We start from the raw sequence: 243,793 nt of genomic DNA on the forward strand, positions 1-243,793 counted from the left end.
AAGGAAGCTGCTAACCCCAATTGGGATGGTCTTACTGATCAGAATCTTTTGTACATGCATATATACATGGACCTACAGAATCATGCTGAAAAGGATTCTCCTAAGCTTTAAATCTGTATTTTGTTTGCAGTATGAATGAGTAGGAGCACTACTCAATCATGAATGTGGATTAGAATCACCTGGGGGGCCTTAAAAATACTGCTGCCCAGGCTCAACTGAAAAGAATTAGGAATTTCTGCAGGTGAGAGTTGGACATCAGTATTTTTTTAATGTTATATTTTTAATTTTTAATTTTAAAATATATTAAAATTAAATGATTTTAATATATGACCAATGTCAAGAACCACTGAGTCAGAGGGTTCTCAAAAGAACCCAGAAGATGAAGAAGGAAGAATGAGAGGGAAAGGAAGATTACTGGGTCCTGATCAGCTAAAGTGATGCGCTCTCCAAGCAAATGTCAGTGGTGAGTGACCCACATCACCGACAGAACCATGCTACAAGCATGTGGCTGCCATGCTCCAACCCTCAAAGCCTCACTACTCCAGTGGGTCTTGCTCTTGGTGTAAAACAGCCCCTGGAATTCTGCCTGAAAGGCAACCACCCAGCTCTCACTCATGACCCTTGCTTTCACTTCTAGGACCGGCTACTTTTACCCCCATCTATCAGGAAGACTTGAATCTCTCACTGGAAAGACACCTATCTTTCCCCACCAAGAGTATAACAAAGAATGTTCTCTGTACGTCATTGTTTTTTATGAGTCCCCAGTGGAATCCCTCTTGCTTCTTTTCACAGCCTCTGTCTCCAGGTAAGAGAAAGGAGACTCTTCTGGTAATGGATATTTCTTCTCAACTGAATACTTTGTTGTTGTTGTTGTTGTTGTTGTTGTTGTTGTTGTTTTTAAGAGACAGGGTCTCATTTTGTTGCCCGGGCTGGAGTGCAGTCACAACTCACTGCAGCCTCTACGTTCCGGGCTCAAACAATCCTCCCACTCAGCCTCCTAAATAGCTGGGACCTACAGACACACCCCACCATGCCTAAGTTATTTACTTTTTGTAGAGACAGGGTCTCACTATGTTGCCCAAGCTGTTCTCAAGCCCTGGCCTCAACGGATCCTCCCACCTTGGCCTCCCAAAGTGCTGGGATTGCAGGCGTGGGAGCCACCAAGCCCAACCTGAATCCCTTTATAACACTTGAATTTCCAATAGCCAAAAGAAACTGCAAAGACCTCTGCTAGCTCTGGCGAAAGCTAAAATGCTGCAGTCCCATTCCCCTTTAGGGGATGCTGCTCATCACCTGCTGACAATGTCTAAATCGCCCACCCTTTCAGCAAGTAAGCATTCCCCTCACCTGCTTAACTCCTACATAGAGCCCAGCACATTACAAAACTACGGAACAAAGTATTTTTTTGTGTGTCCTGGCAGCCTGACTTGGTTGAGAGTGCAACTGCTCAGCCTCCTGGACTGCTTGTGTTCCACAACCCTGACAGCTGCGAATCTGCCCCTGGGAGGGAGGCCAAAGTTCTGAGGGAGGGAAACTGGAAGTGGATTTATCCTCCTATGAATATCATCACACCCTCAATGCCTGCATGTTTTTGTTGTTGTTGTTTGTTCTGTTTTGTTTTTCATTAGCAGGAGCTAACAGAAGGCATATTCTGCGGTGTGTCAGGGAGCAGGGTCGGGGTGGTAAGGAGCTCCTCTGAGGCAGGTGGGGCAGTGAGATGATAATAATTCCAGGAGTCAGAAATTATGAAGTCTGCTCCCAGCTTCAGCAGTCATGTGTGTGGGACCAAGGTAAAGCGTCCCTTTCTGCATTTCCAAAGCAAAATAGTCTCTAAGGAAAGCACAGTGGGGATGGCGTGGCCTTGCCATGCCTGTAGCTGGTGAAATCTCGATAAAAAAACAACTGAGGCACAGAAGAAATTATTTGAGGAGTCAGAAGGCAATATAAACAAAAGTTGAAAGTACTATCTTCAGTGCTTTAAGAAACGAACAAAGGGATAATTATATTAAGGGAATGGTGTATGAAATTATTTTCCACAAGAACTGAGGCTACTGAATTTCAGGAAGAAACACATTCTTAATATTTGGATCAGGCATTGCACATGTAAGAATTGAATGTTCCCATTTCCTGAACATGCAGAGCCTTTGTTCTCCATATGCTACCTCTATGCTCCCTGCACGGGCTTCTCATCAGAATTACACAGAACACCCAAATCTTGGAGAACTGGGATGATTTTGCATCTAACAACTTGGCTTCCAATTTGGATCCCCTAGGAAATGAAATTCCAAGGGGAGATTTAGTCTAAATGAAGCCCCCACAGGAAAAGCTTGCAGGGATGCCAGCTTTAGCTTTTCCAAGCTCCTGCAGTAATGCTGAGAACAACAGGCAACCAACCATCAAGAAGAGACAAAGAGCCAAATGTGTTTCGCAGATCTAACCACACTGTGAGCCTGTGGGTGAATGTCTAAAGACGTCCCTGACAGCACAGGCTGCTCCATCATGGACCCAAGGAAGCCCCATCACTTGAGATCTAAAACTGGCCAAACAGTAGGCTGACACATCTCCTTAGTGGCCGCATTGTTCAGACAGGGAAGCCCACAGTGTGTCCTCATTCTGAAGGTCTTTTCCTTTGCGGGTATCTAAGGATCCGCAGGCTGGGAGCTTCCTGGGATGAACAGAAGGACTGGGTCTGTGCATGTTCACACATCTCATTTCATTCACTCACACTTCAAAAGGCTTCAGCTTATGTTAAAATTTTAGCTCTTTCTTATTCTCAAATCTGTTTTTGAAGCTGCCACCAGTATGCCTGAGTTCCAGGTATAATATATAGCTCTTCACTGCCTCCCACTTCCAAGCCTTGCTACCAAGTATGCCACTCACATTTTCCCCTTTCAACACAAACCTGATGCTTTTCATGCTTTCCTCTGCAAATGATGGATGGTAGCTGAGCTAAATATGGAGACAGGGGTTACAGACACATTTTGTTCCTGTTAAATGTTCTACTTCTTGTGTTATTGCTTTCTTTGCTTCACATTAACTCACTTCCTTCCTGGTTTCTAAAATGTAGGTGCCTATGATTGGAACCTTGGAGGTTGAGAGAGAGACTTCATATTCTAGATCTATCTTTAGGACTAAAGAGTGCCTCCATTTACCTGTAATTTCCCATTAGAAGGGAGTAAATCACCTGTCACTTTTGTGGTCTGAGACAAACAAGCTGCTTGAAATTTGGGACATCTGTTGTTTTGTGTTCGACCAATGAAATGAAGAGTAATTATGAAAGTGGCATTTCCGGAAGATTACTGTTCCAAGTTTTCCCATAACTTTTAACAAGCTAAACTTGGGGTCTTGTGAAAATTCATGAATACTGACAAAAAAGTAGAGGGCTCAGACTTTGGAGATGAACACAACCAACTTAGTCTCCTGTTTCTACCTCTTCCAAGCTTGTGACCTTGGGCAAGCTGTTTATACTTTCTATAGCTGGCATGTTGTCGTCCTAACCTCCTGTGGAAATTTGACCCCCAGTGTTGGAGGTGAGACCTAATGGGAGGTGTTTGGGTCATGGGGGCAGATCCCTCATGAATGGATTAATGCCTTCCCTGAGGCGGGGTGAGTGAATTTTCACTATTAATTCCCAGGAGAGCTGGTTGTTAAAAAGAGCGTGGTGCCCTCCACTCCTGCTTCCTCTCTCATTTTGTAATGACTTCACACCTGGGTTCCCCTTAGCCTCACACCGTGAGTGGAAGTAGCCTGAAGCCCTCACCAGAAGCAGATGTTGGAGCCATGCTTCTTGCATGGCCTGCATAATTGGGAGCTAGATAAACCTCTTTTCTTTATAAATTACCCAGCCTCAGTTACTCCTTTTTAGCAGCACCAAGTCACAGTTGGAGATCCTCAGTTTCCCAGTCAAGGTGCCCATGTTGTAATTAGGTGTCATATCCTTTTAGTCTCCTTTAATAGAGAACAGTTCCCATGTATTTTTTAAAATTTTGTTTATTGTTGTCTCTCTTGATGTTCACATTCAGAACCGTTATTTTGGAGACTATCTCACATTTTGAATTTGTCCTATTTTTTCCTCATGATTATATTCAGGTTTTCAAAGTGGCAAGAATACTACGAAGTTGATGTATGTCTCATTGCATCTCATCAAGTGGTACATAATGCCAATTTGTCCCCTCATGAGTGATACCAGGTTTGGTTACTTGTTTAAGGTGGTTTCTGCCAGATTTCTCCATTCAAAAGGAACTTATTTTCTTTGTAATTAATAAATAATATTCTGTGGGGTAAAATTTTGAAACTTAATGAATATTCAGTTCCTCAAAACCCTTTCAACCAATAGCTTTGGAATCTCTTAGTTATTCTTGTATAAATCATTCATTTATCATTTATCCATTGAGGTTTACAAAATGTTGATTTTTTTTTTTTTTGAGATGGAGTCTCACTCTGTAGCCCAGGCTGGAGTGCAGTGGCACAATCTCGGCTCACTGTAACCACTGTTACCTCCGCCTCCGGGTTCAAGCAATTCTCCTGCCTCAGCCTCCAGAGTAGCTGAGATTATGGGCATGCGCCACCATGCCCAGATAATTTTTGTAGTTTTAGTAGAGACAGGGTTTCACCATGTTGGCCAGGCTGGTCTCGAATTACTGACCTTGTGATCCGCCCACCTCGCCCTCCCAAAATGCAGAGATTATAGGAGTAAGCCACCATGCCTGACCACAAAATGATGATTTTTAAAGTCTATCATTTTTTGTTTCTTCTACACATATTAATTGACTTTACTTGGTTTTTTAAAAAGCCAACAAAATAAAACTTTTCCTTTCTTGCTCTCTCTCTTTCCTGGTGATTTTTTTTAAATCAATGTGCCATCGCCATGATTATTTTTATTGATGTTCAAATTGCCATAAATGTGGTCGAAGGGGCTTCTGTGAAATTTCAGTTTTGTTTTGTTTTGTTTTGAGTGACTGACTTAGGGTTTACAATATACATAGCTATCTTATCCCATTCTACTTTCAAATAGCATTATTCTTATTTACAAACTGTTCATGAACATTATAATAGCATGTATCCATATATCCCCCCAGCCCTATGTGCTATTGTTGTCGTGTAATTTTACTTCTATGTACTTTTATAAATACAATAATACTTATTTTTGCTTTAAACTCAACTATTTTTAAAGAAATTAAAATGAGAAAATTTTTCTTATATTTACTCATATTTTTCATTTTCTAGTATACTTCATTTCTTTGTGTGGATCCAAATGTCTACCTGGTATTTTGCATTTACTTGAAGAACTTTAACATTGTTTTGATACAGATCTGCTGGTAGTAAATTCTCTCTCTCTCTCTCTTTTTTTTTTTTTTTTTTTTTTTCCACACAGGGTCTCACTCTGTTTCCCAGGCTGGATTGTGATATGATCTCAGCTCACTGCAGCCTTGACCTCCTGAGATCAAGCAATCCTTCCACCTCAGCCTCCTAAGTAGCTGGGACTACAGGCACACACTACTATGCCCTGCTAATTTTTGTAGAGATAAGGTTTCTCCACGTTTCACAGACTGACCTCGAACTCCTGAGCTCAATCCTGCCTTGGTCTCCCAAAGTGCTGGGATTTTAGGTGTGTGTAACCACAACTGGCCTGGGTTTTCATTTTTAAAAGCAATTTTGTTATGCTTCATTCTTAGAAGACATTTTTGCTGGTAATAGAATTTTAGATGCATATTTTTTCTTTTTTTTTTTTATTGAAAAAAGGTAAGTTTATTTACACTTTTTTCCAGCAAATCATGAACTTCTGAAAGGCATTTTCCTATATCACTTGTTGTTTTTTTTACATATTCTGAGTATCAAGATATGCATAATAATATAAAATTGGAAACATGGCATTTATTAAAGAAAAAAACATTAAAATCTCTTAAGCTAAATCATAAATTCTCATTTTATCAATTTTAATAATGTTAAAATGTAAATTTTGATTGAGATACAAGCTGTGTTAAATATGGCATTCCAAAGTCAGGTGCTGGACCAAGATTGCAATTTTCCAAAGAAGTATCTAAAAACCATGTAATTCTTTTTTTTTTTTAAATTATACTTTAAGTTCTAGGGTACATGTGGATAACGTGCAGGTTTGTTACATATGTATACCTGTGCCATGTTGGCATGCTGCACCCATCAACTCGTCAGCACCCATCAACTCGTCATTTACATCAGGTATAACTCCCAATGCAATCCCTCCCCCCTCCCCCATCCCGGTGATAGGCCCCGGTGCGTGATGATATTTTTTCTTTCAGTACTTACAAAATGTCACTGTCTTTGGCTTGCACAGTTTCTCACAATAAGTCCACTGCCATTTTTACATTTGTTTTTCTGTTAATAATATGTTCTACTTTTTAGTTGCTTTAAACATCTTTTTTCTTTAGTATTGGTTTCAATACTGGGAATATACTATGCTTTGGTGTGGCATTATTTAGATTTATTTTGTTTGGGTTCTTTAAACTTCTCATATCTGTGGGCTTATAGGCAAATTTGTTTGTTTGAATCAAATTTGGAAGATTTTTCTGTCATTATTTCCTCACATTTTTTTCTAGCTTCTTCCTTCCTTCTTGTAATAGAAGTAATTGCATGTATATTATATTGCTTGCTGCTGTCAAATAGCTCATGGAACTTTACTGTTATTTTTATATTTGTTTTGTTGGGTTTTGCTGTTGCTGTTGTCCTTAGTTTTCTTCTTTTCCCTCTTCTCCTGCTCCTCTTCTCTTCCGTTGTCGTCTTCTCCTTCTTTAGTAATTTTTTCTCTGTGATTCATGGGTTAGTTTCTACTTCTGTGTCTTCATACAACCTTTGAGTCTACAGTGCCTAATCTGCTGTTTTATAGCATCTAATGCACTTTTTATTCCAGATATTGTATTTTTCATCTTTAATATTTCTGTTTGGGTCTTTTTGTATCTCCCATTTCTCTCCTTATTATATTCATGTTTTCCTTTACCTTCTGGTGCATACCAAGTATATTTATAATAGTGTTTTTAATGTCTTTGTCTGCCAATTATATCATCTCAGTCATCTTGGGGTGAATTTCTATTGACTGATTTTTCTCCCAGACATGAGCTATTGTAGTACTTCTTTGCATGACTAGCTATTTTTGGTTTAATGTTGGACACTGTGGTTTGAACTTTTCAGTGCTGCATTTTGTTGTATTTCTTTGAATATTATTGGTACTTGTTCTTCCTTGCAGTTAAGTTACCTGGAATCAGTTGTTTTCACATTACTTGGAAAACACTTTACTGGGGTGGGTTAAGAACAGTATTTAGTATAGGGATAATTTATCCCCACTGCCAAAATAATATCCTTTTGAGAACTATACCCAACATCCCATGTGTTATGAGATCTTCCCACTTTGGCTGGTGGAAACATGAACTATTCCCTGCCCTCTGTGAGTTTTAGGAATTCTTCAGCCTACTGCTTTCCGGTAATTCTTTCCTTGGTCTTGGACATTTTCTTCTCTAGTATGCACAGAGCAGCACTCTGCTAAATCCTGGAGACAACCCTCTGCAAATCTCTAGGGCTTTCTCTGTGCAACTCCCTTCTCTCTAGTAAACAACCCTACAAACTCTGGCTGCCTTGGCCTCCCCAATTTCTAATCCATTTATTATCAACTTAATGAGATTCCCAGGCTCTGTTGGGTTCCCCCTCCCCTGTACTGCAGCCTGGAAACTTCCTTAAATCAGTAATCTGGGTCAATTATAGGGCTAACTTCATTTGTTTCCTTTTCTCTGTAATGACATGTTGTAACACATGAGACAGTCTTTCGATGTCTATTGTCCAAAGTCTAACATTATTGTATCATACTTTCTGCTCAGTGTTCTAGTTGCTTAAGGCAGGGGGGTCAGTCAGGTGCCTGTTACTCTATCATTGATGAAAGCAAAAGTTCTCCTATGTCTTTTGACAAGTCCCCATCAGTGTTTGATTACCTTTTTGCTTTCTGACACAACTGGATATTCTAGGTTCAAATTATTATTTTGCTAGTCCCATACCCAGAATCAGCCGTTTCTCCAAGGGGCTCTTGTTCCTTTAGTGGGAAATAGTATTTGGAAGACAAGATATGGGTACTAGATTTGCTCATTTACACTGCGGCACCATTTAATCTGTGTGGTTTTATTGGATAGATTTAGTAAATATAATTTCTGGAATCATTGCTCTATACTGATATCTTGAATTACAATTTAACAGCATTCTCTTCAGCTTCCTCAGACCGTATTTATATCTCTCTTTTACTACAACAAGAACCATGGTTCTCAAAACCTCACTATATTTATTTATTTAGTAAGTACATATGATATAATTTCAGAATTATAACATCAATACCATTACCACAACAAACCTACTAGGTAAAGTTTAAGATTATTTTCCAGTTATTATTGTCTTCAATATATTTCCCACAAAGTATGAATAGTCAGAGTACTGTGTCCAAGGGTTATTTGGATTTTTTTCTATGTGATTTTGTTATAAATTTGATAATACAGTGAAGTTTATTTCTTGTTTTTATTTAATCTTAGAGCTTGCTTTTATCTCACCATTTTAGTTCAATTTTGTTTTTTGAAAATGAATAACCTTTACTTGATACAAAAATCAAGGCCATCAGAGAACCCCTCTCCTATCCCAAACTCCTCTCCTGCATGCTATGCACCTGTAGAGCAAACCATTGACATTACTCATTTATTTCTCTGCAGAGTAAACCATCTACATTAGATTTACACACCTGTAAATGAAAATATATTTTCTCTGCGTGTTCTTTTAAATGAGTAAATTTTCATTTCCAGGTGTGTGTTTATGTATTTGTATTCTTATTCCTTTTTTTCCATACACAAAATATAACACATTATATATGCTACTTTTGTTTTTGTCCTGTTTTTTGCACGTAACAGTGGAAATGTACGTATAAGATGTCTCCTACGCATCCAATTATAGATATCAAATAGGTAAACTGAGCATAGAAATACGGAGTTCAAGGGAAGGATGAGAGCCTTGAGATTTCTTCCTGACAAGTTTCTCTACCAATTATTGAATAAGATTTCCTTATATTTTTACCCTACCAATTATCAAAGCCTGCTTCACTTTGGTTTTGTTCAAGTCAACTCCTCTTGAAATTTTTTGCACACTACTTGAAAATAATAACCACAACTCTCTAAAGCACATTTTGAAAAGACAGACTTCTCTTTATCCTGATGAGTTAGAATTCCATTATCCTCAATTCAATTGACCCCATTTTTCAAAACTCAATTCTCTTTATGTATGACCTTTGAGAACTTTCCGAGTTAACCACAGCTTGCTTAATTTGAGGAGGCCTATAAATGAAATTGTCTCAATTCAGTTTCAACTTCCTTATTTCTTCTAAACATTTCTCTAAAGATCTGGAACATTTTGAATTCTATATTTGCTCCACAAGCAGATTTCTACAAGAGCCAACCTGAAATTGTAGGAAAAGGAGGGTTTCTGTTGTTTGGTCAAATGAAATGATTCCAGTGTAAAACAGACATAAAAAGCAAACAAACAATAACTGTATTTACTGAAAAACTGATATTTAAAACCTGTTACTCGCATTACATAAGAAGAGTAACTGATGTTAGTATATTGCACTGTCTTAGAGCAATTCATTGTCATGGCCTTTTTATTCTTTCAACAGTGTACTACTACTAAGTAGAAAACCTGGACTAGGGCGGAACAACTGCATATCTGAATAAATCAGAGCTCTTGCCTTCAAAGGGCTTTCTTTCTATTAAGGAGACAATTGTATTCACAGATATTGTTAATCTAAGAGGTATTTTATATTATCATGAAAAGAGTCTTAAATAAGAGGCAATGAGAGTTTAGTGACAGGTGCATTAATTCTGATGGAGGGATTTGATAAAATTCATACAGGACATAAGACTGAATCTGACCCTTTGAAGGCTGAGCAGGACTTTGACAGCAACGAGTGACAATTGGTTTTTACCAGAGATAAAGAGGTCCATTGGAGTCCGTTGTAACACATGAGACAGCAAATGATAGAAACTTTAACTGAACCAATTGCAGTGGGAGTGAAGAGGACAGGAAAGTCAAATGTCCAGAAATAGGAGGATTTAGTCAAATGTCATTCACTGTCCCATATTGCACATTTTTTTTTTCTTGAGACAGAGTTTCGCTCTTGTTGCCCAGGCTGGAGTGCAATGGTGCAATCTCAGCTCACTGCAACCTCCGCTTCCCAGGACCAAGCGATTCTCCTGCCTCAACCTCCCTATTAGCTGGGATTACAGGCACCCATCACCACACCCAGCTAATTTTTTGTATTTTTAGTAGAGACGGGGCTTCACTATGTTGGCCAGGCTGGTCTTGAACTCCTGACCTCATGCAATCCACCCACCTCAGCCTCCCAAAATACTAGGATTACAGGCGTGAGCCACAGTATCTGGCTGCACATTTTTTAAAAAAATAACCTAAACCTTGGAGATGCTGAGAAAATAAAGTGAGTTTTTGGGGGATTTATTCTACCTTTCTTACAGAGTTTTCATGAATATCAACAAAAGTGAATGTGAAAAATAGTTTGTTTATTGTGTGGTGTTCCTGCTATTTCTATTAACAAAAGGAACAATAATAATATAGTTATTTAAAGGTGTTATTTTTTCCTTTGTGAAAACCTGGAAGTAACATTGAAACCAAAGGCTGTAGTGAGATTCGCTGTAGAAAATAATTCTACCGCCGGTTTCAGAGTAAACTGTAGCTCCTGGGACTGAATACATCAGGTTCTACGATTGTACAAAAAGGGCCTCTAAACTCATATTTTAGCAGGAGAACTAGTTTTGTTTCCCAATGAGAAAAGAAACCATTGCAACACAGATAGCTCATTTCTCCCAGGGTTACAGAATGGGTTATGTTAATCCCGGGTTTTCAGGAATCTTTATTTTCCTCCTCTTCCTCAAAAAGACGTGTGAAAATAAGTCACGGCCCACAGTCCAATTCTATGACCAGTCCAGTCTCATCTCTTCCACCCTGCACAGGCTGCACGACCTCAGAGGGACACATTCAGGCATACATTTACCAAATAACATATTGTCATCACCAGTATTATCCACAAAGCATTTTGATAAACAGCTGGTTTTACATGACTGCCCTTGTCAGTGCCTGCTGGTATAGATAACCACAGACATAGACCTTACTAATACAGCTCAATGGCTCAGTGCAATATAGGTTTCTGATAAGCAGGGAAAGCAATAATACCTAATATTTATCAAGTGCATATTACTTATCCAGACTCTCTTATAGCAGAGTCTCATTTTGTCTTATTTAATTTCAGCATTAAATCACCATTTGGGTAAAGTCTTATTCTTAACCTTATTTTACTGACGAGAAAACTGAAGCAAACAGTGATTAAATTTCTCATCCAGGCTGGGTGCAGTGGCTCACGCCTGTAATCCCAGCACTTTGGGAGGCCAAGGCGGGTGGATCACCTGAGTTCAGGAGTTTGAGACCAGCCTGGCCAACATGATGAAACTCCATCTCTACTAAAAATACCAAAAATAAGCCGGGCATAGTGGCAGGCGCCTGTAATCCCAGCTACTCAGGAGGCTGAGACAGAAGAATCACTTGAACCTGGGAGGTGGAGGTTGCAGTCAGCCGCGATCACACCATTGCACTCCAAGCTGGGGGACAAGAGTGAAACTCTGTCTCAAAAAAAAAAAAAGTATCTCATCCAAGTTACAGTACTGTGTGGTGGGGCCAGGGATTTTAACCCCAGTAGTTTAGCTTCAGAGTTTATACTTTTAACCACTGAAGTTTGTTGCTGCCAGCAATGTATTTCACGAATTAAGAATAAGAAGGACTTATAGTTGGTTGGAATCTAAGGAAAGAAACAGAGAATTCCATGTCTGGACATGGGTTAAAGAGATCATGGCAACCTCTCAAAGGAGAGAGGAGAGAGCAAAAAAGCCAGGCTTGGGTTTGAATGACAGCTTTGCCGCTTACTAAGATTGTGACTTTCAGGGGATACTTAGCCTCTGCATAGCTCTGTTTCTTTATCTATAAAATGAGGATAAATGTAGCACATATAGCAAACAGTGAGGTTTATAAAACTAACACAAGTGAAGAGTCTATTAGTAGTAATTAGCACATAGACTATGTTTACATTATTACTATCTTTAGAGAAAGGGTCTCGCTCTATGGCCCCGACTAGATTGCAGTTCCTTGATCATAGCTCACTGCAACCTTGAAATCCTGAGGCTCAAGCTACTTACTAGCTTGGACTACAGGCTCACACCACCATGCCTAGCTAATTTTTTCTCTTTTTTGTAGAGATGAGGACTCATTCTGTTGCCCAGGCTGGTCTTGAACTCATGGGCTCAAGCAACCCTCCTGCTCTGGCCTCCTGAAGTGCTGAGATTACAAACATGTGCCACCATGCCAGGCCAAAATTATTATTATTATTATCATTATTTTGAGACAGGGTCTTTTGTTGTTATTCAGGCTTTTTTTGTTGTTGTTACCCTTGGCCTCCTGGGCTCAAGTGATCCTCCTGTCTCAGCCTCTCAAGTAGCTGGGACTACAGGCATGCACCCTTATGCCCGGTTAATTTTTTAATTTGTATTTTTTGTAGCAATGGGATCTCACTACGTTGCCCAGGCTGGTCTTGAACACCTGGACTCAAGCAATTCTCCCACCTCAGCCTCCCCAAGTTCTGGGATTATAGACAGAACCACCACACAAATGAGAATTTGGCTACCAGGCAGCTCCTTTGAAGAATAGCACAGTTTATCCTCATACTACAAAGTGTGTTCACAGGTACCAGAACATTCGCTCCTCAGACAGGGACATATTTGGACTGAGGAAGAATTGAGGGAGAAGGAGCAGGTGTCTGAGTAATTGAAGGCCCACCCCAGCCAAGACTCCAGATCTCCACCATAGGCTGCTCAGTCATGACACTCAAGTGCCCTCTGAATTGGCTTCCTTCCTTTCCCAGGGTTCTGGCTTGGTTGGTAGATTCTCATGGTGGATTTAGGCTCCTCCTCGGTCATTTCCTCCTGCAACAGTCACAGAGCAGTCCTGGATGCTTGCCTGTCACCGGAACACAGGGAGACGTTGCCTCGTCCCAGGCATGCCCTGCTTAGAAGAGAATCTCAGCCTCTTAGAAAATGAAAATAAAGCTGAAGGAAAGTAAGAGTATTAAGGCATCATGAGGGTTCATAACTCAGACTAGAAAAGGTCTGAACAGATCTGATTTTAACTCCTTGCTTACAAGATGAGGAAACAGAGAACAAGGAAAATGATTTGCCAAAGATCACTTAAGCAGGGTGCAGCAGAAGAGGGCATTCCTGGTGCACCAGATTCCTGGAGCAGCGATCATTGTTTTTCAATCTGTGCTCCTCAGAGCCCCAGGGCTTCTCTGATGTCCTTCTGAGGTCTCCAAGAAAAAAGGGAGCAGGGAGGCTCTCAGGCATTTCTTCAACACATACATCCCCACTTGGAGTGGTTCACATGTGGGACTTCTGACCGAGACTGGTTTTGAAGGAAGGGCTCCAGCACCAAGCGAATGTCTGAGAACCACTATCTTAGACGTTGCTGCCTCACAGACACTCATCATTGAACAACTTCTAGAGAGTGAACTAGAATGTTCTCCCACTGACGGAACCTTTTATTAAGTATTACACAGGCCAGGGAGGTCAGGCAATTACACTTCAGGTCATCAGATAAATGTTCAAGTAGACCCAAAGATAAAAGCATTCAAAACCTTGAGGATGTTTCTCTGCTGTTCACATGTTTTACAAATTTTACTATTGTTCAAATTAATGGTAAATAATTTGCCTGAACAGGACAGATATTAATAGAGTAGTAAAGATAATATCTTCAACAAATATTTATCCAGTGCCTACTCTGAGTGTCTCGAGCTTTGTCTGTAGCCTGAATAAATGTCTCATTCAAATGTGCTACATTTTTCCAATGCAGCCAGATGATTTTACCACGGATAAAATCCAAATGTAAAATGTTGTTCAATTTATCAGAACCTTCGGTTATTGTAACATTTTCTCAATCAACATTTATATTTTAGTTGAAAAAGATACATTCTCATCTGCTAAAAAAAAAATTAGGGAACCCTGGTTAGACTGCAGGACAAGAATGAGCATTGAGTAATAACATTCTACTACTCCATGAACCTAGACGGGGGAAATTTTCTGAGTGTTTCTAGGTGATTTCAGGCCCTCAGCTGTATTTTGTTTTTTGTGAGACTGGTCATAACTGTCTTTCATGTGTTATCACTCAAATTCAGCCAAGTCTTCTGTGCAGAAGGCCTCAGATAATTGAGCTAGTTACATTATCTGGATATTAATTAAAATAGAAATCTTTTGAAGAGAGGTATGATATAATGTTTTTATTTCTCCCCACTATACAAGGACCCTATGACTTTATGGGATGACAAAGCCCTATACAGCAATGTTAGCACTTGCTTAGCATAGCAAGGATCATAAAAGATGAGCAAGCATAACAGAGCAGATAACCTCATCATTTGTCATAATTAAGAGGAATGTGGAGAGGAGGGTGGGCAGTTTGATAAAACTGGATGGAAACAAAGCTGCCCGCTGAGTGTTTACTTGGTGACTGGAAGAAAATCACTGGCTGGGCTAGGCTGTAGGGATGGCCTAAGGTGTCTAGGACATCACCACACTAACACCTCAGGAATATCAGGAACGTTGGAGAAGCATTATCTTTTGTGTGGTGCTTCGTACGGCTCGTAATCTCTAACCCACAGTCTCTGCAGGGACGATGAGGCTAGCTGGAGCTTAGGGGAACATCCTCTTGGGAGTGAGAAGGCAGTCTGGAGTGAGAGACAACACTGTGGACGGGAAAGCAGCGCCCGTTAGCAAAGGGCAATGCAAGGAGAGGACCAGAGGATGAGAAGCCAGGTCAGTGGCCTGGAGGTCATTGAACAGAAAGGAGAGTGCGAAACCTCAGATGACTCGGATGAGAACCCCTTTGTCCTGGGTCTCCCCTGCTGAAACATGGGCAGCTACAACTCTTAAAGATGTCTCATGGGCTGAGATGCCCGTGGAATGAGTCACAAATACAGTTTCTGCAGGAAAAGCTATCTCTTTCCACTGGACTTTGAATAAATACCCTGGATGTCAGGAAAACTAATACTTTCTCGCCCAAGGGCAACAGTGTTCTACTACTGCTCTTTAACCTTCTTGAAACTGTAGGAGAGTTACCTTCCCAGATGACAGGTACTTCTTTTGTCAAGTTATTTGATCCAACCCTCAGTGAGGCTCCTTCAGAATTTGTACAGTGTTATGGACTGGATTGTATCTCCCCCGTCCCCTGCAAATTCATATATTGAAGCCCTAACCTCCAATGGGATGGTATTTGAAGATGGAACCTTTGAGATATAATTACGTTAGATGGAGTCATGAGAATGGGGGTCCTCATGACGGAATTAGAGCCCTTATAAAAAGAAGAAGAGAGGCCTGGTGTGGGGGCTCATACTTGTAATCTGAGCACTTTGGGAGGTTGAGATGGATAGATTGCTTGAACCCAGGACTTTGAGACCAGCATGCACAACATGGCGAAACCCCATTCCTAACAAAAAACATTACAAAAATTCGCTGGTGATGGTGCCAAACACCTATAATTCCAGCTACTAGGAAGGCTGAAGTGGGAAGATCAATTGAACCCAGGAGATCGAGGCTGCAATGAGCCATGATCATCTCTGCACGCCAGCCTGAGCAACACAGCAAGACCTGTCTCCAAGGAAAAAAGAAAAAAAGGAGGACGAGAAATCAAGGAGCAGGTCTCCATGTGAGAACATAGTGAGAAGGTGGCTGACTGGATACAAGCCAGTAAGAGGCCCCTCAGCACACAGTGAATCTGCCAGCACCTACATCTTAAACTTCCCAGCCTCCAGAACTGTGAGAAATAAATGTCTGTTATTTAAGTTACCCAGGCTACGATATTCTGCTATGTCAGCCCAAGCAAACTAATACATATAGTTACAGCAGTAATGCATACAGGTCAGGTAACTGTTGACAATATGTTGGTGTGCACTACTTTCTCTTTATTTTTCCAGATCCACTGAAAAGTATTTTGTGAATAGATGGAGACATGTGCAGAGCTTTTGAAAGATTCCCACAGCTCTTGAAAATCGATACTTTAAGCACTATTGGGATTTGAGTGTGTGAACTCACGTTAGCTCATTTTTTAGCTAATTTTTCTGGTTCAGGGATTATATAAAAGGATCTTCAAGAACTGAACAAAAAAGAATCGTACCAAACTGGATTAACTGGGGCTCCTCAAGTGAGGGCAAGCCCAGAACACCTGCCAACCATTAAAGACTGTGACCTACCATCACTGCAACAAATTGCATGAGACCAATTTGGCAGAATTCCAGGTAACACCTCACTTAGGACTGGGACCAGGAAATTGCTAATTACATTCCAAGAAAAAGTGGATCTGAGTTGCAAGGTATAGCTCCCTTCTTCCTGTGTCAGATCCTTATTTGTTTATTCCCACCAGTGTATGACATTTTGGATATGGAGGTTCACATTTTAATCTGTTTATTAGCATTCCTTCAGAACAAATGTGAAAATCTCTTGCCTCATAAAGTTTTAAACATATCATTTCCCAGGGTGGGTGTGGTGGGGGGTGGTGGGGTGGGAGAATGAGGAGAGCAGGCAGGGAGCAAAGTTGTAATGGGAAAATGAGTATGAAATCCCATTCTCACAGACTCTGCAGTTTTAAAACAATTGGCTTTAAGCTCTGCCTTGTTTCCTTTCCCTCAACTTTCTCTTCATATCAGTAAACCCCAATCAGGTTTCTCAAGTGATCGAAGGCCAACTTATCAGCATCTGCTCCATGTCAAAAGAATCCTTCTTTAGATTTGCTTGATGAGTGCATCATAAACCTTAATGTTTCAAAAGCAAAGGAGATAAACAGCCCAGCAGACCCCCTGGGGATTTGGTGATGCGCAACTCATAGCATGAAACATCTGAAATAAATCATATTCGCTGTGTTTCCTATTTATGTAATTCAGGAAGTGCTGTTTGCAAAGGCCCCTGTGCTCTCAGAGATAAGGAAGGTTTTCTGCACTGTTCAGAGTTTTTAGATAGACCATTGGAATTTTGCACAGGGTACAGAGACTGCAGTCCTAGGCAGAACGGACAGGAAGCTGTTCTTAAGGTGTCATCACCCACTGGAATTGTTTAGCAGCACCCGGGAAACTTAGATAGTTGAGATTCCTTTGTGCACCTGATAGAGGCTGTTGTCTGTATGTATAGATAAACTTATATCTAAGTACATACCTAGCCATTGCTGTGAGATTTCACTCATGGAACAATATACATAGTAGATGAAGCAGATCAAACTGTGTTTGGTAGGTCTGCATAAGAAAGCAGGTTCAGATTTGACAGCCCAGTGTCTGGTTAGAGGATCAAATGCATCAGTAGATAAATTATTAATCATTTTTCTTTATGTGACTTGAAACGCATTTCCACCCTGAAGCAAGGTAGGATGTAAGCAATAAGGTAAAGCATGATGATAAGAGTTGTAATGTCTGCATTCAGGATTCTTTTATTTCAGAGAACGGTTGTGTGGGGATGTGGGAAGGTGTGGGTGTCAGGGGGTTGCAGGTTGGGGAATGGTGTGGAGTGTAAATATCTACATTATGAAAACATGACATGAATAGTCCCAAACAAGGGACAGGTAGAAACATTAAAATGCTTCTGCTATGATGTTCAATAGAAATAAAAGCAGAAAACAAAAGTTAAACACATCATAAAGCAGGCAACGATGACTTCAGTGGAGAAATTGTGTTTCTATTAACATGGCTGGCAAAACCCATAAATGAATGCAGTTATCTTTTTGGTGGACAGTCAGTCTTCTCCCCTCTTGTTATCACAGTTGTGGTGCACAACTCTTCTAACAGTGGACAGTGTAGTTCTTGCTTTCTTTGTAATTGCTTTGAAATGTACATCAGAGGTTTTCTGGTGTTAGGGAATTATTTAAACTGGAAGAACACCTGGAAAGCAGACTGGTTTTCTTATTTCCAGAGCTTGTTCCTATTGGGAACATCCACATATTTTCTTTGGCCACACAGCCTCCCCTTCATGATTTCTGTATCACAAACACTTTTGGTATTTTAATGTTTGACTTTAAAAATTATTTTCTTAATGATAGACTCTGAGTTTGTGGGGACTTCACTGGTCATGGCAAACACGTGTTTGCTCCCAGAGCCTGTGGGATCCTACTGAAGAAAGTCATGTGTCTGTTCTTTAAAAAAAATGAGATTACCTGCACTGAAAATTCTGCCTATTCAATCATAACCATTGCTTGGATTAAATTTCTAAGTGTAATAGGTGGTTTCTCTCCTTCTCTCACATGTGTCCTGTCCTTACAGTATAATCTATACCTTAAAAACAGAAGTGTGACCATTGCTCATGACTTCCACCACTGTCAGCTTAGTGCCTAGTCCAAGTTTCCAACATGTCTTCCCTGAACAGCTGCAATGGCGCCTGATTGGACTCCCAGCTTTCAAGTTTGCACATCCTGGAGAACATTATCTACAGGGTAGCCAGAAAAATCTTTTAATATCCTGTTATTACTTTGTGGAAGGCAAGAAAGATTCTTGAAATGATGGATTGGAGTTGGAGGTATTGATATAGATTCATGATTTCTAAAATGTGTGTGTGTTTGTGTACGTTTGTATCTCATGCATGTAAAATGTGGACACATGCACATTTCCTGGCTCTATCTGCTGAAAGAACCTAGAAGACATGCACAGTGACAATGTGACCGCACCTAGCACCCAGATCTTGACTTCTGACACCATTCTCCACTAAAAAGAATTAGGGCTTCTCAAAAAAATGATTGTTTCCAGGTCTGAGATACAGAAAATACAACAAGATACAGAAAAATCTCTTTACCTGAAAAAGTAAATAAATATCTCCCCATCAAAAATGATAGGGACTTGTCAGAGGGACACAGGGAACAGCTTGAAGGAGCCCCCACAAGAAAATTTGATAAATTAAATAACTATGGGCAGTAATTACTAATAAATCATTAAAACACAGGAATCCACAAGTCCATACCCACAATAAATAATAAAGTAAAAAATGATGAGGTTTAGCTGGACACGGTGGCTCACGCTTGTAATCTCAGCATTTAGGGAGGCCGAGGTGAGCAAATCACCTGAGGTCAGGAGGTCAAGGCCAGCCTGGCCACCATGGCAAAACCCTGTCTCTACTAAAAATACAAAAATTAGCCCAGCATGGTGGTGCGTGCCTGTAATCCCAGCTACTTGGGAGGCTGAGGCAGGAGAATCACTTGAACCGAGGAGGCGGAGGTTGCAGGGAGCCGAGATCACACCAGTACACTCCAGCCTGGGCAACAAAATGAGACTCTGTCTCTAATAATAATAATAATAACAATAATAAGGCTGGCTGGGCACGGTGGCTCACGCCTGTAATCCCACACTTTGGGAGGCCAAGGTGAGAGAATTGCTCGAGCCCAGGAGTCTAAATAAGACAAGCCTGGGCAACATAACGAGTCCTCATCTCTACAAAAAAAAGTTAAAAAAAATTAGCCAGGCATGGTGGCACACGCCTGTGGTCCCAGCTACACAAGAGGATGAAATGGAAGGGTTGCTTGAGTTCAGGAGATGAGGGTTGCAGTGAGCTCTGATCATACCACTATACTCCAGCCTGGGCGACAGAGCAAAACTGTGTCTCAGAAAAAAAAAAAAGATGACGAAAGGAAATCTCTTGCTATAAATGTGGCAGGTTTATGAATGAAAAATCATCATTTCACAAATGTAAAGATGAATTCAGGTAAGGATCAAGAAATGCTGAATCTAGGAAGTCAAGTGTACTTAGAATCAGAATATTTGTATGATTGCTTATTGGTTGCAAACAGAAAATAGAGATAGTACTGTGGACAAACTATACAACACCTTGAGTGGATGGTTTAAATCAATATCGCCAATGAGGGGAAGACGGATATTGTGTCCCTCCAGATAGGATACCCTGAGAAGGGCAAACGTCAGTTCTATGTTATTTCTTGCAATAACGCATAACCTAAATCTAATTATGAGGAAACATTAGACAAAGCCAAAATGAGGATTATCATATTGGAAAGGGGTCAGGAAGTGGGTGGGGATAAGAGGGAGGATGCTACCTGATTTGAGACTGTCAATAGTCATAAAAGCATTTTTTTTAAAAGCTGAGACATTGTTCCAGATTAAAGGACATAAAAGAGACATGAAAACTAAATGCAATGTGTGATTATAGACTGGCTCCTGTATGGAAGAGAAACAATGCTATAAAAGGAATTATTGACTCAATTGATAAAAGTGGAATATGGATGATAGTTTGGATATAAGTACTATATTAATGCTAAATTTTATTGAAGTTGGTAACTATTCTGTAGTTATGGTATATTAGTCAGGGTTCTCCAGAAAAATAGGACCAATAGAATGTTTGTACCCATACAAAGAGATTGATTGTAAGGAATTGGCTCATGTGATGATGGAGACTGGCAAGACCCAGGATCTTCAGGGTAAGTCAGCACGCTGGAGACCCAGGAGTGCCAATGGGTTAGTTCTAATCCAACTTGGAAGGCTTGAGAACCAGGAGAACTGACAGTGTCATTCCAGTCTGAAAACCAGCAGGTGCAAGACGCAGAAAGAACTGATGTTTCGATTTGAGTCTGAATTAAAAAAAAAAAAAAAAAAAAAAGGCTAGAATTTGGACTGGACTTTGCCAGTTCAAAGGCCTTTAGGCAGGAGGAATTCTCTCACATGGGAGAGTGCCAGGGCTTTTGTTCTGATTGGATGAGCCCTGCCCACTTTAGAGAAAGCAATTGCCTTACTCAGTCAACTGATTTAAATGTTAGTATCATACAAAAGTATCCTCACAGAAACAGGAATAATGTTTGAAGAAATATCTGGGCACCCTATAACCCAGTCAAGTTGATACAAAATTAACCTTCATATGAGGAAATAGCCTTTTTATTAGGAAACACATATTGAAATGTTTAGAGATTAAGAGCCACACTGTATGCAACTTACTCTCAAATGGTGGAGACAAAAATGTTTTAGAGATAAAGATAGTAAATGGTGATGGAAATTGGGCAAAATGTTCACATAAGTGAATTTGAGTAAAGGGCATAGAGCTATTCTTTGTACTCTTCACCTAAGTTTTCTGTAAATTTTAAATTATTTCCAAATAAAAGTTTCTTAAAAAGCCTTTCATTTTCCTGCTAAAAGTACTCCAACTGCTTCCCATTCACTCAGAATACACCTGACTTTCTTTATTCACCTGCAGCGCTGTCGGGGACACGACTCTGCTCACTCCTCATCTCAGCTGATTCTACTCACCTCCCCACACAGAACCTTACTCACCCTGCACACTCTCCGCTCCCAAGAAGTACCAAGTTCATTCTCACCACAGAAGCTTTACACTTGCACTCTCTGCCTCTATGCCTTTCCCCCAAGTCTCTACATGGCTGCTCCTTCCCATTGCTCAGATGTGCTGTCAAACGTCATATATTAGTCTGTTCTCTCGCTGCTATAAAGAAATACCTGAAAATGGGCCATACAGGAAGCATGGCTGGGGAGGCCTCAGGAAACTTTCCTTTATGGCAGAAGGGGAAGCAGGCATGTCTTACAGAGAAAGAAAGAGAAGTGGGAGGGGCCACATACACTTAAATAACCAGATCTCATGAGAACTCACTCACTATCACGAGAACACCAAGGGGGGAGTCTGCCCTTTTGATCTAATCACCTCCCATCAGGCCCCTCCTCCAACATTAGGGATTACATTTCGACATGAGGTTTAGGCAAATCCAAACCATATCACGTCATTTTCTCATAGAGGGCTCCTGACTACAGAAGCTCATCTTCAATCATGTTTCTCTGTTTCACTTTCCTCTCTGGTTACCATGCTGACTCACTCCTTTGCTTGTTTATTATAGTCACTGAGATATAAATTTCAGAAAGGCAGACATCTCATTCATCCTGTTTACTGCTATATCTCTAGTTTTTAAAACATTGGTTGGCATAGGGTTAAGTCCTAAAGAAATATTTTTAATAAATGGATAAATGTTTAAGTGCCTAGACCCCTCAACCTTTTGAAACTAAAATATTCAATCCATTAGCTTTTTGCCCTTCTTTACATACAAGCTTTCTCAGTTTGCAGCAAGAATTTTAATGATAAATATTATGATGTTTCAGGTGAGCATCAAATATAGACTATTATAAAAAGGAGTTTAAAAAGTACTGGTTGAGGCTGGGTGCGGTGGCTCACACCTGTAATTCCAGCACTTTAGGAGGCCAAGGCGGGTGAATCACCTGAGGTCAGGAGTTCGAGACCAGCCTGGCCAACATGGCGAAATCCCATCTCTACTAAAAACACGAAACAAAAACAAAACAAAAATTAGCTGAGTGTGGTGGGTTGTGCCTGTAATCCCAGCTACTTGGGAAGCTGAGGCAGGAGAATCAATTGAACCTGGAGGCAGAGGTTGCAGTGAGCTGAGATCCTGCCATTGCACTCCATCCTGGGCAACAAGAGTGAAACTCCTTCTCAGAAAAAAAAAAACAAAAAAAAAACGTACTGGTTGATAAAAATAAACTTTTTTTTTCCCCAAATAATTCTGACAGTCTGAAAATTAAACTAGGTTGACCTAGTAGATGTGAAAAAGACAATAGACTTAGTAATAAGAAAATTCCTTGGAAACAGGTTCTTGTGTTAAAAATATCTAGTACACTATCTGGAAAATAGTAAAGCATTCATAAATGTTTAACAAATGTAAGAAATAACCTATCAATAGCTAATAGCTCATAAGCAAGTAACTCCAGAGAAAGTAAAATAAAGCAAAATGGCTAGTTTTGCACTTTCAAATATTAAAACGCATGCATTTTTTTTAATTAGAAGAAGAGCTCATGAGAGTTAGAGGTAAAAATTCCCCAATGAAACAGGAACAACGTTGGGAATAACAACAGAATCTGCCTCAGGATAGTTGCCACCTTCTTTACAATTTTTTTCGTTTGTTTGTTTTTGGGCGGGGCGGGGGTGGGGGGTTGCACCTCTGGTTCAGTTGATGACTCATACTTCCCAACAAGCCATATGTTGCTATAGAAGGCATTCACTCTCTGCATTCACTAGGGATAAGAGCCAAGTAAATATAATAAATCACTTTTTACCCATCAAAAATAAGAATGAAATGCCATTTGCAGCAAGATTTAATCAGCAGGTGCTTAAGTAATTTTGGTGTTGAAAGCTTGCACTCTCCTGTGATGTGATAGACTCATTCACACCCCCATACTCCATCATGACATTGCAGCAGTTACACCATGGAAAGGTGCTCTTGCCATTTTTTTACAACCAAAAAAAAAAAAAAAAAAAAAAAAAAATCTATAATTTCTCAAGTTCAGTGCATTCAGGTAAAACTGCAGCCTCTGGAAGGTTTTTCTTGGATACCACTTCTTGCATGCTTGCCTTCACTGTATCCGACCCTCTGGAATGCAATACTCTACCTCTACAGCAAGACAGTGATTGCTTAAGTATAACTGAGCTATTTTGCAATTAGTTCTAAAACTTAAGGCTATCATTGGATCATAGCCTTATAAATAAATATATAAATGTATCACTTTTGACCTCTTCGTTAATCCAAAACCAATTTCACCAACATTTCCTAAGCTTAAGGGAAAAGAAATTATAAACCCAATATTTTTCTTTGTTTTTTGTTTTTGTTTGTTTTTCCACTCCACTCAGGGTGGAGTGCAGTGGTGCAATCATGGCTCACTGCAACCTCGACCTCACAGACTCAGGTGATTCTCCCACTTCAGCTGCCCTGGTAGCTGGGACGGCAAGCACATGCCATTACGCCTAGCCAATTTTTTGTTTTTCATTTGGTAGAGATGTGGTTTCACCATGTTACCCCAGGTTGGTCTCAAACTTCTGGGCTCAAGTGATCCATCCACCTTGGCATCACAAAGTGCTAGGATTACAGGCATGAGCCACCATGCCCAGACCTTGTTTTTCTTTAATTGCAGTACAATTTGTATAGAGTAAAATTCATCTTTTAAATATACAACTCTATGAGTTTTGACAAATGCATGCAGTGGTATAACCAGCACCACTATCAAAATGTAGAACAAATTCATCATCCCTCAAAAATTCCCTTACGACCTTTTGTAGTTAAATTCTTCCTCTATTCCCAGCTTGTAACAACCTTTAATCAATCAAATCTTTGTATATGAATATGTTCATTATATTGCACTCTTTTGTCCTAATAAGTAAAACTTTGTTAGAAAGAATTCAGGGATCAAAATAAAATTTCATCTGCAGAAAGGGAAAAAAGGCAAGTTAAGAATGATACTCTTACATTTGTTTTCGTTATGTTTTATTTTTAATTATTTCTCTGTATTATGTTACTGTATTAGTCCATTTTCACACTGCTGATAAAGACATACCCGAGACTGGGCAATTTATAAAAGAAAGAGGCTTTATTGGACTCACAGTTCCACGTGTCCGGGGAGGCCTCACAATCATGGTGGAAGGCAAGGAGGAGCAAGTCACATCTTACATGGATGGCAGCAGGCAAAGAGAGCTTGTGCAGGGAAACTCCTGTTTTTAAAGCCATCAAATCTTGTGAGACCCATTCACTATCATGAGAACAGCCTGGGAAATATCTGCCCCCATAATTCAATCATCTCCCACCGGCTCCCTCCCACAACACATGGGAATTATGGGAACTACAAGATGATATTTGACTGGGGACACAGAGCCAAACTGTATCACCAGTATGTAGAACTCTTATTTAATAAAAAATTTTAAATGGATGATGGTATATGTCATAATAGGTAAGGAAAAAAGTCAGTTCAATTCCCCCCTGGTGAGGAAATGTCGTTTCTATAACAGTATCTTAAATACTAATTAGCTTATATTAACCTTCTGAAGTGATTAATAATAGTTAATCATTCTTCTAATCAGAGATGTGAAAATGTTCTCAATTTGAATCCTAGGTAATTGCTAGTAACTGCTTAGAGTCCTAGGTTACAAAGAATTCTGAGGCTTAACAGGAAATATTAATAATATCAAACACTGAAGTCTTAGAAATGATTACATACTAAGTACACATTATTTTATTCTATCCTAACAAAAAGCCCAAGTAATGTTCCTAATGTTATCCCCATGCTATGAAAGGGGAAACTGACTTTTAGAGGGATTAAATAACTAATGCAAGTTCAAACAGGTGAGAAATGATGAAGCTGGGATTTGAATGTACAAAGCCAGGCCCAGCTGGATATTTATCAACTTTAACACATTAAACTAAAGCAATTAGTCACAAAATATGGGGAGGGGGTGATGCAAGTTTTGTATCTGAGCTGAAATCTGAAGCATGTGTTAAATACCAGAGGCACAGAGGCTACAAAGCAAAGAGGAGCTTTTCAGGCGAAAGGCAGAGCAGGTGCAAAGGCCCAAATGATAGAAGAACAAGGCACATTAGAGGAACCAAGGTGCCCCCAGAGGCCAAGGAAAAGCAGAACAAGCAGACACAGGAGAGAGGCCTTTGATCTTTTCCTTAAGGGATTCAGAAAGCTCCTGCATAGCTTGAAGCTGGCTAGTGACACAATCAGATATAGGTTTCCCAAAGGCCGGCTGCCTGTTGGGAGGAAGGCTTATTCACAAGGGTAAGTGAGTTGGAGGAAGAGCACTTAGGAAGTCATTGCAAGCAATCCAGCTGAGACATAGTGGCTGTATTGGCCATGTCTTGGTCTATATACCACTATTATATTTTGACATTTGGGGCCTAGCTGACCATAGGACTGCCTATCTCAGAGTTAGTTAATTCCTAGGGATAGCAAATCAAGAACTGCAAACATGCCTTTCTTATGCAAACCAACCAATTCAGAGTCCAGGTCACCAACTGCCTCCTTTATCAAGTTCCTACACTGTCCTCCTGCATTAATCACCCCAGGACCAGACAGCTAGAGACAGCACCTCTGCCCCAGAGTCTGCTAAAACTATTCAAACTAGTCAATCCTAAACCTGCTTACCCTGTCTTAACCACTCCTTCCCAAAGAAACCACAATCAAGAATCTTGCCCATACTTTCCATCACTCCCTCTGCCTCCCTACCTACCTGGGTGCTTCTCTGCGTGGCCCCCGGCAATGTGGTATGCCCCCTCCTCTCAGGATTGTCACTATAACAAACAGTTTTCAATGGCAGTCATCTCCTGATGGGTTGGCCTCACCGTACCTGAATAATAATGAAATATACATTTTAAACAGTGGCATACTGGAAGTGAGGGCATTTCTGAGGGATGTTCAGGGGATACAACTGATAGTATGTGGTGACTGGTTGAATATAGGGGAGTGAAGGGGAGTAGGTATCAAGAAAGGTATCTACGTCTAGCCTGTAAGTACAGAGAAATAATAGTAAACAGAGCACTCACAAATGTTCTAGGTTCTGTTCTAAGCACTTTATGTACATAACTCATTCAATCCTCTTTGAAATCCTACTTATTATTCCCATTTCACATAGGTTGAAACAGACACAGAGAAGTTAAGTAGTCTGCCAGAAGAGAGACCAGCTAACTGTTCATCCATCCATCTTTTTTGCTTCCCGGGAAGGTAGCTGGGCTAATGTCCCAGCTGCCTTGAGGTTGGGTGTGGCCAAGAAACTGAGTTCTGGCTAGCAGAATTTGGAAAAAAATGATGAGTGGCCCTTTGAATCTGGCTCATAAAATCCTCCCATATGCCATCCTGTGTACTCTGGATTACCATAACTCTGGAAGCCTCTGGTTGGAGATAGTGGAGACTCTAGATGGATGAAGTGTGGGTCCCCAAATTAAGGAAGAGCAGACTATTTCTGTAAAAGAGTATCAGATAGTATATATTGTAGTCTCCGAGGACCAAGAGGCAGAATTGAGGATGTTACATAGATTCTTTTTTTATTTTTTATTTTTTTGAGACTGAGTCTCACTCTATTGCCCAGGCTGGAGTGCATTTGAAAAGCATAGGAACATTTTAAGCTCATTGGTCCTACAAAAAAACATGTAGCACGTCAAATCCAGCTCACAGGCCTTCATTGACACAGCACCGTCCTATCATCACTTAAAGGAAAGTCACCTGCTAACCGGAAAACGTTCCATGAGTGGGTCATAGACTGCTGTGTATCAAGCCTCTGAAGTGTTGGGGCTGTTTGCTCCAGCAGTGAGCATCTGTAACTGCTCCAAGACCACACAGCAAGGAAGTAACAAAGCTCAGATCTGAATCCATGTAGTCTGGTTCCTGAGTCTCTGCTTGCTGACAATGCATGATGCTACCTCTTGAGAAAAAAAAAGACCAACTGTGATTATTGATCTCTAACAAGGGTTGGGAAGGGGCTGAAGAGGATCACATGCTTCACGTTGCCATCCCCATTCTCATCTTGAATTAAAAGAAAGTGCACAGAGACAAGTGCAAAAGTTCTAGTTAAAATAAATGTCCCTTGAAAACTCACTAGGTATCCAATTTTAGTGAAAAGGGACCTCATTCAATAATGTCAAGGATGACGGTCTGGTACTCTTCTTTCAAGGAGTACAGACAATTAGAGGACTAATGTTTTTCATCTTATAAATAACCTCAGTGCCATTTCTTCCAACTCCAACTCTACCTGCCACCTTATCAGGTGTATCCCCAAATGTAGAGACCACTTGATATGCTTTGGCTGTGCCCCCGCCAAATCTCATCTTGAATTGTAGTGCCCATACTTCCCATGTGTCGTGGGAGAGTCCTAGTGATTGAATTGAATCATGGGGCCAAGTCATTCTTGTGATAGTGAACGCGTTTGATGAGATCTGATGGTTTTATAAAGGGGAGTTCCCCTACACACACTCTCTTGCCTGCTGCCATGTAAGATGTGACTTTGCTCCTTATTCGCCATCCACCATGATTGTGAGGCCTTCCTAGCCATGAGGAACTGTAAGTCAATTAACCTCTTTTCTTTATAAATTACTCAGTCTCAGGTATGTCTTTTATTAGCAACATGAGAACAGACTAATACACCCGTAAATCTGGAAGCATGCAGCATTTGGAAGAAAGGAGGTAGAATGAAGACATGTGTAAGGCCTGGCTCTGAGGTCATCTCATACTTTCCAAGATCTCCATTCTTTAAATATTGATGACACCTTATTCAGAGTAACTAAGGAAACAGCAAAGAATTTGTTCTTGGAATTTTACAGGAACTGAAAGGGGGAGCTAGTATGGATTTTCCAGAGCACGTCCAAGTTCAAAATGTTGGATGGCATGTAGTGTACCTAAAAAACGGACAGGTCTTTCTCTCATAAATTTGGAATGAAAGAAACTGGCATTCCAAAATATCATTCCTGCTCATTCTTGCCATCCTCCCCAACCCAGCAGCTTTTGTTTTTATTGGTGTTTATAGTTACTGGTTGGCCTCAAAATAGATATTTTAATTCAGAGCTCTCACTCATGGTTAAAGAATGTAAAAAGAAGGTTTCTATGGTAATGTTTTCACTTTTAGATTAAGGTGCAGATGATTAATCTCTCCTATCCATCTCATGAAATCGAGGATGATTGATTAATGTGGAAACAGATGGTTAGGAGAGAAAACAGTAAGTATTCATTTTGGAATTTTCCTTAAATATTTTGTCTTTTGTCTTTATTATTTTGTTCAGGAAGTTAGGACAGAGAGGTTATTTTTATTTACCACATTCATTTATCCTGGACTCAAAGTTATAAAGAGAAACAAACTATATGTATCTTTGTAATTTATCCTATATGTGAATATACCATTATTAGCTGTTGTGGTTTGGAGATACCATCCTAAATTCTAGAAAAGTGACGCATAGGAAAAGTAGTCTTACACAAGGCAATCAGACTAATTGCAGATTAATTTCAAAAAGTCGATGGATCATATAGGTTGATACATAATACATTAAATATTTTAACTTAAAAAATTCTGAAATGTACATGCATCTTTTTCATCCTTTGGTGGAGAGTGGTGTACCATCTTCCCTTTCAGCATTGGGCTGTGACTGGAGATTCAGTCAGGTAAAATAAATACGATCTAACTATAATGCATTGCCAACATGGTAATTTCACCTTATTCAAAGTGGAATGAGTATTGAAAGACATTCAAGAACCAATTGGAGGCAGAGTCACTTTTAATTTTTAGTTTTCCTAATTGCCCACACATAATTCAATTGCCACTTTCTTAATGACTTGTCCTTATTCTTTCCAAAGCATTTAACTTAAAAGCCATAGATAAAAGCACCCTTTTTTATACTCATATTTTATAGATTCATGTGGAATTTAAATCACGTAATTATAATAATCCACAAAACTTGCATATATTGGCATGGGATTAAATTCAACTGCACATAATTCAACTGGCAACAGGAAAAGTGCACAGTTGTATAGAAAGCAGTCTGGAGTGTTCAGCTTGGCTTATGAAGGGAATGAAGAAATGCAGTTACTCCTATGAATCTATTTGGTATAGGTCAATTTGAAAACCTTTAAATGTGTATGTCAAGTAATTTTTGCATGTTTGTGCATTTTTCAGATCCTCTATGTCACTACAATTAAATAAATGTGGTCATGGTGAGACTACATGGGCCACAGTGGAGTAGTAGAAATAGGAGTGTTGCTGGTGTCTGAGTGACTTTGATTTGAATGCAATCATCTTAGTATTAGTAACAACTCAGTAGTAACAAAAGCAGTTTTGTCATCATTATTTTTAAATTTACTTAAATAGTAATAGTCTTAACACATTATAGTTATATTTATGTGTCAGCAACTGTATTCAAAATGTGCTTATAGAAACTGTCAAATGCTTTGAAGTAGTTTCTTAGACACAATACTCAAAATGTTTGATTCTATGATATTGAGGACAAGTTTTCTAGGATTAATAAATAATTCTGTCTGATGAATTTCTATTCATCCTTATTAACTTCTAGTTTCAAATAGACCAGTGGTTCTCAAACAGGACAGTATCACTCACACGCACACATACCCCGAGGCATTTTAGAAATTCATGGAGGCTTTTGATTGGTGCTATGATGACAGGGCGCTGCCAGCATTTAGTGATTAAGATTCTCCAATGCTGGAGTTCCACCAATGAGCAGAACCATTTTATAAACTTGAATGTTCCTCCAAATGGAACACGAAAGTGAAATACTCATTTGGATTTATGTGAGCCTAGAACTAAGCTCTGTTTCATTATAAAGCAAATTTGGGGTGGGGGTGTATAGATTTTTAAGTCATCTCTACTACCAGAAGACAAGCATGCTCCTAAAAATCATTGTGCTATGCAAAATTATGCAATAACAAACCACAGGGCTTATGGGGAAAACAGGGTTAGGGACACAATACTCTAAAACTTCATCAGTGATATGTTAAAAAAAAAAAAAATAGGGTGCCAATAAAAATGGCAGCATAGTTTTACATGCATTAAATGGTTAAGAAATACACAGGTACTCCAATAAATATGGTGCTTAACTTAAAAAAGATGTAATGTTTGCTACTAGAAGTAGGTGACAGAAGAGCTGCAGTTTGTGACTTACTGTGAAGTAATGGAAGGAAGGTCATCTGAAATTGAACAGAAAGTCCAATTTCATTATGCGGTACACTATGTATATGGGTGGCGCTCATAACACTCTTGGTGAAATGAGGCAGCTGGTAGATATCAGAAGTGTGTTAGTGTTTATGTTTGTGTATTCCTACATGGCTCCTTCAGCTAAGTACTGTCTTCTGTATTCACCTAGTACTTCTCAATTGAAAAGTCAAGCATAAGCAAATGTGTTATGTTCAAACTGTTCCCTAATATGTCAATTGTGTTGAAAAAATTTTAAAACAAACATTACAGCAGAATGGACGGTAGACTGAATTTTTTCTGGGAGGGAAACCACATGTCAATTGAGAAAATTTGTATTTTGTTATTTTTGGAACTTTCCAAGATTTTCTTTCTCATTTCAGAAAATCGTGTTCTAATGAGAATGCCGCTTGTGGCACCTGAGTTCCCAGTACAACACACTGGCAGGGGAATATGTAGCTGTCATAATCATGGTGATCTGCATGGAGGTGCAAGCTCCTAACTTCTTCATTATACTTTCTACTGTAATCTTTAACTATAACACAGAACATTTACCCATTTAATAAATAAATATAATTTGATTATAAATTACTTTTCTGCCATTTTTCCTTTATATATAGTTAGGGCATTATATTGAAATTTTTGAAATTATCCATATAATTTTGAAATTATAATTTCAAAATTATATGGATAATTTCCATATACTAGGCTGAGTAAACTGTAGAAAAGAGGCACTATAAAATATAATAGTTGATAAAATTGTGAACCACTGATATAGAGCAATAAAAAAGGGAGGGAATGTAGCCATATTCTTTTTTTATTTTATTATTATTATTATTACTATTATTATTATTATTATTATTATTATTATACTTTAAGTTCTAGGGTACATGTGCATAACGTGCAGGTTTGTTACTTATGTATACTTGTGCCATGTTGCTGTGCTGCACCCATCAACTCGTCAGCACCCATCAACTCATCATTTACATCAGGTGTAACTCCCAATGCAATCCCTCCACCCTCCCCCCTCCCCCGTCCCCATGATAGGCCCCAGTGTGTGATGTTCCCCTTCCCGAGTCCAAGTGATCTCATTGTTCAGTTCCCACCTATGAGTGAGAACATGCGGTGTTTGGTTTTCTGTTCTTGTGATAGTTTGCTAAGAATGATGGTTTCCAGCTGCATCCATGTCCCTACAAAGGACACAAACTCATCCTTTTTATGGCTGCATAGTATTCCATGGTGTATATGTGCCACATGTTCTTAATCCAGTCTGTCACTGATGGACATTTGGGTTGATTCCAAGTCTTTGCTATTGTGAATAGTGCCGCAATAAACATACGTGTGCATGTGTCTTTATAGCAGCATGATTTATAATCCTTTGGGTATATACCCAGTAATGGGATGGCTGGGTCATATGGTACATCTAGTTCTAGATCCTTGAGGAATCGCGATACTGTTTTCCATAATGGTTGAACTAGTTTACAATCCCACCAACAGTGTAAAAGTGTTCCTATTTCTCCACATCCTCTCCAGCACCTGTTGTTTCCTGACTTTTTAATGATCGCCATTCTAACTGGTGTGAGATGGTATCTCATTGTGGTTTTGATTTGCATTTCTCTGATGGCCAGTGATGATGAGCATTTTTTCATGTGTCTGTTGGCTGTATGAATGTCTTCTTTTGAGAAATGTCTGTTCATATCCTTTGCCCACTTTTTGATGGGGCTGTTTGTTTTTTTCTTGTAAATTTGTTTGAGTACTTTGTAGGTTCTGGATATTAGCCCTTTGTCAGATGAGTAGATTGCAAAAATTTTCTCCCATTCTGCAGGTTGCCTGTTCACTCTGATGGTAGTTTCTTTTGCTGTGCAGAAGCTCTTTAGTTTAATGAGATCCCATTTGTCAATTTTGGCTTTTGCTGCCATTGCTTTTGGTGTTTTAGACATGAAGTCTTTGCCCATGCCTATGTCCTGAATGGTACTACCTAGGTTTTCCTCTAGGGTTTTTATGGTATTAGGTCTAACATTTAAGTCTCTAATCCATCTTGAATTAATTTTCGTATAAGGAGTAAGGAAAGGATCCAGTTTCAGCTTTCTACTTACGGCTAGCCAATTTTCCCAGCACCATTTATTAAATAGGGAATCCTTTCCCCATTTCTTGTTTCTCTCAGGTTTGTCAAAGATCAGATGGCTGTAGATGTGTGGTATTATTTCTGAGGACTCTGTTCTGTTCCATTGGTCTATATCTCTGTTTTGGTACCAGTACCATGCTGTTTTGGTTACTGTAGCCTTGTAGTATAGTTTGAAGTCAGGTAGCGTGATGCCTCCAGCTTTGTTCTTTTGACTTAGGATTGTCTTGGAGATGCGGGCTCTTTTTTGGTTCCATATGAACTTTAAAGCAGTTTTTTCCAATTCTGTGAAGAAACTCATTGGTAGCTTGCTGGGGATGGCATTGAATCTATAAATTACCTTGGGCAGTATGGCCATTTTCACGATATTGATTCTTCCTATCCATGAGCATGGTATATTCTTCCGTTTGTTTGTGTCCTCTTTTATTTCACTGAGCAGTGGTTTGTAGTTCTCCTTGAAGAGGTCCTTTACATCCCTTGTAAGTTGAATTCCTAAGTATTTTATTCTCTTTGAAGCAATTGTGAATGTAAGTTCATTCATGATTTGGCTCTCTGTTTGTCTGTTAATGGTGTATAAGAATGCTTGTGATTTTTGCACATTAATTTTGTATCCTGAGACTTTGCTGAAGTTGCTTATCAGCTTAAGGAGATTTTGGGCTGAGACAATGGGATTTTCTAAATATACAATCATGTCATCTGCAAAGAGGGACAATTTGACTTCTTCTTTTCCTAACTGAATACCCTTGATTTCTTTCTCTTGCCTGATTGCCCTAGCCAGAACTTCCAACACTATGTTGAATAGGAGTGGTGAGAGAGGGCATCCCTGTCTTGTGCCAGTTTTCAAAGGGAATTTTTCCAGTTTTTGCCCATTCAGTATGATATTGGCTGTGGATTTGTCATAAATAGCTCTTATTATTTTGAGGTACTTTCCATCAATACCGAATTTATTGAGCGTTTTTAGCATGAAGGGCTGTTGAATTTTGTCAAAAGCCTTTTCTGCATCTATTGAGATAATCATGTGGTTCTTGTCTTTGGTTCTGTTTATATGCTGGATTATTTTATTGATTTGCAAATGTTGAACCAGCCTTGCATCCCAGGGATGAAGCCCACTTGATCATGGTGGATAAGCTTTTTGATGTGTTGCTGAATCCAGTTTGCCAGTATTTTATTGAGTATTTTTGCATCGATGTTCATCAGGGATATTGGTCTAAAATTCTCTTTTTTTGTTGTGTCTCCGCCAGGCTTTGGTATCAGGATGATGTTGGCCTCATAAAATGAGTTAGGGAGGATTCCCTCTTTTTCTATTGATTGGAATAGTTTCAGAAGGAATGGTACCAGCTCCTCCTTGTACCTCTGGTAGAATTCGGCTGTGAATCCATCTGGTCCTGGACTTTTTTTTGGTTGGTAGGCTATTAATTATTGCCTCAATTTCAGAGCCTGCTATTGGTCTATTCAGGGATTCAACTTCTTCCTGGTTTAGTCTTGGAAGAGTGTAAGTGTCCAGGATATTATCCATTTCTTCTAGATTTTCCAGTTTATTTGCATAGAGGTGTTTATAGTATTCTCTGATGGTAGTTTGTATTTCTGTGGGGTCGGTGGTGATATCCCCTTTATCATTTTTTACTGCGTCAATTTGATTCTTCTCTCTTTTCTTCTTTATTAGTCTTGCTAGCGGTCTGTCAATTTTGTTGATCTTTTCAAAAAATCAACTCCTGGATTCATTGATTTTTTGGAGGGTTTTTTGTGTTTCTATCTCCTTCAGTTCTGCTCTGATCTTAGTTATTTCTTGCCTTCTGCTAGCTTTCGAATGTGTTTGCTCTTGCTTCTCTAGTTCTTTTAATTGTGATGATAGAGTGTCAATTTTAGATCTTTCCTGCTTTCTCTTGTGGGCATTTAGTGCTATAAATTTCCCTCTACACACTGCTTTAAATGTGTCCCAGAGATTCTGGTATGTTGTATCTTTGTTCTCATTGATTTCAAAGAACATCTTTATTTCTGCCGTCATTTCGTTATGTACCCAGTAGTTATTCAGGAGCAGGTTGTTCAGTTTCCATGCAGTTGGGCGGTTTTGATTGAGTTTCTTAGTCCTGAGTTCTAGTTTGATTGCACTATGGTCTGAGAGACAGTTTGTTATAATTTTTGTTCTTGTACATTTGCTGAGGAGTGCTTTACTTCCAATTATGTGGTCAATTTTGGAGTAAGTGCGATGTGGTGCTGAGAAGAATGTATATTCTGTTGATTTGGGGTGGAGAGTTCTATAGATGTCTATTAGGTCTGCTTGCTGCAGAGATGAGTTCAATTCCTGGATATCCTTGTTAACTTTCTGTCTCGTTGATCTGTCTAATGTTGACAGTGGAGTGTTGAAGTCTCCCATTATTATTGTATGGGAGTCTAAGTCTCTTTGTAAGTCTCTAAGGACTTGCTTTATGAATCTGGGTGCTCCTGTATTGGGTGCATGTATATTTAGTATAGTTAGCTCTTCCTGTCGAATTGATCCTTTTACCATTATGTAATGGCCTTCTTTGTCTCTTTTGATCTTTGATGGTTTAAAGTCTGTTTTATCAGAGACTAGTATTGCAACCCCTGCTTTTTTTTGTTCTCCATTTGCTTGGTAAATCTTCCTCCATCCCTTTATTTTGAGCCTATGTATGTCTCTGCATGTGAGATGGGTCTCCTGAATACAGCAGACTGATGGGTCTTGACTCTTTATCCAGTTTGCCAGTCTGTGTCTTTTAATTGGAGCATTTAGTCCATTTACATTTAAGGTTAATATTGTTATGTGTGAACTTGATCCTGCCATTATGATATTAACTGGTTATTTTGCTCGTTAGTTGATGCAGTTTCTTCCTAGCCTTGATGGTCTTTACATTTCGGCATGTTTTTGCAATCGCTGGTACTGGTTGTTCCTTTCCATGTTTAGTGCTTCCTTCAGGGTCTCTTGTAAGGCAGGCCTAGTGGTGACAAAATCTCTAAGCATTTGCTTATCTGTAAAGGATTTTATTTCTCCTTCACTTATGAAACTTAGTTTGGCTGGATATGAAATTCTGGGTTTAAAATTCTTTTCTTTAAGAATGTTGAGGGCCGGGCGCGGTGGCTCAAGCCTGTAATCCCAGCACTTTGGGAGGCCGAGACGGGTGGATCACGAGGTCAGGAGATCGAGACCATCCTGGCTAATATATGGTGAAACCCCGTCTCTACTAAAAATACAAAAAACTAGCCGGGCGAGGTGGTGGGCGCCTGTGGTCCCAGCTACTCGGGAGGCTGAGGCAGGAGAATGGCGTAAACCCGGGAGGCAGAGCTTGCAGTGAGCTGAGATCCGGCCACTGCACTCCAGTCTGGGCGACAAAGCGAGACTCCGTCTCAAAAAAAAAAAAAAAAAAAAAAGAATGTTGAATATTGGCCCCCACTCTCTTCTGCCTTGTAGAGTTTCTGCCGAGAGATCTGCTGTTAGTCTGATGGGCTTCCCTTTGTGGGTAACCCGACCTTTCTCTCTGGCTGCCCTTAAGATTTTTTCCTTCATTTCAACTTTGGTGAATCTGGCAATTATGTGTCTTGGAGTTGCTCTTCTCGAGGAATATCTTTGTGGCGTTCTCTGTATTTCCTGGATTTGAATGTTGGCCTGCCCTACTAGGTTGGGGAAGTTCTCCTGGATGATATCCTGAAGAGTGTTTTCCAACTTGGTTCCATTTTCCCCCTCACTTTCAGGCACCCCAATCAGACGTAGATTTGGTCTTTTTACATAATCCCATACTTCTTGCAGGCTTTGTTCGTTTCTTTTTCTTCTTTTTTCTTTTGGTTTCTCTTCTCGCTTCATTTCATTCATTTGATCCTCAATCACTGATACTCTTTCTTCCAGTTGATCGAGTCGGTTACTGAAGCTTGTGCATTTGTCACGTATTTCTTGTGTCATGGTTTTCATCTCTTTCATTTCGTTTATGACCTTCTCTGCATTAATTACTCTAGCCATCAATTCTTCCACTTTTTTTTCAAGATTTTTAGTTTCTTTGCGCTGGGTATGTAATTCCTCCTTTAGCTCTGAGAAGTTTGATGGACTGAAGCCTTCTTCTCTCATCTCGTCAAAGTCATTCTCTGTCCAACTTTGATCCGTTGCTGGAGATGAGCTGCGCTCCTTTGCCAGGGGAGATGTGCTCTTATGTTTTGAATTTCCAGCTTTTCTGCCCTGCTTTTTCCCCATCTTTGTGGTTTTATCTGCCTCTGGTCTTTGATGATGGTGACGTACTGATGGGGTTTTGGTGTAGGTGTCCTTCCTGTTTGATAGTTTTCCTTCTAACAGTCAGGACCCTCAGCTGTAGGTCTGTTGGAGATTGCTTGAGGTCCAGTCCAGACCCTGTTTGCGTGGGTGTCAGCAGCAGAGGCTGCAGAAGATAGAATATTGCTGAACAGCGAGTGTACCTGTCTGATTCTTGCTTTGGAAGCTTCCTCTCAGGGGTGTACTCCTCCCTGTGAGGTGTGGGGTGTCAGACTGCCCCTAGTGGGAGATGTCTCCCAGTTAGGCTACTCAGGGGTCAGGGACCCACTTGAGCAGGCAGTCTGTCCCTTCTCAGATCTCAACCTCCGTGTTGGGAGATCCACTGCTCTCTTCAAAGCTGTCAGACAGAGTCGTTTGCGTCTGCAGAGGTTTCTGCTGCATTTGTTATTGTTTACTGTGCCCTGTCCCCAGAGGTGGAGTCTACAGAGACAGGCAGGTTTCCTTGAGCTGCTGTGAGCTCCACCCAGTTCGAGCTTCCCAGAGGCTTTGTTTACCTACTTAAGCCTCAGCGATGGTGGGCGCCCCTCCCCCAGCCTCGCTGCTGCCTTGCCGGTAGATCACAGACTGCTGTGCTAGCAGTGAGGGAGGCTCTGTGGGCGTGGGACCCTCCCGGCCAGGTGTGGGATATAAACTTCTGGTGTGACCGTTTCCTTAAAGCGCAGTATTGGGGTGGGAGTTACCCGATTTTCCAGGTGTTGTGTGTCTCAGTTCCCCTGGCTAGGAAAAGGGATTCCCTTCTCCCTTGCACTTCCCAGGTGAGGCGAGGCCTCGCCCTGCTTCAGCTCTGCTGGTAGGCCTGCAGCAGCTGACCAGCACCAATTGTCCGGCACTCCCTAGTGAGATGAACCCAGTACCTCAGTCGAAAATGCAGAAATCACCGGTCTTCTGTGTCGCTCGCGCTGGGAGTTGGAGACTGGAGCTGTTCCTATTCGGCCATCTTAGCCATATTCTTATCAACAAATACATGGGAGGATTAAATGAGATTATATCTGTCTGGCATATGATTCATTTTAAATAAATTACAGATAGATTTATTATTATTAAGATAGCACCAGAAGAACCACAGATCCAATTGCTCCCTGGACCTCTCCTTTTAGATGTCCATAGGACCCCCAAGCTCAGGAAGTAAGGAAGTAAGAGTTACCAAATCGATCACGGCTCTCCCAAACCTCCCTGCCCCCTGCCCTTTAAGCATGTTGTGAAAAGGCATCATCTTTAATCTGTTTCTGGCTAGCTAGAAATGGGATGTTAACCATGACTCCCCTGTCTTCTGAGAGCCCTCTATCTAATAAACCACCATCTCATATGGTGCACCACTTCCTGCAGTTCAAGTCTGTCTGCTTTCTTTCATCTTCACCACTGCCACATTATTGCAGGCCACCATCATGGAAATAGCCAACTAGCTGAGCTCAGTGTCCCCTCCCACCCTCTCATCTATTCTCTCTTTCACCAGCACCATCCAATAGAAATGCAATATGAGCCACATACGCAATTGTGAAATGTCTAGTACCAACCTAAAAAGAGAAGCATAGAAAATTAATTTTAACATCATTTTAATTAACTTAATATTTGTAGTATAATATAATTTCAACATATTATCACTATGAACAATTATGAATGACATATTTGATACCGTCCTTGGGCTATGTCTTCAAAATTGGCATATATTTTACATTTGCAGTGCATGTCAATTTGGACTAACCAAGTTTTGAGTGCTTTGTAGTCCCAGGTTGCTATGGCTCTTGGACAGTGTACCTTAAAATCCTTTTAGCTGGGTAAACCACAAACCCTGTCCCATCGCTTTCCTACCTAGCATGCTCTAATTCCCAAATAGCTGTTGCCCTAACGTCTAAACCTCTAAAAATGATTTCCAAGACCCTGCAATACCTCATCATTGTTTATCCCGTCGGCTCTACCTCTTGCTATCCCTTTCCTGGCCCCGCACCTCAGAATCTTTACTCACTCTGTAGAATTTGTTTTGTTCTCTCCAACATGTCCTGCTCTCTCTTGCTGTGGGATTTTTCCAGAGGACCTCCCCTACCTGTGACACTTTTAATGTTCTGCACTAACTTGATAATCACTTTATGTTCCCAAACACCCATACTTTTTGTTCAGATTAGGGTTCCATCCTTATAGTTCAGACTCACTTGTTTCAAATCTGGGTTTGCTTTGCAGCAATCCCTCCCTCAAATCCCTTGCCATGCTGTCACTGAAATCTCTTGCTCACATGCGGTCTTGCCTACTCAACAGTGTAGCAGGAGCGGTCAATCAACGTGTTTGAATGAAAAAACAAATGATGAATTTCCTTTGAAAGCTTGCAGCTATGGCTGAATGACAATCAGTGAAATAATGTAATGGATGATTCTGGAGTCAGACCTGAGTTTGAAACTCAGTTATGTAATCTTGGGCAACTTATAAAATTCATGTTTCTTTCCTCATAAATATTTGGTGATTTGCAAAATGGAAATTATAATGCCCACCTTACAGGAGCTAAAAGGAGTAAATGAAATAATGTATATATTCATAAATGGCACATATTTATTTATCTAAACAGAATACAGTAAATCTGGTCATATCTCTTTTGACATAGGAATGTCTAGTTATACATACCCTAGGATTTAGATTTACATAGAAAGAAGGTGGCTTTACTTCTGAATGGAGATCAAGATACATTCTTGAATGAAGCATTAACCTGAAGCATTTGCTGCATGTGATTGGCAGAGGGAGTAGGGATGATGAATAGGGAATATAACATTTTTTCCTATCTGGCTATGTTCCTTGTGTGGACCCCTCTCCCTGAAAGAAATCCCATATTGCTAGGTATACCAAGGTCCTGGCTGAAATGCCTAACACATTTGAATTGTAACCTTCCCTGGGAACCTAAGTTATGTTATTCTGGGGGTAAGGAATTAAAGGAAGCAAAACTGGGGACTTAAATTTATTTAGTCTTTAATATAAAAAGGTGTTATCTTTTTGCAATTTAAGTTTATTCTGGAAAATATTAATGAGGCAGTGTTCACATTTGGCACATTTTAATATTGCTGGCATGATACAATTTGGGGGATTTGATGCTGTCTTGTGGTACTCAATGTATTATTTCTGTTAAACTAGATTTGACAATGTGACTAGGCTTGATACGAGTTGGGAAATATACCACAGTCCATCCCTTGTCAAACAGGCTTCCTTATGAATATTAAGTCCTAATGCCCTAAGACATCCATTGTGTATAACGAATTAACTTTTTTCCTACGCATGAGGATGGTGCTAGTTATATAATCTCCTTAGAAGATTTGAGAAAATAGTCACTCACATCATTTTCTGATGGGCTTAATTCTCTCTGGGAAAGGCTGCTTGTTCTAATTTTTGAGCTAGGATGAGGTTGCTTTATTTAATCTCTTTGTCTAGTTTGTTTCAGTTGAATGTCACAAGAATTATGATCTCACTGGTTCCAAGGGGATAACACAGAGTCATAGACTATGTTTTGGGGAAAACAGTAGGTCCTTGATGACAGTGGATTTTCTCCAAAGAGGGCAACATTTGCAGTGTGGTTTTCCATGAGTGTGGCTACTTAGATGGATACGTGGCAGCGAGGAGCAGCCTTTTCCTCAGACCCCTTGCTTCACAGTCAGGAAGGCCACTTGGCTAGAGAAAGGAAACCCCTCTGTTTCTTTCCTTCCTCCACTCTTCACTGTGGAGGGAGAAGAAATGGCAGACTCCTTCCTTCTGTCTTCCATTTACTTAATAACATGTGATCAGTAGAAAAGCAAGGCAAGGCTTCCAGGAGTCAGGGCGCTCTCTTCACAGACTCTACATCCTATGCAGAAGCAGTAGGGGAGTCAGGGCCCTCGGGGAGCCCAGCTACATCTCTCTTCCCTTAGGCCCACAAGGGATCATATGCATTTATACCAAGGCAGAACTGAGAGACCCCACATGAATCCTGAGAATGGGATATATTCTCCACCCTTGCTTTTAACAGATTTCTGGCAGGAGGAGCAAGAGTGGCCTATGAGATGCCTGTTTACTTCTTCGTAAAAGCACACTTTGGCTGTTATTGCTTGAGTGAGTTCCAAGTTCCAAAACTTAGTGGAAACAGAAGCAGTCAATAGGATTGGATCACCAGAATCCTTAACTAGATATTTAGTGATAAGTACTGAACCCAAGTTTTTTAATAGCAGATTTTTGGGTTTGTTGTGGTTTGGTTGTTGTTGTTCATTGGTATAGCTCCAGCACCAAGAACAGAGCCACCATGTGATAGAACTTCAATAGCTGTCAAATGGTGAGTGCTTATAGAGGTGGGTGGTGCAGCCTGTGCACAGGGGAGGGGTGCAGTCTGCAGAGGTGGCTGGCCGATTCAGGAAGCACTAGACATTTGTGAAGTTTAATTTAAATATAATTAAATAAAATTAAAAGTCCAGTATCTCACTTGCACTCTCTGCATTCCCAGTGCTCCAGTCATGTGTAGCTATAGGCTCTTGTATTGAAAGGTGCAGATGCGGAACATTTTTTTCCCATTGCAGAAAGTTTTACTGCACTGCACCACTTTAGAACCTAACTGCCTCTTCTATTTACTAGCTGAGAAAACTTAAGGAAATTATTTGACTCAGTTTTGTGACTATTAAATAAGGGAATAAATGAAAGAACTTAAAAGAGGGCTAGTAGAGAATACTTATCATTATTAGCTATAAGTGATTTTGTATGGGGGTGCTGTCCCCATAAAAGGGCCTGGATCCCTGGACCATGTACAATGTGTGTGTATGTAATTTTTCCTACATGCTACAACAATAACACGTAGGAAACGATAGCCACCGTGCCCAGTGGCATTTTTGATAGAAAGGTTTTCATTTTAAAATATTTTATTACTATGATTTTTAATAAATTAAGGAAATGTATGATCATTAATCATTTTATTTTAATTTTGCCAAAACAAAATTTTATTCACATCAAACTATGTGGATTAAACTTGTATTTCAACAATGTAACAAAACTTGGAATCTACTTGTATAAAACATGCCAGGGGCTGGGCACGGTGCTCACACCTGTAATCCCAGCACTTTGGGAGGCTGAGGCAGGCGGATCACTTTAGCCCAGGAGTTCTAGACTAGCCTGGCCAACATGGTGAGATCCCCGTCTCTACAAAAGAAATACAGAAAATTAGCCGGTCGTGGTGGCGGGCACCTGTGGTCCCAGCTATTATGGAGGCTGAGGTCGGGAGGTCTCTTGAGTCAGGGAGGCGGAGGTTGCAGTGAGCCTAGATGGCGCCACTGCACTCCAGCCCAGGAGACAGAGTAAGATCCTGTCTCAAAAAAATAAAAAACCATGGCAGGGATCTAGTGCAGAATCTGAAATACATTTATAGGCACTTGGTGAATGGAGAGAAAATCTGTTGATATGATTCATTTTGATAACCAACGTGTATTTCCAGTCTTGAAACCCTGGCCTCAAGCAATCCTCCTGGATCAGCCTCCCAAAGAGCTGGAATTACGGGCACGAGTCAACACATCCAGTCAAATGTATATTTCTGAAGGTGGCCTTAGTTGTTGATAAGCAACGGATATGTATGCGTAAAATGATCTATCTAGAGAGTTCTAGAAAATAGAGTTTGTGTCTTCTTCTTGTTAATCTTTAGGTACTGTTTGGTGCCAAGTAGAATAATTTCCCCCACTTTCCCTGTTCTTCAGTACTACTGCATAGCCAAGCTGGTTTATTGTTGCATATAAAGTCTGGATAAGCATATGTTTCTCTACATTCGGAAATTAATGGGAACTGATGCTCTATATAATGTCAAACAGCCCCTGGGAAAAAAACTGTACTGTGGCCAAGTAGATGCCACCACATTTAGTAATATATTTTAAACTAATAAAAACCATTTCCAGGGCAGAAATAGGCTTTGTTGTTTTTGTAAAATTCTGAGTTCATTCAACCCAACAACTCTCACTGTAAATTATTGTAATTGTAACCTTAATCTAAGTGAGAAGAGCATAAATAATCAGAAACTGTTCTTTAAGCAAACCTGGCAAAGAGTTGGGAGCTCAGTTTTAGCCTTGATTCTGCAATAAACCACCTATTTCTCCTTGAAAACTTCACCTAACTTCTCTATAGGTTTTGGAAAAGATATTTGTAAATGACAGGTTAATTTAATAACCTCTTATTTATTATTTAATAATAAAGCTACTATTATGCTTCTAAGGAAATATTAACTAATAGTAAATCCACAAATACTGTTGATTTTTTCTCAGAAAATGATGTTCTAAAAGTTGTGTTTTCTAGAAATTATCTTGGGGAACATATAGAAAATCAAGTTCTCAAAAATATTAAACAATTTTGTATCACTAAGGCTCAGCAGATGAGATGTGGTGTCCTGTGGAGTATACCTTTGCTCACACCTATGTTCCTTGTCTATTTTTGGAAACCCTTAAACTTCCTCTTCTACCCCTTTATATACCCTGAGGAATTTCATCCAATTCAGCGGTCTCAGCTATGATAAAAGACAAGAACTGACAAACCAGTCTCCAGCTCTGGCCTCTCCTGTTTGAGGTTGAACTCCTCTGGAACGGCTAAGGAGAGCTCATTTCTTTATCAGCATTCTGTACAAATCCACTCTCTTTTGTGGCTGAATAATGCCACCCTCATTCCATTGCCTAGGTTAAAAACTCATCATCTTTAACTTCTCCATCTCTTTCCTCCCAGCACCAAATCAGTCTAGCTATCAGCCATTCCTCTTCATTAAGCAAAACTGTACCTTCTTTCTCCAGGTCCCCATCATTTGTTTGGATTGTTGCTGCTTTTATTTCCCTTAACTTCGCTGCTGCCACAGTGTTTTATTTTTCCCAAAATAATGATAACGACGACAATAGCAATGCCACTTTATTGCTTAAATCCTTCCTTGGTTCTCCATTGCTTACAGAGCCAGACCTGTAGGCTGGATTAGGAAACTGGACTTTGATATGTGTTTCTAGCTTAACCATGTACTACCTTGCCATATACCCAGGGTGCCAGCTACATGTTGCTTTTTACACATTAATTGGTTTACACATCTCAGATCATCTAACATGTGTTTTCCCACTAATTTTTTTATAATGCTCTTTCCTCTAGAATATAAACTCCATTAAGGCAGCGACTTTTCCTGTTTTGTGCCATATTGGACACCTAGTACACAAGAGAGTACTCCAGTGTAGGTGATGAAAAGCTATGTTGAATGAATTAGTCAGTTTACGGTTTCAAGGATCCGTTCTAAGGCTACCTCTGTGATGAAGCCTTTCTCCATTCTCAGCAGGATGATTGCTCTCTCCCTTCGTGGTTATAAAACACACCAAATGTGCAACTATTTTAGCTCAAACATCACATTATCTGCATTTTCTCACAGATCTGTCTTTCCTATTTACTTCAGCTCCTTGGTGGCATGAATACTCTTTATTAATTCTAAATGCCCACCACCAGGCTGGGAGCATTGGGTCACACCTGTAATCCCAGCTCTTTGGGAGACCGAGGCAGGGAGCTCACTAGAGGCCAGGTGTTTGAGACCAGCCTGGCCAACATGGTGAAAACCTGTCTCTACTAAAAATACAAAAATTAGCCATAGTGGCGTGCAGCTGTAGACCCAGCTACTCAGGAGGCTGAGATGGGAGAATCACTTGAACCTGGGAGGTGGAGGTTGCAGTGAGCCGAGATAGCACCACTGCACTCTAACCTGGGCTACAGTGAGACTCTGTCTCAAAAAAATAAATAAAAATAAAAATAAATGCCCACCATAGTACCCAGTTCAGAGTTGGCACTCAAAAACTTTTATGAATGAATGAGTGAATAAATGAGTGATGAATTAGGTAGAGGAGGAAACAGAGTAATTTGATTTGGCCTGGGATCACCAACACACACACACACACACACACACACGTCAATGAGGAATATGACACACAAATCACTCTACATAATCAAAAGATTCTTCTCGGTAAGAGACAGATATTAGAGTGTCTGTGTTGACCTTTAATTCACCTTTGTAAAACATGGTTTAAAAAGACAGTCTGGCTCACAAAAGCAAGTAGGTACATTGTAAATCCACCAATTTGAGATTTTTATAGTGGAAATACTAATAGGTTTTGACTTTTAATGAGCTTCTGCTTTCATTATTAAAAAGGTTCTACTCATTCTAATAAAAGAACTGTGATTTGTGGGTATCTTCTGATATATTTTAGTTGATTCTTAGCTTCAGCCACCTTAGCAAAAAGAAAGAAGAGGTTTCCCCAGTTGAATTTCAGATAGGTATACATACTGCAAGAGAGGCAGAAGGGAAAATGATAATTTGCTTTATTCATGAATCTGTTCAGATGCAATGTATGCTGCCCAGGCCCATGAAGTTTGGATAAGTCTATTTCTAGGCCCACACCTTGGTGACCACTATCTGTTCTAATCAGATAATCTATGGAAGCCAATGACTGTCTTCTCACTTGTTAAAAGCATTCATACTCAGGATGGGCAGAGCCTGGCAATTAAAAGCACAGATGGTATGTTGCTAGTATCAAAATTTCTTTAGAAACAAAACTGGGAAATTAAAATGTAAAGCAACACATAAGAACTAGACACCTCAAGCATGTAATTGTATATTTATTTCTCTTTTTAAAGAACACTCCTTAATGTAATTCAATATACAAACTTGGTTTCACAGAATTATAATCCACTATATAGCACAAAGATAACCCAGATTATGTGTGTGCGTGCACACATGTGCGTGCCTGTGCACATGTTGCTGTACCCCTCCCTCTCTTCCACTCTTCTGGACCTACAAAGGCTCTTCCCACCTTCAACACTAACCAAAAGCCATTGTGAGTATTACATACAACAGACATCCTCTCACGAGTTCTTTGCCCTTGAAAGATTCTTTTCTCCATTCCCCCTGAGATAGCCAGGAGTCTGACACTCTTACCCTGTGCAAAAGGGTAAGGTGACCTCCCCTAACACAGATGTTAACCCTGTTCCCATGTAAACTGACTGACAGGAAGAGCTGGGGAGCAGGTTTCCATCCCCTTTTCCCCCTTCCACACCCAACCCTCAGAGTCCAAGTGCGACCCTCTGTGCAGCCTTAGTTCCAGTCACCATCCTGTGTAGCAAGAACTAAGGAGACTCTAAGCCCAGGTCTTCTCCATGAGCAGCGCACAGCACTGCCTGCCAAGCCACCGGGCCGGCCGATAACCAAGCTCTACACAGTCCCATGTGCTTTGTCACCTTAATTTTTTAAAGACACCTAGCATAGGTCTGTGGCAACCTAGTGTCCAACTGAGTTACATAAAATTGTACCAGTGATGCACTTGTACATATTTACATGGGGTGGAATGTTTTCCCATATTTTTAGATGAGTATATAGATCAACATGTTCACATAAGACCAAATACTTTTAATATTATTTATAACTGATTTATAAAGCTTTGAAAAAACTCACAATAGCACATTGTTTACTTTAATGCTTTACGGTACTATCATTTTAAAATCACAATCAGCACTTAAGTTATAGTCAATCCAGCAAACAAGAGACAAAAAAATATACAAGAGTTAAGAACTGACTGATACATCCTTTATCTTTTTTTTTAACTAATGCATAAGTGCAGAATAAGATACTCTAGTTTAAATATCTTGTTTACAATGTACATTTTTGTTCTAGTTACGCAACAGTAAATCCCATGCTTCACATAGAAAAGCAATCCACAACATTAAGAAAAAATGTACAATTTATGAAACAAAGTAAATAAATATTAGTATTACAGAATCAGAGCTGTACATAAAAGCTGTTCAGTTTTAATCATATAAAAATATGTTTTAGTGCAACCTCACATATATATTGATGCTGTTTTGCTTTACATCATTTAGATCCAAGTGTCCAAAAAAGGAAAGAAATTACATTTATTACAAAGCAGATACACAAATTCTAAAATATGTACAAATTACTGCTAAAAAATGCTTATAAGAATATAAGCAAAGTAAAGAAAAGGCACAAACATCTGTACAATTTTAAAAGTACCAGACCCAATAGGTTAATTTCAAATTTTGTTTTGGTCAGGCTCATGATGACTTGTTAATTTACCTAATTCTTTTGATATAACAAAAGTATATATAATAGCAAACTACTGTAACTTAGGACAGGCATGCTATAAACTTGATTACCTCCATTTCTAGAAAAACAAAAACAAAAAAAATGGGAAAATGTGGAAATGAAAGTCTCCATGCATCGTAGATCAATGTAGCTGACTCTTTTCTGACGAAGGATCTTTGCCTTCCTCTGTGCTTGAAGATAATTCCTTGCTGCTGTGAAAGTCCGACTGCTTGTCATCTACACAACTCTTGCTGTAAAACGTGGAGTGAGCTAATGGAGTCTGTGATGTACCAAAATTGTCCTTTTCACCATCATGCAAGTCAGGGTGGGTGGCTGAGGTACAGGGCTGACCTGGCTCAGGTCTACTAAAGTGTCTAATGCTAACATGTGCACTTCCCAGGGGGTTCTGGTGGGGCTCCTGCACCCGCGCTGGCTGATCTGCCCCAAGCAGAGCTACCTCTTCTGTGGCAATCCGGAGAGAGGCAATGGCTTTTGTACAAGTCTGTATATTTTCCTCCTGTTCCCGCTCTGTTGCATTTAGGCTGTCTTCCGAAGTGCTCTGTTTCATCAATAGCCGAGGAGAGGAGGGAGTGCTAGGTGGACCAGATGACTGCAAAGCATGAGGACTTCGCTTCTCATGCTGCTTAGAAAGCACATAGGGGTCCTTGGAGAAGGACTCCCCAGGCGCGCCTTTCTTCTCCTCAAAGCCCTCCATTGGCAGGGGCAACGTGGGTGGAGGATGTAAACTGGAAAGGGCTGGCGGCATGGAGTGAACCATCTGGATCCCACCAACGGGCACCATGGGGATAGGAGCTCGCACTTGTTGCTGAGAGTGGAGTGGAAGATGACTGAAGACATAGTCATCAGGACCCTCCGGGAAAAGGCTGGAGCCTGGATGTTCATAAGCACCTTCTTGGTCTCCATAGAGACTGAAGTAAGGAACCTGAGGTAATCCTCTTCTTAAGTTCTGCACAGAGAACAAAGAGAGCACAAAATTCAGATCCTGCTATGCTTCGTTCTTAGGTCAAGCTATTGGATTCATTCACTCACCCACTCACACATTCACTACCTAGACAGGCTTCAATACCTAATCCTATGATCAAGTTTTCCTACTTCAAGACAAAGGAGATTTCTCTGTTGTCTTTTACAATCCTTGAATAAAGGTGTCTGCCTGTGAAAAGTTGCTTTTGTTTCTAAACAGCAAGGTGATAAAGCAGTCAGGATGTTTTCCACTGGGTACAGAGACACATTTCAGCTCTGTTTTTTTTGTAAGAGATAATGAAAAGAAATTAATGGATAATTGGCAAAAAAAGTTTACTGAGCAAAAAACACTAATAAATATTAATAATATTTTTTTAATTCAAAAGGAAATAAAAAGATTACCATCTGTTGCTATACTGGACAGATTTGTAATATTTTTCTTAAGTGTTGATGGGTATATAATTGGAATGACAAGTCTGAAAATTGGCTTTTTAAAAAAGTTTTCCACAGAACAGATGACAAAATGGAACCACAAACTGGTTCCTCCAATGTGTAAGACATTGGTCTAAAGGAATGCATTCCTGCTAAGAGATGCTCAATGCAGAAGACCAACTTCTTCATCCAATAACAAACCAAGGCCATTTAAGTCTTACATCAATAATAATTTTTTAAAGGAAACTATCCATCATAGAAGTAGTTAACATTATTTCAGACAGTTACCAACTTATATTATATATACCAATAAATATTATTTTTTCCACCTCAATATCTTGTTGGCAATCAATAAATTAAGGATGCTTAAAATGTTCAGCCAGAATTTCAGATTCCACAGTCCTAGTCCTGAAAATGGAGAATTTATTTTCTATACTGTTTCTGTAGTGAAATACAACTTAGATTGTCAGATTTAATATTATCAGATTTTAATTACTGTGATTCATTCTTTAGTGGACTGTCATCTAAAAAGGACTTCATTTTTTCTATTTTTTGAGAACCAAAGATAGATAGATAGATATAAACCCATACAGTACACTAGTAGTCCAGGATAGAGCCAAAGAAACTGTTCTTTTTCATTTCAAGAGTTTCAGTTCTAAAACTCAAGGTATGCTCTATACCATTAAAGATTCATCCAGTTCTATCTAGACTGTGATTTCTGCTGCTCTCTGAGATGCTTAGCCCTTACCTTCCTCTGTGATATGTCATACACAAGCTGGAAACATGGGTTCTCCTGAAAGTGTGAGTGAAACGGTGATAGTGATGATTGCATCAACACTATCATTATCAGGACCTCATAAGCTGGGAAAGGTGGGGATTTTACGGTATGAGAATCATTTAAATTCTGCACATAGACAAAATCCCCCTTGTATTTAATCAGGTTTGGAAAAGGCATGTCTCCTTCATCAAACACCAGTTTGGGAGGAAGACCTGTAATGCCTACAGTAACAATCTTTGAAGATAATCAAGTATGTTTTCTTTTAATCACAGCAATCACAGATTCAAAGTTTAAAATAAAATCGAGCTTGTTTATTTTTCCATTTTACTTCTGGCTGCTATTCCATGACCTCCATTGCATACAGCCCATCAGAATGGATCTGTGGGGGAACCGAGGAAGTGGGACAGAAGTCAGAGAGAGAGATGTCCTGTTACGTAAACTGACTTGAGATCCCCAACTTCAGGCTGACAAATGGAGTCATGAATTGTCCTCTAAAACCACAATAATACTCAACATGTTCTAAATCCAGTAAAATCTTATTGGTGCTACTAATGAAAGTTTCAAATTTAGCCCTTCACTGATTTTAACCACAGAGCTACGTGTACAAGTAGAATTTCTACCATGTGGCCACTTCCACTGCTCCAAGCCCCACCAGGAATTTCTACACATCCTCTCTCCTCTCATTCACCCCTTCTTCATCCTCCAAAGAAACTCCCAGTAAGTTTTCTCTACTTTGGTTTTTACTCCATTTGCAATCTTATTGTTTTGTAATTCGGGCCTTATAAATGTGGTGGACAAACTTTCATCTTACTTAAATCTCAGTAAGAAAAATTTTGTCATGGAAAAACAAATAGTGAATTCAAATGTAGATTATGTTAAGTGTAAGTGCATATATATATAGACACATATACACATATGTACAAACATACATACACAGACATCTATATATACATCTATTCGCATGTACCAGATCTATTACCCTACTCATCTCCTCAACAGTATGGCAGTAGGGACCTCTAGACGCAAATGATGAGAGGGAGATAGAAGAGCAAGAGCCTCCTTGGGGGCAGCAGGGAGCAGGGGAGAAGTGACCCATCTGTGCTCAGTCACTGGCTGGGGCTGCTTGGAAAGCATGGACCTGGCTTGAAAACAGTCCTGTCCTGAAAGTGCTGACATACCAGTAGGAGGCTGTTTGCCCACTACATTCCTTACAGCTGAATGACACGTTCTTTCAGGGACAGAAATTTGTATGGGCCACCTCCCTGGCTGCCAGAAACAAATTAAGAAACTGTGGTCAAGAGGTTAAGTGACTTGCCCAAGATCACACAGATAACAAGGGATACGAATGAATGTTGACTGTTTCCCTAGACACAATCTTCATCTACACTACGTACTCACGGCCTGGGCACACCTTTGTTTCTCTTCTTGCTATCTATCTGCAACATTTTTAAAATGGAAAAGGAAATTTATTTATCAAAAAAAAGATAAGGCCACAAGCCACAATATTATTTCATCCTCAACCTTGAACCATGTGTAGTAGACCCTCAAAAATTCAGTAAATACTGAATAAATGGATAAAACATACTTACCTTCTCTATCTATCTATCTATCTATCTATCTATCTATCTATCTATCTATCTATCTATCTATCTATCCATCCATCCATCTATCTATCTTAAAATTAAAACTAACAGGGGCACTGGGGCAAAAACGACAGGGTGGCAGGATGCCTCTTGCTCTTCTACCTCCTTCTCATCATTTTCATCTAGAGGTCCTTACTGCCCTACTGTTGAAGAGATAAGTGGGGTAAGAGATCTGGTATATAGATGTATATATAGATGTCTGTGTATGTACATTTGTACCCATGTGTATATGTGTGTATACATATATATGCACATACACGTAACATCATATGCATGTGAATTCATTCATTTCCTCCAAACCTGTGTTTGCTATGATCACCATCACTCCAAAAGCAGCCAGAATATGAATATGTCACACTGGGCTATAAGGTACCTTCACACCACAGTCAGTGTCCTGTGGTGTGAGAAAGCATAAAGTGGGCAGTGATTGGGACCAGTTGTCCCTACATCAGGGAGGCATGTGAACAATGCAGCAGGCTATACATCCTCTAAAGAGAATTAAACCGGGGAGACCAAAAGCATCATAAATGATAAAGTTTAACAACACTATGAAATGTGCCCATGATCAGCTGGGCATGGGGGCTCACACCTGTAATCCCAGCACTTTGGGAGGACGAGGCAGGTGGATCATGAGGTCAGGAAATCGAGACCATCCTGGCCAACATGGTGAAACCACGTTTCTACTAAAAATACAAAAGTTAGCTGGGCGTGGTGGCAGGCACCTATAGTCCCAGCTGCTTGGGAAGCTGAGGCAGGAGAATTGCTTGAACCCAGGAGGTGGAGGCTGCAGTGAGCCAAGGTCGTGCCACTGCACTCCAGCCTGGTGACAGAGCGAGACTCCATCTCAAAATAATAATAATAATAATAGTAATACCCATGATCTGATATTTAAAAACAAAAATGAAACAACAAAAACACATAAAAAAACTGGTACAAATTCAGCGACTACTAAAACTCACCTCTCTCCAACTTTCTGGGCACATATCTAAAACTCAGATGAACTTACTTAGTCCACTCTTTCAATTCCTTTGCCCAACTTGACTGTGGGTTCCTGTAATTTTTTTACAACCACAGCATGTTTGCACTAAAGGTTTACTTTTTCTGACTGAAAAACTGCATGTTTGCAGTTGACTGAATATGCACCACTGTTTCACAAATGCCACACTCTCAATCCACCTGGCCAATGCCAGAACACAGGCTGCACGGGTGGCAGGGAGGGGCTTGTCTAACACACTCTGCCAGCATCACTGCGTGTATACCACAGAAAGCATGTGTCATCCCAGACTTGGTGTCACACGATCCAGGGCATTTACAGTTCTCTATTCGTGTTGTAATGGCATAAACTGCAGAAGATCCCTTTTTCCTATTTTCGCTAAGGCACCAAAACCTGTGGAAATGTATCTCTTTTTCTTATTAGCTTGCTAATTTGTTAGCTTGGTAAACAGCATCCCAATTGCCATACACGTTTCTACAGGATTTGCTTCATCATGAAGTTGGTACCAGATTTGTGAAAAGACAGTGCTGGGGATGGGGACATGAATGCAGCAGGTTTCCTAAAGTGAAAAAAATGACAGGCTGAGCTCAGGATTCAGGGTGGTGGAAGGTGATGAGAGGGAGAAAATTGGCCGCCAGGGCGGTGATAAAACAGAACTGGGAGCTGGCAGTGTCTTCTGTGGCTGTGAAGGATGGTGCTGATGCACATGACACAGAGATCCGGAGCCAGGGAGTACAACAAAGAGCAGAGACGAGGAAATCAAAACACATTTAAGGCAGACAGATTCCAAAGGTATCATGCCTCTGTCTATGCTAAGTGCATGCTTTACTCATTTTTGAAAATCCTACACAAACTGAAAGAGACATTACAATCTACTGAGCCGTGGAATTAGGTAGGACAGGTGCTTTTTTAATGAATTTGTATTAAACCTACTGCTTAAATGTAATCCATGATGGCTACTGTTATTTTCATCTATAATGAAGGCACATCACAGAAATCTCTGCACATACTCGCTTAGCTCTCCTGATTTCCCTTTCTCCTTGGGCCCACGCTTCCACTGAGCCAGTGCATTTGATGATAGTAATGGCAAGAAAAGCAGACAGGCTCATGTCTTCGATTTATAAACGTGCCGAGTGTGTCATTCTCTCCTCTCCCTGTCCCTGACCAGTTTCACATGTCCACTCATGATGGGCAAGGTAATGAATGTATTAAAAAATAAAAGTTTTTGAGGCCAGGTGCAGTGGCTCATGCCTGTAATCCTAGCACTTGGGAGGCCAAGGCAGGTGGATCACTTGAGGTCAGGAGTTCGAGACCAGCCTGGCCAACATGGTGAAACCCTGTCTCTACCAATAAATACAAAAATCAGCCAAGTGTGGTGATACATGCCTGTAGTCCCAGCTTCTCCAGAGGCTGAGATGGGAGAATCACTTGAACCTGGGAGGCAGAGGTTGCAGTGAGCCAAAATCGTGCCACTGCACTCCAGCCTAGGTGAAAGAGTGAGATCCTGTCTCAAAAAACTAAATAAATAAAAATCTAAAAAATAAAAGTTTTTGAAAGTCAAGGTTAACAACTGAATTAGAATCCTTACCTGGCGATGAGTGATGTCTAAATGTCCCTGTGAGTGTACGTCCATGCAGTCATGGCATTCTAAAGGTTCATCTTTTTTACTTACAAAAAGGCTTCAACTTATGTCTATCATTAAGTTTAGAAAGCATTCAGAAAGGTCTCACTTATTCCCACTGGGAATGCACTGCGGCTCTGATGCAATACTACACTTCGGGTAATGCCACAGCCATGTTACCAACAATAGCATATGACAAAAATGTCTCCCTACTATTTTCAGTAGCCAGATTCACTCCACCCATGACAGATACCCATATTCTACTAAATTTCACACCAGTGCATTATCAGGAGGCACCAATGTGCTTCCACTTATATATTAGAAAGAAAAGTGAATTATACTTACAGGAGGCCCCAATACAATTGGCTCTGCTTGCAAATACTGCCCCACGGACAATGGCGGGTTATGGTATAAAGCCCTTCTGGGAGATGGCGCTCTTATGGTGGTCATGTATCTTCTCTCTCTTCTAGGAGAGAGGTCTCTTCTCGCTGTGATATCCTTCCCAGGAGACACTGGCCTCCTAGGAGACAAATGCCTTCTTGGTGAAACATCTCTTTGGGACATCTCTCTTCTCAGTGCAGCTTCCTTTCTTGGTGAAAGATGTCTCATGGGTGACAGATCTCTCCTAGGTGATAAATGTCTTCTGGGAGATAAATCTCCTTTGGGTATCAGATACCTCTTTGGTGAATTATCTCGGCAGGGTGAAGAATCGTATCCTGGAGAGGAATGGCGACTTGAGGGTGAGAAGTCCCTGGGAGAGGAGCTTGGCTCTGAAGGTAGCATGCACTCCTCATCCATACAACTAGGTATGTCCAATCTGTCTTTGTCTGGTTCTGAGTCTGTACTTTTGCTCTGGAACAGCCTCTGGTATTCTGTCATCTGGGTATCTTCACATGAGTCACTGGGTGTCATAAGCTGAGTAACTCGAATACTTGGCAAAGTAACCAAATAGCTGATCAATGAAGAATGTCCCAGGGAACTATCTGAAGGAACCCCATGGGGTACGGCGCCAACATTCACAGGCAAAGAGGAGAATCTAGGAGGCTGAGGACTCGTGCTTCTTGATCTTGTTTTTGGTGTTAAATCTCCCTGGTCATCAAAGTCATCCTCATCTTCATCATCATCATCATTATCATCTCCATCCTCACCATCTGATTCCTCGGCATCTGAGAACTGATGATCAGTTGAAATGCTGGACATGCTATGCTTCTCTGCTGCTTTGTGCAAATCTTCCATATTTTCTGAAACAATTGAACAAAGATAATGGAGATCAAGATCCAAATGTCAAGGTTAGGATCTTATTTAAGCCCCATTTCTTTCTAAAAGTTTTTCCCAGTCCCTAGTGCCCATAGACAGTTATGTCTGAGAACTCCTATAAAATGAGGCCACTGTGTGACCCTGCATTCATTCTATCTTCTTGTTTATCTATTTCTTTTCATCAACAACTTACAAGAAAGATTCCACAGTAGGACTTTATATCTCAGACATCATCCCACTCACGGAAAACCCTCAACAAATGAGCATGGATAATGTTAATGATGATGCTAGAGGAAAAAGAAAGGCAACAACCTGTCTCTGCAAGCTCAGGTACAAACGTATGTCTAAGTGATGTATCTCAGGAGGTCTGGCCAACCTCAATGATGTTTGTTTGTTTGTTTTCCTACAGGGATTCTTCTTAACTTAAATAATAATACATTAAAATACTTCTCAAATTTCCCAAAAAGCCTCATAAAATCTAATTTGCTATCACAAAGCAAGTGCAATTCTATTCCCTTCATGGCTCTAAATAGAAGTATTCTCATAGTAAGGCCTTTTTTGCCCTCAGAGTCAAAACAGAAATGCATTTCTTCTCAGCAGATTTCAAGCAATTCAATGTGTCAGATTTATTTTCTATATTTAGTATTTAATAAAATGAAAAGTGATCACTTTTTAAAAATATCTAAACTTATTTTACCACCTCAGCCACAGAGCTCCACTGTGCATAATGAAGATGTCTGTCAACTCATTTATGACATACCTGCTTCCTCAGTTTCTGTATCATCCACCGATGTCATTGAGACTCCCAATTCCAGGCATTTTTTCATGTGTGCTTTAGATTTCATATGCTTCGTTAGGTTTCCTTGAAAATGTAGCCAAAAAGAAGAGATAAATTAATTGGTTATCAAATTAACAACTGCTGATGGCTGCTCCAAATTCAATGCGAAATGAACTAATTTTATTAAATTCATCATGTAACACAGATTTGTTTCTACCCACTATCCCTTGTTTCAACCTTAAGAAGAACAATCTGGTTTTTGAATATAACAATCCCTGAGAGCTTTGGCCCAATCTCAGATATTCTTTATTCTAGAAGATATGTGGAAGTCCAGGCTCACATCTTTTCAAGAGTAGGCTCCAAGCAAAACTGGAAATCCCAGGCTCTTCTGCCTGAGAAGGGATCTCATATCTATCCAAATGCACCAGCCTCCTGGGACTCCACGTAAACAGGGAAACACAATCTGGCCACATACCTCAGAGATACTTCAGAATGAAATATTCTCAACACACCCACTGGGCCCCTGACCTTCTGGTATTGATCAGGTATAGGGTAACCTCCAAGGATCTTCAAAGTTCAGAAGAAAAATACATACAAACTAATGTGAGGGCAAACCTTGTCAGTGCACTGAAAGATCCATACAAATAATTAGCTAACTCTCATAGGGAGCATTATTCCCAGTATTTAGCATCTATCTGTCTGGCATATGTTAGCAAACGTTATGACAGCAATTCTTCAAATTCTGGAGCTGCAACATTCTCTTTTTATTTATCTTCAGGCTCCTATCATGCTAAGAAAAAAAGAAAGGTTTCATGCTGAAAATGTTGTAATGATAATGGCATATACAACTATATGTGTATATGAATGTGTGTATATAAATTATTTATATAATTTGTATAACTGCTTTATGAAATGTGAGAAATTTTGAAAACATGGATCCAATCCTCCTTGACCCAGGATCTATAGAAGAATGCACACACACACACACACACACACACACACACATATATATTTATATATATAAATTGTATGCCATATAACTTATCAAAAGAGATTCAGGAACAAATTCAGTTGTAAGGAACCTTTACATCACTTCAGTGAAAACAGCCATAATGTTATCTGTGCCTCTGACAACGCTTTAGCAATGTACTAACAAATACTTTAAGAGAAGGCTCTGTGAAATCTCCGTGGAAACTCAGCCTGCTAGCATAGTTTATTCCTCTTGTAGGAGTGTTAAGCTTGCTGTTCATGTAATGTATGAGCCACAGTTAAAACTGGGACACCGTTATTATTTTACTCATATTGCTTTATTATTTACTTATTGCTTATATACTTATCAATTTTACATGCTGTTTTGATAATTCCAAACAGAAATATTTCCAGGCCCCCATTGCTCTTATTTATCAAAACTTTTATCTGCCATTTTTTAAAGAGCTCAAAAATGTTATAGACATATCAAGAATCCTTAAATCTAGAAAATTAATGAAACGTATCTATAAATTAATAAAAATAACCACTTCTGCCAGAGTGCAAGTATGCTATGATGTATATAGGTATGGATGCTAAGTGTATCAGGAGAGTTTATTTAGATTTTAGTATGTGTTTCTTTCTCCTACATTTTTCTCTCCATTCCAAGGATAGTCAGGCTTTAGACTCGCATCTTCAGAATAGGTCTGTAGCTAGAAATCTGGATCTGAAACAATTCCACCATGGCTTTAGTTTGTTAAAGTCATGAGCTGTGGAAGTAATGTATAAGGACAAGGAGAGGGAAGGAGAGTGGCGGGGGAGGCCCTTGAAGAAGTGGCACAGACGAGGAGAAGGGATTGGTCGTGCAAGGGCGTTCCATCTGTGCTCAGACGAAAATGTGGGTTTGGACAACAGGCATTTCAGCCGGAGGTGAAAACTGGCAGGGTTTTCCAGGATGTTTTGCTCATTTTAAGATTCTGAGACATTTGCACATTCCCAAAGGGTGACAAGGAAACTCCAATAATGACCAAGAATAAATGATTTCCTTCAGGAGATGATGATTCAGAGGCAGACTTAATTTGATTTTTAAAAATATCTAGAGATGTCTCATTTCTTCATCCAGTTTTTCACACAACTACACCTGCAGCAAACTCATATGCCCAGTGAAGATATGTATCATTCGTAATGACTCCTGAATTTGCAGTATTCCCTAAAATCAAAGTTTTTATTTTCTTATCTCCTAGGGAATCTCTTAGTAAAGTTCTGTATAAAGGGCTTGATTGTGCAAAGGTGAGTGGCATTTAAAAGGCCATATGTTTATTTTTTGAGATGCAAATGAACACATACTTTATTTCAGCTTCAAATGAGGCACTCCTGTCATATAGATCTTTTTAATAAAAAGGAAACAGATATGTTGAGAGGCTACCCATTTACACTTCTACAACCAATACAGCAATTTAGGATTTTCAGCTATAAAAGAATATAGCTATACATTTCTCTATCAAAGATAATTTTACTGGATATTTATTTTTCTTGAAGGGTATCAGAGCAGATTAATCAATATGAAAATTTAAAGTGGTGAGGGAATGCCTATAGTATCCACTGAACCTAAGGTAAAACACACTTCTGCAAAAATCAAACAACCTCTAAAAATATAACTGAAGCAACTTCTTTCAGTAAAATATTTTCACATAAATCTATCTGTTAAAAACGGATTTTTTAAAAAAACTTCAAGGCAAGTCCCAGTTTTATAAGACTAACAGTTATGTACTGAGAATCAGAAATTGTCTCTGTGCTGATAAAAACAGGGAACACAAGCTATCAAATTTCTATGCATAATTAATGCAACTGTGGATGGAGGCGCCCACCTGGGAATGTGTGGGTCTCTACATTATTTATAATCTTGAAACTGACCAAGAGCACATGTTTTCTTCCCAGCTGCTGCCTTGCTTCTCTAATACCACTGCATGTGCAGGATTTCAATGCTGGTATAAATATTATCTAGATCACATAACATTTCCAACATGAAGAAATAGCTATCCAGACAATTCGTAGCCACTTCCTTTGGAGACAACTGGCCCGGACCTAGGTCTATTGCTCTTAATTAAGTCATAAAAGGAGCCTCACAGTCTCACATACATCCTTTGATCACTTACTTGAGGGAGAAAATACATTTTGTGGAATCATATTTTCACAAACAAACCATCTTTATTGTTGATGAAGGCTATTTATAAAATAGCACTCAGAAATCTAAGTAGCCATAGAGAAGTATTTTTCCTCTCAAAAAAATCAGACTTGTACCTTTCGTTTTGAAGGCAAAGTTACATAACTTGCATACATAAGGCCGAACATCAGTATGGGTACGGATGTGTTTTTTGAGCATGCTTGGCTTCTTACAGCGAATACCACATTCTTCACAAATGTACTTTCCACGGCCACGTCCTCTGACATATACATAATCTTCATTTGATTTGTACCTGTGTTAAAAAGGGGGAATCCAGTGGTTTTCAAATATTCTTAGCATGCTATATCTTAAAGCAAAAGCTAATTATTTGCATGGCAAAGTTTTATGCGGGTCTTTTGCAGACAATTATTCAACTCTACGTCTATGAAGCTTGTGAAATTTATGCAGTAAATGCCTGAAAGAACTAGATAATAGATTTGGCACTGTAAACAAAATGTAATGCTACATGGAATTCAAAATGGAATTGGCTCCACTATTACATGTGAATTTATAGAGTTGGCAAATAGATGTTCAAATTGACTTATGTAAACCTCAAAGAGTTGCAGACCTTTGGATTCGATTCTAGTATGGCCTCCAATCAAGGGACATACAAAAAGCATACCAACATATTCATCATGTAGCTTTTGTTAACATTACATCATCTAAGATGTGCATGTACGAACATACAACCCTCTAAATTTGCTAAATTAAGTATAACTGATAATAGAATTCTTCATTGCAAATTCCTACTCTATTTTTACAATCCTGGCACGAGAGTGCCTCAGAAATTTCTAGTTTACACAGGGTTAGCTCAGCTCACCAACTGTTGTCTACAGATTTGATCTGCTCTTCCCGAAGACCATGAATCTGTAATAATGTGGAGTCTAAATTTCAACTAGCTTCTTCAAGGTAGTTACATAATGAAAACTAGAGATTCTATTTTTAATCAAATTTGCATTTGTTTCCAGAAGGGTTTCATAGAGATGTTTGAAAGGATATCTGAGGTCATCTTGCTTAATCAAATCAGCTAGAAAAATGGTCTTAGGTATTTTCTTTGATAATCGAGGGAAGAAATCTACCCAATGCTCAACCATGCCATTTTAGAATACAATAAAACATGATTTGTCACAGGATACAGTAGTATTATATGGACTAATTCAATGACTGCCATTATCTCTTAAGTCAAAGCTAAGGTTAGAATTTTGGGTCTAATGTTATTTTTGGAAAGACATTCCATTTGGGGAGTTCTTTTCATAACTTCCAAAGGTAAGCTGACATGCAAAATGCCATAATCCACTGTGGATTTAGTTAAAGGCATTAAATTTACAGTTTTTTTACATTCTAAGAGCATTGCAAACTTCCTCATTTTATCCTAGCTAATCCACAAACAGGAATAAAAGCAAGTTTAACTTCAGTCAACCAAACTATTGAAATAATTTTAAGAAAGGAAATCCATCCACATATTTAAACAGCAACTCTGTTATGGATTCACATCTAATCTTAACGTTATCTACTTTTTGGTCAGTACCAATACAGATGAGAATTAAGCAGAAACTGTTCAAAACTATGAATAATCCATTTTGCATGTCTTTGGTTCCTTTAAATTTTCCCCCTTTCACCAGGAATTTTGACTTCTACTTGTTCTTCAAAATTATTTTGAATTTTATCTTTGTCTTTTGTAATAAAGTAGAAAAAAACCCTAAAGATGCAAATATCTTTCAGCTTTAAATTTCACTATTCTCTGCCCCTAACTAGATGAAATTGCTTAAGAGATATAGACCAAAACAAATACTTTTGTACAAAGCTAATTTTCTTCAGGGAAGGATAATTCAAGCTTACTATAGCCCACCATCATAGTGATGGGAAATGCATTTTATCATCAAGCACTATAATTTTATTTTCAATGTCTTAGCTGATTAACTTGCTTCCAGAATGAAAATGCAGTAAAATTCTGTATAAAATATAATGATGTATTAGAAAAACCTGTGTAAGTAAAATATCATACAACAATTCTACAGGCCCATGAATCTACTTGATAATTGATGGATTTTGAAAAAAATTCAAAGTTATGTTTAACTAAATTATTAAATGTATTATTAAACCTATCAATTAGATAATATACACTTAAGATTTTGGTCAGTAATACTTTTTTTGGTTTTTTTTAAGCTATCACTTTGCAATTGCCAAAATAAGAGGAGGTAACATCAGGTTTGGAAAAAACACTTAGTCAACACTGGGCAGAAATTGGGCCACAGATTAAGAAGTAATGGGACATAGCCCCTAATGGGGCAATTAAAGGAGGAGGAAATGAAATATGGGCACAATCCTTTTGGATCACCAAAACACAGCAATAAAATGTTCACATAAGCTTTTTCACTTGTGTCCTTCGTTAGTGGAGATGGGCTCACCAAAGCATAGAGTAATTGTGGAGGTCTCGCTAATCTATTGGTGCAAGTGCACTGCTATGAAGGCTGCTGAATGTGAGAGGGTTGATTCAGTCACAGGGACCACTCAGTCTCTGAGGAAAGATAAAACCTATATTTCTCTCGTTTGTGTTAAAAGATGGGGGATGTCAAAAAAATATCGAGACAAGCTTCATGACTACGTACAATGGTGGTTTTAGTGGTGAAAATGCTAGACATCCAAAGAGGGCAAAACCTAAGGGGAGAACCAAATAGAATAATCCATCTCCAAACCAGTAATGCTAGGTGAAAAAAGGATATTTCATCTCACTGAACATTCCACACTTTTTATTTATTTATTTATTTATTTACTTATTTATTTATTTATTCATTCATTTATTTATTTATTTGAGATGGAGTTTCGCTTTGTCGCCCAGGCTGGAGTGCAGTGGCACAATCTCCGTTCACTGCAAGCTCTGCCTCCTGGGTTCACGCCATTCTCCTGCCTCAGCCTCCCAAGTAGCTGGGACTACAGGTGCCCACCACCATGCCCGGCTAATTTTCTTGTATTTTTAGTAGAGACGGGGTTTCACTGTGTTAGCCAGGATGGTCTCAATCTCCTGACCTCGTGATCCGCCCGCCTCGGCCTCCCAAAGTGCTGGGATTACAGGCGTGAGCCACCACGCCCAACCACATTCCACATTTTATAGTCAAACAAATAACATTATTATCCTCCAAATATAATTGGAATAAAGTCATGGCCATGAAAATATGTAAATAATAGATTTGTTGTAGAGATAAGGCTAATTACATCATAATCTCCAAAATGTGGTTAGCATGCTTCAAAATTTTTAAATTTTAAAAGCCTAAGTGTAGGGTTTTCCTTCTATATGACTGGATGAAAGATACATATCAAAATCTAAAACAAGATATTACACATGTGTAATTTTTCTTAACTTTACAAATAACAAAGTCTTTGAACCTTATTACTTGAGTTTCTATGACTCAGGACTCAAGATTTGAAAAGAAATTCCTAAATACAGAGAAAGCGTCATAGACCAGAGAAGACTGGGAAGGCAAGACAAGTGAGGGCAATGTGGTACCCTGACTTGGACCCTGGGGCAGAAAAGGATATTGATGGAACTGGTGAAATCCCATTAAAGCCTCCATTTTATATAATAAGAAAAATAAATGAAAAAATTAACTAGTTCTGAAGATTATACACAATTGTGCATGATCTGACTTTTGTAAGCATAGAATAAAAATATGTCCATCATTAAAACAAATACCTATAAAATGATCAAAGAATGAATAAACTTAGATGACATCAAGTGTCCCCAATTTAGTAGATTTCATAATAAATTAGAGGGGTGGAAATTTAAGGAAGAGGCTTGAATGATATCCATTAGGGACATTTTTATGAAAAGCAAGTCCCAAAAGCAAGGGCATGAACTTACGATCTGTTACCAGCCAGAGTTCAGAAATGTGAATAGAAAAGGAATTTACTTTCAGCTCCCAACCAGATTAGACAGTACTTTTTCCATGCAGACATTCTGGACCATTTACTCTGACCTATAACCGAACATTTTACATTTGCACTTATGTTTCCTTACCCTCCTTCAAATATTTTAATTCGGATTGGCTCAGTTTGTTTGGATACAATATCTTTATCTCCATGAATATCTCCTTTCCCTCTTTCCTTTAAGATATTTCCCACTAGTTTCCTTTCTAGTTTGCTGCCAAATAAAAAGGACGCATCAGGTTTCATCTGTAAGACAAGAAGAGAGAATCATTTCACATGCTTTCTCCAAGACACAGGAGCTCCTATGTCCCACGCTTCCATAATCTCTGAAAATGAGCCTAAATTCTGTACCAAAAGGCCAGGAACTAGTTATATAAACTAAGGGCCACTAGGGATAAAATCAGATAAGAATGACAGTTTCCACTGAATAGATTCAACATTCTGTTAGATATAATTATTTAAATATATATTTTATATATAAAATATATATACACATATGCACTCAGCACTCTGTGCAATGCTAATACTTAAAAAACATTCTATGTTTCGAAGTAGCAATGAAGACAATCTATATTAATTAAGGAAGTAGTCTCAAAAATTATTGAATGGTAACCGATATAAGTGAAAACATATTTTTAAATCCTGTATTTGCCTCCTTATTAATTTAGCAGAAATTTCAAAATGTCCCTTAATATTTTTATAATTTTGCATGGAAGGCATTGATGGTTCTTGTAGGAACAAACCAGCCAGCAACTTGGAAAAATAAGTTTTGAAGGATATAGATGTCTCGCCAATGAGAGTAAGCTCTGCAGCATTTGCAAAGCTCAGTCCTCCATCCTTGTCTTTCCTTTCAGCCTCCACTCCCTGCTCTATGGCCCACTTCACAATTCCCTGAATTCCTCACACCCAAAGAAAATTAGACCTGCTAGGTCACTCACAAAGGTCAGAAGGAAAATAACCCATGGGAATTAATCCCAGTGGTAGGATTTCATGGCACCCAAATTTTTACATTTTAAAAGCATAAATGTAGGCTTTTCCTTCTGAAAATACAGAAAGTGACACTTTCAGTATTTGGACCATGTCTGAGACCTCAGAACCCAGTGCAGTCAGTGGCTTCTTCCACTCCTGAGTAAGGCCAGACTTTCTGAGAACGCCCCCACACTGACCTTCATTTTCCTTGTATATTTTTTTTGGCCTTATATCCTTCACTATGTAGTCTGCTCAGCAATCAAATCCACAATACAGAGTTCTTCCTAAAACAATATTTGTTACCTGAGTAAACTGCTTCCAAGCACTTGATGATGTAAGCTTGCCGGTTCCAGGCCTATGCATAGCAGCCAGAGTATAAATTTCTGCAGTGATTTTTTGCTTGGACCTCAGCAGAGCCAGTGTGGTCTTGGTGTTCAATCCTGATGGGTTTGGGTTACAGGAACTAATGCACCATGAAGCATAAACTGAGGATTTGAAGGTGGCCTGTTGCACATAACTGGGTTTTGTATAATTCAAGAAGCACCAACTCACAGTAGTTGTTGTCCTCAGACTGGGAAACTGAAGAATCTGCTGGAAATCTGCCATGTCCGTGAGAAGAAGAGTTGAATCTGCCACGTTCCCACTGGGGGCAGAGGCCATGCGGACCAGCATGCCAACAGGCCGCTTGTGGCCCTTCCTTTCCTCTTCCGGCTGACCATCTCCCGCTGGTAATGAAGAACTCTGTGGGCTCATGCTCATGTCCGATGCCGTCTCATCGATATCTAATTCATCTGAAGATTCTTTGCTTTCAGAAGGCCCACTGGACTTCTGCCCCAGAAGTGGTGCCTGGGAACCAGAAAGCATCTCCTTGCTGGGCGGGAATGGCTCCCTGGAAGACGGGCTAACAGAAGGATAGTCTTGAGATGAGGAGGGTGACAGAGAGGAGAAGGAAGATGACCCTGACTGCAAGCCATCTTTTGGCTCAGAAGCACACCCTTGTCGAACCAGCTGGGGTTTCTGGGGGCGGGAGAGGTCCTTTTTGATGTCTGAGTTGTTGAGCTCCACAGCACTAAGCTCCTCCACAATCTGTCCATACATCTTTTCTTCTTTGACCCTTTTCTGCTGCTTGGTTTCCATGAAGAGCTCCAAGCTACTGGCTGGAGAAAGCATTCGCTTGCTACCTCCCAGGGTGGCCACGCTGTCAGAGGTGGAAGGTAAACACAAGGGGATTGAGGATTCTAAGCCGAGGGGTAAAGTCTGAGGTGCTTTCCAAATGGGGTACTTCTCCAAGCCAGCATGCTGCCCCAGCACCTGGGCAATGTTGAATCCTATCCCTTGCATGGCTGCGTTGGTGACCAGTGTCCTTTGGGTCATATTCTCATCGACTTTGCATATGACAATGGCAGGGCTATTCTGCCCAAGTATCTGAGAAATGCTTGTGTACATGACACTTCCATAAGATGGTACGTGTGTTTGGATCCGAACAGGAACCACTGTTCCCGGGAGGGACTGCAAAGGCCCAGCATTTGCCGAGGCAAAATCTTCTTGAAGAACCTGCTCGGAGGGCGTTTCGGTTGACTTGCTGCTCTGGTCTGATGGAAACTTTGGAAGAAGGTTCTTTGGGTGTAGCCCTGATGCTCCTGAATAACACGGGTAGGTCTGCTCTTTCGTGTGTGCATACTCAGCAGGTTTCTTTCCAGTGTTCCCTGCCACATGCTCTAAGGGATAGCTCGAATGGATTTCTGTCTGAAAAGAGGGCTTGCCATAGCTCTTCTGAGGGGGCTGAGCAAAGGGATGTGGGAAATGCGCCTGCCACCAGGGAGGCTGCTGAGCTGGTAAATGAACCATACAAACTGTAGGATATTGAAACTGAAACAAGGCATTCTGGATTGGAGAAAATGGAATTGTCTCTTGATGTGGAAATAAGTGTGGCTGTTCAGGTAAGTGTTTGCTTGTCATATAGGATGTTGGTTGGATCAAGGGATTTCTCAAAGATTCCTGACTGTCCATGTGCATGATCTGTGGTTGGGCCAGGTGCAGTGGCCCTGAGCTCAGCGGGGGACAAGGACCCACCACCTGCTTCCCTGGGTCCTCTTGCTGAAGAGGAGGCAGCACAGCAGGCGGGCCATGGTGCCACCCGGACCGGAGGCCAGCATGCAGGTGCTCCAGCTGCTCCTGCTTCACACTCTGATCCATGCCGGCCTCACCCTGGGCGATTTCTGGGGAGCCACTGAAGGAAGCTTGCCGCACCAGAAAGCATTTCTTCCTCTCCCTGGACGGTGATACCGTGGAGGCTGCCACTCCCGACACAGGAGCATGGGACAGATTCCCATAATCAAATGATTTGCTGCGAACTTCTGGGACTTCTGCTGGGTGAGGACAAGGCATCTGTTCTGATGAGCAGCGTCGCATCTCTTTCTGGTGGTGATGGCCTGGGACAGACAATGAGTATGAACCAGCAGGGACAGTCAGAAACTCTGAATGCTTCCCAAACTCATCCTGCTTAGGAAGTGCAGAAAGCTTACTGATTTCTTCTCTTTCAAAAGACATGGAGAAACTGGAGCTGTGAGACAAGTTGCTTTCTTGGCTGGGGCTGCGGGAGAGGCCTGTGCCTGTGGATTCAAAGCTGGACTCCCCTGAGGAGTGCTCCATATCGGCAAGTCGCAGACGCTTCTTTTTGGGTGGCAATTTCTCCGCGGGGAGCTGGGAAAGAGTCTCACTTCTCTGGGGCCACTGAAATTCTTCCACAGGCTTCTCTGGCTCTTTGCTCTGGGCTTCTTTCTCCTTCTCGGGTTTATCAGGCTCCTCGGTCACTCGAATCTCAGGAACCTGGATGTTGTGTTGCCGAACTAGCCTGGGCTGTGTGTGATAGGACGGCTGCTGCACCTGCTGAGATGGAGAGGGTTTCCCCCCACTTTCTGCACCATCCCCGGGTGGAGCCCACTCAGGACTCACTGGGGCTTCTGAAATCTCACTGTCACAAGTCTCTGAAGGGGAAGGGGCTTTATCCTGCGTGCAAGCCACAAGTTCGGCTGACTCAGATCTTTCAAATGAATTGGGTCGGCTCAGCGAGTTGGTGTGCTGAATCACAGAAATCACATTTCCAGGAGGTTTCCTGCCCCCTAGGTCTGACATCTTGTCCGAATCAATGGCTGAAGGTGACTCCTCTGACACAAGAGATGGACTTCCAGGCTGCAGTTGGGGCCGACATGGGTCAAAGCGTTCCGTGTGACCATGAGAAAGGTTTTCGTGTCCAGCCACGGCAAATCCACTCCTGACTCCTTCCTGCATCTGCAGTTTGGGGTCATAATCGGAAGCCATGATGCCCATGGGAGTGCTTACGATGCTGCTGCAGATCATGGGGGTGTCCTCTTCATCCCCTACGCTCTTCTCTTTCCGGCGTTTCCTGTTTTCACAGGTAGTTCCAAACATGCTTGGTACTCCCTGCAATGGCACCGCAGGATCCATGAAATATTCTCCACCATGTTTGAAAGAACTCAAGCAGGAAATGTCCCTGTAGCCTTGCTTTGGTGTTTCAGAGTCCTCCCACTTTTTATAGGGTTTCCGACAGACGTCATAGTCATACACAACCCTGTCCCCAGGAGACAATTTCTTTTCCTTCAGGGATGAACTGCTGACACCCTTCAACATCCTGCCATGGTGCTCGACCTCCACATGGCCCTCCTGTACTGAAGGCAGTTCAAATGCTGCTTGTCTTCTTAGCATGCGCTGAGGGGGTATGCCCACGGTCCCTGGATAGAATACATCGTCGGTACCAGTCATCCTTTCGTCAAATGAGTGACTTCCTCTCAAAGAAGGAGGAATAGTTAGATTAGTTGCTGAAGAAGTTGGCATTGAGTTGCTTCTAATAAGGGGTGAAGAGTCTACAGGAGCTTCTAAGAGAACCGGGTTACTGCCTTGGAAGTTTGCTGGATAAAGTTTTCCTTCATTCCTGATAGATGATGGAATAATCTGGGGTTGTCTAGACTCACTGTTGAACTTAGTGGATTTCAGCATGCTCGTTTGACTGGGGTCCACGTCTCCCTTGCTTGGGATCAGCTGTGAAACAGGATCTTCAAACATCTTGACATCTAACCTGGTGTTTACGTGAGGTAATGGTTCCATTATGCCCTTCCTACCCATTGCGGCACGCTCCTGACTTGTGGTTGTAACACTGAGTGCATTTCTCGGACTAAGCCGACAGTATTTTCCAAAGATGATTTCTTCATAAGACTTTGCATTTGTGTTGGGAGGGCTTATTTGCTGCTCAGCACTTTCTGAGCGAGAAAAGTAACCAGAATCAGTGCTTCCTTTACTGTGCGGGCTCAGAAGGTTGAGCGATGGCTCAGAATCTTGTCCTTTTTTCTCTGACAGTCTTAGTGCAAGTTTCTGTTTGACTGTGTGCGAATCATCAGCCTTAGTATTTAAAGATGGATTTGGTAGCATATCAGGGCCCATATACTGAGAGCTTTCATTAGGGAGAGGAATCCCACTTTTAGGAATAATCAAAATCGGCACCTTCATTGGACCTCCCAATGATTCTTCCAATGACCCATGATAGCCACCTCTGCTGGCAATGTCCAGTGGGATGGGTGGGCCAGGACTCATTTTGTCAGAAGCCTCGGCAAATAAAGAACTCTCCTCATCTGTGTCTGTACTCTGTTCACCATCTGAATGTATTTCTGCTTCTACATCAATAAAACCAGCCTCTAGGTCCAATTTAGATACCGCTGACTCTGTGAAAGGTACTAATCCTGCCTTAATTGCATGGGCATGTGACTTCCTGTGCTTGTACAAATTGCTCTTTGTCTTGAAAGAGAAACCACAAGGTATACATGGATATGGCCGCTCCCCAGTATGGGACCTGATGTGTTTTTTTAGTACGCTAGGTTTGGCACACGCTCTGCTGCAGTAAGGGCAAATGTACTTGCCAGGCTTTTTGGGTTTGTGCTCTTTCTTGTGAGCCTCTTCTGCCTGTTCGATACTTTTCTGGGAGTATTGGCTATAAGCAGGGTTCAGACTTGAAATCTTTTTTCTAGGATAACCACCACTGTGGCCATGTATAGGAAAAGGAAATAAGTCCTCGGAGGCAACGGATGGCAAAGGGCCAGGGAAAAGCCACGGAGGACCTTCGAGGCTCTGATGTGGCTTGGTGCTGTGCATGACCCCCTGTGGCAATGAGTGCTGAGGGAAAGAGAGTGAGTGTTGGCATGAGTAAGGACTCGGACGATGCGGTGGATATTGCTTCTCTGTGACTTGCTGCACCACTTCACTAGGGGAGGCCAGTTTCCCAGAACCAAACAGTTGTGCTGATGCTGTGTTTCCGATTTGCTCAGGCTCTATTTGTGGTTGCCGCTGTCCTTCTTGACTGCCAAAAGTGCTCATCTTAATAACAGCCGATTGTTCCTGTCTCCATCTACCTGATGCTTTATCAGTTTCTCCAGACCTTGAGGTAGCCTTTTGTCCTAGAGCTGTGTCCCCAGTGTCCATTTTGTTACACAAGGTCTTAAGTGCTAGTTCCCCTGAAAGCGGTGCAGACTCATGGAGTATCTCCAAAGCTGTGCTTCTTAAAGCTTGGTTGCTTCCATGTTCCAAGGGGTCTGCAAACTTGCTGATTGCTCCTTCTCTTTAGAACCTTCCACACGCACACCACAGTCGATGGGCATTAGATAGTAATGTCCTTGGACCAGGGCTATAACACAGTTCTCTCCATTGTAGAAATGTCCATCCAAAAGCTAAGTGCAAATCTATAAAGATTTCTTACGGCATTTGAAAATTTTCAACTAGGATGAAATTGGGATGATGAATAGTCTAGAAGAAATTTTGCCCATCAACTAGAGCAAAGCTCAATTGCCAGTTTCACTAAGATAAAATGACCTGAAGAAAAAGAAAATACAAAGAGATTGTCATAACAGTTCCAAATAAGAAACCAAAAAAAAAAAAAAAACCTAACTAACCAACCAGAAATCAGATAAATTTGAAATGCTTCTTACTCCAAGGAATTATTTTTATTGAGATTACATTAATTCCACAATTAAAATATATTAATTTCAAACTCAGCATTAAGTCATAAACGTAAGTCTCTTCCATGCTTGAATTTTGGTCACTCTTTTAAATATCTTTAACTTTAGAAAAATATCCTTGATGGATATTATCTACAAAAGTATAAGATTTTAGAAAGCCCCATTAAAAAAATTAGAGCTATTCCTAACCAAGTTTTATGATTTGTATGCCAAAGCGTATTACATATCTCTATATAGGGATATGTTTTATAGCTTAATACAAAAAATATGTGGCCAGGCATGGCAGCTCACTTCTGTAATTCCAGCACTTTGGGAGGCTGAGGCAGGTGGATCATGAGGTCAAGAGACCGAGACCATCCTGGCCAACATGGTGAAACCCCATCTCTCCTAAAAATACAAAAATTAGCTAGGTGTGGTGGCATGCACCTGTAGTCCCAGTTACTCGGGAAGCTAAGGGAGGGGAATCACTTGAACCCGGGAGGCGGAGGTTGCAGTGAGCCGACATCATGTCACTGCACTGCAGCCTGGCAACAGAGCGAGACTCCATCTCAAAAAAAAAAGCCATATATATGTTATACATTAATATAAAATATAAATATAACAGTATATATATAAGCATACATATATAAAATACATGTTTTATAAAATTCATAAAGTATTATATATTACTATAAAGTATAGCTTTATTTTACAGCTTAAAATCAGTGATTAGTAACATGACATCAAGGCTGTAAGAATCAGATGTCACAGAAATTTGGAAAAGATAAAAGGGTACATCTAAACAAAACAATTATAAAGTCTTCTTAATATGGAAAACAAAGCATATTTATAGGACAGTTTAAAAATGAAATGATTACCTGAACAGTTTAGAGCTCTCATGGGCATGATTGTCCTGATGCTTCCTGGATACAAAATAAATGCAGTTAGGAAAAATTGTTCCATTAAACCATACCATTGATACATACAAATACAAATTCCAATTTCCAGTTCATTATATAAAGGGTTCACAAAGCTATGTACCCTAAAACAAAAGCTAGAAACTGCTTCAGAAAGCATTACACCAGAAGAGTAAACCTTATATTGACACTGTGACTCAAAAATAACTCAGAGAAAATATTATAAAAACATCATGGTAATATTTTCTAAGATATACGATTATTACATATCAAACGTCTTAGTTATTTAAATGTAATCAGTCTAGTTCTAATTCCCTAGATACTAAAAGTTGAGAATAGTGGGAATTTTTTGTTTTGTTTTTTGAGACAGAGTCTCACTCTGGTGCCCAGGCTTGAGTACAGTGGTGGAATCACTGTTCATTGCAGCCTTGACCTCCCTGAGCTCAGGCGATCCTCCCACCTTAGGCTCCCAAGTAACTGGGATTAAAGGTGTACACCACTACACCCATCTAATTTTTGTATTTTTTGTAGAGATGAGGTCTTGCCATATTGCCCAGGCTGGTCTCAAACTCCTGGGCTCAAGCAATCTTGGTCTCCCAAAGTGTTAGGATTATAGGTGTGAGCCACCTCACCTGGCTGAAAATAGTGGGTTTTTTTGTTTAGTTTTTTTTTTTTTTTTTTTCTGATAGGTTTGAATGTTTATGTTTAAAAAGAATAAATTTCCTTTTTAGGAAATTTACATAATGGCAAAGTGAAGGAGTCCTCTAGATGAGGGCCTATGATTCAGGAAGACTTGACAACTAAGTAATCATTCAATTTTAAGTGAATACTCAACTTCCTTAAGGCAGTGTTCAATGAGGTACCCAGAGGATTCTGAGAACTTCAATGATAAACTGTATCAACTGTCATAAAACCTCAGATGTTTCCTTGATAGGCAATGTGTCAGTTTATCAAAATAAAAAAGATCATACACATTGACCTAGAAATTCCACTGCTGGAAATATATCCTTACAGGTGTCCTTGTACAAGTGCACACTAATATATGTACAAGAACTGCTTAAATAAATTATGGCTCAATTATAAAACTGAGGCATTTGAAAAAGTACAGCTATAAGTGCCAATATAGAAACTTGTTCAGAGAATAGTAACATTAAATGCAAGAAAAGCTTATTGCACCCTAGTATGAAGACACATTGTTAATTCTATGGGTGAAAAAGAGGAACAATTGATCAACAGAAAATTCCTGTGAGGATGCCAGACAGCATGGACACCAGCCTGATCAACATAGAGAAACTCCGTCTCTACTAAAAATACAAAAAATTAGCTGGGCGTGCTGGTGCATGCCTGTAATCCCAGCTACTTGGGAGGCTGAGGCAGGAGAATTGTTTGGACCCGGGAGGCAGAGGTTTCAGTGAGCCAAGATGGAGCCATTGCATTCCAGCCTGGGGAACAAGAGCAAAACTCCATCTCAAAAAAAAAAAAAAAAAAAGAGTGGAACCTGGGATTCAGAGGAAAAGCAAAGAAAGGATTTTTACTTTTCACCTCATGACTTTCAGTAAGTTTAATTTTTGTTTATTTTTCTTAACATGAGCATGTTTATCTTTTTAAATAAAACACTGGTTAATAATTTTTAAAAATGCTACCATGCAGACGTACTGCAGATTCCTAAAGCAAAACTCAAATAGTAGTCTTACTTTCATGGGCAATTTTCTCCCTAACATAGAATTTGACTGTGATGATGATGATGAGAGAAGTTGGACTTTGAAAGGGGAAAAGCACCTGGAAATTCCCACAGGAACAGTAAGTCTTTGGGTGAGAAATCAGTAGCCCCCAGATATTTGTAGTAAGACATCTGTACTCAAAGATTCCTTCTCTTAATGGCCATGAAGCCTAAGAGATTTGTCAAGCAGCAGTCAAAAAAACTAAACAAAGATATTAATTTCAGTTTGCTAAAAAGTTTTGCTGTTGGATTTAATTTTTTGCTGCGTAATAATTTTCTGTAGCATCCCTCTATAGAAAATGAGGCAAAAACTGAAGCCGAAGTGATGGCCTCATAATATTCCAATGCAAATTTACTTCTGTCAATTCCAGGAACCATGCTAACAAGAAGAAGACACAATGTTGATTCTGAATTGGCTGACTGTGTTTAATTAACTAAATATTTAAGGTTCATGTAGACACAGCCTCTGTCAGATTTGCAGAAGTAAATAATATCCTCTAAAATGGAAGTATGCTACATCTCCAATTCAAGACAAGCATGTGTGAATCCTCAATTAGGACTCAGAGTTTGAAGTGAATAATTTCTAAGTTACTTTTCAGATTTAATATTGTATCATGGTATTGATCTATGCATGCAGTTCCACTGTTAATTATAACAATGATAATGGCTGTCATTTACTATATATTTACTATGGGCTGACACATACTGTTAAAGAGTTTCATGTACATTGTCTTATTTTATCTTCATTATACCCCTATGCTAAGGGTATTATTACACTTATTTTACAGTTGAGAATGATTCTTAGAGAGGTTGGGTTTCAGAACCAAAATGCAGATCTAAATTTGATGACTTCTAAGTCTAGGAGGACTCACCAGCATTCTCCATTAAGTTTTATTCCAACTTAAAATAATACATCTTCAATAATATCTTCACCTAAATATTTTTACTTAACTTTAATATGTGAAATGTCTCAACTTTTAATGGTTCTGAGAGAATATAAATGAGCTCTGCATGTTTGTAGTACAAAAAAATGGCCCCAAAATGCCATTTCCTAGAAATAAAAAGTCCATAATTTAAATAATGTTGAAAATATGTATATTAAGTATTAATGAGAACAGCTTCTTGTAAGACTGTAATAAAGTCTCATGACAGACTGTTTTCTTTTGTTCTTTGAAAATCATTACTGTTTTTTTTTTAGAGGAGGGGGTCTCACTTTCTTGTCCAGGCTGGACTCAAACTCATGGGCTCAAGGGATCCTCTGGCCCCTGCTTCCCAAGTAGCTCCCAAGCCACTGTGCCCAGCTTGGAAATCATTAGTTTTAAGGAAAATAAGAACGTTACAAGTGAAAATCAGGTATGTATCATTTTCCATCTTTTGGTTGACACAGAATATATAATTTTGCTCAAAACATAAACTTCAGGGACTGGGCATGGTGGCTCACGCCTACAATCCTAGCACTTTGGGAGGTGGAGGCAGGTGGATCGCTTAAGCTTAGAAGTTCGAGACCAGCCCGGGCAAAACTCCATCTCTACAAAAAAATACAAAAATTAGCTGGGTGTGGTGGCATGTACCTGTAGTCTCAACTACTCAGGAGGCTGAGGTGGGAGAATCACTTGAGCCCAGCAGGTCGAGGCTGCAGTGAGCTATGATTGCAGCACTGCACTCCAGCCTGGGGAACAGAGTGAGACTCTATCTCAAAACAAACAAAAAACAAAACAAAAACAGCATAAACTTCAAGTAATAAGTACATACAATTTTATAAAAAACAGGGCTGGAATAATTTATTTCATAAGTTATTCCATAAAATATAATGTTTTCACTTAGCAATGAGGTAATACCTTTATAAATCAGACATTTAATTTTTATGGTTTAAAATAATAAAACCATTCTTATACACTAAGGGCATATCATCTAGTAGATGCATCAAATAAAATTCAGAAATAATATTCTGCTACTAGAGAATACACCAGAAGGTGAAAAACAGTGACTTACATAAAATTCAAAATCAGATATCCCATGGTCAGAACAAAACATGTCTAGACCATTAAGTTAACTGTTTAATTTTTAGGAGAAGGAGGCTAATCAGAAAAAAAGTCTTATCTATCATTTTATTTTAAAAAATCAATTTTGCTAAGTTTAACCTAGGATCTTTCTATATTCCAGCAGCACTTATTATCCAGAAAGTTTTTAAGATTCAAAACATTAACTCAATTATGCAAATAGCTTCTGTCAAGAAAATCTCTTCCTTCTAAATTTCTAAGACAAGCCTACCCAAGATGCCCCACCATTTTACCACCATTTTATCGTCTAGCTAGATGATATCCCACGCCATGCTTTCTCTCCTGGGTTGTGCCGGAAGAGCGTCCATCTTTGTGCCTAAGCTGGAGGTCCCAGCCCTACAGGGATCCCTCCTCTGATTCACAATGTCTAGTTTTTCACTTCAGTGGAAGACTTACTAGGGAACTAGAAATCATGCTTATTTCACATGAACCTTTCACATTTGATTTGAAACATGTTTGAGGATGTCTTTTTCTCTCCAACACTATCCTTGGGGAGCCTTTGACTAACTACTGTCCATAAAATCACGTCTCTTCTTGGAGTTTCTGAGACACACAGAGAAAGGTAGGTGGGAGAGAAAGTGAGTGATGGCTTCTTTTTGGAATTTATTGATCATATTTATGAACCATTAAAAATATGGACTATTTGTATTAGTCATTTTTCTACAGCTGCTTATCCTGGAAACTGAAAAGATTCTGCAATGGAAATTGTATGCATCATAATCTATTACTGAACATGGCATGACTTTCTCTTTAAAAACGAGCAGGATTTGGGAGGGTTTGAAAGTTTCTCTGCTACTCCACTCAAATTATACTGAGGAAAACAAATTCACTTTAAAAACAATTGGGTTTTCCAAGTTTAATTCAAGGTTAGATAATGGCATTTGTCTTGTTTTGTTAGGTGACACTTTTACTAAGCAACCTAACTCTTCCAAATGACATAAATTCGTGAGCTTGCATTTTATTACTGAAATGTATAAAAATGCTTATAGATAAGAAAACATTTTAATAAGTATGTTAGAGAAGGAAATCTATATTAAATGAATCATTAAGTCTAGGAAAATACTTTCTTTGGACTTCATAATATTATTATAAATCATTAAATGTACCATTGTATCTACCTGCAATTTTAGTTTAATTTCTTCAACAGAGATCTACTTAGAACTATAAAGATCTATAGTAATATGGTTAATTATAGCTACAGCATTTCTCTATGACTGTGTAGAGTCAATTCATTTTTCAGATTCTCTAATAGTCCATTAAAAATATATTACCAGGTTTCCTAATCAATTGATACATCAAAAAATGCAGTAGGAGAGTAATTCTCATATGCAAACAGTGAGTTATCACTTTATTCACTGATATTTCCTTTTATGGTAACCAAACCCACACAAAGTCATTTTTGGCACCCACTGCCAACAAAGGAGCGGAATTCCAAATACAGTTTTGCATTCACAGTTAAAATTTTCTCTAGTGGGTTTTGAGTGCTATGAAAGGAGTAAGATAATTGACTGGATAATAAAACTCAGGGGATATGACTCTGGCTTTCCTGTGGATACTGCTACAGCCCACAGGAGTCCTCCAGTCAATAAAGACAGACATTGTCTGGCAGGCTCATCACACTTTTCAGAGGGGGATCATGTAAACAAAGAGATTACCTCTGCATGGCTATTTCGGTGGTAATAGAACTAAAGGAATTGAAGTGAAAGAAAATATTACAGGGAAGAGCTGGCATTCTTCTAGAAGTGTGCCTTCTCCTTTGGCCACTCTTCAGAGTCCCACTCAAATAAGTTTGGTACCCAGTTAAATAATGTCCTCAGACAAGCTCCCAAAGGAAAGACACAGAAACAGCCTCCTGGATGGACCTCCTCAGAGGTCTCTTCAGGATAACGACTGGGTGGGATTGGCAGGAAGACAGGCTTGCTCTGCAGAAGAATAAAGACCTACAGTACCCAAGGTTGTCAATCTGGGATGTTTCGCTTAGAAAAACATTATCTCAGAAAAGACTTTACCTCAGGAAATTAGTCATTACTTGAGTGGTGGCAAAGTCAAGTGAGCATTAAATAATGACATCCTAAATAATGATGGTATAAAAGGACTGGCAGCAAACACAGCTTCTCCACTTCCAACATTTAAAAAATAAAACATTTTTAAAAATGTACATGGTCACTTGCTCTTTTCTTGAGGATTTGGTGGTATGACACTTACAAACATTTGGTCTTTTCTTGAGGATTTGGTAGTATGACACTTGTAAACAAAATATGTGTATTATGGTAATAATTAGTGAATGACATTTTAGAAGGGACATCATTGTGTTTGTTATTAAAATGCCATAGATCAATTGTAAAATCTTTAAAAAACGCATGAACACCTCAGGGCATCTCAGTTGTAACACTGATCCCACGGGTCACTTAGACACTTATTGCCCAACCACCGCTCAGAGCACACATGCTCAGAGAGTATGGGATGAGGGAAAAAAGGAACTACCAAGAAAGAAGGCATGACGAGTGCCAGAGTCCAGCTGAATAAAGACTTATTTCCACAGGAGGATTTTTTAAAAGGTGCCTTCCTGAGAGCCAAATTCATTATAAAGGCTTCTTTTAGTAAAAATTCCCATAACAACCTCAGTTCCCTCCAAAATGAGCAAGTTGCCACTATATGGAGAAAACTATATTATATATAATCCTGCCAAGCAATACAGAAAATTTTTGGAGAAGAGTAAAAATATTGTGATGATCATCCTCTAATTTGATGTAATTAAAATCTAGTTTGATATTTAAAACCTAATGAGAAACAATCATATTTTTCAATGTGGGCTGCAATGCAGGCATCATTGTATATATTTGTAGAGTTTGCCTATGTAGTCAAGATATTTATGATTTATTTTGACTACAGCATGCTGCTTTTAATATTTTGTCATACCTTTTAAAATAATTTTTTAAATTGTGATTTCACCTTTCTACTGAGATGTTTTCTCATTATATAGCAAAAGTTATTAGGATTTACTAAGTAGAGTCTCACATGAAAATAAACTTTGTCAGAAATAAATTCTGTGAAATAAAGCTATTTTAATTATAACAGTGATAATTAATTATAATTAAGACTGGTGGGCTGGGCGCGGTGGCTCACGCCTGTAATCCCAGCACTTTGGGAGGCCGAGGTCAAGAGATCGAGACCATCCTGGCCAACATGGTGAAACCCTGTCTCTACTAAAAATACAAAAATGAGCCAGGCATGGTATCAGGTGCCTGTAGTCCCAGATACTTGGGAGGCTGAGGCAGGAGAATCACTTGAACCCAGAAGGCAGAGGTTGCAGTGAGCCGAGATTGTGCCTCTGCACTCCAGCCTAGCTAGCGACAGAGCAAGACTCCATCTCAAAAAAAAAAAAAAAAAAAAAAAGACTAGTCTACTATGAAAAACAAAATACAACAAAACAACATTTTTCTCTCTAGATGGAAAATAATATATTGTTTCCTCCCTGATTTGATGACAAAATCAGTTTATATATGAGCCCATGGTCGGCCAAAACAGCTTTTCAAGTTTAATGTAACACGAGAATAAGAATAAATAAATTTTAGTTATTAACCTGTTATCCGCATATCAAAAAACTGCATCACAACCGTCTTTGATTTCCAAGATGCCAACTCTCCTCACAGGAGCTCATGCACAACTTCTGGGAATCTAAAAGATGAACAAGAAGATTTAAAAGATGATGACACCTGTCATGAGTTTAATAAGCATGCTCATTCTTCTTCACCACAGAACCTACCTTCCTTTAGGAAAGAAAATTTGGAACTGGATCTCTCAATAAGCTATTTCCCCCCCACAAGAAAGAATTTCCTTTCTTTTAACATAGTTTAAATCTTTTGAATAAATACTTGTATTTAAAAGGAATTCCCTGTAACAGTGAAATGCTAGAGTTAAAACTTCAAGTATCAGAACTAGAAATTGTGTCATTGTAGTCCATGATACGGTTCTGCCATAAAGCTGAGATTTCCAAAGAACATCTTTTTTTTTTTTTTTTTTTTTTTTGTTAAATTATACTTTAAGTTCTAGGGTACATGTGCATAACGTGCAGGTTTGTTACATATGTATACTTGTGCCATGTTGGTGTGCTGTACCCATCAACTCGTCAGTACCCATCAACTCATCATTTACATCAGGTATAACTCTCAATGCAATCCCTACCCCCTCCCTTCTCCCCGTGATAGGCCCCGGTGTGTGATGTTCCCCTTCCCGAGTCCAAGTGATCTCATTGTTCAGTTCCCACCTACGAGTGAGAACATGCAGTGTTTGGTTTTCTGTTCTTGTGATAGTTTGCTGAGAATGATACTGGGTATATACCCAAACAATTATAAATCATGCTGCTATAAAGACACATGCACACATATGTTTATTGCGGCACTATTCACAATAGCAAAGACTTGGAATCAACCCAAATGTCCATCAGTGACAGACTGGATTAAGAAAATGTGGCACATATACAACATGGAATACTATGCAGCCATAAAAAAGGATGAGTTTGTGTCCTTTGTAGGGACATGGATGCAACCAGAAACCAAAGAACATCTTTAGGTGTATCAGCAACTAAACTTCGCAGGTGAAGTCTTAGATAACCTCGTTGTAAATTTGTTTCTATAGTTTATTTCAGCAATGTTATAGTTTGTGCTAAAATTAAATTCTGAAATAGGAATCCAAACCCAACCAAAGCAAAATTCAGACTTTCCAAAGTCTAGTAAGTAATGAAGAAAGGAACTTTTCATATATAGAATTAATATTTATTCAAGTATGATCCAAAGAAATGCATGGAAGGTCAAACTACCTAATCCAAATAGATTAATCAATGATCTTAACAGAGTTTATCTCCCAGTGTAAAAGACCTACTTAAAAATATTATTATGATACCCATAATTGTATATTTGTTATTTTTTTAAAAAATTGCTCTTTCTTCCTGACAAGTTATTACAAAACTCTTGTAAGAATAACTAAAGCATTAAACAACAGTTAAAATGTGCTTTCCTGCAGTACCACTTCATGTGAACATTCAAAGTGTTTAAAGGAAGTAGTTTGCTTTAGTTTCCCCCTCATTTCTGCACATCACTGCGGTAGCACTTCAGGACACCCTGTGCACTTGAGACATGAATCATTATAAGCAAGTAGGCCCACTCGGTTCCTCAAAAGACACAAAAGGTGCAAAAATAGCTTCTGCAATTGAAGGAAGAACCACGTCAGTAACCAGATGAATGTGGGTGGTCACATAAGATTCTGGTGCTGCAAAGGGCAAATTATTAAGCAAATGCTAGATTTATTTTCTTTTTTAAACTTTATTCTTCTTGCCTGAAATCAACGGTTTGCTGGTACCCAAAGTGACACCTAACAAGGTCTACTATTCTCAAAATTGAAACTTTCATCAACGCTAAAGAGCATGATTCATTAACATAGAAGGAATAGAGGCGATATCCTAAAAAATACACATTTTCTATAAGATAATTAACTGTAGGTTTAACACACTAAATATCACATCTTTTTTAAAAAATCAAATAAAAGCACTTCAAAAAACACCACAAAAACTATAATCTAGTCTAAAGTAAAGCATGGCATTCCTCAAAAAAAAAAAAAAAAAAAAAAAGAGAAAGAAAGAAAGAAAAAAGAAATCACTGAGTTATTTTGTACTCCAAACAAAATATACCCAAGACATAAATGGGCCAATGTTCTAAAGAGACAGATATTTATAGGGAGCCTTAACTTGCAGTAGTCAGTGACTACCTCTGACTGGTAATCTCACAGTCACCAAATTAAGAGGCAAGAAGGTAAAAGAAGAGCTTAATTTTCAGTAGGCCAGCCAATCTCCCTTCCCCTACAGAAATCATCATTCCTACCAGCAGCATCCACAGGCAAAACAGAGCACGTGAGTGCCCCCCAACAAGCTGTGATGGGACAGCATTCCCAGTTCTGACTCGCTTTTCCAGTCTTACTTTCTAAGATGATGGCTACTGGAAATGGTAAACATTCCTTTCATGACATGTACATGTATTTGAAATTATAGATTACAGATGATTCCCCATTTCACCTGGTAAGAGGATTCGAAAACTGTTTCTGTTGCATCACTCATGACCTTTTAAATGTTTGGGTTTCTCTTGAAGAAGAGAATGGTAATCATGTTATACTTATCTTTACCTTACAGAAAGTTCCAGATAATTAGTGTGATTTTAAAGCAAAGATGCAAATGATATTAACATGAAAGATATGATATCAATTTCGGCATTTCTGCACAAATCATTTTGTTATAAATTGAAATCAATAATGGCCTCTACAATGGGACTTGGTTATTGTTATTATTGAAATGGAGATATGGAGATGCCATCTCAGAAATTTATTTTTTGCATTAATTTTAAGTGAGTTTTTGTGTCTCTATTTCTCCATCAAAATAAAAGAAAAACCTTTCATCAAACAGCTCTTGAGAATGTATTATGACAACTCATGCTCCTATTCTCAAGAAATCAACAGTTTACATAGTATGTTATTAAAGAAATGGACTAAAGGAGGAAAGATGATTATTTCTTTAACTTTGCTTTTAGGTTGTTAGATTCACAAGAACTTACCAGGTAATGAAACCTTAATATTTAATAAAACAAACAAGTTTTCAGAAATAGTGCTAATGAATCTTGATAAATATCCCAAGGTCATTTAAAATTCCTTCCTAAATATGAGGTAAAAATTATATTTCACTGTACCACATACAGGATGGTTTTTCTGTCGACCTGCAGGTTGAAAGAGACCCTTGAAAATATTTTCCAATCCTCCATCTCCTATTTGTAATAAACACTTGGAAGATTTGAGTATTACTGTTTCTATCCCAGTGGTTTCTCAGCCTTCCCATTCTTAGAAGAGAAAAAATCCTTGGCATTAGTTACTTGTTCTTGGATGCTTATGGGTTATTACTATTAAGCTAAGCAAGAGTCAAGCTACTGATTGATAGATGATAGATAGACATTTAAGAAATATCCATTGTTAGTGGGATTGTCTTTTTCCATTCTCTACTTTTCCAAATTGTTTCAAAACAAGTTATAGTTAATGCTTTAATATGACTCTTACATGAATCTAGCAAGAGGTGAAGGTTTCATTGGCAGAACTCGCAAGTACCTCCCATCACCCTTGTTTTTTCTGAGGTTAAATAAATATACACTATATCACAATTTTAGGAGAAGAGCTGATAAGGTAAACCAGTTACACTTTAGATGAGCATTATTATAATTAAAAACAGTCATTATTGGCTGGGTATAGTGGCTCACACCTGTAATCCCAGCACTTTGGGAGGATTGCGTAAGACCAGGAGGTTGAGACCAGTCTGGGCAACATAGCAAGACTCTATCTCTGCAAAAAAAATTTAGGCAGGTGTGGTGGTGCACATCTGTAGTCCCTGTTACTTGGGAGGCTGAGGTGAGAAGATCATTTGAACCCAGGAGCTTGTGGCTACAGTGAGCTATAACTGCACCAGCCTGGGGGATAGAGTGAGACCCTGTCTCAAAAAAAAAAAAAAAAAAAAAAAAAAATCAAAACAACAACAATGAAAATAATTCTTACAAAAATGGAAAAATGGCAAATAGGAACTGGAAACAAGATATGATAGCTTTATTTCTCAGTAAAAAGGAGTGTTTAAGTATTACATGTTTAAAAGAATGAACACTACTCTTCACTCAAGAGACACTTTACTCTTATAGTAGGGAATAGAAAAAATTCAAAAGTAGCGACTACAGATGGGAGAAGAGCACTGAAAGAGACATCAGTGTTCAAGAGATACTCCACCAATTTCACACGGTTTTTGTAGAGGCATCTTTTCCTCTCTACAAAAAAAAAAAAAAAAAAGACTCTAAATGGGCCCATTGTTCCACTTTGGAGTGCCTAGAGTGGCAAAGAAAGAAGAGCCTGGGAAGGACTAGAGAAGGCAGGTACAGGATAGACAACACACATACACACACACACACACATTGACAGGATAACTATAAGCTAGATCTTTAGAAATATTTTTGATATAAAGGTAATGAATGAGGTTGGTGATGAAATGTAAAAAAGAAAACATATTAAAGGGACATGACTAGGGAAAGAGAAACGTGGTAGTTTTGGAACATGGGGCAATTCATTCCCGGAACAACTCTGTAGAAGGTTTTGAAAAGTCAAGAAGGTGCGTGGAAAGAAGGATTCCCACAGAGTTTTCATAATAGGAGGCTGGGGCAAATTGAGTCCAAATTATCCAGAAACTGCCCATAAAAATGATACCAAAGCTACATACAGTCTATTGCTGATTCTCAGCAGGTAGTGCAGGAGCACAGAAAAGATAGGAAACAAAGCATTGCGTAAATTAAAACTAGTGAAAACAAACAAAAACAGGTAATGTGCATTAGAAATTGTAACTTAAGCCTCTTTAAATAGGATTTCTGATTATTCTATGATACTTTAAGACATTTACTGAATGCCTACGATGTGCCAGAAATGGGCTATATTTACACAATACAGAAAAAGAAAAGACAAGCACTGCATTTAAGAGCTCAGAGCTGGCTGGGTGTGGTGGCTCACACCTGTAATCCCAGCACTTTGGGAGGCCCAGGCAGGCAGATCACTTGAGGTCAGGACTTCAAGACCAGCCTGGCCAACATGGTAAAACCCCGTTTCTACTAAAAATACAAAAATTAGGCCGGGCGCGTGGTGGCTCATGCCTGTAATCCCAGCACTTTGGGAGGCCGAGGCTGGCGGATCACGAGGTCAGGAGATTGAGACAATCCTGGCAAACACGGTGAAACCCCATCTCTACTAAAAATACAAAAAAGTTAGCCGGGCGTAGTGACGGGCGCCTATAGTCCCAGCTTCTCGGGAGGCTGAGGCAGGAGAATGGCATGAACCCGGGAGGCAGCGGAGCTTACAGTGAGCCGAGATCGCGCCACTGCACTCCAGCGTGGGCGACAGAGCAAGATTCCGTCTCAAAAACAAACAAACAAACAAACAAACAAAAAAACCCACAAAAATTAGCTGGGTGTGGTGGCTGGAACCTGCAATCCCAACTACTCGGGCGGCTGAGGCAGGAAAATCACTTGAACCCCAGGAGGCAGAGGTTGCAGTGAGCCGAGATCACACCACTGCACTCCAGCCTGGGCAACAGAGCAAGACTCCATCTCAAAAACAAAAACAGAAACAAAACAAACAAACAGAAAAGAGCTCAGAGCTTCAGGAGGTAGTGATATTTGTGAATTCATTCAACAAATGACATAAATATAAACAGATTACAAGGGAGATTGCAAGAGGGAATGGTCACTCCTTTCTGGAAAGTTAGAAAAGGTTTTCTAGATGTAACGACACTGAACTTCATATTTAAAGAAAACTATATATGCTAATATATAGAAATGCACAGTTATCAATGTTAGATTTAGAAACAAATACATTTGTCAGATGAAATAAAAATACAAGACTCTACCATTCTGGTTTCTCTATGGTTGTATATACTTTATTCCAGTGTGGTGGAATGTTGGTTCATGAGGATGCTTGGGGAATAAGGTGTTCTAGCTAATACAACCTTATGGCTAGGTAAAGACCACAGATAAATCATTTTTTGTTAAACATCTGGTAGTAATTTATCTTCAAAAGTACGCTAGCTTTTGCCTTGAGTTAATTACAGTCTACTAACCATAGTTTAATCTTCCTTTGATGATTCAGGATCATATAGCGTTCTCTAGTCATTCTGCATCTTGGCTGTGCTTATCTGATATTGACCATGCAAACTTCTCCCAACATGTGTCCTTAAAACACATGTCATGTTTTCTAAGATAAGAGCTATCATCTAGGTTTGTTTCCTTGACCCAGTTTGACACCACGTAAGTCATATACCTGACTAACTTGATTTTAGGAGCAAATATATAACTACAAACTTCTATTACTATTTAATGTTTAGCTTATTCTAAATAATATAGGCAGTGTTTAGGGCTGTGGAATAATTTAGAAACCATTGAATTTAATCAATCAGGCAACTAACAAATGAACCAGAGAAGTCAAAAGACTTGCTTAGGGACCCACAGCTCATTATGATAGTTCTGGTCTACAGCTTAGGTCTTTAAACTGTCAAGTCAATTATTTTCCATTATCCACACTACGTCCTCTTATTCAAAGTTTATTTATCTAACCCTATTGCAGAAATCTATTGAATGAGTAAAGAAGTTAAAAATGAAGAATTAATAATTTTGAAATTCAAATGAGCAAAGATATGTATAATCCACAATCAAAGAAACAGAAAATAACAGTAGTTAAGGACCAATGCTCCACTGAACTGTTTACCAATTTTTATAGTAAATAAAAATCAATTCAACAAAAATTTTAATTTTTCCAAAATGAGTAAATGATAGAAAAATTAGAAGTAAAGATAATCAATTTCTACAAGCAGTGCATTATTTAGTATCCAAAGCAAAAATAATTACCTAATTTACAACCAGTTTTCAGTATAAGCTATTTTCTAAGATTTTTATGTTCTTATAATGAAAATTTTAAAGTAAATATTTTAAGGAGAGTTATGAGATCATCTTCCTAAAAGCAAAGATAGCTCTTTCATTGAGAGTCAATGGAGGTAAGCCCCTTGTTCACAATACCAAAATTTCACCTAGGAGACCTGTGAAGACATGGTAACACCACCTCCATAGGCAACACTTCTGCTGCATTGGTTTTGCAAAAGGGCAGAGCCAAGTAGATGTTTTGTATAATTAAAAATTTTTTTTGTTTTCTCTTTTGTGATACATTTTCTCATTTTTATTTTTTTTCCTTCCCTTCAATTTCCTCTATCTTATTCCTTAATATGATGGTAGGTAAATAACTACTTCTAGCCAAGCCATCTTAAACATTTACTCTTTAACTAAATATTTGGAGAGACAGGGATAAAAGCAAATAAGGTTTATTTGACTACCATACTCTAGTGAGAAGTATGTATGACACAACAAAGTCATAACTCCAATGTATTGTTTTCTCAAGTTTTATCGTTTACAATGCTTATGTTTACTATTTGGTTGCTGCAGATATACATAAATAAGGTCATGATTCTCCAATTTTCTTTTTACTCCTAGGTATGCCAAGACTAGCATAAAGAAAGGCCGCTGTTAACTTTGGATTATGTACACAAAGAGAACAGAGAAATCAAATCATAAAATATGCATTATATTCATAAGTATTCATATAACAGGCTGACCTTGCCTGAAGAAAATCCATCTTTGAGGGAAGATCCTCCTGCATCAGTGGAAATAATACCCAAAGCAATGAAAGTACAGCTGAAAATTTGAATTGCATCCCACATTTCATGGTACAAATGATTCTCAGATGTGATGAAAAAGAAAATTGTCTTCAGTCTACCTATAGTAGGTCTACACACAATAAAAATCTCTCAAAAACAAATCAAGGCAAAGCCTACGACATATCATATAACCTAATCAGACAGACCCTATCTACTTCTAATAACTGAGCTGCTGAAAGAATCAATTCTATTTCCTCTCTTGACAATTTTCCTAGAGAGTGGGGAAATTGGTCTGTGTGCCTGTGTAGAGATATACAACCTCAGGAAACCAAAGAACAAATCTGGACTCACACTGTCCCAGGTTCTATAAGGTACATAGGGTAAGTGGATACTATCTCTCAAGACTTCAGAAATTGACATGAGGTTAGCACACAGCAAATAACCTGAACATCAGTTGTTGTCAGAGATTAGGAACCATATGATCAAAAATGGCTTGAACAACCAGGAAAGACTAGACAGAGGGAAGTGGCTCAAGTGGAAGCCATGATTTACACAAATGAATTAACCAGATAAAGCTTTATTATTACCTGTGCTACATGGTTATTCAGGTACCTCCTTGACATTTTGATAAACTGTGAATGGTATTCATATTTTTGGTCTCATCTCGGAATATATCATTGCTTACAAAGTTTAAGGCTTAAAAAATTCAAGTTTCAAGCAGGCATTTATAAGATCCTATTGGGCAAATTCTGTCAGGCAATTCCAGAATTCCATCTGCAGGCTCATTCACTCAGTCAAATTACATTTTTTCCAAAGCTCATATATACTAATGTGATGAAATAAAATATTGCTAAAATGCAACCTTCATATTTCTTTGTTTGAATCCAGATATTACTGTCTCGTTTACCAAAAAAATCCCCACATATGTATAAATTTAAATCAATTTCAATGACACCAAGTAAGAATAAAAAATAGTGTGCATGTGTAGGATCAAGATAAATGAGACAACACTCTGCTTTCAAAGAGCTTACTGTCTAACGAGTAAGGAAGGCATATGAACAATAAGCTATGAAAGCAACAGAGGCATGAAATGGTGTTGTGAGTATACAAAGACAAGACATTGCTTACAAATGCTGCATTTAAGGAACACTATCTTAGATTTTGAAAGATGACTCAGATTTGCAGGCAGAGATGCATTTAATGTGAGGTTATTATTGTGACATAGACAAGAGAAGGGGTGTTGGAGAAACAGTCTGTGTGCCTAGAACATTAGGCAGACTGAGGTGATGGTGGTGGCAGAAGGCAAAGAACTTTAGTTGGCAGACACCGAGAGACATCAGTGGTTCTGAGAAGACAACTGCCACAGTCACAGAGACACTTTAGAAAGCTATTATATCCCATCTCTTTCCATCCCTTTCAGGCAAACTCTGCAAATGTATAGCCCGAAAAAGAATCAAGATTAAGAAGTAGGTTGTTTTAAGGCAAGGAGACTTGGAGCAAAGGAGGAAAAGATACAAGTAATAAGATAATGGAATAAACGCTTTTAAAAATGGGATACTATGCAGCCATAAAAAAGAATGAGTTCATGTCCTTTGCAGGGACATGGATGAAGCTGGAAGCCATCATTTTCAGCAAACTAACACAGGAATAGAAAAACACTGCATGTTCTCACTCATAAGTGGGAGCTGAACAATGAGAACACACAGACACAGGGAGGGGAACATCACACACCAGGGCCTGTCAGTAGGTGGAGGACAAGGGGAGGGAGAGCATTAGGACAAATACCTAATGCATGCGGGGCTTAAAACCTAGATGACAGGTTGATAGGTGCAGCAGACCACCATGGCACATGTAACAAACCTGAACATTCTGCACATGTATCCCAGAATTTAAAGTAAAATAATAAATAAATAAATAAATAAATAAACATTTCATTAAAGAATGGATGAAAAAAATTGGGAACCAAAAAGGAACTCAAAAGCATAGATGAGGAATCTGTGTCAGAAGAAAGCATGAAAATTTTTCTGTTTTAGAATGAAGGGAAGGAAGATATAATGAAGAAAGATAACTTTTCAGATAGAAAAGAAACTGAGGAGTTCCCTTAGATGTTCTTATTTTCTCAGAAAAGTAGAAGGTAAGGTCTGCTGATGGGAGTAGGGAACTAGCTTTGCTAGAGGGGCTTGATGAGTGGAGAACAGTCAATTTGCCTGGAGTATTAGTACTCATAGCAGTCTTAGGAAAAAAACACTACTTCTTATTAGGCCATTTAAAAAGAGTATTTTCCAAACTTTTCTCTGAGTCAATAACCATATCCAAATAATTTAATAATATATTCAAAACTTTATCTTTTATTCTAAAACAAAAATCTTAAGATGATTAATTATAAGCTATTATATATGAACAGTAGATTTAAGACTATTATATTTTTTTAAAACTGTGTATCTATCTCATAATTCTATATAACTACCTAGAGTAGCAAATTGTGATACTCGTACTGTGCTTCATCGAATAGGCATTTAGGGAATATTTACTGATGACTTGAATATTTACTTTTTAGCATCATTAGTAACTGAGGTGACTCTTCTCAGTGAATTAATCAATAATTTAACAAAGGAAATTGATGATGATTCTATGCCACATTTCTTTTCCGATACCATGATTACCAAAATATGTATTGCTTGATACTATGGGCAGAGTAAGGTGTCAATTCTAGTCTATTTAGCGATTAAAAAGGAACTCCATGTTTTATAATTTCTTAATTTCTTTCTTTCTCTTTCTTTCTACCCCTCCCCTCCCCTCCTTTCTCCCTCTCAATCTCCCCTCCCCTCCCCTCCCCTCCCCTCCCCTCCCCTTCCCTTCGTCTCTCTTTCTTTCTTTCCTTCTTTCTTTCAGACAGGGTCTAGTTCTGTCACGCCCAGACTAAAGTGCCTCCCTCTGTCTCCAGCCTCAGTCTTTCAAGTAGCTGGGACTATAGGTGCCCACCACCACGTCTGGCAAATTTTTATATTTTTTGTAGCGACAGGGTTTCACCATGTTGCCCAGGCTGGTCTCAAACTCCTGGGCTCAAGCGATCTGCCCGCCTTGGTCTCCTAAAGTGTTGGGATTATAGGTGTGAGCCACTGTGCTTAGCCCTCATGGTTTATCATTTCTAATCGTCTACTTAAAATGAACTCATATGGCAGAAATTTATCTGGACTCAAAATAAGGAAGAATTTTATTTTTATTTAAAATTAGCTTTATAGACATTACATTTTAAGCCTATGTCCCTCTTTGGGCTGACTGATAGTAAGCTACGATCTAAATCTGTGGCCGTCCTATAGGAAGGATCTAGACCTTCTAGGCATGTGTCTTGGTCACTAACATCATTTCTAGCTTCAAGTACTATTTCTACTTTTCTTTCCCATTATACTGACAATTAATATGTACACAAACAAACACACACATCTCAATAATGGGGACTATTAGAAAAGGCAATAAATGTAGCTAGAAACTGTTTCCAAAGTTGAATCTATTTGTATATTTCAATAGTTTGAGCAACACAACTGTGAAGACTAATTGGTTCCAGCTCTGTGAAAAATGACAGAAACTCTCTGAATATGTGTGTTTTCCTTAGCCTTCAACTGTATTGATTCCAAGAGAAGAAGAGCTTTCATAAATACAACAGAAAAGGTACATATAACCTAACTGAATAGGAACACTAATTATTTTTGCTTCTCTAAGGAACTGCTTAAGAATAATATGGAAATAATATGGTCAAATTATATTATCTTTGAGCCATGGTCAAATTTCCAGCTACTGTCAAAGCTCAGCAGCAGACAAGGCAAATTCATCTGACATATTCTTGGACATGGATAACTTACACTGGCAGATCCTACATACAAATCCTGTGCAGTGTACTGAAGCAGGTGGATGAAGGTTTTGTCTCTGTTGAACACCCATGGGGTTATAAAATCAGATTTAGAAACATGTACTTTAATAAGTTTTGAAGCCATTTGATCAGAAAGCATTACAAGTCTCAAACTGACCTCTACTTTTAAGGTAAAGCTTCAAGTATCCTAAGTGTTACTCCAATTTTAAACAATGAATTAAAGAGCCTGAAAATAATTTTCCATTTTCAGTGTCATTTTGATTAACCAATTACATGTGATCTAATTTGATCTTTCTCTTCAAATAAATGTAAACACTAAAGAGTGTGCATTTGGAATTCGTAATTTGGGTTTCAGTCAGCAGTTAGCAATATCTAATATAAGCATATTGGCTTAATTTCTATATTCTTCACACTCATATAAATAATTTGAAGAATGCAATTTAAACAATGCAACCAGAAGTTATTTGCCCTGAAAAAATTATAATAAATTTAAAAATGGTTTTTTAGTTTTGAAAGCAGTTTGACAAAATCTGCAGGCCTGTGAATGGTCTGAATTCATATAATTTTCAGTGATTTCTCTTTATCGATGTTATTTGGAATCTCACTTTCATTCTTTCTCAGATATCACTGAAGGGAAAAAATTTGCTTAAAAAAACCCAACCCATCTAATCAAGGATTCTTCATTAGCACAGATTGTCATCAAAATAAACAAAAGTAGAGAAAAATAAGCAAAAAACAAGTAATCAAATAAAAACAAAGGAAATTGCAACATAAAGTATTTTAATCATTTTGTCCAATTTCTATTAGACTGGCTCTGGTTCCACTGAGGGCCTCAGATAAGGTGCCAGAACTAATTTTATTGCAGCTTCTGCTCTCTGATTTTAACATGGATGTAAATTATTTGAATAAATATTTATAGATTATAGTGAGTCTTTCAATAGGTAACTAGCAATACAATATAGAGAAGAAAATGTTTTAGTAACATCTTGTCTATGTATATTATTTTTCAAAACTTATTTCAGCCCCACAATAGCCTTGTAATGGAAGAGGAGCATGAGAAAACTGATGCTCAGAAAGATTAAGCAATTGTCAAAGCAATTTCTCAAAGATCACACAGCAGCAGGTCACTCCTTAGCCTCCTGCTTCTCAGTGCAAGGCTGTTTCCATGGACGGCACATGAACATAGGTTTAAGATCCCATCTGCCGTGAACTAACCATGGGTGAATCCCTTTTGGAGCTTGAGTTTCTGCATACGTAAGATGGGTACAATAAAGGTGCTGGCCCATTTCTCCACCATTCTATGGGTGAGCCCACGTGGAGAGGACACATGAAAGTGACCTTTCAATTTTAAATTGCCAAGCAGTAGCATGATTGTTGCTGTCATTGATACTAATGAACAAAGCAGTTTTATTGCTGACTAAAGAAACCCAAGCTGAAGAAATGTTAAAGTCTAGGTCCTAACTAAAACTTCCTGCTTCACGGAGGGCCTTGAGTAAGTCCTTTCCGCATAGTAAACAGTCAGAAAGCTTTTATACAGTGACTACAGTTGACTGTTGAATGCCGCATGGGTTAGGATGTTGATCTCACCCCTACCCTGGACCGAGCAGTTGAAAATCTGCATATAATTTTTGACTCCCCCAAAACTTAACTAATAGACTACTGTTGAACAGAAGCCTTACCAATAACCTAAGCAGTGGATGAACACATATTTTGTATGTTGTCTGTATTATATACTGTACTCCTACAATAATAAGCTAGAAAAAATGTTATTAAGAAAATCATAAGGAAGTGAAAATAAATTTACTGTACTGTACTGTATTTACTGATCCCGTAAGTTTTCATCATCTGTTTACAGGATGAATTATCTGTCTGAAATGGTGGCAACTGCAGCTGTAGACCTCAAACTATGGTACACGTTAAGCAATTCAGCTTTTTCTTTTTTTTTTTTTTTTTTTTTCTGAGACGGAATCTTGCTCTGTCCCCCAGGCTGGAGTGCAGTGGCGCGATCTCGGCTCACTGCAAGCTCTGCCTCTCGGGTTCACGCCATTCTCCTGTCTCAGCCTCCCGAATAGCTGGGACTACAGGTGCCGCCACTACACCTGGCTAATTTTTGTATTTTTAGTAGAGATGGGGTTTCACTGTGTTAGCCAGGATGGTCTCGATCTCCTGACCTCGTATTATAGGCGTGAGCCACAATGCCTGGCCCAGCTTTTTCTTTCTAATGTCATGACTTTCCTCTGCTTCTGGGGAGCACTTCTAGCACTAGTAATGGCACTTCCTTTGGGTCCCATGGTGTTATTCAAGGTTTAAACTATCGCATTAAACATGATAAAAAAAAATGTGCAAGAACCATGAGAGATCACTTTTTATTGTGTCTGCAATTTGCTGGGAGACAAACCACTCACACGGAGATGATTGGCGTCACATGGCATTTTAAGTGGATGCTTGCAACACTTGAGCTCACTGCAGTAGCAACAGGAGGGAACTACAAAATTATTACGGTAGTACAGCAGGTCCAACAGTTAATTTTATGCAGATTTAATATCGCATCTTTACCTGTGTTTACATGTCTCTCACTGTGAATGGTGCCACATATGGTCTATGTATGTGCATACGTTTTGGCAAATTTTAACTTTTTATAACAGATTTATGTATATTTCATGGTAGTAGATGATCAAATAGACTAGTATCTACATATATTTTATACACTCATAACACATAACTTTTTCTTTTTTTGATGTTTCCAGAGTTTTTGATATTTCTGATATTTTATTTATTAAATAGAAACCACCTTAACATCACCGCACAGCTTACAAGTTCTGGATGAAAAATTTTAAAAAAAAATTAGAATTCATTAAACTTCATCTATCCAAATGACTCCAAACTGATGTGAAATATTTAGTTCTAAATGACTTCACAATACTTTCTTACATGGAACAAATAGTTGTAACTCATCAAAAGTAACAAGTCTGAAATACTTTAGTCAAGGAGACAGTAATTAGGATTTTAAGCTAATAAGGGCATAAATATTTTAGATAGAGAATAGAGACAATATCACCCAAAAGTGTAAACAAAATGCCATTCTTCTTGAATAACAGTTTTCCATTGTGTACATATGTGCTTGGGGTGCCCAAATAGTACGGACAAAATACTCCCTGATTCCCAATTTTGCTTTCAGTTTCAGTTACCCTCAGTCAACCATGGTCAGAAAATAGGTGAGAACAGTACAATAACATATTTTGAGGGTGAGAGACCACACTCACACAACTTTTATTACAATATATTGTTGTAATTGTTCTAATTATTATTGTTGTTAATCTCTTACTGTGTCTAAGTTATAAATGAAACTTTATCATAGGTATGTATGCATAGAAGAAATCACAGTATACGTAGGATTCAGTACCCTCTATGGTTTCAGGCATTCATTTGGAGGTCTTGGAATATATTCCCCATGGATAAGGGAGACTACTGTACACACAGGTCTGGAAAAATCCTCTTTTTTGCCACAAACATAGTGATTATATGTCAAGGAGCAATATTATAAATAATTCTGACTTGGGCTTCTAGGTAACAGTAGCTGGTGCCTGTTAAACATTAAAAAGGATTTTCATCCTGAGAAGCCATAAGGAATCTCTCTCTCTCTTTGATTTGGGTGGTGAGGAGAGGAAGTCAGGGATTTCTTTGGTCATTGCTACTACCGTGAGTGGAGACAGCCTGATGGCACATGTGATACACAGAGGAGATAGACACCCCAACAAAAGAAACTAGCTCCTCAAGGCTTCATAGATCTCTGGAGCAAGCTTTGGCTGAAAGCACACCATCCCTGTATTGTTGCAATTCATGAAATCAATAATGTTTCCATTTTTGCTTTAGAAAGTTCCTGTCAAGTTCCCTGTTCCTTGCTGTCAATAGTGTCATAGAAATGCTATAATTAAAACGCCTTGGTTGAAATAGGTTTGGTTGGCTGGTGCTTCTCCATTTCTAGGTCCACCTGCATGCCCATGAAGATGGCATGAAACCAAGAAATAGCAAGGTTGTATAGTGTTTCGCCTGGGTTGCAATTTTCTGCCTAACCTACCCTCTCAAAATGAGAAGAGATTATGCTCCTAAGTGCTTAGGGACAAGGATGACCTCATGAAGATGGGGTTGATTGATGAGGTACATAGTCTTTCGAGTGAAGACAGAACTGAGTCTCAATTCTAATGCACAATTCACCAGCTATGAGATCTTGGTTATATAACTAATTCTCCTAATATGTTTCTTTATTATGAAATGGGATACTAATAGTTATTATGCCAGCTGGTTGTGAGTATTAAATGAGATAGCACATGCAAATAATTCAGGACAATACCTAGCACTTGTAAAATGTCATAAAATATTGGCATTCTTATTTATATATTAGCAGAGTTAAGTTTCCAGAAGCTATAAATACAGGCAAACATTACATTTACAAAAATAGGTACTTGACTTTTATTATTTGAGCTATAGGGGTAACAAGTGTCTATAAGTTGAAAATGGTTATTTGATTTTGCATGTATGCAAACACATGTGAAATATGTGTTTATATCTGTAGCTTTTGTCTTAGCACAGGTGAAATATTGAAAACATGAAATATTACTTAAAGCATGAAATGCTGAAAAGGCAAACTGTTCTTAATGTATTTCATAAACTAAAAATTACTACATATAATATAAATGTCAAAATTCCTGCTTTGGGGTTTGTTTTTGTATTATGTCATAATGTCTAGCCATTAAATGTAACTCATTTTTTTTGGCTTGTCAGTGGGAAACATCATTCTCGTCCTAAGTGCAGTCCAGGAGGAGACAGCGATCTCTATGGTAGCACCTAGGTATCCTTAAAAGACAGATAGGAATGTGAATCTTGTCCACTTCAGGGACAGCCATTTCTTGTTGAGGGGCTAAACCACTAAGAAAAGAGGAGAGAGAGCATCGGGCATTATCTCTTCTTGGAAGAACTGAATATTCATATTGTCACTAGTCACTATTTAAGTGACTAAAAATTAGTAAATTTCTGGTCATCAGTAGACAGCTGCAGCATCAACATATTATTTGAAAAACCAACACCTGCCAAAAGCATGTTTTCCCCAAAACCTTATTGAAGTCCCCAATATCAGAGTTGTCAACTAACTTCTATAATGCAATCTGAAACTGTAATTAAAGTCCAAGATGGTAGAATAGCAAACTAGTGACACCAAACAGCAGGGGTGCCTCTGGGCTAAGATGCAGCTAGTCCACAAACATAGTCCCTTTGCAGTATAGCAGGGAATGATACATCAGCACCAGGCTCATGACAGGAACCCAGCATCACTGATTAGTTTGAAATTTTCCTTGCTCACTTGTGCATGAAAAGCCACATATCATTTAATGCCAATGAGTAGAATCTTCTCAAACCAGGGTCAAATTGCTAAAGGCTATTTTTTTTTTCCTAGTATACTGAAAAACCTTATTTTTTCCCAATAACTTTCTCAGAAATTAGACTAAGCAGCAAATATTTTTCCTTTACTTCAGACTTATGGTCTGGGCTACTGCACACCCAAGTAGCAGCAAAAAACACTGAAAATGTCTGCATTTGGCTGGTGTGGAATAAATGGTCCTAATAGCTCACAAATATCTGAGGAATTAAACCTAGGAAGACAGCATCACCACATTCAGCTGCTGAAGTGTGTGTCTATTACTTCAATTTTTAGATGACAATATTCAATTAACAACCATGATATCATATTAGTCATTATTAACACTTACTAAGCACCTCTGCCTCTAGTATGCGAAGTGCAGAATTCAAGTTTAATACGGTTGGACTCTAACTGCCAGATGGCATCTTCACTTTATTTATACTTCTCTATAAAACAATGGGTTCTTTTCCAAGCTAATCACCCTAAGTTTCTAAGTATTTGGCCTTCATCTTTATATATGCCCAATATGCTCAGAAACAAGAAATGCATGACTAATCATAAGTACATTTATAAATTTTCTGCTTAGAGTGATAAGCATCTTTTTTATGAGAATGATTTAATTTGTTGAGAGAGATTAAAATTTAAAACCAGAAGCTAAAATCTTAGAAATGGCTTCCCTTTAATATTCTCAGGGATGACAAACAGAAAATAAAAAAGAGAGAATTTGAGAGGCTTAGGAGGAGGAATCCCTCAAAATGCATAGAAGGTGCTATGAAAATAATTCAATGAACTGGCTCTGTTATATAACACTGGAAAGATCCTTCTGTTCTGACACGGAGTGTCTCTCCCTAGGCTAATCCAAACGGCTCAGAAAGGCCATGTGCTCTACCAGACAATAGTTTTAGAAGATCATAATTTTATCTTTTGTTGCTTTTTGATGTTAATGAGTAAATAATGGCATTTCTTGACAAATTACATAGTGATAATTAGGCAGAAACCTCTACATTTTGACCAGAGTGAATACTGTAGGAGTCACCTCACTGTATGATGTGGGGAACATAATGGACTGAGCCTGCACAAGGGAAAGAGGTCAGGGTAGCCCATGTGATGACTCAGCTTGCCCTGTCTATTCGGTTTTTATGCTGTCTGCAGGTCAGAAGAGAGGACCTTTCCCAGGGATTCACCAGGTATGAGGTCAAGCAGTGGCCAGTGTCAAAAAAAAAAAGAAAAAGAAAAAAAGGGGAATAAGGGAATACACACAATACTTGCAGGTAAGAGGTACTATGATAGCATAAAAAGAACACTAGATTAAGGCAAATGTCAGCACACCATAAAATACATTCTCACCAGAATTGCTTGAACCCTGGAGGTGGAGGTTGCAGTGAGTCGAGATCGTGCCACTGCACTCCAGCCTGGGCAACAGAGTGAGACTCTGTCTCAAAAAACAAACAAACAAACAAACAAAAAACAAAAAAAACAAAAGAAATTATCACTTGAGAGAGTTAGATAACATTCTCACTTGCGAAAGCTAAATAAGGCCAACAATCACCGAGATAGTGATTGCCCGTAATTACAAGAATCTAAGCTAATTCTCTTTTACTCCAGATCTAATATTTCCACAGTGCCTCTCAATTAGCAGATCAATTCAGCTCTCCTGATTATGTACCCTTGCATAAGTCACTTCCACTTAGTGGGACTTGGTTTTCCCATCTATAAAATGGACACAATAATTCCTGCCCTGCTGTCTTCCTGGGTTACTGTAAAAACTAAGTGAATCTCCATATGTGAAAACAATATGAAAATGAAAATCACTAGATCATTGTAAGATAAGAATTTTAAATCCATGGCCCTTCTCAATCACAGTTTTATAGATGTCCCCATCACAGGCCTTCTGTGTCATGACTGAAGTTCTAACATGGTTCATTTGTATTAATCTTTAAATGTAACTATATCCTTATCCCTAAAGCTCTCCACAAGTTCTTTTCTGTGAAACCACAAGATAGACATCTACTAATCATTCCACTTCACTATGCCATATTAATCTCTTAGGCTGGAGTATGAGGCCCCTGGAGGTTGGGATTCTGTCTGTATTTGTTAATATACTACCAGCTGCTGTAACAAACAAAATCCAAAATGCATAAGGGCTCATTCTCAATAGCAATCTAAAATGTGTGTTCTGATAGATGCATGGCTCCACACTGGGAGGAATTAAAAAGCCCAAACTCCTTCAAACTTACGGCTTCACCATCTGCAACAAGGATTCAATGTTCTGCCATGATTATGGCAAAAGCACAGAAGCATAGAGGGTAAACCAGGGGAGGGTTTGATGAGTCAGGTGATGAAGTTGCACCCAGGGACTTTCCCCCACATTCCATTCACTAGAACCCAGCCACATGGCTCATCTGTCTGTAGCAAGGCCTGGGAAATGCAGTCTAACTGTGAGTCCAGGAAGAACAGGACACAGGTTTGGTGAACAGCCAGCCAGTCTCTGCCACCCTCATACTCGAAATTTAAAAGATGCTTTCTAATGTATGAATGAACTGACTAGTACATCCGAGTCTTGGCCATGAAGTAATAAAGAAAAAAAAAAAAAAGAAAAGAAAAAGAAAACTACTATATGTAAATCATGTTCACAGCTCTAATTCATTTAATTTCACAAATCAGTTTGCCTTTCTTTTCCTAATACATGCAAACCCGATTTTAAGGATGAAAAATGACATTGCCAAAAGAAAAAAGAAAAGCATCATAAACAAAGCTTAAAAGTTTCTAAAAAAGAATCACTCCCTAATAAGGGAATATCATGGAGAGAAGAGAATCATGAACACAGACAGAATTTTCTAGCAATACACAAAGAAAAGATAAAGAGAATGTGATAGCTTCTACTTGTTGTGCAATTTACTTAGGGGTTTTACATTTTTATACTAAGAAGTAAAGTCCTGCCGTGTTTCTGTAGCTAGGCTATATTTTACAACACAAAATTCTGATTTTGATGCTTTAATATCTAAGTTGTTTTAAAATCAATTGAGTTTAAAGACTGATCAAATGCATGAATTAAAAAAAGATCTTTGGCATTTTTAAGTAAAGTCACTAAGTACAGCAAGAATGGATGCGGGGTCTTCTAAAGGCATCATATAAAACTCTGTAGTATGTACTTTTAAATGTCTGCATTTGACCAGGTCAAGATTGCTAGTGTATTTAATTCTTACTAAAAGAAACCTATGAAGTGTAAGGTTAAACTCCAACTGGTAGCTAAGTGCATATGCCAGTATTTCATCATCACCTAGAAGTTTCAGGTGATGAAATGCTACAGTGAATGCTCCAACCAGGAGGATCTCTTTACTTTACTGGAATTTGCTTCACCACACAAGCTTTCAAAATAGATATATTTCTGCTATTTTTTCTTACTATATTTTAAAAGAGAAATGACATAGGTTTCACAGATGCTGGGGAAATAATTACAGTTGCATAGGCAAGGCATATAATTAGTTGAAGAACAGGGTTAAAAAAAGATTTCACCTACACTGTGTGGGTACAAAGACTTAGGGTTAACTGTGAAGCAACTGCTGTCTGTATCTTTCATGGCTATAACCAACACTGAGACAAAAAAACACCCCAACTATATAAATATATAGTGTATACACACATACACGCACACACAACTCAGGACACAAAGAGAAGATATCCTTCCTAAACTCAAAAGCGCACAGATGCTTACACTGAAAATAAAGTCAGTAGTTGCCTTCACTGCAAGGGTGTGCAGCAAAAATCAGGACAGAGCAAGGACAGGAGAGAGAACAATGAAGAATGATTCCTCCTTTCCCATAATCAAGGACCGCAATTCACTCCCTGAGACAAAGAGAGATGACTTCTCTTCTTTGGCACCCAATGTATGGGAACATCACCCCTTCATGCACCCCTGACTCCTGGGAGTGGGAGGCTGAAAGTACCAGAAAAGGAACCAAATCATCTCATTTTCATATGAACCTGTTGAACTCCTAAGCATTTTAACTTCTAAGCTGAAAGAGCTCTTAAGCATGAACATCAAAAGCTGTTTATCACCTGTTTTCACAATCTCCTAATTCTAAGAAGTTTCCAAGCAAGTCTACAATGACAGAGTGTGGCAAACTCCAGTTCAAACTTTAATTGCATATAGAAGCACAATGCCAGTGTAGTTTATCCAACATGTATAAATTTTAATTGGAAAAATTTTCTCACAGCTTAAACAATCACACCTTAGTGATGAAGAGCTCAAAGGACTTCTGAGTAATTATAAATGAATACTATACGTAGTTGTGGCCTGGACAATTCCACTCAATTTCAGACAATGTTACACAAGTACTAAAGCAGATTGATTGAGTGTCCCACAAAGACAGCAGGTAAGAGGTGGTTTCGAAGGCAGGTACAGTAATAGGGTCACACTCTCCTGATCTGGCTTGATACCATGATAATATTTATAACATTAGGATTCATAACTCTCGTCCTTTCAGAGGAAGGTAGGTAACGTAGATGTGTAAAGTGGCTTGCTGAAGACAAGAAAAAGTATTGGTGCCCAAAAGCCAACTGAAGACAGAATGTCCTGCCTTTATGTGAATCAAACGGGGGGAAAAAAAATACACATTTGGAGGTCCTGAGTTATGACCCCTGCTTGGAAAAACAAATGCCAGAATACTTCTCTCAACTAACCTAACTAACTTTTGCATAAAGTATTAAGCAACAGTAAAAAGTTAAAAATTGTTCTCTGACACATGTTGGGGTGGAGGTACTCTAGTTTATTAGTGAAATAAGGACTCCATAGTCATAATAGATGGTCAGTGGCAGAAGGGCAAAGCTGACATCCTTTTAACAAAATAGGGCAGCCTAATAACGTGCTTGAGATTATAAGGCCATTCCACCTCACCATGGAGAAAGGCTTAAAAAAATTCCACAGGAAAAGTGCTAGATAATTATTCTTAATAGACTTTTAAAAGATGAATGGAGAATAGTCATCCTTTCAATTGGATTCCACAGGGCATGGCCACAAATTTTAGCCTTTGCTCCCCAAAATAAAAAAACAACAAAAAAATACATAATCAACAAATTCCCTTAACACTGTGCTGTGTGCCACCCTACGTAATGCTAGATTGTGAGGTATATACCCTTCAAGATGAACTAGATACAAAACACACACCAGGTATAATAAAAGAAGGAGAAGATGGGCTGTAAACAGAGGAGTAATTACATGGGCTGGCAAGGCTAGCAGATGTTTTGAGTGAACTAGAGAGCCAAAGGAACCAAGAGGGCCTAGTATGTGACCCTGGCCACTCATACCAGCCAGCCTGTGCGCAAGAGGGAACAGCTTGTGCTCCCCATGGAGGGACAGGGAAGCAATTAACTCCAACATTCCCTTCTCAAGGAACCCTCCAGCTCCACCCTACTCCCTGAAATCCCAGCCAGCCTCAGAGAGTATCATGGTGATAAGCCAGATCCCAACACTGCCCCTCAACAACTGCCCCCTATCCCAACTTAGGAACCTTTTACACAGAGCTTGCTCTTTCTGTTAGTGGAAGAGGACACAGAGAGACAGAGGAATCCTGCCTTCCTTTGCTCGTTTGCAGGGCTTTCCAAGTAGGGCAGAGTTTCACAGAAAAAAAAAAAAAAATCTACTTTTCTTCAAGGGGAGGAGCTTATACAGAAAATAGACAGTACATGGGAACAGTTTCAGGGCAGGTCTGAGAAGACTGCGTGTCTCCTGACCTAGCTCTACCATCTCATCAACTTGTTGAGCTCATATTTAAGCATACAAGAGCTCTTCAGACTGCACATAGATTTTATAATGCCACCTACAAAGGGCCTAATTTGGAGGACTCTGGTAGAGGCTTATGAAACACCAATATGTAGGGTGCTAAGACCCTTACCTTTCATTCATTTAACAAATATTTAATGAGCATATGCCAAGTGTCAAGTGTTTTGCCTGGTAGCAGGTCTACAATGGGGAATCAAACAGACATCATCTCCGTCTGCCCAAGAGAAACTGTGCCTAGAGGACAGCCCTCTCAACACAGGTTAGGACTACTGTTCTCAACCTGGATAGATCTCAATATATCTACACATTAACTAACACCTTCGTCTAAAAAGCAGCATTTTCAAAAATTTCATCATCAATACTAATACCTATACTGGGTATTACCATGCCTACTGGGTTTACTGCCCTGTAGATCTGCCTTGGTCTTATTCACTGTCAGTATTCCCAATATACTCACATTTTGGAGAAATGGGATACAAAATGGCTTACGTTCTCAAGTAGCTTACAATCTCCTTTGAGAAACAAAATATTTACGTGAAACTGTAAATGACAGAGTGGAAAAGATACTATGGAAAATTCATGCAAATATTCAATAAATAGGCTGCATAAAATGTTGTATCCAGGCTGCTCTGCCTATGGAGTAGCCATTCTTTATTCCTTTACTTTCTTAGTAAACTTGCTTTCACTTTACTCTAAAAAAACATGTTATCCAAATCATAACACTTTTCAGAGCAAAGGGGAGAACTATTAATACTTAATATTGGGAATGCCTCTGGCAATTCAAAACTATTTTCACAAATTCCTTTTTCTGGGAGGTGAATTCGCTAATTCAAAAACCTTATTTATTTCCTCATCAAAGAAATATTTATGGAAAATTTACCATATTCAAGGTATAATGACAGGCTTTTCTAGAGGTAGGCTTTAAGCAGGAGCTCACAGAGATAAATAAGACATAATTCTTATTTATCTATTTATTCTTATTTATCTATCTAAGACATTAAAATACCATAAGTGCATACCATGTGACAATCTTATGCTCAGCTTTTTGCATATACATTATCTCATTTATCTCATTTATCATCAAAACCTAGGAGATAAACAATATTACTACTATTTTATAGATGAGGTTTCTAGTGGTTAAGTAACTGTCCATGATCCACAGTCCCTCTGGCTGTAAGGAGCTGGCATTGGAACCAGGTACATCTCATTGAAATACCCCAGCTCTTATTCTGTGACAGATACTGTATGGATTATTCTGAAGAAGAAAACATGTATTTCTTGTTAGAGTAATCGAGGATGAATCAACAGGGGATAAGTGATGTTAGATACAGACCTTGAAGGACTGAGTTAGAAGGATTTTAAAAGGCAGACAGTAGAGGGGATGGCAGCCCAGGGAGGTGGAACAATGAACCAATAGCCTGCAGCTGGAAAGACTAAGCACTGAGCAAGGAGGAGTCAACTTGGCCAGTACTACATAGTTCTGAGTAGAGAGCCTAGGAACTATAAGACTGGAAGACAGGTAAGCTGAGATCAACTTTCCTTTTTTGTTTAATTTAAGCAAATTGGAAACTAAGTTTGCATGCCCTGAGTACACTCCATAGTGAATTTGCATTGACGCCAACCAGTTCATCCAGGTCAAGATGTCTGGGAGGTAGAGGGCTTCATACAGCTGGCCTGAAGGGGGCATTCTATCATCCAAAGGCAGGAGGGTGCCAACTTATGGCTGGATGCAGTTCTGGCAAAGTTGAAATGATGCAAATCAATCTAATTTTTTTCCATAGAAATAACACTAGTATCTCTACTGGGTATTACTCTACCTACTGTAGATCTGCCTTGGTCTTATTCACTGTCAGTACTCCCAATATAGTCACATTTTGGAGAAATAGGATACAAAATGGCTTATGTTCTCAAGTAGCTTACAATCTCCTTTGAGAAACAAAATATTTACATGAAACTGTAAATGATAGAGTGGAAAAGATACTATGGAAAATTCATGCAAATATTCAATAATGAGTGTGACATTTCATACAAATGACTGGATACCCATGTTCTCATTAAAAGCACCCCAAACACGTTAAACAGTAGTCCCATAACTTGTATCTGCTGAAGAATAATACCTTCAATGTGCACCTGTAAATTAAATAGGCTGGTGTCATAGTCATAATTTTATAATGACTATTTCCAATACTTTGCAGTATTGGAAGGGACTCTAGGACAGGTCAAAGTGACTCCAAGGAGAGAGACTATGCACAAGGCCAAGAAGCCACCAGCTGGGAGATAGCTGCTGTAAAGAACAGAAGGACTGGCCAGTGGCCCAAAACCTGTGGGGTCAAGTCTTAGGCAAACAGATTAGAAGACCAAGGCCAGCTATAGAGCACGTCCCTACCTCCAGGCTCTTCCCTCATCCACATAAAGTCTCCTAAAGCAATATTTCTAGTCTTACTGCTCTCCTGCTCAAAGCCTTTCAGTGACTCCCCATTTCCCACCCAGTTCCAAACTCCATGTCTATCACTTAGGGCCCTCCAGAATCTGGTTTACTGTCCATCCGGCCTAATCTTCCACTACATCTACTCCAGTAAGCTAGGCTGTAGAAAGATGGCTTAGTCATTATTGTCAAGCATAAGAGGCATCTTTATGCCTTTGCTCAGTCCATGAGCTTGGCTTGGCAGACTTTCCTTATGATCTGTATCATGATCTATTAAAACGTACCTAGACGTAAGACCCAACTCATACGCCAGCTGTTTCATGAAACTTGATACATAAGAAATGCTCTGTAAATATGTCTGTGGGTGAATGGATGGAAGGAAGGAGGGAGGGAGGAAGGAAGGGATGGATGGAAGAGAGAGATAGAGGCAGGTATGGATAGAAGGAGAGATAGAGGGATAGATGGGTGGACAGAGGGAAGGAGGGAGGGAGGGATGAAAAAAGGGATGGATGGAAGAGACAGTGCGGGAGGGATGGATGGATGGGTAGATAGAGGGATGGATAGATAGAGGGAAGGAGGGAGGGAGGGATAGAGGGATGGAGGGAAGAAAGAAGGGCTAGATGGATAGAAGGATGGTTGGAGGGATGGAGGAAGGATGGGGGAGGGATGAATGGATGGGGGATAGAGGCAGGGAGGGAGGAAAGGATGAAAGGATGAATGGATGGAGGGAGGAAGGGAATGCTGGATGAAGGGATAAATGGATGGATGGTGGAGGACCTCATAATGAATCTCTCAGTTGGTCATAATCGTTCTCCTGTCAGTATGCCATAGTACACATTTGCTCCTATTTTAAAACGTTGCATGCTCCCTTCTTCCATTAACATTTGAATACAGTTCTTCTCTTCCTTATTAAATGGAAGGCTCCTGAAGGCTGAATTATATTCATCTTTGTATCCCACACAAATCCGAGTACAAGGTCTTGCACAGAATACGTGCTTAAGATATCAGAGTATCAGTAGTATGGTATACCTGGCAGCAGGCAGAAAACGTGCATAATGGAAAGCACAATCCATATAAGGGATGAATACTGATATGAATGGCTGTAAATGGACCTATGTCAGCTTTAACTATTCCAGACAAAAGTCAGGTCTCTAGTCTGAAGTTACCTTTAGGCAGAGACAGTCAAGGTCATCACCTCTTACTCCTCCTTCAGGCCTCAATTCTGGCCCCATCTCTTCCTTGAAGCCTGAGAAAACTTGCCCCGCCTCACCCACCCTGAGATTTTAAGCCCTCCCTCTCCTCACTCTCTTGGCACTAGGCACATACCCTTTTAACATATGGGCTGAGTGTGCTCCTATGTAACTGCTGCCCCCTGTGTCTCTCTTCAGAGCAGAGGAGTCGGCTTTGCTCATCTCTGTGACCCATCACTCCCAGAACAGCATCTGGCACACACTTGGCTCTTAATAAAGACTTCTTTGTAAGTACTTCATTTTAGAAGTACTTGGCTAATATTCTGGGTTGTTTGTTTGTTTGTTTGTTTTGAGATGGGGTCTCACTCTGTCACCCAGGCTGGAGTGCAGTGGCACTATCTCAGCTCACTGTAACCTCTGCCTCCTGAGTTCAAGTGATTCTCCTGCCTCAGCCTCCCAAGTAGCTGGGATTACAGGTGCCCACCACCATATCCTGCTAATTTTTTGTATTTTTAGTAGAGATGGGGTTTCACCATGTTGGCCAGGCTGGTCTTGAACTCCTGACCTCAAGTGATCCACCTGCCACAGTCTCCCAAAGTGCTGGGATTACAGGCATGAGCCACTGTGCCCGGCCCAATATTCTAATTTTTAAACATCTACCATGTACAATCATCACTGTTAACAAACCCAGGACATGTTGCTAAATCTTTCAGGGTCATAGGACATAGGTTAGGCTTTACAGTCAGGCAGCCCCAGCTGGGAATATCAGCTCTGCTTCTTACTAGGGTTGTTCTCTTAGATAAGTCACTTACCCTCTCTAGGCTGATTTCCTCACATCACATTGTCCATGGGGATAACAACACCTACCCTGTAGAATGTTGTCAGGGCCACAGGTTATGTAAATAAGCACCTAACAGAGCTCCCAGCCATTGGTTATTGCTCAATAATGATAGCAATTATAATGACTAGACTAAGAGGATAGGTAAAAGTAAATGTTGATATATTTTTTCAATGACTATATATATATATTGTTTTTAATTATACTGTATTTTTACAAAATCAATCTTAAGAATTTGATTAAGTAAAACCCCATACATAGTCCACATCTTTGGGGCTATAAATTATTTGTCATGCTTTCAGTAAGAAACTCAATCCAACAGGCAAAGGAAACATCATGGAATATACAGATGTCTTGAGTTTATAGAAAAACATGCAAAATATTAGGATAGGTTCAGTGGCTCACACCTGTAATCCCAGCACTTTAGGAGGCCAAGGGGAGCAAATCACTTGAGGACAAGAGTTTGTGGCCAGTGTGGCCAAGATGGTGAAACCCGTCTCTATTAAAAATACAAAAATTAGCCGGGCGTGGTGGTGCGTACTTGTAATCCCAGGTATTCAGGAGGCTGAAGCAGGAGAATTACTTGAACCCAGAAGATGGAGGTTGCAGTGAGCCAAGATCGTGGCACCGCACTATAGCCTGGGCAAGAGAGTAAGACTCTGTCTCAAAAACAAAAAGAAAGAAAAGAAAAGAGAAAATGCAATATATGGCACAGGAGGTAAGGCTATAGGATCTGCCTTCAAACTGATTTCTGTTTCATGGTTTTCCAAGGAGAATTGAAAAAAATAATCAGTGGATAGGAAAGATGATGTTTCTTCATCATCAAATATTCAAAGCAGGTTGATAACAGCACTACACATCAGGAATTCTTCATCAGTCTCTGCGCCTCCCAAACGTTAACTGTGTAAGTGATACATGTGTATACCATATTGAGAAAAACCAATGCGGAAAATGTGTTTTGGACAGAGTCTCCAAAGAACAAAAATGAGTGTCTAGCTTCCTGTGTAAACCAATGTCATTACATTCAAAGAACAGTACATCAGGACGTTCCCTAGAAAATATCTGCTTTCATGAGGTGCGCGTATGTGTGTGTGCGTGTGCGTGTGTGTATGTGAGAGAGAGAAAGCGCAAACAAGCTGATGGCATTCCACCATGGAATGACCTCAGAGCACTGTAAGACAAATCATTAAAAATGCAACACACGCAAACTCTCTTCTACTGCAGATGCAGAGGGGTTAGTGAAAGCAGAATGGTCACTTAAGATCAGTTTAAGAAACCTGGCTGCTTACTAATGGGAGTAAGTAGGTGGATTTTTCCAAACCACCCTATTTACATCTTCTAAACCCTATCATTTTGTGCAATGGCTAAAATTTCATGCATGTCACGAGTGTTTCCCCTCCCCCTACACACAATGTAGCTGCTTTGAAGAATGTCAGATTAGAAACAAGGAGAAAAAAGAGCCATTCTTTTAAAGTTTCAAAAAGTCACAACTAAATTTAAATTATACAACTTTCAGTTGAAGTAAGAAAGGCAGAGCCAACAGTCCTTATATCATGGAGTGAGAATACTTTCTAGAACACATTCTCTCCACACAGATTTCACAGACCTAACCCCTCATGTTAGGTGTGTACAGTAAGTTAAATCATTTACATAGCAATTATCCTAACAGCACCTTTAATTCTTCAGACTAACAGACATCATATGAATGAGTGAATAAATCCAAGAGGTTCTAATTCAACCTTGTATCAACATGGAGTAGCTGAATTCAGATTTACCCTCCTGCTTGAAAACAGCGATAGAAGTAGACAACATGCATGAAACAATAGCTCTCAAGATGCTGGGGGCCACCTAGCAGGAAGGGACAGTGGTCCCTGGAAGAAGGGAAGCAAATGAGGTGAACTCTACAATGGCCCCAGAAGCTGGCCTGGAGAGAGCATTCAGGCCACGGCCTAGGAAAGGGTGACCTAGGCAGAGATCAGCAGTCCCCGAGTGGAGGACTGGGAGACAGAAGTCCAGGGAGCCGAAGATAGTTAAAGGTCACAGGGTAAAATACCAGGAGGACAGCACTACACCAAGAGAAATCCAAAGACCTGTGAATATTCAGTTGAGTACTGCTTGATCAGCACATGAGGAAACTACCCACAGCCAGGGAAAAACTACCTGAAAGTATTAGAGGGAACGGTGCCTGGTATTCACAAAGGGCTGTGAGCCCTGTTCCCAACAACCAGAGGGGAAAATCCCATAATTTATGGGGCATTGGTGAGAGTTCTAAGAAAGGTCTTGCCTTGATAGCGGAGAAAAATCCACTCTAGACTAAGTGCTGCCCTGGTCCTACCTAACAAAGCTTTTTTAAAAGCAAGATGTAAAAAGATCATACTGTTTCCAAGTATCTTATACCATGCCCCATAACAAACCTCCATAAAATTTTTAAGAATTCAAAAGTTTCTGGTAGCCAACAAGGTAAAATTCTGGCATCTAATCTGAAATCATCAAGTAGAAAGTGGAAAAGTGTGACCTACAAAGAGGAGAAAAATTAACTGATCAGAACCATCCCAGATGATAGAATTAGTAGAAAAGGTCAGTAAGACAGTTTTTTAAAAACTGCATTCCATATTTTCCAGAAACTAAAGAATGGCTGTGTTAAGTGGAAACAATATGGAAAATATTAAAAAGCCCAAAATTAAACCCCTAGAGAGGAAAAGTTCAAAATTTGAGATATATAATACACCGGATGGCAGATTAGACATTAAGGGCAGATTATATATTACTGAAGAAAAGATTAGTGAACTTGAAGACAGAGCAATAAAAATGATTCAAAGTGAAACAGACAAAATACTTGGCCCTACTTGAAGTCCACAGTTCCAAATGTGTGTCTGAAAGTTAAATGCTACCACTTATTCTGAGGCTCAAAGTTCATTACATCATTCAAGATCAATTTAACACTGTAAAAAAAAGTGCTTATTTTTCTGTTAATAAATTATATGACTTTAAAATATTTAATATAATTTAGTTGTTTCACTTTATAATCTTTCTATTGATGGATATATATATTGTTTATAAGATCTGTCACTACTATGTATACAGTCAAATATACATCAATAATGAAAACTCATGGTCAGGTTATAATTTTTCGGTCACTATAGTCAGAATTATATTAATGCAATCAAAATTGTTATGAGGGCTAATTTCACTTAAAGGTTAATATTCTTTGTTTTTCTGATCTAATTTCTGACTATCTTTTGTTTCACCTATGTCTCTGTTATCTGTGGCTGAATCTTCTGGATTCTGGAAAATCATTCACATTTAAGATTTTATTAACATATATACATAGATGACATACAAATTTAATTGATTTTCCTTAAGTTTGCCTCTTTATTGGAGTAAGAGATAGTATATTATTAAATCATTTAAATTCAATCATGTATAAAACATAAGACATTATGTCTGGATGCTCCATCATCAGTTCAGGGTGTTTTTTGTTTTTGTTTTTGTTTTTTGTTTTTGTTTTTTTTTTTTGAGACATGGTCTTGCTCTGTCACCCAGGCTAGAGTACAGTGACACAATTATGGCTCATTGAAGCCTCAACCTTCAAGGACCCAAGCAATCTTCCCAACTCAGCTTCCTGAGTAGCTGGGACTATAGGCACATGCCCCAAAATTTTTTATATTTTTGTAGAGACAAGGTCTCACTGTAATGACCAGGCTGGTCTCGGCTCCTGAACTCAAAGGATCCTCCTGCCTCGGCCTCCCAAAGTGATGAGATTACAGCCATGAGCCATTATGCCTGGCCTCAGAAGTTTTTTAATATATTCAGCTTCTCTTTACAATCTTTCCTCTATCATTTTATTGAATTCCCAACAGGTCCATGCTGGTCACTGCAAATATAATGATGAATAAGACATAACCCTCAGAGTCTATGGTCTAGAGTTTGACAGGTGAAAAATAATTTTACACCAGATCTATGGTCAAATATGAACAAAGCACTAGCAAGCAGAAGCAAGGAGATGACTAAGTGTGCTGACGAGAGGGATATGGGAACACAAAAGCTTCATACTGGAGATGACATTTATGTTTTGAAATATGTGCAGAAGTTCATCTAATAGAGAAATTGAAACGTGACATTAGAGGCAGAGGAAATAGCAACTGTAAATGCACAAAAGCATAAAGAAACCAGGTATATTCTGGGAATAAATAAATGTTGGTATTACTAATGTATACCCTAAAGCACTAGGAAGCCATCAAAAATTTCTCAGTTTGGGAATGACATGATTAGATTTTTCTTTTAGAGGAACAACTTTGGAACCAGTGTGGAGAACAGTGGAGAGGTGAGTGGAGACTTCAGGCAAGGACACCAGTCAAGAGTTGACTGCAATAGTTCAGGGAGATACAATGAAGAACTGAATTGGGCAGAGGTGGTGGGTTGGAGGAGGCTGATTACAGAAATATTTACGAAGAAGAATTGACAGAATTTGGGAATTGGTTATATGTGTCAGTGTGATAAGAAGGTGAGAAAGGAGTGAAGGGTGAGTCCAAGGTTCTCACTTGGATGTCTATAGGAGTAGTGGGGCTTTGCATGGAAAGAAGGTAGGACAAACAGGTCTTGAGGGAAAAGTATAATTGTAAACATGTCTAATTTGAAGTGTATTTGGGCTATTTATGCAGACATATCTAGTATATAGTGTGTGGAAGTAGGAAACTAGAGCTTCTACTACAGAATAGTAGTCAAAGAAATCAAAGTAGATAAAAACACTCAGTCTTTGCAAAGTATATAGAGTAAGAAAGGAAATGAGAAAGTCTTGTTTAGTCCATTTTGTTCTACTATAACAGAACACCACAGACTGGGTAATTTATAACAAGCAGAAATATTTTGCTCATGGTTCTGGAAACTAGGAAGTCTAAGATCAAGCCATGGCCTTCTTGCTGCAACAGCCCATGGTGGAAGGGCAAAGACAGAGCAAGAGAGCGCACAAGACAGGGCCAAAGGGGCTAACTAATCCTTTTACAAGGAGCTCACTCCCAAGATAACAAACCCACTTTCTCAATAACAGCATTAATCCATTCATGAAGGCGTGGCCTAATCACCTCTCCTTAGGTCTCAACACTGTTGCACTGGGGATTAAGTTACCAATATATGCTCTTTGAGGGGCACACATTCAAACCACAGCAAAGCCCCCTGACAGAACTCTGGGCTGCAACATTTAATGGGCTGATTGGGGGACAGAACCAATGATGGAGACTGAGAAGGAGTAATCGGGCAAGCAGTAGAGAAACCAGGGGTAAGTGGAGTCAAGAAATCCAAGGGAGAAGAATATTTCAAGGAGGAGAAAGTTCAAATGCAATAGAAAAGTCATATTAAATGAGAAATTTTTAAATGTCTACTGAAATTGCCAATTGACAGATCATTGAGGCCTTTTACATGAATAATTCCAGGGAGACTGAGATGTGAAAACCAGATTCCATTAAAACAAAAGGTAAAGAACTTGACATTTCTAACATAGATTAATCTTTATGAATTTCAAGCTGGGCATGGTGGCTCAGGAAGCCTAGTCAACATATTACATTAATATTAATAATGATATATGTGATCCTCATAAGTGATTATGGAGTACTCGTTATCTGTCAGGCATTGTACTAGGCATTTCACATGCACAGTCTTGTCTAATTCTAGATAATTTAGATGACTCCACAAGAGTCTTTCTTGCCGGGCGCGGTGGCTCAAGCCTGTAATCCCAGCACTTTGGGAGGCCGAGGCGGGCGGATCACTAGGTCAGGAGATCAAGACCATCCTGGCTAACACGGTGAAACCCCGTCTCTACTAAAAATACAAAAAGAAATTAGCCGGGCGTGGTGGCGGGCGCCTGTAGTCCCAGCTACTCCAGAGGCTGAGGCAGGAGAATGGCGTGAACCCGGGAGGCGGAGCTTGCAGTGAGCCGAGATCGCGCCACTGCACTCCAGTCTGGGCGACAGAGCGAAAAAAAAAAAAAAAAAAAACAGTCTTTCTTGAATCACAAATTGCTAGTCTTCTGCACAAAATATCCAACTCAATTATCTGTACTTTATGAATAAGAACTGTGTCTTATAATTCCTTTTTTTGTGCCATCTAGTAAAGTTTTGGGGACATAATAGAAACTCAGTATCCTTTAAAACTCTTGATAACATACCAAGTTCCTGCTATACACATGACTTTGTATTGGACAGTAGAGAGGATTTTTTTACACTAACCAATTCTATACAAAGTTGGAAGCTTATTGGAGAGACAAGGCATGCAGGTGAAAATTTAAATCATAGCTCTAAACATCAATTAAGTGCTACTACATTTATAATAATAGTATATGAGTGCAGTAAAAAGGAGATTGCTGTGAGCTAATGTCATGAAACAAATATTTATGCAGCTGGTAGAAGTTAAATAAGGGCTTGAATATTCTGACAGACAGAGACAAGGCTTTCCAGGAGGTGGAAATGCCTGAGCAAGGGAATGGTTGTGCATCTCACGAGAGCCAAGAGCTCACAGCCAATGATTTATCTAGCAAAGTCTTCAACCCTACCATTCTTTGCCCCCAGTTCAGCCCATTTCCAGCATGTATTTTTTCCTTCCTTATATCTCCTTAATTAATCTCTTTATCTACTTCTCATGATCACAAATCTCTGTTATCCTATCCTATTTCAACTATGACCACCTCCTCATCACTCAGCTCACACTATTAGCACCGCTAAGAATCCACAGTTCTACTTCTGAAGTCACTTTGGATTTCCCAGCACTCTGCACAGTAGGACCCATAGACCACCAGATACTATCCCCTGCCTCTGGCATTTCTCATTCTTCACTCTAACTCACTGCTGTTTTCCCCACACAAATGTGCTCCAAGACCTCCTAAAGCAAACTATACATTGTCTTCTTCCAAGCCTCCCCTGGCTCAAAGTCAGTCTTAATGCACAAGGCTCTAAATCATAATTTATAGCTTGGAAACCATTAATCCTGTACAGAAGGAACAGAGTTTACTGCCAATGAGTTGTTCAAGTACTAAGACAGATTCTGGTTCTATATGAATTTTTATTTAAGTTCCCTATAAAAATGTGTGTAATAGCATCAGAGGGTGTGTGTGTGTGTGTGTGTGTGTGTACATATACACACACACACAAACACACTGTCTCTCTCTCTCTCTCTCTCAAAGTGGGGAGGAGTGGGTGTTGAAGAATGACAGCTCCTTGAGGACAGGCCACATTTTTGTTCAACTCGAGTTGAACAGTATTAGCAAGGGCATGAGAGGACTTAAGAAACAATACAAAATAAGGCAGATAGGTATGTTCTTCAAGCTATCCTTCGACCCCGGATTCTAAAGACTAAAATACAAACTAAGGTTGGAGGGGCCCAAATTTTCTTCTCTGAGTCTCAGAGATTAGGTGTATATATTTTAGAAATGTAATAGTACCTTCTTAAAAAAATTACTTGGTAATTAACCTGACTAAAAGCTCTGGCTAAAATACTGTGGCTCCAGCTTAGTATACTCTATGGTTGTAGCCAACACTAGAAAAAAACACACTTTCAGTTCTAGGCTCTGTTCTCTCACTAAATTTCACTTTGGCTGTATGCTGATCATTTGATCTCATTTGGAGATGACTAGCAGTCACATATACACCATCAAGTGACAATCAAAAGGCCAAATCTAAGTTATTTCATTTCAAATAAGCATTGGACTATTATTACTAACTTAATAAGCAGGAAGTGCCCATGTGTCTTACGTACTATGCTGGACACAACTTGCAGGGAGATAAATAAAACATCACTAATAAGTACAAGATCCTCAAAGTTCACACTTTGAGATGTAAACAGTCAATGACAGCACAATTTTTAAGAGTAAAGAAATTGACAATGCAACAAAGAACACCAAGTAGGAAGTGAAGATAACAATCTGCCTTGAAGAATTGTAAAACAATGTGCAAGAAAGTAACATTTAAACTAGATCTTGGCTAGGTGCCATGGCTCACACCTGTAATTCCCAACACTTTGGGAGGCTGAGGCAGGGGGATAGCCTGAGGTCAGGAGTTCAAGAACAGCCTGGCCAATATGGTAAAACCCCATCTCTACGAAAAATACAAAAATTAGCCAGGCATGGTGGCACATGCCTGTAATCCCAGCTACCTGGGAGGCTGAGGCAGGAGAATCACTTGAACCTGGGAGGCAGAGGTTGCAGTGAGCCAAGATCATGCCACTGCACTCCAGCCTGGTCAACAGAGTGAGACTCTGTCTCAATAAATAAATAGATAAATAGATAAATAAATTAAATAAATAAATAAAATAAAAATCAACTAAATCTCAAAGGAGGAGGGAAGGGATATATAGAGAGCATGTATTATTTGCCAGACACAGGTGACAAATTATCTCACTGTTGCCATCATTTTAGACATGGTGAATCTGAGGCAGGACAACTAAAGTCATCTGCTGGAATGTCACACAGCCAGCTTCAAACACAGCTTTGTATGCTCTGTCCAACGTACAAGCTCCCTTCTAAAGGCAAGGGAGCCTTCTTTAGGTGGAAAAGTGAAATAATCTTTATTGCACTTAAAGTTTCCTAGAAATTACCTCTTACGAAATATTTACTTATAATGATTAACAGTTTATGGTTGTAGCTGTAAGTTTCTATCTGCCCATAAAACGCTTTTAAAGCTGGGTGCAGTGGCTCACACCTGTAATCCCAGCACTTTGGGAGGCCAAGGCAGGTGGATCATTTGAGGCCAGGAGTTCAAGACCAGCCTGGGCAACATTGTGAAGCCTCATCTCTACAAAAAGTTAGCCAGGCGTGGTGGCATATACCTGCAATCCCAGCTACTTGGGTGGGTGAGGCCTGGGAATCTCTTGAACCCAGGAGGTGGAGGATGCAGTGAGCCAAGATCACACCACTGCATTCCAGCCTGGAGGACAGAGTAAGACTCGAAGGAAGGAAGGAAGGAAGGAAGGAAGGAAGGAAGGAAGGAAGGAAGGAAGGAAGGAAGGAAGGAAGGAAGGAAGGAAGGAAGGAAGGAAGGAAGGAAAGGAGGGAGGGAAGGAGGGAGGGAGGGAGGGAGGGAGGGAGGGAAGGAAGGAAGGAAGGAAGGAAAGAAGGAAAAAATTAGCTGGGTGTGGTAGTGTGCACTTGTAGTACCAGCCACTCGGGAGGTTGAGGCAGGAGGATTGCTTGAGCCCAGGATGCAATGAGCTGTGATCTCGCCACTGCTCTCCAGGCTGGGCAACAGAGTGAGACCCTGTCTCAAATTTTATAAAAAGAAAAAAGGAAAATGCTTAGGGTTCAAGGTCTATGTAAGAGATATGCAAAACTTCAAAACTGTTGCAAAATGTTGTGTCTATATGCATTTTCCTGGGGAAAAGAGTCAGGAGCTTTTATGAATTTTAAAGGGGTTTATAAACCTCTACCCCAGAAAAGGCTATGAAGAACCAATCTACAGACTTTGGCTAAGCTTTTTAATGTTTTCCAAAAGGAAAAGTACTTTTGTAAATTTAAGTTTCACATACAAGGAAATACATTTCATATATAACAGGGAAGATTCATATATTCTACTATAATGTAACAACTTGATAAGGAGACACTGAAGTGATCCTTTCCCATGTTTCTAGTAACTACTCAGGATGTTAACGGTGAAAGGACCATTTAGAAAGTTAATTTCCTTTTCATCATGCTTGTTAAGTGTTTACTTTAATTCACATCCTGTGTGACCCTATGGGAAAATTTTTAACTAATACTGGGGAAAATCCCATAGGGTTACACAGGATGTGAACAGGGCCTGTACTGAACTACCTTCAGCTTGAAAAATAAAATTAGATAGGTGAGTTTCACTTTCTGTTTGTCATAAGTTCCACTTTCTGGCTCCCAAAGCTTAGATTCACAGTATATCTGTGTCCGTGCAATAAAATCCCAAGATTCTCACTCTGTTTTAAAGGAAGGATTTCTGCATGTTGTATAGCAAAATCCTTTCAGCAGAAAAGTGCAAATCTGTGGTGCTAATCAAGAAGAGGCGGCTGGAGCACTCCAAGTGCTCCTCCATACCTGGGCTCACATACAGTTCAGCTGCCGTTTTCCATTTCCTGTGGAGAACATACATCATACCACTTCCCCTATAGAAAAAAGAAAGCAGCCCAATTTAATTGCTGATGGAAACATTGTCATACTTTCCACTGGCCAAGCTTGAAACCATTACTGATCTAACCTTCATTAATTTTTCCACAACAATTTGCAGAAATGTCAGGAAGCAGCTGTACGAGACTGATTAATTGTCCTTATCACCACTACTTTACCAGGCTCGCTCTCTCTTCTCTCTCTCTCTCTCTCTCTATCCCCACCACCTCCCCTCCCTCTCTTTCAGTTTAAAAATATAATTGGGATTTTTCTGTTTTGGTTGGTATTGATGGTGGTATATCATACTCTGAAAAATCCAGATCTATTTTTGATGTCTTTCAGTGGCCCAAACATTTTCAGATCTGGAGGAGACCCCATGAAGTTTGGGATAGCATCCACGAAGGAAAAGGTTGCTTCCTGCTGATTACTCAGTTATAGCTGTTTAAACAGACGTTCATGAATTCAAGTCTTACAGCAACACTGCATTTATTAGTCAATCACAGACACTAAAATTCACTTCCGAAATGTGAATTAGAAAATCAAATGCCCTTTTTCTATTTTTTTTTCACTTTCTTTTCTCCCTCATCATTTTCATTTGAGCTCATTTGAGCTATACCATCTGTCCCAGCCTATCAAATAATGTACTGTGCATGCCTGGCAAAAACAAGTGGAACAGTACACCTAATAACCCCATGTACGCAACCACTGAGCATCTATAAAAGTGGTACATAACAGAATCTGGCCATCTGGGGATAACTGGTTATAGCAAGCTTAGCTTCTCAGCCAGCACTCAGATTTGCAGACTTTTAACTAGCTGGCGAAGCGTCAACTAGTGTTCAAGAAAAGAAACACTAACAAACATTTTTTTTTTTCAAAACACAAGAATTCACATATAAATTTTCAAAGGTGTACTTGCCAATGTTGCTGACAAGAAGGCTTCAAAAGCAAAGATCAAGGCACTGTCATGTCCTTGAAATGGAGCCAGAGTCAATCCAAATCTAGCATTTTGCAGCATTACTAAACTTTTTGGGTATGAACATATTTTTCCTTCCCCATATTGCCTGAATATATACAAGCAAGGGAAGAAAGCCGAACAGACTTTGAACCAAATGACATAGTACCTCTCAGAGACAGCTCCAGCAGACTGGGAAGAGTTTCTCCTAGGACTACATTAAAAAAAAAAAAAAAAAAAAAAAAAAAAAAAAAAATCCAAAGGCTCTCTTCATCCCAGATATACTCATTCCTAGTCTAACCCCAAACCAAAGACAGACTGGGCAACCATGGCTTAAGGCATTAAAGTAGTAACTGGACATGTAGCATAGTGGCCCATGGAGCCAGAATCCTTACTTTCAGTCCCATCTCTGCCACTTACCAGACATACAAATATCATCAGGCAAGTTATCTAACCTCTCCGTGCCTCAGTCTTTTCATCCATAAAATGGGGATACAAATAATGTTTTAAGAGAATTATACGGCATTTAAAAATGGCACTAGGAAGTGAACTCTAAATACTAGCTATTAACTCTATATTTTTCGGTTGATATTTCAGGTATCTATTAGCCTAATAGTGAGGAGGAAATAATGTGACATGAGTTCCTAAATTAACTTAAGAAAGCCCACTGGGTTGGCTGAAAGATTTCCCCTGATAATATGAGGATACCCATATTGTTTGAAACACCACCACCAAAACTGGGTCAAGCAATCAAGGCTAAATATTCTATTGTTTCTGTTGACTTCCCCTTAGTTGTCACAGGACAGCATGCCTTGTGATGCCATGGGACGTAGGGGCAGGCATGGCTGGAGATTACCACACCTCACCACCACCTCCAGGCCTGGAAAGCAGGGGTGGGGAGAAGGCCACCACAGACCAGCAAAGCACAAGCAAAGACAGAAGTTGGCTTGGACTTCATCATAATCAGAGTACTCATTGAAGAAGCCAAAGGCACTCATTCCCTTGGCACTAAGACCAGGGTTGAGGTGCCAGGAGGCCACACAGTTCAGGAAAGACGCTACTTTTAATTCCTGCTCCACCATATGACCTTAAGTACCTCTCATGCTCTAAAGCCTTAATCTACAGTTAAACACAGGATTTCATCTACAGCAGACCTTTGGAGTCTTTTGGCTGCCATGACCTCCTTAGCAGTCTGATGAAGCGGGCTCATTCTTAGCAGAACGTTTTAAACTACGCTGGATTACAAAGGAAACTAATTATCATGAATATAGGTGTCTCAAAATCACTTTCGAAGCAAACTTGTTGACAGTAATGTACATGATTCTTTATTAATAATTAAAAACAAGATATAGTAAAGGTCTAATATTCACCATAATTCAGAGCAGTCATAATCATAAAGATACTTTGAGATATGAATCACAACGGTAATGTGATATGAAACTGTCTGTGATTTCTATTGGTGACAACGTCACTGACACTGCCGAAACTACTGTCATTTGTTGCTTACATGAATAATGAAGGAAGTGCTGAACTTCAGTTAGAGATTAATGAAATACAGCTTTTTTCTCAACCAAATTTTCTGAATTCTGTCCACTTGTGGTTACCCCAGCCTAGGTAAATAATAAATCCCTTTATAATTCTATTATCTCAGATCAATGATTGCATTGTGTCCCTGGCTCCCTCCACAGAGAATATTCACAAAGAGAAAGAAAGCAATTCCTATTCTTTCCAACTGTGTGGAGAAAAACAGATTTACAGGATAGAAGTGTCTTTCCTCATTCCTCTCCAAGTAAAGGAGGGAACACTTATTGACTTGGAAATGAGTTACCCAAACACTATCAAGCCCTACCAGCCTACAGGCGAATACATAAGAAGTGGGATTAACACCAATTAACCACAGCTCCTGTTCCAGCCCCACCTGCTCACACAGGACCTCCAGCCCCCTTAAAAAGTCCCAACTAAGTATATCTAGGATTCCAGCAAGGGAGACTTAGAAGAGTCCACAGGCAGTCTGACAGCCAGTCACAACACCATCTGCCATGGCTTCCTTCTTGCACCAGCTCCCCCTAGCGTCCTCAGGAAGGATCCCCTCTGCCGCCTCTGCAGATGGCGCCCGCAGTAAGAATGCTAATGCCCAGATGCCCCCACAGACAGCAGAGTCCATACTTCCAGGCAAGAGGGGTTCTTGCCATGGGTCCCACACTTTAGAAAGCCTGCATATCACAAACATGCACAAATAAATTCACTGAAAAATCCACAGCATCTTTATCATAGGCATCCAGATATCCTGTAACCCTAAACCCTGCGACAAGGGTTTAAGCCCCCAGGGAAATGCTTCTCTTGACCAATCTCTTTGCACCAAAGAGTAACTGAGTTTGAATGCCCTGAAGGTTAGTGGATTGTGACATTGCAGAGTGTGGAGATAGATATCATTTCCAAAGCAGAGAAGATTCAAGCAGCATTAACGCTTAGGTAAAAGAAAAGACTTAAGAGTCATTTCTCTCAGATGGTGTAGACGCAACAGATTCCTGCATAACAAGTGTAGCCATGCCAAGTATCCCTTTCCTGGTTTCTCTTTGTGCTTTGATCAGTGGTTCTAGAATCGTTAATAATTAGAGCAGCATTTGGAACAATCGCACATGGCACTTGAAGAGTGTTTTGCAATTAAACAATTCTTATTCTTAAATTTGTAAAGATGTAATAACCTGCATGAAGCATGATGCCAATTCTTTACATTAGCAACTAAAATGGACACTAAAAACAAACTTGTGAATAGTTTTGCTTCTGTAAAAACAGCTAACGATTTCATTCAATTTCAAAAAAATTAAAAAGCTTCAGCTGTATTTAAATAATTTTGAATTTTAAATGTTTTATTCATTCATTGTGATATAGATTTATTTACCTTTCAATTTTAGCACGTGATTTTGGATATTTTGTAAGAAAAATCCTTTTTTAAAAATTAGCTTAATTTAAAACATTTTTATACTTATTCTAATTTACATATATGATGAAAATATACTGATATTTTGTATATGTTGAATACAATTACAGTACATGCTTAAATCCTTCAGGCCACTGAGAATGAGTACATGTCGACACCTTAGTATATGTAGCTACTTTTTTGGAGGTCAAAAACTTAAAAAGCAGAGATTTTTAAGAAGCAGTAGAAAAGCTAAAAACAGTCAGTCTGTTTAAATTTTAAAGCTGCAAATAATGAAAGTAAGCAGACTTGTCAAGCATGACCCATATAAAATTCACTAACAGGACATTAGAAATTATTTATTTAATAAAGATTTAACTACTGTCCAAAACAATAAAAATGAGCCAGAAAATTATTCTCATCAAATCCACAATGTGAACAAGTCAGACGAAATCCCTGCAACTTCATGTTCTGTGCAAATAAAGATTTTATTACTGATCAAATTAAGAATCTTTGTGGGCCTCCATTTGAACTCTTGCCCCAGAGGCCCCACAAATACTGGCGGCAATGACCCTCCCCAGCTGTGTGTTCTTAAGGTCCAAGTCAAGCTTGGCTTATAACCAGTTCTCCTTCAAGACTGTCACCAAAGCAGTTCCATCAGGTTTTTTGCTTCCACTCTTCTTCAGAATCTCACAAAGTTTATGGCTAATACCTTATAGCCATGTAACACAATGGTTCAGATCCAGTCCCAGAGGCTAGGGAGGTAACAGTTACAATCTTCATTGACCAACTTGGAAATCTTCTGCCCCATCTTGGCCAGCTACAAAACCATAGCCTAATATCAGTGAGTGAGAACACATACAACTAGGGGTGAGAGAGGGGTGGTTCTGCAATTTGAAACCAATAAAGTCCATACATTTATAGACAGAACCATTGATATTTGGTTTACCCCTCTTTCATCTTTTTTATATCTTCCTGCCTCCAAGGTTCTTGGCTTATAACCCACCTTACACTTCACCACCTCCACACCTCTGGAGCCGGTAGAAGGCGTTTCCCTACCTGCCATTAAAATTTAGGTCAAGTAGGAGGAAGAATGGCCACAGAGGCCAGAGAGAATGAATGAAGATTCAGAAAGTGCCTTTTCACATTTTTGCTCACGATCCATTTCTTAAACTTGGAGGATAAATCTTGTAGCAAGTTTTTTTTTTTTTCCTAATAATTTACATGAGCACAATGAACGTCTTCCATAGAGCTAGGCCCTTCACACTTAGAAGTTTAGAGGAAGGATATTTCCTAGATATCTGGATTAAGGGACTGACTCCCACAGTAATCCTTATCAGTATTTGTTTAAAGATCTCTATGGGGTCTTGATTTTCATGTTTTAAATAGAGAAATAATTTTAGAGGTTTTGCGATACATACTAAAGTCCGGTTACATACACACACACACACACACACACACACACACACACACACACACACATATCACAAACCCCCAAAAACAAGAGGCTGAGTGGTGAAACAGTGAAGGGTTGAGTTGCTTGCCCAAGCTCTGCAAGCTATTCTATGAAATTCAGAGCAAGAACCTCAGTTTCCTGATGTTTCAACCAACGACCTTTCCAGTTAATCAATGAGCCCTTCCACCACAGCTAACTACTCACATTGTTGCCATGATATTGATATTATTCAATTTAGAAATCTCTTATTAAGGTTTTGATAATATTAGAAAATAAAACTTAGAAATCATTCAGTTATCAAGAATCATTCTTATATTTTATACATTATTATAAAATGTGTAAGTTCAAACACATCTAATTTTAATAAACATTACAGAAATCGTACAGAACATTTCCAAACTTAATTCTCTAAGGCATCTAAGAGAGTGTGACTAAAAATGTTATCGTGAGTTAAAAAGATTTAAAAATGTGTTCTCCAGAAAATGTTAACTAATTGCATCTGTTCTAAAGAATAATTAAAGTGCCAATAATGAATTTAATTAATTAATTTAAGGTGCCAACCTTAAAATAAAATTGTTTTAATTTTTTATGCAGACTTCCAAAATGCTTCAAACATATGTATATAGAAAGGGCATATGTAAAATAAAAATAATAAATGATTATAATTTAATAAATTTAAAATAAAGCAATAAATATCTTCAAATAAATGAATTAATTATCTTCATCCACTAGTTTGCTTCTATATTCTAAGTAAAATCTAAGTGAACAGATCTTCCACACTAAACAGAGCAGCGCTGTTTCTTCAAAAAACACAATTATCATATATTTGATTTAGAAATGTATTTTCAATATCTGAAAAGTATCTAAGCTCCTTAAAACAAAATATCGCTTATTACATAATTCTTGGTTTAGGAGAAATTTCCATTATGTGTATGTTTAACTAGCTTAAGAATAAAAACTTATATCAAGACTCTTAATTGGTACCAAGCTTGTCCAAAATATGGCCCATGTGCAGTCCAGGGCAACTTTGACAGAGGCCCAACACAAATTCGTTAACTTTCTTAAAACATTATGAGATTTTTTTTTCAGCTCATCAGCTATCATTAGTGTTAGTGTATTTTTTATGTATGGCCCAAGACAATTCTTCCCATGTAGCCCAGGGAGGCCAAAAGATTGGACACCCCCGCTCTATAAATACTAAAATATTTTTTCTTTTTTACTTTTTTTTTTTTTTCCTTTTTTCTTTTTGAGATGGAGTCTTCCTCTCTAGGCCAGGCTGGAGTGCAGTGGCATGATCTCGGCTCACTGCAGCCTCCACCTCCACGGTTCAAGCCATTCTGCCCCAGCCTCCCAAGTAGCTGGGATTACAGGCACACGCCACTATGCCCAGCTAAATTTTGTATTTTTAGTGGAGACGGGGTTTCGCCATGTTGGCCAGGCTGCTCTCAAACTCCTGGCCTCAAGTGATCCACCCACCTTGGCCTCCCAAACTGCTGGGATTACAGGTGTGAGGCACTGCGCCCAGCAAATATGGAAGTATTTCAACTCTTGTTCCTGTCAGCTGGTAAAGGCTCACAAAGCACACACTTAAAAGCACAGATAAAGTTCTAGATATTTTTTAAAGACTATATCCCTTTGGCCAAAAACAATCAAAGAAAATTTTATAATTAAATAATAATTTATTAAAATGATGCTCGGATAGCAACTTTTCATCCACTTGCAACCTTAAGTTTTCATATCTTTAGTACCTCCCCATTAATACTGTATTTCCCAGTTACATTTAATCTATCTTATATTTATCAGGATGAAAAATACAAGTCATAGGCCAGTATCTTACCATTCCTATCCTGAATGAAGAAATGAATGAGTGAATGAATAAATAAAAAACCTAGATGCACACATCAGACCAGTTTCTGTCCTCTCCTCCAAGGCCACAGATACAAGGTATAATAAAATATACACGCTTTAGAAGACAGTGTAGGCACAAATGCATACTATTTAGAAAACAATATCAAAGTCAAATTAACTTTTTTCTCTGTAACGATAAACACAAATCCACATGAACATTTTATCTTTGTCAAATACTTTTAAATTTGGGTTGGGGTTTTCTAAAAATAAACTCCTACATTTACAAATAGCTCAATTCAAATAGTTTAGTAACTCCAAAATATGTTCATCAACTACAAAAACTCAAAATTTATATCTGACATAAAAATGATTGCCATTTGTGCATATATCTATATATTTTTCATTTGCTTTAGAAACAAAAGAACTTAAACTTAACAGTTCTACGACAAAAGTCCCATAGGTCTCTTAGGTCAATTTGAATTTCTGACTGTTGAAGACAGAGGTAAACTTGGTGGCATGTTACACTTGACTCAAATACTCTTGAATATGTGCTACAAACCAAATATGAGGAAAAAGTGATGGCCTTGTTTTCTCATGCAACATAACTAAGCTAAAATAAACACAGAATAAATCCTGCAAGGCACAAATCTGTTCGCCACAATCACTAGTTGAAAGAAATGAAGAAAATGATAAAAACGAGGCAAGGAGAGGTAATAATAATAAAGGATAAATTATTACCTGGGAAGGGACATATCACTACACTCAGGTTTACTATGACCTAAGAGATTGGCTTAGGTCTCCCAGTCTCAACAGTCCCTCACAATTCCAACCATGATCATTGGTTGAAATATCTTGCTACTGCTTCCAAAGGCGGAAGATGTCCCCTATTTGGGGGAATTCCCTGACGATATTTACATGCACAGATGAACAAACATACTAACCCTATCTATCCCAGGTCTTCCCATAGAAAAGGAGACAATCAGCCTAATAAAACATCTTACCACTTCAATTCTCAAGGAAAAGGAATCCCAATGCTGTAATAGGTAAAGCCTGAAAAGAATGCAGGGCAATTTTTTCAGAAGCTCTGAGAATTCATACTACCATGAACCTGACAGCTAGATTGTTGTACTCTAGCAGGCTAAGCACATTTTAGTGGCAGAGAATAGCTTTGTGAGGTAGAAACATTAATATATAATACTCACCTCATAAATGTAATTTCAAACAAGCTGTCTACCTATAAAACAGGAAAGCTGACTTACATTGGCTAGTTTCCTAGAAGAAGGATGTATTTTATCTAAAATTTTGCCTGTTTTCTCTACTCAGCTATATCTCCCAGCCCCCAGTCTGGGATAAAACAGGAATTCAACAAACGTTTGTTGATTGAGTGATCGATCAAGTGAATGGATGAATGAGTGAACGAATGATTGTAAACACACTCACTGTCCATACTCATATACTGTTGTGCCTTTGTGGAGTTTAGGAGCAATTGTTTCTTCTTCCATTCTACTACTCCTGTTAATTTCTCTCTTGTTATTCCTGTTAAATTATAGGATGGTTTGATATAATTTAAAATACCCCTTTTTAATAATATGGGTACCTCTGTGAAAGTTCTTTTATCAAGCCCAGTTGGCTACATAATTGTTTGAAAAAACAGAAACCAACTAAACATAAGCATGATATAAATTTCACTCCTTTACATTCTATAATAATAGGCTGTTCATCTTTACAAAGCAATTTCTGAATTTTTCTTTAACAAGCTCTATCATTATTCCTAAAGGTTCAATTATTAATAGTATCCCTATTACCTTCTGCTAGCATATTGCACCCCTGCCCTGTGTTTCCTCAGGTTGGGTGTGACAAAGTACGCCTGCATATGACTGTGTGTTTTGTCTATGTATTGGCACATAAATATCCTTGAGGACAGGAAAAGAACTGGTGTGTGTGTCTGTGTGCGCACACGCACGTGCATGCACTTCCCTGGATTGTTCTCCATGGAAATCTCCCTCCAGATGGGAAAAGCGCCAAGGAGAGCCCGAGGACTTCCCTGACCCTAAGCCAAGGGTGTGGCAAGTGTGCTCACCATTGTCAGCTGGTGCCCAAAGGGAAGGAGTGGGAAGGAGGAAGGAGGTAGCAGGGAGGAGTAGGAAAGTTGGTAGTGAGTGTGGCGATCTTTTAATTGCAAGAAAATAATCTGGGAGTCTAACATTTCTTGCAGTATTTTAAAGTGTGCAAAGACTTCACAGGACTAGCACATTCTCAAATGACACCACTAAGACCAACCCAAGCATAAAGATCTTCTGAGGCTTATCTAAACTTTGCCCATTAAGGAGAAATCACAGAAACAGCTGTCTTTTCCTCACTAGTGTACTTAATTATGTACTCAAGTAATAACCTTTAGAATGTTTTCACCCTGTGTTTGCCTGTGTTTTCAGCTATATTTCTATACTGAAACCTCTTCAAATTCACATGGCATTCTTAAATTGCCAAATCCACTGGTCCTTTCTTAGATCACAACATTGATGATGACTTCGCAGCATTATACGCTGAACATTCCCTTAAAATAAGGCTCTAAGCTCAAGATCTGACATACCCTATGCACTCAAGTAAGAGCTCCTCTTGTTAGCAAGCTCCTCCTTCCTTTGCTTCCTTGAGACTTGCCTCTTTTAGTTTTCCAGCTACATTTCTGACAGCTAAAGCACTTTGGAATCTTTTATGTGATCTTCAAGGCCCAGACGAAGTGTTTTCCCCCAATCAACTTCCACTTTTGCAGTGTCAGAATTAATGCCAGTCTCTCTTGTGTTCTCATAACCTTTGCTCAACTCCCATTATCTCACTAATCATCGCCTGCTCTGGATTTTAGTTGAGCGCATTTTTTTTTTTCAAGACAGAGTCTTGCTGTGTCATTTAGGCTGGAGTGCAGTGGTGCAATCTCGGCTCACTACAACCTCCACCTTCTGGATTCAAGCAATTCTCCTGCCTCAGCCTCCCCAGGAGCTGGGATTATAGGCACATGCCACCATGCTTGGCTAATTTTTGTATTTATAGTAGAGACGGGGTTTCACCATGTTGGCCAGGCTGGTCTCAAACTCCTGACCTCGTGATCTGCCCGCCTCAGCCTCCCAAAGTGCTGGGATTATAGGCATGAGCCACTGCACCTGGCCTGAGAACATATTTTATATCCCCAACTAAATTTCCAGCTACTTGAGAACAGGACCATTCTTATTAATCTCAATACTGAGCACAATGTCTTGCACATGGCTGGCTTTCCATAAATGTTAGTTGATTAAAAAGTTGACAACAGATATCAAGTTGAATCTTTAACTGCTTCCTGTTTCCCACCCTTTACAGCCAATCCCAAGCCAAAGCCTACAGAATATTCATCTACAGTGTCTCTCCCAAACCCACTTTATGTTCCTATTACAATTATCCTAGTTCAGAACTTTACTACTTCTCATGGAGACTATCCCAATAGCTTCGTAATTTGTCTCCCTCCAGGTTTTCCAATTCTTCTTGGTGATACCATCTGTGGTGAGCAGATTAATCTTTCAAACTATAACCCAATCATGTGATTCCTTAGCTCAAAAGTGGGTAAAGTTTTTCTAGTGCCTATCAAATTGATGTGCTAATTGCATTCCAGACGTTCTATACTCTCTAGGTCTCTAGGTTCCTCCCTTCCTCTTCTTTCATGTCTCCTCTTCACTTACCAATGTTACGTTCCAAACATACCATGTTCCTTTTCCTTCCATAATCACACCAACTTTATCCATCCCAACTCTTTACGTAGGTGAATATCATTCTTGCCACCTATCAAAATCTTGCCCATCCTTAAAGCTGTCCTCAGGAAATACTTCCTGCTCCCCAAGCCCTCTACCCAAGCAAACCCATAGGAAAAGTGATATAATTTCTTTCTCTTCACAAAACATTTTATTTATACATCTCTGAGGGCACTACTATAAGTTTTCTTATATTCAAATCAGGTATGTACTAGTCTGATCTCTATTTTAGGTAGGGTTTATAAGCAACTTGAAGGCTGAAATGCAGACTTACTCATCATTGTATTCCTCCACAGCACCAAAACACTACATTGCATATGGCAGAAATGCCATAAATATTCATTGAGTTTAAATGAACTAAATCTTTTAAAAATAGCCAAAAAAGCTCAGGTTCCATGTAAGAAGAATGGGGCTCAAGCCAACTGAGTGTTGGCGTCTGTGATGATTGGTGTCCTCAAAATTTCCACTTAAGGATGATGACAGAATTAAGCTCTGCTACAGCCAATGAATAATTTATTTGTGCACAAAACGTTCTGTTAATGGAAATCTTTTTATGGCTCAAGATCTAAAATATATTTACTGCCCTATAGTTATTAGATGTTTGCTTTAATCATTAGGTACACAAGGTAATGACAAATGATAATTACAGGATCATTATATACTCTTAAACTGATTTAATCAAGAGTATCTCTTCTGAAATTCAAAAACTCCTAGTGGATGGGGATGGGAAAGATTACGCTGGAACCAATCAACTCATTGCTACCATCAAATTTAAGAAACTAAGGTTTTCCGTTGTTAGAAATACCGCCAATTGAAATAGTAACTTTAGATACAAATGGCTAGTACTTTTTTTCCAAGCTCAATTAAAAATCCCCCCACCTCCCCAAACTAGACTGCCTCAATCAATGAAACATATCAGAGAAAAAGAGAAGTGCATGTATTTGCGCATTCCCTAGATGTTCCAGCCTGCCAAAAAATGTTTCTTTGCTGTGCTATTTCAGCAAGTCGTGAGATGGCAATGATCATCCTCCTCAAAAGAAAAAGATAGCTATTTTTCCTGTATGTTTTTATTTTAAGAGGCTGGAAGGCACACTTCTGGCTGCTGAGAGTACTCTGACATGTACACATGTTCCTGAGGAGGTGAATTTGTGGGGGGATTTTGGCAGGGTGAAGGTTAAGAAAACCTAAAACCATCCTAAGCTCTTGGGAAATATTTAAGGAGCTGAAAAAACAGCAAAAAGAGAAAGACGATGAAGTCTTCCAGTGAATTCTATTTCCAACTATAAACCTTCATGAAAAACGAAAAGTAGAGTAGTATAAAATACATGCTTCTTATCTATATTTATCTCAGACTCAACTGGTATACAATCAAATTCATCACACTACTAGGCAACCAGCTTCTCTCTTCACCTCATGTTTTCTATTAAAAGTGATATTCAAACTCCAAAGCTCAAAGCCTAGAGTCATCACTGACAGCTTCCTCCTGCTCCCCAACCCCAGAATGCATGCACATCCACACAAGCTCACGCTAGACCCAATCAGGCAGCCCCTACACTGGTGTCCTGCACACTTTCCTTCATATGCTCTGTACCTGTCAATCCTTATTGCTACCCTCCAATCAGACCCTCACACTGCGCTGCTCTCCCACCACACACAGTAAGCAGGAGACCGGCAGGTACTCTGGGTACAAATGGCAAAGTGCCAAAGGCCAGATCCAGGCCTGGTGCCCTTACATGCCTGGGATCCAGGGACAATTCTCAGAGGCAGTGAGCCGTGGAAGTGTTGAGGGTCCTAAGAAAAACAATTTGAGTGGACCACAGCCACAAGGCACCATGATGCAAAACCTGAGAAGTAAGGAACTGAGGGGGATATGGGAGGAAGTCAGAAAGAACTTCCTAAACCTAGGATTCAAGTGTCCACTGAGGTCTGCGACGCAGTGTCTTCATCCGTGATGTAAGTGTGGGAAGATATACAGGGCACAACATGAGGTGACAGCTCTTGTTTGAATTCACGGAAGTGCCTCCTAAGTGGCTTCTGTGCTTGGAGTGACTGCTGCCCCCCACGCCACCTCACCCGCCATCCAACAGGGCCCAACCCAACCCATCTCCCTGAAGTGCAGCTCTGACTGCAGTGCTCTCCTACTCAAAGGTTTTCAGGGGCTTCCCACACCCCTTTGTCCTGCAGTCAAGGTCAGCTGTGCCTTGCCTTCACACTACACAGGAATCCCTCATAGTCAGAGGCCACATGTAATTTTTCTCATTAAATTTTTTCAGAGGTCAATTATTTTTGTTGCCATAGTAGAAACAAGGAGAATGAGACCTCCTGGTCAGGGACTGTAGGGGTTTTTAAGGTTGTTCTGCTGTGTGGGGAAGGGGTTTGTTAGTATTTTACTTTAAGAGCAATTTTTGCACTAAAAAAACTCATAACTTTGTACTCATGACCCAGCTCTGGATATTTAATAAGTATCAGACTTCAGATTCATCTCACAAATATAATTAAAATTAAACCTGTGTCCAGGTATTGATTTTCAGTCCCCAAAGTGAATTTTAAAACAGAAATTTGGCCAGGTGCAGTGGCTCACACCTGTAATCACAGCACTTTGGGAGGCCAAGGTGAGCAGACCACCTGAGGTCAGGAGTTCAAGACTAGACTGGCCAACATGGTGAAACCCCATCTCTACTAAAAATACAAAAAACTAGCTGGGCACGGTGTTGGATGCCTGTAATCCCAGCTACTAGGGAGACTAAGGCAGGAGAATCGCTTGAACCCAGGAGGCAGAGGTTGCAGTGAGCCAAGGTCATGCCACTGCATTCCATCCTGGGCAACAAGAGCGAAACTCTGTCTCAAAAAAACAAAAAAGAAAAAGAAAAAAGAAAAACTCACAAGCAATTATTTTTATTAAACTCAACAAATATTTATTAAATGTCTACTATATTTTTCAATCACCATTTTTAAGAATAAAGAACACACAAACAAGCAACTTACAGTGCAGGCATATGACAGGAAAACCTCACATAAATTATTATAATGTGCAAGTACAAAAATGCATACAAAAAGTGGCATGAGAGAAGTATCAATTGTTAAGAGGTGATGCAGGGAAAGGAGCTCAAACATGAAGAAAGTAACACTACAATAAAATTATTAACCAGACTCTGACATCAGTAAAGTGCATTAACCCAAAATGCAAATAATAGATGAGGTAGAAAATGCGATTAAGAAAGGGAATTTTTCTTTTGGCAATTCATGGGTGAGACGTCAATGTGATATCAGATTCAAACATAAAGATCTCTATGTGGGGGACTTTGTCCAATATCCAACTAAAGGATTTATAGTGAAAACTGTAACTGCCAAGGGAACCAGAACTCAGAGGTGATTCTTGATCCATAAGGGATATTGCTTGGAAATCATGAGATTCTCAGATCAGGGAAGTGATTGGGTAAACTTAACAGTGGGTATCATCAGGTTTTGGTTTCCAGAAGGTGGTATCTGACAGAAGTCTGGAAAATTTACAATCCACATCTTTCTACAGCATTTTGTTCCTTGGACTACCTCAAGATTCCCTAAAATTATAAGATTTGATTCTGCCCCCAAATTTTGATATGGCTGGCTTCTATTTCTTTATGTGGATCATAATAAACAGAACATAGTGACCACATCCACTTGGCTCCAACATTTGAACACTAGACCAGTTAACTAGACCGGTGACTTGGCGGTGACTGACATGTTAGCCAAAAATGGGAGAACCAGAGTTGGATTCTGGTTCATGACTCACTAGTGCTGTGACTTTAAGCAAATCACTCAACTAAAACCAACCCCCCACTAAGAGGCCTCCAGTCCGTTACACACAAAATAAAGTGTGAGTAATAACTACATAATTATTATTACCTCAAATGATATAATGTACATGGAAGCCATCTGTAGACAGAGAGTAGGGCATTACACAAATATTAATTCATGCCATCATAGAAACAAGGCATATGATCAGTCACTAAGATCCACTGTGTAGGTTTTGCATGGAAAGTGAAAAATGAGAGGTTCCTTCACACAGCCATCCTATACTGCAAACTGAAGGGGCCAGGAGGGATAGACGGAAGGAAATACTATGAAATGATATGAAAGAAGCCTTCAGTCAGGGTTTCAGATGGCTAGAGCATGCTTGTGAAACAAAACGGGATTTGCTCATACTACTGATTTAGTTAATACTAACTGATGGAATGACGAATATGTGAATGAAAAGTTACTGAATGCATGAATGAATGAAGGTATAGCCAGGTAAAATGCTTGAAAACAAAGCAAGAGGAGTCAAATTGTGAATAAGAAAAAAATAAGAAAATAATTTTGGAAAAATGAAGCCATGTAGTTCAAATAAGCTAACAGTAATGGGCTCCACTCACCTAAGCTAGAATAGCAAAACAAAGGGCAGTCTTTGTAAGGAGGCCAGAAGAAATCTAGAGCATACATAAAAGTCCACATTTTCACATCAGTTTGTAAATATTATACTCAAACATAAATACTGATACCCTCTTCTGTTATCTTAAAATACAAGGAACTAAACAGAAGATTTGTATGCATCTGAAGAGCTATAAAAATATAAAAGGAAACTCTGTATAATAGGAAATATTTTGAAGGCCACAATATACTGAAACTTGTAAGGTGTACTCTGAATGATCTGTGATGGCAGAAGTTATAGTACACCCGGAGATAACAGAAAGAAAATCTAATTTGCACCTTTATCAAATCGTTATAAGAGCAGCTAAAATGTAACCAAATAGAATGAATTAAAAGGGTTTTCTTCCTTCTCATTTTCCTAATTGGTATAAGTAATAATAAGAAAAGCATATAAAGGCATATCAAAGAGAAAGGAGAGATAAATGGATGAAGAAAAGGTTTGGGGAAATCACAAAATACAGCAATTTCCACAGAACATAGTATTATGTATTGTGGACTTCCTAATTTAAAGTAAGATTTCAGTGATGTCTGACTCCAAAAATTACTAACAGTAATAATTATATAATTCTCAGCAAATTAATTACTGCTCTTTAACCCAATATTTTCAAATTTATGAGATTCTTAATAATTTTCACCTTCTTTTTGTAGGAAGGAATGTCACTTACATAATTCCTAAATAAATATATCCAATGTAATGACAGCATATAAATCTGATCGCCCATGTGTTTAAAAGCCCAGACTCCAGCTAATACCACTTTAAAATGAATAATGTCAAGACCAGTCAAAAGCATTCACTCCTTGAAGGAAAATGCCAGAACATGCAAAGCAACATTATTGTAAATAATAATAATAATAATTTGTATTTACTAACTTCAAAAAGTATCATAAAAGGAGGAATATTCTATGGATGAGAACATTCCTTTCTTCACAAACTGTTTTCTATTTACTACCAATTTGTGGTGGGAGGAGTTGGGCACGTTTTTAAAATGTATTATTTGTAAAAAAAAGTTATATTGGAAAAAATCCTCATTGGGGCTAATGCACAGGGCCCGGTTCATTGATAAAGTCACTAAGAAGTTGCCGATTATGTATTCCGTATGCATCATGAAAATGCTTACCAATTCCATATGAAGTGCTTCCTTACCAAAATAAGTATTTGATATAATTGAGAAAATATACCCAGCTCTTTGAGTAAAGACCATGTTGACAGGCTAAAGAATCAGTCGCATGGTAAATGAAATATAATTCTGGTTACATTTAACCAGTGATTGCAATGACTATTACCCCTATTAGTCACCATCATCATAACCACTACTATGAACTCCTAGTACTTGCCAGGTATTTAATCCTCATAGAGCCTTATGAACTAAGCAGCATCCTTATTTAATGCAAAACAATTGTTTCAAAGCACAGTGACCTCAATGAGCTGACTCAACCAGAGGAGTCCAGAACTCACAGTGCAATAAGCAAGAAGGCCATCTGCACTCAATGCCCAGGCCATGTCCATTCTCAGGAGGCACTGATAAAACAGTTGCTTGAACATAATTTAAATTAGGCACCATCAATTTAGATGTCACTTAACACTAAGGGTACTTTGGAAACAACTGTAAAAGCCAAACTTCTGAGTAGATGGAAAATTAAATGTGGCAAACAAAGACATTTAAGTTAGTGATTCGGATTATTAATTTTCATCTTCTAACATCTATTATAGCTACTGAAAAAATTAGGGCCTTTCTTTTCACACTTCTAAATATCTGTCTTCCTAATGGGTTTTTTGTCTAACTGCCTTATATCCCTTTAATTATCCAAAACTTTTTCCAAACGGCACCATGTGCCCATAACAATGAAAATTATTGGTCGTAAATAAACAATGAATCATGAACCTTACAAGCCAAATGAAAAGGGGTATCTGGAATGTCCACGCTTGATATTTCTATACTCACTGGATGCTCAAAAGCTACACTAGCAAATCAAGTTCTTCGGCAGTTATCTCAAGGGAGATTATTTTAGACAAAGCTTAGGGTAGTCGTTGGCACTGCATAAACTGTACAACATTATCACTAAAAAACCATCTGACATCATCTTGTCTTAAGATGTTCACAGGTGAAGCAGACACTATTAGTAGGTTTGGTTTAGAAGCTGTCTTCCCAGATGATTAGACACTTTCCTCTCTTGTTCATTATCATTCATCAGGTTTTAAAATAGCTCCAGTTTATTTGGAGGAAAATTAAGTAACAAGCTGTACAATTTTAGAATCATGAATAACATTTAGAATTTCAGAAATTCAAATCTTGTGACCTAAATTAGGAATACAATTTTTTTCCCAATTTTTCTTTACTGTGTAAAGGGTTAATTAAAGCATGAGTTTGCTTGGATTTTTTTTTTTAAATTACCAAGCCCTAAAATCAGTATCATTTAAATTTCTGATGCCAAAAATCTGTTTGACAGAGCAGGCTTTACTATACTGACATTTTAACAGTAGCCAAAGTCCTGTTCCCACTAAATTCTGTGTTGGCAGCACCAATAATTTGCTAAAAGCCTAAACTCCTCCTGGTAACTAATGTGTTGTCAACCCCAGGAGCTTTCCACAGCAGCACAGTGCAACAAGGAAGCTGAATCAATCAAGTCCTTCCTTAAGATTTCTATTCTTATTACAGAAACTATGATTTCTATAAAACGAGAATGGATTAAAATATGGAAAGATGCTAATTTACTTTAAATGTTCATTACATCTTAGATGTGAATCTGACAAAATGCAATAAAACTACATATAAAAACCTTACTCAAAGTAAAATCTGGTATTTTTACATTACTTCAAGATTATAACAAGCAAATCATCATTAATATATCAAATAAAAGAATCTGGTTTCAAACTATAAATGACAACATTTTCTAATCTTCAGCTAAAATCAGATATTTCCAAAAATGCAATAAAGATATGAATATTTTCATTTAGATAACATCCAAAACATCTATCACAGGTTTCAAGAGCCTCAAATAATTACTGTCAAAATTTCACACAAAGCTTATTTAATATTGTGCTTGAGGAATCTTTCCAATCACTTTGAAATCAAACCATATAGAAAGCACTTGGCTTGACTTACCTAGTGGCTGTATGTTAAAGAATCGGTAAAAGAGCATTCCAACCAAATCAATTCACTTAATTTTTCAAGTAGATCTGATTACTGTGGTCTTTTAAAAAATTCAAAGGCTCCACCTAATGAGGAAAAAACAAAGAATTGCATTTAAACTGGAGCATGATTATATGATCTATACATTAGTAACACAAAAATCAAATCCAGACTATTATGATATTGTACTATCTTTTCCTAAGTTACTGTGCTACTTAAAGCTATAAAACAGCAAAAGCAGCTAGGAATTAAGTTAAATTTTCCAGTTTGGGGTAAAATGAATGTTCATGCATAGAAAAAACAATAAAAGAATACAACAAAATGTGAGAACAGAAGAGTTTGTTATTGGGAGGTGGAAATCATGGTTATATAATGCCAGTTAAGACATTAAAATTAGGGATGAGGGGAAAATGCAATTTATTGTTTTGGAATTATACTCATTGATTCTTCCAATTTACTGATGCAGTGAAAATTTGTAGGTGACAGTCCCTGAAAGCCATTAAGCCCTAGCTACATGCAATCTCTGTTGAGAAATAGAAACTAATATCCAGACAGATCATTTAAACATAAAAATGGTCAAGAAGTCTTGGAGATAATTCACTAGCATGGATTTCCAAATCGTTCTGAGAATGTTACACCTTGTCACCACAGAAAGTGTTTACTCTCCTAAGGACTCAAAAATAGCTTAATTATTATTTATAAATAATATTAGTTTACTCCATTCACTCTGCCAGTAGAAGCACTTTTCCTGAAATTCAAACATTAAATTACCATCTCAGCTCTAAGAGAAAGTTTGAGAGAAAGCGAGCATTAACTCAACTAGACAGAGAGCCTAAAATGAATGCTAGAGGGCTGAGCAGGAGGGTGAAATAGAAAATTGGACAGTTTCTAGCTACTCCCAAATTAGGTCTTCCCAGGATAGACTTAGTATGTTCAAAGATACTAATATTTCAAAAAGTCTCAGAACATCAAACACCATCATATTTAAATGAAAGTTCAAAAACTTATTCCAAAGCCATAAGCACAAGATTTTTTTATTGTGCAATTTGGAATTAGCCATGCACTGCCACTCCCCTAAACCCACTAAACACATTAACAAAATGAATTGATAATCTCAGTATTAAAAAATAAAGATTGAAACAGATGTTATCCACTAGTACTAGAAGGTAGTTGCTCCAGAAAAGGACAAAACAAAAGATGTTGCTAACAATAGAGAAGACAAATAGCAGTAACTATACATACTAACTAGAAATCCACGTAGTCATGGGAAATACGTGTTCACTTTCAAGAAAACCTGTGTCTAGATTCTAGTCGTACTGCTATTCAAGAAATGATCATTTAGGAAACTCATCTGGATGTGGTCTCAAAAGACTTCTTCATTAACAGAGATAAAAAAAAATCTTTATTCCAGGGTTCTTGCCATAAACATGATGAGACAAATGTCAAATGGTTTGGTTACTTAAAATTATACTGTATCAACAAATACAATCACCTAAACAATGAACTGTAAACTGATTCAACACACACATTTTTTGCATTTGAATATCTAGAGCGGTGAAAATATTTCTGTACTTTTCCTAGCATTTTATGCAAAAGTTACAAAGCCTCTCTCAAATAATATTTAGTAGCCAGCTTCATAATATCACTTCTGAATACTTCCCAGGATGGTTTTGTGCAGCAGCTAGCATAACTTTTCTTTCTGTTAGTCACTTTCCAAGAAAGAGGTAGGGTACTCCCTTCAAGATGCAGGACAAACTTCAAGATTCTTAAAAATCCTTTCTCATTGATTTCTCAATGTACAATGTAAAACTGACTTACACGAAAGTCTTTTTCAGCCCCTCTTCATTTCTTAGGTAGGTTATCGTTTTCTAAAATTATGTAACTGTTGCCTCATAAGACGTCTTATATTTCCTAAAGATAACCAGTCATTAAGTAATATGTTAAAATTTTTCACCTGTATTGCAGCAACTATGCTCTCATTTCTAATTGGTTGTCTAAGTGGTCAGTGACTTCAAACTACTTAGGAATTTTTCAGTGTTCCCATAGATTACCTAAAAGTGGTAGTAATGGGCACCTCATATCAAAGTTCAAAAGCACAAAGTACAAAATATATTAGTCACCCATATGGATGATTCAGCTAAATGACTGCTACTGACAAGCACAGAAGAAGCAGATCTGTTGCCTGTACAACAGGTAAGCCTCGCGAACAAACCACAATATAACATTTATTTAGAAATGTTCACTTCCTTAAAAATAACCACATATAATGAAAGGAAAATAAACACATGATGGTAAATGGCCTACAATCGCTACACCACACAGCAGTGCAACACCTCAAATAATTTTATAACTTAATAAAAGTCATTGAATCTAAACTTCCTTACCTTTAATTTATTTTTATTGCCTGCCTTACCAACCTGGGCAGGGATTGGGGGTTGGGGGAGGGACTCTTAATGTTTTTTGGCTCTACCAGAAAATCTAAATACATCTGACCTTTGTATTTCAGTTATATGTTACATGGTCTAAACAATGGAGCAATTTATCATTAGCTAATATTTGATCATGCTTGTCACCAATTGGTTTGTTTCAGTTATTTGCATGTAATAAATCAGATGTACACACAATGCTGGGCTTGAGTGACTTTCTCTAGCTGAGTGGTCTACCGGGAGTAGTACACAGGAACCATGCTCACTGAGTTCACCAGGACACTCCAAGGGAGCAGCTGAATTGACCATACTGTTGCAATACTAATCACAGTAAATGAGCTTTTCCAGGAGCGCTCTAGAGTAGCAAACCACACTCTGCAGTAAGCCTGTGAATCATAATGTCTCTATAGATGTAAATAGCTCTTAATAGTTATCAAACACTCTCCTTTCATTGACAACGAAACTGAAGCCCAGAAGGTCACCTGTACAAGGTCACGCAACTAGAAGCAGTTTTCCTGTACCATTCTACTGTTTTCCCCTTTGCATCGTAAAGCCACTGTGCCTCTCATAGGCAAAAATTCAATGATAGCCAGCAGGAGTTTACTGAACACCAACTATGTTAAACCTGCTTATCAGCTTGGCATGGGAAGGAAAAGGGGACAGTAATGAGTTCAGAGTGAGAGAGAACAGGCTTCAAATAACACAGGCTCCAAAGTACCCCCTTCATCATGGTTACAATCAACTCGTCTCTTCACAAACTCAGTGAAGAAGTGGCCAATTAAAATAGGGAAACCAAGAATACCCTGACACAGTTATATGCCCAAGACATCTTGACATATTTTGCAGGGTTTCAAAGTGACACTTGAAAAGCCCTCCCCTTGTTGGCTAATTAGTACAGCTATCCTTAGTTATTTATATGAACATTATTTTTCCTTATAAACACTTATTATTTTTCCTTATAAACATTGATGACATTTTTAACCAGAAAGACACCATTTATCTCATCACCCAAACACAATTCTTTTCATTTTTTAAAATTTTAATCTATTATTTGTCCCCATGTAAGCATATTTTCACAGAGATATCCTCATAATGCAGATATAATTGTGTATTCTGATGTTTTAATTTAACATTTCGTAAGTATATTATTTCCATGAGATTCAGTTTTCATTTTTACTATCCATATGATATTCCATAAAGCGAACATAAAGTTATTTCCTTCATCATTCTGATATGTGGCAACATTTCAAATGTTCTCACTTATTTTCAATACCACCAATACTGGTTTTTCTGAGAATATTATCAAAAATAGGATTATCAAATTGAAAGGCAAAAATATGTTTATAGTGGACTTCATATTTATGGCCATATTGATTTCAAGAGATTGAAATTATCTACAAAGCCACCAGCAATAGATGTGCATTCTACTTTCACCAAATTTCCTCACCATTGCATGTAATTGTAATTTTTTTCCAGAGGCTTATTTAATGTAATATGATACTTAAGGGTGTCATTTTTATTTTAATGGTGACCATAATTATAATTATTCTATCATTTAAAAGTTATTTTATTGTCTTTCACCTCTAATATAAAATGTATCTACTCATATAATTTGACTACCTTTAGGTCCTAGTTTTTCTTATGAACTTAAATGACCCTTTATGTAATATACATTAAATTTTATGCTTTTTTCCTGTAAATTTGTTTTAACCATTTAACATATCTGGCATATACTTAGATCCACAGCATAAGGTACGTATTCAAATAGTTCTGACCAATTCCAAATAATCCATAATACTATTTACTAAGTTTTCCTTCCTCACACATCTTTCTATAAGCTAGATTTATTATGTTGTATTATAATATGTCTATTTCTGGGCTCACCATTTAGTTACATCGATCCACATATTTAAAATGGAACTTTTGTTCAGACTGCCAGTATGATGTGACTGGCATTGTGTGAGGTCGTTTTCACGTGCATTATCACATGAACTTAGCGGGTGTGTGTTAGTTTTAATTACTGTTGTTTCATAGTATGTTCAAATCCATGGTAGAGCTAGATTCTACTCTTCATTTTCCTTTCTCAAACATTCATCAATATCTTCTTTTCTGCACAAGTATATGTGGGAAATTTTTACCCATTTTTTCCAGATTATATTATTTAATTAAGATTATATTATTTAATTTCCAGATTATATTATTTAATTTTTTCCAGATTAATCCATATTCAGTCACACTCAGAATATTCCCATTAGGAGTCTGATTAAAATTGAGTTGAATCACATATATATGCATCTTTTCAACATTTTGTTTTCCCATGTTTAAAACAATAGCATATTATTGTGAATTTCTACATATACGACATTTTAACTTTTATATTCAATAGACATTTATATTCTGCAAGTCTCCTGATTCTCTGTCTTTCCTCATTTCCATTTCACTTGCTTGGAAATACTTCATTCTTCATGTCCAGCAATTAAATTGTGTTAATTCCTCACAAGGTTCCCTGAATCACTTCCTTTACATGCCAGAAAATGCTGATTAAATAGAAGACGAGTACTGAAAATCCTATCTTAAATAAAGTATCTTCATTTCCTTGACCAAAATGAAATTAAAACTGCGTATAAACAATAACACCACCACAAAATAATATCCCATGTAACCATTCTATTCCTTAGAAGATTTACATGACAAAGCCCTGAATTCCTTTAAAACACAGCTGAATGGTTTCGGTTAGCTAGAGCCCTCCTCCTTCCCCTCCACCCAGCATTGTCTCTATTTCTGCTATCTGTGAAATAGGTTTGAATTCAAAGAGAAAAAGTACAGAAATATAAATCACTTAAAATTATAAATAAAATATGTTAAACCTAAGTTTGACTGAAAATAGTCTAAATTTTGTTGTGCATGTTAACTAAATCCACGTGTTATCTTCCTTGATTTCACAAAGCTAGGTACTCTCAAGGAATCTTATGGTTTACGTAACCGATACGGTACATGAAGATTTCTAGACACTGTACTGAAAGGGAAGAGAAGGATAAAAAGAAAAAATGGGAAGGAAAAAAAAGACCTGAATGTCTGTGAGTAAATAGGCAAATAAGGACTGAAACTGTTTGCCATCCACACTTTGAAAGTCACACTATGTGTCAAGTTTGTCAAGTTGAGTGAAAGAAGGAGTTATGTGCTTCTCCACTTTCCTGAAGAACCACGTAGAAAATGTGGCAAATATTTAATTTAAGCCTTGTTTCCTGAAAGACTGCAAGATGCCCACAAATTTTCTTTCCCAGAGTTCAAAATAGCAAGCTGAGTGGGTGTAAGCACTTTAAGTGAAAAAAAAAAAAAAAAAAAAAGTAACTAAGGAAAAGGAAATCGTACTTTCTGTATCTTAGTTTAAGATTTTTTTTTTTAAGGCCATTTAAAGAGATATTAGTGATTAGGATCTGGTGGTTGTCTTGAATCGGAATACAAATACAGCCCTGGTGACCTCAGACAGAGCCCCCTGGCCACATTTAAACATGATTCATTCTGTGTAAAGATTAAACTGACAACATTGTAGTTACAGTAAGAGTGAGCCTTGTCTGCTACAACCAGATACCTAAATCACAACAGGAAACCACTTGCATGAAGGGAAAGCTGAATGTCTCTAGGGCCTCTACCCTTTCCCAAGAGAGGGACCTTCCTCAGCAGTGCTTTATAATATTTTCACATGTAGATGAGTCGCCACGGGAGCTTGTTAAAAATATGGGTTCTGATTCCAAAAGTCTACGTGGAACCCCAGAGTTCCCAGATGATGAGTTCGCTGGTCTACACTTTGAGAAGCAAGATTGTAGTGTGTAACAATAGTTTCCTAATAGCCAGACACCAGAAATCACCATCAATCAATTAAGAACACTTGCTAGGTACCTGTGCCAGTTGTTATAATAGAGCACATAACTTGTGACCTGAGTTAACACAGAAAAAAAACATGTTTAAAAAAAATAAAAGCTAAATGTGTGAAAAAGTCTCTAAGGATAATAGGAGTTGAGAACAGGAAGAGTTTTGTAGGGACTAGAGTGGTCGCAAATGGCTTCATAGAGCAAACTGGACGTGAGCAGCCCCAAGTTGAGGTAAGGGGTGGATGTGGAGAAAGAAAGAGCAGGCGACCCCTAAGGGCAATTCTAGAAGGGAGAGCCTAGAGTTCCCACAAGAGAAAGCTACAGTGAGCCTGCTTTGTGGTTATAGATAGTATCAGTGGAAGCTTTTAATCAGAATTCACTTTGAACCAGGTGAAAGGAAACTCTGGACTTATTTAAAATTTGTCGGTTTGGAAATTATAATTCTATTCCAGGACAGGAAAGAATGGGTAGTTTTGCCTTAGTCTTATGCAAATTTTCTCCATTGGCAGCAGCAATAGTGTTATGAATGACATTTTAGGTTTGAGCCTGGGAGCACAAAATTACCATTTTTGTACATATATTTATGTATATGTATGCCTTTGGTTAACATATGTCTTTAATGATTAAGACTTTTAGAGCATTAGAATCATAACTTTTCACTACAATAGATTTAATAATCTTCTGTTACTTCGAGTACTTGCATTTTACTTTTATTATAAAAATAAACGCTTTTTTTCTCCTATAACATACTTTCGGATGGCACATACCCACACAACACCCTCAACTCCAGCAATATTCTTCCATTCTTCTCTTTCCTCCCACACTGGCTGACAATGGGAAGAAAACATATCCAGAAACAGAATGAAATTATTAATGAATTATACCTTACGTGGTTTTTTTTCATCTTAAAGAGTTTTTCCTACCAACCCACAATATGTTAGGTATTGCACAATGGATTCCACAGAAAAGCAACCGAGGATTCCACAGGCCAATACAAACAAAAACATTCAATCTCTAAACTTTTTTTTTTTTTTAAATGAAGAGAATTACAGAGGGATGAAGGTACCTGCAAGCTGCAAGAGGGAAGTATTTGAAAGAGAAACCTAATCTTTTAGCTCTCCTAAGTCAGGTCAGCAATCTCACTGAGTTCTATTTCCATCTTTCCGTCTTGGGAACTATCAGATTCGTCATCTTATTGCAAGCACTAAGAAATGCTATTTGGAAGACTTACAAATCTTATGTTTCATATAATATTAAATGCCATAACTATGGTTTAGCCACAGTTACTGTCCGAGGTATGTTCCTGTCCTACCAAACTTCACTATGCTTCCTGTTCTTAGTAAGGAAGTCAGAATTTAGGCAATGAATTATGGCAAAACTGCTATTTCAAAGCATCAAGGCTTGAATGTTATAAGATACCTGTATCACTGCAATTGGGCTGAACAAGATCCTAGTATTCAGGATGTACCAACAGAGTCACGTTCCCTCCCATCAATCCAATTCACACACACATGCAAACACTCACTAGTGACAAGAAAAAACATATTAATATGAGAATGCTAAATTACTGTCACCTATGAATGGTTGCAGAAACAATAAACAGATATGAATGGTTGCAAAAACAATAAACAGAATGCAAACACGCACACCCTAGTGAGACCATGAAGTGTGTCTTCTACAAATCTCTTCCCCTTTCTATCCTGGTCCTGTTCAGGTGTCCTTGCCTAACCCGGTCATGGGGTCTTTGCAGGCTGCACACTGCATCTACTGCAGAAAAGAGCTGATAAGATTTTTCATGCTAGGTTGTCAAAAGTGTAATGTGTTCTCATTATGAAAAAATTTACATTATGAAAACAACAAAAATAAAAATCCTGGGACATCATGAAACTTAACACAAAGAACTGTTGGTGAAGAGATATATTTGAGGAAGGGGTTTTGCAAGAATAGAAGCAAGACTTCCTCCTCTGTGGGAAACATTAGTAATCCTATTAAGGCACAGTGCAAGGTGTGTCATAGATACTAGAAGCAGATATGTTTTACTTTCAGTTCGCTGAGGTATTCTTATTGGAATCGAAGTGGCTCTTCTGAAAACAATTAATCAACGATAAGTTCTCTCTCCCTCCCTCTCTCTCTTTCTCTCTTCAAAGTGTGTGTGTGTGTATATATATGTATGTCTTTTGACTAATTACAAGGCATAGTCCCATTTTTTCCTCCTTGGTACCTATCACTATAATCATCTGTGTTTATGTGTCACCTGCTTTTAGAATTACACATGGATATCACCAGAAGTTACAGAGTTAAATTTGTAATAGCACAGACTTCTAACTATAAGCCTGGGACTATGGTGGAAACAAAGGTTCAGTTAAGGAAGATTTCCCGAGCCAGAATTGATGTCCTCACTAACCGGGCTGGCAGGCTTAGATCAAATGAAGGTCGATGCAGTGTCCCCAGAGGAAGCTGTTCAACTCGCCGGGTCGGTTCCCCAGAGCCCTGCCAAGGAGGCTTTTCAGATTGACAGCTCCCTGGCAGACCTGCTGTCTTCCCCAGGAAGAGAGGCCCTCCCCCGGACAACAGGCTGGGTGCAAACTCGTCTTCCGCAGACAGCAAAAGAGAGCACAGCAAAGCTAAGCGACTGGGGACAGCCACTTGTGGCTGAGACAAAGGCAGGCTCCCCCTGCCGCAGGACGATCACTAGGACTGTCAGACTGTCGAAATGTATATTGCAGACAGGACATCCCTCCTGGCATCCAGTGTGAGTGAAGTCCAGGCCACGGCAACAACAGCCTGGCCTGAGGACAGCCTGCACCACACATCAAAGCCAGAGGCCCTGGGAGGCTGGCCAGCCGCCAAAGACGCCTGAGAGCGGCAGGGGAGTGTGTTGCCTTAGGACAATAGCAAACTGGGACGTGGTAGAGTCTGTAAATTCCATGCACTGGGGAGGTCTTCTCAGAGATTTTACCCTCTCCTGTCAGGGCTGTGATTTAATTTCCTTTGAAGAAAAAAAAAAAAAAAAAAGAAAAGAATATACATTCCCAAACCTTCTGTCTGCAAAGGCAGACACCACAATGCAAGCTTAATGCACTCCGGTCCTTCCAAGCCAGTGGCCACTGTCTAACACAATACAGCTAAGTGAGATGTGACATTCTCCCAGTCCCCTTAATAGGACATTAAGTCTAAGGAGTAATTAAGATCATTTAAATGCATACATCATTGTTCCATTGCTACTATCCTCCTAGATATTTCCCATCAATTCTGTTTAATTAGAGTAGCACCACACATTAATTATAACCTGACAGTTTTATTGATTTCACAGGGCACATCACATAGTCCCATTTTAGGTACCAAGAACGTAAGGTGAGGCATGAACCTCTCAGTCACAAAGATGACTCAGCCTCTTGGGCTGATGAGGTTCTGGTTCTTCTGCCAGGAGAGGTTTACCCACTTGCTCAACAGAAATAGTTCAGGAATCATCTTATGTCCTCACTTACTTCACAGCGTTTTGCAAAACAACACATCAAAAACAAGCTAAGGAAAAAAAAAAACCTGTGAGAGTATAAAAGAAATATCCATCTCCCTCTGTTCTGTGGTCTTAATCTGCAATTCTTAAGGACGAGGATGAGGTGCTGTGAAGCCTACACAGGTAAAGCTGGCACCAAACAGAAATATGGTGAACTTCTGCCACTGAAGCGACTGGCCCCGCTTTGCGAAGCCATGCTGCAAACATGCTCATTAGAACAGAGAGGGCTGTTCAGTTTTCCTTTCAGAGGAAATGAATATGAGTTAAGGTCACTCAACTCTAATCCACCCTGTACCTCAGGGTTATACTCCCAGCAGCACATGCTCCATTAAGCCAGCAGTTTGTCATAGCCCAGCGCGTCATCCATAATGGCATGTTGGGGGCGGAATCACTTCCAACTCCTCGCTAATCTGGTGCAGGGAATGCCAAGGTACAGAGTTTTACTTGATTGCATAAAACACAGAGCTATTTTCAGCTCCAAATCATCGTTCTGGCTCTTTCATCAGTCCTAAAGCCGTATTACAACCCTTTAAAAATACCTTTTCTATTCAGTTTTCTCTTATTTCAACATAAGCAAACACTTAAAGTAATACCACTAAGTCTCTGAAATATGAAGCCATGAAATGTTAGGAAAAAAAAGACTAAAGAGAGTTTAAGGGTTTTACACATATGTGCAATTTAAAATGGTCACTACTGCTATGGTAGTGCGCCTTGAGTTATCTCCAAGTTCCTTATAAAAACCCTGGGCAATTAACACTTAGTAGGACTTCAGTGCCTGATGACAAAATCAATTTTGTTATAGTCACATTTTGAAAAATGACTTTGAAGAGTAACAATAAATAATGAAAATTAAACAACTGGTAACTGATATAGGAAGAACTTCAGCTATTTCTGTAATAATTCCACTGGGATTTGTGCTGAATATTATAAAAACAGGATGTTTTGTTTGTTGTTCTTCATGAAAGACTACCGAACCACTATAAGACTCCAAAATATATCAAGACTACAAATCTATGTGAAGTCTACTAATATTTTAAAAAGCCAAATGGAATTTTTATTCATGTATTTAACATTTTTGCTCAATGTTAGATGACCTCAGGAAACATGTTTCTTATTTTTATGAAAGCCAAAAGGAAACACAATTATATAACATAATTCTGCAATGGTTCAGCATCACAGTGCAGAGAACTTAATCCTAAATATAGGACTGTCACAAATGAGTCTTCACTGCTAAGACTTCTTATATTTAACATTAACAAAGGATTATCCCATGGTAACCAGATACCTGTTCCATTTAGTTAGGCTAATCCTAACAACATAAGGATTCCAATAACAGACTTTTTCTAATGGTAACGTCAATGAACTGTGATGAAGCTACTGCACCAAGGATGAACTTAATATTAGTGGATTTAGAGGTAACTTTAAGTGGGTATGATTAGCACACAAATACAGTCTTATCTGTAGATGTGGGGTGGGGGGAGGTATCACTTCTGTAAATGAAATCATTATTTTTTACTGCTTAAGTAAATGAAAGCATTCATATCCTCTTTTCCTGACACACATAGCTGTATTTGGAAGTGTAGAAGAAAGAGGAGGAAGTATGTTTAGGAAACAATTGCACCTGAATATTTTCCTAAAGGCTGGGCATGGTAGCTCACATCTGTAATCTCGGCACTTTGGGAAACCAAGGTGGGAAGACTGTCTGAGTCCAGGAGTTCAAGACCAGCCTGAGCAACATAGTGAGACTCTGTCTCTAAAAAATAAAAATTAAAAAAAAATTTAACTGGGCATGGTGCACCTGCAGTCCCAGCTACTCAGGTGGCTGAGATGGAAGGATTGCTTGCATCCGGGAAGTATAGATTGCAGTGAGCTGTGATTGTGCCACTGCACTCCAGCCTGGGCAACAGATCCAGATGCTTTCTCAAAAAAAAAAAAAAAAAAAAAAATCTGAAACAAATAGTTGGGCTCTGCTCTGTCCATTCTGATGCTTCTGAAATAGCTGGAAAAGTCACCCAAATAACTGCTGCTGCCATTCCATGAACTGATCTCTATTTAATCAAGTGAAAGCAGCAGTTCAACCCCAAGTCTATGAAAGGAACTAGAGGCTTCTCTTTACTTCTGAGGTCCCAGAGACTACATCTAATCACTAAGACTGATCACTTTATTTTCTATAAAACTCTAAAAAGTATCTTTTTAATATCTAACCACTTACACACTTTTCTACCAGATGAAATATATTTTTTCCTATTTCAGTATCTATAATTTGCTATTTATGTCATCTGTTAACCAACAATCATTTACCATGCACCTATCACACACCAGGCACTGGGCTGTATGCAAAGGTACACAAATGTGTTTTATGATCTTAAAGAATACCGGGCTTGGCAGAAGTAGGAAAAGTGCTGTAGTACAAATTACCATAGGGTCCATAGGAAAGAGGAATAGTTACTAAGGAAGCTCTGAGAGTGGAGAGACTTGAAGTGGATCTTCAGTAATCAGTAGACATTTGTGAGGTGGAAAAGAGGAAAACCAAGTCTGAGAGGAAATATATTCGGTTTTAGAGCAAGCTAAGTTTGAGGTGCCTTAGAAACAACTGGGTAGAAATGTCCAAGTAGACATTTGGATGTATAGATGTAGAATCCATGGCAATATGTGAACTGAAAAACTAGTATGGAAGACTATTAGCATCATTAGCAGCTAGAGTGATTCTTTTTTTTTTTTTTTTTTTTTTTTTGAGACAGGGTCTTGCTCTATCACCCAGGCTGTAGTGCAGTAGCACGATCGAGGCCCATTGCAGCCTTGACCTCCCAGGCTTAAACCATCCTCCCGCCTCAGCCTCTTGAGTAGCTGGGACCACAGGTGTGTGCTGCCACACTTGGCTAATGTTTTTGTATTTTTTTGTAGAGACAGGGTTTCACTATGTTGCCCAGGCTGGTCTCAAACTCCTGGGCTCAAGTGATCTGCCTGCCTTGGCCTCCCACAGTGCTGGGATTACAGGTATGAGCCACCACGTCTGGCCTAGAGTGGGCCAGGGCTTCTGTAAAACAGTCTGAAAAGCAACAGAGAGCAGCTTAAGGGTTGAACTTTGGGAAAAGCCTCAAAGACTAGTAAGTGTGTGAAGGGGTAGAGAACAGACAGGCCTACTAGGCCACAGCATCACAGAACCAAGTGGAGAAAAAATTAAATGATAAACAGAGTCAGACACAAATCAGGCCAAATAAGTCAAAGACCCAAAATAAGTCACTTAATTTCAAAATTAAGAAGTTATAGATGTTCCTTGCAAAAGCAGGTGGTCAAAACTGTGGAACAGTCAAGACAGGTAAAGTAGTAGCTAGAAAAGCCATCAGGATTATTGGTTTTATTGTTTGTTTTCAAGATGGAAGGGACTGGAGCATATTTAAATTTTTCTAGTTGAGAGACCTTTAATAGCTATGGCCCTGAAAAAAAATACAAAGTCCTAACAATATTTTACTGGATTAAATTTCGGCCACAGTGGAGAGATAATTATGACTTGATTGTGTTAATATAAAACTTCAAATTCTTAGCAATTGACTACTAATGATGATTTAATGATTTGGGGAGTCTTTACTTGAAGGAATATGCTGTTCTTCTATCAAATAAATCAATAAGGAATCGCATAACACTGTGGAGACATGTTGAAAATGAAACTACTAAAAGGTAAACTTTGACCATATAATTTTCAAGCTGAACAAAGCTTTATGGATCATCCACTTAAATCCCTTATTGTGAAACCGATTTAAAATCAATGCAATAATAACAACTTCCACTGAAAAATATCAAAACTAAGTTTAAATTGTGCAAGAAAGAAAATGATTACGATAAAGACTGCCCAAACTACTCTGTTTGAGAAACTGTTAAACATTTTATTCAGACATCTAGATGGGAGGGAATTCCTAAGTCTGGCAATTACAAGTTACCAGTAAGGCCACCGAGACAATTTCTGAAGAAGCACCCTGAAAGAATTCTCCGGCTGCTCACTGGCTGCTCACACTCCTAGCACACAATGACTAACTTATCTTGCTTCAGCTGGCGTCATACCTCACCGTGGTTCTCACCCTGAACACTGTCGCAGGACAAGAAAACAGTCACTTTGAAAATAGTAAACAAGAACCCAACTGAAAAATGTTAGTCTTACAGTCTTGTGGTTTGTGTTGTATGATCATAACGGAAAACCCAGTTTTATTCATGTGATGAAAAATTCAGGAAAAAAACGGTTTCTTTATAACTTAGAAAATGACTTCTATAAAGTTAGTTTCTGGGAAATATACAAATAATAGAAGCACTTTCATATTCTTTCATAAGTTGAATTTAGAGTTTTCCAACTCCCTTAAGAGGTGAGAAGGAAAAGCAACAACAACAAGAGGAAGCAACTGTAGCTGGCCTGGAATCAATAAGGCCTGGTAATAGGATTTGGCTCATAGCCAAGAGTGGGGTCCACCTGCTCTCACTGTGGTTAAGACTCAGGGTTGAGGCTCTTTAATATATAGACACACACATATACCATAAGCATGATTTAGTTTCTCTATAAGATGTAGCAGATCGTTTTGGCAAACTAGACTCATTAAGCTGCTGTGATCTCCACAAAGAGGAATGTTAAAAGTTTGGGTTGACTATTGAAAGCCTTAAGGAAATGAAAGGTCTAGAAACGGTATTGGAGTTTGAAACAATCATCACAGAGAAAAATAAAAATAAGCAACATTTACTGAGTATTTTCATATTTAATCTTTTATGAGGCAGGTACAATTATTACTCCAGCTTACAGAGGATTTGAGGTCCCAAAAAGTTCAGGAACTTGTCTATAACCTCACCATAAGTGCTGAAGAGAGTTTTTTTAATACTTTAAGCCTGACTCTGAACCATCCCTCTTGAAAATAGACACAGTGGCAATATAAAAAGATTCATGGGTTGAAGAAATCTAAATATCCTGCCATGACTGGCACCCAATTTTCAGTTCTAGTCATAATGATTCTGACCTGACAAAAGGATCACCATGCCAAAAGAATGTTTAATGTATCGAATCATTCCTGATTACTCACTATTTGAGCTGGTATGACAGAACTCCATGGTGGAAGAGTTTCAGTGGGGTTCACTCATGTCTTTATACAACGATACGCTGCTTTCACACTTAGAACGAAGGTCATTGCTTTAAATTTGGCAACAAAATCAAAGTCTATCTTATCTGGCTCAAGAGTATTATTTTACCCAGATCATTGTCCTAATTTACTTTGGCAATAAAAAGTGTTTATTACGATAAAGTTAGGCTAAAATTGATAGGTTTGGGAGACTTTACATACCATGTTCCACTAGGTTAATTTTGGAGGGCCTGCCGTGCTTTCTATCTTTAGAAAGTAGAGTCTATTTCTCCCTTCTTAAAGCTACAGATTTCCCCCCAAAATTTAAAACTTCAATACATTATATTATTTTAAATTTTAACTTTATTATTGGGAAATGACTTTATTTAATTTTTCTATCAAGAAGTAGCATTTTGCTTTTTTTTAAATAAAATGCTCACGATGAACTCTTTTTCCTCTCATTTATTCAATTATTCATTCAACAAACAATTGTGCATTCCCATAAGCCATCATTCTTGTCTTCACGGAGCTCAGGGGCTAGTGAAGATCAGACATTGAAAACAGAAGTTACTGTGTAGACCCCAAAACAAAAGGCATGCTGTGTAATCAATTATATAACAATATTTGGGAAAGGCAGCACTCTTCTAAATTCTTTAAAATTTGGGAGCTAAGTATCCCTCCAATCATGATCTGAAATATAGAGTAATTCTTAAATCCACCACAGATACACTTTATTTCAACAACTCCCAGATGTCTCAGGACACCCTGAGCCCAGTTTTAAAACTCATCAGCATAGATTTTTTAAAGACTTCTCCAAAGAAGTCACTGGCCCACCACTGTCACATTCTGGCGTAGGTAGATTTATCACTTAATCTAATGAATCAATTTGTGCAGTTTGACAAATTTAGAGTAAGAAGGGAAAAATACATAAGATACTCAGAATTGGAAAACCTTTAAGTCTTAGAGTCTTCTGTGTTGTATCCTTCCCAGTCTAAAATGATAAACATTCCTACCTTTGAAAAATTTGATATAAATGTTTGTCATTTGATGCAGAAAGTGAGGTATTTTTGTGCTTATCTTTGAATTACTCTAAACTCCTCTTAGTTTAATTGCATACTTGTACAACATATACCTCTTTTCTTACTTTTTCTAGAATCTGCTAAGATTCCAGTTATTTTCTTATTGATTTCCTTCAGCTGGTAGCTAGATCCATAGATTAAGGTATTTTTATTTTCCTCTCTTGGCAGACTAAGTTCATTTGGCACAGATTTGTACACAAGATCATGTCCAAAAGGAATCCAAGGAAATTACCAGATACCTATTTTTTTCCACATCAGAGAAGCAAACTCTAGCTAATCCAGCTTGTCTGCCCTCTGAGCTTGGGGCTTAGTGTGAGAAGTTACACTCCTAGTAGAGGGGGGACTCTAAGCTGGCTACCCAGAGGGTCTCCCTGTGGTTTCCACAAGAACTCACTTGTAACAGGTGCTAGCACCTGTTCTTCTGGCTCCCAGAATAGTTCCTACTTAAAATGAATCATATTCTAACAGTTCACTTTTAAGCTTACTATTTGAAATTTGGAATGTGTTTCCCTCTAGAACCAATGTCATAAATACTGGTTGGCATGCCAGGCCACCCTTCAAAAGCCTGTATAACCTGATTTAAAATTTGCCTAACGCAATGTAGTAAGAGCAACATAGAACCTACCCGCCTTAGATGGCATAGCTTCTTGTCAAATAGTCACACTGAGAAATTGAGTCAATAGGATATGAAACTGCCTTTTCCTACAAGGACCATAAAAGTCTAGGTGAAACTCTAACAGGTAAATAACAAAGTAAGAATAGGAAGACACAGATGGGCCAGGGGCATCAGTAGGAAGAATCTCAGTGGTTCTTGTCTTTTGTCAGGGCAGCAGTGGTGGTCCAGGCATTGGTAGCAACAGAGATGGCAGAAGAGTGGAAGAGAAAAGAGGGCAGGGAAAATAAGTGAATCAGAAGCTAGAGCAGCCTTTGAAAAGGGAGTGTCCTAGAATTGAGGGCAAGAGAATTGAGGAAGAGAAGGGAATTCCGACCACAAGTCAACCGGGGAATTCCCTGGTTGGGGTTGCCATTCACTCCGTCACTAACTGGGAATAATCACTGTTTAGTCACGTAATGTTCAGTCTTTGTTTCTTACTCTGGTTTCTTAAATTCAAGCTCTGTGTCATTCATAAAAACCTGGTTCAGGCTGGTGGCTGTGCAATCCCCCTCAGATTTATTGTTAGTCTGTGGTGGTTCTCAATTAGGGTGATTCTGCCCCCTTAAGGGACGCTAGGCAATGTCGGGGAGTTCTTTCTGGTTGCCAAGACTGGGAGTGGGAAGGGGTGTGCTATTGTACCCTGGTGGGTAGAGGCCAGGGATGCTGGTAAGTATTCTACAATGCACAGGATAGTTGCCCACAACAAAGACTTGTCTGGCCCCAAATGTCAAACCATGCTAGAGTTAAGAAAACTGGTAACATTATAACTCTGCTGCAATAACTTTCTGGTACATGTTACTGTGCTCCTGGTGTTTAAGCAAGTGATTATAACAAAAATCCTGTAGACTGTTACTCAAACTTCATTGTGAAGATCTGCTCAACCAAGAGAAATTCTACAAAAAAACCCCATAGTATTCTTCAGAATTACAAAGTGTGACATTTGTTTTTTAATTGAAGATGTCCAATCAAGACGGCCAAACTTTGGGAGGCTGGCAGAAAGGGCATGGTATGAAGTTGGTCACCTGAATGTAACTGAAGTTTTCCAGGGAAGGCACTGCACAAAATCCCCTGTGGATGTGAACCCTGCCACCAATGCCACATCCTGCTTCTCAAGCTTTTCCATAAACATCAGCTGTATTCCTCCCTAAGCATCAAATGACAACCCAGGAACACGCACACGTTCCTGAAATGCTCGCAGCCACCCAGGATTAAAGCAATAATCTCCCCCTGGGAAAAGTCCTACTAGGCCGGATGTAGGAAAAAGAATGAAAGCAGGCACAGCTTTCAGGTCCACTCCACCACAAATGACTCCATGACCAGGGCAAGGAACGTTAAGTAATTTCTTTCTGGTCCTTTTTTTCCTCAACTAAAAGCAGAAAAAGTTTGGCTTAGTCATCTCCAACTTCACTTTCAGTTCTCACCGCCATGCTGGTTTTCTTCCCAAAAGGTAAAGAGAAGGGAATCGGCTCCAAAGAAAGTAGGTAAGAGTGAGCCTGTGAAACCCGCTTCCTTAAGGGTCCTAACCACATGGAGTGTCTGTGGGCTACAACAGATGAATCACCCACGTGGTAATTCACCCACAAGAGCAACTTTTCTGAACGAAGGCGAAAGTTGGCCCCAAGCTTGATAGGCGAAGCCTCCATTGAGCTGAATGAAGGCCACATGAGAAATGCTGACTGTGAGAAAGAAGGACCAATCTGTGTGTGTGCACAGCAGGGAAAGGACTAATCATTCCACACTGGCCTCTTCTGCCACAATCTTCTGTACAGATAACCATCATCCCTAGAGCACCATCTTCTCATTAGGAAGGACAGAAGAAGAAGAGTACAGTGCGTTTTAAACTGTCTTTGTATTATAACGAAAATCACAAACAAAAACAAAATGGGCACAAACAGTATGAATTTAAGGAGCCTTTAATTGTAATGGGCAAATACTTTATGTACTTATAACCACATGGTAGAAACCCAAATTAGTTCTGGGGAACCTCTCAACTATACTGAAATATCTACTGAGAGGTTTTGTTCATGGATCTACAGTAAGAAAGGAATCTGTTTTCCTGAGTCTCCCCACGAGTTTTCTATGCTGTGCTTCTGTTCATATGCTTAAGTGAGCCATTTAAAAGGAAGAGTGTCAAAGGTAGACTCAGGCTTTACCAGTATGAAAGTGTAAAATCATATTTGTATCCACAGATTTCTAAAATCTGAGTATGCAAACTTATTAAAAATACACTATAGTGGAGGCATATATAAGAAGTGAAAGTAATAAAATGCATTTCTTATTACTGCCATTTCAACATTATCACAACCTCACAGGGCTATGTTTTCCCAAATGAAACAACAGGATTTTAATGTGTCTGAAATTTGAGACCTGATAAATTATGCTTGTTTTCTGGTTTTGTTGTTTTTCGGTTTGTTTGTTTTCAGTAAAGGCTTGCACTTTATAAAATATCTGTTTTCAGTATTTGACAGCACTTGACAACCATTATCTCATTACTTTTTACCACATCCTGGTAAGGGGGAAATGGCAGGTAACTGCATCACTTTTCACTAAAAAACAGACAGCAAGGGGTTAAAAAAAAAAAAAAAAAAAAAAAAAGGTCTCCCAGTTCCACCTACTGCATGCACCACTTTAACATCTAGGATTCTCCCCAAACCATTCTCAGAGAAAAAAGTGAAAAGAATCTCCTTTGACTCACTTTGGTCACTGCCCCCAAGATACTGAAAACTCAAAGATACTGAAGACTTCAATGTACAGTACATTGGGGGTGAAACTAAAAGGCATATGCAAGAAGTTGACTCCCCCCTCACTGCAAATAATTCTAACATGACCGATGTGCTACAGAAATCAATAGCAGTAACGACTACCTTTTCTGGAACTGCTTCAGCAGTCAGCTGGAGAGGGGGCCTTGCTAAGCCCAGGCACACTGCCTGGATCAAGCACTGAAAACAAGCTTCACAAAAGAGAAGCGTGAGTAATTTACTTATTAAAGAGATAACTGTAAAGTCTGATTCAAACAGACAAGCGTAAAGCCTTCAATGCACAAACCAAATGCTTGGCTTGGAGACCATAAAATGCAATCAGCAATGAAATCTAGGTTATATTACTCAACTTTCAAAAGTCTAATGCCCCTTTTTATCCTTAGAAAGATGACACAAAGAAATGACCTGTGAGAGAGAGTTCTGGTTAGCAGGGGCTCCCCAAAGACACTGAGCCCACAGCAGGAAGTGGAGGGGAAACCTCAGTGACTGGTCTGAGACCCATCTGGTCTTCCGTGTAAGGTACAATGCAGATAAAGGGGATTACTGTACTTCAAGTGGGTTCTAAAACATTCTACATTATTCAAAAGGACAAAAATCTAGTCAGGTGTTGCCCAAATGGTCTCCTCTGTGATCATTTTTCTCATGTTGTTCAGAAATGTAGTGGTGATAGTGCATTTGTGAGACTCTGTGGCCAGGAAATAACATCTCTGTAACCCCAATTTTAAAATCATGACTTCACCATCACCAACCAGCAAACACCAAAAACAAAAACGTAAAAACGTCTAAAACACTGTTAGAAAGTGAAGCTTGAGTTCATGAGCAAATTAGAAAAAAAAAAGTCATTTGCCATCAGATGTTGTCTGTCAACTTAAAAAAAAAATCCACATAAAAAGCGAATTCAAACAGTTCTTCTACAATAAGCTATTGTATAGCCCCTAGATCTAAGTCATTCACAACTCCCGGAAATAACTGCATATTCGCCAAATGCTCTTATTTTGTATGTTCTCACGGGGTTTCAGGACTTGTGCAAATTGTTTTCCAAGCACCATCCGGCCATAATGACCAGGTTAGAACTGATAATTATGCCTGCCTGTCTATAGGTTTGTCAGCTAAAGAAATCCACAGACGGCTGCATCATGAGCAGAATTCTACTTCGGGTGCAGCTGTGCTGACCACACTGCATTAGAAAAACAACCCTCTTTGCAATAACCAGTTCTGGGCATCACTGGTTAAAAAAGACTAGTTTCCTGTTTTTCTCAAAAACTTCAGAGTGTGGGTATTGCTATTTTTTACCCCACCCACACATTTTTCTTTTTAATTGTTGAAGCTTAGGTGCTGTAAACACCTAATCATGAGCACTTTTTTATATTAAAACTCCGGGTTTAATTTTAGGTCAGATTTATTCTTTTCCAGAAGGGGACTCCCCTTTGTTAAGACTTGTGTGGCTTCTCCTGCGGGAGCAGGGAAGCCACGGGGCTGCAGGCTGCTGTTCCGGAGGCGCCGGGGTCAGGTCTTGGGTGGGGGAACTTATCTGTGGCCCGGTGTTCCCTGGGCAGCTGTCCCCTACCACTGGCCTCCTGATGGCCCAGCTATGCATGGTCCCCGGCAGGGATGCTGCAGCTGACCTAGGGCAACAGGTGGTTGGGAGAAGAGGGGCTATTCCCCCTAAAAGAGTATCTCAGCCCAGGCTTGGGAAACAGCCCTTACTGATGAAGGCTGGGTGACTAATAGTGACATAAAGCATCAAGATCCCAGACATATCGTCTTATTTCTGTTTATACTATGCCATTTCTCTTCCTCACTTTGAAATGTTATTTCCTTTCTTTCAAGAGGAGTTTGAAGTATATGAAGGCAGTGGACATTCTAGCAGGGCTGCTCCTGGTGCCTGACCCCTTCACTTCACTCTAGTCCCTCTGCAAATGTCACCACCTTGCAGATCCCCCCTCTCCCTTACCTAATTAATGCACAGGCATGAGTGCTGGGCAGGATGACAGATATCTGTCTCGCGCTCTCAGAGGACGCAGCACTGCTCTGTTCACTCCTATAGCCCCAGTGCCTTAAACAGTGCTTGGAAAATAGCAAGTGTTTGATTACTATTTCTTGAGAATAAATGACCCCCTCCCTTATCTGCTTTATCTTTTATCACACCTCCTCTCACCTGCTCTCTTATTTTATTTATTTATTTATTTATTTATTTATTTATTTATTTATTTTAATTTGAGACGGAGTTTCACTCTTGTTGCCCAGGCTGGAGTGCAATGACGCAATCTTGGCTCACTGCAACCTCCACCTCCTGGGTTCAAGCGATTCTCCTGCCTCTGCCTCCCGAGTAGCTGGGATTACAGGTGCCCACCACCACGCCTGGATGATTTTTTTTTATTTTTAGTAGAAACAGGGTTTCACCATGTTGGCCAGTCTGGTCTCAAACTCCTGATCTCCAGTGATCCACCCACTTTGGCCTCCCAAAGTGCTGGGATTACAGGTATGAGCCACTCTGACCAGCCCTCTCACCTGCTCTCTTGGGCACACCTCTCTGGAAACCCTCATCTACTGTATGCAATTTGTTTACATCTGCCTTTTTTATAATCCATAAATTCGTGGAGCTTGAGGACTGGGCTCAGCACACCTGGCATATAACAAGTGCTCAATAAACATCTGCTGGGTGTTATTAAATGAATAATTTGTGATTACCCACTTTGAAGCCAGGAACTATGTAGACACAGTAGAAAAACATTCTGTCTTTGATTTTTTTTAACCAATACTATAACTTTGGATCCCTACAAGAAAAGTCTGAGGCATTTCCTCAGCCAACAATATATGCTTAAAGGCAAAGAAATAAGACTTAATCTAGGAGGATCACTTGAGCCCAGGAGTTCGAGACCATCCTGGGCAACAAAGGGAGACTCCGTCTCTACAAAAAATTTAAAAATTTATGATGTCACATGCCTGTAGTCCCAGCTATTTGGGAGGCTGAGATGAGAGGACTGCTTCAGCCCAGGAGGTCGGGACTGCAGTGAGCTATGATCCTGCCACTGCTCTCCAGCCTGGGCAACACAGCAAGACCCTGTCTCAAAAAGAAAAACGAAACCCACATAAGCTTGTCGAAACAAAGACTAAAGAAATAAAAACTTAAAAGAAAATGATAAATGAGGGAGGACGCGGTGGCTCACGTCAGTAATCCCAGCACTTTGGGAGGCCAAAGTGGGCGGACCACCTGAGGTTAGGAGTTCGAGACCAGCCTGGCCAATATGGCGAAACCCTGTCTCTACTAAAAATAAAAAAATTAGCCAGGCATGGTGCTGGGCACCTGTAATCCCAGCTACTTGGGAGGCTGAGGCAGGAGAATCACTTGAACCCGGGAGGCAGATGTTGCAGTGAGCCGAGATCACACCATTGCACTCCAGTCTGGGCAATAAGAGTAAAACTCCGTCACAAAAAAAAAAGAAAGAAAAGAAAAGAAAAGAAAAGAAAAGGATAAATGAAATGTTTATTGCTGTACTGCTGTGCAAGAAGTTGAGGTAATATCCTTTGAAAGTTCCTGAAAAGAAAGAATTCTAAGTAAAATCAAAATCTTCATTTTTGTTAAAGTTCACAGTAGGGAAAGTGTTAAATCTTTTTTTCTCCTGTAAGTTTTCCTTTTAAAGGAAAGGCAGATATTCAGCAAAGATCTCTATCCCCTCAGACTTCCAACATTTTTCTGAACTGTAAAAAAGATATGAACAAAACCGAGCCACAATCACCCTTATATGTTATGTACATGCATTCACTTCATATCACTCCCACTCATGTTAAGAAGAATCCAGGTGATAAACACTTAAATGAACTCCTGATGTGAGGAAAATATATGTATTTTTTTAATCATTTGTTTCAAGAATTTAAAAAAATTATCACTTTGGGAGGCCAAGGCGGGTGGATCATGAGGTCAGGAGATTGAGACCATCCTGACTAACATGGTGAAACCTTGTCTGTATTAAAATACAAAAAATTAACCAGGCATGGTGACGGGCACCTGTAGTCCCAGCTACTCGAGAGGCTGAGGCAGGAGAATGGCATGAACCTGGGAGGCGCAGCTTGCAGTGAGCCCAGATCGCACCACTGCACTTCAGGCTGGGCAACAGAGCAAGACTCCGTCTCAAAAAAAAAAAAAATTATTAATATGTACATTCATACTCTAAAGCTCTACAACAGTGGTCCCTAACCTTTTGGGCACCAGGGACTAGTTTCATGGAAGACAATTTTTCTATGGACTGGCAGCAGGTGGGGGGTTGGGATGACTGAAGCGCATTGAATGTATTGTGCATTTTATTTCTATTATTAGTATATTGTAATAATGAAATAGTTATACAACTCAGCATAGTATAAAATCCGTAGGAGCCCTGAGCTTGTTTTCCTGCAGGAAAACTAGATGTCCCATCTAGGGGTGATGGGAGACAGTGACAGATCATCATGCATTAGATTCTCTTTGGGCAAGTGACCTAGATCCCTGGCATGCACAGTTCACAATAGAGTTCACGCTCTTATGAGAATCTCATGCCAGTGCTGATATGACAGGAGGTGGAGCTGAAGTGGTAATGCTCGCTCACCTCCGCTTACCTTCTGCTGTGCAGCCCAGTTCCTAACAGGCAACAGACCACTAATGATCCGTGGCCTGGGTGCTGGGACCCCTGCTTTACAGGCTATCCATTGCTGCACAAATTTTATAGTAGCTTTATTCCGCACAAATTTTGCAACTTGTCTAAGCAATAGACTTTTTAAAATGAGAGAAAGCTTCTTTAATTCCCATGTTCCTTATTTAATGTTGGAAAAACTAAAAGAGAAAGAGAAATTTAGTCAACTATCATTTCACAGAAGACACACATCTATTTTCAAGGAAGTTAAAATCTACTTAGACAGTACACGAACATGCATACATCAGATAACAGAAACATCACAACAGAATGACATGCCAGCAAGTAACACCTGAAGACAATACTGTCAACATATTCAAATGCTGAGGCTCATTCACAAAGGAAAACACAGGCTAGAATAACAGACCTCTTTGGTTATGTATGTTTGTAAATAACATAATCATTGTCTTATATATTACTACCAAGTAGCAAAATCTTTCCCCATTCATTGACAGATCAATTGGAATGGCCTTCTCCCGTATGATTCATATATAAGATGAAATTTACTAATAATGAGAAGTTTTGACATAGGTACTAATGACTTGAGATGAGTAAACCAGATTTTATATATGAAAAACATATTGTCCCCTCCCATGGAAACCAGAGCTATGAGGTAATAACATTGGAGGAACTATAAGCAACATGCCAGAGCAAAGAAGTAATTCTGTTACTTGAAGGTATCCTTGGATAAAGTAGAATAGCACCATATACTAACAGAATTTATTTTAAACCCAAATGCACATTTTTCCCATCAGACTGTTGGTAAAAAGTAATTAGTATGAAATGGTAATACCCCAAATTTAACGTTCCAAAAGAATCTGTTTGGGCTTTCTTTCCAAATCATCACGTAAATGCCCTTAAAATTTGCCCTCTCCCTCCAAAGAATGTAATGTCATCTAAGTTCAAAGTTGTCAGTCCCACACTTCCAAATTATAAATAGATAAAACTCAGTGTATGGAACTTCTGTTTAGAAAAGGATTCCATTTCAAAGTGGGCTCCTAAGAAAGAAATGGTAGGTAAGCACACCAGTCTGGGTGGAAGCCTTACCAGAGATTAGAATTTGGTCCACCTGCAAGAACAGCTGGCTATTCTGGACAGCTGCAGGACAATGGGGGAAATAGCTTGAGAGCTACTGATTGCTGTAATAATTAAAATCAACAACGACGACAAAGCGGCACGTGAAGTTTTATACTGTTACTTAAATTTTTTTTTCAGGGAAATTCAGGTTTATAAAGTTAGAGTGGCACACCAGCCCAGCAATTTGTTAAGACTCTATTATCAATCTTTTATACTGGAATCTGTTAGCAGCCCTACATTCTCTTTTTACACTACAGAGAATAAACGCTAATACCCAAAATGTGTGTTCGACTAACATATTTACAAGAATAAAGCAAATTTATTGTACTAGATTCCAGATGTGAAAGATAAGTGTCACTCCTTCAAACAATTTCTCCCAATTTCTCCTACCTTTGACAGTTTCAAAAATTGTGTATGCATGTACATACACACACGTATATAGATACACATACACAATTTTTGCATTTGCTACATTAGCAAGTCTATTATATATTATGTAATATACCTATTATATATGTAATATATAATTACATATAATAGGTTATATGTAATATATGTTATGTTATATGTAATATGTATTATATGTTATATAAAATGTAATATATTATATATTACATATATTATGTACTATATATAATATATATAAAATATATAATTACATATAATAGATATACTACATAATACATAATAGATTTGCTAATGTAGCAAATGCAATATATAAAAAAGGCAAGAACAGATTCTGTTGCATTTTTTTAAATAAATTATCTGTTCACAGCTCCATAATACACCACGAAATTTAATATGAAACCTCTTATAGCAAAACTATATGTTAAAACAAACTACCAATTTTAGCAGTTTGGGTTACTTTAATGTAAATCCTAGATACAAACCAAATCTTTTGTATCTGCCTTGTCCAATGTTCCTGACATTAACATATTAGGACTGTTTTTATTTCAAAATCTCAGATCCTTTTGGAAATTACAAATTAACGTCTTTAAATTACTAATGGCTATTAACAATTACTATACAAAAAAAATAGATTTTCTAAGATATTGCTTCCTGAAGAATCAAAGCATATAGGATACAATATTACAAAATATTTCTAAAGATAGGGCACAGCAAATATCAAGTTATGAATTTTTTAAGATATTTTAATTGAGTTCTCAGAAAGAAAGAGGAAATAAAATAAGTTTAGAGAAGAGGTCAAATTCAATAGTAAATGTCATGCCAGGTTGAAAGTAAATGAAAAATACCAAAGTCTTCACAACACTTCACATCTACATTCATCTAACTATGCTTTTGAATATTGCGCATTTTGAGGTCCCTGCTCTGTATGAATCTCTCGGACAGAGACTAGGATCCTCCAAGGAATAAGACACACTTCTTTCTGTGGGAAAGTTCACATTCCAGTGAGCACTGATTCAAGGAATATTTGTAGTCCACAGGTCCCAAAAACACACTTATAAGCAAAATCTTTATTTACATCTCATGCTTATTATTTTATGTAGCTTTTGTTCCATGTGGAGAAATGTTTATACTGCTGTAAACAAAGATCATATTAAGAGGATATGTGTGTTAGCAATTTTCAAATTAAATGTGCATGATTTACCTTTGCCCCTACCATTGGAAAGACCACCCAGTAAGCAGCCAGGCCAGCAAAAGGGCTGTAGGGGGTGTCCTTTCTTTCCTCTCTGCTACCCTTGTTGAGTGTTTTACTCTTTTGTCTATCTCTCCCCCTCAGTCCAGAAGCCTTGAACTAAAACCTGCTTTGGCTGGCTCTCTGTATGTCACCTCCTGCTCAACTCCCAGCCCCATCACCAGCAGCCTACAGGAGTGTCAGCTGGAGCCTGGAGGTACCTTTAACCAAGAATTCTAGGAACAGCCTAGAAACAGAGGGTAAAGTGCTGCTCTCACAATAGCAGAAAGAGCTGTGTTCCTCAACATCACAGCTTATCACTCAGAATGAAGTTTTCCAAAGAAACTGACAACCACATTTTAACTTCCTGACTATTACTAATACTTCAAGTACACTACAGGTCAACTCAACTTTTATGACTTAGTGAAAAATAATAAATATTAATAAGAAAACTGTTTATCCTTTGAGGCTATTGTATATGCACATAGAGGAGCAAAGAAAACCGGAGTCTACACAAAACACTTGTTTACTCAATAATTTTTTGAGCACCTAATAACTTTGAGGTATATACATTTGCTATTACATATGTATCTCAGTTAAATGCCTTTATTTTATTGCCTTTCTTTTTAAAGGATTGCTTCTGAGAATTAGAGACTTTAATTCTATTCATCCTCCAAAATAATAAACACAGGGTAGGGAAAATTCACTACACAAATCTTTCACTCACATTGATGACACTAAATCATGTCCCTCAGAATTCTCCATTCCCTGAAAGTCCTAACCCTGTGAGAATTCATATAGCCAACCAATTCCATTACAAACTGCAGTGACGTCCCAAGGGGCTGAAACATCTATCCAAGTCATCAATTCTCATGTAACAAAAGTTAACTATGTCTATATCTATGTCTATCTACCTACACGTGCTAGCACTTAGAATTCAAAAACAGATTTTCAAAAATAGTTTCTTCCAGCAAGAGATTTATTACAGCCTAGTTTACTTGGCCACGTGAATTTTGTTTTTGTTTTTGTTGTGGTTGTTTTTTTATTCCTTAATAAGAAAATAAGTCTCTTGACAGCTACTATTGCTCTAGGAAAACCAAATCTCTTCTGAATGATTCCAGACATCCAATATGCTGCCATTTTTATACTCCAAGATAGAATTTGGATGGCTATGTATAACCCATGAATTCAAATTTTGTTTTCTATTGTGCTTCTAATTGCTTATTCAGTTAGGATGTGGGATGATGCACATTAACGCTGTCAGGAGCATTTTAAGAAAATGCTGAGTGAAAGACATAAAAATCCTAATTTCATTAAAAATTAGCCAAAAGAGACATTAGGATTATGCTACTAACTAGTGAAGGTCTGAAACTGAGAAGAGCGAAAAAGGAAACACTTGAAGGAATAATGTTACTAGTACTTTTTTCTTTTACTTAGTTCAAAATTCCTGCATAATTAATACAGTAATACTTAATAAATGCCAATGAACCTACCATCTCTTCTCTCTTGAAGTTTAATTAGGTAATTGACTTCAGGCATACTATAAATTATAATAACGTTTTAATTACTTTTTTTAATGTGCACACTTAAAAGATTTATAAACAGGAACAGAACAGCCCAGTACATTGAAAAGAGGCACACCAAATGAAATGAAGCACATGACCTAGGACAATGACAGGCAGACAATTTGTAGGAGATAGAGGTGAACCAGAAAGGGTTTCACATACTTCAGTAAACATCAGCTCTACTGCCTTGGGACGAGTTAGGAACAACCTATTCAGGCTTTTTAATAATCTTAACTTATAAGGAAGGAGCTGGATTCCTCTGTCAGTTACACTTCTAGGCCATCCCAAGACAGCCTCTTCTTACAGTGATAAAGCACAGACTTTTGAGGATCAGACCTTGGTTCGAATCCTTCCTTTACCATTGGTCAGCTGGATGACCTTAACAAAATTAACCTCTCTAGGCTTTGAGTTCCTGATCTGTAAAGTTTGTAAATAGAAGAAAATACCTGTTTTGGAGGGCTGAAGTGGAAATTAAATTAGGTAAGCAGTATGCTGCACTGGTGAAGAGGCATGCTCTAAATCAGACTCTCTGAATTCTAATCCTGGCTCTGCCTCTAATGCCCTCTAGAACCTTGGGCAAGTTATTTAGTTTCCTTGTGCCTCATTTCCCTCAACTGTAAAATGAAGATAATATCAGCAACAACCTCGAAAACTTGTTGAGAACCTAAATAAGTTAATACACATAAAGCACTCCTGGCTGGCAGATGGTAAGTGCTCAACAGATGTTAGCTACTAATAAATCACTGAGCATAATCACTGATGCACGATACTTGGCCATACTTAATTTTTCTTCCTTTTATACAACCCTTATTTCCCATTAGTAGACAGTTCCTGAAATTCCACCTCTGCTGTGAAATTTTCTCGTAGAGTTAGGTCAGTGCTAACTCCTCACTCCTTTATTATCTCTTTCTCCCATGTATGTAGATCCATCTCAAAGTGCCTACCTTTAATTTTAAGTTTCTATACAATGAGCATTTAGTCTTGGAGATTCTCTTTATGAGGCAGAATAGTAATTCCAAAAGAAATAGGTGCTTTGATGCTAAGGACAACGAGGAGAATTACTGGGAAAAGGATAAATATATAAAGCTGTGGAAAGGGCTTTCTCTTTATCTTTAAGGTCGGTCTCTCCCTTAGTTGATTTGACCACATCAGGATTTCATTTTACCCTAATGGGGTGAAAGTGCAATGAGCCTCAGGCCAATGTGGCTACTTACCCCTTTCTAACTGCTAAAATACAATTTCCCTTTGCCATGAACTATCTTTATAAAAAGTGAAAAAGAAAATAAAAGTTAAGCTACAATCTTCCAGTGGGAATTTTCAGTCCTCCCTGTGGTAAACTGGTGAACAGGAGAAGCTGACAAAGGGTAAGGATCCAGAGGGTTATAAGAAATCTTAGGTAGGGAGGTACTGACTCCAGTATTTCTAAGCTGCTCCGGGTAAGTACGGTGGTACAATTCTTGTAATAAAGAATTGGATGTGTGTGTTAGTGTGAATATTTCTTTTAATCCAAATGCACTTATTTAGAAAGCATCACTGTCTGTTTATATCAGAAAATAAGGATTTTACTCTTTTGCTATTAGGTACTTTCATTGTCTGTTTTTTTTTCTTTGTATGCTATTAAGTATCAACTTTTGTGTTAATAACTTTACAGGAAGGCTGTGGCCAAACCTGGTGAAGACTACACATCAGTGGTATTTCCTATTATACGAGCCAGGCAATCATATATATACTCAACCAGATTGTATTAACTATCAGTGGCATTTATCACCATGGCACCTAATCTACTATATGTTCGGTCAAAGATAAAAAAGTATATGGCTTGAACTGCCTTCCACAAGTCAGTTGTTATCGTCACAGATTGATTGCAACAGATATGCTTTTGGTACACAGAATCTGAACACATTATCTCTGACTCTTCCTCCACCCACTTCAGTGACAGCTTTGGTCAGCAACAGCTGCAGCTGATATATTACTCTACTTGTTTAAGAAGGTGGCATAAATACAGAGACGATATGACATAAAGCTGTGAATGCTGGACATAGCTCTTATAAAGTTTTCCTGAGCCAATCAAAAAAACAGGATATGTGCTAAAAGAATTTGCATATGCTGCCAGTTACTTAGAAAACATGTGGACAAATATATGCTTTCAGTAACTAATGAATTAATAAAGGTGGATTAGCATGCAAGCCTTGGTTGCTATCCTAATGGTTTTAAGGCAATAAAAAATTCCAATAGGATCCCATATGAATTTCTTGAAACGCTGTGCTAGAATAGGTCATTTATTTTGGCGTAAGTTCCTATTCTTGCAAATAAAAATAAATTTCCAACAGTTTCATGGTCACGCATTGAATAACACGACTTCAAGTCCTATATATTGTCATTTTATACCTCTAATCTGGCATAGATTAGCAACAGAAAGGAAAAATACGCATATAATCTTAAAACTAGAAAGATCACATTGCAAGACTGCTGTGTCAGTAATTTCCGCTTTCAAGATTTACACAATGCTTGGACAATAGGTATCCTACCGGGCTACAGTTCACTTAACCTCATAGTCCAGCTGATGATTGATGAAGGGTCAAGAGGGTAGCAGACTTTGGGTGCACAACACTTCAATCCTTTATCAAAAATGGCAAGAGGCCACATACTACAATAACGGAACAAATACTTCCTTTTACCGTACAGTAAATTCCTTCCTCTGATTGGCTAAAGCTTCAGTGCATGGTTCACAAGAACAAAAATACATTCTATCATGAGCAAAACACATTTTAAAGAGCAATCACTTAAATCTCGGGCCAAATGAAATGTCTATATCCCTATAATAATTAATAACCAAGTGTGTCTATTTGTCTCCTTATGCTAAAATGTCCATGAAAAAGTTCATTAGTGGACTTCTGAAATCTAACTCTTCAGCTCATGTTGCACAAATCCTTATACATCAAGACACACACCCACCTACAAAGGCAATTAAACTTTTCAGTATGTGCATGAGGAATATACAGAATGATCTAATTCAATATAGGGCAAACTACAATAATATTTCCTTCTTTTAAAGTTTTTAAAAAGCCCTATCCAGATCATTATTATAAATTAATTCAGAATCAGGGGACTATATCTATTTTGAAAGAAAATAAGGAAATAAAACATTATTTCAAATGTGTGAAATTCCGGTTAATTGGATTATATTATGGTAAATGAGAGTTAATCAGAAAACACTTATCCTAACCCATATTGTTGAAAAATCTTATTTTTCATAATGGATAAGTATTGCCTCTATAAGTATGGCATTTTCTCCTTTTTAGTGTAAGTCGGAACATTGATTCAAATTTGTAGAATAATATAGATTCAGCTTAGGTAGAAGATTTAAATATAATGTTGAAAATCCTAGATCAGTGGTTCTCGGCCAAGGGTGATTTTGCCCCCTAGGGGATATGTGGCAATGTCTGAAGACATTTTTGATTGTCACAACTGGGGAGAGGGAAAACTACTGGTATCTATTGGGTAGCTGGCCAGGAATGTGCTAAACATCCTACATTGCACGTGAGAGCCCCTCCAAAACAAAGAATTATCTGGAACCAAACGTCAACAATGCAAGGGTTAAGAAATCCTGGCCTAGATGTTGCTTTAAAAAATAAATTATTGACAGTATGTCATGCTTTCTTCCAGTTACCTACCTCTTCCCTGAAAAATGAAGTGCATGTAGCGAAAAATGTATATTATAGCTAATCAAAATTTTACTCCATAAAAACAAATTTATTTGATAAATATATATAGTATCAGCTACACACAAATTTCTGACTCAGAGTAAAAAATGATTTCATAAAAATAATGTGTTCGAATGTAATACCCAAATCAATTCAATCTTTACACGTTAACATGTATGAAATAATTATCTAATTTTAAAATTTGTTCTCAGTATTTTAAAAATTCTGAAGTACTATACTGAATTTTCTCTGATCACTTTCCCACAACTTAACTCACTTGATTTTTAACATGACAAATAGGGCACTCCAACTTGTAGAGCTATTTATAATCTCAGAACAGAAAGAAATAAATGTAAAAGTATATCACCACTTTCGAATTTAAAATGTATTAAAAATGTATACTGAATTACAATAAGATTAACCAGTTAAATCAAATTAAGTGTTACATTATATTTACATTAATTATTTTACTCTACTCTCCAACTTCATTTTATTGACACAGTGACCCAAAAAGGCCTGGACTGAAAGGGAATTAATACTATTAATCTTGTACAACACACACATGTTCAACCATTAGATAGATGCTCATTACCTTCCTTCTTAGCAAAAGGAGAAGACTGAGCCTTAATTTCTCCCACAGAACACTGATCCAAAGTGGCCCTTCACAGAGATTGAAATGCAAGCCTCACTCAGAGGCCACAAAGAGACAGGGAGGGGACTCTTAAAACCATCTGGCAGCAGTGACCACTGAACGGCTGTGCATTCATGTTCTACATATCACAGACAGAAGGTCCCTGGATCCCATCAAGACCCACCTGGGTCTGCAGCAGCCCACACCCTGCCACTCCTTTGCGGTTCAGCACCAAAGGTTATTACTGACTTGAACATTTTTATACAGCAGAGAAGGACCCGTGGGTTGGAATGAAGAAATATGTCCAGAATCCAGGAGGTCGGCTTCCTCACCATACACTCACTGACCACATGCCTGTGAGCCAGTCCTTGAGTGTCTCTGAGGCTCAGTGTACATATCTGTAAAACAGGTGTTGTTGGGAGGATTAAATGAAATCAATGTACATGAAAGAACTTTATAAACTGGCAGGCCCCATAAAACACATGAATTTGTTTTTTGCGGAATGTACAACAGGGCCTCTCCTTCTTCTTTCCCTGACGTTCCATGAGCATCCTCCTGCCCCCTTTTATTTCCTCTCAAGAGACAGGTCATCAAACTCAACCAAATCCCATCCGATAGAATCTACAACAGTCTGGGAGACGCAAATGGTACATTCCATCACTTTAACATGGAACTCTATTTCTTCCTATAATCTGTATTGAGTGGCAAGTGCTCTGGGTGCATTACTTCACTTAGGCTTCACAACAACCCTTCCATATAGTAATCATCCCTGTTCTACCAGCAGAAAAGTGAAGCACAAAAAGATTTAAAACTCACCTGATTTTCACAAAGCTAGAATTCAGGGAACCAGGACAGGAGGCAAGACCATTTAATTCCAGAGCCCACACTCTTAACCCCTACCACAAACAACCTCCCATTTTAAAAATAGAGTTGTTTCTAAAACCAAATACCAATTTTTGTAAAGTGAATCTCACAGTGTGCTGAGAGCCAAGCAATGTACAATTACCATACTACATAGATATACTGAATCTTTTCGCTTTGTACACCTACTCTTCCCAACTTTCTCTTGGTCAGGACACTGATAGCAGGACCAGTGAAACCAACATTTTGCCTAAAACATGGTTCTACCAGTGATTTTCTTAAGTTCAAGAAGAAAGTCACTTCTCCACTGAGATATTTACAATCATCTCTGACACTGCAGAAGTGAATTGCTGGTATGTTTGGTGAGATAATGCAATCAGTGAATACGTGAAAATAATGGTAATAATAATACATGCTTATTCATAATAACTTCCAGGTTACAGAATGTTTCCATTATACATTATCTCACTAGACTGGATCATCCAGCCATAAGGGGAGTAAAAGATGTGCAAATACTGGAAGGAAAAAGGTAAGCCAAATGTCAGAGTAACCAAAGAGAGAACTAGTGCCCAGGGTTCTTGCTTATTCATTCTACAACCAAAACTGCAATTTTGGAACTTCTGAAGGACTAGAAAAGAACACATGGCTTTTGATTCCAAAATAATTTTGAAATATTTTCCTTTTAAGGAAGACCATAAAACAAAACAAAAATTTTATTTAAAAAATTCTATCTGCATTTTTATATTATAAATATAATCCTAGAAATACAAAATTTACGTTATGGAGCACACTGTGTGAAGAGACCAGAAGTAAAAAAAAATCACAAAAATACATAAGTAGAAAAGTACAATGGCATATGTTTGCATTAATACCCTGTTTGGCCCCTATCCATTTTTACCTCTTCTCTCCCTAGTTGCTACTAGCCCTTGCAGGCAGTTATAATGACTTAGTTTGCCTAACCCCCCCCCCCCAGGCTTAATACAGGACTTTAAAAGGGACTCAACTAAGGCATGAAATGGTTAATTGATGGAAATTAGGTACTATAAAATAAATGGCACACAGACAAGCAACCCTAAATTCAGCTGAAATGCAACTTTGAGCAAAAGCAAACCACAAATTTAATAGCACTACAACAAAAAATGCTCCTTTTGAACTTGACAGTTCCCAGTCATTCAGCCCAGAGTAACACACAGGGAACAGTCCTCAGAAAGTTCTGTGGTGTCTTCTGAATCACTGCCATTACCCGAGAAAACCCCAGGAAGTGGTTTGACTGAGTAGCTGGACCAATGCGTAGGTATCAGCTGATGTCTCTCACACATACAAGTCAGTAACAATGGGGACATTGTGAAACCAGGAATAACCTTCCTTATCTTTAGTAGTTGGGGAAATCATTTCTAACTCAGTGAGTATATAACTTGGGAACAGGTCAAATGGTTAATTATTCACTGAAAGCCTAGTAATTAATCTGTGTTAGATCAAATATCATCAGACCTGAATAACATAAGGATGTCCGATGTCTGGAACAATGAGTCTTTGGAATCGCTTCCATAAAGCAGCAAAAAATCTTTCCTAAACAGTTACGACCAACAAAGCCTAATGCAGGCAGTTGCTGGCAAAGACCAACAAAGCCTAACAGGCAGTTGCTGGCAAAAACTAATCAAAATGGATCGTGATTTCATAAAACCTTTCAAAGTCAGTTTATTTTAAAATGTAAGTTGATGCCGTCTTTTTCTGCTCCAGCAAATGGTTGGTGCAAACCACAGTATTATTAGGTGAAACTCCAGCTGCTGATAAATCTGGGCGGTTGCAAGCCAGTGAGCTCTCCCGGAAGAAAACCATGCAATGTCACAGAGTCCATCCTCACCTGTCTTTATCTAACAACCAAAGGAAAAGGTCCAAGACATCCTGCCAAACCAAAACTAAGAGATGGTGTGATTTACCTAAATCCAGAGATCTGAACTAACTAGCTACCTCTTTTCTGCAACAGAAGTTAGCCCTTTAATGGCCACGATTGAGGATCATAAAAGGAAGTTATGATTTCATGCAGTATTGGGTTTCTCACAGTTCATAAATTTCCCACTGGACGCTTTTCAATGTATTAGCCCAATAGTTAGCACCCTTTTTGACTGATTTGGCTATTGTTTTTCTATATTCCCAGTATCTACAATCCCAACTTCTGGAAGTATTAATTATCCAAAGGATCTAACAAGGTCACAAGGGCAACAATAAGATACAACTTTTACCCATAACCGCAATATTCCCCTCACAAGAAGAATCTGCAATTCCAATTCTAAAGCATTACACAGCAACCCTTTTTTACAGAAACCACACAGCTTTGACCCCAGCAAGAGCCCGCTGCACAGAAACATAGAACAGATTCACCTGTCTTCAACACTCAGCAGTATATGTACCAACAGCTCTCCAGCTCTCCTGCTCTCCTGTGCAAAGTCGCAGCCACCTTTTGGGAAATCCTTTATATCTATTCACTAGAAAAAAAAATGGCTGTGTGCCCCCAATCCAAACAAGATATTTAAAGAAGCAGACTTTTTTTTTCTTATCTCTACTTTCCTAAAACAAGTGGATGCCTTAAAAACAAGCTATTTATTCAAAACAGCAAATTCTGGGATGGACTGAGAATTAATCCAATCACCAACATTATTTTGAACACCAATACTATTGACTAGTAAATGATGTACACCATGATTTACCATGGGCTATACTGTCTTTTATGTTATTAAAACTTAAAAAATCATTGTAAGTATATTTGACTAAATTATTTGAAAACAATTAAATAGGGAATCCTTTCCCTATTTCTTGTTTTTGTCAGGTTTGTCAAAGATCAGATGGTTGTAGGTGTGTGGTATTATTTCTGAGAGTTCTGTTCTGTTCCATTGGTCTATATCTCTGTTTCAGTACCAGTACCACACACATGTACTCTAGAACATAAAGTATAATAAGAAAAAAAATTTAAAAAAAGAAACCAATGAATCCATGAATGGAATATATGATTACTTTCAATTCTGAGCACACATTTTCCAGCCACTCTGTATTGACAGAAATACACCATTTGCATATGCTGAATTTGGCATGGTCATATAGCATTAGGTTCATATATTATATGAAAAAACAAGCCTTCTCCCCATTACCTCTTCCTATCCTGGCCCACGGGAATTTTAAGAACAGCCTCCAACAGAATGATAATAAATTAACATATTCATAAAAAGAATAGATGAGGTATTTCCTAGCTCCTGAATCTTTTTAAGTTGACCAATAATTCTTCTAATTATCTAAGGAATGAGCAACATCCTTCTAAAATACTGAGTTTTCTGGGATCTGACCATCATCAAAAGGAACACACAGTTGCTCCAATCCCTGAGCACTTAGCATGACTTCAGTCTGAAATGGGAGGACACACCGTACTTAAATTGACCCACTACAAATGGTTCCCCTCCACTCAGCCATTTGCTATTAAAAGAACCAAGCTGTTCTGAAGATAAGCAGGAAGAGGATATTCAAAACGTGTAGGCGGGATATTTTCACAGAGCTTCTCTAAATTCCAAATACCTGAACAAACTGAACCAAATTAAAAACTCAAGTTTTTAACCTGAGTTAATAAAAAACAATGTTCACTTCCTTTTTCAACTACTCATGAACATATTTTTATATAAAAACTTAAATGAAATAAAAATTTATAACAAAGCCTTCGGTAAGGTTGCTTACAAATGTTTTCAAAACACCATGAAACCAGAAGTTTAAATTTCCATTTTTAGATTTTTTTCCTCCAGCTCAGGCTTAACAAAGATATACCTGTTTAGTTGCTTTTTTAAAAAATCTATTTTTGTCCCATATAAATTAGTAAGCAGGCTAAGCATGATTACTGTTTTGAAATCAGTGTTTTCAGAAGACCGCACGCCCCCATTGAATTATAAGGCATGTACTGAGTACATCCTATATGCTATCACCATGGACGTTCAAAAGAGTTATAACTATAAACCATAGCCCTATGCCTAAGGGCTAAAAATTAGGACAGGAAAGACATGTATATATAAAACAATTACACTCTTCTATGACGGGTAGAGTCAAAAGAGAAGAAGGAAAATTATTGACAAATGCAGCCAGCAAGGACCAAAAAGAAGGACACTCAGGAGGGAAGAGAATGAGCAAAGGCTTGAAGATCTGAATAAACATAGTCCATTTATAGGACATTAACGAGGTCAACTGGACTGGATCAAAGGGCTTAGAGACACGATAAGAATTAAAACTGGCTAGGTAGGGCAGCAGAGGTTCCCTGTCCTGACACCTTTGGTTTACACATAAGGAAGCCAGGCTCAAAGTGGTGAATGAGTCAACAAATTCTTCCTATACACCTCTTCTCTACTAGGCACTGAGATGCAGAGGTGAATAACAAAATGTCAGTGACCTCAGGGAGTCCACACTGGGGACAGTCAGACAAAAAATACATCAACTATTAAGCTGATCATTTCAGATTATGATCATTTCTATGAAGTAAAAAATGCAATAAAAACTAAACTACCGATGGATGAAGGAAACTGCTCAAACTTGCGTCACAGATGGCCTGTCCAAAGAAGGGACATTTGAGTTGAGACTTGAACAATGACAAGCAGCCATGCAGGGGAGATGCAGGTAAAAAGCACTGCAAGTAGGAGAAACAGTAAGTGCAAAGACAGGGACAAAAACAAGCTCAGCAAGTTTAAGGAACAGAATGAAGGCCATTATGACTGGAATCTATCTGGGAATGAGGTGTGTAGACGAACATGAGCTCAGAGAAGCAGAGCCCTATGGGCCATGGTGAATAGCTTGGATTTTATTCTAAAGGTAAGGAGAATGAATCTATTAGATAATCTTTAGCAAGGGAGGGTATTATATAATTTATATTTAATAGGCTATTCTAGGGAGTGTGGAGACAGGGAAGCCTGTTAAGAGCTTTTGCAGCATACAAGGCCAGATGCTGGTAGCTTGGATTGAAACTATAGCAGAGCAGAGAGTAAGAAGACATGACATTCAGCATTTATTTTTGAGAGAGAGCCAGAAGCACTTACTGGATTAAATGTGAGTCTTTGGGGAAGGAGAGGAATCCAGGATGAATTCTGGAATTATGGTCTGAGCAACAAACATGGTTGATTTACTGAAACATGGTTCTGTTTAGTGAAATGGAAAGGTTTGGTGGAGGAGCACAGCTGTAGGTAGGGAGTCATTAATAGTTCTCTTTTGCCTATTTCAACTTTGATATGTCCATTAGACAGTCAAGTGCATGGATTTAGGAGGAATACAAGTTGAGAACTCATGATAAGATCCATTAATGAAAATAAAACTTTGAAAATTATTAGCATATTGATGATATTCTAAACCATGCTGGGATATCTGCTAGAAAGAGAATTTAGATAAAGAAGATAGAAGGATTTAGATAGAACCCTAGGGGAGTCCAACACTTAGGGGAAGTCTAGCACAGAAGACTGACAGGGCTAGATGGGAGAAAGTATACTGTCATGGAAGCTGGGAGGATCAAGCATTTCATTAAACAAGACAGAGTGGTCAACTGCTCAATATGTTGCTAAGAGTTGAGAAGATGAAGACAAAGAATGACCACTGGCTTTGGTAAGATATATGAGAGGTGAGGAACTTAAGACAGTTAATAAAGATAAATTTGAGGAGTTTTGGTGAACAGTAATGTTTCCAGGGTCACAAAGCAAGTTAAAGGCCAAGCAATTTAAAACGGGTCTCTGGATTCCACTTCCTGTGCTATTTTTGTGGCTCTAAGCTACCTCACATCCTACGGATAATAAAGACCCTCTGAAGAACTTTGAGCAGGAAAGAGGGGTGCAGAAAGAAAGTTATTGTAAAATTAATCTGATAGCAGTGTTTGAGATCAATTCAAGACAGAAGCTTCCATAGTAGACAGGTGCAGTGATGAGAGCCTGTATTACTAGACAGCAACAATGGAGAGGAATAGGCCACAGGGACAGCTCCAAAGAATGCACAAGGTCAGGGAAAGTTAGAATGGTTCCCAACGAGTGCCACTGATCCCAAGAACCATCCAACAAGATAGGAGAAAATGAAGTGGTGAAATGCAAAGAGGGCTAAGCACTTTTGAAAAATTCTATTATAAGGATATGCCACACAATGCCTGTATTTAAAAAGAAGACGTAAGTCAGGAGTGGTGGCTCACACCTGTAATCTTAGCACTTTGGGAGGCCGAGGGAGGTGGGTCACTTGAGCCCAAGAGTTTAAGGCCAGCCGGGGCAACGTGGCCAAATCCCATCTTCACACACAAACACACACACACACACACACACACACAATGCAAACATTAGTTGAGCATGGTGGCATGGGCCACCTGAGTCTCAGCTATTCAGGAGGCTGAAGTGAGAGGATCACTTGAGCCCAGGGGGTTGAGACTGCAGTAAGCTGAGATTGCACCACTGCACTCCAGCGGGTGTGACAGAGCAACACCCTGTCTCAAATAAAAACATAAAAGTAAATAGGCTGGGTGCGGTTGCTCAGGCCTATAACCCCAGCACTTTGGGAGGCTGAAGCGGGTGGATCACAGGGTCAGGAGATCAAGACCATCCTGGCTAATATGGTGAAACCCCGTCTCTACTAAAAACACAAAAAATTAGCCAGGCGTGGTGGCGGGTGCCTGTAGTCCCAGCTACTCGGCAGGCTGAGGCAGGAGAATGACGGGAACAAGGGAGGAGGAGCTTGCAGTGAGCCAAGATTGTGCCACTGCATTCCAGCCTGGGTGACAGAGCAAGACTCTGTCTCAAAAAAAAAAAAAGTAAATAAAAGTAAAAATAGGGCATAACAGTTTCTACAGAAGTATCAACTTTGTATATTTTGTCCTTTTCTTTATTATCATATATGATCACTTTTACCATTGCTAATGCTTTGAACAAAATCTAAACTAGTCTTCTTGGCCATCTTTACCATGTAGTCCAACCTGTGCACTAACAAGCTCATGAAGTACACATATGTCTAGTTAGTTTTAATCAAGAATACCCTCTTTAATTATTCAAGTTTTATTAGGTGACTGCTAAGTAACTAAGGCCAAGTGAAGAAAATATGGCCACAATATAAATCAGTATTTCCAATGAATACCACAATACAAATTTTAATTTAATTCCCTAGAAAGTAAATAATGTAATATCACAGTTCAGAATTGAAATTCCTTCTCCAGAACATTTCCATTCAACACTATTTAGGATTTACGTATCTTGTTCCTGCCCTAAAATGGTTTATTACCAAAGTCCAAACAGTATCTTATTCCAATGTATTGTGTATCGTTATATACCTTTGGTTAAATTAGAGAAAGTAAAGAGAAAAAAAATCCAAAGTTTGGCTGTTGAGCCCTTCACATTCCTAAACTATATCTTTACTGACCTTTTAATTCCAACATGTGAAAGGCACTAGAAAAAGTAGGAGACCTCCTGAGATCATAGCCTCCTGAGAAACTATGCTATTTTCCCCAAAAGAAATACACTGGTACAAGGAAGTGGGAAACAATGAGGGTTATAACATGGGCTTGTAAAAGGTATTTCAACTATTCTTTAGCTTTTGTGATTAGAAAGATGCATTGCTTAATCGTGGAAATGCAGCTGAAAGAATGCACAGGCAAAATTTCCAAACAGGTGCTCAGATTGTGTGTGTGTGTGTGTGTGTGTGTGTGTGTGTCTTAACATGCAGCCCAAAAGGTGATGCAGCACTCTTCCAATATATTATTTAACTAATCCTCATGAAATATTTCCATCACTGATTTTTATAGGAGTGGAGGCAATCTTGATATTCTCGGCAATTGTCAGGCATATTTCTGATATCATTTAAACTTCTGATGCAGTAAACTGTCTCCAAAAAACTCTGTCAAAATCCACATGACATTGGCTTCAGTACAATGAGAAAATGATGGAAACAGAGTGTACTCTAAAATCACATTAACACAGACTCATTAATCACTGCGTTGCTAACAAATGTTCCCAATTTCAACATGTATTTCAAAGCACAGCTCTACACCCTTCTGTATACATAATTTTCCAAACGATTCACATCTAAATGGCAATGAATTTATACATCCATTAAGATAACAACCGAGAATGCATTTTGAAACAAGTATTCAGACCTAGAGTTTCTCTGGGTGTGAATTCATGAATTCAAAGCCTGTTTCTCGCCTTACTGGTGACAGCAGCTGAAGCAGGAAGGGATGGTGCCGGCAGTGGTCAAAAGCCGTCCATAACCCCATGTGAAGTCAGTGGCAACCCTCTCCAAGTTCCATATGAGACAAGCAGGCACTGAGGATGACATCAGGGAAGTACAGAGTGTTTTCTGTGCCTCCCCAGATGTCCTGGCAGGAGACAGGCTTTTCCCAATCTAAGGGAAAACCAGCCAGGAAATGTGTCTCAGTTGACAGCCCCAGATCACAACTTCTGAGTGGTGATAAAAAGTGACTGTAGGGACACTGAAAGGCCTCTCTGCAATCCTGCTGGGACTGAAGGCACCTCGCCTCATCATCCTAATTACAGAAATCCTAGGGTTAGAATGGAGATGGGGCTCCAAGATGAGAACATGGTGTGGGGCAAAGGACTTTGGCCTTGAACTCAGAAGACCTGGTATCTATTTCTGGCTCTGCCACTCATGAACTGTGTGGCCCTGGATATAGTATCCAACATGTCTGATCCTCTATTATGTTATTTATAAATTTAGAAAAAGAGAAACATATATCCTTACTATCATATGGCTTTTGAAAGAACTCAATGAGATTATGTGAGTAAGAGTCATTGGTAAATTAGCAAGGCCTGCAAACATGGTGATTTCTCACTCTATGGAGGGGCACATCCTTTATACTGTAGGCAAAGGGTACTCAGTGAAACTTTTAGATCTTCATAGTAACCTATTAAACGTTACATTTTAAGAAGATGGGCCTTGCAGTGGAATAAAGAACTGACCACAAACAGAGTAATTTGAGTCAGCAGCACCAGCTAAGAGGCTGTAGTAAACCAGGCATGGTGAAGTAGAACCTTTCTATGGTAGTGGCACTTAAACTCTCCAGTAGGGGGCTTTTGAGGAAGAACATTGATGTTGGATGTTGAGCACAGGGTCAATAATAAATTAGAGATGATTGTTATCTGAGCTCCTGCTAGAATAAACTCCATCCTCCAACCTCTTGAGCCCTCCCCTAGCACTGCAAATTCAACCCCATTATCCTCTTGACCTGCTCCTTCTTCTCTATCTCAAACTCAGATCCCCACTTGCTAACGCAAGACCCCCTTCTCTCCTTGGTTTTCACTTCTTCACAGCTGCTGGAGCGGCTTTTTGCTCTCATGTTGACTTTGGGTCCCTGATTCTCAACCATCCCAGGCCATCTGACTTCAGCTGTCTGAGCAGCTGCAGATCACACAGTCAGATACTTCATTAACACCCTCCCCAGGCTTCCACAGTCTCTTCTCCAGGCAGGCTTCCAGCCTCCTTCTGACACTCCCATGCCCATCTCCAAACATGGCTCACCCACAGGCTGCGTTCTGTTTCCCTTTTTTAAACTGCAATCCCAGCAAAAGTCACTCAATAGTAGCACCTGGGCCATGATCTCTGACTTCCAGTGAATTCTCTGAGGACCAAGACTATGTCTTGTTCATATTGTATCTACAAGCACTAGCACAGAACCTGACATATAGAATAACCGCAATTGAACACCAATTTCAGTGAATGAAATTGATAATTTGGAAACTCTATAATTCATCTCACCTATAACAGTGCTTTTCTTGGCTTCCACCTACCCCTCACTACTCCTCTTAGTCATCTTTATTAGATTCTATTGTTCATTCTGTCCCCAAAGCAGGAATATTTCCCAGGATTCTAAACTCAGCTCTCATATTCTCTCTTTGCTCTCTCTCCAGCAGAGAACAGTTCCCACCAGCAAACACAGTAGAATGTCAAGACATTTCAGATACCCATCCTCACTAGGACCCAAATACAATGCTCCTGCCAACAACCACACAACTTGCACCCTCCCTCAGAGGGTGAAGCCACACCAAAAAATTGACTCCAATGAGAAGGAACAAAGGTCAGAGAGCAACTGGACCCTCCCAGTGGAGACAGCTGAGCCTCAAGTGGGACTGACAGGCAAGCCTTTGCCACCAGACAGTCAGCAGTGTGTCCTACATTGATGACAAAGACGCCTCTCTTCTCAGGGATCATTACTTGCCTTTAAAAGTCCAGGTTCTCTGAGGCCTGGGAGCTTTATACCTTTAAAGGCATTCGGTGTCCTCTCTTTGAGACAGTCTTCCATATCCAAGAGAAAGGTTTGCTTCAGCACTTCATTACAAATGGGGAAAAGCTGCCCTACACCTCTGAGACCCTAGCCCAAACCTGCCCATTCAGCCTGTGGAGCTCAGACTCTCTTCCATCAAGTCCTCAGGCAAAGTTCGGCCTACAACTGGGCTCTTCCTAGATTCCTTCCATCCATCAATGCCTTGGCACAATTTGAGGCCACAATCACAACTGCAGGTTCCTCACACCCCTATCTCGACAGAACAGTCATATAAAATAAAATGTGTCTTCTGCCCAGCAGTTCTGGTCTCTATTAGTGGAATTTCCATTCCTTGAACCACTGGAGTTCAAACATAAGGCATCTTTGACATCTCTAGTACTCAGTTTGGATCAAGCATGAAATGTCATTTTTTTCCCCATACTAGACTCAAGTTTCTTGGGGAAAGAAGTTTTTATCTTATGCTTTATGGTTACAATGCATAGATCCTCTTTCATGGTTTTACTGTATGTTTCTGGATCTTCTTAAGCTTGTTCCCTCAGGAGGGAAATAAATGCTTTATTGGACTATGCCATGAGGCCTTATGAATACCTCTCCATTCATATAAAACTAACCTAAATAACAGAAGGAAACAATTTTGGATATGGCCTTACCCAGTTCACACAGGAGTCAGGCTATGATTTTATGGAAAATTAGGCACTTGTGAGCAATTAGTTATTTAAACATCTATAAATCATGATGTCAATAATTTTTAAATGTCCAGTAAAAAACCTGAAAGTTTGGAAAGAGAATTTTTTAAGACAAATTCTGTAGCAAGTGAATTAATTCCAAGAAAAATGAATGTAGACAACTAGAGCAGCCAGTTTTGAGACACAGTAAGAATGGTCATACACATGTTATTAGAGTATATTCCTGTGTATCCTTTAGTTCTGAAGCAATCAGATAGTGTCATCTAACTTTAGTGAAATTAGAAGAAGGCCTTTAAGAAAAATTATTGGACCTGAGTTCTGACATCTGTATTCGAAAATACGGTCTCTGAGGTCCTGCTTTCAGCTGTCAGGATAGTTAGACCTCAAAGATCTCCTTCTCTCATAGAAAATATATCTTCTTCCAAGTAAAAAGAGTAGAATAAAATATTTCCACTAAAATGCACTTATCTCTACGTACTATGCCTTCCCAGAGATCTGTGTCTCTCGCTGAGTTCCCAGTCTCATGTTGTATGAAAGTCCTTCCTAAAAGCCACCATTCAACATGAGCTTCTAGTCCTGCTGACTCAAATGATGACATCTTGTTATAGAAATCTGAGTGCCTCACAGTGGATCTACACATCAGTTACTGACAGCCACTGCCAACCTCTGTCACAGGAAGATTAAGATAACACAGTTAAAGCTGTAAACACTGCCCTAACTAATTATCAGAGTTTGCTACCATTATCAAGGCTGCAGGAGGACTCTACCCAGAGTCATCACGCTCTTTCCTGACATCATATATGACATCTCCAGCGAGCAGAGCTTATCCTTAAGCCACTGTCAATACAATGTGTAATTTTGAGTATAAAGCCCATCCATTTATTAGGCCTCATATTCTTCATCTATAAAATGACTACAGCGAAGTATGAAACATTTTAAAACTTGGATAATCACTAAGAAGAATTTCTAAAGCTAAAGAGTCCTTCAACACCATTAACTCACTGATTACATAGAAAAGAAGTAGAAGAGGCAGAGTGTAGTAGCTCATGCCTGTAATCCCAGCACATTGGGAGGCCAAGGTAGGAGGATCACTTGAAGCCAGGAGTTTGAGATCAGCCTGGCCAATACAGCGAGGTCCTGTTTCCACAATAAATAAATAAATAAATAGCCGGGAGTGGTGGTGAGCACCTGTAGTCCTAGCTACTCAGGAGGCCGAGGCAGGATCACTTGAGCTCAGGAGGTCAAGGCCGCAATGAGCTATGATCATGCCACTGCACTCCAGCCTGGGTGACAAAGCAAGACCCTGTCTCTATAAAAAAGAGAAAGGAGGGGAGGGGAGGGAAGGGAAAAGAAAGAAAGAATCATACATACCCTCTCAGAATGAGCTTTAGCAATGGGTCATTCCATTGTTCTGACACTGTCAATTAGGAATCTTCCTAATTTTGAGGGTTTCTCTTTATTGTTTACTTAATGCTGGCATAATGTACCTTTAAGAAGGTAAAATTAAGTGTCACCTCAATGTTTTAGGCTGGTTTTTGGTGTTAGCTTCACTTTCCTAAACCCTGCAACTTAACAGGAAGCTTAGTGAAAGGACCACATATTAACCAGGAAACTCCATCAGCTGCACTGACCAAAGCTGATAAACTAACCACCCATACTACATTCAAATAGTCTGATCATCTATAAATAATAAAAGCGTCTCCATAGAAACCAAGTATACAGGGAAATCTGCTCACAGTACGGGATCTGCTTTAACAAAAAGACATCACTTCAAGCCAAGATTTTGCTCTAACTTAGGTTTACACATCATCATACACGGACAGCATTAGATATCACACCTTTGGAATTTCACAGTACTGAAGATTACAAAAAGCTCTGCACATGGAGAGATAAAGGGGGGAAAAGCTTTGGGAGAAAAGATTTGCATATGTAGTTATAAAAATACCAAAGCAGATTCCATGCTAAGCTCTGCCAAAAACAGAACAATTACTGTTGCCCATCAGCACGCAGAGAATATAAGCCTGAAATTATATTCTCTTCTCCAAGCAGAAGCAGTCATCAGATTATCAAAATGAGGTTATCCTGACTCAATTCAAACAGTTTTTATATGGAATAAGCACAATGCAATCAACAGACAAGCAGCTATTTCCTTCCCACACAAACTATAATCTTTTGTGAAATATATTTTTAATGAAGAATACATAACCCTCCTACATGTTTACTTCTGCCTTCATACTCCTCCACATACAAGCACACATACAGTCTAAGGAAAGGGAGAAGGATTTTATAGCTTCTAATAACATCCCTTACAATGTAAGGCAAAGAACAGTAGCATCTGAACTAACCGTCAAACGTAACTTTTTCATATAGAGTGATGCTTATGAAAGTAAAGCTCATCTCCAGTGGCTCCTCAGGAAAAGTACAATGAAATCGACATAAACAATGGATCTCACCAATATTTTAATAATTTATTTCTAATTAGATGCATTATGAAGGCTTAATTCATTCAACTACTAATGACTCAAAACTCACAGAGCTCTGAGTTTAATCTTTCGCAAATTTCAAATTATAAATTTCTTGTCATGAGTCATCCTGCTATTCAAGAAGCAGGTTTTCAACAGGAAGGTTTTTCTTTTTTGTAGGTAATGTTTATAGTGACAGTCATTTTTCTTTCTCCTTCAATCCCTTGAATTTTAAATGTCTAAAATTGAAACAATATGACTTGACAGGTGAAACATTTTTACCATTAGGATAGCTGATTTGAAATGAGGCTATAAAAATAATTATGAATGTTCATGCCCACTTAACAGAATTGTAAAACAGATCAAAGTTTAAAAATCTCTTTTTCCACTAGGGCTTTTTTATCCTACACACAATATCTATTTGAGGGTACTGGATCCTGGAATGCATTTCATAATTTGCTTCCTAGGAGGGAAACCATTAAGAAATTAATTACAGTGACAAGCAGCCTTGGTAATCTCTTACATTAAGGGAATATGCCTTTGTTCTGGACAAAAGAAAGGAATAAAACTTGGTAAGCCAAATCAACAAGTGTCTTTAAAAAAAAAAGCCTTAAAAGATCAGCAAATCAATGTTGCCTAAATGTGTGAACGATGCAATCCTATTACACTAAAAGGAGTGTTTCAATTTTGCCTAATTGTCATTTTAAAAAAACAAAAACAAAATAATCGCTGAAAAGGTAGACTACACAAACATGGACAAACTAAGTGTCGTTTCATTCACACCTAAACTACACCTCATCAGAACAGAACCTTGTCTCCTTAATTCAGCAAAAGCTCAAGAATTACTTTTGCAAACAAAGTAGCATAGAGGAAGGATAGAGACAGGAAGAGAAAGAACGGGAAGAGAAAGAAAAGGAGTTAGGAAGACAGACTAGGAAAAAAGTTTGGGAGATGGACACCGTTATCCAAAAGCAAATGTAGCTGCTGAGGCTGATGATTAAATCTCACTACATCCAGTTCAGGAACCTTATTCACACGTGTGTAAGAAAGAGGTAGGGAAAGGCAAGACAATGAGAAAACATTTTGTGCATTCAGTTATAAAGCATTTTCACACACATACACAAATACACTGCTCTGCTCCCCAAAGCATGCTGATAAGAGGTGCAGGTTAACTTCAAAAATCACCTCCAGATAGATACCCAAGCATATAGAGATTAAAAACAACCCTAAATTCCTACATAGCACTAGGAATGCTGGCACACCTTTAAATTCAAAACCTGTTTTTATACAGGATTGTAATAGTCCAGTTGCTCATGGACCAATCTAACTGATTTGGAAAACAAAATCTTAACTAACTGAAGAAAACTCGGTGCCTTCTCCAGTCAACCCCATGGAGTTACTCTGCGCAGCCCATGGCAAGGTTCTGACCGCCCGCTTCCTTAGGTCCAGGAAATGCACCTTTCCCCACACACAGCCACGGAGGAGAGCTAAGAAACAAACTGAGCCAGAATTGCTGCTGTTCACAAAAGGAATTCCCCCTCCCTTCCCCTCCTTCTCCCTCCCCTTTCTTCTCTCGTCCCTCCCCCATCATCGCTGGAGAATAATATCACTCTGCTACCTGCCTTGAGCAACACCGTGAGCCCCTGTCTTCAAGCATTCAGGGAATTTAACAGCCTGGAAATTCCTGTTGTCCATTCGCTGAGGTCACAGATAAAGCTAAACAACAAGCCGTGGTTCCCATCAATCATAAGTCACTCACTGATAGAATGTATGGTAGGAGACCTGATGGAAGCGAGTCACCAGAGAAAATACCCACTGATGACGCATATCCAGGCATAAAAATAGTTACAGGGCCCTCAAAGGGATTATTCAACAGCCTACATTTAGACTTTCTTACAAGAGACCTGAAGTCAACGTGCTGCAGTTAAGTGGCTGGAGAGTTGAAGTTTAAGCTTCCTCAACAGACTTAACCACAAAAAGCTGTTTTAAATAAGCTCCCACAATAACAAGCTGTTTAGTAAATTTGAACACAACTTTATAAGCCCTAAACAGTACCACCAACTATCTTATAAAATGCCACATAATCTTCTATTTTATTCACTTTCTCCTTCAAATAATGATTTCTCTTCTTTAACTCGTAGTCCCCAAGCAGTAATATTTAATCAGTCCAAAGAAATACAGCCTTAGTTGCTTTCCAAATAAACTATAGGAAAACAACACAAATTACTTTCTGCATCTAGATCTTTATAAAACATGCTTTTAAGTAAAGTTTAATTACAAATTTCACCAAAAAAACCTGACATTTTGCCCACTGTATTTGCAGTTATCTTTTTCATGAATTGGTTTGATCATTTACAGAAATAATTACCACATGTATTACATACACCTACTAAATATGGTATCTTATACAAAGTAGGCATTATTATTGTTTGACAAATGAGTGAATGAATGGATGCATCAATCAATGAAATCTTATGTGCAAGTATTTTAATTGAGCAAATGACAAGTAAGATGTTAACTAAGATTGAAATTCTGTTTTTTTTTTTTTTATTTTATGAGGAGGAAAATAACTTTTTACACGTATAACCATTTTAATAGTTTTCAAATCATCTGTTCTGTTTTCCTCCCACTCAAACATATGCATAGCTACCCTGCAAGCAGGTCGTTCACAGAACTTTCATATCAGAAAATGCTGGATTTTGGCACATTTTTATATTTGAATATCTAAAAATGCTCCCTTCCCAGTTTGCCTTAAACAAATGTGCTGACACAATGAACAATGAAGGCAACTGGCTATGACAGAACCCAAAATTCTGCCTCAGAACTTGAACACTTCCGACTTGTAACACCCTATTTGTTAGTCATATTATAAATCCTTTCCTAATTGTGGACAGGTTTCCATTGTTACCCAGTTAATTATTAGCCATAGAAATTTATCTGTGATAGAATTTATCTCAGTGCTTAATGTTATTAACGATCTTGCCCACACAAATGGCAAAAACCTGTTAACAACACTGCTGTAACTTTTGAGAAAACATGTTTAGGGCTTTACTCTGGAGGGTAGCTCTCCAGTGAACTAGTTAACATGATGACATTTCTCTTCCTGTCCTGGTAGGCTCTACATCATTTTCCTCAAGAACTATAACACTGCTATAAATACAGGTGCAACATATCTTTAGTACTAAGATTTCACAAAGCATTCACGTTTCTCTCCTGTGCATATGTGTCAACAGTATGTGGCCTAGTTTAAAGAACCTAAATGCAAATGTTCACTGGTGCCCTCTAGTTGATCATTGCTAAAGCAATTTTGAAGAAGTACACATGTACCTCCATCACTCCACTCATAAATATTGCAAAGTTCCCAATCAACATTCAGCCCTTAATTCCTGACATAAAATGTGAAATAAAAAATGAAATTTAGAAACTGTTTTATTTCATAAGGTTTCATTATGCATTTTTTTGGAAAATGAACAATAAAGAAAAACTTTGAGAAATTAAAAAAAAAAAAAACCTAAAAGAAAAGACATATTCCTATTTGCCAAAGAAGAAAAAATGTATTAATACTTAATATTAACTCAGAAACCAAAAATGTTTCACTAATTTTACAAAAGGATAGTTCAAAATCAGCCGAGGCACCCTGAAATGATCATGTTTCACCCTGCTACATACATTTGACAGCTTTCGGTCATGGTGGTCTATGCTGGTCAAGTCTGAACTGAGGATCCTCAGATAATTTTAAACAATACCAATACCCAAAGGAGACAGTATTCCAAATTGCACTGACATATTAACTGTCAAACCAGAGATCACTGATTGAATCCCATAAGAGGTTATTTCCATCAGCACTCCTAGTTTTAGTAATTCCAGGCCTGTTAAATTTTTCATCAGCAGAACAATTGTTTTCTGTTAAGAGAAAATGAAACTTCCTTACCCTAGATTGGAAACTATGCTATCATTATAGTTATTTAAATCTGTGAGATCACTTCCTGCATTGTCTCCTCCAGTGAAGAGGTTAAACAAATCATTGCTTAAAATTTTAAAATGCAAAAAATACATTTCAGAGAGTATGTGCTTTTAGGTTTCTGAAATATCAAACAATGTAATCACCTGGTCACTAAATTTAGCACCAGATTATTTAATTATCTGGAAAGAACTGGGGGAAGGGGAGGATACAGCAAAACGGCAATGCAGCAAAAAAAAAAAAAAAAAAAAAAAAAAGCTTTTTCAAATTAGTCTCTCTGTCGGTAGTAAAGTACTATGACAATAAATCATTTTACATGTTTTAACTGTATTCAAAAAATGGGAAAATATATCCCTAGTTCACTATCCTATGCCTAGTCAAGGACAGATACCTCACATTTAGACTATAAAGTCAGTTTTCTCCTTTAGTCTCAGTGTTATGATGGGATTCTGTTTTATTTTGTTTTATTATTCTTTTTGAGATACTCACTCTGTTGCCCAGGCTGCAGTGCGGTGGTGTGACCACAACTCACTGGGACCACAGGTGCATGCCATGTAAAGATGGGGGTCTCACTTCATTGCCAGGGCTGATTTCAAACTCCTGGGCTCAAGCGATCCTCCTACCCTGGCCTCCGAAAATGCAGGGTTTATCAATATGAGTCACAGTGCCCAGCCATGGATTCTGTTTTATTTTTAATTTTAAAAAATTACATCCTTAAATTTTCTCATTGTTTAATAGTGACATTTTTCATTTAGTAAATAAGATTGCTTCCAAAATATTTCATGGGCTCAATGAAGTCATTATCTTCATTGTTTTCCCACCCTGCAATGCACCTACAAGAGTGCTTGCACACACACATATTCAACCTTTCTTTCCCTCATGCCTGATCTCCTTTGATGAAGTCAAACATTTAAAGAACCCAAGGTGTATTCAAGAGTCATCCTTAAACCTCAGCTCCCATGTCTAATCACGAAGCCATGACAATTTTACCAAGGTACCTCTGTTTCTTGTCTATCTTCTCTCTAATTCCACTGCCGTGACCTTAGTTTTACCCTTCAACACAGTGCTTCTCTCAGGGAAATAAAATAACTATCCTTAGTTCTCCCTCTTCTCCCAAACTATGCTCTACATGACCAAAAGTGAGTTGTAGAAAACATAACTCTGACTATACTACTCATTCCATCAAAACCCTTCAATGGCTCCTAGTTGTATCATACAAAGTCTTGTATCAGAGATCACTCTACATTATCATAATTTTTCGTTTATGTGTTTGAACTTTCTATTTGATTTTGAGCTCCTTAAGGTCACAGACTGTGTTATACTTATTACTGCATCTCCAGTTCTCAGCAGAGTACCTGGCACTTTTGTTGAACTAAAGTGGACTGAATGACAGGACACTGCACTGACATTTTAAACTCCTGATGTGGCCATGCATGGTGGCTCACATCTGTAATTCCAGCATTTTGAGAGACTGTGGCAGGAGGATCTCTTCAGTCCAGGAGATGAAGACCAGCCTGGGCAACAAAGCAAGACCCTGTATCTACAAAATATTAGCTGGGTGGCAAGCGCCCGTAGCCCTTGGGAGGCTGAGGCGGTAAGATCACTTAAGGAATTCGAGATTATAGTGAGCTGTGATGATGCCACTGCACTCCAGCCTGAGCAACAGAGCAAAGCCCTGTCTCAAAACAAACAAAGAAACAAACAAACAAAATCCTCATGTGGTCTAACTAGACTGAATAAAAAGAAGGCATGGCAGAGCAATTCTCTTTGAAAGCAAAGCAAACTGACTTCAACAATAGTATTCTCATATCTTAGGCAATTACATAACCTCTCTGAACCTTAGTTTCCCAAGCTACAAAATGGTGTTATGACAAATGGAATAGCATACACTGTGTGCCTGCTACAACAGCTGGCACCTATTGAGAAGGTGCTCAATAAATGGCAGCTATTATTATGTTTTAGTGATTTCTGCTGTGCAATTATACATACATTTATCAGACATCAAAATGACCTATTTTGGTGCTGTCGACTAGACATGTATCTATATATCTATGCTGTCTAATACTGTAGCCGCTGGCCATAAGTGGCTCCTGACACTTGAAATGTGGCTAGTATAACTGAGAAACTGATTTTTCAATTTTAATTACTTTAAATTTAGATAACCTCATGAGACTGGGTGGCACTGGGCAGCACAGACCAAATTAGCCCTGACATCAATGGAGCCCCCTTTAAGTGTCTATCATTTCCCCTTTCCCCAAAATCAGTCTTGTTTACAAGGATTCAAGTGCCAGTGTTAATTAGGGTCTATGTCTTCATTTTTGCTAATTCAACACTGCCTGCTCTGTTAAAGAAATCAGACCTAAATGCCTATATTTTTCACTCCCTTTGCAAATTAACTCTAGCGCTAGTAGAAGAGGCTCTACATCAGTAAAACAACCCATTCTATTTAAGAAATTTATCCATGGAAGTGTGAGAAGATCAGATAACAGAGTTCCATAGAGAATCTTCCTCTAACAAGCTCCTCCAAAACTTTGTATCTTTACAAAGTTAACACAGTTCAGCTTTTATTGCATGTTCTTCTTTACATATTCGTGCACTTGCTCTGCACTCCTTCTAACACTCTAAATTCATTGAAGGTAGAAACAGTCTTGCTTCATTTCATTGTACATATGTTGAAAGAATTACTACCAAAGAAACAAATGAAGAATACAGTCCACAGAATGGAACCCCCAGCACAACACAGAGAGATGGATCAGAGTGGCAAGTGCACAGGATCTGGACCAAAAGAGCTTATTCCAAATCTCAGCTCTGCCATTAACATTCGATGAGGTTTGGAAAAATCACCTGACCTCCTATCTGCCAAATAATCATAATACTAACCGCAACTCCTAAATATTCTGTTAATATAATAATCTAATGAGATAAATCAGACATATAAATATTAGCGCAAATAGTGTAACTAAGTAATTAAAAAAAAAACACTTAAATCTCTACCCAGTATATTACTACAGAAAATAATGTCCCATAAATATGAAAAACACCAGGAATCTCTCTTGACAATTTGGATAAATGTCTACAGGGAAAGATCAATTTTAAAATAATTATAAGGATGATTACACTTCCATTTGTAAACTGTAATATTAGCCATTACTTGTGGTGTACAGTCTTTATCTGACATCGAGTTCACAGAATGTTGAAATATGCTTTCGTATATATGGCCTGTCTCCTTAATCATACCTGTGCTGTATGGATAGGGTCTGCAGTCTTCAAAATATTTGGTAAAAATAGTTCACTTTTGTTGTTTGCTTTTCAGTTCACAAAGTACTTTCACTTATATGCTTAAAGTTCTCTTCGGGACAACTCCAAGAGAGGCTTAGGATTTTATTATTTTCACTTTGCAGAAAAGTAAGTAATAACAGTGTCAGTAGGTAAAACCATCAGGTTAGTAACTGGAAGTCTAGAACTCCTGTTCTTGTACTCAAGGAATTTCATACTGTTTCCCATTTCCAAAGGAGAACCTAGATTGTGTTCATGTGTTCCCACATTAAGAATTTTAGCAAAATACTAGGTATTACACTGACATCTATCTCATCATACATATATGTTTACATACAATTTAATGTTGATTAATATTAATATATAATTTAATAATTTTAAAAAGTGTTCTCATCCACACTCACTTAGCAGATCCTTACAGAGTGGGTATGCCAGGTAGTACAATCACTATTTATAGATAAGGAAATTGGGTTTTGGAGAGATCTCAACTCTTGACAGTGTTTTTGCAGAGTTGTGGAGATGAATGATCTGTGCACCCGGGCTATGGATCTAGATCTACTATCACCCAGTTGAGTAACTTCAAATAAGTCACCCAGCCTTCCTGGGCCTCGCCCTCCTTCTACGTAAAATGAGAGACTTTGAGTCACTCACAGATACCACCTAGCTATTAAAACTCTATTATTCTGCAATTCAGCTAATTCGGCAACATCGCTGAGACACAGCCCCCGACGGGCTAAGTCCTTGATGGTTCTTTGTCCTCTCTCAAACACTGTAATGCCTCTTACGATATTTGTTTCTCCATGATCGAAAAACTGGACTTCATTAAGGAGTTCATTGTTTGTTTGTTTATCTTTATAGAGCCCTAGGCCCTGTTTATGTCCCGTTTATTCTTTGATCCTTTAGCTATGTCCAGCCAGTAAAAACATTCCCTAGAAGAAAGGCTAGCCGAGACAGACCCATGTAGACACAGGGGTCCCGGGGAAAAGGGTGTGCCCTCACTTGACCTGGCCTCACTGTGCTGCCTACCACACTTTCACTTTGGGGATAGGAGATGTTTGTCTGTGTTGATGGGTTTTGATATCTTTTACATTTTTATTTTTTTAAAGAAATAGTACGAAACTCAAGGGTGATAGGAAAGACAGGCTCTTGCACACAGGTCCAGGAACAGGGTCCCAACAGATTTAAAACAATTTAAGTGGCCCAACTAAGAAGATTTCCACCATAAAGAAGGGGCACGTCCAAAAGAAGTCATGTCTAAGGGCACCTGGCTGAAAGTACGGACTCATGTGCACAAATCCACACATACCCTCTGCTGGCATGGATAATGCTCTTCCTACATCCCGGCCGAGGTGCCAGAGAAATAAGCAACCTGACCCCCCAAGAGTCTTTGGAGCCTGGCAGTAACCTGAGCTGCTCTAGGTTATTTTTGCTGATGGCTAGTAGTTCTTAAAGGGACTGTATTCTAAGTACACATGTCCAGACACGGGATGCAAACTAATGACAAGACAGAAGTGATCGACCTATCTTCATTAAATGAAGTCCATAAATGCATATAATAAATAAACGAGAAGATATGTGAGCAAATATTTTAATGACCTTTCAAAGGGATCAATCATATATCCTGTGATATAACATCAATGGCTTAATACAAGGCAATACTGAATAACATAGAATTCTATTGGTGTACAATTTAAACAGACAGCAGGCATTTCCCCCAAGGCTCTGTCCTCAGTGCAAACCTCCTACTTAAGGGAATGGGGAGTCGAGATTACAGATGGAAATGACTTCCAGGACTGAGCTCTACAGTTATCATCCCACTTAAATGCTCGCTACAACTCTTAAAAGTATAATCATTCCATTGTACCAAAAAGGAAAGTGGAGCTCAGTGAGGCTTCGTAACATCCTCAAAAGTTACATGACAGGTGGGTGCAAGCCTCTTCCAATAATGTCTATGGGAAAGGTGAAGATTCTGAAAGCAAACATCCCATTCAAGAAATCATTAGTCCTTTCATTCTCTACCCCACATCCCTATATTGGCCAGGCAGGAACTGGAAAGTGGGACCTGGAGTCACAAACACCCAGGTTTGTAAACCTTTTCCACCACAAACTTGCTGGGTGACACTGGGCAAGGTGGATACAATCCTTGAGCCTCAGTGGGAATAACAGTAGTACCTACATGGTCAGGTTGTTTAGAGAGTAAATGAGGTCATCATGTGTGTAATATATTTGGAATGGCGCCTAGCACAAAGACACCCCATAGTAAAACAATTGCTCTTATCAGTTGTATTAGTATTCCTAATTCGGTAAGTGTGCAATTCAATTTGCCTTGAAAAATTTGATAATCTATAATCATAAGAAAAATCATGTAACAGCTAATTATCAAGCAGGTACTGTACAGATACCATCTCTGGTGATCACAATTCTGTCAGGCAAGTGATCTGACTCCCCTTTGCAGATGAGGGAACTGAAATTTACAAAGGTTTAGTATCTTGCCCAAATTACAACTAGCAAGTGACAGGACAGGGACTTTAATTTAGGTCTGACTTCAAAGCCTATACTCCTTTCTCTCAATCGAGAAATAGCCAGAGAAATGGCATGAAGAGCAGTGAGAACAACACTCTATTCTACCCAGTTCTATTCTACAACTTGTTAACTCTGCCCTAAGGTCAGTGTGCAACCTTTCTAACCTGTTTCACCTGCATTTTTCGGGGGGAGGGAAGCCTAATCTCTGCAGCATGTTATCCATCCATTATTGGTTTACAGGTAATTCTACAGAGAATGATAAAGTTCTCTGTATCCCTATTTAAAATATATTATTGTAAGGGTTCATTTCTGAGCCATGGCTCTTCAGAAATCCACAAGTCCTGTATTACATAATCATGACAAAGATACACAAATGTATAAAATCTTATAGTTCATAAAGCATCTTCACAAACATTCACTCACTTAATCATCTTAACAACTCAGCAAGGTAGCTATGTGCCTGTTTCTCAGATGACGAAACTGAGGCACAAGTTAAGTCAATTGCTTATAGTCATATAATCAATAAATAGTAGAGTTGCCATTTTAATAGCTGGGTTTTGTGATATCACATCTGTGTTCCATCTATTGCATTATGTTCAGCTCAGGAAAAATATCAGCATCTTTCTAGTGTGATCTGCTATACTCTATAATATATCAAGGGATGACATATTACTAGCCTCCCCTTCTGTCTTTCAGGTACTATCCTTTACTTGTGGTGTATAATAGACTTTTAATTAATTTCAACATTTTTTCCTAACATAGCATAATATCTACTCAAGAAAACCAAGTTAACAGATTAACTTCCCAAAGCTTGACTGTTCAAGAGCACAGGGGCCATATCTTACTCATCAAATTATATTTGATACACAGTTTCTACCCATAAACTTAGTAGCACTTAAAAGTAGATGATCCATAAATTAAATTGAATAAAGCTCAAGACAACTGTAACTTTATAAAACTATATGCCTCTATTTTACATAACAATTTTTAAGAACTTTAAGATACTTTTAACAGTGAACTTGACAACAGAAGCTATGTTTCAGGATCACATTTATTGAGTGTCCAGCGTGTCTTGCAGTGCTCCAAGTGCTTTACATTTACTACTTTATTTCTGGAAAACAATTCTATGGGAAGGCACTAATTTTTTTTTATTTTACAGATGAGTAGACTATATCAAGTTAACTTAGGGTATAGAGCTAGTTAGTGGTAGAGCAGTCATTTGAACGCAGGGTCTACGGCATCCACAGCATGTGTTCAGAACTACTCTACTACACTGTCCCCACTGACAATATGCCAGACACTGTCCTCAGACCTTAATTCATCTTCACAACAACCCTGGAAGCAGTAGAAAATCATCCTGGAGATTGAAAGTCGCCTTGATAATTCACTGGCACGAATTGGTATTCAGGAGAAAAACTAAGTAATCCTATTTAATTGTCTATAACAGTCCTTCTCCATGACCAAAATTATCACAAGTAGCACATCCATCACATTACAATTTTAAAAGTTGTTGGGAAAATAAAACTTAGAGCTACATTTTAATGTTAACACTTGAAGTTTAAATTTATAGACCGTTTACCTCTTCTTGAACAGTATCTTGATATGTTTTCTGTGCAGTCTTGTACACTTCACATTGTTTTTTGTTTGTAATCTTGCAGTTATGACTCTATCTAGCATCCACTGAAATTTTGGTTTTTTTTAAACAATAAAAATCTGGTAGAAATGTTTTTTTCAGGACTTAAATTCTTGTTTCTTTTCTTGCTTTCATCTTATTTTATCATTTTTTTTTTCTTTTGTAGTTTCCCTTTCTTGTTATTTGCTTTGTTTCCTGGTCAAATGATGTAGGACGGTATGCATAGCAATCTTCCAAAACGAGATGCTTAACAGCAGTTTCCTCAAAGTTGAGTCTGTGGACAATCCACATCATTATCTCCAGGGCTGGGGTTCCAAATCTACATTTTTCAGCAAGTTGCCAAGGTGAATTCTCTACATACTGGGATAAATCATAAGATTTTCAGTCTGCTGATTCCTGTAAGTCGTTCTTCCATTGAAGCCTTTTTCATTTAGCAGAGTGTATGTGCTAGTTTTATAAAAAACATAAACTTCACTCTCTAGACTTCAGCTGAGAGTATCACACAATATGGGGCATTTTATGTACTAAATTTAAACCAAAGACTTTAACACACTTTATTATTTATTTCAATGTGTAGCAGCCAGGAAACACAACTAGAGAATAGAGAGGGGATCAAACCAGGCCTCCAAAGATAATGAATGGCTTAAGAAATGCATCCAACCTGTTTCATTTAAGTTGACCAAAGCAATAGATTTTTATTTTTGGTGTTTCATTTGCATATGAAACCTGACCATTTGGATCCCTCAATTAACCTTCATTATTAAAAACTACCTTATTGAACCAACTAATGGCCGATGTTAAAGAAAAATGTTCAAATAAAACTTCATCGGAAGTTTTCATTTAATAGAAAGTATTTAGTTACTAACAATGCACAAGATAAGCTAAAACTTAGAACGTGACCTTTTTTGAGATGTCACTTGCTGAAATGTTTGATTATTGCCCATAAAACCCGAGAGGAAATTCAGATTACTATATGTGGGTCTCTAAGACAGGCTAATATATTCAATTGTGTCACATCACCTACCTTCCTAACCTTCACACTTAGTGTTTGTTCTTCAACCTTATGGAGACACCCAATTCCTCAATTCCAGCAGTTCACCATCTTCCTCTTCCTCCTGCTCTGGGTTTCTTTCACTATTGTCTCTGAATCCCACTGTGAACCACTTCACCCTTTGTCTTGCCAGTATCCCAACTCATCTGACACCCTTGCCCTTCATACCCATCCTAAAAACCACTCAATTTGGTTCACTGGTTTTTCTGTTCCTGTGTAATCTAGAGGCGCTGAGAAAAAGTACCAATTTCACAGGCTGAGCTACTTCTGCGGAGCCCTCTGAATGTCGGCCTTCTTATTCCAGGATGCTCTGCTCAGCACTCTCTGCCATTTCCTCCAGAGACAATTCCAAGTGTTCCCCATTTTTGTCAATATTATCCAGTTTTTCTAGATAAATAAATTGGCCTTTCACTTCACAAAAAGAAAAAAAAATAATGAATTTTTTTTCAAAGAAAATTATATTTGATGCACAGTTTCTACCCATAAACTTAGTAGTATACCTCCTCCTGCCCCAATCAGTCCTTTCTAGAGCTCAAAGCACTCTAGCTGCTCCAGGATTCTGCTCGATTATCATCTTTCCTTTATATCATCTACATTTCCCTCTCCAATGGCTCTACTTGGTCAGCACATATAAACAGGTTCACACTGATGCAGAAATGCTTTCTGGGTCCTATGTCTTATTCTATCATCTCACTCCTCCTACACACAGCCACGCTTTCTTGAAGTACAGAGTATGACTATATTGTTCTCTTCTCTACCTCCACAAACATAGTTCCAGACAGGCCCTCAATAGTTATTCTCATTGTTTCAATATTGATGCTGAAAATAGAGAAAGCCCAATAGAAAGGTGGAAAACACAGTTCAGCAGCCACTTTATAAAAAGAAAATATCCAAAAAAAATAAATAAATAAATAGGAAAAGGGGCTCAACTTTGTTAACCACCGAAGAAATAAAAATTAAAACTACAAGGGTACACCACTACATAGCCATCAGATGGCCAAAATGCAAAAGATGAAAATATCACAGCAGGTTGAGGACAGTTAGGACCCTCATGCATGTTAGAAGGGGCACAGATTGTCATACATGCTTCAAAAAGGCACGTGGTAATAACTACTAAAGCGGAATTCATGCAAGCCCCATGATCCAGCAACTCCACCCCTAGGGCTGCACCTGCAGAGATGTACCATACTATTCATAGAAGCACTATTTGTAAGTGCCAAAACCAAAAGTAATCCAAGTTTATCAATGGTAGAATGAACGATTATAGCACATTCATAGGATGGAATTCAACACAGTAATGAGAATGGATGATTGTTACATGCGACAACATTAACAAATCTCACTGACATACCATGGAGTGAAATAAGTCAGACACACACACATGAAGCAGAGCACATGATTCCATATATATAAAGGACAAAAGCAGGCAAAAGTAATAGATACGGTGTTAAAAGTCAGGACAGCAGTTACCCTTGGGTTCTAAAATAACTGGAAAAGGGCAAGAGATGTGCTCTTAGAATGCTGATAATGTTCAAATGGTGAAAATCCATCAAACTGTCTACATCCTTTTCTGTATATATATTATATTACACAATTTTGAAATCTGGATATATTGATTCATCATTGAGCCACTTCTTATTCAAAACACTCTTGACTTCCTTTTCTGTCTCACTCTATAGATGCTAAGATCCTGAGGCCAGGGACTAATCCTTGTCTATCTCGGCTTCCCTACTTCCTATACAGAGCTTAGTACACACCTGCTCTCAACAAATGATTCTGGATGAGTGAACAAGCATGGCACCTCAGCCCCACTGATTTTGTTCTCTTTTATGCTCTTGACACTTACGTCTGCATTTTCAGCCTCTTCCCTGGGCTCCAGGTCTTGACATCTGCCTATAGACACTGCAGTGATAACAATCTGCCCTTTATTTGGAACTGGCTTTGAGTCAGGAGCTTTACCTATCACAAACAACCTGCACGTCAGTAATTATTATCCCCACTTTACAGACCAGGAAATCAAGGATCTCCAGAGGTTTACCTAAGAATGCACGGGTGAAGTACTTTGAAGAAGTAAAATTGAAACTCGGGTCTTTCTTATCCCAAAGCCAAGGATCTTTCCACAGACCACACATGACCACAGATACAACATATCTAAAATGTAGGTCACACAGGCCACGCTCAGTGGCTCACGCCTGTAATCCCAATATTTTGGGAGGCCAAGGCGGGCGAATCACCTGAAGTCAGGAGTTCAAGACCAGCCTGGCCAACATGGCAAAACTCCGTCTCTACTAAAAATACAAAAATTAGCCAGGTGTAGTGGTGCACACCTGTCCTCCCAGCTTACTCAAGAGGCTGAGGCAGGAGAATCACTTGAACTCAGGAGGTGGAGGTTGCAGTGAGGTCACACTACTGCACTCCAGCCTGGGCGACAGAGCAAAACTTCATCTGAATAAATAAATTAAAATGAAAATGAAAAATGAAATGTAGGTCACTACTTTTCTCAAAGGCCTGCTCATCTTCCTTCTCCTGAGCAGTATCGTCACTACCCAACTTGTCACCCAAGCTGCAAGTCCTGGGAATTGCCTTCAATTTCCCCCACCCTTCACACTGACTCAGCCACTAAGTACTGTGTGCTAAGCTTGACAGTCCATCTTGTGCTTAGTATTCTAAATATCGCAGCATTAATTCAGGCTTTCATTTTTTTCTCTTGAATATTACTATAATTGTCTGCAAACCATGTCTCCCAAATCCAGGCTTGTCTTCCTCTGTATCATTCTTGTGATACTGCTTGAGAGATCTTTGTAAAATGCTAATCGGAATATGTCCCCCCGTCTTGCCTACAGGACAGAGTTCAAATGTAGCAGCATGACATACCCTCCTTGACCTGGTCGTGGCCAAGCTCTCCATATCCTTCCCTTGTGACTCTACTCCTCCTCCTCCCACCTTGTAATCCTGCCATGTGAAATGCACCTCACAAATGTACCTTTCTGTTTCCATGTCTCTGGATCCTTTTTTGCTAAGGCTTTATCTTCCTGGAATGCCCTTTCCCATGCTGTCTACCAGGCAAATTCCCACCCATCCTGCAAGAGGCAGCTCAAGCACTTAGTCCTCTGTCAAGCCTCTCAAGTAAAGCTGCTGCATTGCTTTCATGTCACAGCTAAGCTTTGTGCATCCTTCTCTTACAGCCCTTTCATAATGTATTGCCGTTTTTACAGACTGCAGCCTTCAGTTCTAGACCATTAGCTCCTCAGGGACACATGTCTGCTTTTTATTGCATGCTCAGGCCCACATGCAATAGTCAACAATACTTGAACAAGTGAATTAGTAAATGAAACCAATTGTATGTGTACATATAATCTTAGTTGCAAATAATTTATTTTTAAAAGCAAATCCCAAGAGAATGATCCAGGCAGAAACAATGAGGCAAGAATAGGTCATTTATCTTTGTAAACTCTAGGAGAGTGCAGCTCAAAGTGTAAGGCTGAAAACAACATTTAGCTGTTGTGTGTCCGCAGGAACATAGCATCCTCCTCTCCCAGGCCACTCGTCAATCATCTCCTCCTGCCACCACCGCAGCCATCTCTGATCCTGGGCAGGGGTTAAGTTCAGGGGTGAAAGGAAAAGGGTGAAGATCTGTATTGAATAGACTATCTCCTGGATCCCTAGTCTCTGAATCGAGTGGAGAGAATCACTGATACTCAACCTCAAGTTTTCGGTGAAATAAAAATGGTCTAAACCTTAATAGAGATGATTCTCATTGCTAACCAGGATAGAGCAGAATATTCCATTTATCTCCTGGATTGGCTAAAGTGGAACAGAGCAAAAATAAACATTTTTCAGATTGTGCTTTCACTTCTAAGATGCAGGACAGGAACGTGGGCATATCAATAGTCAAGTGGTGATACTATTAGTTCTGAATGAAGAAACTAAGCAAAGGACTGGTGGAATTGACAAAGATGAGTATGGCTGCAAAGCACAGTGAGAGAAGAAACTTGACATCTGAGAGTTGAGTGAGGGGCTGAGAAACTCTAGGCAGGAATACCCACTTCGCCAATCACTCCACGCCACCTCGTCAGCCCGGGCCACATGGTACTTAAGTACAAGGCGGGACATCAGATGACCTACCAAAAGCACTCCTTGCACAGAGAAGAAAGCTGACTATGGCTCTTGCCAGCCCCTACTCTACATGAAGGCTACAATTAAACAGCTCTCCCTGGAATAAGGCTGTGGAAAGAAGCAGCCAAGTGCCCCCCTGAGACACACAGAAAAGCAATAACTATGTTGACATTCCAAGAAGAGAGAGGGAGAAGAGCATTTCTCTTGCAGTCACATTCTTTAATTGCCTCTTCTGGCTTCCTTTCTGGAGAAAGAAGGGAGGTGGATGGTGGCTGGATCATGTAAAAGACCAGAGTGCAGCTGATGTGAACTTCTATCAGGCCTCCTTGCACAAAGACCTTATTATAATACACACATAAAAATGCATGGGCAAGTCTTGGAGGGTTGGGGTTTTTCCCCCCAAACTCACTCCCAGCCCCGTGCTTTGAATGCAGTTGTGTATACACACCCTCTGACAGAATAGGTTCTTCGTGTTGCCATGGAGCTGAAACCTCTGTAGTTTGGATGGAAGGATCACAGTGCTTTTATGCTTTTAACAGCAGAGGTAAGAATCACTGCATAATATTAACTCCACTTTTATTTCAGATTTTCAGTTGCTCATCTTCATATTCTGCGTGAACTCTATTTAATTTTTTTACTTACTCCATGTAAAATTACCTCATAGAAGCTGCTAGCAAGCTGATTCTTGTCTTTGTAAATCAATATGTCAAAACTTAAGTGCATGCATGATGTGTGAGTTTTCCCCACCCCTGCCCTTTCTAACAGAGAGAGTCTGTGACCTTATCACATCTAGGGAAGTTTATGAGAAATGCAAAGCACAAATCAATCCATAGCTAATAAATATGCTACGAAACACATAAAACGTCGCATAACCAGTACCTATTTTCTCTGATATGATAAACCTAAAGATTATTTATATTCTGATTATTATTTTTCAAATAGGTTTCAAGAATCAAAATCATATCCAGAACACTTTTGCAAACATAGATATGCTTCTGCAAGTTCCTCTCAGATCTTGTTTCAAAACTTAGCTATTACCCTATTGTTTGGAAATCAAATAAAATAATCTAATGAAAGAAAAACAAAGTAATTCCTAGCACAACCTCAATGTCTATGCTGCTCCTCCTTTTCAGATTTTGTATCTCCTAAGAAATCAGTGATTTGACTTCTGCAAAATCAAATGCAAAGGAGTTAAATAGAACAATTTTGATTTCCTACCTGGAAATATGATTTTGGTCCTAGTCACACATTCTCATAATCTTGAGCCTCAATGTCTCAGGTAAATTCGCCAATCTGCCGACAAGAAGTTTTGTATTATGACTTCTCCTCCCACAGTGCATGCATTACAACTTGATTAGGAAAATGACCTTCATCTTAACCAGAACAGCAAAACTGAATCCATTGGTTTCAAAACTGAGAGTGCAAACGTGGAGGAGGGAGAGGCAAAAAAAGGTGGATAAGATGTTGCACTAAGCTACACACAATATTAGTGCTAGAGTGCTCTGCAAAATGAAATCTTAAGAATTAGAAAATAGTTTATGAGGAATAAAATAGTGATGGCACTAGATGATAACCCAAATAATAAAATAAATATCCATGAATCCATACCAAAGTCAATCAATCAATCAATAAAATATGTAGCTATTTCCTCCCTTCAAAGATAAAGCTTAATTCTTCTCCAGTTAGGTGTGGGCTGACTTTCAAAGAATAGAATATAGAAAGAGAAAAGCAGTAACTTTACAGTGGAAAAACCTGGCAGAGTCTACCGTAACCAAGTGATTAAGGTTAACATCACCAGTGATAAGGCATGTTGATGTGACACAATTCCTAACAAAATGTGATGAGATGGGAACTTTGCCTTGTGGTATTTTGCCCCCAAATCCATAACTCCAGATCACAAAATTCCTGGTCCATACTCTTCCAAAATGTCAATTCCATCTGAAACAAGTAGACTGTGCCATGGTACTATCACATTGTATCTTGTGTCATATTAAATATTTTTAAGTGAGTAGCTAATTAATACCAAATAAACTTCTCAGGCAAACCAAACCATTCTTTAAAACAGTTAACCAACCACTCAGAACAGCCTTTTTAAGATAGTAATATTATTTAGATAAGAATTTTTCTTCTTCTGTTTTGAAGCTTTCAGAACACCTCAGTATGACATCTTCAAATGTTGTACACTTCAGCTAAAGACAGTGCGTATATTTCCACTATGACTAGCAACAATGGTGCTTGTATTGATCTTTCTGGCAGCTATTTAAATAGGCTTGTTCTCTCCCTATCTCAATGGCCTCACAATGCTAATACTACAATGCTCAGGACCTTCTGAGCACCCCAGCCACATGCCCCTTACTGCTTGTGGACAGGCATTCCCCAGCCTCTTGGCTGGGTGACAGCAACCACAGCAGCCCACAAGACGGGTGGAGAACCAATGAGTAAAATGATAAACATTTGTGATGAAACAGGATGTTAGAGACAGGGGGGTGAGGAGACAAAATATCTCAACATTGAACTACTAATGCTACTTTGGAACTCCTAACAGTGTTCCCTTGTTGTAAAACTAGAAGCAGTAAACAGGTATTTTCTCTGGTGTTTTCTCCTTTATTATAAATAATTTCAGAATTACTGCTATACAACACACCATTACCCAGGCACAGAAGTTAAGACTTTGAGCTAACTGAACCACAAGCACTATACCCCCATAAATATTGTAAATGTTCACTGGAGACCCTTAAACAATTATGTGAAAATAAAATGTTTTCTGGACAGAGAACACATTTTCAATAGTTCAGCCCTTGCTGCTGATTGAATGTACACTTTAAACCACCATTTCCCCTCTTATCTATGCCAGTTAGTAACAGCAACAATAATCACTTGCAAGCCCAGGAACTTTCCTGTCAAGTATAAATTTAAGAAATTCTGAAATAAACATAATACTTCACTAACACAGTGTCCTAGACTCGGACTTCACTTTGATTGACTCTCAATATGTAAGTAAATATCTCTTAAGCTGAAATTCTACTGAAACTATTACCTGATTTCTGTACTTGGAGTACAATCATTTTGTTTTAATTGCTATGTATTGAAGAATCCACAAAATATTAATGTTATAATTATGTTATAACATTAATGCATCATGAACTCCTGCTCAACCCCATAAATTAATGCACCAGTACATATATGCATATATACCGGTACCATATTGCAGAAAAAAATGGTTGAGGTGGTTCCCATTACTTCACACACTGATTCTGATATCAAGGTTAAAAAAAAACAAAACAAAAATGTGAAATCGCCACTATGGTGGTGCTCTCTTGGACTCCTTTTTAAAGAGGGTTATCAATAAGCATGTCTTCTTAGAGTCTATGATACTCATCTCTCTCATCCATTTCACTCTTGCTTTATTGCTAATGATTGCACCAAAACAAAGTAAATGATTGCAACAAAATAAAGTTTAAAAAAATTTCATCTTAGTAGCAATTTGATATTTTAAATAAATCTCTGAAAACCTTTTCCACCTGAAGTGTCCTAACAGTGACAGATCATTCTGCAATATATACAAGGAGATGGAACACAGCTATACACTAAGGAATATGGATGAGGCAGGAAGTGACTGAGATGTAGCAAGCTCACTTACTTCAGACTAAACACAAAACTTCATAGCAATATTAAACCCAAACTTCTAGTCATTTTTAGACTTAAAAACCCAATTCGATCTGTCTGAATTTCAACTCGTATTTGACAAGTACCTCCAAATGAAAAAGTGGGAAATTACAAAGATGAATTTGAGGACACACATTCTACTTTTGTTCTCCACTTGTTACACTTATCATCCCCAAATATTATTTACCCATCTCTTTTATGCATTTATCTTTAAAAGTCATTTCTGGAAAACTTAGTAATTAACATTTTGAAAACAATGCTAGAGTAAAAAGGTTACAGCGTCATATATATTTCCTTTAAGAATGTGTTAGATATCGCCCTTTAAAGCTGTTGTTCGTGTTGAACAACAGGACATCAAACTTGAAAAGGCAAAATTAAGCCTATGAGAAAACGCACTAGGTGCAGTATCAGAGAGAAAGTGACATTTCATTCCAAGCACTACTGCACACATGCAACTGATAAATTTCCTACTAGTACACTCAAGTTTAAATCATACCTCACTATGGATATTAGTCCATACTCTTTCTGAATGAAAATAAGGCAACCCAATGAAACTGATGACATGCAAAAAAAGATAAACAGCCCTTTTTACCCTTCAAAAGAACAAAAGAACACGAGAATATTTCTATCAATACTGATATTTTAAAGCATAACACCATAACCTATATTACTCTGCAAGATCAGTTTATTATCCATTTGTTTTCATTTATCCCGAAGATCATTCTTAGTCTTTCTACTTGTATCAGTTCAATTTGTTATCTTCACACTATTATTATCAGTTAAGTAACCCTGGGTAAACTGCGGTTTTCATATCTATTGACCTGGGATAACATAGGCTGATATGTCATTAGCATAAGCTTATCCTAACAAGTATGACTCCTCTCCTTTTATGATTTGTTATAACCAACTTAATTCCATTTTCTTAACTATCTTGATGATTTTGGTTACCCATTTACTTTATAATATTTTTGATATTATAATTTATCTTTTAAAACTAAGGGAAAACAACCTTTCATTCACTTTTTAAATTCTTCCTCTACTGTATGAAATATTGGAAGATATATTGAATTCCCATCTCTAAATTAAAGTTAAGAAAGATACTGCTCAACCATCTACCAATAAACTATTTACCAGATAACTTAGCTTATTTAAAAATAATTATAATATCAATTAAACCAATATAAAGAAAATCTTGAAATGCACTATAAATTCCAAAAGTGCATCCTGTTTATACCATAAAATCTGAGCCTCAGAAGAAGAAAACCAACAAGGCATGATTTAGGTAATCAATATGGGGGCCTGCTAAAATGATTTCTGCAAACGACCAATGAGTTGAGATCACATTTAAAAATGTACTATTACTTACAGTTTAAAAACAAGACACTGGAAAGTAGTGTTATAAATGCTCAAAAGCTTGTGGAAAAAAAATAATTTCCAAACATGGAGTGTTTTTCAAGTGTTTAATAAATATAAGTGTTTTTGTTTTTAAAACTGAGGTTAAATACAATTATTAATTTAGTAGCCAGATTCACTGTACTCAGAAATTTCTGAATGTAGTTTTCATTTGCTGTCTAAACCATCAATCTATAAGTCTACATTTAATCTGAAAAAATTATATGACATATTAGATCCTTTAACTACTAATGGTTCAAACTGTTAATTCCCCCCACCTTGGTCATGGTTTTAGAATATACAAGTCCGTAAGAATCCAAGCCACTTGACAGTAGACCAAGAAGCAACATAAAAAATGATAATCAGTCCAGGCGCGTTGGCTCATGCCTATAATCCTAGCACTTTGGGAGGCCAAAGGGGGCGGATTACTGGAAGTCAGGAGTTCGAGACCAGCCTGGTCAAAATGGCAAAACCCCATCTCTGCTAAAAATACAAAAATTAGCTGGGCGTGGTGGCACATGCCTGTAATCCCAGCTACTTGGGAGGCTGAGGCAGGAGAATTGCTTCAACCTGGGAGGCAGAGGTTGCAGTAAGCTGAGATAGCACCACTGCACTCCAGCCTGGGTGACAGAGTGAGACTCTGTCTCCCAAAAAATTAACAATAATAATAATCAGATAACTACACTATTTTTATCACTGTAATTTTAAAATAATTTTGAAGGCATTCATGAAAAACTAATCAGAAACAGATAATCTAGATTAGATAAAGCTAAAATCATTAATTGCATAAAATAACAAAATAATAATTAAATCACATTGAGAAATAGTAGAACCAAGTAGATATAAGGTAACAAAAATTAATATTTAAAATATATAAAAAGCTCATAGAAACTTTTCAAAAAATAACCAAGAAATAAATTAGAAAAGATATGCCAAGTCAATCCAGACAAAGAAATGTAATTAATAAAGATATCTCATTAATTATTATTAAAATGCAAACCAAAACAACAATGCAGTCAGAATTTTTACTTGGGCACAATCATGATAAAAATGGAAAGCAATTTGAAAATGGGGACCATGTATGATAAAAAATATTTATACCCTTTGAAAAACAACCCCAAAAGAAAAAAATAATGAACATTCAGGAATAAGGGGATTTTTAGAAAACTGTGATCATTAAATTAGATTAAAATATGCAGCCTTTAAAATTAGAATATGGTAATTTGCAAAATGAAAGTGTTTATAAAAATGATTTTGAAAGTAAGGATTGTATCAATATCATGATTATAACTATTTCAAGTGTATGAATGTGGGCAAAGATCAAAGACTATTCAAGGAAAAATTTTAAAAATCAAGTTGATACATTGTAAAAGCCTATGAGATAGTTATGCATCTTTTCTTTATTGGTGATATAATATTGCTTGTGTGATAAATTAAAAACTTGACAAGAACAAATAAATTACAGAATCCAGTCAGTTCCAAAATGAAATCTCCCAAATGCATCAACCAGTACCTACCAAAAAACAATGACTACTCCACAGGAGAGCTCACCAATGGCCAGATCTCTGTAACCAAAGCAAGACCTATATCCTACATGAAATGAAACTGTGAATGGTCCATAGCATATCCATACTCTTTAAGCTATTAATCCATGCCCAAGTGCTTACAAAATTTACTACCTAGCATGTGATGCTAGATTGTTCATTTTTATCCTTGTGATTGTACTACATCCTTCATTTCTATGGGAGTTCAGTATACACTACCAAATCACGTTGTTTGAATACAGGCAGTTCTCAACTTACAAACACCTGACAAAAACCAAAAATAAAACCAGCTGCTGCTGTCCCCGGGTTGTCGCCTTCTAGCACTACCAGTAGTCTTACTGTTACCCCTAGAGAGTCTCAGCTGTTGTGAAGAAATCTAAAACTTTTTAGAGAATTTGGGGAGAGAAAGGGTCAAAGCAATAAAATAGCACCAGATACTGAATATACACAAAGCACACAAAGTCACTGCTTACCCTCAGTCGTACTTGATAAAGGTTTGATGAATGAATGAATTTCCTTTTCACCTCTGTAATTTGAGCCCCATTACTTTGTCTCTACCCTACTCCAGCAGCCTGTTAACAAGCCTCCTTTTGGGGCTCTTGATTCATGGAGCTGGAGCTCAAGAAGGGAGTGAAACCTCATAAACAAACAGCTGCGATCAACAGGCTGTCCACTGGGCAATTCAACAGACAGAACCTGCACACAGGACCAATCCAAAAAGGTCTGTTCTTGTGACCTCCCCTAGAGCACCGGTTTGATGTATTACTCCAACTGTACTTTGATGGCCTTAAAGAAGCAGAACCACTTTAAACACATCTGAAGTCTAATAACTTTTTAATTCATTTCACCCCATGTATTTCTAACTAATCATTCGTCTTCTGAAATTTCAAGCCACTCCATTACTCAAAAATCTTCCTCAGCTCTCTCTTACCAACTGAATTACAGAAAATCAAAGAAACTCAAAGTCTGAGAGGTGTGAAAGGACTTTTAGCACAACAACCTAAAGAAGAGGGCAAAACAACTTCACTCTTTCATTCAAGTTCCATCACAACATGGTCCAGGCTATCCTACTTATGATTCGCAGATCTTAACCCTGTACATTTCCTGTCTCCTGACTTTCACTAATGCCACCATTTATATCATACTTTATTTGAATGGTGCCCTCATGATTTTGCAAAATCCAACTCTTGGGCAGCCATATGTGGTGTTCCTACTTTCACTTGTAACATTATGTCCATTTTCCAACCCATCTCTGCTTCTAAAGATGCTAACCAATCCTCAAGGTCCACATCTTCCAGAAAAACGTTTCCTGGTTCCTGCAACTGGTCTTTTTCTCTGAACTTTCATTTCATCTGGTTTATGCCTCTTTTTTGTATATTCTGTCTTTTCTAGTAAAATGAGTTAGTCATGCATGCTATTAACAATATTAGATTGCATTCTCTCTGAGAACATGATCTAGGGTTCACATTTATTTCTATACAGTTTCTAGCCCATTGCCAAAATCAGAACAGGTACTCAAATAATTGTTGGCTGGGACTTTTGATTGGTAAGAAAATACAGATGACTTAGGAACTAGAAAAGTTTAAAGGAGTGGTTTAGACTGAAATGGGCTATAGCAATCAAAGACCAAGGACTAAATTTTGATAACTTGGTGTCTTCAGGTTGAGTGGGTTGAGAAGAGTGCTAAGTGGTAGGATATCACTGTCAAAAACACACTTTTCCCTATTTCAAAATTTTGCCTAAGATCAAATACATACCTATGGAAAAAGACTTCCTCTCATCTTTTCCTCCACTCTGTAAGATACCATCTCGCAAAAAAAAAAAAAAAAAAACCCGAATTCTACACAACAAATTAAAAACACAGTTTTGAAAACAAAGTGCAAAGGAACCAAGCATAATTTAACCTGTTTTATAGAATATCAAAAATAACTTTCCTTTTTTAGTTAAGAATAGTCTACTAAAGGGCAGATTTCAACGATACAAATCTGAAACACTTGAAGAGCAGGTATATCATTTTAGAGGTATCTAAACGTTATTTTCTCTACTATATGGAGCCTGTGTGTCTGCCTAACACATAACATTCATTTTCTTAATTAGTATGCATGCTGAAATATCTATTTTAATAAATATATTGTGATCCACGGAAATCCTTATGATCTATTAAAGGACAATTAACTATAAAAGCATTAGCTGTACAGAAAGAGATAGCTTCAAATTGCTATACATAGATTTCTATTATCTATAGACAAAAATCTATCTGAATATTTTTCAAGACCTTAAAAGATGCTGTGTTTACATAGTAATGGTATAGTATACATTGGCAGATGATTCAAAATATTTTCATATATATCTATATATATGAGTATTTATAAATCTGAAAATTAAATCCCATGATTTTAAGACAATTTAAATATAAAGTAGGCAGGGGAGAGTACAACAATGTTAGAGAGGAGATCACTGAGGAATGAATGAATATATGTTAAGCATGTTTAATAAGCCTTTATACACCAACATTTTTTGAGATTACATATACCTAAAATGCAAAAATTTGCCTCTATTTTTAATCAGAAACGTCTCAGGGTCATTATCATAAACATAGGTCACCATAGCAAACCTACTCATTCAATTATTTTCATTTACTAGGAAAATACTTATGAAGCCTCTTTTATGAGTCAAGTACAACATTAAGTCCTGGAGATAACAGTATCATATGGGGCAGGCATGGTCTCAGCCCTAGTAGAACTTAGATTCTGAGTAGAAAGATCAACAAATAGCTACTGTAAATTGGGGGAAACACAGTAATAGTTTCTGAAGCTACTAAGATGCTTACATTTGCTTACCCCTGCACTCTTGTTTCCTCCAGTGGCCTATATTTTGATCTTTAAGATCTTGCCTCTGATTTTTATAGTTTATCTGTTTCCTTCTTCACTTTCTGGCTGTCAGTGATTACATTTGCAGTCAATATGTGATCCTTTACCAGTGACAATATTTGACTTCCATATACTGCTCTTAATCTCTAGCCAATCAGATCATCAAACCTATTAAAACTGAGCCTAAAATAAGGACAAACTCTGAGTGGAGGCTGAATAGGTATTTTCTACCATTTCAGTTTGATAAAATCATTTTATGGGTTATCTGTTTCCTTCTGATGAGATATTTCTATTACACAACTGACCCTGCCACCCATTTAAGAAGGTAATTTAAAGAAATGTTTTACCAACAGAATGTCCCACTCTTCTCTCATTCTCTTCTAAAATAAATAAAACAGGCCGAGCAGAGTGGCTCATGCCTGTAACCCCAGCACTCTGGGAGGCCAAGGCGGGCAGATCATGAGGTCAAGAAATTGAGACCATCCTGGCCAACGTGGTGAAACCCGGTCTCTACTAAAAAATACAAAAATTATCTGGGTGTGGTGCCGCACGCCTGTAGTTCCAGCTATTCGAGAGACTGAGGCAGGAGAATTGCTTGAACCCGTGAAGCAGAGGTGGCAGTGAGCCAAGATCATGCCACTGCACTCCAGTCTGATGACACAGCGAGACTCCGTCTCAAAAAATAAAAATAAAAATAAAAATAAAATAAACAAAACAAAACAACAACAACAAAAAACCTACACTTCTGCTTAGAAGCAAGATCCCTACTGCCAGAAAAGCCTTCTTTAAGTACAGTCTGTAGAGATGGTATCTTAATATATAAACCACTGTTTCTCAAAGACTAGTTCTCAGATCATCAGCAGCAGAATTACCTAATTTGCCTCTTAAAATTCAGATTCCCTATGCCTCACCTCAGACCCAGTGAATCACATGCGTAGAGCATGGGGGCCTGAATTTTTTAAGGCTCCTTGAAAGACCGTTGTGCATGATACAGCTTGAATCCACTGATCTAAGTAACCAAAGACTACACACTGAAAATGTCAGTCTGAGCCCTAAAGACTCAAGTCCTCTATTTTACTACCAGTCTGCAAAATTTAATGAATGCCACCCTCTGCAATGCACTGGATAAAATTAAGTTTAAAAAGTTCAAGACAATAAAGTTTAAAGGCCACCTATACCCAGGGAGTTTCCACTTTAATATGGAAGACAAAGCACAAACACATGAAAAAAAAAAAAAAGAAAAAACTTAAAAATAAGCACAAGCAACATTTCAGGGGAGTCTAGTGGATACAGGACAAACCTACTGAGGGGGCAGAGCCTAGGACTGAGCAGAATACAGTTGGGATTCAGAAAGGAAGAATTCTAAAACAATTTTGGGGCAGAATTTAAACGTAGCAATTTTCAAGTGGGTCTCTAAAAAGGTGTGATGATTGCCATAGCGCATTTAAGATCAAGGAGAAAATATGTACAATCATATCTCTTGGTACCATAGTCAACACAGAAAGAGAAATGCCCTGCAGGCTTATTAAAAAGATGAGATACTGGTTTGGGAAAATCTCCCTGAAAAGAAGCTTTTACAAACATATATTATCTTTTGAGGCAGACGGAGGAGGTATTGTTATCACGAGATTTACAGATGAGGAAACTAAGAATCATCTGAGACCCTTTTTTGCAGGGTTCTTACTGTAGGGCAGAAATGGTCCTTTCCTTCCATCAGGGACTCTGCTCAGCCTGACACTGCTCCCAGCAGAAGGATCATTAATTCACTGTCTCAGAAATGAGACAACAAGTCATTCAAAAACATATTTCTCCCTCTGTTCAATTCAAGAAACAAACAGGGGAAGTATGTGTCAGTGTTTGTGTGTCTGTGATGCATATGTGTGCATGCATGTAGATCTATGCATGAGTCTGTGTGTAGAGGGTATCACTAATTTAACTTACCGCTCATTGTTTCATAATTAATGAGTTACTTACTGTATTTTAGTGTCTAACAGATGTTTCAGTACTAGTACTTATGGCTAACGATACTGAAAAGCAAAATCCAGTCAAAGTCTCTGACTTTGTGATTTGATTTGTGATCAAGACAATTATCTGAAATCCTCATACTGGGTTAGTGACAGTAGGTTTCCTCTGGCTGTGCTATCCAATATGGTAGGCACTAGTCATATGTGGCTGCTTAGGTTTAAATACAAAATTAACATTAAATAAAATTTAAAAATTAGTTCCTTAGTTGCACTGCCACATTTCAAGTACCCCAAAGTCACTTGTGGTTAACGGCTACCATATCGGCCAATCCAATTCAACGGGAGAGTACTGCTCCAGAGTGTCACTCTTTCTGAAAAGACAACTTCAGACCTTAGTGTATACAACCATTGCTATTTACATCTAGTTCCAAACACATGCTAACAACAGTGATCAAACTTTTGTCCCTCCCACTAAGTCTTCTCAAGCCCCTCTAGCAGAATTCACATCTTTCTCCTCAGAAATCCCTTCTCCCTTCTCCTCATCACACCTCTCTTTTCATGGTTGTTTTCATCCTGGCTTGATAGCTACGAGCACATCCATCTCCTCTACAGTCAGCTTCTCAAGGCCAGTGGGTCATGTTCAGTTACCAGTAATGGTCCATGGCCTTTTAGGAACCACATCGCACAGCACGAGGGGAGTGGTGGGCAAACAAGCATTACTGCCTGAGCTCCGCCTCCTATCAGATCAGCTGCAGCATTAGATTCTCATAGGAGCGCGAACCCAACTGTGAACCGTGCATGCTTGGAATCTAGGTTGCATGCTCCCTATGAGAATCTAATGTCTGATGATCTGAGGTGAAACAGTTTCATCCCGAAACCATCCACCATCCCCACACCATGGAAGAATTCTCCTCCATGAAACTGGTTCCTGGTGCCAAAAAGGTTGGGGACTGCGAGTTTAAAGAATGGTAAGGTTTTGTGATCATTCCTACAAGGTAGATACTTAGATGGAATTACTGCTTGTGCTGCACATTTATAAGAAGAAAAAAAAAATCAAATGATTTTAGAAGTGGGTTTGAAAATGTACTTAGCAGACATAAATCAGAAAAGCACTGGGCTGTATTGGAGGTATTGTTAGCCCCAATTTACAGACAAGGAGACTAAGACTGTCATCATCCAGCACACAGAGGATGGCCCCTTACCACAGCAGGGAGACAAAACCAGGACTCATGGTGACCTATGGGAACCAAACAGCTTAGCTTAGGATGAGCTTGTCAAAAAGTTTTATCAATTCAATTCTTACTCATGCTGTTACAACATCTTCAAAAACTCAAGCCTTGGGATGCTAATGAGAACTTCTACTTTCACTCTGACAACGACTTCTGAAACACGAAAAACGTACATTTCCTTCATGCTATCATTTGGATAGTTTCAAAGAATCTGAAGTATGAACAAACTTATAAACCAGTTTGAAGGGGAAAACCCATGGATCAGGACACACTGGCTGTCCCCATGAAGACAGAAAATATTAAAAAGGATTGAAGAGTTATCACACTGGTACTTCACCGCTCACTGCTTTCTTCTGCCAACTTCAATGCCATACTTAACTAAGTATCTAATTGCCATACTTAACTAAGTATCTAATTGCCGTACTTTACTAAGTTTCTAGGCACCTTCCCACAAGCCTTGGAAGAAAGAGGTGTCTACAGGGCCACCATAGACCAGAGGAAAGGTAAAACACAGGAAATGAAACCAAGTAACACGGTGAGAGCACAACTGATGACAATCACAGAGAGCACAGTCAACTGCAGGGGGTACTGAATGTGGCCTTTGGAGGAAGTGAAACTTAGAACAGGGCCAAAGATGCATCACTTGCCACAAGAAAAGTCACCCACTCTTGCCCCATCCTCACCTCCACCCCATCTCGTGGCTCACCATTGTGGCATTTCTTCATTGTCAACATTCCAGATTGATAAAAAGTAGTAAACTAACAGACTGGCCCAGCAAAATCTCTGATCAGCCAGATCAGCAAGTTGCACGTTTGCACATTGTCTCTCCCACCACAGTGTACCCCAAAACTCAGTCAAGTTAGAGCCCTGAAACATTATCAGGCTCTCAGTACATGGAAAAAAAAAAAAAAAAAGAGTGCCAGAGATGTGCTCCGAGATTGCAGTCATAGTACTGGGGATGGACTCTGGCACCAGCCCCTTGAAGCAGAATCTGAGCTGCACTGTGTATCCGTAGGTAACCTTGGGCAAGCAACAGACCCTTCTTGGTGCCTCACATGTCAGCCACAGTTAATCATGTGCCATCAAATTTAAGTGGTCTACCAATTCTAAGACATATGCTTTTTTTTCATGTTTTAACATTTTTGAAATCAGAATGTGTCTTATTATGGATGGCATCTTTCAAAAATTGGAATATTTGTTTTTCTTTCTTAGAGGTACATCAAATGCCATCTTGCAACCGATGATACCTTAGAGTTTATGAAATTTGGAGCCTACTTTATAAAATATCAATAAAGATTAAATTAGTTAATTTAGGCCAAGTATTTAGAATAGTGGTTGGTCTTGAGTAAGCTGCTCAGTAATTATTAGTTACTATTATATTTATGACTCTGAAAATGGGCAGAGTCACAAGAGACAACCAACATACTTTCACTCATAAACTGTGTGTTAAAATGATGGCTGATGCAGAAGTGTTGCAGGGAGAGGTTAAATGACTATTCAAAATCTGATGTATCCCCAGCTCTTGGCAAACAGTAGTTGGTACATAATAAATAATTGTTAACTAAATAAACTGAATGCACAATCCAGCCTTACTTATGCCAAAAGGCTCTTCATCAAATACAAATATCTAATATTCTTTCCATACAAAGGGAAACCAGCAAGAACATGGTTCTTTTATGCTAAGTGACAAAGAGCAGATTCCTACTTTTTGAAGGCCGTGAATACTTTTCCAGATGAAGACGTCATGCAGGTTTTCTTCTCTGGTAATGCCCTTTCCACCTCAACTTTCCTCAAATGTAAATCCTGAGCCCCTTGTTTTAAGGCCCAATTCAAATCTCATCTCCTCTAAGAATTGTTTTTCCCACTATTTCTCCCCCGTTTAATCTTGTTCTATTCCTACTCCTTGCATTTATCTCAGCTACCATAAACACTTGATTTGAAACTCATTGGACACAATAATATTAAAAATATTAATAATAAAAGATACATTGAAGTTCTAACTCCAGTAACTCAGAACACACCCTTGTTTGGAAATAAGGTCCTTGCAGATGTAATTAGTTAGGATGACATCACACTGTAGTAGGGTGGGCCCCTTATCCAACATGACACAAATGGCGAATACTACGTGAAGACTGAGGCAGAGACTAGAGTAATGAGGAGCCCAGGAAAAACAAGGATTGCAAACCATGGCCAGAAGCTGGGAGAGAGGCAAAGAACAGATTTCCCCTTACAGCCCTCAAAAGAGCTAACCCTGTTGACACCTTGGCTTTACACTTGCAGCCTTCAGAACTGTGAGACAATAGATGTCTTTTGTTTTCAGCCACCCAGCATGTGGGACTTTATCACAGCAGCCCTGGCAAAATCTCTACTGTATCTCTCCTCACATAGATGCTATGACACTGGACTCTCTTTTATTACGGACCTCTATCCAGCCTTTCTTAATCTTGGTTGCATCACTCCCTTGAATCAGGCCTGTAAAAGTTAGGGTTTCTCCAGAGTCAGCCCCACATCCTCTTTTCGTCTCTGTTCTCTTTACACCCTCTCATCCACTCCAACTCAGACACCATCTATACATTGATGACACCCACTTCCATCTCCAGACCACCCCCTCCTCCAGACTCCTATGATCAACTGAATACTTGGCATCTCTATTTAGATAATTCAAAGCCACTTTAAACTCAACAAATCCAGAAACAAAAATCACCACTCTCTTAAACCTGGCTTTCCCCTTAGTGAGCCCCATCCCAATAAATTGCGCCTCTGCCCATTCAGGCGCGCAGGCCACACACTTAGGACTCATTCCAGGCTGTTTCCTCTCCTTCACTCTCTACATCTACGATCAAGCCCTATCTATTTCTCCTCCTGGAAATCTCTCAAATCTCACCAATCTTTCTCCCTTCTCCACCTCTACCTCTTTAATTCACTGTAGTGGATTAATTCAGTGTAGTCATCTACTCCCTGGTTTACTGCAATGATCTCTTGAGTAGTTCTAGATCCGAAATCACCCTCCAATTTGTTCACCATGCAAAGCTCTACTACATAGTCCAAGTAAATTTCAAAATGCAAATCTAATCCTTTTATCCCCATGTCTGAACACCTTCTATGGGTTTCCATTCAAGTTGGGATGAAGACCAAAATCCTAAACTGAGTTTATAAGATTCTGTGTGGACTGAGCCCTGCACAGCTGCCTTGTTCTTGGTGCTCCGGCCATAGCAGTGTTCCTTTACGCCTTTGATTAGAACCATGATCCCACTAATCACAGAGCCTGTGCCCTAGCGGTTCCCTCCACCTGGAGAATCCCTCAACCCCTTCACTTATTTAATGCTCCCCATTAGTCAATCTGGGCTCAAGACACCCGTTTCTCAGAAAAATCTTTCCCTGACTTCATTAAAGAGATGAACCTCTCCTGTTCTCCTCTCTCCTGGCACCTTAAAAGCATAATTTATAATTATAAGAGGAGGAAAGAAGTTATCAACTAATTTATAATTCTGCATCGTATGATTGTCAGATTAATACGGATTAGGGTCCTCCAATGAGGACTGAAACTGTTTCTGCTGTATCCCCAGCTCTCAGATCAGTGCCCAGCACATAACAGCTACTCAATTAGTATTTGTTAAATACATTAATCAACAGTAAGCAAATATCCTTTACGTATTGAAAGAAGCTACTGTGTTTTAATTGACTACCATATTATGATGGAAATTCTTTCTCTAGAAAGATATACATAGTATTTAATTTTCCTAAGGCTTCTACTATAGCATAATGGACACATTATAAATGTGACAGGCTGGTTTACTGTATGTTAACTATATTTTAAATGCACTTCCTCTACTATTGTACTGTTAATAACTATGCTGCCATAAGCAATTATTAACTTATGTCACTCATCCATAATTTCAAAGGTGATTAGTTGATAACTTCTTTCCCACCCTTATTCTAATAGTCAAGAAACAAGTAAGTAAAATTTTAGTAGCAGTTTCATATGTGATATATTGTTGGTTTTATTACTAATTCTCCCTTCTCCAGGATTACCAATCTACTTGATATGAAAAACAGAATACATGAATGATGAAAAAAAAAGGTTATATCACTCCAACCCTATTAAACAATTTTCCTCAAAATTTTCTGAGTGCAGATCTTGGTACAGCTCTGGATAGGGACAGTGACAGCCACCGCAGCAGAAGCAACAGGTATGAATGGTGTCCATGGTGACACTACATACACTGCAAGTGGCAACAATTCTGAGTGCACGTGAATTCCAAATAACAAATTTTATTCTCATTAACAGTGATGATAAAAAAATATAACACATATTTCTAAATGATGAGAAAACGTTAGTACTTCCTAATTTATTTGATTAAATAAGACTCTTATAAACAACTTCCAATCACACGTGTACTCAACTACCACCAACCTTGATACAGAGGAGTCCAAAGTAAAGACAGCAAAGCTAATCCATATCCCAAATGATCATATCTGAGTATTAGACACAGAAATTCTGTTCTTATCAGATAAAGAAAGTAGCTTCACACACCTTCTCAAAATCATAATATGCTTGTGTAATTTTTTTTTTTTTTTTTTTTTTTTTTTTTAGATAGAGTCTTGCTCTGTTGCTCAGGCTAGAGTGCAGTGGTGCCACCTTGGCTCTCTGTAATCTCCGCCTCCTGGGTTCAAGCAGTTCTCCTGCTTCAGCTTCTCGAGTAGCTGGGATTACAGGCATGCACCACCATGCCTGGCTGATTTTTGTATTTTTAGTACATGGGTTTTGCCATGTTGGCCAGGCTGGTTTCGAACTTCTAACCTCAAGCAATCCACCCACCTCAGCCTCCCAAAGTGCTGGGATTATAGACGTGAGCCACCATGCCCGGAGCTTCTGTAATTTTAACAAGAACAACATGAGCCATGAAATGAAATTACAACAGTCTCTCTACTTCAGTCTCAATACCTTTTTCCTTCAAACCTTTCCTCTTTGCCTCCCTATTTATTTTTCCCTATTTTTTTTTTTTTTACTTACTTTTATTTATTTATTAGTAGAGATGAGGTTTCACCATTTTGGCCAGGCTGGTCTCAAACTGCTGACCTCAGGTGATCCGCCTGCCTCGGCCTCCCAAAGTGCTGAGATTAAAGGTGTAAACCACCACGCAGGGCCCTATTTATTTTTTCTATTAAACAAACTCAAGAGTTAAAATTACAACAGCACCCAGAGAGTTGCCACAAATGTGGATGCTGCATTCTTCTAGCTGCATCCTCCTGGGCCTTCCACGCTAAAGCTTTAACAGACCGCATGCCTCCTAATGACAGCATCTGGATGTTCTGCTCTGGCTTTGTGACGCTGCAGGCCTGTGGCTGTTTCAGAATTGTCTCCCTGAGATTCATGCCCATGAGGTCATGCCAAGCTGACCTCTTCAGAACGTGACACCCTGAAGCACAGCTGTAAAAATAGAGCACTCCATAACAACTTCTTATTCACCAATAAAAAACATAATGTTCTTTCACTTTTAGGGAACTAACATGTTCATATAATTTTTTGAAGACAAAGAAAAGAGCCTTAAGTTATATAAATGCATTTTCCAATGACAAAACAATGTAAAACCAAATATGGGTTCCAGTAATTTAGAAAAAGTGATGTCATAAAAGCCATTTAACCGAAAGAGTCTGAAGTCTCAAATCATTCCCACTATAATTTTTTAAATATTAACACCTGTAGTTAACACATTCATGTTTCTTTATAATACATAATTCTCTACCTATTAGTTTACTTTTAAGTCATGCAATTTAGATTGTTTTATTCTTAAAATACATTCGTCTGCTTTGATTTTTATGTCTTTATCAACTTCAAGTTACCCCTCTCTCCATTACTCTACCAAATTTAACGACATTTTCATTTACTCACACTGACTTTCTTAATTCCAGTGTATTTTCAGTGCGTTCTTATTTTAGATTTACAAAAACACAAGCAGAAAGAAGCCTCGAAAATTATAAAGACCTTTGAGGCAGGTCACCTCAACTTTCTTTTTTAATGAAACAGGTTGAAATAAAAGTAAAATTAGAAAACAATACTGTTAAATGCCCTTTTTGTGAAATATACAAAATATTCTCTGCTCTCTTCCTGATAGTGGTTTTCTTCACCAGTTTCAGAGCTTTATAGTTTAACACTGACTCATAATTGTGCTTTAAAAATTAAAAAGCAAATCCTATTATATTCTTATTGGATAGGTATGGAATGTATTTTGCCAGCTGCAGTTCAAATCAGAAACTGTTTACAAATGTCTTCTATGCAAATCTAGATCCACATTAATAGGCTCAAATATAAGCCATTTTTTTCAGAATCACATTTCTTTTAATGAAACACATGTCACAATGCAGTTTATAATATGGGTAAGTTTATCATTATTCTACTCAAAGACCCACTTTTATAACTATTCTCTTACTTGCCTTCCATAAATAAAGTCCATGGTCAAACCTATTAAGCTTTAGGAAATAAGATGTAATATACATTATCTATGCAAAAATAATAAAATGGCATTTTAAAATACTGATAATTATAAGTTTATTTAAAGTTAAAAATTGATACCCTGACATGGATCTTACTCTGTTCCTTTCATATTTAGTGTGCTATTTCTCAAGTAATGTTAGTAAATTGTAAATAAATGTAGGCAAACTCTACATTGGTCACTGATGTGAAAGAGCAAAGAATTAGTCCTCAAAGGAGGCAGAAATGTTAACCTATTCAAAGGATGTAACAACAGAAGTCAAAAAACACTTTGTTCTAGTTAAAAACAGAGCTTCCTAAGTATATTTTTATGTCATTAGACATAAACTCTTTAAAAGTATTTCTACAGTAGGAAAGTTGGTTCCATCAAATTTAATTAATTCTGTTCATTGTAAAGACGCAATAGTTGGATCTTTCTAAAAGTCTAAAAAATTTCCTCTACCATTCACTTCATCTCCAAAAGTAAGAATTACAGCCCCATATTGTGTAACTGCTACCTGAGGTCAGAGTTATAGCTAAAAAGAAAGTCACAAATGTAAGGACAATATCCCTTCTATTCATACTCTGCTGCTTAATTGTCACTCAATTATCTTTGTATCTCTGAAGTCCTGGCTTCCAAAGGCTTAGCATGCAGAGCTGATCTTGGCCTAGTCCTCTGTCACATGTGAGTGGCTCACAGCTTCACTTTGAGCCCTACCCGTGGTGTCCACTCTTATACTATCCAGATCACAGGCATATATTAAGGACCTCCTCCCTGACAACAAAGACCCCATGATTCTTATTGGATAGCAGAAGGGAGAACTCATTTGGAAATTCCCTAATTTCCAGGAAATCAATTCCTGAATACATCCTATGCTTCAATAATTTAGAAACTGGGTTATCACATAGGTAACAGAAGAATAAACTTCTCTTAGGAACATAAAAGGGACGAGGTACCTACCACCAACAAAGAGATAAAAAAATTTATACTCAGATTTACTAATCTGGATTAAAAAATTATTAATCCAGCTGGGCATGGTGGCTCACGCCTGTAATCCTAGCACTTTGGGAGACTGAGGCAGGAGGATCACTTGAGTCCAGGAGTTCCAGACCAGCCTAAGCAACATAGGGAGAACCCATTTCTACAAAAAATTTAAAAAATTAGCTGGGAATGGGAGCACATGCCTGTAGTCCCAGCTACTTGGGAGACTGAGGTAGGAGGATCACATGAGCCCGGGAGGTAGAGGCTGTAGTGAGCTATTATCATGCCACTGCAATCCATAATGAGTTACAGAGCAAGATCCTATCTCTCTCTATATATATAAATCCATCTCTTTTCCCCAATATATTCATTCATTCACCCATTCATTCAGCAAAAGTATACAGAGCTACAGTAAGGAAGTAGGTCATGAAAAAGGAAAGTAGGATTTGAATTAGGACTGCCAGAGCTTAAATGCAAGTTCCAAAACATACTAGCAGTGTGACAAGATATTTAACTTCACTGCCCTTCCATTGTTTTCATCTATAAAATAAGAAGACAAACAGCCCTGCCTCAAAAAAATAAAAAGTTTAAAATATGAGCATAGGCTGGGTAAGGTGGCTCATGCCTATAATCCCAGCACTTTGGGAGGCAGGCAGATCGCTTGAGGCCAGGAGTTCGAGACCAGCCTGGCCAACATGGCAAAACCTGTCTCTATTAAAAACACAAAAATTAGACAGGTGTGATGGCACATGCCTGTAATCCCAGCTACTGGGGAGGCTGAGGCATGAGAATCGCTTGAACCCAGGAGGCAGAGGTTGCAGTGAGCCGAGATTGTGCCACTGCACTCCAGTCAGGGTCATACAATGAGACTCTGCGTCAAAAAAAAAAAAAGAGGATAACACATGTCAAGGGCCTAGAAAAGTGACTGACCTTCAGTTTTTTTAAATTATCATTATGAACTAAAAATCCCATCAGATTCTGAAGTTACAGTGATCAAATAAGGCTCTATTGCCCTATCCCTACTAAGGATTATAATCTAAGTTGGGCCATGTACTAATCTCAAACCAGTGGTTAATCCTAATCTGAAAGAACCGAGGGAGAAAAAGGATTGTCAAACTTCTTTTGGAAATCTAGGACTTAATCCTCCTTTAGTCAAAAACTTTGGGGTCTAATTTAGATATCTTCTCCACACTTCCAAAAAATCAAAGCTTAAATAGTCATTTACACTAAATAGCAAATGACAGATGAAAGTACATGTCAGCAATTTCCTATTAATCACTTTTCAGTTCTTACTGTAACTCTCCATAGCATATGGTGTTGATGCTTAAAGTCTCTTTGGGGAAACTCAACTTCGTTGGCTTCTAAGATGTGACCCTTTCTTCATTTCCCTCCTGTCCCTCTAGTCCACATCCTCAGGATCCGGCCTCATCTTACATCTCTACCCCGTTTTTCACAATCTCCCACTTGTCCTTTAAACTTCAGTCATACCAAGCTATTTAAAATTCCCCAAACTCCCTATGCATTCTCAAACCCTCACGAAGCTGCACTCGGTGTCTTTTGATTCTTCCAAGGGCAGCTGAAGGAATGTTCCATTTCACCTCTTCTGCAAGGAGGGTTTAGGGCTCCCTCCAGGCCCTTCTCCCTCTACTTTTGCCCTTATTCCAATATCCTGATTCTTGAATTGCAAGTCAGTGCCTCCATTTGACTCTGATGTCTTTGGGGACAGCAATACAAGCTCTCAATTCACATTTAATAAACATAAATAACCACATAAATATATTTTTAACATTTTAAAATAGTAAGGTCCAGAGTGGCCTGAACTGCATTTATTGAGTGCTTATTGCAGCCCAGGTTCTTTACATATATTAGTACACTTAATCCTCACAAGGTCTGTTTTAAGAGGTATCCCTGTTTAACAGGTGAGCAGACTGGAGGCTAAGGGAAAAAACATAATTTGTCGAAAGTCATACAACTAGAAAGTAGCTGAGACAGTATTCAAACCCAGGCAGGCCAGCTCTGAAACCCACAGTTCTGATCCCACTCTATAATGACTGCCTCTTTTCCAGTCATAAGTCTGATTAAGCAACAGAACTGGCTCTCAATAAGAATTATGACATGCACATCCCTAGAGAGCCTCAAATACAGATTTTTTTTAAGACTGTCTTGTCCCCTCCTATTATTTTGCAGGTATGAGTATGTAAATACATAGTAGTTACATGAACATGTATTCATGTAAACACATAGTACTCTCCAGAAAACAAACATGTTTTAATAGAAATCCTGCCCAATATCTTAACAGAGTATTATCAATAAATCAGTAATTAGTAAATAATTATACCACTGATAATAGAGATAAATATTTCATCGTTAAATATTTAGGCCAGGCGCAGTGGCTCACACCTGTAATCCTAGCACTTTGGGAGGCTGAGGCAGGTGGATCACAAGGTCAGGAGTTCAAGACCAGATTGGCCAAGATAGCAAAACCCTATCTCTACTAAAAATACAAAAATTAGCCAGGCGTGGTGGTAGAAGCCTGTAATCCCAGCTACTCAGGAGGTTGAGGTAGGGAGTTGCTTGAATCTGGGAGGTGGAGGTTGCAGTGAGCTGAGATCGCGCCACTGTACTCCAGCCTGGGCGACAGAGCAAGACTCCGTCTCAAAAAAATAAAAATAAAAAATAAAACATAGTTAAATATTTAATAGTGAACAATAAGATAAACATGAACCAAAATATAACATATGATATTTAAAAATAAGATAGTTAACGCTACCTATTATATTTCCCATGATGTTAGCTACAGTCTCCTATGTTCCAACCAAGAGGATATATTGAACACTTTGGAGAAGATTTTCTTTTTCAAAACCATTCATATTTGATTCCAAATAATATTCCAATTAAGCTGATATATTGGATGGATCCCAAACACACCATCTGTTTTTTATTCAGTTGTACCTTAGCAAGGCAGAGAAATGAAGACCCCTTGCTCAAAAATTAATTTCAAGACAATGACAGCAGATCATTAAACCAGACTCAGGGCCCTTCTGAGCTTGGAGCCCTGTGCAAATGCACAGGTCACAAAGCCAGCCCTATGAAGCCCCTAGATTCTATGTCAGGCACATACCAGGCAGGAGGTACAGCAATGGCTTTTAATCCATAATCCCGATTTCCAGAAAGGCTCAAATATGGCATCAAAGATCCTGTTAGGCAATAAATAATCAAATACGAAATAGGTTTAAGAGCTCAAAGAATCTTTGGATCTCAAACCGCTATGCAGAGCCCAAGGGTTAAGCGCTAGTTAAAACGATTCAAATTCAAGTGGGCCTCTCTTTAGCTTTGCTAAATGTCTTCTTTTATAAATCAATAGGTCAATGAGCTTTTTAAAAAATGACTCTCATTAGATGCAAAAGGAGGATTGCAAATGACTAGAATAGTAAATAAAGCAGCAGGATTGCAGTATCATGCTTCTTTTGGTGGTTTCTTAATTTAATAAATGTTTATTGTGCATCTGCTGTATGTTTACATTTCATTAAAAATCAAATAATATCTCACCTTTGCTGAATTTAAACCTCTTAACAAAAACAGAATTCTAAAATTATGATCCAAGACCACAAAATAGCATCTGAAATATAAGAGATGGCAGTATCATCTTTATTTCTCCATTCAGCACCTGTGCTCTGAGCAACTGCTCTGGGTCGGGCACTGTTCTAGGCATTAGGCATTCAGAGAGGAAAAGACAAAACTCTGCCTTTACTTATGTAGCTCATTGGAAAAGGCACACAGTAGACAACCAATTCTTTCAAAAAATACTGTTTAAGATATTTCAAATTGTAATTCCCAGATACAATGGAGGATTGCATTTATTCTAGGATTTTCCTCCAAGAAACACAAACTTTCAGTTAAGAGGAAAAATATATTCTCCTACTGACCCTAAACAGAACTATAGTTTTGGTCACTGCAAAGGCACAAAACTCTTCTGCAGTACAAAAAGTGGAATATATGCCAAAAGTAGATATATTTGTAATTCATGTATTAATCAAATCACATATGCTTAGACTATAATTGCAGACAAGGTACTGGGTTTGGATTAACGTTACAAAAATTCAGAATCTATGCCGTCCATAAGGACTCCTCACACTCCATTTTTCATAAAATAGTATGTTAATCTCCTGGTGATTATGAGATTCAACTAATATGTCTAAGGATCCTACTTAGCACCTCCAACACGATGCTGCATAAAATCTGGGGATTGTTATTCATATAAATCTGGAGTAACTGGTCCCTATAATACTACTACTAAATAAATACTTTCATAGTACCTTTGCGGCCACATCTTTGAGGCCACATAGTTGGGTCCCCTGCCTTCTGTCTATTTGCTCTCTCTGTTTTAAATCTTATAGAGAGTAAATAGAATGCAGGAGACCCAATATGTGACCTCAAAGGATGAAACTAACATGCATTTTAGAAGTTCTCCTTGTTCTATTACACATATGTTCTATACAATTTTATTGTGAAGGAAAAAAGGGAATGAGAATCATATTTTTAGAAAGTAATCTTGCATTAACATAGTGCTTTCCAGGTTTACCAAACTTTGTCACTAACATAACCTTGTTTGCCTCCAAATTGTTTAACTGTAAGAGTGTACTATAATGGATTCTGCTCTCCTAACATAATACCAAGGAGCCACAACCTCCCCTCTATTCTTAATTTCCAATTTTATTTTAAGGGGACCACTAAGTATATCTGTACCAACATTTTTGTGCATTTCATAACCCATAACTTTGCTACCATAACAACTTGAAATAAGCTCAGACAGGAAAAAGGATCGTTGTGTTACATTTTGTCAAGGAAAAAGGGAAAAGCTACCCCAAAAAGACAATTTCAAAAATCTAAAGCTATTATTCCAGATGTATTCAAATAACCTTAAATTTCCTTATTGCATAAGTAAGCTGAAAGCTTCCCAAGAAAAATGACATTGTACTATATGTACATCTCATAATCCTGTGGGGACTTCTTTTAAAGGAGAATATTTAGGCAACACTACTAAAAGCATACGTAAGTCAGCGGTTAGCTTCATGACTCAGTTTAACTTAAACATGTAAACACAGTGTATGTTCCAATTTGGAATGATTTTTGAGGTTTACTAGGAACTACTAAATAATATTTTCATTTAGTAAGTCCTTTCTCTGTCAACTCTTTGATATAAGAAACCTTAGCAGACCTCCCAGTGAACTTTAGCATTTTGGCTGTGTGTCCAAAAGGACAATCTACCATTACAAAGCCTATTCATGAGTCAATCAGGGACATAATCACAATGACGACTGCTCAGCTGATACAACTCTTCTTTATCACACCTGCAAGTATGGAAGACTCGTAAGGTTCAAGTTACTAAACTATAGATTATTAGTACTAAACATCGATTCTCAAATATAATTCAAAAGATGATTCATGCAAATTTAAACTTTTTAAAAATTTAACAGCTTAGATTAACTTGCTTGTGTTCAACTTTTTATGTCTACCTCTAACAAAATATTTTTATTATAAAAACAGTAAAAGTTCATCTAATAATTTCATTATAATAAATCCAGGGCTATGATACTGTCTTCAAATTCACAAGATCATTAGTATTCTTTTAAACCAAATTCATCATATTCCCTGAATAACAACAGCTAAAATCATAAACACTGAGATCATTTTCTTGTAATGGTTCTGTCTGGAAGTGTATAAACGGCATGATGTTTGTGCTTTGCACTAAACATTCATATCTTGTTTCTACAATAAAGTAAAAAGGTGGCAGTTAGAGGGAGAGTTAAACAAGGGGTTTCCTGCGAGGGCTTTGTGAAAAGAAAGCGTTATATTCTATCCAGGCAATGACAAATGGACTCAGGCCTCCTGAAGTCAGCGCTCCTGGGCACCATGAGGCCCCACTTCGGGAGCCCCCGGTGCTCCAGGCCCACCTGACTGGGTGTCCTCTCAGTCAGGGAGTTGCCAGTGCTGTGGTCCCCGCGAGGACAACCGTCCCCTGACCCCCAGGGTTTTCCGCACCGTGGAAGCCCCCGACACGCCGGGGCCAGTGAACTCAGGCCGGGGCGCGCGTTCTCCCTCCCGGACCAGCTCCCGGCGCTGGGCCCCCGTCCCCGAAACTAGGTCTGGGCCGGCGCTGCGGCGGCCGCCGGGCGCGGCGAGCCCCACTTTCTCCCGGCAGGAAGAGGGGAGGCCGAGAGCATTTCCTGTTGTGCAGCTGAGTCCAGCGGAGACGTCATTGCATTCATGCTCCCTCGGGTGTGAGCGGACCGGGGGCCAAAGTTCAAGCCGCGTCCAGGGCAGGCAGCGCGCGGCGGCGCGGGGCGGGCGGCCAGGGCTCTCCTCTCCCGCGGGCGCTCCAGGCGCCTCCGTCCCCGGCCGGCCCAGCGCTGCTACCGGAGGCCAGCCTTGGGGCTGCGCGGGGCGGAGCTGCTCTTCCTCCCGGAGGAAACCGAGCTCGCAAGCCCAGCGATCCCAGCCGCAGACTGCGGGCTGCCCTCCTCCACCGCCTGGATTTCCCACAGGGAGGAAAAGGCGTGCGTTTCCAGGTGTTTGAAGGACGCACTGGCCGGGTGCACTTTTCTCAGCGTAATTTTCAACGCAATTTCCCTAAAGATGACTCTTTTTTCCAGTAGGATTATTTCCAAGTCATCAAAAGCGAAAAATCACGTAAGCGTTGTTGCAGTTGTTTTCCCCTCGTTTTTCTGTCTCCTTTCCAGTTGTGGATTCCGTAAATAACTATCAGACATAAAACAGGAAAAGGAACATTTCTGCACTGCAGAGCTCCAGTGAGGTGAAAGTAGGCAAGAAGGCCCGCTGAGACGTTTCTAAAAGCATATTCTGTATGTTTTCATTATGAAAACACCCACTACACAACATATAAACTCCTTTTATTTATTAGGACCTTAAGTTATCCTATCTCAACTAATACTTTTAAAAATCCGAATCTCTTAAGAATCTTTCAATCTTGTACTTATCCACTTTAATAGCAAACAAAATCTTTAGCCAGAGTGTTTTAAAATGGAAATTACCTATTCATGTTTCTTAAAGATTTTTAAAGTTTCCTTTCTTCTAAATTTCCAGTCTTCCATTTAGTTTCAAGCCATAAACCAGATTATAACCATGCGTAATTGTAGAGAAGCTGTGGCTTACGGTTAATAACGATTAAAAATAAAGCCATAAGGTATTTTATGATGTTGAATTAAAAATTGAAATAGTTTAATTTCAGCTTGTGCAGTTTGAGACAGATCGTCAACTACAAAACAAATTGTAGATTCTGTTCTCATGGTGAACAAACATTACAGATGTTTTATTGTGTCAACATCTTTTAACATTTGAACTAAGCAATGTTTCGCATCAGGACATGAATTAAAACAATGTAAACTATGGACCTGGGGTGATCATGATGTGTCAGTGTAGGTTCTTGGATTATAACAAATGTACCACTCTAGCGCAAGACTTGGACAGTGGAGGAGGCTCTGTGTATGTGGGGACAGGAAGTACATAGGAAATCTCTGTACCTTCCGCTGAATTTTGCTGTGAAGCTAAAAATACCCTAAAAATATAAACTCTATTTTTAAGCATATGTTTAGGGTTTTATGAGTATCATGACACTTAAAATGTGCATTGCATTGTAACCTAAGAATTCACCAGAAATTAATCTTAAGAAATGGCACAGAAATCAGCTCGATGTTTTCATGAGGTTCATCCGCGGTTCTACTGCTTCTTTAAGTTTCATTTTTAGAAAGTTACTGAAATTTTTTTATATGGTAAAGGCACATCAAAAGACTACAATTTAATATATGTTAGTTGTGCTATCCAGTCATGTACCATTTCAGGCAATATTAAAGGCAACTTAGGTTTCCCCACTTACAGTGATGCAAAGCCCTTCAGTAATATTCTGTTGTCTTATTTGCTAAACATCTGAATAATACAACTTTATCACATGATATCTTAAATTTGTATAGTACATTAGAGTTTGCCATTTACTTCACATATATATATTTCTATCCCTATTTTGTCAAGAAATAGGCTCAGAGAACTGAAATCTCCACTCAGTTCAGGACTAGCATAGCTATAGGAACCTCAGAGTGGCTCCTTTCAATCTTACTGAAAAGCAGTCCCAAACTCTTCTCATTCTCAAACTCCTTATTCCTAACTGCAACCACTTCTTTACTTCCCAGTGGCCAGTGCCCCTGAGTGTGAGTGCTGAGAGGGACCTGCAAAACATCTAATCACATCCAACTGCTTTATTTACTTGGCTTCCCAAACTGTATCAAACGATCCTTGACTGTAAATGTGATTCCAGTGTATCCAATCCTAGGAAATACTGTAGTGGATATCTGTTTCCTGAATGATCCTACATCAACCTTTTTTGGGGATGTCTTTTCCCCTTCATATCAATTGTTCTTTTATCCATTAAATCTCTGCAGCAATTATTGTGTTTTTTATTTGAACATACTTATACTTGTCCCTTCAAATCATCTGCCAGTGGTATACAATTAGCACTCCCCAAGCTGCATGTGACTCCCCAAATACTGTCTAAGCTTAATGAAGATTTTATTCAAAATTCATGCTCTCTGGTCTATACTTAGTTGCTGTTGATGGCACTTGGAAAGGACAAAGAGGGAAGACTAAAAAATGTTTTATTTTATAATCCTAATTACAGGCTAAATAAAATCAGTATTACCATAAATTTAGTATAGACTGAGGATATAAAGATCAGTATGACAACAGTAAGAAAATTAGCTTGTGAATAAACACACAATTGAAAATACAAACCAGAACCAAAAAAATTTTTTAAAAAAGGAGTTCCTCAGGTTCCTGGTGCTGTTTTCAAATGCACCTCTTTTATACCATGAAAGAAAAGAAATAACTGTGAGGATAAAAGGAAGTTGTGCAGGATAATGTATTTTACACTTTCTCTTTAAAAAAAAATTAAAGTGCTCCACTTTTCTTACTTAAAGTACATCATGAAAGTGCACAATTCCAACCTAATAAGATAGATTATTTCATACAATGAAAAGGATTAAGACCCCAAACTATTTTAAAACTCATTGCTTCATTCAGGATTGGTTTCATTTAAATATGTAGTCAGAATATGAAAGAAACAGTAAGTTGTTACCAAAATGTTTGGCTGTTCATGCTTCTGAGATCCAAGTTCTCTATCTCAGGAGTCTCCACATTTTCATAGACTTTCAAGTCTTTGATATGGCCAGACTGTATCTGCCAGCCTGACTTGTTTCACAAACTGGCCTCCTCTCTAAAAATATTCCGAAGGGCATACTAAATTTTCACTCTTCTCTAGCAATAACCAAATTGAGTAATATCCTTCTCAAATGAGCTTTCACCAATCATTTGCTGTTTTTCCAGAAAACTGACTCCCAAGAAATGTGATGACAAAATCAGGACTCTCTTCTTTCTGAGGTCCACATCCTATTTCCATTACACACTGAACGACTGTGTTGTTCCTCTAGAGCCAGTACTTTCTCAAATCAAAGCCCAGCTCAAATTAAATAGCTGAAATGAAAGGAAGGGAGCTCACTGACTGAACAGATATATATAGGAATGAAGAGAGAAGTGAGTCGCACACACATACACACACATGAACATATAAGAATGAATGAACCATTTATGAAAAACCTACCTACCTACTTGCTTGCTTCACAATCTTTGGTTCCAATAGAACCCTTTTCCACTTTGGTATCTTCAAGCTCAGTGGCTTTATTTTTCTAACAAACTACCCATAAAGCTATAACCTTCTCTTTACCATCCTTAAGACTGCTGGCTTTCTAGGACACAGACAGTACATAAAAATAATATGCCAATTCAAAGCAAACATGTCTTATATGCAAAATACATATACTCCCTGCTACTTATAAATGCAATTGAATTATCTGCATAGTTTTCACATACTTATCTTTTATCTGTTTGTTTCATTTCATTAAGTTGTGTATGTAGTTACAGAACTGTACAATTCAGGGACCAAACTCTCAATGGGAGTACATTACATCTACCATTATCTATCGTTTTAAGTTCAAACCCCTTAAGCTAGAATATGAGTCTTTAGACCATATATCCCAATCTTCCTAACTTTCTCACCAACATTTACTTAATACATATTTTATGCTTCCCTCAAATGAAATGCTTCTTGGAAAATACTCTTGACACTTTCCCATATTGGTGTGTGTGCCCAGGTAAAGCATTTCCTTTTGCTATGAAACCTCTCCTGAGACCTCAGCTAGGGTTGATGTTGCACCTTCTCAGTACTTCACATGTGCCTCTCTCATGGTACTTAACCTGCTTCTTTTAGTTACTGCTTCCCTTACATCATTCTTTTCCTCAATAAGGTAGATTATAAAAGTCCTGATGATGAGAATAGTGACTCTTCTTTATATTTTATATTCTACTTACATTTATATTCTATGTATATTTATACTCTACTTCATATTCCCATATATCTTGCACATACCAGAATCTCAAGAATTATATTTTTAAAAATCAATTTGCATTACATTATTATACATTCCAACTCTGTTCTAGTTATACTACATAAAAAGTCTCAGCCAGCATGGCTAGTCCTTTTCTGTAAAACATTTCTAAGCCAGTTGGTAAGAGGCTGTCTTCTGGAAAGTAAATGGTAATAAGCAATTTATTTTTCAGGAGTTATTAAAAAAAAACTCAGCCTGGAGTAAATTTCAGACATGAACAATCTGATCCCTGGGAAATTAATAAAATAAAAATGAAAACAACATCTTATGAGGCCTAGTTGAAGAAGTGGGAATATTTACCCTGGAGAAAAGAATACTTAAGGTGAACAAGATTGCTATCTTTAAATAATTGTAGGATTGTCATGCAAGACAATGAGTAAACTTGTTCTAGATAGCTGGAAAGGGCTCAACTGCTGGTAACTAGAAATGTCCAAGAACGGAATAGGCCTCCCTAAGAAATAAAAAGGTGTTTAAGTAGAAACTGAATGCAAGGAGTCCTTGGTAATTTGTCCTAAGTGATTTCTCGCTCAGTTAGAGATTAAATGATGCCTCCAATAGTTTTATCTAATCCTGAAATTCTGTAAGAAACTTTACATTGCAGAGTGTCCTGTCACCAGTTGACAAACCAAAACTGATACATCAGATCCTACACCTAAGAAAATTAATCAGCGTATTTAAATTAGACACTTTAAGAGATGCCCTAAATAAGGCATCGTTGAAGTACCACAAATTGTATCACAATGAAAGGAAGAAGTAAAATTTCTCACAAAAAGCTCAACTGGGACTGATGATGCAGCCTGCTCAAAACCAAAAGCTGACCCATTGGGAAGAAAGCACTGGTAACAGGTTGCACTAAATAAGGAAGCAGTCATTTGCATGTTCTAAAAGAACCTCAGAATTTCATTTCTTCATGCCTGCTCCATTCACAAATATTTACATGTCAAATACAAATAAGAATATGGCATACTGTAAAAATTTGAAATGAAATTTAAACCAAATCAATTTGGCTCAAAGGAAATTAAAAATGTTAGATATACTGTTTGGCATTGTTTGATTTTAAAGCTGTAAGAAGGGTGAGTATAACAATAGCAGGCTTCAAAGCCATGGGAATTTTGTGATTAATTTCAAAATGTCTTCTGTTTGCTTCATACTGCTCTCATCCTACGTCGCCCATAAGAATACAGGAAAAGAAGAACTATCAAGATAATGTCTTCACAGTATAAATTCTTGGGATTATTTGTGAAGATGTAAAATTTTTCCAGATGGCTATTAATACCCATCAGGACCATTTTCAGACATCATTAAGTTTCACATTAGCAAACTCCCACCAAACATAGCCAAAAACCAACTGATGACTGGACAGACCTGGACTTTGTCCATTAGAAAATTTAACTTCCACACTCAGTGTCTAATTGTTTGTTATATTCTATACCGTCAGATTATTATTTTAAAAGGTCATTTAGAATATTCTCAGCCACTTGACCCATTTTAAAATTTATACTTGATTGAAGTTGGGCACCAAGTTTATCACAAATAGTACTGAGGTCATTTGAAAAAGTAAACAGATTACAAATCCAAAAATAAATGTCTTTAGATCCCTTTTCTTTTGTTTGAATGTGGGTACAAGTATCTGAATACTTTGTGACACGAGTGCATTAGTGACCTAGACAAAATTTAAATCCATCAGGAGATACTATAACAAGCTGTGGAACTGCTGACCATTATCTTTCTGAAAACAATTACATAGGCCTGTAATAAATTGCATCAATATCAGTCAATTATCTCAACAACACTCTACTAACCCTTGTCACCATTGTATTGCTGTGTATCAGATTTTTTTCAACAATTGAATTATTCTCAAAACTTAGTGTTGCTTCACACACTAAAAATAGCCACTCCAATTCTCTTGTGTTACCCTGCTGTATTCCCAGGAGGTAGGTGAGTGCTATAAACAATGCTTCATTTTTACGGATGAAGAAATAATGAAATATAACAGAGGTACAGCCTCTTGGCCTGAATCTTTTTGCAAATCAATAATAAGGCAAGCAATCAACTAGTGGGGTCAGAGTTTCAAGTCATTCATTCTGGTGTTCTCTAGAGCTCCAGTGTAGGCTCTAATGAGCACAGCCTCACAAGAGCAGAAAAGATATCTGAAATCCTCATTTTACCCAAAAAGGTTATATCTCTATATCTCTCCCAACATAAACTTTGACACATGACTACTGACAAGAAAATAAATTGAATGCTTATAACCCTGGATTGTTCCCTTGTTTAGAGAAAGTGAATTTATTAAAATGTAAGTATCAGCAGAAGAAAGAAAAATAAAGCTTGATAACTGTTCCATGGATAATTAGAAGCTGAACTTCCCGTGATCTATCCATAAAGTAGTCAACCAGCCATCAAGACCATCCCAAGGGACACTGCTGAGTTGCAAAGACAGAGGCTTTCACCACTTGCTTTGCATGAAAGGAAACCGTTTCACCCCAGCCTTTCGTCCTCCATTTGTCTTGGCCTACAAGGGTGCGTAGTGGCGGAAAGGAATACACTCCCTCTTTCACACCTAATTGGTCCAAACAGGCACACCAAGAAACAATGCTTCCTCAAACCCCAGACTCATGAGCAACAGCCACCTTCACACAGTGTCCTTCTTAGAGCACCCTGAACAAAATATTGTCAAAGAAAGCTGTCCTAAGTGGAAGAATCCCAGTTCAAATATAAGCTGACCTATCCAACTGTAGGGAGAAACATAATTCAAAAAGGCCCTATATTTGTTCACTTGCTGCAAAAACAAATGGGGAGTTTAGAGCCTGGGTAGCCCACAACTATGTTTAAGAGATGTTTGGGATTGCTGGAGGGACACATGGAGGCACTTGTTTCCTGGAAAACATTAAAATCGAATGTGCCAAGAAGCACTTAATAGTGCACAGACGGACTGGGTGCAGTGGCTTATACCTGTAATTCCAGCACTTTGGGAGGCCAGGGCGGGTGGATGGCTTGAGCCCAGGAGTTGGAGACAACCCTGGGCAATATGGCAAAACCCTGTCTCCACAAAAAGTCCAAAAATTAGCTCAGTATGGTGGCAGGTGCCTGTAGTCCCAGCTACTTGGGAGGCTGAGGTGGGAGGATCGTTTGAGCCTGGGAGTCGGAGGTTGCAGTGAGCGCAGATTGCACCACTGCACTTCAGTGGGGGTGACAGAGTGAGACCCTGTCACAAAATAATAATAAAATAAAGGTGCACAGACTAATGAGCTCTGGCAATTGGCACAAAGATAGACAGGACTTGAGCTCCTGGAGGATCTCCCTCATCTGGTTCTCATGACCCCCATCTTACAGTGTAGCAGGTGTTTTTCCTTACCATTTGGACAGTAAGCTTCTTGAGAATTATGACTTTAAACATCCACCAAATATCAACTGTATGCCCAGCACATGTCATACACTGTATTGAGCACACTTTTGTGAAAGTGAAATCATCCTAATCCACTAGAAATTTTATAGCAAAAATTATCAGTTAGAAGATGAATAATTCCCTTAAAATTAAAAATATAAATTCCGAATATAAATTGTTTAATTACTTCACTTTGGTAAGCTTATAAATGCATTTAACAACAGAATGGGTCACAAAAATTAGCCGCACACGGTGGTACCAGCCTGCAGTCCCAGCTACTCAGGAGACTGAGGCGGGAGGATCATTTGAGCCCAGGAGGTCAAGGCTGCAGTGAACTGTGATCGCGCCACTGCACTCCAGCCTGGGTGACACAGCGAGAATTTGTCTCAAGAAAAAAAAAAAAGGATGTGTCATTTGTAAACCATTTTTTTTCCTTGCCCATAAAAAAACAGCCAGCACTTAATTCTCTTCTCGCTCTCTTTTTTTTTTGTTTTTTTTGAGACAGAGTCTCACTCTGTCACCCAGGCTGGAGTGCAGTGAGGCGATCTGTACCTCCCGAGTTCAAGCGATTCTGTCTCTGCCTCCCAAGTGGGCACGTGTCACCACATCCGGCTAATTTTTGTATTTTTAGGAGAGATGGGGTTTCATCATACTGGCCAGGCTGGTCTTAAACTCCTGACCTTGTGATCCACCCCCTCAGCCTCCCAAAGGGCTGGGATCACAGCCATGAGCCACTGCACCTGGCCACCAGCACCTAATTCTACAGGTATGAAGGGCCATAATGCTGAACCATAAAAATGAATTTTTTAAAAATCCAGTGCTATAATATTTAGGTGTCGAAAACTACCTTACTATGAAATATATGTACCTACATACATCCACATATATATAAAAGAAATGGGGTATTTCAGTAGTGATTTAATAAGTCTTACAATGTTTCTCTAATTGTTATTTGGGTTAAGAGAGACCACTATAAAAGCAGAGATTCCTGTAAACACTGAAAAGTAATACAGTGACTGAATTAGCCATAAAAAGTTTCTAAATTAGTCTACTAGAATGTAAACTCCATGAAGGCAAGGAATTTATTTTTTAACTATTTTTGTCTATTGATGGATTGCCAGTGTCTAGAACAGCACCTTTCCCAGAGCAGGTGTTTAATACATCTCTGTTGAATTAATAATTTTTTTTTAAATTAAAGTTAACAGTCCTGTGAACACCCAAGTTGTATCTATTAAGTAGGCCCAAGGCCCCACGAGTAATCACTGGTCCTCTGGCTCTTGCACAGAAGTTCAAGTTGGGTAATTCAGGCCCCAAAAGCTATTTTTAGAGCAAAAACTTCAGAATGATTTTCCACAAAGAACCAGAGAATTAAGTTCACTTCATTGGCACAGCACTGGCTGGGCTCAGTGAGAAACACCCCAGATTTTAGTTGATGTTTCCATTTGTTAACTGTCGAATGTGAAACCATGTCATTCTAACATTGTTTCTTAAACCATTTCAGTCAAGAGTTTAATGGACCATTTGAAAATTTAATAGTTTACTGTCACAACAGTTTGAATTGTCCTGTGTTTTTCTTATGGTCTAATACCTTGTTAATAATAACCCATAGCTACCAGGTATTAAACGTTTACTATGTGCTCATTGAGATGGGTGCACACATTCTCATAAAAATTTCACAGTGACCCTTGAATGGGTATTATCCTCATTTTGTAACCTCAGGGAGGTTAAGTAACTTACCCAAATTCCCCCAGGTGGTAGTGGAGTTGGAATTTGCCCTATTCTGTCTGACTTCAAATCCAGGTTCTTAATCCCATAGGCTACCTGTTTATCCATATACAACTAAGGGGAAACATTGTGCTAAGTGATAAATATGGTTGACCTTTTTTAAATATTTGAAATAATTTTGATGTGTAAACAATTGCTTATACTGCATGAAATGGTAAAAAGACAAAGCATTTTCGGAGCCAAAAAACCCTGAGTTCGAATCCTGCTTCACCAATGACTATCAAACCATCCCTGCAAAAACCTGTCTGAATGGAAGTTTCTTTAAGTGTACACATCAAGATAAAAAACCAAATCTTCTCAGGGTGGTTGTTAGGACTGAGTGACGTAATGTAGGGAGACAGCCTGGGATGGAGCCTGGCACAGGTGAGTGCTCTTTAAGCTGAAATTGCCTTCCTTCTAACGGATTTGCTAAATTGGCACTGTGCTGATTTTTTTAAGTGTCTTGTTCATCCTTGTAATACCATAATTACAGAATATAATGACATTGCATTCTCTACAACTACAAAGTAGAATTTATAAACTGATAGAATATGAGCTGGAAGAAGCTTTAGGAGCCATCTGTTCCAATCTCTTCCATTTCCAAATGAGGTCCAAAGAGCTTCGATGACTTGTTTCCAATTTTCACAGAAAGTTAATTGCAAAGACAGGACTAGATCTTGCGCCCCTCCCAGCCCCACTCCGGCTATACCCTCCTCTTTTGCTTCACATTACATAGGCATGGCAACGCATGTAATTTTCTAACAATTAAGCAGTATAAAATAACCTCAATTTAATTGCATCCAATTAACAAGCCAAATTAGCGTTTCATATGTACACTATTAAACTAGTTGTCTGCCTTCCAAAAGAAATAAAACACTGTTTCAAATAAATCTAGGGTCTTAGTGAACAAAGCTACTTACAGTTTAAATCACCTTTCCTATAATCTTCTTTTTATGGAATTAGACATTAATCTCCATTTTAAAAGAAATATTTTCTGCAACTATCAGGATGAGAAGTCACACTGTATAAGTAGCAAAATTTTCTCTCTCACAGAACACCTATGGTTTTCTACAATTTGTATATGTGTGTATGCACACGTGCAAACCTGTACACAACATATGCATGCTGTCAGATCCCTAATCAAATACAAATGAAGGTGTGTCTACATTTACCTACTACCCTACTTTCAAAAGTCCCACCTTTTTCCTAGGCTTCTGAACTCAAGTGAAATCTGCCACAATGCAAATAATAAGAGCTTCGATTATCTCCTGCTTTTTTTTTTGTTTTGCAGAGAAAATGAAACCATTAAATAAATCTTTGCCCAACAAAGCGCTGCATTTCAAATACACTGTGCTACACTATCTGTGCAGTATTGTAATGATTTAGATACAGCTGGGTATCAATTAAAAAGCAGTATTCCAACTAACCACGAAATGTATCACTGCTCCATTCCTCATACATGTATTCCTAAACATATAATTACATTGTAATTTTAAGTATAAACGTCTGCAAGTTGGTGTTTGATGGTCAACTTTCACTACTCATATCTATAAATATATTCCGTAGTAAAAAAAACTTATATTAGGTTAAAATAATGATGCAATACTTATAATGTTGTTCAAACTGACAACCTGTCATACACATTTGGCCATGTTTAACAAAATATTTTAATCACTTTTGTTACTTATGATTTTTAGGGTACTTTTAAACATATCAATTAACAGAATAAAAGAATTCATATTATCGTTCAGTAGGGGCAACTTTCATTACTTCTCTTTAAGATATTTTGGCAATCTAACTGTCCCCTTGCCACCAAGATATTCATCCCATATACCCTTATAAGCTTTCTGAAACACACAGTTTACAGCACTACTCCGCTGCTCAAAAACCTTCAGTAATGTTCAGCTTTCTCTGCAGGTCTTCGAGGCACCAAAAGATCTGGAGCTACGTACCTTTCCAGGCTCCCAACTCCTCCTCCGCCCTGGCACTATCCCTGTCCCCTCCCATTCCAGGTCAGAGTATGGGGAGCTCCTGCCTCCCTTGTTTACTCAATGAAATTCTACTTAACATACAAGGTCCTCAGTAAAAAAAAGAATCCCCTCCTCTCATAAGAACCCTCTAATCTTTCCAGTTGGAAAAAATCCTGCTTCCATTTATACTCTACTCCCAATTGTAAGTTTTAATAAAGTTTACTATAAGTCATGTCTCTTCTAGATTGTAAAATGTTTGAAGTTGGAAATCATCATCCTTTAATCTCTGTTGCTCATTCTGACTCTTGAGCTGACTGCAGAGCCCAAGCTCGGAACTACTACATAAAATAGACTCTTTTTGGCCCAGCATGATGGCTCACGCCTATATTCCCAGCACTTTGGGAGGCCAAGGTGGGTGGATCACCTGAGGTCAGGAGTTCAAGACAAGCCTGGCCAAGATGGTGAAATCCCGTCTCTACTAAAAATAAAGAAATTAGCCAGGCGTGGTGGCGAGCACCTGTAATCCCAGCTACTCGGGAGGCTGAGGCAGAGAATTGCTTGAACCCAGGAGGTGGAGGTTGCAGTGAGCTGAGATCGCACTACTGCACTCCAGCCTAAGCAACAGAGTGAAACTCTGTCTCAAATAAATAAATAAATAAAAATTTAAAAAGACTCTTTTTGTCACCCAAATTGAATTTCCTACATTATATAAATTATAAAACGGAAAAAAAAGTAATCAAATGATGCAGTGGACAAAATAAAGGATAGTGATTTTTCACTAACCTCTGTTTCTACTCTTTCGCTTCATATTTTCATGTCACACAGACCCCTAATCACATGGAAAGTAAGAAATCAGATCTAAATTTCTCCAAAGATCCTGATATTTGCAATCATGAGGAGAAATTATTGGGATAATTGAATGTCTCAGTCCCTTGCTAGTTGTTTGAAAATATGTAGATCTAGCTCATGCAGGGTTCCAAAGATTAATTGGTTACTTCATACAGTCACCTTGTAAAGACTTCTGAATTGGTAGTTATTTATTAATTGAATCAATGATGCTGGCCATTTTTGTTAACTGGAGCACCAAATAAGTATTTTTATAACTTAAATTATTTGTTATTTAAAAAATCTGCAAATAATAATAGTTAATTTACAGGTAAATCCTTCAAAGTGAAGTCATTACATATAGTCATTAAAAATTCCATGTGCTCCAAGACAATTGATGTGGAAGCACTGAGAAGAGACAGGTGTTACCAAGGTTCTTCCAATTTCAAGGCCCTGCCCCTCAAAATTCCCTCTCCAAGGATCAACCTGTAACATGGTCATTTGGAGGGTCATGATGTGTCCCGATTTGCCAAAGGCAGTCCTCACATTTGTCAGGTTGGATAATCATTCCTGCAGTCAAACTTCCTTCAAGGCCCTGCATTACCTTTCTCTTGTTATCAGCCCCAATGGCTTGTTTTTAACTCCTGGAAAGGAGCTCCTTTAGTAGTTCGGGTCATTATTTATACCCTGCATGTCTAGCACAAGGCCTAATCTACAGGAAATACTTGTTGAATGACTGAGAGAGTGAACTGCATTGACCAACAATAATAGTGCACCAGTCATAGTACTCTGAATAGAGGATTAAGATTATACATAAGTGAAAAGTCAAAAAGATTGGCCCTGGGTACTTCCTGAACTTACTTCCATCCCCCTATGACCCAGAAGTAGCAGGTGAGACTCCCTCTTCTTTCTGCTGAGAATCACCCTCAGGCACATAAACATCATGTCCATCTCTTCCTCTCTCCAAAGTACTTTCTCAGATAGATCTAAACAATTAGATCTCAAGTTTTAAGGGGGTTGGAAATCTAAGATTATAGACATTTGTAGAATAGATCACATGTCATAGGTAATACCTCAAATGATGAGTGATGGGAGTGTATGTTAAGATAGCACAAATTCGGCCTAGAACAATAGTGACCCAAATATCAGGCAGTTCTGATTCTATTCTAAATGTAGTCATGAAGCCAGTTTAGGCCCGTGTCTATCTAATGTCGATATTCACAATTTGGCTTAGATAAGCCAAAGATTGCACAGACCAAGAATGCTATGTTATCCTCTTTCTCACAATGATTTCGGAGTTGTGACACAATAATAAAGTGCTAAAATGTTTTCCCAAATTAGTTAGTGGCATCTCATAGCTACAAATACTGGTTTACTCAACCTTTTTTTCAGAAGCATTGCTATAAATATCATACAGAAAGCAGTGCTTTTGATTGTCACCAAATACCAGGAACAAAGAGAAAATATTACTTCTCATACAATTACTTTAATACAAGCATGATCTTATTTTCACAAAGTTTTCCTATTTTTCTTTAATCCTCTGTGTTCATCCACAACTTAAAACACTGTAAATCCTACAGGTTTCACAGTAGAGCCCTCACTTGAATATTCACTAAACTTTAGCTCCATATTCATAAAGGATCTGCCTGTATGGTTAAAGCGAATCCATACACTCTGGATGGTTTGAAGTTCCTTATGAAACCTTAATTTCATTGAGTTAGCAAACTTCCTCTGCTCCTTTTTATATCACTTTAAAAGTTGTAACAGTTAAATCCCAAGTTTTAGCCAAAATATGAATTGATGATGAATTCACATATAAATCCACGAACTGGAAGCATATCATTGAAATTTTCAGGTAGATATTTAAACTGTGAACTGTTTCTCCACCTACAGAATTAATGTATAGACCAAGAGAGAGTTCTGCTGATGCTGATCACATACCAAAATGTGAAAACAGTGTTTATTTTTAACAAATAGGAGATGAGTAGCCTGTCTGATCCACAACTATACATCCAGTTGACCTTAGCCACTTTTCCCTTATGATAATAATTACCACATCAGTCATTAAATTTCTTTACAACCTTATAGATTATACTTTCACTCATGCCAACTAACATTTTCTATCATTCTTTAAAATTACTTTTGCTACGTGAAGCTTTCAAATTGACTTTAGCTAATTATTGATAATAATTTAAAAACTGAAACCCAACCCAAATAGTGTACTTGCTATAATTCAAAAACTGAAACCCAATACAGTGTACAACACAAAGAATTATTTGTTATTGCTGCTGTTAAAATGAGCCCTGCTTCGGAAAAAAATGGCAAATTCTGGAATAAGATTTTTCATTTTAAATTAAATCAGGATAAAAGAGTCAACCTGATTTTCTGAATAGTGACAAAGTGCCAAAAGTTCAAGCAGACACATGCACCATTACTCCACAAGGAATGTCTCCATATATATTGTCCTCTGTTTTGTTTTCATGGTAACAAGAATATTCACAAACACATCTCATGCAAAGGAGCCTGATCAATCAAACTATTCTGCTGGTTAATCTTTCAGTGTAATCAAAGAGCATTATTTTCCTATGTGATAATATACACATAGGAAATTTTTCACATTCCATGTTAAATAGGAATATATAAATGTTTTATGTACTTCAGTGGTATTTTACCAAACACCTCTACAAAGATCTAACCAATTAAAAATCAGTTAGATCTTAAATTTGTAAGATCATTAATATACCACCATTCCCAAAATTGTCCCTGAATCAGTCACACATCAATTTACTCTTGAATATCCTTGTATAAATATAAGCCATCTCTAATAAATTTAGCCACATAAAATACAATCACTGTAACAAAATACAGATGCCAATGAGCAAATTTTGTTTTATACCTGACCTATGCTCAACGCAAGAAATTGTCTCAGACAATGTTCAAAAGATTCATCATTATAATGTAATACGTTTCTGTATATAGGAAATATACTGCATGTTTCAAACCCAGTGGTCAAAAGGGATTATGACACTTGAAACAAACACTATCATTAAGTAAATACTGATAACTCCTTTTCAGTTCACAATGCAAATGTACAGTTGTCATTTGGTACCATGACTCCTTAGGGTTCCACAGGGAATTTTCTCTTAATAATGAAAATGATACCCACTTTACTCACAGAAAGGGCATTTCTGTTCTGATAAGCCATTTGGCCTATATCCTAAAAATCAAACCCAATCTACTCATTCCACAATCTACTTTGTTAAAATTCTGCTTTTGGCACTCTTATAAGGTGAAAAAGCAATGAGGCATTTGCTACATATGTAGCAAACATATGTGATCTATATGTGCAAATATTTAAAATAACTTGGTTTGCTCAAGGACAAATATCACCAAACATTACTATATCACTGGAGGAAACGTTTCTGATAAAGTTAAATGGCCTTTTTCTAGGAGGACAGCTCATTGCAAATTTAATTAAAATGGATCTTATTAATATTTCAAGTAATTTCTGGGCTTGATTATGCACTACAAAAGAAACAACTGTACTGAAGAGAAAAATCAATAGCCCTTGACTAGGGCTCTGGGTATGCTAGAAAAACAGTTCTCTCGTGAATTACTGAGGTCTAGCTTTAGGGTTGGGGGCGAGTACCAATATTCATTTGGAGGTAAACTGAGTTATTTTTTAAACGGCAGAAAATGAAGGAGAAAAATCAGTTCAAATTCTCCATTATAATGAAAGTACAGGAAACAAGCCTTTCTATATTCATTTTAGGCCTAAATAACTCTGCAGAGAATAAGGGTTTTGCAATGTCAGTTGCACACACAGCTTCCTGTGTGAATGCTAAGCCATTACAGGTGTCCTAAGGCCTCCAGTGAAACCTATTATCAAGAGATTCCTCTGGTCTCCTCCAAGTCATCCCCAGCGCCCCCCATCTGCCGCCAACACATTATTGCTCCTCTCCTCCAAGTGTCTTGATTAAGGACCCTCTCTCTTCTCCGCACTCCCGAGGTTAAATTGCCCCCGTTCCCTTGGTGTAGCAGGTTACAAGCTCTCCCGTTAGGGAGGACTAGTGCCTGCAGTCCTTTTTAGTTAGATGCTTTTAAGTCAGAGATGACAGGAGCCACTTGAAGAAACCCTCCTTCCCTTCTTCCTTTCCCCAACTAGAAACCAAGTCCCTGAAGGACAACACCCAGGGACGCTTCCTGACCTTCTATCCCCTCACCCAATTTGGGTTTGGAGGGTTGGGGTCGCATTTTCTCATGTCCTCTGCTGCACTGGATATGTTATGTAAGAAGGACCAAACGCGGGAGGCACATGCGTATAAGGCGCACCGATCTGTGATAACAGCTGGGGTAGCAGAACGGATCTGGAGTCTACCCCCCCCCACCCCACCAACAAATATGACAGACCCCACACATGCACATCAGCACCCCCTCCCCCAACCTCTCACTCACACACACACACACACGCACACACCCAGAGCAATGTTTTCCTGTCTCACCCCTACCAGTACCAGAGGCACAGAATGGAAAGGCGGGGGGTGGGGGTGAAAGGAGGTGAAAGAGGAGGAGGAGCAGCAGCACATCTGCTTTGATAGCAGCCGGCAGTGCTGCCGCGGCAGAGAGCCCCTCGTTAACCCCCTTCCTGTGGCTGCACCACGTCATGGAACATTCCCGGAACGGGCCAACGTTCCACCCACTTCAGGGAACAGACATAAAGGCGCAGACCCAGCTCCCCACAGTGCACAGCCCAAACACACATGTCCCTTCCCGATCCCCGGCCAGACGCACAGACAAACACGCATGCAAACCGCCCCCACCCGTCTCCACGCGCGCGGGTCCAGCCGGCAGCTGCCAGAGCCGCTCTGCGGCCGGTGCACCCGCAAGGCGAGGGCGCCTCCGCCTGAACCTTCCATCGAGACAGTCCCCTCCTTCCTCGTTTCCTTCCTTCTCTCCTTCTTTCCTTCCTTGCCTCGGAGGTAAAGGGAGTCACTGAAATGCCCAGAGCCAGCGCCTTCGCTGCGCTCGCTCGGCCGCAGGCCGGCGGCCCGGGCCTCGCGCCGCCCGCCAGCCCGGCCGCCCGCGCCGCGCGCCGCGGCCCCCTCCCCCGCTACCTGACAACGGGCCCCCGCCGGCCGCCGCAGCCGCAGCGGTGGCCGGGCCGTGCGCGCCGGTGCACGTCGCTCATTAGTAAGCAGGCACATTCCTGCCTCCAGCGCTCCCGCGCGGCCCCCTCCCCCCAGGACATTACGCAAAGCAGCCTCTCCTCATCTGCATAGATCCGCGGCCAGGGTATTCCCCGCATTTCCCCACGCGCCCGACACCCCTCCCACGGTCTCCCCCCATCCCCGCCCCCTCCGACCCTCACCCTTGGGCCACCGGGAAGGGGCTAGGGGCACGCGCCGGGGAGCGGGGAACGGAGTTAGGCGGCGGCGATTCCAATATAAAGTGAAACAAGCTACCAGCGCCGAAGGAGGCAGGAAAAACCCAGCGCCCAGGCCACTTACCGAGCCGAGGAGGGACCTAGATTCCCGCCGCTCCGCTCTCGCGGTGGCCGGTCCGCCCACCGCGCACCCCGAGGCTGCACCCAGCACCCCAGAGGCGAGACGTGGAGGAACGCTGTGAACAAGCCGGGAGACCCTCCAAGTTGCTCTGGGCTCCGGGGAGCGTCAAGGTCCAAGACACAACTTGGCAAAGACTTGTGCCACAGTCACCGAAGATGTTTGTGCGGAGACCCTCCTCCGGGGAGCGACGGCGCTCGGCGGCGCCCTGCTCTCCTCCTCTCCACCCCCTCACCTCCAGCCCGCCTCCCGCCGGCCGCCCGCCTCCGGGCCGCGAGCCCCTCGGGCGGCTGTCAGCTCCCGGCCGCCGCCGGGTGACAGGGGCGGGAGGAGGGCGCGACGCGGCGGCCCGAGCCCGAGCGGGCGAGGGGGATCCTCGCAGCCGCGGCGGCCGCTCACCTGGAAAGTCACCGCTGAGGAGGAGGAGAAGGAGGACGGACAGGAGGAGGAGGGAGAGGAGGAGGGGGAGGAAACCCCCCTGGTGCCCTTGTTCTTGCTGCCGCGGCGGCCGCTCCTCGCCAAGGCTGAGCGTGTCTGGTGGGGGGTGTCTGGTAGCATTTCCTTAAGGACAGAGGGAGGGCGGGCGCGGAGGGAGGGAAGAGATCCCGACCGCCAGCCCAGGCTCCTCTTGCCTTTATTTATTTTTCTGACACTGTACGGAGATGTGCCCGGGGTAGGAGCCGCCGGACTCAGGCGGGAGCCGCGAGGCCCGGGCCGCAGCTGTCTGCGTGCGGGAGCCGCAGCGGCCGCCTCCCCTCCCGGGCTGTGGACGCACCGGGTTATTCCTGGCAGCGCCTCCCCGAACAGAAGTTACTAGGAGGAGTGCGCGGCGAGGGCGGACTGGGGGGAGAGGCGGAGGGAGGGAGGGAGGGAGGAAGAGGGAGAGACTCAGCCAGCGACGTCATCGGATCCCCCAGCGCGTCCCAGGGAGGGAGGCTGAACCAGAAAAACCAGTCTGGAGCCAGCGAGCGAGAGAGGGATGTGCGGCTCGCGGGGGACGGGGGAGGGAGGCGGTCGGGAGGGCAGGGCCCGGCCCCACGGCTGCCGCTCCGGGCAGGGAGATCGCGGCCGCGCACTCGCTCGGTCGGAGCGGGGAACTCCCCGGAGAGTCGGTGTCTGCTTGTCATGCAAAAAAACTTGGGCATCTCTAGGAGCCTGAGAATTTTCTCTAAGGATGTGGAAACCTCCTCCGTCCCCACCCCTTCCCCATTTCCCAGAGAATCGTCGTCTGCCTTCCTGACGAACGGAATTGTATAATTAGTAGTGTCCTTAGATTTAGTCCCAGTACTCCGGAACCCTGGCCTCTCCTCGCCCCTGCCTCTACTCACAATTATCGATCAAGAAAAGCAAAATCAGACTGGCTCCTGGCTGCGTTTCTGGAGCTTCGCAGTGTTTTACTAGCACTTTCCCTGCCCCTGCGGGCGCGCGAACTTTTCACGTGCTCTAAACGCCCGAATTGCCTTCTCTGGGGTCACTCACCAGGGTGCCCCCGGGGCCCCCAGCTCTGGGACCGCGGCCCGCCCTCGCCGGGGAATTCAAATAGGTGTGGGCAGCGGCGCGAGGAGCAGCTGCCGGTTTCCTGGTGGGCCGCGCTGGAACCTCGGGGCGAGCTGCCACCTTCAGCCTGTGCACTTCCCTCTCCACGGAAGGGACCGGAGTTGAAATCACACCCAGCCCTGGGAGAGCGGGGCCGGGGGGCGGAGAATCCCAGGCGAGTGGGTGCCGAAGCTCTGGGCTTCCTCCCAGGCCGGGCGACACCCGGGGGACACCGGGGCTCCCTCGGGCCGTTACCCTGCCTATGTGGACTGGTGTGCACCCTCAGGGGAGGTTCCCAGGCGGCCACGGTGCCCGAGCGCGACCAGTGACTGCTGGGCCGGGCCGGTGCCCGGAGTGCCTCCTCCGGGTGGTCTCCCGGCCGAGCGGGGACAGCGCGCAGCCCCTCCCGGGCGCCCCAGTCCCCGCGCCCTGCGGAGCCAAGCCGAGCGCCCAGGGCGCCGCAGGTCCCATCCGTCCTCCCCACCCCCCGGCCGCGCCGCCGCCCTGCCCGGGGCGGAGTAAACAAGAGACGCGCAAGATTTGACCTGGTGCGACCCGGCTTTCTGGCCGGGGTTCCCCCTGAGCAGGTGACTCCGTGGGAGGGGTGGAAATGAGTCTCAGGAATTCCGGGCCAAAGACAATAACTGTGGTTCTGCTTTTAAAGCAGGTATTTCACCAACAACTGCGGAATGTTTTGTGTCTCGAGTTTCAAATTTCGCGGAAAGGGACCAAATGTCAGGACATATAAAATATCCCCTTCCCTTTTCATTAAAAATGAATGCATTACAAAGGAAGGGCAGCCCCTTAATGCCTGCGAGAACAGCGCCGCTGGTTCCGGGTTTGTTTTGTTGTTCATT

General features: G+C 39.0%; 1 protein-coding gene across 19 annotated transcripts; it reads right to left on the reverse strand.

The window, feature by feature from the left end:
* Positions 1 to 45,565: 45,565 nt before the first annotated feature.
* Positions 45,566 to 242,224, reverse strand: HIVEP2 (HIVEP zinc finger 2). Of its 19 annotated transcripts, XM_074037153.1 has the most exons (12): positions 240,954 to 241,080; positions 166,605 to 166,818; positions 133,713 to 133,825; positions 115,142 to 115,209; positions 77,913 to 78,007; positions 70,511 to 70,555; positions 63,934 to 69,507; positions 62,753 to 62,907; positions 58,815 to 58,990; positions 55,530 to 55,631; positions 53,858 to 54,753; positions 45,566 to 48,030 (listed from the first exon to the last, which is right to left on the reverse strand). In XM_074037153.1, the coding sequence occupies exons 7-12, from the start codon at positions 69,118 to 69,120 to the stop codon at positions 47,206 to 47,208; spliced, it is 7,341 nt and encodes a 2,446-aa protein (XP_073893254.1). In that variant the 5' UTR covers positions 69,121 to 69,507; positions 70,511 to 70,555; positions 77,913 to 78,007; positions 115,142 to 115,209; positions 133,713 to 133,825; positions 166,605 to 166,818; positions 240,954 to 241,080; the 3' UTR covers positions 45,566 to 47,205. The 19 variants fall into 19 exon arrangements, with proteins under 19 accessions (XP_073893254.1, XP_065399550.1, XP_065399542.1 ...); XM_065543478.2 differs by lacking the exons at positions 166,605 to 166,818; positions 240,954 to 241,080 and adding an exon at positions 241,800 to 242,224; XM_065543470.2 differs by lacking the exons at positions 115,142 to 115,209; positions 240,954 to 241,080 and adding an exon at positions 241,800 to 242,224.
* Positions 242,225 to 243,793: the final 1,569 nt, after the last annotated feature.

This window comes from Macaca fascicularis, chromosome 4, assembly GCF_037993035.2.
Source record: "Macaca fascicularis isolate 582-1 chromosome 4, T2T-MFA8v1.1".
NCBI lineage: Eukaryota > Metazoa > Chordata > Mammalia > Primates > Cercopithecidae > Macaca > Macaca fascicularis.

Bases quoted from the DNA above. Each gene is read 5' to 3' on its own strand.
- HIVEP2 (XM_065543468.2), bottom strand. From the start codon at position 69,120: ATGGACACTGGGGACACAGCTCTAGGACAAAAGGCTACCTCAAGGTCT. The intron at 58,991-62,752 runs GTAAGGAAACAT...TTTTTAACACAG, and splicing joins ATTAAAATATTTGAAGGAGG to GTACAAATCAAATGAAGATT. The intron at 55,632-58,814 runs GTACAAGTCTGA...TACATTTTCAAG, and splicing joins CTTTGCCTTCAAAACGAAAG to GAAACCTAACGAAGCATATG.